Source organism: Culex quinquefasciatus, chromosome 2 (assembly GCF_015732765.1).
Source record: "Culex quinquefasciatus strain JHB chromosome 2, VPISU_Cqui_1.0_pri_paternal, whole genome shotgun sequence".
Lineage (NCBI taxonomy): Eukaryota > Metazoa > Arthropoda > Insecta > Diptera > Culicidae > Culex > Culex quinquefasciatus.
In genome coordinates this window covers 123,642,113-123,930,470 of record NC_051862.1, presented here as the reverse complement: position 1 = coordinate 123,930,470, position 288,358 = coordinate 123,642,113, and the positions used below count along the sequence as shown (strand labels likewise).

Genomic DNA, 288,358 nt, shown 5'->3' with positions numbered 1-288,358 from the left:
GGAGCCAAGACCAACCCAAGAACCAGCAGTTGAGGAAAATGGTAATGATCTTTACACCTCAACCGAACTCCTCAATATTTTCAAACAGATGTCCGCTGCACTGCGTGGATGCAAAACCAAGACCCAGCAGATTGAAGTGCTGACCTCGTTCGTCATCCAGTATGGATCGTAGGTCCCTCAAGCTGCTGAATTGGAACGCTTGCTCCATTAGGAGGAAGAACTTAGAGCTGGTGGATTTTCTTCGCGAGAAGGAGATCGACGTAGCTGCCATCACGGAAACTCATCTGAAGCCCGGTGAAAAAGTTTATCTGCAAAACTACAAGATCGCGACGCAGCTCGACAGGACCACCTCTGGAGGAGGAGGTGTGCTTGTCGCTGTTCATCGTGATCTCAAGCCACGCCGGCTGCCACACTTTAAGCTGGACATCATCGAGGCCGTTGGAGTGGAAATTCCCACTTCGGTTGGCCCAGTACTCTTCATTGCTGCATACTGCCCACGTCAGGTGAATGCCAGAGATGGTTCAGCAGCAAAACTGAAGAGCGATATCCAGAAGCTGACACGGCGGAGCGCAAAGTACATCATCGCTGGTGACCTCAACGCGAAGCATGAAGTTTGGGGCAACAGCAGGAGGAATCGGAACGGAGTGATTCTGCACAACGATCTGCAAAACGGATACTACAACGTTGTGAGTCCGGATCGTCCAACGAGGGTGGCTCGGTCTGGGAATCACTCAATCATCGACTTCTTCATTACCAATATGGCTGAGAACGTGGCTCATCCTGAGGTGTTTGAAGAGTTGAGTTCTGATCACTATCCGGTGGTTGTGGAGGTTGGAGCTTCCGTTACTCCGCAGCGGCAACCAACCCGGAAAGATTACCACAACGTTGACTGGCAGCAGTTTCAGCAAGTGGTAGACAGCAACATCGACTATGATCAACACCCGGAAACTTCTGCTGATATTGATCGTTCGCTGGAGGTGATCCAGCAGGCTATCAACCAAGCAGAGGCTGCCAACGTTCGGGAGGTTCCTGTTAATTTTAAGGTAACTGATATTGACGTAGATACTAAACACTTGATTAGACTTAGGAATGTTTATAGGAGACAATATCAACGGACTGGGGACTATGACAAAAGATTTCAGTTAACAATTTGAACAAAATCATACAAGACCGACTTGACAATATCAGAAATCAAGAATTTTCAAAACATGTAAGCCAGCTTGGGAATTATTCAAAACCATTTTGGAAACTTTCAAAAGTTCTTAAAAACAAACCAAAGCCTATTCCTCCTCTTATTGTTGAGGATTCTCCTTTGATTACATCCGAGGAAAAGGCAAATGCACTTGGGCTTCATTTTGTTAGTTCACATAATCTTGGCGCTTCCATGACCAGCCGTAAAGAAACATCAGTTGCCAATAGTATTTCAACAATCAATGACTCTACCTTTGAATTTCCTGCAGATTCCCATGTTTCTGGTGAGGAAGTCAAAGTTGCAGTTAAACAAATGAAAAATATGAAAGCTCCTGGCTTTGATAACATTTTAATCTAGTGTTGAAAAAACAGAGTGATCAGTTCTTTCAACATCTAGCCAATATTTTCAATAAATGTTTGCAACTTGGTTACTTCCCCACCAATTGGAAGCTGGGCAAAGTCATACCAATTTTGAAGCCTCAAAAGATCCAACATCGCCAACAAGTTATCGTCCCATTAGTCTTTTGAGTAGTCTGTCCAAACTCTTTGAGAAGGTCATCTATTCAAGGCTTTTGGATTTTACCAACGATAATAATATAATTTTGAATGAGCAGTTTGGCTTCCGAAAGGGACATAATACTGCTCATCAGCTTACGAGAGTAACTAAAATCATCAAGCAGAACAAGCTTGAGTCTAAATCAACTGCTATGGCTTTGTTGGATGTTGAGAAGGCTTTTGACAATGTTTGGCATGATGGTTTGATACATAAACTGTATTTATACGGTTTTCCAATGTATCTTATCAAAATTATCCAGCACTATCTTTCGGAGAGATCGTTCAAGGTTTTTCTGAATGGGATTGCTTCTGGATTATTCAACATTGATGCTGGGGTTCCCCAAGGAAGTATTCTTGGCCCACTTCTGTACAATATTTTTACATCTGATTTGCCTACTCTTCCTGGTAATGGTGTGTTGTCACTTTTTGCTGATGACACTGCCGTTATTTATAAGGGTAAAATAACCAGATATTTAGTTGGCCGTCTTCAGAAGGGTCTTGACGTTCTTTCCGAATACTTTGGCGACTGGAAAATTCGCATAAATGCAGCCAAAACTCAAACCATCATTTTTCCACTTTCCAAATCGGCCAGATTTGCCCCAAAGGATGATGTTTTGATTAAAATGAATGATGTTTCAATACCCTGGTCAAAGGAAGTTGTATATTTAGGTCTCATACTTGACTCGAAACTATTGTTTCGACAGCATGTAGATAAAATATTGAACAAGTGCAGCATTCTCATCAGGTGTTTGTATCCTTTAATTAACAGAAAATCAAAGTTATCTTTGAAAAATAAGCTAGCAGTTTACAAACAAATAATTTACCCCGTTATTGAGTATGCAGTACCTGTTTGGGAGTGTTGCGCTAGAACTCATAAATTGAAGCTCCAGCGTGTCCAAAACAAGGTACTCAAAATGGTTTTGAATGTTCCTGGCTGGACAAGATCAAGTGAGGTTCATGAATTAGCAGAAGTAAAAATGTTGGATCAGAAGATTCAAGAAAAATGTTTGAAATTCAGGGAAAAATGTGCTATATCTGAATACCCCTTGATTCAAGGATTGGTTTAGTTTATGGTAAGATTAAGTTAGTTTTAGGTTAGGTTATGTTTTCTTAATTTTTTTCCTTCATTGTACCTAGTGTTACAAAAATGATAAATCATATACTTTTAAAGTTATGAATATGAACAGTGTTTAAATCACGAAAAGCAAACTAAAGCTGAAGAGCCACAGCTGACCACTTATTATGTAAACCAAATGTAATTATTATAAGAAAGATTCAATAAAGTATATTTAATTCAAAAAATTCAATTTTCCTGTTTTTAAACCTTTGCATTGCAATATCTCAGCAACTAAAGATCGTATCAACAAAGTCCAAATAAGCAAAATATAGAGAATTTTCTCAGCTTTTCAAAAATATTTTTTCCAAAAGTGTGCAAACATGTGCACTAATTTTAAAAAATGAAAAACTGCGACTATTTTCAAAAAAGTCACCTAAATATGGATTTAACTTGAAAACGGTGCACTTTATCAAAATTTTACTAAAGTACTTTTCGATTGCAAATTTGATTTTAAATCGAAAAATGATGTTGAAAAATTTCTGCGACCAATATTTCGATTTTTTGAAAAAATCAGTATTGATAAAAAAATTCATAACTCGCTCAAAGATTTTTTGCACAACCTGGAAATTTCTGAAAAGTTGGCATTTTATGTCCTCTAAAACATATCAAAAAATAAAAAAAATTAAAAATAGTGTTTTTTTGCAAATTAAGTTTTAGTGATAAAAAGTTAAATAAAAAAATCACCAATTTTTTTTTACCGTGTATCATTTTTTTCCAGTGTAGTCTGTATCCATACCTACAACTTTGCCGAAGACACCAAATCGATCGAAAAATTCCTTCAAAAGATACAGATTTTTGAATTTTCAAACATCATTTTTGTATGGACAGCTGCCAAATTTGTATGGAAAATTATGCAGCATGAGCATGAGCATGGTTGACTGCCAATGAGCTGCTACTCCGTTATTGACAGATCAGCTGAAGTTAAACAATGAATCAAAAATGATCAGTGGGAGCCAACCATCCGTTCACTGTTTAACCTCTGAAGATCCCTACTTTATTAGTCAATACCGGCGCCCTCCCAAGAAGCCTGCAGTTCAACGAAAGGGAGGAATGTTAGTCCGATAGTTGAAGTTGCAGACTCATCAAGCACACAGTTTTTCGCTATATACTTGTTGATACCGCTTGAGACCGTTGAATCCACAGCATCTCCTTCAAGCATCACGTGATTATTATTTTTTGGGTTAGTAGGATAAGGTATTGGCTTTTCGATGCCTCCCGAGCTACGATGCTATGGGGAGGACTTTCATAACAGACCCGTCAGCGAGCCTTCCGAGCAACGATGCTATGGGAAGGTCTTTTGGTTAACACACAAAGTCACTCACACACAATTATTTCACTCCACTATTAATTAATCCAAAATGTCAGTGCGTCTTTCGATCATTATATAGAAATGGCTTTTTCACCATTAGAAATAAAACCTTATTCAAAACATTATACACAATTTACCCGACGCCGTGCCTTCCGATCAACGATGATATAGGAAGGGCTTTGAAAATCACAAAACAATTAATTAAGATCTCAAAAAAAAAAATTACAAAAAAAAATCACAAAAAACACCAATTACTCAACGAAAATTACGCTCAAGATACAAATAATTCAGTAGGTCATGCTATTATTCGATCACCACAATCACTCACCCCTAACGAACAGCGACACAAAAACACACAAAAAAAAATAACCTGCATCATCACAATTTCGCGTCCCCACTTCCAGCGCACCAATGATGCTATTATTCGATTAGCACAATCACTCATCCGATACGAACAGCGACAAAAAAGCACACAAAAAAATTAACCTGTATAATCACGACTTCGCGTCCCCACTTCCAGCGCACCAATGATGCTATTATTCGATTAGCACAATCACTCATCCGATACGAACAGTGACAAAATAGCACACAAAAAAATTAACCTGAATAATCACGACTCCGCGTCCCCACTTCCAGCGCACCAATGATGCTATTATTCGATTAGCACAATCACTCATCCGATACGAACAGCGACAAAAAGCACACAAAAAATTAACCTGTATAATCACGACTTCGCGTCCCCACTTCCAGCGCACCAATGATGCTATTATTCGATTAGCACAATCACTCATCCGATACGAACAGCGACAAAAAGCACACAAAAAATTAACCTGTATAATCACGACTTCGCGTCCCCACTTCCAGCGCACCAATGATGCTATTATTCGATTAGCACAATCACTCATCCGATACGAACAGTGACAAAAAAGCACACAAAAAAATTAACCTGAATAATCACGACTCCGCGTCCCCACTTCCAGCGCACCAATGATGCTATTATTCGATTAGCACAATCACTCATCCGATACGAACAGCGACAAAAAAGCACACAAAAAAATTAACCTGTATAATCACGACTTCGCGTCCCCACTTCCAGCGCACCAATGATGCTATTATTCGATTAGCACAATCACTCATCCGATACGAACAGCGACAAAAAGCACACAAAAAATTAACCTGTATAATCACGACTTCGCGTCCCCACTTCCAGCGCACCAATGATGCTATTATTCGATTAGCACAATCACTCATCCGATACGAACAGCGACAAAAAAGCACACAAAAAAATTAACCTGTATAATCACGACTTCGCGTCCCCACTTCCAGCGCACCAATGATGCTATTATTCGATTAGCACAATCACTCATCCGATACGAACAGCGACAAAAAAGCACACAAAAAATTAACCTGTATAATCACGACTTCGCGTCCCCACTTCCAGCGCACCAATGATGCTATTATTCGATTAGCACAATCACTCATCCGATACGAACAGCGACAAAAAGCACACAAAAAATTAACCTGTATAATCACGACTTCGCGTCCCCACTTCCAGCGCACCAATGATGCTATTATTCGATTAGCACAATCACTCATCCGATACGAACAGCGACAAAAAAGCACACAAAAAATTAACCTGTATAATCACGACTTCGCGTCCCCACTTCCAGCGCACCAATGATGCTATTATTCGATTAGCACAATCACTCATCCGATACGAACAGCGACAAAAAAGCACACAAAAAAATTAACCTGTATAATCACGACTTCGCGTCCCCACTTCCAGCGCACCAATGATGCTATTATTCGATTAGCACAATCACTCATCCGATACGAACAGTGACAAAAAAGCACACAAAAAAATTAACCTGAATAATCACGACTCCGCGTCCCCACTTCCAGCGCACCAATGATGCTATTATTCGATTAGCACAATCACTCATCCGATACGAACAGCGACAAAAAAGCACACAAAAAAATTAACCTGTATAATCACGACTTCGCGTCCCCCCCAAATTTGTATGGAAAATTATATGGACAAACTAATGATGCAAAATGGCTTCTTTGGGCATACCGAAGTCACCAAAAAAGTTTCAGTCGAATTAAAAAATACAAAAATTAAAATTGAAGAAAAAAGACCGATTTTGTAGAGAATTGCTCAATATTGAATGTATACCACTGCACAGTGGTCCGAAACCGAAATCTAGCGTGACAAAATTGATAGCGGCCACACGTTAAGATTTATAGCTTTGGTGTCTTCGGGACAAATGATCAGGGTCAATAGGGGCATCTTTTGGTATGGTGGGCATTAGGGTGGTCCAAATTTTAGGGTGGTTCAGAATTTTTATTTTGGCGGGATGACGAGATAGCGCTTTGGTGTCTTCAGAAAAGTTGTAGAGAACATCATTCTGAGCAACTTTGCTGAAGAGCACAAAGCTCTATCTTTAAACGGGAAGTTTCTAGAGCCATTTTTGTAATTTAGGTTGAAGTGTTTATGAAAAAATGAGTTTTTTGAATTTATCAACTCAGGCTTGTGTCGTAGCGAGTTGGTGTCTTCTAGACATTTGTAGAGCTTATCAAAACACACATTTATCTTCCAAGAGAGTAAAAATCGGACCTTTAAAAGGAAAGTTATAGCCAAAATACGACGAAAAAGACGCCATTTTGAAATGTGAATAACTCAAAAAGATGGTGGAGTTTGACCTCGCTCTTAGAAGCATCTGAAAGTACACATTTTAGAGTACATTTGCTGAAAATATCTCGCGGGTCTTTTTTGTTTAACTTATTTAATCTCAATTTGAAAATGAGCATTTTTTAATCGTTTTTTGCCCATAACTTTTGATAGAATTGACCAAAATTCATTTTTCAAGAATAAAAATGTTCATTTTGACAAGCTCTACAATTGTCTAGAAGGGCTCAAAAATGTACAAAATGATCTAGTGGTTGTAAAAGAAGAAACAAGTTTTGGCTGAAATATTTCAGGAATAAATTTAATTACGACTACGACACAAGCCTGAGTTGATAAATTCAAAAAACTAATTTTTTCATAAATACTTCAACCTAAAATACAAAAATGGCTCTAGAAACTTCCCGTTTGAAGATAGAGCTTTGTGCTCTTCAGCAAAGTTGCTCAAAATGGTGTTCTCTACAACTTTTCTGAAGACACCAAAGCGCTATCTCGTCATCCCGCCAAAATAAAAATTCTGAACCACCCTAAAATTTGGACCACCCTAATGCCCACCATACCAAAAGATGCCCCTATTGACCCTGATCATTTGTCCCGAAGACACCAAAGCTCTAAATCTTAACGTGTGGCCGCTATCAATTTTGTCACGCTAGATTTCGGTTTCGGACCACTGTGCACTGTAGGAAACTGCTGTATAATCTCTTAAATTAAAAAATAGTATACAGTGAATTTGTGTGCTAGCCCAATGGATAGGAGGAGGATTTCTGGAAAGTATAAAACTGAAAAATGTAAGTAAATCACAAAGATTAATCTGATTTATTATCTGATTAAGATCAAATTCAGTTGTGTTGATTTCGACACCGTCCGAACAATAATCTTTTTTTTTTTTTTTGTTTGTCAATCATTTAGAAATCTTGAAAGACGATAAAGCTGCTGTCCACATGTAGCAGAATTGAAAAAAATCATCAATTATTCAGATGAAACTGGCTCACAATATAAAAATCGGTTTAATATGATCAACCTTTCAACCCGTAAGGCAGATTTTGGGGTTTTTGCTGAATGGCAATATTTCGCTACCGCACATGGCAATAGCTCTAGACCCCATGAGAGTTATTTCATCTATCACAGCCAGCTCTACATTTGTTCTCACTTCAAATAAAAGAAATAATTTGATAAAGTGGGAAGAAATGAGGAATAAGGAAAAAAATAAAAATAATACATTTTTTTTTTAAATTGTATTGTAAAAACTCTGTAGCATTTGCAAATAAATATTCAAAGGTTTAATGACACTGAGATCATGAAGATCAGTGCATTGAAAATTACCCAATAAATATTCCTTAAACAAAAAAATAGATTGTTCAAGGTATTGATTATCTCAAAATCGTATAAAATTATAAAAATAATTCATCTTACAGAACACCAGGTAGTAATTATTGATCAGCACGACTTAGTGCTTCTAGCAGATGCGGCGAGTGTAGCTAATTTAGGTAATCTCAAATACTCAAAACTTTAAAATTCGATATCTCTGGAACGAAATATATTCCTTTCTGTCGATAAGTGATTCTTATGTAAAATCGGACGGGGAATACGATGGTGAGGTCAAATTTAAAAAATAAATAGGGCTGTTTTGAGATACGGCCATTTAAAGTTTTCAATAGCGCAATACAAGTAGAAAACATATTTTAATCTAAATTTTGATCACAGAAATGGATTCTACGTCCAATTTCCTTCAAAATTGAGTCTAAGACCGACCCTCTAAGATTTGTGGTTCCTGAGTAATCGCCGTTTGAAGACAGGGGTTTCGCTCAAAAATCGCCAAAAAGTCGATTTTTTGGGAGGGTACAAAAATGGAAGGGGTGGTCCGATTTGGATGAAATTCGGGATTTTTGCATGTTTTGATAGTCTCAACAGCTCTGCCAAATTTGGGCAGAATCGGAGATGGTAATTTTTAAGTGCTGTTCCGCTTCAGATGAAATGACCCATATATACACTCAAACCCCGATGGTTTGATACCAACTGTTGTCAAACGAACGGAGTCATTTTTAGTTTTTAGAGTTCACACACACTATCAAACGTTTGTTTTGATAGTGTGCGTGAGCGCCGTGGAAAAGTGACAGTTCGTCACTTTTTTGTTTGACTTTGACCAACCAACGGGGTACAAACTAAAAAAGTGTCAAACTAAAAAGTGACCAACTACCGGGGGTTGAGTGTAGTATACTCATACTTCTAAATGTCAATGAATATTTAAGTGCAAGTAACTGAAATCAATTGAAAATGCATTGTCTTCAAATTACCTTGCGTTTAGGATCATTTTTAGCATGTTTGGGTTTATTCAAAAATATTTTGAATTTTTGAAAATTTTCGTTGATTTTTTTTCGACAAAAACTTTGAAGAATATTTGCATCAGCCTTATCGAGGTGATATTTATTGCAAGGCCTTCGGATAATCGAGTCTGGACTGTATCTAAGTATTGACGAAAAAAAAGGTCCAGAAATAAATGAATTAACAACAACATTCAACAGATTGTCATCCGAGCAGCTTTTATTTGAAATTTAAATAAATAATTGTTTTACATAACTACTGCTCATAACTAATTCAAGTGCTATAATTCATGCAGCTGTGATACACCACACACAAGTTCTGAAAACTCAGACTCCCTGCTGTGTACCGCTTTATCAAACCAGAATAAAACTAACGGCTCCAGAGTTCTCAGTCAGCGTCAGGCAAATGCTGATAATCCAGTTTGAAACTTGTTGTCCAACAGTGCAAAAGCACTTGCAAGAGTTCAGTGTCAAGCAAGTCGGCGGTTTGGTAAGCTCCAGTTACTTCCAGGAAAGTTTGACTCGATTTAATTTAATTTTTTGCATTTTTTTTTTGTTAAGAACTTTCACCCTAAAAGCTAAACGAAGCCAAAAATAATCCGAGATGGACGGCATATTCGGTATGGCCAAATATACTCTCTCCAGTTAGTGTGTGCTTAGTAATGAACTTCTCATTCGTCGTTTTACTACTCGCGGCGGAACCTTATTAATATTGCATGAAAAACGGACGAAAAAAAACAGGAAGCATAACTCTACTCTGCATGGTTCGTCTGCGCCAAATTCTGGTCGCTTTGTTTGTGGGCGAGCTTGTGAAGGACACTGAAGTTACACGTGTATGTGTGTCTGTGTCTTTTTTTGTCCTAACACGTGTTTTAGTGGGTTGAGTTGGGGGTGGCATCATTAGTGATAGACGATGGCTGCCGCCGAACAATGATTATAATGAGCCGGAAAGAAACTCCACGTTTGGTTTTTCAGATTTGGCGAAGGAAAAGCTCTTCCGGCTGTTTGTTAACGAGGTTTTTGGATAAGTGGTTGTCATGACGCGTGATATCTTTAAATGCAGTTTTAGTAGGTAGTGGAAAGGGATTTCCTGGTTGTGCTTGGTTATATAGAGTAGAATCAATTTTATCAGACATAAAAGTTTTCCAATATGTTTTTTTTTATATAAAAATGTATGAAAATTTTAGTGCGCACCTTTGGCCCGCAATTTTTTTTATGAAAAATGATCATAAAAAATAAAGAAGAGGAATTTCAAAAGGTCATCAAGGGTTAGCAAGGTAATTGGCTAGGCTAAACACTAGTTAAATGGTTTCAAAGATTTCGTGAATCTGAAGTTTTGTAACCCTTATTTTGTAAACTTCAAATTTAAGATCAAAATGGCCCAAAAGTGACTTTTCCTAATAACTTTCAGAAACATAATTTTTTGCACTTTATTTTTGTAAATATATAAAATTGATCCTGAAACAAGTCGAAAACCCAAAGATAATCTTTTTAGGTCGAAATTTAGTATTTAAAAGGCTGGTGCGCACCTCTGCCCCGTGCGCTCATTTGCCCCGTACTACTCTAAATGTTATTGAAAAGTTACTTTTATGGGACCATCCATAAACCACGTAGACACTTAAAAGGGGGGAGGGGGTATGTTGATTGTCCACGCTCCATACAAAAAAGTTTTTTTTGTATGGACAATTGTCCACGAGGGGGGGGGGTGGTTTCCAAAAAAGTGTCCACGTGGTTTGTGGATAGTCCCTATGATTTTTTCGTTTTTCGCCTGCAATATGTATATTTAAGAAGGAAAAAAAGTAAAAAACGTGGACAGAAGAAATTTCCACATTTTTTCGAATGTAAAAAAAAACAAAGTAAATGTTTCAGTTTATTTTTCGATTGATAAAATTCGGAAATTCTACCAACAGCGCCGATTAAAAAGCGACTCCTACGCCAGAATTGAATTGGCTCGAAATTGGCACAGATAGCTAGGTACCCAGACAGATACTTAGCTTTGTCTAAAAAAAAAACAAAAATGTAACATATTCAAAATGGAGAATATATATTTTTTTATATACATATAGGTTTTCCGTACATTCATCTAACTTAAAGAACCATGTGTCTCCAGCGAAATGTACTGGGAACTTATTTCTATGGAGAAGCATAGTACTTAAGAGGACGACGACTCTCGAGATTTTCAATTTCCCGGGAATCGAGTTTAATTTTGGTGTTTCTCGGGATTTCCCGGGACCCGGGAATTATAGTTTATATGCAAAATTATTGATATGTATCCAACAATTATATGTAAGCGATTCCCCACAAAAACAGCATGAATCGGAAAAAAAATTCTCCGAACGGACTCAAAATTGAACTGTTCCTAGAACGTCCAATTTCCCGTCCCGGGAAAAAAATTCTCGGGAATTCCCGGAATTTTTTTTTCCCGTTTACAAATTTCCCGGGAATTCCTGAAATTCAAGCGGAAGTATACATTTTCTGAAATTTTTGGAACTATATTTTGAAAATGCTCTGAAAAAATAATAAATGAACAAACTCAACATGATTTTGTTCAATTCAATATATTGTTTGGTTTATATATGATTAATCAGATTATCTAAAATTATGATATCAGAATTATTTCTGATGATATTAAGTTTTGAAGCAACTGGGAATAGACCTTGCTTATGAGTATTAAATTATTACAATTGAGTAAGCTTTTAACAGATTGTTGTTATTTCATCAAAATAATGTTAACGCCTTGCCTCAAAATCAAAACTGAGATTTTTTTAGTTTTTGTTTACTATGATCAAATGGGATGAAATTCGAATGTGTGCATAAAGAATTAATTCAATTGGTTGAATAAGGCTTTCTAGGCCCAGTGAAAAAAAATATAATTTAACTCAAAAATGATGAACTTCTCGTCACAGTGTCCTGATGCAAACAATGATCGAGCTCGAGCTGTCACAGCCCTGCGAAGTATGTTGGCAGACATATCGGGCGGTCAGTCAAAAAAAAACAGCTAGAAGTCGCCTGACAAAAAACTTTTGCTAGAAAGAGATAGGAAACCTGATGTAAACAATCGTCCAGCTGTAATGTAAACATACTTTGAATGTATTGGTAAATTTCAAACTAGAAAGCCTTATACCTTGTACTGAAGAAATTAAAATTTAAAGTAAAAGAATTATGGAGCACTAGTACATCTACAGGTGTTAGTGGGTTAAATGTGAAAAAATAGAAGACTTTTTGTGGAATGATGTTAATATATCGTATAATTTAAATCATATTGCATTATAATACAGAAAAAAACATTGAAATAATAGTTTATGCAACAAGTTGCAAAAAGAGGATTTTTTCAGCACGAGTCGTACATTTATCCAACGAGGTTCACCGAGTTGGATAAATACGAAGAGTGCTGAAAAAATCAAGTTTTGCAACGAGTTCCATACAACATTTTTTGCAAAAAACACACAATGAGTGAAATTTTATGTCAAATTTTCATGTATTTTGTCAATAAATCGTTTAAATCAAAAAAATGTTGAAAAGTGTTACTTTGCGAAACAAGTGCTGAAAAGTTCAACTTTTCAGCACCCATTTGAGTGCTGAAAAGTAGAATTTTTCAGCGTTTATTTTGAAAAGTGTTGCTATTCGATTCTGTTATTTTTGGTACAGAAAAGTAGGCTATTTCGTCGTTCAAGAATGACAGGAAAAGTAAGTAGTTTCACGACAGAATTGCAAAAAATATATTCTATTGTTTATTCTCAAAAAATGCAAAAAAATATTCAAAGCTTGCTTCAAATCTTTGAAAACATTAGGTTGTTTGGAGTAAAACCAACACTAAAAAGCTTTACCATTTGTTCAAGAGCCTAAACCAGTATTTGACACGAAAAGCATAATTTCTGCATGTTTTGTTTTGTTTTTTTTTTTTTTTTTTTTTCAATAAACGGATCACAGAGGCAAGTTTAAAATTTCTCATAAAAAAAAACCAACATAGATTTTTTTTTTATTTTTTACATGCAGTCAAGATGTTAATTGATCTTCACACTTATTTAAACCATTGATGTTGATGTTCTATACTATCTTTTTGAATAGTATTAATTAAAACCAAGATCATAACAATTTTCAATAAATTTAAAATTTCCCCTGAATTCTCGGGATTTCCCGGGAAATTGGCAGAAAATTTTCCGTTTCCCGGGAAATTTGTAACCCCGGGAAATTGGACGCTCTAACTGTTCCTAGGCCGAAATTATAAGACCCGTATTTTTTTTTGTTTGGCCATTAGGGTGTACTACGCCAAGTTAGGGTGGTTCAAACAATGTAAATTTTCGTCGATTTTCCCAAAAACCACATTTTTTAAAAACTCATAAGCTCGCGACAGTTTAATCGACTTTAGCTGTGAAAAGTTGTTAGATCGGCTTTTAAAGAAAAAAAAGTTTAAATTTTCTAAAATCTAGTCTGACATTTAAAAAGGTAGTATGAAAACTTAAAGTGCTGTTTTAAAGGTCTCGGGACCAAAGAACATATGCCTGAAATTATTTTTATCGGATTCCTCGGGAAATTTTACAAAACATATCAAAAAATGGTGAAGCTATAATTACATTACTTCGAGATACGAGTTACGTCTTTCAATAACGAAAATTTCAGCGCGCGGTGCGTCGAAAAATCAAATTTTTATTCTAAAAAATCGTATCTCGAAGTACGGTAATTATAACTTGACCATTTTTTGATATGTCATGTAAAATTTCCCGAGAAATACGATAAAAATATTTTTAGACATAGGCTTAGGTTTTCAGGTATAGGCTCTTTGTTCCCAAGACACTGGTGCTGTGTCCCCACGCTTCTTCCTCCCCAGTCGATTCAAAATTGTTTTGTTGTTCGAACACTCCGAGCTCAAAATCAACCCACTTGAAAAACGGATCATGTCTCTGCGATACAATTTTACGCAGTAGGCCTGGCCGCTTTAACGCTTGTGGTATAATGTATTCCGATGCAATGGCGCACTACAAATGTTAATGAATGAAAAGAAGAGAGCTAGGCGTAATATAACCTAACAAACTCTCCAGGATCTCTTCGAAAGATTGGCTGCGCTAGGGTATGATTAGATCAGGTAAGATTAGATCACACGACCTTTTTAGATGTCCAGCTAGATTTTTAAAACTGTTTTTCCTTAAAACCCTATCATTGTATTATTTCATTTGCGTCAAAGAGAGCTAAAATCTGTTGCAATGTCACGAAGTTATGATTTTTTTTAAATGTGTGTGTGTGTTTTTTTTAATACACAGCAAAAAACCCGATGGTAAAATCGCATGCAAAAGCATGCACATCACCTTCGTCAAAATCAACACTTAATATTACAAACGGCATGTATATTTTTTGCAAACAAAAAGAAAAAGTTGGAACCGACGGGATTCAAACTGAGCACCAACAGTTAGGACTGGCGCCTAAGCCCACTCGGCCATCAGACCGATGAAACGCTGTAAGGATAAACGCATATATGAGCTTGTCATTTCGGTCAAGTAGGTTTCCCATACTGATGGGCTACATATTTCGGGGTGTAAAATCACATAAAATTGTAAAATAATGCAATATTTATTTTACACCCAGGCCATTTACAGGCAGCTGGATTACTATTTACTTACTACTATTTTTTTAGCTGTGTAGACAAAACTGGATCACCCTAACATGGTGTAGGTCACCCGGGTTAAAAAAATACGGGTCTAATTATTTCGGCCAATAAACAGTGCAAAAAATAAAAGTTAAAAAATGCAAGCCATTTGAATGTCAAAAGTGTTTAAAAATGCTTTATACGTCTGTCCAATTATTGTGCAATCATAAGTTTCCAAAATATCTAAGTATAATGACCGATTCAAACATTTTTCAAAGTTTATGTATCCCCTCCCCTTTTCTTGCAACTTTTTTCCATAAAACTACAAAATTTAAAGGAATTAGAACAAAAAACAACATTTGCGAATAATAAAAAAAAATCATGAAAATTCAATTTTTTTTTAATAGTCCAAACATGCTAAATACGATTACCAATGCAGAAAAATGCATTTCAGTTGATTAGACTTCTATTTCCATTGAATTTCTTAGAAAAAATATTTTTTCCCCCCTGATTTTTCGGACCAATATTGAAGGAGGGGCAACATAAACTTGGGAAAAAAATCCTTCAGTATTTGCAAGAAAATTTATTTTATTTTACAGGTATAAAAAATCAGCATGCGAAACGAAATTACCTTTCGCACATTGGTTCTTGTAACTGCAATGCAGATAAGGTAAGAGTAAACTAATAATTGCAAACTACCAAAAAATTATGCATTGTGGTCCAGATCGCAAAATTGAGTGGAAGTGATAATTTTACATGGAAACCCAAAATATGACCAAAAATCAACTTTTCGTTACTTTGGCTTAATTCTGAGGGCAGATTCAGATTCAGTGGGCAAAATTACATGGAAAAACATATATTTGGGCAATTTTCGAATTTTGTCAGGGTAGTCCCATATGGTATTCCCTTGAAAATTAGACATTTTCAAATAAAGATATCTCGAGTTTAAAGAAAAACATCGCTGAGATTTTTACAGCGTTTGTAGTGCTAGATCTCCTCTTTCAAATGCAACCTGGTGCTTAAAATTTGGCTTGCGCCTTTTCGAGATATTTAAGTTTTAAATTTGCATCTTTTTTACCTTAAAATGGATGTAACTTTTGACCCTTAAGTTCAAATTGACATGTCAAAAAATGTATCTAAAAAATATTCCTGTATATAGTTAGATTTTCAAAATCACCCTCATCGTGAACCACCCCAATTTTCAACCAATTCATAAGTTGCCCCATTTCATTTGCAACAACTCTTCTGTAGACACTAAAGCTCAAAAACGTCACTATTTTTCGGAAAATCAATTTTCCACTTAATTTTGCGATCTAGACCTTTGTGCATTGGTAACATCCATAACAACCAAATCTGAAGTTTTTTTTTGAAAAGGTCCAATAAACCAAATTTAAAGTTTGTGCTTTTTGGGTGTTTTTGAAACCGCCTTGAGTCAGGGGTATTGAAAACACCCAAAAAGCAAAACTGAAAATTTGGTTTATTGGTCCTTTTAAAAAAAAAACTCCAGAAATGCATTTTCTCAATATTTGGTTTGGAAAAATGGTCGCTTGTGTGATATCTTGTAGCACGTGCCATATTTTTTTTCAATAGACGTGTCACAAGATAGCACACAAGCAGCGATTTGCTTTGTGAACACACAACTTATGGTGATTAAATTTTCAGTGCAGGTTCATGCAATAAAGTTGGTTTGTGAGACACAAACTCTCGAGAGATTGTAAAAACTTATACGTGTTTGAGTCAGTCACTAAAGGTTACTAGACAACAGAAGCTTGGAGTCCTTAGTTTCATCGTAATGAATAAAATTTCACACGGCTTTTCCTGACGCAGCTCACCAAGACGGAAATCAATCTGCTGCAATCTTATCGGTTAAGTTGATTAGTACACAAAGAGTGTAGCATTTAAATATTTATTTCATGAACTAACCGCATAGTAAACAGTCCATCACTACCACAACCAACAGCAAACATTCACCTTAGATAAGCGCACAACGTACGAATACTAAACAAATTACTGCAACGTTTTTTTTTTTTTTTTTTTGAATTAAATATACTTTATTGAATCTTTCTTATAATAATTACATTTGGTTTACATAATAAGTGGTCAGCTGTGGCTCTTCAGCTTTAGTTTGCTTTTCGTGATTTAAACACTGTTCATTTTCTTAACTTTAAAAGTATATGATTTATCATTTTTGTAACACTAGGTACAACGAGGAAAAAAATTAAGAAAACATAACCTAACCTAAAACTAACTTAATCTTACCATAAACTAAACCAATCCTTGAATCAAGGGGTATTCAGATATAGCACATTTTTCCCTGAATTTCAAACATTTTTCTTGAATCTTCTGATCCAACATTTTTACTTCTGCTAATTCATGAACCTCACTTGATCTTGTCCAGCCAGGAACATTCAAAACCATTTTGAGTACCTTGTTTTGGACACGCTGGAGCTTCAATTTATGAGTTCTAGCGCAACACTCCCAAACAGGTACTGCATACTCAATAACGGGGTAAATTATTTGTTTGTAAACTGCTAACTTATTTTTCAAAGAAAGCTTTGATTTTCTGTTAATTAAAGGATACAAACACCTGATGAGAATGCTGCACTTGTTCAATATTTTATCTACATGCTGCCGAAACAATAGTTTCGAGTCAAGTATGAGACCTAAATAGACAACTTCCTTTGACCAGGGTATCGAAACATCATTCATTTTAATCAAAACATCATCCTTTGGGGCAAATCTGGCCGATTTGGAAAGTGGAAAAATGATGGTTTGAGTTTTGGCTGCATTTATGCGAATTTTCCAGTCGCCAAAGTATTCGGAAAGAACGTCAAGACCCTTCTGAAGACGGCCAACTAAATATCTGGTTATTTTACCCTTATAAATAACGGCAGTGTCATCAGCAAAAAGTGACAACACACCATTACCAGGAAGAGTAGGCAAATCAGATGTAAAAATATTGTACAGAAGTGGGCCAAGAATACTTCCTTGGGGAACCCCAGCATCAATGTTGAATAATCCAGAAGCAATCCCATTCAGAAAAACCCTGAACGATCTCTCCGAAAGATAGTGCTGGATAATTTTGATAAGATACATTGGAAAACCGTATAAATACAGTTTATGTATCAAACCATCATGCCAAACATTGTCAAAAGCCTTCTCAACATCCAACAAAGCCATAGCAGTTGATTTAGACTCAAGCTTGTTCTGCTTGATGATTTTAGTTACTCTCGTAAGCTGATGAGCAGTATTATGTCCCTTTCGGAAGCCAAACTGCTCATTCAAAATTATATTATTATCGTTGGTAAAATCCAAAAGCCTTGAATAGATGACCTTCTCAAAGAGTTTGGACAGACTACTCAAAAGACTAATGGGACGATAACTTGTTGGCGATGTTGGATCTTTTGAGGCTTCAAAATTGGTATGACTTTGCCCAGCTTCCAATTGGTGGGGAAGTAACCAAGTTGCAAACATTTATTGAAAATATTGGCTAGATGTTGAAAGAACTGATCACTCTGTTTTTTCAACACTAGATTAAAATGTTATCAAAGCCTGGAGCTTTCATATTTTTCATTTGTTTAACTGCAACTTTGACTTCCTCACCAGAAACATGGGAATCTGCAGGAAATTCAAAGGTAGAGTCATTGATTGTTGAAATACTATTGGCAACTGATGTTTCTTTACGGCTGGTCATGGAAGCGCCAAGATTATGTGAACTAACAAAATGAAGCCCAAGTGCATTTGCCTTTTCCTCGGATGTAATCAAAGGAGAATCCTCAACAATAAGAGGAGGAATAGGCTTTGGTTTGTTTTTAAGAACTTTTGAAAGTTTCCAAAATGGTTTTGAATAATTCCCAAGCTGGCTTACATGTTTTGAAAATTCTTGATTTCTGATATTGTCAAGTCGGTCTTGTATGATTTTGTTCAAATTGTTCACTGAAATCTTTTGTCATAGTCCCCAGTCCGTTGATATTGTCTCCTATAAACATTCCTAAGTCTAATCAAGTGTTTAGTATCTACGTCAATATCAGTTACCTTAAAATTAACAGGAACCTCCCGAACGTTGGCAGCCTCTGCTTGGTTGATAGCCTGCTGGATCACCTCCAGCGAACGATCAATATCGGCAGAAGTTTCCGGGTGTTGATCATAGTCGATGTTGCTGTCGACCACTTGCTGAAACTGCTGCCAGTCAACGTTGTGGTAATCTTTCCGGGTTGGTTGCCGCTGCGGAGTAACGGAAGCTCCAACCTCCACAACCACCGGATAGTGATCAGAACTCAACTCTTCAAACACCTCAGGATGAGCCACGTTCTCAGCCATATTGGTAATGAAGAAGTCGATGATTGAGTGATTCCCAGACCGAGCCACCCTCGTTGGACGATCCGGACTCACAACGTTGTAGTATCCGTTTTGCAGATCGTTGTGCAGAATCACTCCGTTCCGATTCCTCCTGCTGTTGCCCCAAACTTCATGCTTCGCGTTGAGGTCACCAGCGATGATGTACTTTGCGCTCCGCCGTGTCAGCTTCTGGATATCGCTCTTCAGTTTTGCTGCTGAACCATCTCTGGAATTCACCTGACGTGGGCAGTATGCAGCAATGAAGAGTACTGGGCCAACCGAAGTGGGAATTTCCACCCCAACGGCCTCGATGATGTCCAGCTTAAAGTGTGGCAGCCGGCGTGGCTTGAGATCACGATGAACAGCGACAAGCACACCTCCTCCTCCAGAGGTGGTCCTGTCGAGCTGCGTCGCGATCTTGTAGTTTTGCAGATAAACTTTTTCACCGGGCTTCAGATGAGTTTCCGTGATGGCAGCTACGTCGATCTCCTTCTCGCGAAGAAAATCCACCAGCTCTAAGTTCTTCCTCCTAATGGAGCAAGCGTTCCAATTCAGCAGCTTGAGGGACCTACGATCCATACTGGATGACGAACGAGGTCAGCACTTCAATCTGCTGGGTCTTGGTTTTGCATCCACGCAGTGCAGCGGACATCTGTTTGAAAATATTGAGGAGTTCGGTTGAGGTGTAAAGATCATTACCATTTTCCTCAACTGCTGGTTCTTGGGTTGGTCTTGGCTCCTGGCTGAAGCCCGGTGGTGGCGGTCTCGGCTCCTGGCTGGAACCCGGCCGTGGATGATTCATCTCAGCTCTCTTCCTGGGATCCAACGGCAACGGTGCCAAGTTCGGGACCTGGCGTCGCGGTTGAAGAGGTGGGAAATTTTGCTCCACCAGGGCTGGAGGAGTTCTACGACGCTGAGGCTGATTCTTCGTCGATGCTTGCTGCCGAATTTTCACGAACTCAGCTCTCTTGGGGCACTTTCGGTCGGTTGACGAGTGCTCACCGTTGCAGTTGAGGCACTTCACCAGCGAATCTTGGATGCACTGGGATGTGATGTGCGCATCGGTACCACATTTGGCGCAACGACGCTTCAGGTGGCAGTTCTTACCTCCGTGCCCGAAGCCCAGGCAGTTGAAGCATTGTGTGACGTCACGATGCACTGGTCGGTATCGCTCCCACGACACGATAATGTTGAAAACCGCTCGAATTGCCTTCAGCTCAGGAAGCGTCGTCGATCCCTTAGCCAAATGCAGCAGGTAGAGCTGGTCACGGTACTTGATGTCTTTGTTGCGTCGGCTCATTTTGTGCACGGCCAACACATCCAGTTTCAAAACTTTTAGCTCGGCAGCTAATTCCTCCACTGGCATGTCGTACAGACCTCTGACGACGATTTTGTACGGCTTATCCATGACGACATCATGGGTAAAGTACTCCGCCTCGTTTTCGGTCAAGTAATCCTTGACCAGTTGATAGTGCTGCCTGGATTGCACCAGCACCTTAAATCCGTCCTGACACAGACGAATGTTGCCTAGGACTTTCCCAGACTTGATGAGTTCAACCAGCCCCGCTCGAAAGTCGATCGTTGCTGCTGATTGCCGCACATAAAAAGGAGGCAGTTTCTCCTTTCGCTGTTTCACTTCATTCTCCTTTGCTTCCGCTACCTGGTCCTCGTCAGGCAGTCCAGCGAACTTGTTGTTCTTCAAAAGCTGCTCCTCGTGCGATGAAGAGTTCTCCTCCTCCTCATCCATCGGTACAGTACCGTCGCTCTTTTTCGTCTTTTTGCTGTTCGATGTCACTTCCAAAAGCACCTTCCTTTTGGAAATCCCCGGTTTTTGGCCATCAGTTGAGGCCTCAACCTTCCTTTTGGAAATTCCCACTTTTTTGCCTGCTTGAGCCGCAGGTAGGGCAATATTGCCGGCGTTTTGCGCCGGGACGTGACGAGTCATGTTGATTCAGACAACCTTCACCAACGAATGCTCGGATAACAATTACTGCAACGTTAACGCATGCATCAGAGAGATAGTATTCACTCCAGTCGTCGACTCCCGACTCTTCGTATCAGCTGCTGTTTGCGAGCAGAATAAAAAAAAAACAACCAAAACACTTGAAGTTCACAAATTCCTCTGTCCTTGGTTTACTTTGCAGTTGTGCTACGATGACCTCGAAGGAAGTTTGGCGCCCCAAGGTCCTGGTGACCAACAAGGAAACCCCGGAAAAGGGCGTCAACATCCTGCGTCAGAAGTAAGTCCAACAAGCACTAATGAGAGATGTTCTTAACTCAATTACGGCTCTTATTTTTTCAGATGTGACGTGATCTTCCCGGAGAACGTTCCGGCGACGCGGGACGAAATCATGAAGTTGGTTCCGGGCGTTGACGGAATCATGTGGGTTGGTCATTACGCGTTGAACGGAGAGGTGCTGGACGCGGGGGCGCCCACCCTGAAGGCCATCTCGACCATGTCGGCGGGGATGGACTACGTGGACGTGGCCGAGTTTAAGCGGCGCAACTTCCCCCTCGGGTACACTCCGACGGTGCTGAACGAGGCCGTTGCGGATGAGGCGGTTGGGCTGATGATTGCCGCTGGTAGAAGGTTCCACGAGGGCCTGTTGAAGATCGAGAACGGCAAATGGCAGGGTGGACCGCAGTGGATGCTGGGACGGGACATTAAGGGAAGCACCGTCGGGTTTATCGGATTCGGAGGGATTGGACAGGCGATCGCCAGGAGACTGAAAGGATTCGACGTGGGACAGTTCATCTACAGCGGACGCAACCCCAAGCCGGAAGCGGCGGACCTCGGTGCCAAGTTTGTGCCCCAATCGGCCCTCCTCAAGGAAAGTGACTACGTATTCATTGCGGTTCCGCTGACGAACGCCACCCGCCATCTGATCAACGCGGCCACGCTAAGGCAGATGAAACCGACGGCGGTGCTGGTGAATGTTGCGCGAGGGGAGATCATCGACCAGGACGCGCTGGTGGCGGCGTTGAAGGACGGAACCATCTTTGCGGCCGGGTTGGACGTGATGACGCCGGAACCGTTGCCGGTGGACAGCGAGCTGCTTAAGCTGCCAAATGCGGGTAAGGTTGAAGACTCTTTCAATTTAAATTGTTACTAAAATGAAGTCTTTTTTTTTAGTTATCGTTCCTCATCTGGGCTCGGCCACGATCAGAACCCGTGACGACATGTCGGTGGTTGCGGCGCACAACGTGCTGGCCGGAATTGAGGGATCTCCCATGCTGTCGCCGTATCCTTGAAACCTCACAATAGTTTGATAGTTGGTCTTGAGTTGGCGAAGTGCTTCTTTACTAGTGATTTCATTTTTTTACGCAATGTTAACACGATGGACGTAAAATTTCAGGAATTTGGACTAATAAATTTACATTTACAAAGCACTTCTTTCTTTGGCCGGCTTTGGTCATAGAATGTCCATATGCCTTCAGAATGCCACATCTTGCGATTCCATGAAGCTGGATATGTCGCACTATGTGGTCTCTAGAACATTTCGGTTATGTCCCCCATCGGAACACCGGAAACCGATGTCGGTGGCCATATCGGGTCATGAGATGCCCGTGTGGCTTTTTTTTATTCTTAACTTATTTTTATTAGGTCCGTTTAGGTGCTGTGACCAGGTTAGGACCGAGGGACGGTTTACAATTAATTAGAATACATAAAAAAATCATTTTTCTCCGTATTTGCCGAGCATTCGATGACTGCTGCCGCATCCGGATGAAATCCGCACGCTTGGGGCAGCTTCGGTCCATGGCTTCGTGCGTTTCATTGCAGTTGGCACACCTCTTCGGCTCGGCTTCTTGCACTTGGCAGTCGTCCGTTGTGTGGGGACACCCACAGCTGTTGCACCTGGCCTTGAGGGGACAGTTCCTGGTTCCATGGCCCAAATGCAAGCAGTTCCTGCACTGGGTCACGTTCGGCCGCTTGTTCCGGAAGGCTTCCCACCGGATGATAGTGCTTGCCACAACCTTCATTGCAGAGAGCTTCTTCAGATTGGTGTATCCCTTGGGGAAGACCACAATGTACGGAGTTTCGTCCACGGTGGACTTTTCCTTCCGCTTGATGACATGCACCTCCAGCGCGTCCAGCTTGAGATCCCTCTTCAGCAGGTACTTGACCTCATCCGGTTTCAGTTCATCAGGTAAACCACGAAGAACAACCCGATGATTTCGTTCGCTCCGTCGTTCGTGGGTGTAGAATTCCGCTTTGTGCTTCTTGAAGAGCACTTGCAACTTGTCGAAATCTTCGACAAAGAAGCTGGTTACCTTGGTGCCAAACCGGGTAATCTTGAAAATTGGCTCGAAATCGTATTGACACAGCGACGTTATCTTCACAAGCCTGTAAAAGGCCGTGGAGCTCTTTACCACCAAAGGTGGTTGCATTTGTTTACCTGCCGACTGGCCGGGTGGCGGAACCGCCGGGGCGTCTCCTCCTCCTCCTGCTGGGCTGGGATTGTTGTTGTTTTTGTTTTCCGCTAGCGGGCTGAACTTGTTGTTGTTGAGCACATTCTGTTCCACATTTCCTTCTTCGACGACAGCTCCGGTGATCTCAGGGGACTTCTTCCGCTTCCGATTTCCGGGGATGAGTTGGAAATCATCCGTCTCGGAGGTCTCTTCCACCTCCATTCGTCAAACAACTCGAGGCACGCAACGGTGCCTTTAGCGCGCACGACACAACAAACACGTCTACTCTCTCAGAACTGCCGAAGACGAATGCCCGTGTGGCTTTAATGGTCTTTGTTTAGCGCGGTTTAGTTACCCTCCAACTTCCCACCCTCCAGATATTTTAAACGGATCTTTACCCTCTACCCTCCAAGTTTCCAAGCAACTTTTTCAAAAAGGCGCATGTTTTATAAGATTTAATAAACATACAACTTTTTGAAAAGATACTCCTGACCAAAATTTAGTTTTGAGAGAATTCACTCGAACAAATATAGAGAAATCTCTTGCACCAACACCACCACCAACCGCCCTGTTCCGCTATCGATGGCTAAGTTATGTTTCAAGCAGCACCACTACCCACACCAGTAATGTTACATCAGCGATGGATAAATTAAAGTGTTTAATCAATGGGCTTTTGGGAGCGATTTAGATTAATAATTTGCATAATTTACCGTTTTTACTTTCAAACAAACAATTAATTAACAGATTAATCACATTTCGCTTTTCAACTAATGAATCATTCCTTTCTAAGATTTTTATTCATTTCAATCATTTTGAGCATTTCAATAGTTTGAAGTATGTTAAGTTGATTTTAAATATTACGAGTAATTTTTATATTTAAGGAATTTCAGGTATACGAGTGTATCAAGTTTTTTAAAGTTTTCAAGGATTTAAAGTGTTTCAAGTATTTCAAATATTGTATGTATATCATGTATTCCAAGTTATTCAAATATTGTTTATCCAATTAGTTTTAGTTTCTTAAATAATTCAAATACTCTATTTTTTAAATTGTTTCAATTATTTCAAATTGATTTTAATTATTTCAAGGATTTAAAGTGTAATAATAACACCATGTGTTTCAAGAGCTTCAAGTATGTAAAGTATTTTGTGGATTTTAAGTATTGCAAGTATTTCAAGTTTTCAAAGTATTTCATGTATTTATTGATTGATCTTAAATATTTCAAGAATTTGTAGTTTTTTTAATGTATTTTGAGTGTTTCAAACAAGATTCATGTTTGGAGTTTTTTTAAGTCCAATGAACAAAATTTAGTTTTTTTTTGTGTTTCTGAAACCACATTGCGTTAAAAACACTCTAAAGCCAAAAAATCAAAATTGGACCTTTATAAAAACAATAGAAGTAAATAAAAATATCAAATGTTTCTATTAATTCATGTTTATTCAATATTTCGTATACTAGTATCTTAGTATTTCATGCAATTCAAGTTATTTAATTACTTATAATATAGTTTTTCAATTATTTTAAATTCCTTCAAATATTTCAAATTGATTTTAAATATTTTAAGAATTTAGATTTTTATAAGTACATCAAACATTTCAAGAATTTCAAGTATTTCAAGTTTTCATTATAAGTAATTGAAGTATTTCATTTTTTCCAAGTTTTCGAAGTAGGTATTCAAATATATCAAGTGTTTGTATAATTTTAAGGATTTAAAGTATTGCGAGAACTGAATGTATTTCAAGAATGTATAGTATTTCAGATAGATCTTAGATATTTCAAGAATTTGTAGTAATTTAATATTTCGTAGTATTTGAAGTGTTTAAGCTAGTTTCAAGTATCTGAAGTGTTTTAAGTACTTAAAGGGGTCTGGGGTTTTTTTTTCAAGTTCAGTAAGCAAAATTTAGTTTTTTGTTGTTATTGTTTTTTTGTGTTTCTGAAACCGCAATGAGTTAGCGGTATTCAAAAACACAGGCAAAATATTGGTATGGACCTTCAAAAAAACTAAATACTTCTTGTATATACTTGTATATACTTCATGTTTTCAGATATTTCAAGGATTTCATGTATTTAATAAATTTCGAGTTTTGAAGTATTTCAAGTATTTCATGTATTTTAATTTCTATGATTTGAAGTATTCTAAATTGATCTTAAATATTTCAAGAATTCGGTCTTTTATGTATTTTGAGTGTTTCAAGCAATTTTCATGTATTTGAAGAATTTCAAGGATTTCATGAACTTGAAGGATTTCAAGTACTTCATGTTTGGAGTTTTTACAGTCAAATGAACAAAATTTTGTCTTTTTGGTGTATCTGAAACCGCATTGAGTCAGAGGTAGCAAAATTGGACCTTTAAAGAAACAATAGAAGTAAATAAATATGTTTTAAGTATTTCAAATACTTCATGTTTTCAAATTCTTCAAACATTTCAAATCGATTTTAAATATTTCAAGAGTGTTATAAGTACCGTCATCAGGGGTGACATTGGGTCTGGGGGTGAGATTGCATTATACAAATTTCGAAATTTTTGTCTGACCCAATGTAACCCCTGATGACGGTACATCAAGCATTTCAAGTTTTGGAGTATTGGGTTTTAAGTCTCATAAGTACTTTAAGTTTTTTAATTTTTCCAAGTTTTCGAAGTAGGATTTCAAGGATTTAAAGTATTGCGAGAACCGAAAGTGTTTCTAGAATCAATAGTATTTCAGATTGATCTTAGATATTTCAAAAACTTGTAGTATTTTAAGTATTTCGAGTATTTCGAGTGTTTCAAGTAAATGAAGAATTTCAAGTACTTCAAGTCTGGGGTTTTTTCAAGTCCAGTAAATACATTTTTGTTTTTTTTTGTTTTTTTGGTGTTTCTGGAACCGCATTTAGTTAGTAGTATTCAAAAACACAGCAAAATTTTGGTAATTGGACCTTTAAAAACTATAGAAGTAAAACAAGTATCAAACATTTCTAGTAATTCAAATACTTCAAATTTCTTGCAATTGAAAAACTTCGTGTTTTCGTGTATTTCAGGAATTTCAAGTTTTTCCAATATTAAATGTATTTCAAGTTATTCAATTAATTCGAGTATTTTGTTTTTTGAATTAATTCGAGTATTTTGTTTTTTGAATTAATTCGAGTATTTTGTTTTTTCAAGACCTTGAAGTATTTCTATTACTTTAAGTAATTCATGTGATTCATGTAATTAATTCAAGTTGTTTAAGTCATTCAAGCATTTCATTATTTTCAAGGACTTTAAGTATTTCGAAATAATATAAAATTTTTCGATTACTTTTATTTTTCATTTATTTCAATTATTTCAAAGATTCCAAGTATATTAAATTTTCAAGTTTCTATTATTTAAAGTCTTTCTGCTTTGTTTTTTTTTGTTTTGTTATTATATTGAGCATTTTAGGTTTGTCGAGTATTTTGATCATATGAAGCATGATTTTTTTACGTGTTTCAGTGTTTTAAAAATATGTTAGTGATTTCGAATGTTTTAAATGTTGTTAAAGTATTTTAAGAATTGTTGACACGTCAAATACTTCGTGTTTAAATATTTTATCATGTATTCCAAGCTACAAAAATATTTCAACTGTTCAAGTAATCTTTGAAAATATTGTAAATATTGAAAGTACAATTAATAGTTTATGTATTTCAAGTACCATTTTATTCGGGTTTTAGAATGATTTTCACTTAATAAGAACATTTTTTAAATTTTAAACTATTAACTGTTTTATGTTATTAAAGTGTTTGAAGAATCGAAAACATCGACAAATTTCTTTTGTTCCAAGATTTCTTTTGTATATTCAGATGAGTTTCAATCATTATTATCACTTTCCGGTTTACATAAACTCCTTAAAATATGATGCTTTTATAATAATAATAACATTCGGTTTTTTTTTTTAATTTTATTCAAAAAAGGAAATTAATTTAAATCAGATATTTTATTTATTTAGAAACACTTAAAAAACTGGTATTTTTGTCAAATTTTTGCTCAAATAATTAAAGTATTTCATGTACTTGGTACTTGAAATACCTTAAAAATCTTAAATTATTGAAATTCTTAAAAAAAAATAAATATAAAAAACATGAACATAATTGAAGTGCCTGAAAATTAAAATAGTGTTAAGATGATTAAAATATTTGATAGACTCCAAATATTTTTAAAACTGGAATCACTTGAAAATGAATAACTTTAAAAACTTAATATAATAGAATCATGTGAAATACTTGAAATACTAGAAATATTTTAAATTTGGATGTGTACATCGAGGGTTACATACATGTATAAAACCAAAAAAAAAATCATATTACTGAAAATTTATTAAATCCTCTACAAAAATGATTTTCAATCACTCCTGAAACGTTTATAAAGATATTTCATGATTAAACTTAGTAAGAGACGATTAAATCTAAAAAAAATGAATTGAAATTATAGAAAAATTAAAATATTAACATTAACTGAATTACTTGAAATACATGACTTATTTGTATTACTTGAAATGCTTGAAAAACACAAAATACTTGAAGTACAGGAAATATTTTAAATTCTTTATGAAATTAAAATAAATGAAAAAGATACTTGAAATATTTACTTCAACTACTTGAAACACTTGAAATACTACAAATATTAAAAATCAATTTGAAATACTTGAAATCCATGAAATAGTTACAAATGTTGAAATGATTGTGTACAAGAAATACTTGAAAACTTGATTTACTTGAAATGCTTAGAAAAAAATTAATACTTGAAATTCTTTAAACCCTTGAAATACTTGATGCACCGTGAGGGGGTGAGATTGGGTCATAAAAATTTCTGCATTTTTGTATGAACCAATCTCACCCCTGATTGCGGTACTTATAATACTTGAAATGCTGGAAATACTTATTATACTTAAAATCCATGAAAACTGCAAAAAACTTGAATTACGCGAAATCTTTAAAAACCTTCAAAAAACTATTGAAATGCTCAAAATGATTGAAATGAATAAAAATCTTAGAAAGGAATGATTCATTAGTTGAAAAGCGAAATGTGATTAATCTGTTAATTAATTGTTTGTTTGAAAGTAAAAACGGTAAATTATGCAAATTATTAATCTAAATCGCTCCCAGAAGCCCATTGATTAAAAACTTTAATTTATCCATCGCTGATGTAACATTACTAGTGTGGGTAGTGGTGCTGCTTGAAACATAACTTAGCCATCGATAGCGGAACAGGGAGGTTGGTGGTGGTGTTGGTGCAAGAGATTTCTCTACATTTGTTCGAGTGAATTCTCTCAAAACTAAATTTTGGTCAGTAGTATCTTTTCAAAAAGTTGTATGTTTATTAAATCTTATAAAACATGCGCCGTTTTGAAAAAGTTGCTTGGAAACTTGGAGGGTAGAGGGTAAAGATCCGTTTAAAATATCTGGAGGGTGGGAAGTTGGAGGGTAACTAAACCGCGCTTCTTTGTTTTGATATAAAAGAAAGATATCTGATCAAGGTACAGAGCGGTTCGCTAATTGGAATGACTGACAGCTGTCATAAGCGTAAAACCACGTGTTCGGAAATCATCGAACAAAAAAACGTCAAAATTAATTTGACAACTGGTTTTGACGGATGAGTGCTTTTCAAATCGAATACGTTCGAATTAGCGAGCATTCGAATTAGCGGACATTCGAAGTAGTGAAATTCGAATTAACGAATCCGCTCTGTAGAAGATCTGGGACTCGACCGGGGCGGAAAACAAGTATGTTCCGGTCCAGGTGTGCCAAGAATGGTTTTGATCAACATATTCAAAGAGGACATCAAGAACATGCATCAGGGATGTTTAATCGTTCGAATTCGTGACAAGAGTGAAGACATGGTCCGGAACTACACTAAAACCCCGATGGTTGGACACCAACTGCTGTCAAACGAACGGGGTCACGTTTTAGTTTGACAACCCTTTTACACGGAGTTCACACACACTACCAAACGTTTGTTTGAATAATGTGGGTGAGCGCCGTGTAAAAAGTAACAGTTCGTCACGTTTTAGTTTGACTTTGACCAACCAACGGGGTACAAACTAAAATAGTGTCAAACGAAAAAGTGACCAACCACCGGGGGTTGAGTGTACCTTGCTGTGAAATCATGGCAACGTCTAGCAAACAAATGCAACACATAAGGGTGTGATATGGTTGTATGGAAAAAAATAAAGTTGTCCAAATTTAGTGAGCACAGCACTTTTTCAGCTCCTTTTGGGGTCCTAAACAACTCCCCAATGTTTGGGAATCGCGCAAAGCGATTCAATTTTCCATATAAACTTGTATGGAGAAAACCATTTTTTTGGATTTTGATATTTATCAAATCAACGTTTCATGCTATATCAAAACCGGACTCATATTCGGATGCCCTGGAATGTCCTCTACATTTTCCCGAAGAGAGTATGGTGCTAGCTTGCCCCTAAAAAAGATACAGCGTGTTCAAAACTCGTCTAAAACGTTTTTTTTTTTGTTCGAAAATCACGTTTTAGACGAGCAGTGGTGTCACGGTTCGCTTATGAGCGTATCATAACTAGAGACCCTAAATAGGTGATCATGATTCATGATGATGGTTTGTATGGGACTTCAGATAATCGAATCATGACAAAAAAAATCGTTTTGTATTTTTTTTTCATTTTCTTAGGCCATTGCAAATAATGTTCAAAGCTTATGTCGCCTACCCTAGAGACCCTAAATAGGGAGACTGGTCTAAGCTGGCTAAATCGATCTGGCAACGTATGTTTTGAGCTTGGCAACACTGATAAGTTTTGCTGGGCGTAAAGGCAAATGCTCGTTTGGATACGTCAAACTCGTGTCTGTTTGGGTACGTCAAATTCACTTCGACCAGTCTCCCTATTTAGGATCTCTAATCATAACCACTCAATCGACGAACCTATCGGGTGAGCGCTTATCGAACGCTCAGAGCGGCGAGTTTAAACGGTTCGCGAACCAAAATTTCGATCATCATTTCTCTGCTCGCTTGCCGCTCCGCTCTGAACGGAGTAAAGAGAGCGTTCAGCGAACGGTTCACCAACGGAGAATGTAGGCACTGATAGAAAAACTTATTTGTTTTTATTCTTCACTCCCACAAAATTGTTCAAATTTGTTAACGATAAAGTTATCAAGGGACCATCCATAAACTACGTGGACACCTTAGAGTGAGGGGGGGCTATGGCGGGGCCACGTTCCATAGAAAAAAGATGTAATTTGAATGGAAATTGTCCATGACAAGGAGGGGGGAGAGGGGTATAGATTTCCAAAAAAGTGTCCACCTATGTGGATGGTCCCCAAGGAACCAGGGAGTCCTCTGTTGACATAACAACATAATATAAAAAAGTCTACCATACTCACTGGAGCTATGCGGGTATGATCTGCAGTCATAAACCGCAGACCTCTTGCTTGTTACGGCGGTGGACCCACCGATAATAAATCCAGGGAGTCACTGGAAGACCCAGGACATCCCAATGAGTTGTTGCAGCCATGCTCTGTAGCCCTCCATAGTCATAAGCCGTCTGCCGTAGCCTTCTGTTGTCAAAATCATGAAATGTTTTTCTCTGAGTGCTGTTTTTTAGCTCTTCTTGCGAACCGCTCATTGATAGTCCTTCTCACTCTCATTCGCGATGAGAGAGCAAGGGTTCATGCGAACCACGGCAGGCGTTCGGATCGTGGTTCGCTCGTGCTTGGTTCGCAATCATGAGCGAACCACACTTGAGCGTCATGACATATCGTTTGAACCACGATTCGAGTGAGCGAACCGTGACACCACTGTAGACGAGTTTTGAAGACGCTATATCTTCTTTCAAGAGCAAGTTAGCACCATACTCCCTTCAGCAAAGTAGTAGAGCACATTCCAGAGCATCCAAATATAAGTCTGGTTTTTACATAGCATGAAACGTGGATTTTTGAAATATCAAAATCCAAAAAAATGGTTTTCCCCATACAAATTTATATGGAAAATTGAATCGCTTTGCGCAAAATGAGGACTAAACCAATCCCAAACTTTGGGGAGTTGCTGTGCTTAGCTGCTGGTTTTAGCGAACAATTTCGCTAGTTTTTTGGCAAATATCAGCAAACTCAAACCAGGAAAACCTCTCTGCTGATTTGGCGATGGATTCCTTTTCCATGTCAAAGTTTCCCGATCACGGACGAGGATTCTACGTTCTTTTAGTTATTAAATACTTTAGAGCTTACGACGATCCGTATTCACTTTTCTAAGGATCAACCCATTCCAGCTGTACAAGAAACGTATTTCATGGAACCGATAAAATAAAATAAAATGAATAACGTTGCGGGCGTTACTTTCTGTGGCTCTACTACTTGGAGCCGACATTCTTGCTGCTCTGGGCATTTGGTCAATTTCTGATGAAATCTGTGAACAATGAACACCTCTTTCTGCTACGTCGTTCACTACCTGCAGACAGGACACCCGTTTTTATGCTGAGATGTAGTGGTTGTTTTCTGGCCATAACTGTGGGGGCTGATCAATAAAAATGGCTCTGCCTAGTCGCTTGACAATATAAGGCGGAAATACACACCGGGTCGTGTTAGAAGACCAGAAGAAACCTGATGAAGTTTGATGTGGCCGAAAGCCTTTCGAACATCCGATCTTTCCACAAAGACATCAACCTATCATCATTGTCGAACTTCCTGCATTAAATTTGTATGTTCCTTTTCTCGCATTTGGTTTTCTTCTCCCATTGTCACGTCCTTGATACCGCAAGTTGTGTCTGAGTTCAGAGTTCAGCGTATTCAACTTTGAGGATTCTCCATTGATTGTCATCTGAACCTGGTTACAAACGGAGCTTAGATCCACGGCTTCACGAGCTACAATGCGTTCAGAAATGGAAGAAAAAAAGAATCGAAGTATTCAAAATAGTTGACTGTATGACAATTTGAGGTCATTCGGATAACTGGCGACCTAACTGGGCTATTCTGGAACGGTTCGCCGTGATCCGTTAGAAACACTTTACAAGTATGTAAGGAAGCTGGATGTATACAACTACTACAAATACACGGCTCAATGAGTGTTACTCCGTACAATACTAACACAAATTGTTAGTCTACGTTCTAAATTCAAGAATCATCTACTTTTAATCCACTTCCCACCCAAAGACAAGAATCACGAAAATAGAATCCTCACTCAAATCACAACAGTTTCCCAACAAGCCGGTATGCGCTTCACGCTGCTCCGAATGGCCAAACAGATGCTGTCCCTAGAATCGGCGGTCCGCGAGACGCGCTTTCCCGCCAACTACCGACCCCGGCTGCTGGTGACCTGCTCAGACATTCCGACCAGCTACATCGATACGCTACGCAGCAAGTTAGGATCCGGAGATGACCTTCCGTGGTGTGACCTGTTGATCAACTCTTTCGTTGCAGATGTGACGTGACCGTGTGCGAGGGCGTCAATCGGGACGAGATATTGCAGGGAGTGCCGGGAGCGGAGGGGATTCTGTGGCTGACCGCGGACCGGTTGGACGAGGAAGTGTTGGATCGGGCAGGACCGCAGCTGCGGGTGGTTTCGACGATGACGTCCGGGATGGATTATGTGGACGCGAAGGTTTTTGGTGAGCGGGGGATTGCGTTGGGACACACGCCGCAGGTTGTGAACAATCCGGTGGCGGATATTGCCGTTGGGTTGATGTTGGCCGCAGCGAGACGGTTTCACGAGGGGAGGGTGGCGATTTTGGAGGACCGTTGGGAGCAGCGACCGCAGTGGATGTTGGGGCAGGACGTGGTTGGGGCGACGGTGGGGATCGTTGGGTTTGGCGGGATTGGACAAACGATTGCCAAGAGGTTGCGGGGGTTTGATGTTGGCAGGTTGATCTACACGGGACATGGAGAGAAGGTAGAGGCGAAGGAGTTTGGAGCAAGTTTTGTTGGGTTTGACGAACTGTTGAGAGATAGCGATTTTGTTTTTGTAGTTTGTCCTCTGACGAGTGAAACCAAGAATCTGTTCAACGCTGAAGCATTTAAGAAAATGAAACCGACAAGCGTGCTGGTCAACGTAGCACGTGGTGGCATCGTAGATCAACCTGCCCTGGTCGAGGCACTCAAGAAAGGGACAATTTTCGCCGCCGGGTTGGACGTAATGACGCCGGAACCGTTACCTCCAAGCGATCCGTTGATGACCCTACCAAACTGCATCGTTGTGCCACATTTGGGAACCGCCACCAGGCAGAGCCTGGAGGACATGTTCTGCATAACGGCCCGAAACGTTCTCTCAGTTCTGGCTGGAGGATGTCTTGTGGCACCATTCAAAAAGTGACCCTTTCGGCATAAATCAAATAAACCATCATTCATAGCTACTAAATAGTATTATTTCAACCCCTTCAACTCAATTTCCCCACGCTTAGCTCCACCGATAGTGAGCGTAAGCCCGATTCGCCTCACACTGCCGGTGCAGCTCCTGCTTCCGCTTAATCACCTTACCTTGGTTCGCCGCCGCATCCAGCACCTCCCAGGCCATCTTCTCCGGGAAGTGTACCGTCCGCTCCTTCTCCCGGCACGCCTCCAGCAGCCACTTCATCGCCAAAAAGTACGACCGCTTCTCCGTAATCGGCACCGGAACCTGATACCTCACCCCACCCCGCTTAATTGGCGTCAGCTGCATCAACGGGCGTGAGTTCTCCACCGCCCGCCGCAACAGCTCCCGCGGGTTCAACTCAATCCCCGCCCGCTCCTCCTCACTCTCCGCCAGATGGTACCGCTCCAGCTGCATCCGCTTGATGTTCTCAAAGCCCCGCTCCACAATCTCCCGTGCCAGCCCCTTCTTGCCCTGGATCATTACATAATTCGTAAACTGCGAGACCAGATCGTCGTGAAACACCGAGCACGAGTCGTTGTTGCGGGCGGCCTTCACCGGGACGTGCGCGATCTTTACGATCTCGCCGGACTCCTCCAGCGCAGCGATGGTTTCCCGCTTGTACACCGGATCGACAAACTGAGGCCCATACTGGGACATGCCGGCCGCGACCGGACGCAGCGACAGCGAAGGGCTGAAATAGCGTAATCGTTGTTTGAACTTGGAAAAAACTTCCAGCAATTTAACTTACCGCAAAAGGCCCTTCATTATTGCTCGGCTGAGCATTTTAACAAGTATTTATTCTGTTGATAAGCGGCGAGAAATTAAAATTTAATGCTGAAAATTTCGTCCCAGCTGCGACTGCATGTTTTTCAAAACACGATGTGATGACAGTTCGAAGTTTTTTTATAACAGGACTGCCAATTTGCAAGAAAATTCTGTATAAATCATTTGACAAAGTCTGTACTCGGAAAAAGACTAAAAAGAGAGGGATTCAAAATGACGAAGGGCTACGTTTGTGTGACAAAAAATGAAATAAAAGTTTTGGGAAAACTCATTAGATATTTTTGTTTCTGAGAATTAAAAAATATCAGAGCTAAATCGGTAAAAAAATTGGACATAGAGCTTGGATCATGGCTTGGATAGAAGACAGACATAGAGAGAAACAGTTTTTATGGGAAATAAATAGTCAAAAAAAGAAGAAGATTACACCTTTTTCAATAAAAAACGATTAAAAAGTCAAAATTTGTATGCAACATTATAATATGATTCTAAGTTTAGTAAGCTTAATATGGATTTCGGAAAGAACTCGGCCAAGAAAAGTTGACGGTCTTGTTGACGGTTCGGTTTGAGCGTGATGTTGCGCACGCTTAAAATTCTTGGGTAAATTTAAAAAGATTGTGGTACAGTCCAGCCTCTAGACAAAGTGAAATTTTGCCAAGGCTTTCGGATAATAGAATAACGAAAAAAAAATTTTTTTCGTTGTATTATTTTTGATTGTTGATTGTTGAAATATCGACAAAACGTATATATTAAATTAAGGCAATCCAATCAAAAAATCAAATTATTCGCTCTACAGCAATGCTTTGCAATTGGGTACTAAAGCCCTATGTAAATTTTTATGTACAACGGTAAAAAACACGATTAAAAACCATTTCTGATCACTTTTTTTCATTTTAATGCGATTTTTTTTTTTTTGACAAGACAACATTTTTTCGATGGATCAACTATGGTCCCCTTGGAACGAGCTGTCAAGTAGGAGCTTTTCTGTCAAGAAGGACCGCGAGGTTAATTTTTCAAAATTGATTTAAAAAACCATTTTAAACTCTATGTGGTCGTACAAAGGGTCATTGTACTCACAAAAATAAGCTTTATCGCTGTAAACAATAATATCAGAAATCCAAGCTTCATTTTAGGACCCAATTGCATTGATTGTTGATGCAATTGCAAACCTCTTTTTACACCTCAGCTTCCATCCACCCCGGGATTCGAACTGACAACCTTAGGATTGTAAAGTCCAACTGCATCTAACCTCTTGGTTAGACCGGGTCTTACATTTACTTCCACATTCGACGGAAGGCGTGGTCAGACAAATATCGTCTCGAAAAATGCCACCGGGACCCTCAGGGATCGAACCCAGGGCAACTGGGTTCAAGGCAACCACGAGTCCCGGCCAGGCAATCAACCATTCAAAATGGACTAAAATTGAGTTTGCAAAATTCAAACTTGATGTTAAAAGTAAAGCCGTTGAAAATATTTTTGAAGTACCCCCATTTTTGTTTTTTTAATCCGACTGAAACTTTTTTGGTGCCTTCGGTATACCCAAAGAAGCCATTTTGCATCATAAGTTTGTTCCTCGGTTTATCCATATAATTTTCCAAACAAATTTGGCAGCTGGCCATGCAAAAATGATGCATGAAAATTCAAAAATCTGCATCTTTTGAAGGAATTTTTTGATCGATTTGGTGTCTTGCGCAAAGTTGTATGTATGGATATGGACTACACTGAAAAAAAAATGATACACGGTAAAAAAATGGTGATTTTTTATTTAACTTTTTGTCACTAAAACTTGATTTGCAAAAAACACTATTTTTATTTTTTTTTTTTGTTTTTGAACCAAGACTAACAATTTAAAAAGGCGTAATATTGAATGTTTGGCTCTTTTGAAATGTTAGTCTTGGTTTACAAATTTTGAAAATATTTTTTTCGAAAAGATCGGAAAATTTCACGAATGTTTCATATTTTAACTTTGAAAATCGGAACATTAGTTGCTGAGATATCGCCATTAGAAAATGGTGTGTTGTTTGGGTGGGACTTAAAAAACATCAATTTTCCTGTTTTTAAACCTTTGCATGGCAATATCTCAGCAACTAATGTCTATTTTTTGATTTTCCGAACCTATTTTGAAGGGGAAGGGCAAGGGGGGTAGGCTAGAGATCCTTAATAGGGAGACTGGTCGAAGTGAATTTGACGTACCCAAACAAACACGAGTTTGACGTATCCAAACGAGCATTTGCCTTTACGCCCAGCAAAACTTATCAGTGTTGCCAAGCTCAAAACATACGTTGCCAGATCGATTTAGCCAGCTTAGACCAGTCTCCCTATTTAGGGTCTCTAGGGTAGGCGACATAAGCTTTGAACATTATTTGCAATGGCCTAAGAAAATGAAAAAAAAAATACAAAACGATTTTTTTTGTCATGATTCGATTATCTGAAGTCCCATACAAACCATCATCATGAATCATGATCACGCCGTGTTGTCCCGAATTGTTTTCTTCTGGAGTTTTTTTTTAAAAAAAAGGTCCAATAAACCAAAATTTCAGTTTTTGCTTTTTGGGTGTATTTGAAACCGCCTTGAGTCAGGGGTTTTAAAAAATACCCAAAAAGCAAAAACTGAAAATTTGGTTTATTGGACCTTTTAAAAAAAACTCCAGTCTTGAGCTTTATTGTTGGATTTTCATTCTTTAATTTTCTTTTTATTTAAAAAAGTCTAATAAACAAAATTTTATTTATTATCTTTTCAAATAAATACCCTTGACTCAACGATCAACAAGCAAACAAAAACTATAGATTTCAAATATTTTTTTAATTGAATTTGTGTTTAGCAAATAAATAAATTTGCCATTTATTTTTTCAGTGCATAATTTTTTTCACTTTCCAACTCCCTCTCCCACATTTTGTTTTGCTTTTCCATTCTTTGTTTTGCTACGCCCATTCGCACCCACTTGGAGGTGATGTAAAGCGAAAAAAAAAAGTTAGTATCTTTCCGCCAGCGGAGCGCGCAGAAAATCGCTCCAACTAAAATCGTGCTTCTCAAGGAGACACACAGAGAAAAGAGAGAGTTGCAACAAGCTTAAAATTAGAACGCAATACACGCATCTGGTTTTTCTTGCTTTTCCGACATCGGCGGCGGCGGCGGCGGCCGAGCTAAAATTAGCCCCAGTCTGTCGTCATTTTCAGCACGCAACGGGATCGTTCTGGCTGCTGGCCTGCTGAGGTTGTGGAATTTTTCACTCCATTCCTAGTTGGATCACTTATCACAAAGGAGGTTGATGACTAATCGATTCTGATTTGGGGGGAAAAAAAAGATGGCACAACTCGAGGATCCTCCGTTTATCGGCGATTGGCACCGGGAGAAACGGCTCGGAAGTGGAGGTTTTGGCGTGGTCACCCAATGGAGGAACCAGAAGACCCAGCAGACGGTTGGTAAGTTGGAGGAAGGGGGAGAAATCCGGATAACTGGATTCTTTTAAGGTCGATAGAAGTTTTCGTTTGAGTCCGGAAGTCAAAAGCAAGGTTTTGGACAGGTGGAGACAGTACTTCAACGAGCACCTCAATGGCGATGATAATTTTGTGATTCTGATCTAAGGAAGGTCAAGAAGGAGATCAGGAAGCTGAAGAACAACAGAACAGCTGGCAAAGATCGGTTACATGGTGAATCCTTCAATTATGGAGAAGAAAAGTTTGAACATTTAATGTTCAAGCTTCTTGTCCCGTCCAATGTTCATACCATTTTTTTATAAAATTCACGTCAACTTTTGCACACAACGTCCCATTTGCCAAAGGGTGATAAGCTGGACTGCTGCAACTAACGTGATATAGGGGAACTATACCCTTTCTCAGCCTATTTCTATTATCGGCCTATCAGCACTTTGATCATGAATTACAGCTTATATAAAGTGTTTTTGATTGTTCCAAAGTAATAAATAGCTCAAATAAAAGTGAGCAAGCAACTCTCCATTGTTGAAACATCTGAAAATGTTGATTTAATAGCAGAAACGGCAAAAGTGATGAGAATTGGTCGAACGGCTTAGTGTGATTAAAATGGGTATATTTCCCCTAATACTTTTCAATGCTACGTTTAATATCTTATCTCTTAAGACAACCTACTCTACGTCCCACATCTTATTTGATGTCGGAGGGATTTACGATCATGGACATTCGGATAAACAGCATCAATATCAAGAAAGTTGTACGATATCGACAAACTCGTGGGAAGTCGAAGACAAGCTAAAAAAAAACATAAATAACTAAGAACATTGTGTTTACTCTATCGACCTTTCATGGATCCGTATTTGGAACCGAAACACTTTTTTAAAACCCAATATATCAATCCCGATTACATTCTTCTTCCAGCGATCAAAAAGTTCCACGTCCTGCAGCAGGACCGCAGCGAGGTGACGGACAAGCACTGCGAGCGCTGGGGCAACGAAGTCACGCTGATGACCAACACGGTGCGCAACGATAACATCGTGAAGACGGTGCAGGTTCAGCCGGAAAGCTTTCTGAAGGAGTTGGCGAAGCACTCCGGGAGTAAACTGCCGATTTTGTGTATGGAATTTTGCGAGGGTGGTGATCTGAGACGTGTGCTGAATCGTGTTTCGAGCTGTGGCGGGTTGGGTGAGCTGGAAGTGCGGGATATCTTGCAATCGCTGAGGAACGCAATTTCGTATTTACACTCGCTGAAGATCACGCACCGGGATATTAAGCCGGAGAACATTGTGCTGAAAGTTGACGGGGATGGGCGGACGGTGTACAAGCTGACAGATTTGGGATATGCTAAGGCGCTGGACAAGCAGAGTTTGAATGCCAGTTTGGTTGGAACGGTGGAGTACATCGCGCCGGACTTGATCTACTGCGATCGGTACAACTGCTCGGTGGATTACTGGTCAATGGGAATCATTGGGTTCGAGATCATTTGCGGCATCCGTCCGTTTATTCCGCATCAGTCGATCGCACAATGGATGAGGCATGTCCAGCAGAAGAAATCTACGCACATCGCAATCACCGAAGACAACCGGGACAATTACACCTATCACAATGAACTCTTTCCGGAGAATCACATTTCACCCACTCTCGGCAAAAACCTCGAGAAGTGGCTCATGCTGGCTCTGGAATGGAACCCCAAACAGCGTGGACACGTGTTCCAGATCGGTGACAAGGAGGTCACCGAGCAGCAGATCAAAACGGTCAAATTTGCCGAGGACAAACCGGTTCAGGTGCTGAAGATTTTCTCCCTACTCGACATCATACTCCAAAAGAAAATTCTGACGATCTTCTGTCTGTACAACGCACGCTTCGTGAGCGTCGAAATCGACGACTCAACTACGCTAGATCAGCTCCGTGCTGCAGTCGAAACCCAATCCGGAATCCCCAAAGACGCGATCGAGTTCGTCCTCCAACTGGAACAGAAGCTCGATCGCATCGCCGAAAGCACAAAACCGATCGACCTGTATCTCCCCAACTTCTACGACAAACCCATGCTGTTCGTCGTCAAACAAGGTGCCATCGTCCAACCCGATCTAAAGCCGGAAATCCCGCGCAGCGTCTCGGACGTCTTCCAGAACATCAAACTCAAACTAAAGCCGCACATGCTGCGTCAGTTCATCTCTAACGCTCACTTCTTCGTGACCCGCGAGCAACGCCTATACGTAACGATTCTAGACGGAATCAAAAACTACGGTCTTGTGCTGAACGAACAAATCGTCAACTCCAAATCCGAAATAAGCCGGCTTAACAAGATCACCTACGGCATCAGTGGCGGCCTCGAGTACCACAAACTAGCCCTGAGTCACACCAAAACGAAGATCGCCCCCAAATTGGCCCCGCAGACCTTCACCCTGTGGGAGGAGCGAGCGTCCCGGATGGAGGCCACAATCCGAAAGCTAACCGAGGTGGCGGACAAGGTGACCAAGCGCTACGAGTCCGTCCTGAAGCGAAGTCGCGAAGCGGTCGGCCACGCGCTGCTCAAGTCCGGCTACGATCAGCAGGATTACTACGGGCAGAAAAGTCTGGAGGGGCGGTACGAGATCGCGCGCGCTCAGCTGTTGGAGAAGAACATCCACGAGAAGAGTCACATCGAGATGCTGCAGGCGGTTTACGAGTGTCTCAAGAAGCGGGACATTTTGCTGAGAGATTACGGACTGCGGGAGCTGCAACAGTGAGTATTTTGAAGCGCTTTGGCAAGGAACTTTGTCCTATGGGCTCTACTTCTGATGCGGTGTCAAACCAGTAAGGTTACTGTTACGTGAAAGTTGCAACCGTTGCAACCCAGTGAGCTCGATCTCGAGCCAAATCGACTTGTGGCCAAAATTCTCACTGGTTCTCATATGAGCAATCGAGTTATTTTTTAACCTGCTTTTTTCGGATAAACATCATCGTAATCGTAGATTTGACACTTTGAACCAGTTTTTGCCTTCCTCACCTCGATGAGGAAAGGCTACAAAATCACACGAAAAATGAACTTCTTAATTCTCGTAGACCCACCTTCACGTATACATCGACTCAGAATCAAATTATGAACAAATGTCTGTGCGTGTGTATGTCTGTAAGTCCGTGCACCGAATAATATGCACACGATTATCTCCTAACTGGCCGAACCGATTTGGACCGTTTTGGTCTCATTCAATCCGTCTTGGGCTTACACAAGACCCTAGTTAATATTATGAAGTGGGGGTTTTTGTAAAAAAAACCAATCATGCTATATATTGTTAGAAAGGTATCGAGGTTTTTAAGCGAAGATGGCGTTCGAATGCTGAACGCCCGAATTGTCAAAATCACGCAGTGGTACCAACATTACGGAAAAAGTGTGCCATGGCATGACAGCCACATTTTTTTTCTATTGTTGGTGCTACTGCCCGATTTTGACATTTCGGGCGTTCACCATTCGAAAGCAATCTTTGCTTAAAAACCTGGAAAGACCTTTCCAACGCGTTCAAAAGATTGAAGATCTGACAACCCCATCAAAAGTTATAAGCACTTAAATGTTATTTATACACTTTTTTGAGGCTGTGTAGTGTATTCAATTTATGATTGCGAGGAAGGCTAGAAACCACCAAAAGGTGGATTAAGTAACGTTTTTACAACGGAAAATCTAGCTTAAAAGTTAGTTAATTTTGCTAATTTTCAAGCAAAAAAATGCTTCCAAGTTTGGAAACCGATTATTATCACCCAGCCGTTTCTTTTGGCGTGATTCTTTGCTAACATTTAGATTCAGGCTGTCAGTTTTACAGACTGTCCAGGGGAGACAGAAAAGCAAACTTGACATTCCGTAAACTTTTAAACGTTTAACAAAAAGATGAAAGAACATAAAGAGTCAGTTTAGCAAATCACGGTTTGTTTTGTGAATATCAGGGTTGTTAAAATATCAAAATATCAGCTCTCAGCAACTACAATTATCTCGCCTGAATATTCATGCCTCAAATACAACTGCTCTTCTCTCTTCATTGAAACTCTCAGCGCCGAACATAGCCGAACACGTTTTCGTGTTTACCCACTCGCGATTGACATTTTCCTTTTCTCTCCCATTCTCGCTTCCACGAACATCCTACCGCAACAGCGTTTAACCACAAAAGCCGCCACAAAACCAATTTTGCAAACGCAGTTTGAAGGGGCGTCATGCGTGGTCGGCTCCTAATCGCCCTCTCGCGTTCTCTCATTGCAGTTTTCGGAGAGATTGAGAGACTCAGCGGTGAGAGCGCATAGTCGAGGAAAAGGGAAGGCGTGATAGAGAGAGAATGGCATCGCTGGGAATCACGAGACATAAGAAGAGATCTCACAAGCTATAGTGACGGCCGCTATACTCTCGGATATTTTTGGTGTGAGATAATCTATTGATAGCTTTTCTATCACTCTTTTGCAACACTGGTGAATATTTTTAAACGTGCATGTCATAAGCACTCTGATAGCAAAGTGAAATTTGTAAGCTGCAAAAACGAAACAGTTTTATATTTTAAATTCTCAAATTCCAATTTTATCTTAACAACTCCTAAGGGAAGGTGGGGCAAGACGACCATATGGGGCAAGAGGAACGATCGCTCGTACGGTCGTAATTTTTACAATTTTGATTATTTCCAGTATGAGGAATTATTGCTAGCAATGCAATTAGCTGACTCATAAGATAGAATGAAGTTTTTTTTTCAAAACCTTAGTTTTCTTATAATATTTGGAAAGTACAAAATAAGGCTTAGGGTTCGTTTTAAGGCTCATTGTATCAAAATTCTATTTTTCCTAGATCAGTAGTGTCCCTACCAATGGCATGCACCTATTACAAAGTATGATTTAACTTTTGGTTATTTTTGTTGAGAGCTCTTGTTCAGGTGGGGCAAGTGTACCATCTGGATTTTAGTACGGAAAAAATTATGAATTGCTGCAACAACATATTTTATTGGGAAATAAATACATGAAATTACTTAAAAACTGATAAACAAATGTTAAAAAAAATGTCCATATAAAATAAAGTGATATTATAAAAATTTACTGTTTATCATCTAAGAAATATTTTTTTTCGTAAAAACGATAAATTTTTTAGAAAAAAAAAATATTATTTAATCTAAAAATGGAAGAAACCTTTCAAATAATTCTAATCTTATGTATCTAAGTGATAACAGTTCAGTTGTTAGCAAATTAACATTTTATTTCATGCATTGTTCCTTGCCCCACTAGTTGAGTAAAACGTACGGGAAATCAAAAAAATTAAAATCATTTTTTCAAATTAAAAAATAAGATTTTTTGAAACTTGTTCTATCAAAGTCTCAGTCAAGACCTGGAATAAGATGATTATAAAAAAATCCGACACATTTAATGGGTTCCTTAGCTTGTTACACTTGCCCCACTTTCCCCTATGGAGCTTTATGACGTTTCGCGTACACACACTAGCGCACCATTTGATTTTGCTGACCGGACAAAATTTAACCTCAATCTTTTTCGTGTACGTACACGCAATACATGCGCACGTAGATAACTCTATACGTGAAGGTGAGTCTAGGAGGTCAACTGAAGAAGTTAATTTTTTGAGTGAATTTATAGGAAAGTGAGGACATTAACATCATTGCAATCTCATACTCCAGGACAAAAAAAAGGTTTGGTTTATTGGACCTTTTTTTTAAAAAAAAAACTCCAAACTCCAGCTCCTGTCGTTCGACTGATGTTCTGTGCACAACGTGGATTGAGGCTTGCCTCTCTTCTTAAGAAGAGGTATCCTGAACTCCATCATCGCCATGAGTTGTACTTCTCACAATGTGTGAGTGAAAGTCAATTCTGCATATCCTTATTTTGTTGTTAATTGTGCGATCGTCCAACAACAAAGGAGCCAGATACTGCACTAGCTCCTCCCTCTCTCCATCATCCATGACCGACTCGAGTACCCTGTCATGCCACTATTACACTGCTGTACACCGGAACTTTGAGTTACATCAGCTTCCCTACTGTTTTGAGGCAGTTGAGATGGGGCTTCCTCCAATGTAACAAAAAAAAACCGTGATTCCAAGAGTAGACAGGTTTCCGGACCATCAGCACACAAATGAGTCCGTGTTTTTATCACGTCGTTCTCCAACCTTCTGAGTGCATGTCTATTCTGTTTTAGAATAGTTCTGAATTCTGTTGGTTTATCTCTAAATTGGGCGAGCAACGGTTGCGAGCTGTCCCAAATTCTCCACCAGATTCTGATGATCCGGTTGATGAGATGGACCGATACTCCCATATCTTCCAGAACGAACCCAACCTTCCCAACCTGTATCCACCTTATCAAACGCTTGTTTTATGTCCACTGAAACAAGAATAGTGACCAGCTTCTACCGCTACCGCACATCCAGAATCCTACGAAGGACAAAAATGTGATCCATAGCACTACGCTTCTGCTGTTTCCTCAATAATCGCCATGATCTCCTCCATTATCGGTGAGTTTCGCAGAATTCCTTCTTCGTCATGGGGCTGCTTCATTTTTGGATACTGATGTACCGTTTCTTACCCTTCCTCATATCATTGTTGCGTGAGTGTGACTTCAAAAATCGAAGCTTTAGACATTCTTTCTACCGGACCAAGGCCCAATCGGTAGAATTAAAATTTAGTTTAATTCTTAATCTAATCGAACACAAGCGCAGCCAGGAGTCATCCTGAAAGAACTTGTGGTTAGATTACACCCAATCAGTACACTCGAGTAACCCCTAAAATGTGCAGCACAAATTAAAGCGGCCAGGCCTACTGCGTTGAATTAACCGCAGAGACAAATTCTGTGAACGGATCACATTTCACAGAATCAACGTGGGAGGAAGGATGCGTGGACATACCGTACCAAACGCTCCGGATCAGTTGTGATAAGGTGTGTCAATGTAAATTAGGCAGTAAAGAGTAAAGACAGCATCCTTCGTCGATCCACGATCAGGTCCGCGCTTGTCGCGGCTTCATCCAGCTCGGTCAAGCCCTTCCGCTTGCTTGACGTGTTTCTGATCCTAAGCAGTGTAATTTATTGGAATGCATTCTCAACCTGAAAAAGAAAAGCTTAACATGATATCGATACATTTAACGTCAATGAGTCATCCTCTCGCCAATTTCTACCATTCCAACAGACAACTGGTGGACATTCGGCGCGAAATGCAGGAAATTTCCAAAGCCACCGAGAAGGCTCTCGAGCACGCGGAAAAGTTCAAAAAGGAACTCGCCAAACTAACCCTGGAGCACAACGACAACATCTGGAACTTGATGCAAAATCTGACCACGACAACCAGTCCGACCGCTGTCCGGAAGGAAGATTCCCTGAGTAACGGAATCGTAAACGGAGGTGGTGGATTGCTTCCGGACATTGACAGCATCATGGGGAAGAGTACGCCTCCCGTTACGGTGAATGGGGACTTGTCGCTGAACGGTGGACCACAGTTTCACGTCGGGGGTTCCGTGCGGACGCTGCAAAACTCGCTGGGCGAAGGTTCCATCGTGACCAACAGTATGCTCTGCTTTGGGGAGGGGCCGGACGTGGACTCGCTGATCAACGCCAATCAGTCGTTGATTATGACGTGAGTATTCGGAGGTTTGAATGTTGAAAAACTTACTGAAATTTTAATTTTCTTGCAGAACTGAGGACCTCATCAGCGATGGGTTCGAGATGCTGCTAAAGTAAGAACAAGTATTTAGTCATCAATATCATACGTGCCACAATCACAAACAAAAACATCACACAATAACAAAGTTCGGAATGGTGCCTGCGGAAGCAATACGGAAAACAATCTAATCACCCCCTTGAATGTGATACCTCTCGTTGGAAGGCAAAAAGGCATTTCACAGCACAAAGTTTGCAACTATGTAGTTGTTTCTTCATTTTCGTTTATCAGTGTTGTGTAATTTTAGTGTTTACGACCTACTATCTTTATATTTACAGAAGAAAAAAAAGCGAAATAAAACAATGCAGTTACTCTTAATCGTTAGTCAAATTTTGATTATTTGTCCTCCTTGCCCCAAGTCGTCAGGTACTGCATCAGATCCGTGAGGCCCGCGAACTCGGTTCGACTCCGGGGTGGATCGCTCTTTGGTAACCTCGGCAGGACGTTACCGATCGATTCGCGGAACTCTTTCATCTGGAGAAAAAAAAACATAAATTTGAATAAATGAATATAAAAAAACCATTATAGTTAACCTATAACGCATTTTAATATATGTATGTATTGAAATTGTCAAAAATCAAATACCTAGATCACTTGGGTTAATGCACTTCCCGAACACGGATGTAAATATCGAGCCCCTAGAAACCAGATTTGTTCATACCATCAATAAAAAAATCTATTTTCACAACCGACTGCCTTCCCATCATCCCGAATGCTGGGCTTGAATTGCGAAAAATGGATTTAGTGATGTTTCCGTGCTCGAAACGAGTCTGTGTATTTGGTAGGACTGTCGCTCCAACAGAAAGAAGAAAACTTGCTTTATAATTCAGGCAGTGATTTGATCTGTACATGTTTGTAAAAATTGCACAAATGTCATTGCATTGATTCCTGATATAGCAAAATCAACTGTTATAGTTTTAATTATGGTTTGTTTTCATTTTAATTCGGTCGATTATTTTAGGATGCATTCATTGGTCTTAACCTTCGACGCACTCAGTAGAGCGGTCAGACGCGGAAAACGGAAAACGGGGACCGGGCAAACGGAGCAGGACGTATCGCACTCAGAGCAAGTCAGAACCAAAAGAGGCTGATTTATTGGTCTCATCAGCTACACTAGAGAGGAGATCGTAATCTCGCCATCTTCCTATAGGATCTATCTCTGATAAGGTCACACCGATAACGTTAAAGAACATAGATCGATCAGAGAGAAAACATGAAAAAAATTGCAGGTTACGAAAATTTTGCCATTTAGGTACTTGAATTTCACATCCCAAGTAGGGAATGGGTCTGAAACGCAATAATGCGTGGTTGTTGCAACATGCTGTGCAACACTCTAGAAGCTAAAAAAGCACAATCATGGTGTCATCGAAGACAGCCAGACGGGATGAGCTGTATAGGTTCCAAAATTCTTGATTTTTGGAAACCGGTATGATCGGCAGCTATTAAGGATGTTCTACACTCAGAACTGGGCATCGGCATACGAGAGGATAAAGAGCACGGTTCGGTAGAAAAATTGCACTGTGTGCGGACGGAGAGCATAAATCCCAAAATTACCGAGAGTACTTTGCTCACGGGTTCATTTTCCAAAAAAGTTCATTTAAAAAAAAGTAACGGCACCGAGACTCGAACCTAAGACCTTCGGCTTATTGAACCGTGCCTTTGCCGTATGGGCCACCATAGTTCGATGACTAAGTGGTGGTCATTTGACCATATAAGCCACTCAATAGGATGAACTGTTTCAATGAACGAATGAACACGCGAGAGGTCTTTCCTCACGTTTCTATCGGGGAGGACTATCCCCTCGGTCTTTAACTTTGGGTGTATGGTCTTTATTTGGGTTCATTTTAACGTTTAGGTTAGGTGCCTTTAAAAATGACGTAGCATTTTAGGGAGGAGGGAGGTGCTTGAGGGTGTGTTACGATCCATGTAAAATGATTTTTCTTGAGCATTACGCAGTTGAAAAGCAACAGAATTTTTAAATTCTGAGACTCTAAAATCCATTATTAAATATATAAATTTAACAAATTAAATTCTTGAATTTTTCAATTTAATGTTCTTCAATTTTTAAATTCTTATTTTCTTAAATTCTTAAATACTTAAATTCTTAATTTCTTAAATTCTTAAATTCTTAAATTCTTAAATTCCTAAATTCCTAAATTCTTAAATTATTAAATTCTTAAATTCTTAAATTCTTAAATTCTTAAATTCTTAAATTCTTAAATTCTTAAATTCTTAAATTCTTAAATTCTTAAATTCTTAAATTCTTAAATTCTTAAATTCTTAAATTCTTAAATTCTTAAATTCTTAAATTCTTAAATTCTTAAATTCTTAAATTCTTAAATTCTTAAATTCTTAAATTCTTAAATTCTTAAATTCTTAAATTCTTAAATTCTTAAATTCTTAAATTCTTAAATTCTTAAATTCTTAAATTCTTAAAATCTCAAATTCTTAAATTCTTAAATTCTTAAATTCTTAAATTCTTAAATTCTTAAATTCTTAAATTCTTAAATACTTAAATTCTTAATTTCTTAAATTCTTAAATTCTTAAATTCTTAAATTCTTAAATTCTTAAATTCTTAAATTCTTAAATTCTTAAATTCTTAAATTCTTAAATTCTTAAATTCTTAAATTCTTAAATTCTTAAATTCTTAAATTCTTAAATTCTTAAATTCTTAAAATCTCAAATTCTTAAATTCTTAAATTCTTAAATTCTTAAATTCTTAAATTATTAAATTCTTAAATTCTTAAATCTTAAATTCTTAAATTCTTAAATTCTTAAGTTCTTAAATTCTTAAATTCTTAAATTCTTAAATTCTTAAATTCTTAAATTCTTAAATTCTTAAATTCTTAAATTCTTAAATTCTTAAATTCTTAAATTCTTAAATTCTTAAATTCTTAAATTCTTAAATTCTTAAATTCTTAAATTCTTAAATTATTAAATTCTTAAATTCTTAAATTCTTAAATTCTTAAATTCTTAAATTCTTAAATTCTTAAATTCTTAAATTCTTAAATTCTTAAATTCTTAAATTCTTAAATTCTTAAATTCTTAAATTCTTAAATTCTTAAGTTCTTAAATTCTTAAATTCTTAAATTCTTAAATTCTTAAATTCTTAAATTCTTAAATTCTTAAATTCTTAAATTCTTAAATTCTTAAATTCTTAAATTCTTAAATTCTTAAATTCTTAAATTCTTAAATTCTTAAATTCTTAAATTCTTAAATTCTTAAATTCTTAAATTCTTAAATTCTTAAATTCTTAAATTCTTAAATTCTTAAATTCTTAAATTCTTAAATTCTTAAAATCTCAAATTCTTAAATTCTTAAATTCTTAAATTCTTAAATTCTTAAATTATTAAATTCTTAAATTCTTAAATTCTTAAATCTTAAATTCTTAAATTCTTAAATTCTTAAATTCTTAAATTCTTAAATTCTTAAATTCTTAAATTCTTAAATTCTTAAATTCTTAAATTCTTAAATTCTTAAATTCTTAAATTCTTAAATTCTTAAATTCTTAAATTCTTAAATTCTTAAATTCTTAAATTCTTAAATTCTTAAATTCTTAAATTCTTAAATTCTTAAATTCTTAAATTCTTAAATTCTTAAATTCTTAAATTCTTAAATTATTAAATTATTAAATTCTTAAATTCTTAAATTCTTAAATTATTAAATTATTAAATTCTTAAATTCTTAAATTCTTAAATTCTTAAATTCTTAAATTCTTAAATTCTTAAATTCTTAAATTCTTAAATTCTTAAATTCTTAAATTCTTAAATTATTAAATTCTTAAATTCTTAAATTCTTAAATCTTAAATTCTTAAATTCTTAAGTTCTTAAATTCTTAAATTCTTAAATTCTTAAATTCTTAAATTCTTAAATTCTTAAATTCTTAAATTCTTAAATTCTTAAATTCTTAAATTCTTAAATTCTTAAATTCTTAAATTATTAAATTCTTAAATTCTTAAATCTTAAATTCTTAAATTCTTAAATTCTTAAGTTCTTAAATTCTTAAATTCTTAAATTCTTAAATTCTTAAATTCTTAAATTCTTAAATTCTTAAATTCTTAAATTCTTAAATTCTTAAATTCTTAAATTCTTAAATTCTTAAATTCTTAAATTCTTAAATTCTTAAATTCTTAAATTCTTAAATTATTAAATTCTTAAATTCTTAAATTCTTAAATTCTTAAATTCTTAAATTCTTAAATTCTTAAATTCTTAAATTCTTAAATTCTTAAATTCTTAAATTCTTAAATTCTTAAATTCTTAAATTCTTAAATTCTTAAATTCTTAATTCTTAAATTCTTAAATTCTTAAATTCTTAAATTCTTAAATTCTTAAATTCTTAAATTCTTAAATTCTTAAATTCTTAAATTCTTAAATTCTTAAATTCTTAAATTCTTAAATTCTTAAATTCTTAAATTCTTAAATTCTTAAATTCTTAAATTCTTAAATTCTTAAATTCTTAAATTCTTAAATTCTTAAATTCTTAAATTCTTAAATTCTTAAATTCTTAAATTCTTAAATTCTTAAATTCTTAAATTCTTAAAATCTCAAATTCTTAAATTCTTAAATTCTTAAATTCTTAAATTCTTAAATTCTTAAATTATTAAATTCTTAAATTCTTAAATTCTTAAATCTTAAATTCTTAAATTCTTAAATTCTTAAATTCTTAAATTCTTAAATTCTTAAATTCTTAAATTCTTAAATTCTTAAATTCTTAAATTCTTAAATTCTTAAATTCTTAAATTCTTAAATTCTTAAATTCTTAAATTCTTAAATTCTTAAATTCTTAAATTCTTAAATTATTAAATTCTTAAATTCTTAAATTCTTAAATTCTTAAATTCTTAAATTCTTAAATTCTTAAATTCTTAAATTCTTAAATTCTTAAATTCTTAAATTCTTAAATTATTAAATTATTAAATTCTTAAATTCTTAAATTCTTAAATTCTTAAATTCTTAAATTCTTAAATTCTTAAATTCTTAAATTCTTAAATTCTTAAATTCTTAAATTCTTAAATTCTTAAATTCTTAAATTCTTAAATTCTTAAATTCTTAAATTCTTAAATTCTTAAATTCTTAAATTCTTAAATTCTTAAATTCTTAAATTCTTAAATTCTTAAATTCTTAAATTCTTAAATTCTTAAATTCTTAAATTCTTAAATTCTTAAATTCTTAAATTCTTAAATTCTTAAATTCTTAAATTCTTAAATTCTTAAATTCTTAAATTATTAAATTCTTAAATTCTTAAATTCTTAAATCTTAAATTCTTAAATTCTTAAGTTCTTAAATTCTTAAATTCTTGAATTCTTAAATTCTTAAATTCTTAAATTCTTAAATTCTTAAATTCTTAAATTCTTAAATTCTTAAATTCTTAAATTCTTAAATTCTTAAATTCTTAAATTCTTAAATTCTTAAATTCTTAAATTCTTAAATTCTTAAATTCTTAAATTCTTAAATTCTTAAATTCTTAAATTCTTAAATTCTTAAATTCTTAAATTCTTAAATTCTTAAATTCTGAAATTCCGAAATTCTTTAATTCCAAAATTCTTAAAATTTCTTAAATACTGAAATCCCAACATTTTGAAATTTTAATTTAAAAATTCAAATATTCTAAAAATTCAAAAACTCTGATATACAAAAGATTAAGAATTCTAATATTCAAAAAATCTGTAAAATTTTCCATCCTAGTTTTTTGAAATTAAAATTCTAATTCTTTTAAAATTTTGGGATTCTGAAATTGTATTTTTTTTGTTCTAAAATTCTAATTTCTTATTGGACCATCCAGAAACCAGGTGGACAACTTTTTGGGAAATCTTAAAAACGGTATGAAGTTCTGCATTCTTTATTTCAAAAATTGTCTACTTGTAATATCCTATAGCTCTATAATTCTTAAAATTCTAGAATCCTGATATTCCAAAATATAAAGACTCAAAAATTTAAAAATTCATTTTTAATCTTAAAATTCATTCGCTGACGTCAGTGATTATTCTTGACCCTCTCTTTTGTTCTGCTGTTCGTAAAATTATGTCCCGACAAGTTGTTATTTGAAGCCCATTTGTTGGCTAAACTTCGAGCTAAATTTGAGACCATTTGAGAATTTGAGAAAAAAAACAACAAATACCTATTTCAAATAGTAAAAATAGTGATCTAAACAACTTACACAATTCAACGGTTATACTCACATTCGTCGCCCCCGTCATCTTCCAGATGGCAAAGCAAATCGTCCCGGTGCCAAGAAACGCGTACAACGTTCCCCACCCGAGCGCCCTCATCGCCAGGTTGGCCCCCGTTTCCTGCATCGCCAAACTGCCCTGGACGCCCTTCTCGAAGTACTGCGGATCGGTCTTTTTCGCCGTCATGATGGTTTTGCTGAAGCCGGCAATCGCCGATATTCCGGCCACACCCGCCAGAAAGGCACCCGCTGAAAGTCGAAGTAGAAGGGATTGACTGTTGATTTTGTGCCAATCGAAAATTTAATGAGCAAGGGTTTATCGTACCTCGGTAGCGATATTTTCGCTCCTCTTCGGAGAGTTCGCGGCTCGCGAGGACCGGCTTCGATTCTACCGGGTTTTCCATTGAGGGACAGCGGAATCCGTGCCAGGAATTTGAGTTTTTTATCTGCACTTTGCGATATTTTTATGTAACAATCAAAACAACAACAAATTGCTGTCAAACGCACATGTAGGCAGTGTTGCGAGTTTAACTTTTTAAAGATCTGTATTCGCCACCGGAATGCTGTAAAGCTTTGTTTTTCAGGGTGACGACTTCAAGTCCGTTACGTAAATTTCTCATTTTGTAAAGAAGTCATGATTGTTTTGCATAATTTTATTGATAAGTGGTCATATCCCGATACGCTAAAGAGCTGGATTAAAACATACAACAGGGTGGTTCATTAGAGTGATGCGTGGCTTACAAACAAACAAAATCCGGCATTGCACTATCCTCATTCACTAACAAGAATTTTTTCATCACGCAAACACAAAAGTACGAATAGGCTTAAAAATACCTCAAATACCTCTTCACCACTCACTCTCTTCGTTGTCCCATCCGTCCTCGTCCGCTTCCAGCTCGTCGACCTTGACGTCGAACCGACTTCGATCAACCTGAATCAGCGGCGATTCCTGCTCTCCGGTGGTAACCTTCGTCTTGTCGGGACTCTTCACCGCAGTCAGTGGAATCGTTTCTTCGCCGGAATCATCCCGCTGCTCCGCCGGTTCCTCCTCGTCCTCGTTGATCAGCAGCACGTTCGCCCGCTGAATGACCGGTTCCATGTCCTTGAAGAAGTCAATCTCCTCGTCGCCGCCGGAAGATTCCGCCTTCCGCACCGGTTGCGTCTTAATGTCCAGGTTCTCTATACTCTCAGCCGGTGGGACGGAACGTTGCCGGTCGGGTTTGCTCGGCGCGATGGCCGCCGCGGCAACGGTTGTGGCAGTGCTGTCTTCCTCGCTTCGTTCCGGATCTTCCTGCGGTTGGTTGATGGCGTGACTTGCCGTGTGCTCGTTGACGTCGTTCTCCCAGTCGCTCCACTCGTCCACCTCCAGTTCGACATCGCTGTTGGTGTGGCCACCCTCCGGCGAGAGTCGTTGCGGCATAAAGTCGAATCCGGTGGCGCCACCGCCGACGATCGACGCAAACGAGGCGGCGCTGTTTTCAACCGCTTCACCGGTGCTTGGTGGGAGGGGACTGCCGGAGAGGAACTCGCCGGAACCGATGACCGGCGTGATGGAGCGGACGCCGCTCCAAGGCAGCGACTGGTCTGGGACGCCTTGGGGACGTCCATCGGCGAAGATTTTGCTCCGGTTGCCACCGATTACGACGGCCGAGCCGAGGATCGGGACGAGGTCCGCCAGGCAGAGTAGCGTCTTGGCCACCAGAACGTCGTTGGTGTCTTTGACGCCGAGGAGGAGCTGCAAGAGGAGACGGATTAGTTGACGAACCTACCAAAAAAATACGATTTCCCCGACTTACCTGCGGAAGAATGTGCTCCTTCAAGTCTTCCTTGCTGAAGAAATCAACGTACGCGGGGAAAAACTCCAACAACGTGAGCCGAATCTGCGCGTCCTGGACGCAAAACACCTGCTTCAGCTTTGGAATAATGTACGCCGAGAAGATCTTGGCCGCAAACAGCCCCGACGAAAGGTCGTCACTTTTCGGCCTCAGAATGTACGGCGTGACGCACAGCTGGGCCGTCGTGTCCAACAAAACGATCCGCGACAGCAACAGCGAACCCATCTGCTCGGCCACCGTCTCCGGGTCAAACGTCCGCAACCGGTCCGCCAAACCGGTGAAGAATTCCTGCTTCGCCTGGGGACTCTTCAGCGGCAGCTCCGTCAAAAAGGAATGTATCAGAATGAAATCATGGTTGAACAGAGGATGCAGCAGAATCGCCGACAACTTCGGTCGCATCGTCACGTTGGCATGCTTCAGGTGGGTGGCACAGTACGACTTGAAGTCCTCCACCGCCGGGATGTTGCTGTCGCTTTTGTTGTGCAGAATTTCCTCGCACATGACCGCAAACGCAAACTGCTCAACTCCCTGCCCTTTATTCTTCAGCTCGTCCGGATCGATGGCCTTCGAGTACCGATACGGTTGGGACTTTTCCAGCAGCGTTCCGTCCGCACTCGGCCACAAATGCTCGAACCCGGCCAACCTCCACGCCCCATCCTCCGTAACGTAAACCGAAGAAATGCTTATACTCAAGTGCCGAACATTTGCCTGCTCAATCAAAAATATCAACGCGCACAGAATGTTCCTCAGCCCAAGACAGATCTGCACGTCGCTCGTGATGTTCAAGCAAGTCGCCAACGGGCGGCACCGTTCCGTCGCCAGCATTTTCAGCGATCCCTTGCTCCATGACGAAATGTACTTCAAAATGCTTGGATGCCGATAAATTTTCAAATTCTTTATCACCCGCTCCAGCGGATTCTGATTCGTCCAGAACGGGCCCGTCACCAGCGTCTCGCCCTGAAATATCGAGATGTACGAAACCGACGAATCCGTAGGGAACTCTCCGTTGTACTGCGACCAATAATCCGTAACCTGCAGGGCCTTCTTGCTGATTTCCAGCCCCTTCAGCGCGGACTGGTCGTTGCCCATCGTGTGCTCTTCTGCGGTAAAGGTCCAGTACGATCACGACAACATTTTCCAATCTGTAGCACTAATTTTCTTCACCGATAATGAAATAAATCGTAGAAAACACCTTGAAAATCTGGAAAAACTCCGCACCTCTTGAGATCAGTGTTACCACATGCTCGTCTGTATCAGAGGGTCCAAAAATCTGTCTTATCTGCACCAAGCATGGCGAATATCTGTACCATTATCTGTACGGTATATTTTTTGTAAAAAACTTTTTTTTAACATGCATTTTGAACAATCTTATGACAACACTAAACGCTGATATGCAGCTTGGAAGGAACGCAAAACTCCATATAAAAAACACCCAAGAAACGGCCAAGGAAAGCCGTTTCTTCGCGTGACGTTCCTTCGCGCGATGTTTGTTTGCAAAAGTTCTAGTGAAAAAACTTAAATATTAAGATTTTTTTTATTTTATTGCAACTGAAAGTCATAAATGTATCAATAATTTTGTAATCGATATTATAATATTGAAAATTCCGAATTGCCTCTTGATGCCGAATCTCAAAAAGCAGAATCTTGAAATTAAAAGGAAGATTTTGTGTTTTGCTTGAAAAGAAGTAAACCAAAGAGAAAATCAATAAACACACAGATTCAAAAATACAAATATTAAAACTAAAAAAATCTAAGGTTAAGAAAATAAAAAGAAATATATATATTACTGCGGGCGTTAATAATTAGAGTTCACGCGCGGTGATACGACCGCAAGATAATGGTCGCATGACAGCCGCATGACAACCGCAGAACAAATTTTTGGCTATTGTCAAAGGTTGCCTTGAGTTTTCAGCTGACTTTTTGAAAAATATTCAAACAAACCAAGTTGACAGCCAAATCGACGCAGAATTTCTGTTCAACTTGCTGATTTTTACACTGCGGTAGATAGGCGGCAATAATCTCCTGTCACTCACAGCGATAGTGAAACGTGATTTTATCTCGCAATAAGCAATACAAAACAAAATTTAAAAATAACCAATTCAAAGCTTTAAAATTCTAATAATTAAAAATTAATAAAATTTAAGTAATATAATTTAATAATTCATACATTCAAAATCCTTCAAATTCAAAATTATAATCCAAAAAATTTGAAATTCTAAATAAAAATCTAGAATTTCAAATCATACCCAGATTAAAAATTTTCAAAATATCAAAGAATTCAAGAATTAAAGCATTTATGAATTTAAGAATTTAATAATTTAAGAATTTAAGAGAATTTAAGAATTTAAGAATTTAAAAATTTAAGAATTTAAGTATATAATTATTTAAGAATTTAAGAATATAAGAATTTAAGAATTTAAGAATTTAAGAATTTAAGAATTTAAGAATTTAAGAATTTAAGAATTTAAGAATTTAAGAATTTAAGAATTTAAGAATTTAAGAATTTAAGAATTTAAGAATTTAAGAATTTAAGAATTTAAGAATTTAAGAATTTAAGAATTTAAGAATTTAAGAATTTAAGAATTTAAGAATTTAAGAATTTAAGAATTTAAGAATTTAAGAATTTAAGAATTTAAGAATTTAAGAATTTAAGAATTTAAGAATTTAAGAATTTAAGAATTTAAGAATTTAAGAATTTAAAAATTTAAGAATTTAAGAATTTAAGAATTTAAAAATTTAAGAATTTAAGAATTTAAGAATTTAAGAATTTAAGAATTTAAGAAATTCAGAATTTCAGAATTTCAGAATTTAAGTATTCAGGAATTTAAGAATATAAGAATTCAGGAATTTAAGAATTCAGGAATTTAAGAATCAAATAATTTAAGTTAGACTGTAATCCATATTCATACAGACTGCAGTCCCGATTGATCCAGTTGGCGGTACAAAACATGATTTATCGAAAACTTTCAATAAAATTTACTTTGACCATATTCCATTTACTTAATAGTTTAATGTGACAAAATGGTGTTACCTTTCAAGAAACAAATAATAATGTTTTAAAAAACGAGGATTAAATTTTGTAATATTCAGGCAACTTCAAGGCGTTTGTAAATATGTTTCAAATTTAGTGCATGTAAAGTATGGAATGCTAAAAAGATAATTTTTATTATCAATCTTTATTTTTGCAAAAAATGCTTCAAATGCAATAAGCAAGATTATGAATATGAAAAAATCATGTTGTTTTCATATAATTTAAAAATATACTCAAATTAATAAAAAAAAATACAATAAACTTTATGAAAATTTAGTGCATGTAAAGTATGGAATGCTAAAAAGATAATTTTTATTATCAAACTTTATTTTTGCAAAAAATGCTTCAAATGCAATAAGCAAGATTATGAATATGAAAAAATCATGTTGTTTTCATATAATTTAAAAATATACTCAAATTAATAAAAAAAAATACAATAAACTTTATGACACATTCTGTATGATTCAGTACAACTTTTATTAAATTTTTGAAGTATTTTTGATTTTATTTTACCTGTGTTCTCCTTCATTTCAAAATCATTTTTGAAAAGAATGGGAAATGCTGTAAATTATGTTATAACTTTATTAGAACGAAATGCTATAAATTATTTTTATTAGGTCCTTGTCGGTACTGAAACCTGGTTAGCAATGAGTCTGCTTTTGTAAATGCAGTTTTCTTAAACCTAAGAAAATCCTAAAACTACAGAGGATCTTGTGTGTAAATGTTAGTGGGAGGGAGCCAATTACCCGCGGCGTACTGGGGGTTAGTGTTTTAAGAGAGACTCCTAGTTCAAAATATTCTAGTATAAATGGATCTAAGATCGTTAAAAAATATAAGCATGATCCATTTCTAAATGTTTCAAAAGTTAAACTAGATTTAATCAATGAAAAGTTCTTAAATGTTGAGATAATTGCAATAACTTTTCAATACTACTATTCAATAATATCATTTTGAGTAAGAATCTGATTTATCTGAAAATCTGTAAAAATCAGTACGGTGACCCAAATATCTGTCATCTGTACGTACAGATTCTGTACTCAGATCTTTGCTGAAAATCTGTACCATGACAGATAAATCTGTACATGTGGCAACGCTGCTTGAGATTTTGTTGTCGTAATTATTGACAACTTGACAGAAAATGTCAAAACAGCTGCTGCAAGCAGGGTTGCCAAGAAGATGATCTTCAAAGTTCTGTACACACGACATCAACCAAAGAAATGTATCGAGTCACCCCTCGACGGCTTGTCATGACAAAAAACGTGATCCACAAACCCCTCTTGCTGTCAAACGCTCGCGGAGAAAGGAAATTCAAAACAAAAAGCGTCTAATTTCGTTTGTTTTGCTGCGTTTGTGCGCAATTTTGGTTGGTTTGAATTTTCAGTTTGGTCTGCGATTTAAGTTGCACATTCCGCAATGGAGGGTGATCCCAGTCTACAGCAGAACATCGTGATCCGGCGGAGATCGTCCCTGTTCCGGTCCAATTCCAGTGAGTTTTCGTTGGAAATCTGTTGAGAATCCCTTACCAAAACAATGGTGCTTCATTCAACAGGTCCCGCCATCCACTCGCCCAGCAACTACAAACCCAGCTACGAGAAGCAGTTGATGCGGGAGATCGAGGACTGGAACAAGCTGATGCGGCGCAAGATTCATGAAATCAACCAGCACGCGCAGGCCTCCATCGAGCTGGACACGTCGCTGCTCACGGAGGAACAGCACGCCTATCTGGCCGCCGGACCGAAGGTGGACGAGTATGTGGCCGCATCCAATGACTTTACCCAGCTGCTGGAACGGTACGTCGAGCGGAAGTCCTTCCTGACGCAACGCTACCAGTCGATTCTGAACGAGGCCCGCTCCCAGATGAGCACCCAAGCGTTGGATTTGGTCGAGAAGAATTTGCTTTCGCAGAAGATTGAATGAACCTCCGGCTTGATTACATTTCAACTTTTATTATTGTATGTTTTTTCCTGTTTCGGTGTTTTTCCACAATGCATTTTTTTATTATATTAAACTTAAGCGCTATTTTTAACGTGGTAAATCCTATATCGATTTTCTTTTTTGTAAAAATTTAGCATCCGAAATTCCGAGAGATTTTTTTGTGTGACTTAACTTTTTGTTCCAGGTTGCTGCAGTCCTCCTTCTTAAAGAACTAATATTACAGTCGATTCCCGTTTTATTTTTAATTCAAACATGATTAACAATATGAGCTTAAGGATTAATTAGCGTGCAATTCAACGTGTTCGTTTTGTTTTCTTAAGGTTTAGTTTGTTGTTCTTACAATTAGAAGCCTTCAGCAAGATGATTTGAATTCGATTGCACTGTGTTAGTAAATGTTTAATGTTAGTTTATTCTACTAGATCAGTAAATTTAGTTCAGTTTGTTAATTTATGTTCCAAAAGAGTCACAGTTTTTGTTTTGTAATAGTCAAACATATTTTATGATTAATTTGTCATAAAATTTAAGTAGAAAAAAAAAATCATCTAGAAAATAAATAAATCAAAAAACAGTCAAAAAAGGTACGAAACTAACACAAAACTAGTTCAAATCCAGCTCCGCCTTCAAATGTTCCCCCATGCGTTGAACGAAAAACGGTCTGCTGGCCGCGTGGTGCTTCCTGGCGCCATTTCCGTTGCCGTTCCGACTATTGCTGCTGCTTACGTTGCGCACACCGCCATGTTCGACGAATTCGTCCGCGGTCCGTTTGGCTGGTTGCGGTTTTGACGGGGTCGCCGGCGCCGATGGTCGAAGCAAATCGCCCGGAATGGTTTTCTCGCGGATTTGGATCATCGACGTGTTCATCACCTCGCAGTCAATCTGCATCAGCGTGACCTTGTCCGAGGGGTGGGTCCCTGGCGAAAGAGAAAAGTGGTGCAAGTGGTTATGATACAGACATGACCAGAATGACAAAGATCAAAGGTATTGGGGTCCCTTTCGACCCCTTTCTTTAAAAAAAAGCCAAAAACCTAGTTACTATTGATTTAATCTCGTTCCCTTGATCCCAAATGAAAGCTTAGGATGTCGCCTTTTTACAACATCCTAATCAAAATGTAAAAAAATGTTTCAACTTTGAACGTCGGGAAAGGGTACCATCCTTAAGTTCTTTTGGAGTCCATAGTAGGCACGACTACCGGCGATGATGCGCCTCCGAATTTCTCTACTGCAGTTGTTGTCCGACGTAACCAACGATCCGAGGTACACAAACTCCTCCATAACCTCGAACTCGAACTAAGGGGTCCATGTCATCGGCATAGCAGATGAACTGGCTGGACCGGTTGATAATCGTGTTGAAGCCCGCTCGTCTCATGACACCTTCAAGCCCAGTGTTGAAACAGAGGCCGGAGATACCGTCGCCTTGTCGCAGTCCCTTGCGCGATTCGATCGGGTCGGACATCGCTCCCGAAATCTTCACGCTGCACCGTGCACCGCCCATCGTTGATTTCACTAGTCTGATCAATTTTCCGGGGAAGCCGGCTCTGAAATCGATGAACAGGTGGTGCGTCGGAATCTGATGCTCGCGACACTTTTAAAGGATTTGGCGAAGCAAAAAGATTTGGTCCGTCGTCGATTTCCCCTCCACCGGCTTGGTACGTCCCAACGAAACGATACAAGACTCGCTCCGACAGACGATACAATACTCTTCCTGTTGCTGTTCTGTGTCCCAGACCATGACTATCAGCTGGTGCAGCTTCGAGTTCACGCGCGTACTGGGTAGCGATACCGCTGCGGGCGACGGCACCGGATCTTGTTGACTTCGGACAGGCGTTGGCACCACCAGGTAGTGGTCCGAGTCGATGTCCGCACCACGGTAGGTTCTGACGTCGACCATCGATGAGGACATGGTCGGTTTGCGACTCCGTGTGAGAATAAAGGGCAAACGACAAGCCCGATTACGACAAAGAAGCTTTCTACGAGCGTTTCGACAAGACCTATGGAGAGTGTCCAAGAAATTACGTGAAAATAGTCATCGGCGACGCAAACGCGCAGGTCGGAAGGGAAGCCTTCTTCTATCCTGTCATCGACAAAGAGAGCCTTGATCCTCGCCGAGCTAGTCTACACTCAAAATCAGAAGTACCCTTCAAAAAGGGTTCTATCTACCCTTTATCTGTCATCCCAAAGAAAAAAAACCCTTTTTGAGGGTTACTTCCATCCTTTTTTCAAGTTTACCGGTAGTAACCCTTTACAAAAGGGTGACGACGGGTAAACTTAAAAAAGGGTGGAAGTAACTCTCAAAAAGGTTTTTTTTCTATGGGATGACAGATAAAGGGTAGATAGAACCCTTTTTGCGGGGTACTTCTGATTTTGAGTGTAGTGGTACGGGTTTCGCTTTGTAAGCGGAAGGTTACAAAGCTTGAAATCCGAGGCGAAAGGGGTAGGTGGCGGCCGAGAGGGGATTTCGCCAGGAAGCGTATGCTGGTTAAGGGTACGCACCGAAACTGTGAGCGATACAATGAGTTGCGAAGAGCAGAGAAACGAACCCACCGCCGAAAAGAACGGGAGTACGACGAGAGAGTACTTGCCGAAGCGGAAGCACAGTACAACGCGCACGGTAAGCGGAGGTTTTATGTAACTGTCAACGGTGTGAGAAAGAAAGCGACGCCTTCCCCTGTGATGTGCAATGACACGGAAGGCAACCTGTTGACAGACAAGACTGTGGTAGCGGCTAGGTGGGGCAGCTGTTGGGGAATCGTCGAGGACAGGATACACTTTAAGGAAGATGGAAAAGCTGTGGACACGCCTACGTTGGAAAAAAAAAGCCGTAAAGGAGCTCAAGAACGGGAAATCCGCGGGAAAGGACGGACTTCCAGCCGAACTTTTCAAGCACGGGAGTACACGGATGACCGAGATTCTGCACCAAATCATCCTACGCATTTAGTGCGAAGAACAACTTCCGACCAACTGGTTAGACGGGCTCACCCCAATCTAAAAAGGGCAAAGACTCGATTGTGACAACTTTCGAGACATCACAATCCTCAACGCAGCGTACAAAGTACTCTCCCGCATCCTGTGGAGCAAGCTGAGACCGATGACCGATGACCTTTGTCGGCGAATACCAGTGCGGTTTTCGAGCGGGTCGGTCAACAACGGATCAGATGTTCGCTCTGCGACAAATCCTCGACCTGTTCCGGGAGTACAACCTGCAAACACACCATTTGTTCATCGACTTCAAGGTGGCGTACGATTCGGTCAAAAGAAACGAACTTTGGAAGATTATGGCTAACGAGACATCAGAAGCTTTCGTTACGTTGGATGGATTGAAGCAGGGCGATGCTCTCTCAAACTTACTGTTCATCATAGCGTTGGAGGGTGCTGCTCGAAGGGCAGGCGTGCATAGAAACGGAACACTCATCACTAAATCGCACATGCTGCTTGGATACGCTGACGACATCGACATCATTGGTATCGATCGTTGCTCAGTGGAGGAGGCGTTCGTCCCTTTCAAGCGGGAAGCTGCGAGGATCGGACTGACCATCAACACTGCCAAGACCAAGTATCTGGTTGAGTGCAGGTGAAAGTGTTTCGGAGGTGGAAATAGATGGAGAAAGATATGAGGTGGTGGAAGAATTTGTATATCTTGGTACACCCGTGACGTGCGACAACGATGTGAGCTGCAAAGTGAAACGGCGGATTAGTGCTGCAAACAGGGCCTTCTAATAACGCTGTACAGGACCTTGATACTCCCTGTAGCTCTTTACGGTCACGAGTCGTGGACGCTAAAGGAGGCCGAACTGAGAGCACTTGGGGTCTTCGAGCGGAGAATCCTGCGTTCTATCTTCGGCGGCAAGCAAGTAGGAGACCGGTGGCGCAGGCGCATGAACTTCGAGCTGTACCAAGACTACAAACATGCTGATATCGTAAAAGTCATCAAGCACGACAGGCTAAAGGGGGCTGGACATGTAGCCAGAATGTCGGACGAGCGGGCGGCTAAAACGATATTCAGCAGCGAACCTGGACGGGGTCGTCGACTTCGTGGAAGGCCTCGTACGCGTTGGCTGTGTGCAGTCGACGAAGATGCAAGAGCGGCCAACATTGTGGGCGACTGGAGACGAGCGGCCCAAGATCGAGCATCCTGGAAATCTTCGATTAGTTCAGCGTTGGGTCGATAGACCTGTTGCTGATAAAGAAAAGTATGTAAGTAAAAGTTAAAGCGGCCAGGCCTACTGCGTTAAATTTACCGCAGTGATGATTCTCTGAAGTTGGTTAAGTTTAAGCACGGGGTGTTCAAATAACAAAATTCTGAATCTTCAGGGAAGGAAGAGGCATGGGTACACACCACCATACGCTCCGAGTTTTAGTTTTAGGAAATATTTATTCGTTGGGAGCACTAAGAATGTGAAGCTAAGAAGTGTTTGTTATATCGCCACAACTCGCTTATTGTAGGTTATCGATGTTGACAAATTTACCCAAATTCGATTTTTTATCCATTTTCTGATATTTAGTAAAAGAAAAGTGCCAACCTTTTACGCACACGTTTATGGAGATTACAAAAAAAAACTTGAATTTGCAATCAAAAAGTAGTTTTGTGATTTTTTTTTTATAAAGATTTGGTTTAGATAAAATCGGTGGTTTTTGAGTTTCTGGCCGTTTTTCAGATAGGGGAAATTGGGGCTAGAGGAACAAACTATTATAAAGTATGATTTATCATTTGATTATATTTGTTGTTAGCTTGAAACAAATCTTGTTCAGGTGGGCCAAGTGTACTATATGGATTTTAAGTATGGAAAAAGTTACGAATTGCTGCAACAACATATTTTATTAGGAAATAAGTTAATAAAAGTACTTGAAAACTGATAAACAATTGATAAACATAATTTCCTTGCAAAATATATTCTGTTAATTTACTATTTACCATCTAAATAATTTATTTTTTTTTTCGTTAAAACGATCAAATTTTTATTGAAATATTATTATTTCATCTAAAAATGAAAGTAACATTCGTTTTCGTTTTCGTTTTCGTTTTACGGAGCAAGGTGGGGGACGCGGCCTCAAGTCAGTCCAAGTCCGGTTTCTTGTGGAAAAAAGGGTAGTGGCCGAACTAGTATTGCATACCAAATGAACACCACCGGAAGATATAGGGGATCGGGAGGGGAGGTGAAAGAAAATTAGTGTTGATGTGAGTAGTAAGAACTTGGATGATTTGAGCAGTTACGGTAATCTAAGTTTAACACTGAATAAAGAAAATCTGAAATTGTGATTCAAAGTAAGAAGGCCCGGAATAAATTAAATTATTAGTTAATTAAATAAGAAAATGTAACTAATCGGAGATCTATACAAAAGAAACCTATGATGTATTCCAAATTTAAAGGAAATAAAAATACTAGAGAAAAAAGATGAAAACTAACTGCCGACCTGTCACGTCCGTCAATAGTCTTGTCGTACATTACAACTAGAAACAGATCTGCCAATGAAATGTTACACTTCGTTCAAATCAACTAATCATTTCAGTCCAATTATTCATCGACGGAAAACTATCTAACTTTAATCAACAACCTAAACTAAACTGTCTGAAAGTAAATTTAATCTCAAATCCCCGAATGTTTTATTATAACGCCAAATAAGGTAAAGGATCTTGTTTTTAAACCAGTCTTGCCGCTTCCAAAACCAATAAACATAAATGAACAGTTCATAAGTTGAACACTAGTAATTAAGACGACTATTTCATGCCATTCATTTCATTAGGGCATAGAGCTTTGCAAACAAGAGTGCATCTCTATTATACCTTATGTAAACTGTCATTTGAGTGAAGGAGACACACTCCTGTTCACAAAACCCATGCGCCCTTTTGAAATGTTAGGCTCCATTTGATCGTCAAGGCTCCAGTAGACCCTCGATTCGCAACAATGGTCGATACAACCATAATCCGAAAACCGTTAGTTCAACAGATTAACGAATTTTGTCCGATATCATCGCACTATTGATTGACCGAGACTCTATGGAAATTTTGACATATCAAAATGCTACGTAATAATTTTTTTTTTTAAATAAATTTCAAAATCTATTCTATCCTACAATGCCTAGAAGAGGCCTCTGTTTCTGTTGTGAGTAAGCGCTGGTTTCAGAGTTCATTTTTCAATTTAAAAGGGGTGGGAGACGACTAATTTGCTTCATGAATTAAACCTAGACACAGCGTCGAGGCCCGCTTCGCATGGCAAAAATGTTGGCTGGGGGGAAGTGATATTATCACGAAATTTTATTTTAAAGCCAACATTGCTAACGGCGTCGAGGTCCTTACTCATGCCCAAGGATCTAAAAATGAAAGTAACATTTTAAAAATATTATAATCTGGTGTGTCAAAGTGATAACAGTTCAATTTTTAACAAAATAACATCTTGTTTCATGCATTGCTCCTCTTGTCCCAACGGGTTGTTCGTCTTGCCTCACTACGGTAGTTTTTCGGTAACTGGGCTGCTTTTTAACTGGGCGCTCGATAACTGGGCCGTAGCCCAGTTAAAAAGCAGACAAACGTCAAAAAACGTCAAATGACCGAGGGGTTAATGGAAGCAAAAATCATATTCAATAAATAAAAAACTTTTTCAAACTTTTGTTTAATTTCAAGTTACAATTAAAGAAATATGAAAAGTAAGCATTGTAAATACATTTGAGTAACTTTTATTTTTATATTTCATCTGGAAAATATTATGCATCGGTGGTCCCCTCGTTATTTTTTGTTCAGCCCAGTTACCGAACAACTACTGTAATTGAGTAGAACGTGCGAAAAAAAAATTATAGCACAAAACAGGATTTTTTGGAAACTTATTCCTTAAAAGCCTTAGTCAAGACGTGGTATAAGATGATTATCAAAAAATCCGACTAATTTATTTACGTTCTTAATGGGTTTTAACGAGCATTTCCTTAGCTTGTTACACTTGTCCCACTTTCCCCTACGTCATAAGTTTTTTTAACTCATAAGCTGAGATAGTCGAAGAAAACTTTCAAACTTACCATTATCCATGACGGCCGGCAACATGAGCGACATCTTCGGCCGGTTCGTCTTATTATGCGCCAGCGCCGGCAGCAGCAAATGCTCCCCACTGAACGACACCAGATAGAACGTGTCGTCACGCCGTCCAATTTCCTCGAAAAACTTGGCGTACTTTTTCCCAAACCCGCCGTAATAAAACGCCAAATCGGCTTCCTTTTTGCCACGCTGATAAAGCTCCAACTCGCGCGCTTTCTTGCTAGCCGCCGTTCGTTTCTTGCTGGCCACGGCCCGCCGGTTGCGCTTCTTGAACGTTTCCATCTGCGAGCTAATGTCCCGCATCTGGCGGTACATCGAATCGATGGTGTCCTTGAGGGCAAACATTTCCGAGAACGAGCTGATGCTCATGTCGTCTCCGTCGCGATCCGTTACGTTTTTGTACCCGTTTTCACCGATCCAGCGGCGCAACTCGCGGGCCAGCCGGATGTTTTCCGTTTGATTGACGTAGAACGGACACACGGAGAAGGAATCTTCGATGGGGGTGGGTGCGAGTTCGTCAAAGTTGGTCACGTTGGCGGGGGCGTCCACGTTGAACTTGCTGGCTTCGTCGAGCCACAGAAGACTGCGCTGGTGGTGCGGTTCGATGGGGGAAGATTCCATCAGGGTGCGGTCACCGTTGCTGGACAGGAGGTTGCTAGAAAAAAGAGCGAGTTTAGTGAGATATGAATTAAGGGATTTGCAGAACAACTCACCCAATCGGACCGAGGTTCAACGAAACCATAAACAGCATGGCCAGCACAATCGCAGTGTTCTTCCGCATGTTCGGCGTGATTTGCTTGGCAATGTTGGTGGTCGCGTTGATCGTGGTGGCACCACAAGAGCACCTTAGCTTAAGCTTCTCCAGCAGTTGAATGTTTTCCTAAATAAAAAAAAAATTAAGTTACGTCAAATCTACAGTTCCTCAAGAAGAGCCTTACATTCTTCAGGTATTGATTCTCCTGCTGCAAACCGTCAATCTGCTGCTCCAGTGTCGTAACGTACTCCTTCTTGCGCACGCGGGAAAGGAACGCCGACTCGCGGTTCTTGATCATCCGCTGGTGCCGCTTAAGGGCTCGATCGTCAACGGTGGAACCATTTGAGACTAACCTGGGTGGTGGCGGAACAACGGGCTGCGGCGGTGGCGGTGCTGCGACCATAACCGGCACAGGTTCCGTTTGCTGCGGAACAACGGCAGGTTTCGGCAGAACCGGTTTGTCTTTAGCTGCCGCGGCAAACGCAGATGCTGGCGTTGCCTTGATCAGGACTGTTCCGTTGTTGTTCTGGTTCTTCATGTTCTGCACGAACGCCTGGTAATCTTTTGCCGTCAGCACGATCGTCTTCTTCGTTATCGAGCCCTTCGGCGGCAGCTTAATCTTCTTCAAATCCGCCAGATTCGTCCCGCAAGCAGGTTTCTGCACAATCGGCAGCTGTGCCGTCCCAACCCGGACTACATTCGCCGCCGGAACGGTCACAATGTGGGGCGGCGTATTGCCAGGATTCTCGGGCGAAACCGGTGGACTGTCCAGCAGAATGTTGCTCACCGGATTGTTGCTCTGGCAGGATCCATATCCGCTCGACGGGTACGACTCGTAGCTCTGGTGGCTGTCCGACGGCGAGGGCGTGTTCCTCCGTGAAGAACTCGAACAATCCGATTCGCTTTCCCGCTTCACAACACCGTTCAGAAACATATCCGGATCGATAAACTCCCCATAGGAAGGAATCACCAGCTGGCCATCCTGACAGAACCCGAGCTGGTCCTGCCGTTCCTGCAGCATCGGCGACAGCAAATCCTCGTCAAATTCGTCCATCGGAAACTCGTCCAACATCGGCGCAATGTCCAGCATCGTTTCGTCTGTGAAAACAAGGCCAAACAAACAGTTTTATGAGTCATTCTGCCGCGTCGCCGGTTTATTTTGGTTCGCGTGACCTCGGCACGGTTTTGAACGTGCATTGCGTTGCAAGAATTTTTCTTACCGTAAATTTGCTGCTCTGTCATGGTCGGGGAGTCGGGGTGCAGCTTCGGTGAAGGGCGTGACAATCGACAAATCCGTGACAATTCCGGGAGGGTTCGAACTTTACTTAAAGACCGGAAATAACATTGCAAGACGTGGATAAAGCGGTAATACGGCACTTCACAAGATTATTCCACAATTCAACCGGAATAATTTGAGCTTTAATAAAAAATATTCAGCGATAAACCTGTCGAGATAAAAAAAACATAATCACTTCAAAACATTTTTGACAGTTTGACGAAGAATAAATCAGTTGCGGAACAAAAAGGAGGGGCAAAATAAAGGAAAACATTGTGGGTCTCGGTTGTGGATCGTGTTTCTTGGCAAAGAAAAAAAAAACTTTTGCAGATATTGTACAAACCAATACAGATTGTGTGTGAGGAAGAAATTCTTTATTTTACATTTTTATGGAGAAGCACATTTAAGTATTGTATTTGTCAGATCACACCTTCCGTCAGACGGGGAAGTCAATTTTGGCCCCGGTCTAACTTAGAGCTTAGGTCGTTAGCTCAGTCCAGGTGTAGGAGTCGTCTCCTTGGGTTCTGTACCAATTCTGTACTGTCCGATAAAAAGTGGTTAGCCAACTGTAAAAATAACTTCTGTTGAATAATGGATTTCAACTAAAGATATCTCCCAAAATACATAACCATGTATCGTTGAAAAGGTAATCGAGAGGGCTTTCTTCAACTTATTGTAAAACATCTTAAAAATTATTTTTTTCAGGGATGATTTTTAGGGTTTTTGGGACCTTAGGGTTATTTGATCAGGCTAAGGAAATTTCTCTACCATGGGCTGTATAGACATTTTAACGGAACGTGGATGGCACCAGAGGATTATTATTAGAAATCAAATTTGATGAAAAATGTCTTTCATTTTTTATCGCAAAAATTAAAAGGTGTGGGGTAATTTGGAAATGCCTTGTGGAGTAATATGGACATACCTTGTGGGGTTATATCAACCGGACCCTAAGATTCACCGATACATGGCAAGTGGGCCTCGTCGGAATTCCGCCCATCAAATACGCAACTCAAAATTTGCATAGGAAACTTTTTTCAACTGTTCTAGACTAATATTTGAACGAGGCGTATCTTTGAACAAGTTTTTAAGGTGAAATTCCAGTACCTCAAAAAAATGGCGGAAAAGGCTGCCGTCGCTTGACCTTAATTTTCATCACTTATAATCATTTTTACCTTAGCTTATCCCGTTGAAAATATACGTTGTCGGAAAATCAGCTCTAGAATAAACACTTTATCACATACCTTGGCCATAAGTAAACTGGTGCTAAATAGGCTTATATTTTACCTAAACAAATTAATTTCTTTATGTTTAATCACTTATAACTCTCAAAAACTCCATAAAATACCGAAGCACACAAAATTTTGCTGAAAGTTCTTCTTCTTCCACAATTCTGGCATTGTTCTTCAAATCTTCTTCATTGATCTGGGCACGACTCAATTTCCACTCATAATCTGAAGCAACATTGATGAATACCCTTCATAACACTACAAACCCCCTTTTTTGGTCAAAACTTTCTGAAAAACTATCTTTGAACACTTTGAAAACACTACTTTTTCCACAAACTGCCTTTTATTTGCAACCCGGACACTGGCAAAAAAAATGGTATTCTTCTTTGTTTATTCACACACAGCCTGTTTCATCATTCTATACGAACATTCAAAATAGGCTGACTAAATGCGCCCCGTTTAAATCAGTTTATTCTGATTTCAGACCATTCCAAAAGTTTATCATTGCCTGCAAAACTGTTGCCAGCAGCAGAAATCATGTAGGTTCAAATAAAAATAATAAATGCTCTTTGTTTTCATTCAAACTATGCAAATAACAAAACAAAATATATTTATGATTGAAACCAAAATTTATACCGTAAAAAATGATCAAAAAGTGGTGAAAATTAGTTATTTTATACCCAATTCAATTTGGTTTTATTTATTCACCCCTCAAACAGGCAACACTGCCGCCGCAGCTGCTGTCATCTGCGTCAACTGTCATGTTGTCGCACCACCTCAAAGCAAACGATAAAATCAAACCAAAACAGCTGCAGCCACTAAACCAGCACGATTCAATTTTTTTAGTTTTTCAAGTTAAATTTTTAGAAAATAACTGGTAAAAATAGGTAAGTTCGATTTGTTATTTCAACAATATGTTTTTCTAACAAAATTCAATAGTTCTAGGGCAAGTGTGGCTTGGGTTAGAATCTTCCGGAACAAGTATAAACCCCACTGCCGGCCGGCCAAATTGCTCCGATTTTGTGCCGTTTGGCGGCTTGCGCGGTTATACGGTACCAAGGAAGAGTTCTTTTCTTCATAATTCCGCGGACGGAAGAGAATCTCGTCGATCATCGAGCAGTAGTGCAGTACGGAAGAGGACTAGTTCTATCGCCGGGCACCCGGTTCTAAGTTCTAAGAGATAGAACATCCGCAGAGTTTCGGCCCTGCTGACCAACACAGTTGCATCATGTGCAAATTTGACATCTCGACAAAAAGAGTGTTTGTCGGCGGCGCCGTGTACACAGGGTGGCGCAGTTGACGTCCGCCAAGGAAAGTAGAAAGTGCACGGGAGTTTTGGCCATGATCAGGTATCAGGTAGACGGAACACACGTCCTGGAGGTTCTACCTCAGGAAACCATTCTGTGTTAAAATCAAGGTAGCCGCTCTGGAGTGCATCGAAGAATCGTTCCAGCTGGTGCCATCCTACGAGTGCGCGCTGCTCGCCCGCAACTAGCTTGGTAGGTCACGGAACAGACCCCGAAGGTTGAGAAGAAGACTGGCCGTGTCAAGCTCCGCTGCTTTGCTGGTTGAGTGTGGGTACGTGGAATTTGTGGCTTGAAGAGTAAACTTATGATAAGAAGAACTGAAGAAAGAAAATCAGATAAATTCTGAAGGATTTTGTAATTTTTCTAAAATAAGTACAATAAAGAACTAAGGTTATTATTATTATATAGATGGTCATTTTATATCTGAAATACGAAGTATTTTTCCCTAAAAAGCGTTTGATTGAATGAAAAAATATGAGAAATTCAGACTCCAAAAATGGGGAACATTTTATTTGAAGAATTCTCTACGAAAACCGGAAGCGGATTTCATTTGTTTTGTGTTCTTTGTTTTTTGCTAAACTTTTGTGAAAAAAAAAATTCTTAAGCAATGATGACGGAATACAAAAATCTCACGAAATTTAACTTTTTTGTGGAATGAATTTGAAAAATATTACTAAGTTTTGCCGTTGTATGTCTAATGCGACACTGCTAGTTGATTTCATCTTTTTGGAAAATATTTTGGTTTGACAGCAAACAAAACAAGTGGTTTTGTGTTTGAAGTGTGTTTATAAACAAAGCAAATGATGGATGATTTCAATGATTAATTTCGGGAAGAAGAAAATTAAGAAGAAGCCCAAGCCGATTCAGACCGATTTCACCTTAAAGAAAATGATTCCAGAATGCTTATTTTGTCGTTTCAAACCAAAACTAGACAAAAACTGTATTTATTTAAACTATTCGTAATTTTCAAAAGTTTGGCTAAATAATATCGAAGGCCGCCATCTTGGGTCCACTGGGCCCACAAAACGGGGTACACTCAGTTTGCATGGGAGCTGTCAACATGCTCCCGGGCTGGGTTATATGGAAACATTTTTTTGTGGGCCGGTGTAGAAACTGTAATTGAACTTCAAAGTTCTGTTATGCCGACATAAAATGCTTGACGGAATTACATACTGTTGTTCCCTAATAACATTTTTAAACTTACAGGTTTTATCATGGTTCTGGAAACCCTCATACGGCCTAAATAGGCTTTTATGGTCAATCTAAAACCTAAAATGTAACGAGGGTTCTACCTATAAATTAAGGAATGTTTACTAATCGATGCCTCGGTGCTCTCTTATACTAACTAGTTATGAAAACCATTGCAATAGATGGCATTGCAATGTGTACCAAAAATAACTTTTTTGTGGGCCCAAAACCTAAATAATATCCCAAAGATGTTTCATTTTATAAATTTCATGAAAAAAACGTTTATTGACACAAACTCACTTCTTGGTAACAAATTTCACGTAGCGATTTCCATATTCCAACATGCAGCTGCGCAAACCTTGCTGACACAGATGGTAGTCCCGATACGGGGGCACCAACACCTCATCCAAAGTGTTCATCTCTTCTACGTACTTGTACAGTGCGGCCTCAATTTCTCCGGCGCTGTGCATCTTGGTAGCCAGCTTGAACATAGTCTCGGTATCCTGCAACAGCTTCAATCCCTTCATAATGTTGGTATGTTCGCCGCAATCCGTGCATTTGATCATGAATTCGTTGATTTCACTCGGAATCAACAGCACGTTGGAGCAAATCTTCCCGCCATCGCACTTGAAACGCAACACAGTGTCGTCCATTTCCGAGAAGAGCGGCCAATTCTCGGAACAAGCGCGACAGTTGCAGCTGAAACGGTATTGGTTCAGGAGGGTTGCGCGACGTTCCTCACGTGGCGTCTGCGTAAACATTGGACCGTAGTTCTCACCGATCATTGAACCGGCTGCGATGCTCCGGACAGATCGAACGCAGACCGAGTTTCCTTTGTAGTACCGGGTAACTCCGGGTTCGCACGAATGATTAAATAAGGCCAACGTTGGGTAGAGACCTCCGCCGATGAACACTGACTTGCCAACGTCACGGTCGTCTTCGCGTTGCAGTTCGGAGATTTCGTGAGCGTTGAATTGCAAAAGTTGCAGGTTGTGCAGCAAGAGTCCGCCGATGAAGCTTTCGGCTTCTTTGGTTTTGTAGAATCCACCAAGCGTAAGGCAAGCGTTCAGCAAGGTAGCCATCAGCGTACGCTGGAAAAAGTCCTCGGCAGATCGAGTCTCCTCGTGAGTTACCAGCTTGTAAATCTTCCTGTAGTCGTCATGTTTCAACCTGGGAAGAACACAAAACTATCATTAAATTAAGTTCAACCAAACTCTACCTTCCCTTACTTATCCGTCTGCTCACTGGTCAACCCATCCAGTTCCGGTCTAAGTTGCAAAAAGTACTCCTCCGACTGCTGCGTGATGATCCGTAGCGCCATGTGACAGGTGATCGAGGCTCCGGACTTCCAGAAGATCGGCAGAAATCCACACTCGTACTTGTGGTAGCCACTATTCGCGGAACTCTCGCAGTCCTCCGAACAAAACACGACGTCCGAGCACTTTGGACAGCAAACCGGAACCGAAACTCGCTTGAAGCACGTGCTGCAGTGAGTTTTGCTGTATTCCTCAAGCAGTACGGATACGTGAGGCTTCTCCACCAGTACGATCGTGTTCGGCTTCAAGTCTACGTTCGTCTTCGCAAAGCGTCCCTCTTCGCTACTGTAGTCAAAGTAGAGTCCCTTTTCGGCGTAGAACTCCGGAACGGCTGGCTTTTTGGGTTCCGCTGGGACTGGCTTGCGGCCCTTGGCCAGTTTCTTCTCGGCTTCGATGTTCTTCGGCAGCAAGTTGATCATGATTTGGGCATCGCGTTCGAGCTTCTGACGACGCTCCAGCGGAAGCTTGCAGTTGTCGAGAGCCGGTAAGGTTTCCCTAGAATCAAATGTTATCGTGACAAATCTACTTTTGAATCCAAATCAGCAACTTACTTGAAGCATTCCAGCGCCTTCACGTGATCCTTCTTTCCCAGATAGCAACGGGCCTTGCGTTCCGTGAGCTTGTACATCAGTTCTTTGGGGTATTGGAGGCGGATTGCACGCTGGATGTCCTTCAGGGCAAGATCGTACTTTTCCATGTGGTACAAGGCTGCCGATCTGTTAGCCAAAATGATGGCCTTTTCCGATTCTGTAATTTTTTGCGTGTATTTATTATTACCGTAAACTGGGGTCAATTGGGACACTGGGGCGAATTGGGACAGCAGTTTTAACCATGCTGGAGTACAATATTTTGATTTTTCTGGTTGGTTTCGATTAGAACAGACTCAGGCCAACAAAATGTGTGCATTCATTTCCAAATTTAAAAGCTTTAAGTGCTCTAAAAACTGCTGTCCCTATTCAGACTGTAGTCCCGATTCACCCCAGATTACGGTATTTTTTTAATTGTATTTTAATTCGTGTTTAAATGTTTTTGCTGTCGATTTGTACACCACACAAAAACAAACTGTGAACAAGCGTTCATGAAATTTGAACACTCTTTTCCAGGTTCAGATTTCATGAACACTTGTTCACAAAAAGATAAAAAATTTCAACTAGAAAAATGTTGAAATTTGTCCACGATTTTTTAAAGCTAAAAGCAGGAAAATGATAACAAATTTAAAAATTTTATGATTACTATTTTCCTGGATATTGCCAAATGACACGCCAAATAAGCACCACATTATACTCAACTTTTAAAAAGTCAGTTTGATAAGTTTGGTTTTGCAACAGCTAAGGACATTAGAAAATGTTGTGTCAAAATTGCTCCTTTATTACTTGGAAGATATCAATTTTCTGATCAATTTTAAACAATTCATTTCATAAATTCAATCGAGTATTCTAATCCAAAATCTGAACCGGTCGAAGTTACATTATTGTATTTATTTGATTAAACTTCCAAATTATGAAATCTACGCTTATCTTCCAATAAACGGTCTGCAAAGTTAGCGCTATTTGGGTAGATTAGTAAAGTAGGTAGATCAAGTTTCCCGGCTCTCCCCTATAATAGCAAAGATTTGGATTTAAAAAAAAAGTAGTAAAGATGCACATATTATCAAAATAGAGGTTATGTTTCAGATAATATCAGGTAAGCTAAACCATCACTTACCATTACTCTCCGGAGTGGCCATATAGCACAGGTTGTAATAAGCCAAAGCTTCATTCCAGCTTTCCTTCTGGAACGACTTATTTCCGAGGTTTTTCAAGTCCAGCGATCGCTCCAAACTCTTCCCATTGAACTCACGTGCCAGCTTCAGCTCAGTCACGATCGATTTGAGCCCATTTATGAAGTTGAACCGCTTTTCGCCGCTATCCAGCTGGGCAAAATCATTAAACTCGTTCTGGGTGATACTTTTCCGCAGCGATTCGCAGTATTTTTGGAAAAATCCATCCTTTTTCGCGGTTTCCATGCTGCAAATTTAGAGCGATCGACGACGGTGACGAAACAAGAAAATGGCCGACGGTGAAAATTTTCTCACAGCTCCGTATGCGGTGAAAATACAGTGACGAATGATGAAAATTTTCACAACCAGCCGAGAGGGGGCCGAAGTTAAGCCGGGTTCACCGCACGAACCGTGCCGAGCGGTCACGTGGCTTTTCGTGAACGAGCAAATGAACCCCGGTTCGGGTGGTGTTTTGAAAAGTTGTTTACAATGATTCGGGAAGAAGGCACATGCGTTAAGAGGTGAAAACAACTTGTTTAAATCGTATTGCGCATGACTAAATTATTGTTTGAAATTTATAAGCTTGTTTTTGGGCATGAATGTTGTTCATTACCAAGTCAGAGGTACCAGAATTGTAAGTAAAACGGGAATTACAAAGCAAACTTTGAATTATGTTTTCACGGCGATGAAAAAAGTCTTTTGCCAGTAAACAAAATATATTGATGAAGCTGGAGTTCTAGAGTTTTTTTTACGGTTCTATAAACATATGAAACACCTTTGAAACGAAGTTGACTTTATAGATGTCGGCCACTATTGCTAGTACCAACCACTACACTCAAACCCCGATGGTTTGACACCTACTGTTGTCAAACGAACGGGGTCACTTTTTAGTTTGACACCAAGGGGTTGGAAACTCTTAGAGCTATATTTATTATGTTCACCAGTATATCAAAATATATGTTAGTATACTTATTATTTCCTTTATATATCGCCAGTATACTTACCAATATACTGAGAGTATCTTTAATATACTAACAGTTTATTGCTTTTCGGTTAGTATACTAACAAGTATACTGGAATATCGTTAGTATACTCAGTATTCCTAAGTAATATTAGAGTTTCCAGCCCCTTGTTTGACACCCCTTTTACACGGAGTTCACACGCACTACCAAACGATTGTTGTGATAGTGTGCGTGAGCGCTGTGTAAAAAGTGACAGTTCGTCACTTTTTAGTTTGACTTTGACCAACCAACGGGGTACAAACTAAAAAAGTGTCAAACGAAAAAGTGACCAACCACCGGGGGTTGAGTGTAGTGTCTTCCTTTTTAACTACAAGGACTTCGCCGCCCTGGGCTCCTAAGTGTTTGAGTACGGCACGGAGCGACGGCGCCAGATACCCATATTCACACTTAGAATTTTTAGAGCGCCCGCCGCGGGATTCGAACCAGCAACCTCTGAATTGTGAGTCCAGAGCGCGGTCCGATTGATCCCCACTGGCGGGACATCTTCAGACCTTCTAAAAAACTCTAATGTGAAGAGCCCCAAGGAATCGTTCCCTCTCCCTTGTTCTGCTGTTCGTAAAGACATTCCTTGACCCCTTCTCTAGGGAGGCGCGTATTGACCCGAATAATTAAATGTAACCTAAACAGAAATTAAAAGTGCAACACGGAGTTAAACTTTCTGTCAAGTTGCTGTGAAGTTTTCGATGACAGCTGCGAAAGTTTCACTCCATGTTACCGGCTCACATCAAAATCAAATTATTCGCTCTACAGCATTGCATTGGCGTCCTCGATTGCGAGATTCCTACTCGAAACTAGGTGTTCGACGGCTTGATTGTTGAGACAATCGCAAACCTCTTTTTACACCTAAAGCTTCCATCCACCCCTGGATTCGAACTGACGACCTTTGGATTGTGAGTCCAACTGCCTACCAGCGACTCCACCGAGGCAGGACCCAGGGAGACGATTCTCACCTGAAGTTTTACTTACTTTTAGGTATACATTTTTGATTTCTTTTTGTTTTTTTTTGCATTTTAAAATTACTTTTTGAAAGAAAAGCAACTTGAAAAATATAATTTTGAACTATTCATTATCAATATCCAAAACCCACAAAAAATATGGAAAATCTTGTGTAAAACAAAGTCGAATATTTAGGAAAAAAAAAATATTTCTTTACGTTTTTTCGCATTTTAGAAATACTTTTTGGCAACCGTATTGTATTATTGTACTAATTTATTGAACATACATGTTTGGGCACCAAAACTTGCGTCAATCAATTACAAAAGTTTTGGTACCCAAACATGTTTAGGTCATCGCTAAAATTTCAAAGTTATCGCAGTTTTAATGAAAAAAGTTGATTTTTTGCCGATTTCGTCATTTTCCCGTTTTTGCGCGTGGTACGTCGAATAATCCAGTTTTTATTTTCAAAAAATTAAGTGAAATTTTCAGAGGAATCCGACAAAAATATTTTCAGACATAGGCTCTTTGGTCCAGATGAACAATACTCGATTACTTTTTCAAAAGTTCCTATGTACATGGCGCATTGGTTGTTTTGAAAAAGTAATCTAGAATATGAAAATATCGTTGCTTGTGTGCCATTTTATGACACGTAGAGGGTGACGATTCTCGAGATTTTCAATTTCCCGGGAATCGAGAGTTGGAATTGAAAATTTCCCGGGAATTCCCGGGACCCGGGCCGGGAGTGTTTTTAAATATGCCAATAGTGCCAAAAATGTATAAAGAAAAGTAATAAATATGTTTATTTTCAATGAATTCAGTTACGATTTTATCATACTAATTCAATGAAACGATAATAAGTAGCTTCATTAGCACTCATTGGGAACTATGATTTACCTTTTGATTTATTTTCTGAATCTGCAAATACAACTTGTTGTACGAACTTGCTATTAGATTTTTGTGAAGTAAAAAACTAGCTAATATATAATTTCACAGTATCGGGATATTTGCAATATGATAAATAGCGACTCAAAACAACAAGTTGTTTTTTTCTTTATTAACCCTATAACGCCCAGAGCTGTTTGCTTATCGTAAAAATAGTGAATGGCTTAATTTTGATACAATAATGCAGGAAATACTTTACTTTGACCCACAAACATCGAATTGGGGCAAAAAAGTATAATTTGAAGTGGTGCACCAGAGCACCATCAGGAAGATGAGCAACTTTTTTTTAAACCACAAAATCTCGTTTTCTTCAAATCTATTGGTTCATTTGTTTGAAAACGCTTTGAAATGTGTTAAAAACTACTAATTCTTTGCTGTAAGACTATATTTCTGAAGTATTAACTACAAATTCTAAAATCTCTGCATTTTCAGGTTTCATTGATTGGCTCATTCAAAACCCACAAACAACCATTTTCATGAAAAATGAGGAAAACAATAAAACTATCGGTCTAATAACAATGTTTTGTCTTGTTTATGAATAGTCAAAACGTTTATAAACTTTTATTTTGATAAAAATAAGCTTTTTCTGTAATTTAGAAAAAAGTGCTCCTGAATATTTAGTTGCTCATATGCCTAGATGGTACTCTGGTGCACCACATGAAAAAGGTTGAAAAACACTTTAAACCGGTCCATACTCACAATGTTATTCACAGGGGTTCTTGTCCAAGGTTCAAATGATAGCAAAACATTTTTTGTTTCATAAAATTTTGTGTTTGGTAATTTTTACGGGCTTTCGAAAACAAGTCTTATTTATTTCCCTGAAATTTGCCCATTTTTGTTTACATTTCACACTGTAATTTTGCTTGTGCTTAACCAAATTTGATGAAATTTGGGGAGATGTTAGTATACATTCTACATGAACACCTGCAACTTAAAGCACCATGAAAAGTTGTGTCAGTTCCGAGATATTTGAGTTCAAAGTTTTGGTGCTCTGGAGTAACCATGGGCGGGAGAGGGTTAAGGTCAACTGTAAATATTCATTGAAAAAATAGTTATCACGAAACCCCGAATGTTCACATTTGGCGGACCTTAACTTTACAAAGATTGCCATAGTTTTTTTTTCCAAAATATAACTTAAAAACGTTACTTAATCCACCGGAAGGTGGTTGCTGCCTTCCTCCTAAAAGCCTTGCAACCACACACTACGAAAGCTTTGGCTAACGCTTACTTAGTAAAGACACTATACATCTGAGTGCTGCCATCTAGGTATGATAAATTTAATGAACTATTTGAAAGCACTGCAGTGTTTGTGTGCGTGCACTGAGCGTAAAGTTCCGACAGCTATCCGCCGGAGCTTTCAAATTATGTAAATAATGACCCTTTTTAGTATCAACCAAAACAGTTTTTCGAACATATCTTTTAAAGTACTGCACCAAGCCGGATGAAATTTAAAAAAGACTTAAAGAACCTGAAGACAAATCCAAAAACATAGATCCGGACAAAATCGGTCGAGCCAGTTCCGAGAAAAGTGAGTGAGAAAAAAAAATTCTACGTCCATCCACACGCACAGACATTTGCTCAGAATTTGATTCTGAGTCGATATGTATACGTAAAGGTATATCTGGGAGGCTTATTTAAAAAGTTCAATTTTTGAGTGATTTTATAGCCTTGCCTCAGTGAGGTGAGGAAGGCAAAATGAGGTTGTAGTGAATCAAAAAATTACTTATTGACATTAAAAAAGAAAATTACTTTGATACAGAGCAGTTCTCTAGGGAATCGGTCTTTTTTCTTTAATTTTAATTTTTGTATTTTTTAATCCGGCTGAAACTTTTTTGGTGCCTTCGGTATGCCCAAAGAAGCCATTTTGCATCATTAGTTTGTCCATATAATTTTCCATACAAATTTGGCAGCTGTCCATACAAAAATGATATGTGAAAATTCAAAAATCTGTAGCTTTTGAAGGAAAAAAATAGGTGATTTTTAATTTAACTTTTTATCACTAAAACTTTATTTGCAAAAAAAAACACTATTTTTTTTATGTGTTTTAGAGGAATATCAGAAAATTTCTCGAATGTTTCATGTTTTAACACTGTAAATCGGACCAATAGTTGCTGAGATATCGACATTCGAAAATCAAAATATCAAAAAATAAAAATAAAATAAAAATAGTGTTTTTTTGCAAATCAAGTTTTAGTGACAAAAAGTTATATTAAAAATCACAAATTTTTTTTACCGTGTATCATTTTTTTCCAGTGTAGTCCGTATCCATATCTACAACTTTGCCGAAGACACCAAATCGATCAAAAATTCCTTCAAATGATACAGATTTTAGAATTTTCATACATCATTTTTGTATGGCCAGCTGCCAAATTTGTATGGAAAATTATATGGACAAACTAATGATGCAAAAAGGCTTCTTTGGGCATACCGAAGGCACCAAAAAAGTTTCAGCCGGATTAAAAATACAAAAAAAAATCGAATGACCGAAAGCTTGCTCTACAGCGAAATTAAATTAAGAAGAATAAAATAAACTAGATTATAAGGATTGCTTTGCTTGAAAGAAATTAAACTTATCATGAAAAGGCTTTTCCCTCTTTTAAAAAAATAAATAGAAAAAAATATTTAGAAAACATTAGACTTCCTCCCTGGGGTCTAACTGCTAATTATGCTTTAAGGCAAATTTTGGGGTCCACATTATTTTTTTTTCTTCACAACTTATTTTTATCAGGTCCTTTTAGGTGCTGCGACCAGGTTAGGACCGAGGATTGGGTCCACATTATTATAAGTTCTCTCAATTAAAGTTATTGGAATTTTTGATGAATTGAAATTTACACTTTCTGAATAAGAAGAAAAGAGAAGCATTGGTTCATTCGAACTTGAACATCTTACATAGAACATCCAATGTTCTAAACAGTTTCAAATTTTCAAATGTTTTTCTGATTAGGTTATATAATTTTGTATAGATATTTATAAAATTTAAATTTCCCGCGAGTCTTGACCAAATTTACGGGGAATCGAGAGGTCCAAAAATGGTCGATTTCCCGGGAATTCCCGCTCGTCAAACTTTTTAGTCTGTTTTTCATAACCAAACAAATATTTGGAGAAATCAACTAAGTTAACGCTTTATGAAAGCTGCCAATCAGTGCCAGTGTGCTGCGAGGCTGAAAAAAAGGAATGTTACTAGGCATATTGTCTCTTATTGCCTCATTGAGTTTCACAAATCTTCTTAGATCATCCAATGAATTTAAAAAAAAATGTGTTGAAATGCATATATGATTACAGTCACAGTAATTTTTGGTAAATTTCCAAATTGTAAACATCCCGTTAGTCTTTTAAATCACCACGAGTCTCCATCAAAACAATCAAAACCAACACAAGAAAATGATGACGCATGGCTTGACCGGCCAGAACTTTACCCTCCCCGTTTGAAAGCAAAGGTTAACGGACAGTCCGCCTGACCTGTCGAATATTTTCTGTGACGAATGCATGGCAGCTGCGCATTTCCATAAAAAAAAGCCAAAAATTCTCGTAAACATGCACACGCACTCAAAACTGGGTGGCGAAAAAGAAACATCACCGCAAGAACGAGCAATGTAAACACGAAATGAGCGATAAATAGCCGTCCACTTCTTCACGAGTGTTTTTTTGTTGTTGTTCGTGAAAATCGTGTTCATTTCGTGCTGGTTGCCAGATGTGGGAATCGAATCGCTCCACTAACTCGGGGTTGATGGTTCATCCGAAGGGAATGTGGCGTGAATGGCACGTGGCACGAGATTCGCAAACTTGTGGAAATATTTGAAAAGGGCTTAAGATGTTTTAGGGGATGTTGAAAAGGTTTTTGAAAGACTGAATCAGAATTGCACATTTAAAGAACTGGTTCAAAAAAGTATGCCACTTTGAAAAGTCTGCGAAATTGCGCGAAAAGTTGCGCGCGCACTTTGTTTTATATATTTGCACGCTGCTGCCGTTTGCTGTTCGAGTGCCCACATAAGATAACATTTAAAAATTGTGTTATAAATAGAAGGACAAAGAGTTGGAAGATGAAAAGATATCAAAATCGCGAATCCAATTTAATCTGTAGCGTGTTTTCAAAGTAGCCGGAAGTGAAAAGAGTGCGGGCGATGGAGTTCTGCGAGGAGCAAGGATTCTTCCACCAGGATTATGAGAACTTTCGTAGTGCCATCAGCGATGATGAGTTCCGTGGATTTTATCGGTGTAAAACCGATCATGAGCGAGTGCTGTTCGTGAACAAAGTGATTGCGGAACAATTTGGTGATTTGTGGCAATTTAAGCGCCAGTTTGACCTTGGCAAGAGCCTTCCGGAAGCGCTCGAGCACAAGGAGCAGGGCAATAAGGCTTTCCAGTACGAAAAGTGGTCCGCAGCGGTCAAATGTTACAACAAGGCGTGCCACCTGTTGCCGCAGGAAAACGGTAAGAAAACGGTTGTTATGAATGAACGAGCATAACCTTGAACAGATCTCGTCTCGGTGATACTTTTGGCACAAGTGTGAAGAAAAACTACAAGTCACACTCACACACAACATGTGACGGGGGAAATGGGAAAACATGTGGCTAGTGTTCGGTGAGCTGAGCCGATACTGACTCATGTGCTCGTGGTAGACTAGTTGGCGCGATCGGATCACCTGTTTGTATACAAACCTGTACGATTAGGTATATAGTTTACAGCGGAGCTTGTGATTTTGAGCGGCACATGTCGATGCACACATTTGAGACTGTTTCATTGGGAAATTGGAAAATGTCACCTTTCAAAATTGAGTTTCCTTTTATTGCTTTTATTTTGCTACAAAAAATAAATAAAAATAAAAGTGACAGTGTTTGCGTGCAACATGGAGTTAAACAAAAAAGTAAATTAATTTCTATTTGAAAATATTGCTTCAAACATTTTGATTACGATTTTGAAAGCAAAAAACAAGGCAGATATTTTTTTTTAAATAGATGAAGGGTAATAATTATTTATGTAAGTGTTCCAAAAGTTTTTTCCACACAACAACAATAATCAAAACATAAAATAAATTGCAGCCAATAATCGATTATCCGAATTCTCGATTATCCAATTGTTTGATTATCGGAAGATTTGTATGGGACTTAGAATACACTCAAACCCCGATGGTTTGACACCAACTGTTGTCAAACGAACGGGGTCACGTTTTAGTTTGACACCCCTTTTACACGGAGTTCACACACACTACTAAATGTTTGTTTTGATAGTGTGCGTGAGCGCCGTGTAAAAAGTGACAGTTCGTCACTTTTTAGTTTGACTTTGACCAACCCCAACTAAAAAAGTGTCAAACGGAAAAGTGACCAACCACCGCGGGTTGGGTTGAGTGTTATCGAATCATAAAGCCAAACTTTCATTCGTATTTATTCATTTTCTTCCTTATAACATCAAATTTGAGTTCTGAAAACCACTTTTAGTCAAATATGATTGGTTTATTACCTTTCGAATTACCAAATTATTTTTTCTCAATTTTTCATCACCGCCATCTTGGATTAAAAAAGTCTAATTCATTTTAGTGTGGTGGAGCTGAGGCTCGACAATCAAAAATAAGACGACAACAAAAAAAGTTTTTGTGATTCGATTATCCGAAGAATCGATTAGCAGAAGTAATTATTTTCCAAGGTCTTCAGATAAAGTATGCCATTAGGCTTATCCATAAAATTAATAATGTATACATTAGGGTGGCCCGACATGATCGATTTTTCAGAACAGGCATTTTCCGGTCCCATTTGGGCCCCCAAACAAGCCCCCAAAATTTGGGAGCGATTGGGTTTGACCCGGCTTTCCGCAAAGCGATTCAAATTTGTATAGTAATTTGTATGGGAAAACCCTCGTTTTTACATTTTAATTTTTATCATTTTCATTTTTTACTCAATTTAAAAACTAACACCGTAGAAGTATAGCCCAGAATGTCCTCTAAAAGTTTGCCGAAGAAAGTATGGTTCTATCTTGATTCTGAAAAAAGATACAGTGTTTTTAAAAGAGGCATTTCAAAATAAGTGCTGAAAATTATATTTCTTGCCAACACTGCCAGTACTTCGGTAGATATTTCGAAATCGTATTTTTTAACGTAATAAGGAAGCATGCTAGCAAAATGGTGTCTTACGAAAAGTTGTTGTAAGTGGCTTTTATTTAAAATTATTGACATGCAGGGCGACACACCTACAGGGTGTCAACCCAGCTCTAACTTCTACTGGTGACCTTTTAAAGCGTTGGTGTCTTAGGAAAAGTTGTAAAGCAACTCATACAAAAACAAAATTATATGGTTGGAAGACAGGGTGTCACATCTACAGGGTGTCAACCTATTTCTCGCTTCTATTTAAGACCTTTTTGATCACTGTAAAGTGGGCGAAAAGAAGCACAAATCGCCAAAAAACAAGGCCGGTCTTGCAAATTTGAAAATGAGGTCAATAATTTTTAAGTACAAGTTTTTTTTTTATAAAAATCACTATATAAAAAAATTTAACTCGTAGGAAAAATGTCGGTTCAAACTTCTGAATGGCTTAAAAAATGTTTGGTTTTGTCACCTAAAACATATAAAAAAAATCAAAGATTTAAAAAATACGGATTTTAGCAAAAAGTTTTTTTTGTGAAAAATGTTAGTTAAAAAATAACCAATTTTTCCGTTTTTTTCTGAATAGTCTTCATCAATTCCTACAACATTGCCCAAGACACCAAATCAATAAAAAAATCTTGAAAAGTTACAGATTTTCGTACCATTTATGTATGAACAGCTGCCAAAATTGTATAGATATTTGTACAAGAGAACCAATAACACAAAATGGCTTCTTTGGTGACAGGTAAGGCCTCCACAAAATTTGAGCCAAATCGGCCGATTTTGTAGCGATTTCTCCAATGTCCTGAACATTTTTACAGAAGAAATTCCATTATTCAGCTTCCTTTCATTTTATAGAGCAATTTACAGAAAAATACAACTTATCAGAAAGTTGGCAAACTAGCATCTTAACATTTTTACCGCAATCGATTCTCCAAATATTTTTTTTTTTGCAATAATGACTTTTAACGAATTTTTGTTCAGCCTCCTTTTGCGTGACAGGTCTAATTTGCGATTTGTACCCTTTTTCGCCCACTTTACAGTGATCAAAAAGGAATTAAATAGAAACGAGAAATGGGTTGACAACCTGTAGATGTGACACCCTGTCTTCCAATCATATCATTTTGTTTTTGTATGAGTTGCTTTACAACTTTTCCTAAGACACCAATGCTTTAAAAGGTCACCAGTAGAAGTTAGAGCTGGGTTGACACCCTGTAGGTGTAATTTATAACTTTTTTAGTGGTTTTTTCGATGAAAAATACGTTTTTTTCTTCAAGAATACCTAAAGAATATGATTCTGAGAATGAAAATTCCCAAGCTTTTACATGACTCGACTTGAAACGCAAATCAGTGTTGTAAAAAAAGTATTTTTCCCATGGCCCATGAAGTGTATCGTGGCTATTTCTTAACATAATGTTAATATTCCAAAGGTCACAACCTTCCCTTTACTAAACAATCGAATTCAGAAGGGAAAAGATCATCAGTTGTGTTGGTCCGAGCCGGGATTTGAACCCCGATCTATCGCTTACGAAGCGGAAGCGTTACCACTAGACTTTGTGGTTCTGACAAAGTGATCGTGGGCTGCCAGTTACTATTCGTGCAACTCAAAATAAATAATTTTTTTTTCATTTTCTTCAGTACACAGTTCCACATTTTGAAAGTCGATAACAATAACTGCTGAATGGAATCATTCTGAGAAACCAAGCGTCTCCATGGTTTTATACTAAGACAATGACATATAATGGAGGCGCATGGTGTCTTAGAACAATTCCATTTAAAACGACGTTCGAAAAAATAATAGCTAACATTATTTTTTCGAACGTGGTTATGTCGGTTTACAAGATTTATTTAAAAAGGAGAGCATAAACAATTCCCGTCTCCCAAATTCCCTATCCGGTGGAGATGGGAGCGGCCAGCAATGTATATGGCTGGCATGGTGTTGAGAAATCTGGTTCAGATTCAATTCCCGATTTTCAATTTCTAGGCAACTTGCAACTTGATTGTCTATGGATAATCATCGCATTATCAAGACGAAATTCAGTATTTAATCCACTAGAATCACCCTCTCCAAGCGAAGCAAATGTATTTAAGAAGTCTACTATGAACAATGTTGTGTACAGCATGGAAACAATGAAATAAACAATAACAATTTTTAATAATCGAAAATAGTTTTCTGATCACAACCTGGTATTTTAAATAAAATGTCTACACCTCTTTCAGATTTGGAGATGTCCCTCATAGTTGCGAACCGTTCAGCAGCACTGTTCCACTTGAACAAATACGAGCATGCTCTGCAAGACATCGAACTTGCTCTTGAGCTAAAATATCCCCAAGATATGCACTACAAGCTAATGGAACGGAAGGCTCGTTGTTATTTCGGCATGAAAGATTTGCCGAATGCGTTTGAATATTACACGTAAGTGCCATTTGCTTGAAACTGATAAGATTTGAATTAACTATTTCAAATCATTACAGGAAAACCTACGATTCGCTTCAGTATTCCAATCTGAGTCCGGAAAAGCGAGAAAAATGGATAAAGGACACCCAAAAGATGATCATCGACCTGGAGTTACGCATCGCCAACGTGAGAAAATACCTGGAACCGGTGAAAAATAGTTTGATGAAAAAATTTGAACCGTACGTGGACAAGTCGCTGTACTTTGACTGCACCGAAACGGAGGGCAGATTCGCCCGAACTAGGATCGATCTTAGACCGAACCACGTCCTGCTGAGGCAATTGCCACACGCAGCCGTCGTCACCGGGGAGTTTTGCGAAAGCCACTGCGATCACTGCTGTCGACGGGTTGAGATCCTGTTTAGCTGTCCGAGGTGTATGGATGTGATTTACTGCTCAAGTGAGTGCCAGAAGACTGCCCAGGAAAGCTATCATCGGTTCGAGTGCGGATTTTTGCCGTATCTGAAGAACTCTGGAGCGAATGTGGTGGCCATGCTGGCATTGAGGATCGTTACGCAAAAGTCGCTTGATTACTTTGTTGAAATTAAGGACGAGCTGGGCAGCTTGGGCAGTGAGGAGGTTGACAGGTCTGAAGGACTTTGGGATGCATGACTGGTTTTTTTTTTTTAAACTGTTTGAACCATTACAGATTACCAGTTGACGACTACCGAAGGATTTACAACTTTGTGACGCACAGTGAGGGTAGGGACACGGAAGAATCGCTAAAGTGGGCCTTCATGGCGGCGCTTCTGAATACCGTACTAAGTCTAGGTTATTTCTATAGATCAAGATATCTCGACAGGTATGGTATGACCAAATGATTCCACTTGTTCTTAACGATTTACCATACCCTTCCAGTTACATCGGAACTCTTTTGCTGCACAACCTGCAAGTCGTGACCTTTAACTCGCATGAAATATCCGAACTGCAGCGCAAATCGCCACGTGATACCGGAATTTCCGTGTGTATCGGGGCAGGTCTCTACCCAACTCTGGTCCTCTTCAACCACTCGTGCGATCCCGGCATAACTCGGTACTTTGTCGGCAGTGCCGTCTTCGTCCGTACGGTTCGGAACATTCCCGCAGGCTCGGTAGTAGCGGAAAACTATGGTCAGCTGTTTGTGCGGGCTCCACGCCACGAACGGCGAAAGTCGCTCAAGAAGTTGTACAAGTTTGATTGCTACTGCCAAGCTTGCTACGAGGATTGGCCAACCTTTTTCGACATGAACCCGTCGGTTGTGCGGTTCCGGTGCGCCGCAACGGAGGGATGCGAAAACGGACTAATTTACACCGAAAGATTGGACCAGAACGTGATGAAGTGTGAAAAGTGCAACGGGATTACCGATGTCAACAACAGCTTCCGCTCGTTGAAGGACACTTGCTTGCTGCAACGCTACCAGGAAGCGACTCAGCTGTATGAGCAGCGAGAGTACGAGCGGGCTTTGTCCAAGTACGCGGCCTTGATGACCTCGATGGATGAAGTACTGGTGAAGCCCTACCGGGAGTATCATCTATGCCAGCAGGGGATTCGGAGATGTTCGCTGGAGTTGGGCAATAAGCATACGGAGCGGGTTTGAGTTGAAAAAATTGAATGATAAGATGTCTTCTGGATGAATTTTAATAATTTTTATAGCAAACTGGAGCAAATAAAAGAAAAACTGAAAGTACTGAATACTCAATGCTTCTTCGCTTTATTGTTTTTCAGGATTGCATATAATTGAATAAAAAACCCAACTTACACTTCGTTTGGAAAACTTATATTTATATGTTCTACCTGTTTGGAAAAAATATCCTCAATTTTCGACAAAACAGCATTTGTTTGAAGTGATTATTTCAAAGCAAAGCAAACAGAATATTTCTTTTCCATTTAATTTAATTTAAATTCCAGCGGTAAAAAGAAACGTGCTTAAAGTTTTCACATTAATTTTTATTATTCAACGAAACAATTGGTTGAGTCGAAACTCAACAAACCTATCCCAACAGCATTGGGGCAACAACTGGAACAACCTTCAAAGCGACTCTTCCAATCGACTTGAGCACATCCAGAAATCCGTGAGCTTCTTCCGGGTTAACACCAGCCTCGATCAGGGCCTCCTGAAGCTTTGCCAAGTCCAGCGTTGATCCCTGCGGGGCAGCAGCTTGCTCGGCATAGGCCATGGCCAGCAGGGCAGCGAGGATGAGGACGAATTTCATCTTGAATGTTGTTGTGGAAAGGATTGCGATTGCGATCTGAACTCAAGTTCCGACTGATGATACGATATTTACCGCGGGGTTTTTATAAGAGAAAAATTGGAGATGTTTGTTTCGAAAAAGCGCAAATGGGATGAGAATTGCCAACATACCATGTTTGCTAAGCTGTGTTTATTTTCAAATCTGATTTAGGTATTTCCAAAATCTGACGTAGGACGTAGGAGACAGACAGACTACTCCTGTGTGCCAAACAGATGCGAATGCGGTAAACAGAGTGAAAAAAAAACATATTTTCAAACATTTATGAAACTAGCATTGCTAATGACTATCCAAGACTCGATCCAAGATCAAGTTCTGCCCCTTACTGCCCTTGGTGTTATTGTAGATTATTATATTTTCCATTAGACCTTTGGAAATGTTTGTACACGTTTTGTCCCAAGAAATAAGCAAAAGAATGAAATGTAATTAAAAAAAACTGTGCAAACTTTATCATCGAGTGTATATGGGTTAGTATTTTTTTTCTTGAATCAGGCCAAGTGGCTCAAAATACTGTAGGAACCAGTATGGCTTATCAAGCTAGGTTTAAATTCCAAGAGATGAAGCATTAAAAGCAGGAAATTCTAATACATCTACCAGTAAAAAATGATAAATCGCTACAATAATTTTAATTATTATTATTATACGATGTTGAAATTAACATCTTTTCTTCAATATTCAGGCCTCAAATTAGCAAGATTGCGACACATTGTATATTTTTTTCCCAAAATAAACAGCTATTTAAAATAAACACACCTATGCAAATAGAAAAAAAACGATTGATTTACGTATTATCTAGTTGCTTCTATTTCGATTCAGAAAAAAAAATCTCCAATTTTTCTCTTATAAAAACCCCGCGGTAAATATCGTATCATCAGTCGGAACTTGAGTTCAGATCGCAATCGCAATCCTTCCCATAACAACATTCAAGATGAAATTCGTCCTCATCCTCGCTGCCCTGCTGGCCATGGCCTATGCCGAACAAGCTGCTGCCCCGCAGGGATCGACGCTGGACTTGGCAAAGCTTCAGGAGGCCCTGATCGAGGCTGGTGTTAACCCGGAAGAAGCTCACGGATTTCTGGATGTGCTCAAGTCGATTGGAAGAGTCGCTTTGAAGGTGGTTCCAGTTGTTGCCCCAATGCTGTTGGGATAGGATTGTTGAGTTTCGACTCAAGCAATTGTTTCGTTGAATAATAAAGGTTAATGTGAAATTTGCTTTAAAAAAAACGTCAATTTAATCCAGGATTTAGTTAGTTGCATTTGTTACGAATTACACCGTGGAACACTGGTAGGGGAGAGTGGGGAGACTTGATCCCCGGGGAGACTTGATCCCAAGCCTGTATCTCGTCAGCATGTGCGTAAAACAATTAGCTTTGTTCTAGAAAGTTGTGCGAAATTGACTAAAACTCATTGTAGAAAACAAAGAAAAAAAATAAAAAATGTTTAGATTGAGTTACACACATTTTTCTAAAAAGTGCTGCAAAAAACTTCCAAAAGATCTTTTTTCTTTGTTTTGATAAGTATAGAAAACACTCAAAAATTATTCAAAAAAATATTTTTTATACATGAATTGTTTGATAAACATATCAACTCCAAAACCCTTACGCATTTGACTTTAAATTTATCGTCATATTATTTTTACAATCAATTGTTTAAAAAAGTGCGTTTAGGGAGACTTGATCCCTGCATTTTTACAGTAACTGGAATCAGCCTCAAGATTAAATAATTGGGCTGGGTTTTCGTACATAGTTTTCTTTAGTATAGTTGTACATAACTTACTGCAGTTTGAACCATTTTTCAAAAGTTTTGTAAACAAAAATTACCAGCTTTTGTAAACATGCTCAATTTTGGTCTAAAAAAGAAAATTTTATGTTTTTAAATATTTTGCATGCTAAACTTGTTATATTTTGAACACAAACGTACAGGTTTAATGTGAAATAGCTGTAACTTATAGAAAATTAAAAGTTTGGATAAATAAGAAACATTTTGCTTAAGATTTCTTCAAAATGTTGAAAGGGGGATCAAGTTACCCCCAACATTTTGAAAATGCCGGTTTAAAATATTTGTTTAAAACGCTTGGCATGATTCGAAGCGTTTATCTGATGAAATACCCTTATCAGCCAAACATAGTTGAATGTTTAAGCTTTCAATTCATGCAAAAAGATCATAGTTTTGTGAGAAATTGACAGAGTTATGTGCGATACAAAAAAAGGGGATCAAGTCTCCCCACTCTCCCCTATGCGCATTCAAGACGAGTCATGCAAAAGCATGGGGTGTTGAGTTAACAAAACCACATCTTTTTTGAACAAAAACTTGACTTTAACCACCTCAGTGATTGGTGACTTCCTCCTTAAGCCAATTGAAAAAGCTTTTACAGATTCTACATGGAGATTTTCAGAAAAGTGAAATTTTGACCATTTTCCGGACAAATTTCACCGGATTTTTTTCTGTAGGGTTGTTAAGCATTCCAAACTGAACCAAAAAACGCATTTGGTTGAATTTATTTTTCTGAAAAAATATGTTTGTTCTAAAAGCGTATTTCGGTTCAGTTTGGCTCTAAGCATGCCTACAGAAGAGAACCCTACAGAAAAAAATCCGGTGAAATTTGACCGAAAAATTGTCAAATTTTCACTTTTCTGAAAGTCTTCAAATAAAATCCGGGTTTCGTGCTAGGTAACTATTTTGACAGCTGGAAAACCCGCCTTATCTTACTAATCTACATACCTTGGTTTTAGCACAAGTCCAAATAATTTTTGGTAGCGTTGTCATATCTTCAATCTTTTGACGCTTTTGTCAGTACGTGGCAGCGTATAGAGTAATCTACGTGCGCATGTATTGCGTGTACGTACACGAAAAGAAAGTGGGGATACATTTTGTCCGGCCAGCAAAATCAAATGGTGCGCTAGTGTGCGTGCGCGAAACGTCATAAAGCTCTATTGTTTACGTGTGGTTTTTTTTTTAAAGGTCGTATGAAATACATACATAAATATTTTTCCAAATTATTTTTTTGTGAGTTTTCACTATCTTTTGCATAAATACTTGAGATGATTACAAGTATTAAGTAAATTTCTCCACATTTAACAATTATAATATCAAAATATTACAAGGTTAGCAATATATCAAAATACACTAAACTTAAAATGAAATAGATTCAATTTCCTTGAAACAACATAAATTTCGTTGGATTCTTCCTGACCGTTGGTTTAAACTAAATTGCGCTTTTAAAATACTAACTGAATTTCCGTCAAAAACATTTCAAACTATTTTTAATTGAACATCTAAAAGGTGATATGCCAACATTAAGAGCTCGATGGAATTAAATGCTAAATGACCTTTGCGCCTTTGGTTCGATTTTGACTTCACTCGCCTTGTATGTGGATGACATTCTAACTTAGCCGTGGATTTAAGAACACTTTGACAGCTACCATTTAGTTTAGCAAGATAAACAAAACAACTTTTGCAGCATTTATTGTGGGCATGTGGGTGTAACTATTTTTCAGCGAAGAAAAAGATCACACACGTCATAAATGGATTGTGATAGTTGTATGGAAAGCCATCAAAACATTCACCTAGATTTTTGTTTAAATATTCATATTTATTCAACATGTTTCTTTACAATAAAAGTGGTGTAAATTCCAATGTATATAATACATACAAGAATATACGGATGGGCATTTATATCAACCAATTTTTGCATAGTTTGCACCGCAGTTTATGACGAAAGATTAGAAACCGGATTAGCAGCAATTCCCGGTAAAGTTTGATCTTCATTTGGATTTGCAAATAAATACACCAGAGCAACAGTAACAGTGCACTATTAACTAATGTACATTATTATCGTGTGTGTGATTAATAGTGCCAGCTTCGAGGATGGAATTTGTAATTTGCATTTATTTTTTGCTCTTCGTTAAATCGAGATGCTGCTTGGGAGGGTGCTCTAAATTCATCTTGGATAACAATGCAAAAATATTTTTCTTTTTTTTGCGCCTGGGAGTGGGATGATTTAAATAGTGGAACAAACACATGATAATTAACAGATAACAGCATTGTTTGTTTGTTTCTTCTAATACTAACAGCGGTGCCATCGCCTGCTCTTTAGATCGAATCGTGGTGGTGTTTTGAGGAAATGGTGAAAATTACGTTTTTCTTTTGTTTCACAGATTTGGCTTAGGAATTTTGGAGGTTTAGTTCGACTCATAGGGTTAGTAAAAGTGAATGCGCATGCACAATATTGTGAAGAGATTAAGTCGATTAAATAAAATGCGATCAATTTCATGTTCAAACCCAGCACCTTGTTCAATAGAATACGAACTAACTAACATATACAGATAGAAAGGTTTGTGAGTTAGGTAGCGCATTATGTACAATTTCTTAAACATTTAAAAGCGGAAATTTTATTTCAAATGACAAAAAACAAAAGATCTGATGGTACTATTAGTATTCCCGCAAATTTGGATAAGACAATTTTAAGTAATAGATAAATATTTAGTTTTTAAGGCACCGAATAAATATTGAAGTATTTGTGAATAATTAGGAAAATATTGTTTTTCCCAATTTTTCACAATCACTTCTTTGTACAATATTCTTGGAGAAACTAAGCCAAAAGTATAGTGCGAAATTTTGTTTAAATATATGTAGTACCATTTGTGTTAAAATATTCATCTCTTTTTTGCTCGAATTTGGCTTTTTTGTTAAGGTGGAATTGAATCAAGCAACAGAACGGCTTGATGAACCGTTCAGTATCCTTTACTATTGTTCTTACTGTTGTTATTATCCCCCACAAAAATTTCAACGGACACGCAGATACAGATTTGTTAATTAGCACACACATTTCCAATAATGGCAGGATCGCTCGTCATTGCGTTCAATAACTTTGCGCGTGGCTGATGCTGTTGTTTGTTGGTTATTGTTTTGTTATTACATTAGATAACTTATGGTATTATCAGATACTAAGTATGTGGGGGTGGGGCTAGCCTGCGACTATATGTACTGAACGTCGTTAGTCACTTGGCCTACTTTGTTAGTGTTCATCTAAAAGTAAGAACAAGAGGGGAAAACATGGAAGGTTGTGTGTTAGTAGATGTGGTTTAACTTGACACGCTGCTGTGGGGAAGAAGAATGTTGAATGAATGAGCTTATGGTACAACGATACTATGAGATTGAATTTTGAAAGATTGTTTTGGGTTTGTTTTTTAAAAATCGTAAGAACCAGATTCCTCGTCACCTTTTCTTACTTTGAAGAACAGACGATAGATAGCACCGGCAATAATGCCACCGACAATTGGGCCAACCCAGTACACCTGAAAAGAAAACGAAACTTGTAATTATTACAATCAAATATTACTTTTAGATAATATACTGGTAACAGGGGTGATTTCGAAGTGTTTTTTTTAAACATAATTAGGAAAACTCTTAAAATTTATTGGTAGGTCAAATTTCACAGTAAATGTCAAAACATTTGAATTAAGATGGCAAGAAACATTCATATTTCCTTGAATAAAAACTTACTTTCTAACACTAAGGAGTTTTTTTTATCAATAAAAGTGAATAGAAATTGTGTGGCCTACCACAGTACAACTTAGAAAAAATGGCATAACTTACACGTTTGAATAAAAACGAACTGAAATCCTATCAATGTTATCCCAGTTTAAGGCATTCAAATAGGGTACCAAAATTTTCATTTTTAAATTTCGTGTTTTTGCCTTCCTCACTGAGGTAAGGCTATAATCCTGCTCTAAAATTGAACTTTTTATTTAAAGCTCGAAAACCCACCTTGATGTATACATATCGACTCAGAATCGAAAACTGAACAAATGTCTGTGTGTATGTGTGTGTGTATGTGTGTGTGTATGTGACCAATAATGTCACGCAGTATTCTCAGCCCTGGCTGAACCGATTTTGACCAAACCAGTCGCATTCGACTTGGTTTAGGGTCCCATACGGTGCTATTGAATTGTTTGAAGTTTCGATAAGTAGTTCAAAAGTTATGTATAAAAATGTGTTTTCGCATATTTTCGGAAGTTGAATAAATTGCAGTAAACTGAACCAAACATCATCATGTTATACATCGTTAGTTAGGTAATTGAAAGACCTTTCCAACGAGTCTAAAACATTGAAAATCTGGCAACCCTGTCTTGAGTTATAACCACTTAAGTGATATTTATGTACTCTTTTGTAGCCGGATCTCACTTAAATGCATGTAAACAATGTCCGGATCCATCATCCGACCCATCGTTAGTTAGGTAATCAAAAGACCTTTCCAACGAGTCTAAAACATTGAAGATCTGGCAACCCTGTCTCGAGTTATAACCACTTAAGTGATATTGATGTACTTTTTTTGTAGCCGGAACTCACTTAAATGCATGTAAACAATGTCTGGATCCATCATCTGACCCATCGTTGGTTAGGTAATCGAAAGACCTTTCCAACGAGTCCAAAACATTGATAATCTGGCAACCCTGTCTTGAGTTATACCCACTTAAGTGATATTTATGTACTTTTTTGTAGCCGGATCTCACTTAAATGCATGTAAACAATGTCCGGATCCATCATCCGACCCATTGTTGGTTAGGTAATCAAAAGACCTTTCCAACGAATCTAAATCATTGAAGATTTGGCAACCCTGACTCGAGTTATAACCACTTAAGTGATATTTATGTACTTTTTTGTAGCCGGAACTCACTTAAATACATATAAACAATGTCCGGATCCACCATCTGACCCATCGTTAGTTAGGTAATCGAAAGACCTTTCCAACGAGTCTAAAACATTGCAGATCTGGCAACCCTGTCTCGAGTTCTGACCACTTAAGTGATATTTATGTACTTTTTTTGTAGCTGGATCTCACTTAAATGTATGTAAAAAATGTCCGGATCCATCATTCGACCAATCGTTGGTTAGGTAATCGAAAGACCCTTCCAACGAGTCTAAAACATTGCAGATCTGGCAACCTTGTCTCGAGTTCTGATCATTTAAGTGATATTTATGTACTTTTTTTGTAGCCGGATCTCATATAAATGTATGTAAACAATGTCCGGATCCATCATCCGACCCATCGTTTGTAAGGTTATCGAAAGACCTTTCTAATGAATCTAAAACTTTGACGATCTGGCTACCCTGTCTTGAGCTATGACCACTTAAGTGACATTTATTTACTTTTTTGTAGCCGGATCTCACTTAAATGTATGTAAACAATGTCCGGATCCACCATCCAACCCATCGTTGGTTAAGTAATCGAAAGACCCTTCCAACGAGTCTAAAACATTGAAGATCTGGCAACCCTGTCTCATGCTATGACCACTTAAGATGCGACTTATGAGCCCTTGAGTGACATGTGTGTTTTTTGTATTCCGGAACTTAACGAAATCAGACGAAAATTGTGTCCAAACCCATCATATCACATATCACCCATTGTTGGAAAAGGGTGAGGAAGGCACCAACCACATAGGTGGATTAAGTTAGTTTTTTTTGTAAATTTGATGAGTTATTTTTTAGAACGTAACAATTTTCTACAAAGTTGTAGAGCAGGCAAAAAAAAAACAAACGTATAAAAGGCCATTATCATGCTGAACTTTCCGAAAAAATACATTCTAAAGTATATGATTGAATTTAATTGAAGCTTCTTTTAACCAATCTTTCGTGCGCGAAAGAGGATAGCCATCCTTCGGTTTTTTTCTCTTTATGAGCATCCAAAGATTTTTTTGATGAAGAATCTTCCATCGCTCAATAGAAAAGGACTCAGTTGTTGTGACGGACGAAATATTCTGATATTTTGGTGCAAAAATCATTTAATGATATGTAGTTGCTTCTAACACTCATTTACAACACTGCTTTCAATCAATATCAATTACTGCCTTAGTGTTTTTTCCGTTAAGGGTACACAGTAGGATGTAACAAAATCACATTTTTTTGCGGGCATTTCAGGAGATGATCCCCTAGGTGTACTGAGTCAGAATCCCAAATATGAGCCCGATTAGTTGCGACAGGAGCGGCGCTCCGGCTTCAAAGTTTCAATGAGATTTTACCCGTAAAATCGCAAAAAAGTTTTTTTTTATTTTCAAATCATTGTACAAGCAGTACTAAATATCAAATCTCTTCGCAGTCTTGGGCAAAGTTGTACCCTGGAGCACAAACTATAAGCTCTTGAAATTTTTGAAAAATTTAAAAATCGTTGGAGGACTCAAAAATGGCAAAAACCAAAATGCACGGATTTTACGGGTTAAATCCCATTTAAACTTTGATGCCGGAGCGCCAGGTCCTGTCGCAACCAATCGGGCTCATATTTGGGATTCTGACTCAGTACACCTAGGGGATCATCTCTTGAAATGCCCGCAAAAAAGTGTGATTTTGTTAAATCCTAGTACACAGCAACCAAGGAAGTTGTTTCCTTCTTATTCTAAAATTGTTAAAGTTACGGACCCAATCCTAAAATAATTTAATCATAAATGTTAAAATTTTTGTTTTAAAACTCTATGAAAATAGTAGCTTAGGGGATGAAGCAAAAATTAGTTCCTTAATTCCCGTATTTTGAAGATAGTAAAGTGTCTGCATAAAAAATCTGGGTGCAAAGGTCTGGTTGATGTGCACCGTTTAATTGTTTAATTGTTACGAACATTTTCTGCTATAAAATAAAGCAGAAACTTGGGAGAATTGGAACTACAGTTTGAATTGGGAGAGCAGTTTTTTGAATCGATTAAAAGCATCAAATTTTGGATTACCTTTCATTATTTTATAGCTCTGAATCTGCTATAATTAAAAAATCAAAACATTAAAAATATGACAAAAACATGACTAAAACAGCTGTACCAATTTGTCCTATTCACTCCATACGGACGGACCATTAGGTTATGGTACCATTAGGTTAAAAAAAGGGTTGACGCATTAGGGTATAATATGGTTGTATGGATAAAAATAAAGTTATCCAAATTTAGTGAGCACAGCACTTTTTCAGTTCCTTTTGGGGTTCTAAACAACTCCACAAAAATTGGGACCGATTGGTTTAGTCCTCACTTAGCGCAAAGCGATTCAATTTCCATATAAATTTTTATGAAGAAAACAATTTTTTTGGATTTTGATATTTATCAAAGCCTGGAATGCAATGCAACCTTCCAGAAGAGAGTATGGTGCTTGCTCCTTAAAAAAGATACAGCGTGTTCAAAACTCGTTTAAAACGTGTTTTTTTGCTCGAAAATCACGTTTTAGACTAGATTTGAGCTGGGTGATGAATAGAGAGAATCCGTAACGTGATTTTCGAATGTTCCCACTTTGTTTACATCTACAAAGTAGGGGGCTGTTCAAGCACAAGCATGACTGGTAAATGAGCTCTTTTATTATTAGTGGTACATATGTGTTTTATTTTGTCTAGTCTTCTAATTTTTTTTTGCTGGAAAATTGTGTGTGTTTTCAAGTTTTGTTTGGTTTGAAAAGGTTTTTTTACGGGTGACGAAGAACTGCGGCGAGAGTGTCATTCTGCGATGTCGCAGATAAATTCCCTGGCTAATTTTGGAATCTTACAGCTCTTCCTGTTCCAGCAACAAAACATCACTAATTTTAGCGAAGATTTTTACAAACCCAGTTGGTTTTCAAACAGAATCAAATAATTAAGAAGCTTCTGCATGGATACAACCGCATCGTCTCCATAAACAACTTCCATTCATAATTTAAAAAAAATGACGATCTCGCCTTCAACTTTCTTAAAATTTGTTGACTTCAACTTCAGGTCCTCAAAAGCCACTGCACGTTTTTCATTCTTGCAAAAAAACAATGTTCAATGATCGATAACAATACTCCCTAGTTTTGGGGTTCCGCTTTGACAGTTCAAAATTGAGGCCGTTTTGCAATCCACTATTCAGCACCCAGGATTTGAGGACGCTGTATCTTCTTTCAGGAGCAAGCTAGCACCATACTCTCTTCGGCAAAGTTGTAGAGCATATTCCAGTGCATCCGAGTATGAGTCCGGTTTTGATATAGCATGAGACGTGGATTTGATAAATGTCAAAATAAAAAAAAAATCCCCATACAAATTTATATGGAAAATTTAATCGCTTTGCACAAAGTGAGGATTAAACAAATCGGTCCCAAACTTTGGGGAGTTGTTTAGAACCCCAAAAGGAATTGAAAAAGTGCTGTGCTGGAAAATCGATTTTGATATTACACCCTATTGACGCATGACGAAATTTAATGAATAGTTTTTTTTCAATAACCCTATTTTTTTCTTTTGCGAAATAGTCATGAAGTCCCGAGCATGGGTAAATAACAAGGGAAATGCGTAATAATACCTTTCTCTGGTATCAATACCAAATTTTGGTATTCTTGGACCCTTTAAAATTTGTCTTAAGGATTATGCAAGAGTAAAATGTGGTATCATACCCATTTAAGGTATTGTTTTGATATTGCAAAATTGCAGAATTTGTCAATGATCGAACACCACATTCTGGTATTCTTTTGGTATTACAGTATTTTATCAAATTCCTCTGCAACTATGGGAAAATTTTGACCAATTTTGACAAAATAATTGATTTTGCGCTATAATGATGTCTCAAAGCGAATGCTTTCATTCAAAACCGGAAATTTCAAACTTGATTTTAAACATTTTTGATATACCCCCTATAGAAATGACTTGAAATTGTGGAAAATATTCTAAGTCAGGATGGCACATTTTGGTATTATTTTGGTATTAAAGTGTTTTATCAAATTCCTCTGAAACTATGGGAAAATTTTGACCAATTTTGACAAATAATTAATTTTGCGCTAAAATGATGTCTCAAAGCGAATGCTTTCATTCAAAACCGGAAATTTCAAACTTGATTTTAAACATTTTTGATATACCCCCTACAGAAATGACTTGAAATTGTGGAAAATTTTCTAAGTCAGGATGGCACATTTTGGTATTATTTGAATATTGAAAGGTTTCATTAATTTTCTCTGAAACTATCGGAAATTTGTTAAAAAAAATTTACGAGTTAATTAATTTTGCGCTTAAATGACTTGAAACCCAAAAATGTTAAAGATGATTTTAAAAATTAGTGTGATATACCCACTAATATTTATTTCAAAAACGTTGAAATATCTCTAAGTCGGGATAACCAAATACTTTTAAAAACGAGTCAATCGACAGATTAATGAATTTTGGTGAATTTCAATTCAGTTTCATTTTAATAATACTTATTTTTCAATCTTGTTATTTTTCAGAAGCTTCAAGAACTTCAAGCACAGGCCGTTCATCAATGACAAATGCATTCGGTGTGGTGAAGAATATCACTAATAACAACATGGAATCATCAGGTGAGTAGATTTGGCTGTTGCATATGAATAATTTCCGTTTTTCACTAACTGCAACTGCTGCACTAAAAATGGTATGAAAATACCAAATTTTGGTATTACTTGTTCAAATACCAGCGACCATAATGTGCTCTTAGTTGCCCAGTAATAGATGGTAAAATACCAGGAAATCATACCAAAATCATGTATGTGAAAGACCACAGAAATACCAAAATATGATTTTCCAAGGGCGCGGGAATACCTAAAAATAAAACCATGGCAATACCAAGTTTTGGTATTCAAGCAATGTTCAAAAATCCAGAAGACCTCAACTTGGCATTGAAATGGTTTTATTTTGAGGTATTATTTTACCCTTGGAATAACATGGTTTGGTATTGTTGTGCCCTTCCACATACAAGACTTTGGTATGATTTTATGGTATTTTACCATCTATTACTGGGCAACCAAGGGCACATTTTGGTCGCTGTTATTTGCCCAAGTAATACCAAAATTTGGTATTCCCGTGTTATTTACCCCTGCTCGGGGTTTCAATATTATTTATTCCAATTATCCAATCGTATTGAAGCATTTAGAAACATCCAGTTACGTAAAATACAGTCAATCATTCATAAACTGTGCCAACTTACCCACTGGTCGGTCCAGTTACCCATCACAACGGCCGGTCCGAAGGAACGAGCCGGGTTCATGCTGGCACCGGTGTATCGAATCTGTAACGGGACATTCCGTATTAAATCTTTTCAAAAATCATCTAAATTACACCCCAACTATCATCATACCGCACTCAGATGTCCGGCAGTGATGGACAGTCCGATGGCCAGCGGGGCCGAACCCTTGATGTCGGAACGACGATTGTCACAGACGCCATGAACCACGAACACAAGGATGAAGGTGATGAGGGCCTCGATCAGGACGCCCTGGCCGGTGCTCATGCGAGGGTCAATGCCGGTGACGCCCAGCCCACCGATGACGTCTGCCGGGGTGGCTGCCTGGAGAAATAGAAAGAAAAAAAATGAAAAAAGATAACAGAACAGGTGAGTAGGTGATAGTGATTACTGCAGGCAGTTGCCGCTGCCGGGCTGCACGTATGGGACACGCAAAAAGAGATTACAACCGGCAATAATGTCGGGGACTGCGGAAAACTGATTTCAGCTGCACGACAACTCGCCGCTCGAGAAGGTCATAAATGCGGTAATTTATAAACTTGAGTTTGTTTTTTTTTTGTTGTTGACAGAAGGACTAAGATAGAATCAAATTGCGAATACAATGAAAACTGTTTTATGATAGAGACATTTAGTTGTGAACTGATTCATACGGGTTAAAATCAAGGGAAATTCTATGAATCTCAAAAACGATTTTCAAGAATTTAAGGGTAGTTGGTTTTTTATGTAAAAAGATCTGTTTGGGATTAAATCTTTAAATATTGCACTCATATTATTCAAATGGTTCGACAATCTACGTCTTACTACAATATTTGCAACCAACTCACGCGCATCTGTCGCTAATTTTATAATTTAATATCACTCCTCATAAAATAGAATGAAAAACATTCAACGAACGTGCCAATTATCTCCGACATTACCATGGCTAGGATCCAAGGGACACGTACGGGCAGTTTAGTCGTCCGGGTATAGATATTAATCACCGACGTCCGTTAGCTTAACCAGAACCAGAACCACGGACGCGGCTCAGAACTTATCATCATGTGTCATGTCAGAGAAATGAGCAATTAAAAATTCATAGAATCGCGATCATCCCGCCGTGAGTGCATGTCAAAGAGTAAAACTTGTTTTGAGTAGCGTTCTTAGCTAGATGCACAATTATATCAGCAAGTCAGTTCTTGTACTACATGTGTACCACACTCTGCATTCTCTACGCTGACATTTGGTACGTCTCTTTCGACAGGTTGTTGTTGTTGATTTTGCTGAACGCAATTGTCCCGTTGCAACACACTGACTGCGACTACCTCATGGGGCTGACATGAATTTCAAAGTGCACACAAAAGGGTGACTGACGAGCGTACCAAACCTAAAAGTCGCACATTTTTGTTCATGTTCATAATAGAATGTGTATGTGACAGACACCAATTGTCGAGCATATCGGTGTCACCAAGTGACAATTTTTTTTCTAAAGGGTGAATTTGAGATAAAAGAAACTTTTTTTTGCGCGACCCAGTCAAGGATGATTGTCACAATCAGTTGTCATGGTGTATTGAAAAGGGGAATTCTGTTTGTTTTGTTGCTGCTGGTGAATGGTAGGGGAACAGTATCTAATTCCAGCGTGCCTCTATTGTTGTCATATCAGCACTTTGACATTCAATTACAGCTCTTAAAAGCGTTTTCAACTGAATTCGAGTGATAAATAGCTTAATAAAATGTGAGCAAGCAAGTTTCTATCAACAGTTTTGCAAAATTAGTTGTTTAAATAGTGAAAATCAGCCAATTGGATGGAGTTCGGAGCGAGTGCTTAACCTGCCAAACATACGAGAATTTCCCCTAGTGTGTATTTGTCACATTTGAACTGTGTCAGCATAGTTTAGGCTTTTGATCAACTTTAAGCTTGAATGATTGAATTATTTCATCTGTAGATTTGGAAAAAGTACAATAATAATTGAAATATTTTTTTATTATACTTTCTATTTAATGAAACAATTTTCTTTCGAGCTTGTTCTCTTGATTCCTGATTCCTGATTTTTGACTCGTTGAGATTCGTTGAGATTCGTTGAAATTCGTTGAGATTAGTTGAGATTCGTTAAGATTCGTTGAGATTCGTTTTCAGTTTTCGTTTTCGTTTTCGTTTTCGTTTTCAAAGTAGGTTTCCTGGAATACGAACTACAAACTTGTAAGGTTTTGAAAAATGCAAAAAATGTTAAGAGGCTCAAAACTGGCTAATACCAAAACGCCCGGTTTTACGGGTTAATTCCCATTACAACTTCAAAGTAAAAGCGCCAAGTCCTCTCGCAACCAATCAAGCTCAACACATACTCCTCCATATCTGTATTAGGTTTATTTGCAAAACAAATTGTGAATTGATTTATTACATAATAAAACTGAATTTAATTGAATTTATTTTAAACAGTCACACTTAGTTCAATAAATTTTGTTAAAATATATGGAGTTTAGTAAATAAATAATTACAAATTTGAAAAAAGTCATAAAAAGGGCTTTTATAATGAAAAATATAAAATTATATATGCTTGTTGCATACATAAAAAATAATAATTCACTGTTAGGGGAGAGTGGGGAGACTTGATCCCATTTTTTTTGAATCGCACATAACTCTGTCAATTTTTCACAAAACTATGATCTTTTTGCATGAATTGAAAGCTTAAACATTCAACTATGTTTGGCTGATAAGGGTATTTAATCAGAAAAACTCTTCAAATAATGCCAAGCGTTTTAAAATAATATTTTAACCCGGCATTTTCAAAATTTTGGGGTAATTTGATCCCTCTTTCAACATTTTGAAGAAATCTTAAGCAAAATGTTTCTTTTTCATTCAAACTTTTAATTTTCTATAAGTTACAGCAATTTCACATAAAACCTGTACGTTTGTGTTCAAAATATAACAAGTTTAGCATGCAAAATATTTAAAAACTTAAAATTATCTTTTTTAGACCAAAATTGAGCATGTTTACAAAAGCTGGTAATTTTTGTTCACAAAACTTTTGAAAAATGGTTCAAACTGAAGTAAGTTATGTACAACTATTCTGAAGGAAACTATGTACAAAAACCCAGCCCAATTATTTAATCATGAGGCTGATTCCAGTGACTGTAAAAATGCAGGGATCAAGTCTCCCTAAACGCACTTTTTTAAACAATTAATTGTAAAAATAGTATGACAATAAATTTAACGTCAAATGCGTAAGGGTTTTGGAGTTGATATGTTTATCAAACAATTCATGTATATAAAATAGTTTTTTTAAATAATTTTTGAGTGTTTTCTATACTTATCAAAACAAATAAAAAAGATCTCCTGGAAGTTTTTTGCAGCACTTCTTAGAAAAATTTGTGTAACTCAATCTAAACATTTTTTTATTTTTTTTCTTTGTTTTCTACAATGAGTTTTAGTCAATTTCGCACAACTTTCTAGAACAAAGCTAATTGTTTTACCCACATGCTGACGAGATACAGGCTTGGGATCAAGTGTCCCCGGGGATCAAGTCTCCCCACTCTCCCCTATACATGCTCCAAAAATCCATACTTATAACAAAAAAACTAATTTAAACTGTTCGTAGCGTAAAATTGTCCAAAGAATTTGATGACGCAGTACGTTTTCCGATTTGAACTCAATTTTATTGAGAAAGACATGACACTTTGAGGGTATCAAAATCTTCCTATTTATCAATGTATTCCTTATAAAAGTTTAAACAAATTGTTGAAAACTGCTTCATGAATTATGAGTTGCATACCATTCCGTGCGTATTTAAATGTTACTCTTCATTTTTAGAAAAATCTCAAACCTATGAATGTCAATCTGGTTTACAGTACGTTAGGATTCGTTGAGATTACTTGCAATTCTCTGAAATTTGTTGAAACTCTTCGAGATTTTAATAGTTTCCATGACATTATCCAGGATAATCCTGAAGTATCATTACAAATTTCATGAGTATTTTATAGATTTGTTGATGTACAGTATGTAAAAAAAGTATTTACACCCCTTGGGCGCTATGCACATTTTGTGATGTGAAAATTTAAAGTTTTACAGAAACCTACTACGTTCTGTTAAGAAACTCATGCCGAACATTTTGCTACAAAAAGCTCATGAAAAGATGATTTCTATAAAAAATTATATAACAAATACTATTACAGAAATAAAAAAAAGGTACAAAAAAAAGTGTACACCTTTCGAAAAATTAACATAAATAAAGTTATTTGTTGACAAATCACCATAAATCCAGTCTCCCAACTCCAAATAGGCATCCTTGACTGATTAAAAAAATAATTTGGATTGAATATAACGTTTACTAAATACTTAGTATACAAGTTTATATAACTCTGGAAATTCTTTATAAAACTTTTCTAAACTTAATTTTGCAAACTTTCAATTTATCTAAAAGTCAATATATGACCATAGAATTGCTAAATAAACATTCTGGAGTGGGTATAACACCGTTTTGGGGGTCTTTGTATCGATAGAATAGATTTTTCGTTGGAATTTCGTACCAACCCGGAATTACGTCGGAAAATCCGCCAGCATCCGAAAAGGTCTACGATTCACAAGTCAACCTATGCGGCATCGAAAAGGTCATAAAATTTCCGATCTTTTGATACCCATATATCTATGTTTTCTATAAAACCCACGTTTTTGAATACCTGGGCAAAAAGTATGTTTGTTTGTACATTGTGATTTATTTAGATTCATGTTCATCGAGATTCCCAAAAAATTATTAAAAATCTATGAATTGTTGATATGCTTGATTTTACTTATTCATCGTTTGTTTATATTGCTAGAATTCTCAATTCAGGACAGCTTCTTCAGAAAACTCCAATCACAAAACTTTAGAGCCATATGAAGCATCACAAGTTATGAGTCCATACCGCAAATAGATCAACAAAACAATAGAATGCCAGTCACATAGAACAACACCAGTAATTGCACCGTTCAATCATTCCGGAGTGGCACGTACATCACAAATTCCTCAAAGTGCCCGTCGCTTCAGATCAACACATCCTTCCTTATCACCCGTCACAAAGGTATTGTTTGTTTGTCCGCTGCTCCAAGTCACCATCCATCACGTACGATCCGTTGACGTCCATTTGCGGAAAGTATTTATGGTTTTGTATAGATGACATGCCGGTGGAATGCCAGCCAAGCTCAATGGAAGATCGATGGTGTCCAAAAATCGGAAACGGTTCGATATTGATATTCTATTGGTAGCATTTTATCAACTCGATCGGAAGTTTCTAAAACAGGATTTCTTGAATACCTCAACACCACTCTTTGATGACATAAAACTACAGCTGCCACATTATCACGCTCAGTCAATCGAGTGAGGAATGGCATGGATTCCAGCAGAAGAGAGCTGCAACCGTACCTTGGCCTTTCGGAAGGAATGTACCCACTTTGAAAGATCGAACGCTCGAAGACCATGCGTATTAACATATTCTTCCACCACAGCCTGGCTGCCTGACTTGCGTGCACATGTTGAGCCACCATTGGGAAGGGTAATACAACATATGAATGATGAATGAATATGATTAAGTCTGGGTGGGAATGACAGACTAGGTCGAGTAGCTGCGAGAATCAGATCATGCCGACTATGTAATGAGCGATGAGGTCTGACGAGGTTGCAACCGAGAAAATCAAGTCTTCCTCTTGGAGTGAAAAGATTACCTTCAACTTGTCTGCTCCAACTATGGAAGTACCTCTAAAGCAGCTATTTTTAGCCTCACCATGGATAAGGACCGTTCGCGGACCACATCCGCTACCTCCACCAGAGAGCATAATATCTCAAAATTATAGACCACTTAACCTCCCTCGAGACTCTAATGCACGCATCGATTAGAATCTGATGGCAACGTACGTGTGTGTGTACATATTAAGGCGAAAGGCAAAGCCGCGGGGCCGGCTAGTTGGCGCGAAAAATCTCATAGGTTACTGCGATGCGCGCGCGCCACGTGCTCTCGTTTTGAATGCTGGCGTGGCTCAGTTACTGTTCGCACGAACTGCGTGCAGTGGAAAGTATTGTAATCAGCATGAAAATAAAGAAATAAATATTTTTTCAAAACAAATATTTTTAAATAATTTCAAGCAGTGTGGTTGGTGTTAGTAAAGCGTAAACGGGTTTTTCGAAATATGAAAAAATAATCATTTTGAATTGATAGTTTTTGTGAACTATATCGACCTGCCAGTATTTTATTTATTTTTATTTGTTGTACAAATATTGTTTTGGCAAATATTTTAGTAAGGTTTGATTTACAAAAACATTGATAAGCATGATTCGAATGTAAGTAAAATGACTGCATATCGTTATTTCGATTTACAGTAACTCAAAACAAACACACACTCAGCCTCACGAAACATGTCAATACTTCGAATGCTAATTGCTAATCAACTGACGTAGTGTAAAATACATTTTAAAACACTTTTTTCATTTCAAATGTAGTAATTTGAAATTGTGTATGTGTTGAGCGACATAAACATCAAAATATATTTTGAACAGTGCCTTACCGAGTGATGGAGACGAGTCAAATAATTAAAAAAATTGAGAAATGTTATACAAAAACATCAATCCCTGACATAAACATGTTTCTATTATCTCTAATAAAATACATTGTACGCTTTCAATATCATCAAAATGATGAATTAAATGAATTTCAAAGTCAATTTTGTTGTTTGGAATAAGCAAACATAATTTTCTATATATTTTTTTATTAGACGCAATATCAACTTCAAAGTCAAGAAAAATGTTATGATAAAAACAGGAAACCCATATATTTTCAAATGGCAAATGAAATGAATAATATCAATTTATTCAATTTGTATTACAAAATCAATGTAATTTCATCTCATTGCTAGAAACTTATTATAAAAAGAAGCTTAACCGTGGGAGCGACAAAGGATCGACAGAGTCTACTTAATTAAAAAATAAAATAATTTTATTTTTCCTTTAACAAAAATATGGGTTACAAAAATAATTGCATTCATCTAAACGAACGCAACGTAAACGGTAGGGTGCTTTATATCGAAAATGGCATTTTGAGTCTGTTCCTGATCAAACTTGTAATCAGAATTTATTGTTTCATATCCCTGAAGTATAAATTCGAAATATCAAGTAAAATTTGAAATTGATAAAAAAAACTCTCTGCGATGGCAGTTTGGGTTAGCTCCTGATAAAACTAGTGATCAGAATTGAGTGTTTTATATCTCTGAAATATAAATTCAAATTTTGCCAAATTACAAAGTGAAATTTAAAAATGTTAAAAAATCTTGGAACGTCAGTTCTTCTTATAAATTATTAAATAATTTTGAAAACTTTCGGTGATGGCAGTTTGGGTAAGTTCCTGGTGATCAGAATGTATTGTTTTATATCTCTAAAGTATAAATTCAAATTTTGCTAAATTACCTAGTGAAATATAAAATTGATTTAAAAATCTTAGAAGGTTAGTCATTTCTAGTAAATTATTAAATAATATCAAAAACGCTCTGCGCTGGCAGTATGAGTCAGCTCCTGGTCAAACTAGTATTCCAATTTTTTTTATATCTCTGAAATATTATTTAAAATTGTGCCAAATTACTAAGCAAAATCACTAGTTTGACCAGGAACAAACTCAGACTTACATCGCAGAGAGTTTTGAAATTATTTAATAATTTACTCGAAATGACTAACCTTCTAAGATCAATTTATCAATTTTAAAATTTCACTATGTAATTTAGCAAAATATGAATTTATATTTTATAGATATAAAACAATAAATTCTGATCACTAGTTATACCAGGAACTGACTCAGACTGCAATCGCAGAGAGTTTTAAAATTATTTAATAATTTACTAGAAGTGACTAAACTTCTAAGATCTTTTTTATTAATTTTAAGTTTCATTTCTCAATTTGGCAAATTTTAATTTATGCTTCAGGGATATCAAACAATAATTTCTGATCACTAGTTTGACCAGGAACAAACTCAGACTTCCATCGCAGAGAGTTTTTGAAATCATTTAATAATTTACTAGAAATGACTAACATTCCTAGACTTTTTTTTTATCAATTTAAAATTTTGCTTGGTAATTTGGCAAAATTTCAATTAATATTTCAGAGATATAAAACAATAAATTCTGATCACTAGTTATACCAGGAACTGACTCAGACTGCCATCGCAGAGAGTTTTTGAAATTATTTAATAATTTACTAGAAATGACTAACATTCCTAGACTTTTTTTTATCAATTTAAAATTTTGCTTGGTAATTTGGCAAAATTTTAATTAATATTTCAGAGATATAAAACAATACATTCTGATCGCTACTTTTTTTTAAATTATTTAATAATTTACTAGAAATGACTAACCTTCTAAATTTTTTTAATCAATTTAAAATTTCACTATGTAATTTAGCAAAATTTTAATTTATAATTAACAAATATAGAACAATAAATTCTGATCACTAGTTTTACCAGGACCTGACTCAGACTGCCATCGCAGAGAGTTTTTAAAATTATTTAATAATTTTATAGAAATGACTAACCTTCTAATATATTTTTTAATCAATTTTAAATTTCACTAGGTAATTTGACAAAATTATAATTTATGCTGCAGAAATATAAAACAATAAATTTTGAATACTATTTTGACCAGGAACTGACTCGCCTTCGCAGAGAGTTTTTTTTTTATAAATTATTAAATAATTTACTAGAAGTGACTCACCTTCTAAGATTTTTTTTATTAATTTTAAGTTTCATTTCTCAATTTGGCAAATTTTAATTTATGCTACATGGATATAAAACAATAATTTCTGATCACTAGTTTGACCAGGAACTGACTAAGACTGCCATCGCAGAGAGTTTTTGAAATTATTTAATAATTTACTAGAAATGACTTACATTCTAAGACTTTTTTTATCAATTTTAAATTTTGCTTGGTAATTTGGCAAAATTTAAATAATATTTCAGAGATATAAAAAAAAATTGAATACTAGTTTGACCAAGAGCTGACTCATACTGCCATCGCAGAGAGTTTTTGAAATTATTTAATAATTTACTCGAAATGACTAACCTTCTAAGATCAATTTATCAATTTTAAAATTTCACTATGTAATTTTGCAAAATTTGAATATATACTTTATAGATATAAAATAATAAATTCTGATCACTAGTTATACCAGGAACTGACTCAGACTGCCATCGCAGAGAGTTTTGAAATTATTTAATAATTTACTCGAAATGACTAACCTTTTTTTTATTCACTTTAAGTTTCATTTCTCAATTTGGCAAATTTTAATTTATGCTTCACGGATATAAAACAATAATTTCTGATCACTAGTTTGACCTGGAACAAACTCAGACTTCCATCGCAGAGAGTTTTTGAAATTATTTAATAATTTACTCGAAATGACTAACCTTCTAAGATCAATTTATCAATTTTAAAATTTCACTATGTAATTTTGCAAAATTTGAATATATACTTTATAGATATAAAATAATAAATTCTGATCACTAGTTATACCAGGAACTGACTCAGACTTCCATCGCAGAGAGTTTTTGAAATTATTTAATAATTTACTCGAAATGACTAACCTTCTAAGATTTTTTTTATTAACTTTAAGTTTCATTTCATAATTTGGCAAATTTTATAAAACAATAATTTCTGATCACTAGTTTGACCAGGAACAAACTCAGACTTCCATCGCAGAGAGTTTTTAAAATTATTTAATAATTTACTAGAAATTACAAACATTGTAAGACTTTTTTTTATCAATTTTAAATTTTGCTTGGTAGTTTGGCAAAATTTTAATTAATATTTCAGAGATATAAAACAATAAATTCTGATCACTAGATATACCAGGAACTGACTCAGACTGCCATCCAGAGAGTTTTTAAAATTATTTAATAATTTACTAGAAGTGACTAACCTTCTAAGATTTTTTTATTTATTTTAAGTTTCATTTCTCAATTTAGCAAATTTTAATTTATGCTTCAGGGATATAAAACAATAATTTCTGAACACTAGTTTGACCAGGAACAAACTCAGACTTCCATCGCAGAAAGTTTTTGAAACTATTTAATAATTTACTCGAAATGACTAACCTTCTAAGATTTTTTTTATTAACTTTAAGTTTCATTTCATAATTTGGCAAATTTTATAAAACAATAATTTCTGATCACTATTTTGACCAGGAACAAACTCAGACTTCCATCGCAGAGAGTTTTTAAAATTATTTAATAATTTACTAGAAATTACTAACATTGTAAGACTTTTTTTTATCAATTTTAAATTTTGCTTGTTAGTTTGGCAAAATTTTAATTAATATTTCAGAGATATAAAACAATAAATTCTGATCACTAGATATACCAGGAACTGACTCAGACTGCAATCGCAGAGAGTTTTTAAAATTATTTATTAATTTACTAGAAGTGACTTACCTTCTAAGATTTTTTTTATTAACTCAATTTGGCAAATTTTAATTTATGCTTCAGGGATATAAAACAATAATTTCTGATCACTAGTTTGACCAGGAACTGACTAAGACTGCCATCGCAGAGAGTTTTGAAATTATTTAATAATTTACTAGAAATGACTAACATTCGAAGACTTTTTTTATCAATTTTAAATTTTGCCTGGTAATTTGGCAAAATTTTAAATAATATTTCAGAGACATAAAAAAAAATTTGAATACTAGTTTGACCAGGAGCTGACTCATACTGCCAGCGCAGAGAGTTTTTGAAATTATTTAATAATTTACTAGAAATGATTAACCTTCTAAGATTTTTTTAATCAATTTTAAATTTCACTATGTAATTTATTTAGCATAATTTGAATTTATGCTTAACAAATATAGAACAATGAATTCTGATCACTAGTTTTGCTAGAAACTGACTCAGGCTGCCTTAGCAAAAGGTTTTTATAATTTAATATACTAGAAATGACTAACCTTCTAAAATTTATTTATCAATTTTAAATTTCACTATGTAATTTAGCAAAATATGAATTTATATTTTATAGATCTAAAACAATAAATTCTGATCACTAGTTATACCAGGAACTGACTCAGACTGCCATCGCAGAGAGTTTTAAAATTATTTAATAATTTACTAGAAATGACTAACCTTCTAATATATTTTTAAATAATTTCAAAAACTCTCTGCGATGGAAGTCTGAGTTTGTTCCTGGTCAAACTAGTGATCAGAAATTATTGTTTTATATCCCTGAAGCATAAATTAAAATTTGCCAAATTGAGAAATGAAACTTAAAATTAATAAAAAAGATCTTAGAAGGTTAGTCACTTCTAGTAAATTATTGAATAATTTTAAAAACTCTCTGCGATGGCAGTCTGAGTCAGTTCCTGGTATAACTAGTGATCAGAATTTATTATTTTATATCTATAAAGTATATATTCAAATTTTGCAAAATTACATAGTGAAATTTTAAAATTGATAAATTGATCTTAGAAGGTTAGTCATTTCGAGTAAATTATTAAATAATTTCAAAAACTCTCTGCGATGGCAGTATGAGTCAGCTCTTGGTCAAACTAGTATTCAATTTTTTTTTATATCTCTGAAATATTATTTAAATTTTGCCAAATTACCAAGCAAAATTTAAAATTGATAAAAAAAGTCTTAGAATGTAAGTCATTTCTAGTAAATTATTAAATAATTTCAAAAACTCTCTGCGATGGCAGTCTTAGTCAGTTCCTGGTCAAACTAGTGATCAAATTATTATTTTATATCCCTGAAGCATAAATTAAAATTTGCCAAATTGAGAAATGAAACTTAAATTTAAAAAAAAAAATCTTAGAAGATTAGTCTCTCTGCGAAGGCGAGTCAGTTCCTGGTCAAACTAGTATTCAAAATTTATTGTTTTATAACTCTGCAGCATAAATTAGAATTTTGCCAAATTGCCAAGTGAAATTTAAAATTGATTAAAAAATATCTTAGAAGGTCAGTCATTTCTAGTAAATTATTAAATAATTTAAAAAACTCTCTGCGATGGAAGTCTGAATTTGTTCCTGGTCATACTAGTGATCAGAATCTATTGTTTTAGATCCCTGAAGTAAAATAATATAACGGATGTGAAATTTAAAATTAATAAAATAGCTTGGAACGTCAGACATTTGTAAAAAAAAATGGGGAGGGAGTATGATAGTCAGTTCTTGGAAATATAATTTGATCTTTTATATTCTTGCAGTGTCAAATTACAAAAGTAGCAAAAAGCTTGGAAACTCAGTTGTTTGAATTTAGTTTTTTTAAATAAAAATAAACTTTCTGAGATTGGAATCCAAATCAGTTTCAAGTCAGGTTAGTGATATAAACTGGTTGTTCCTGGAGTATAAAATCACAACTTAGCATAAGGCCATGTTGAATTTCAAAAATCTATAAATCTGATAAAACTAGTAAATTTAAATTAATTATAAATCTTATTTTAATATCCTTCTGGGATGGGAGTCTAATTCAGTTCCTGAAAATGTAAGCGATCAGATTTTTTTTAAACCTTGTAGTATACATTCACAAATTGGTATATTACCATGCCAAATCAATTTTTTTTTTGAAAATAATTATTTATTTAATTATTTTTTTTATATCTTTTTTATTTTTATGCATTTGCATTGTTTATTGTTTTATCTGGATATAATACAATAATTTCTGATCACTAGTTTGACCGGGAACTTACCCAAACTGCCATCACTGAAAGTTTTTTTTTAAATTATTTAATTATTTAAATAACTGACGTTCCAAGAATATTAAACAATTTTAAATTTCACTTGGCAATTTGGCAAGTAAAAACTAAATACTTCAGGGATATAAAACAATTATTTCTGATCACTAGTTTGACCAGGAACTAACTCAAACTGCCATCACAGAAAGTTTGTTTAAAATTGTAAAACGTGGGTTTCATAGAAAACCTATATGTTTGGGTATCAAAAGATCTGAAATTTTATGCCATTTGGCGTCATCCATAAAGTATGTCACGCTCTGGGGGAGGGGGGGTCTGAGCAAGTGTGAAATTGCATGTTATAAGTATAGGAAAAGCGTGACAAAGGGGGGAGGAGGGTAAATTTTGGCTGATTTTTGAGTGACGTACTTTATGGATGAAGCCTTTCCAATGACACATAGGTTGACCTGTGAATGGTGGACCGGTTCAGATGCCGGCGGATTTTGTGTGGTCTTCCACATACATGATTTTAGTTAGTTTTGACCATGTTGTTTGTATTTTATCATCTATTACTTGGCAACTAGCGGAACATTTCGGTCGCTGTTATTTGCACAAGAATAACAACATTTGGTGTTTTTGTGAACAGTGATATTCTTCACAACTTCAATACTTTGATGAACGGCATATGTTTGAAGTTTTTTCTGTGCCAAGGATATGAAATAACAAAGATTGAAAAAAATGATATTAATACGAAACTGCATAAAAGTTGCACCAAAAGATTCATCAAAACTATCAAATGATTCGTCAATCTAAATACGTACCATTAGAAAAAAGTTATTTTGTATTTTTTGTTTATAAATTTAATAAAAAATAAAATTAAAAGCTACAAAAATTATTAACTTTTGGTATCCCGAAAAAAAAAAAACATTTTCAACGCTTTCTCCAATATCCTAAGAGCAGGCTTGCCCAACCTTTTTGGCTCAATTTTCACAAGACATGTTATTTGCATCTGGATCACTTTTTTACTTAAAACTTACACAAAAATGACTTTAAATTTTTTTTCCGATCTTTTGCCAAAGTTATGTTAACTGGTCATCTAAAAACTGATTCCACCAAATAAACCATGAAAAAATGTAGAACTGTTATTCTAATGATCATTTATGTGAGAATTGAGCCGAACAGATCGGGTGGTCTGTCTTGAAAAAAAAAAACAAATTCAAAATTTTCCAACTCCTATAAAACATTAAATTTAAATTGCCATTTTGATGAAAAATTTATGACCGTGTCAAAATTTGTCAAAAGTTTCCTAAAGTTTTAGAAAAAATGGTAAAAAACTAAAAAAAACACACAAAAAATTGGCCTCCCGACTAAGAAAACCATTTTACCAAATTCCACTTCGAAAGTTTCAATTCCAATTCAAGCATAATATTTTTGGATTATGCAACACCGACGAACACCCTATTTCTCCATACAAACTTTAGAGAAAATCTAATCAGTTCTTTCAGAATATTTTCGAAAAATCAATTCAAAGTTTATGCTTCCTTCTTGATGAGACTGTGCATGATTATTTTTTTCAATTTTAGAGCTGGAGTCGGAGTCGGAGTCGGAGCCGAAGATTTTGATAACCCGGAGTCGGAGTCGGAGCCGGAGTTATCATAAATTCAACAAAAAATATGATGTTTTTATTGTTCTGTTTTTCCTATATAACAGCTTAATTTACAAAACCACTTATATTTTTAATTGATTTATCAGATGCCATTGTGTTTTTGAAGCTTTTTATTGTGAGTGAAAAGCTTTAATTTTATTATTACACTATAATCACTAAATGATAACCTCTTACCCAAGTATGTAGTATCATAATTCAAAAAATAATTAAAAAATATTTGTTATGTATTCAGACTATATTTACGTGCCCTTTCAATTCAAATTTGACCAAATTTCATCCAGCTATTTCTGAAAAAAGTACACACAAAGTCATCTTTTACCCCGAAAGCGAATGTCTTAGAGGTTTTCAGTTAAATCATTTTTTAGGAAAAAAATACGAGGTACATAAAAAGATTATAAATAGTAATCACGTTTTTGCAGATTGAAAAAGAGTCACTGACAGTTTAATTTTTGTAACAAATAATCAACGATAATAACAATCTCTTACTTGGAACTCAACATGCGCATTTTGTTTATAACTGAGTACAAGAAAATCAAAGTGTTGCATTTTAAATAATTTAAACTAACAAAAAATGTCAAAAGAAGTTGCAACAAATTTAAAATAATCATTCATTGTTGATGTTGATTTTAGGTAAACTATTTTGATATCGTTGCAAATTATCGTTGAAAAAATCTCATGAATTCAGTACAAAAATGAACTAATAAAAAGATTTATAGAACAAAATATAGGATTTTAATTTATTTTTCAAATATTATAGATAAAAACAGAATCCAAATATTATCAACTCGTACGAATTTTCTCATACTGTATGTCCCACGCCAATATGACGGAAGGTGATAATCATTGCAAATCAATGTACCTTAAAAAAATGAAATATTTGTGACCTAGAAAATATTTTACTTGTGGATATTTGCTTTTTATTATATTTTAAGTTTTTTCATATATTTTGATAGACGTGCAAGATCATCCATAAAGCTTCGTTTTAGGTGAAGATTCACGAAGTATCGTGCGCCTCTTTTTTAAAGTATATAAAATTTTAAAATTAAAATAAATTAAAATTAAATCCAGGTTTAAATATTTTCCATGTCACAGATATTTGAAAAGGACATTTTGAAAAAAAAATCAAATTTGAGGTTAAGCAAATAAATCCAAAATTACTTACAAAACTGTTCTTCTCAAAATGCCTCTAAAACTGAAGATATTTTTAGATTTCTGTTTCCATAACGTATACAACTTGTAACCTAGAAACTTTTTTTCCGTTTATTTACTCTACTTTACTTTTACTTAACTTATTTTTCTTGAGAAAAACATGACGCTTAAAGAGTATTTAAATAATCCTATTTATCAATGTCATAAAAAATAATAAACTAATAATAGTTAACTAACTTTTGAAACATTTAAAAATATGTGGAGTCGTAGTCGGAGTCGGAGCCAACCATTTGTTGAAAGCTGGAGCCGGAGTCGGAGTCGGAGTCTGCTAGAGTTGGTAGGCCGGAGTCGGAGTCGGAGTCGGAGCCAACCATTTGTTCAAAGCCGGAGCTGGAGTCAGAGTCGGAGTCAGCTAATCTGAGAAAGCCGGAGTTGGAGCCGGAGTCGGAGTCGTTTGAAATATGACCCGACTCCGCAGCCCTGGTTTATAGGACCTAATCAAAAAAAAACCTAGAAATTCTGATCACCTACATGACAAAAACTGAATCAGAATCTCATGCCAGACGTTTCTTTAAATCAATCAATAATAAATTATAAATAAAAGAGTTTCTAAGATTAAAGATATTAATAAATTTGACATGGCCGTATGCCGATTTGTTAATTATTACTTCTGGGCTGTAGAAATACAAATATCGATTACTAACATAACAAGTAACTGTATCAATCTCCCATCCCGGTCTTACCAGTTTATAAATTTATACTTCTGAGACAATATGATAATAACAAATTGTCGGATGTGTGCTACCTTGGGACATAGACCATTTTGGTCAAAAATTAGTTATTGATAACGTTTTGTTATAATTAACAAACTCTACAAGATGCTATAACCCGATTTAGGATATTCGCTTCCGTCTTGCTATCTTGAAACACGTCATAAAAATTGTTGGAAAATGTAGAAATTATTTCTTGTTTTTCACAAATTTACATTAAACACATTTTTAAATGCAATGCAATCGTTTGTTATTGAAAATATACTGATAAAGTCGGTTAAACTCTTCATTTAAGCTTATTTTAGTTTGTTTGGGAAATCTGTGCACACATGTGACACGTAGTTCCTTTTTACTTTCAAGGCCCACTTGGTCGTTGTCACAAGATAGCACACAATAGACGAATTTTGATTAGTAACATCAACCAGGAGCTGAATCAGTCTTCCATCTCAGAAGGATTTTTTTAAATTTAATTTTAATTTTAAACCAGGGGTGACCAAAGTATGGCCCGCGAGGTGATATTTTGTGGCCCGCGGACCCATTTTGAATGATCATGTAAAATGGCCCGTTGGCCACTCGTAAATTGATTTAATACTTTTTCAAAATTAAGGTTTATTTTAAACTTTTGTAAGCTAATCTTTTTAATTTTTGTTAATAAAAAACTTATGATTTATCAATATTTTGATCCCCACTTTAGGATACAAATAATTTTTTCAAAATATTTTATAATTAAAACAATTTTACACGTTCCAATGTGAGGGAAACTAGTAAATATCGTTAAAATTTTCAGCAATTTTTTTTAAGAAATATTAAAAAAAACGTTCAAGTTTTACTTAGGCAGAATTCTGTAATAGTTGCAAAAATGTAAGTTTTCTTTATTAATTATATATTCTTTATTAATTCCAAAGTCTTAATGACACTTTTATGAACTGACCCTGAAACATACATTGCACTTCCTTCGTGATTCGAACTCATTACAGTTAGATAACGAATCTGATTGACTACCAATTGATTTAGGCAGACAAAATGTGAAAATCGGAGAATCAAGTTTTTTGCAAATATTTTACAAAGTTTTCGTCGATCAACCCACCCCTCTACCATTATTAAAAAAATGGCTCAAAAACCAGGAGCAAAAATATATTTTCAAAAAACTTCAAAACTTAAAAAAAAAAAATGTAAGTGCAAGTAGCTGAAATTTATTAAATATGCATTCCTTTGCATTTAGAATCATTTGAGCATGTTTGGGTTTATTGAAAAAAATGAATTTTAGTTAATTTTCGATGAAATTAATAAATGTTTTTTTTTGCTTAAATTTTTCTTTTGTTCAATTTTTTTTTTGAGAAAAATGATTGCAGTTTAACTATACGGAAGCTTAAAACATTCTCTAAAAAAAATTCATTGAATTGTTGAAATTCTGGATCTCAACGATTTTTCATTAGCCACACTTAATTTATACATAAAATTACGCCTTCAGATGAATTGTTCAATATGTAATGTCACCATTTTTGAAATATAAAAACAAAACTTTGTTTTTTTTTTAACACAAGTACATTCAGCTAAAAATTTTTTTCAAATACCTCAAACAATAAAATCAACGATCCCAGAAGGTCCCACGACTCGCCTTTCGTCGGACGGGGAAGTAATTGAAAATGTTTCTAGAATATTTCTTGCTTACTTTTTCAAAAGGTCCTATGCACATTTGAAACCCACAACGCATTGGTTGTTTTGAAAAAGTAATCATGGGTTTCATGTGCAGGAACTGACTTAGATTCGTACCTCAGAAGGATTTATGATTTTTTTTATAAATTATTTCATATATTTAATTTTACTCTATTTTTTTATTTCACGTTGCCTTACGCCATATTGTGAATTTATATTCTAGGGACCGTAAACCGGGGTGACTTTGATAGGATTTTGATTTGTTTTTAGAATATTTTCCGACAGGTAAGGTTTTTCTCAAGATTATTATTTTTAAAACATGTTCTGGGGTAGACCACACAAAGTCCATGCTTTATTTCGGAAAGAAAGTTTTTTTTCAATAATGTTTAGAAAAAAAAGTTAAAAATTCTTAGTTTTAATTCCGGGGTGACTTTGATAGTCATAGTTTTTCTTGTTAAAATCATATTTAAGATTTTCAAACTTTATTTGTACGCTAAATGTACCATCACTAAAGTAGCTGATTTAGTTTTTAAGAAAAAAAAATCAATGTTTATATTTAGTTAATAAAGTGTATAACCTTTTTAGCAAAATACATATACATTTCAGGTAAAATTGTTAAAAAGTCGGAATTTTGCCTGAAATTTGTTAAAACTAGTTTTGTTTGTAAAATTATCGATTTATATTGCATTTTATACTGAATTCGAAGCACGAATCACAAGTTTTCACATTTTACATGAAATTTGTTTAACTGAAATTGCCTTCTAATTTGGAGATTTTTTTAATTGTGTTTCAAAACACATATTATTTATTATTTACAAACTTTTTTAACCTTCTACTAGTGGAAAATTGTCCAAAGAATCCGAAAATGCATTCCGTTTTCAGATTAAAAATCATGTTCATTGAGAAAATCAAGACACTTTGAGAAGTTTAAAATTATGACTTTCATCAACATTTTCTTAATTATAGTTAACTAACTGTTTAAACTTGTCCAAATTTTATGAAAAGTTCTTCTTGAGGTACCGTCAGTGGGGATGACATTGGGTCTGGGGGGTGAGATTGGGTCAAAGTGGTTTTTTACGGATTTTACCATTTCTCAGGTTCTTCTCAATGAAAATGAATTCTGTTGAAAGGGTTGTGTAGGGGACATCTTAAGATGACTTCGCTGAAAAAAATCTCGTTTCTAGAACAAATCCTGTTATTTTGGCAGCTGTCTAAAGTTGGGTACGTTTTTGGCCAAAAATGACCTTTCGAAAAATCATTTTTCTAATATTTTTATTAGAATTGCTCGAAAACTACCTAAATGTTTGAAAATCTCCACTTCAAACATTGTAGTGTGTCAATACGATTCCTCGAACAAGAAACACTGTTGGATGACTTGTTTTTACCATATCATTGTATTTGAGCATCATATTAGTTTCATTTGACCCAATGACACCCCTCTAAGGGGTGAGATTGGGTCAATTTTCAAACAATTGGCATTGGCAACATAGTGTTCATCAAAATCCACCATATTTTGGGAAAATGTTAGTAAACTATCTAAGAACAAATCTACGTTGAAAGATTTTCAATGTTATTTAAATTGTTTTTGCTATTAAAAAAATACGAGAGTTGTATCGTTTTTTGACCCATAGTCACCCCACTGACGGTACTTTGAACACTTCTCTACCACAGTCAGTGTGTTTCTAGACCATTCCTTACGTATTTTAATTGTACTCTTCATTTTGCGAAAAAATCGCATACCTATCAAAGTCACCCCGTTTTACGGGATATAGAACTACAAATCTTATCGCTTTCATGTGCAGGAACTGAATCTGGCTTGTATCCAGGTAGGATTTCTGAATTATTATTTAATTTATTATAAATAATTAATAATAATTTAGATAATTGTATATAAATTTTTATAATTAATTTCTTTTGAATTTCTTCCTTATGTCAAGTTGTAAAGGTATATTTCAGGGCTATAGAACTAAAAATTCTGATAAGCAGGAACTGAATTAGTCTTCCATCCCAGAAGAGTTTTTAAATTATTTCATTATTTATTTCAACAGAACGAAATTTCCTTGATTTCGCCCCTTTAAAAAGTTTTTATTTTATTTTATTTATTTAAGAAAAAACTAATTTTCTAGAAATTTTGATAATAAAATATTTGACATGGCCTAATGCCGATTTATAAATTTATACTTCTTGTATATAGAATAAAAAAATCATATTACTAACTTGAACTGGATTTGAATCAGACTCCCATCCCAGATGGATTTTTTTTATCAATAATTTATTTTTTGGACAGTTTTTAACTGGATTTTTTGTTGGTTAACCCGTATAGGCCTGGGTGAAACTGAAATCATTGAAATGACAATAACTCATCCAATTTGCATACTTCTTTTTTAATTGGACTCGTTAGAATGTCTATTTTTCGAAAATAAGCCGGAAACCCCAAATATTTTCTGGTGGGTCAACTGGGTAAAAAATGGCGATTTAGGGGTCCCGCAAAAATTTTAAACAGCAATCTTTGAAAAAAAAAATACAATTTTTCAAGTTATGATCGTTCCACCAGACAGTGCTGGCCATGCATTCTGGACCACCGAAGATCTTCCGGATTGGGCGGGTAGGTCTCCAACCCCGGGGAAACCGGTCATCCATGAACCCCAGAACCACTTTTGGACCGATCTGGCCACTTTGGGACCGGTTCCCGGTATTCCTGTGAAATATGACAAATTATGGGCATATTATGGACCCAGTCATTTGGGTGTCAAAGTTCATCATTTTCAAATGGTAGGTCATCCATGAACCCCACTTTACGATCTGGCTACTTTGGGACCGGTTCCTGGTTCTCCGGTGAAACCCGGGATATGGCAAATAACGGGATTATTTCAGAACAATTCTGGACCCAGCAATTTGGGTGTCAAAGTTCATAATTTTCAAAATCTAGCTCATCCAGGAACCCCAAAATCATTTTTGACCGATCTGGCCATTTTGGGTTCTTGAAACTTTTATGCAATTCGAAATATAACTAATGACGCGTTAATTTTATATTAATTTTCGACAAGGCAATATAGGTGCCTAAGTTGATTATTTTTAAAATCAAGCTCATTGATGATCCCCGCACACATTTTTTTTACCAATCTGGTCCCTTTTTCAACGCAAATTTTGATCAGGCAATTTGGGTGTAAAATTCATCATATATAATTTCACATCTACATTGGCTAGTTACTTTTTCTGAAAGAGCCCCGGAACCGATTCAATAGTTTCCAGATCTGCACCGGAGTTACCAAGTGACCAGATCGATCCAAAAGTAATTTTGGAGTTTTTGGATGCCCGACATTTTGAAAATGATGAACTTTGACACCCAAATGGCTGAGTCCATAATATGCCCATAATTTGTAATATTCCGGGTTCCACCGGAGTACCGAGAACCGGTCCTAAAGTAGCCAGATAGGTCCAAAAGTGGTTTTGGGGTTCATAGATGACCTACATTTTGACAATAATGAACTTTGACACCCAAATTGCTGGGTGCAAAAATTTTCTGAAATAATTCCGTAATTTGTCCCTGGAATATGGTTTGGATTAACGGAATCGGTCCTAAAGTGGCCAGATCGGTACAAAGTGGTTTTAGGGTTCATGGATGAGCTAGATTTTGCAAATGATGAACTTTGACACCCAAATTGCTGGATCCAAAATTGTTCTGAAATAACCCCGTAATTTGCCATATTCCGGGTTTCACCGGAGTACCGGGAACCGGTTCCAAAGTGGTCAGATCGGTCCAAAAGAGGTTTTGGGGTTCATGGATGTCCTATATTTTGAAAATGATAAACTTTGACTCCCAAATGGCTGGGTCCATAATAATCACATGATTTGCCATATTCCGGGTTTTGCCGAAGTACAGGGAACCGGTTCCAAAGTGGCCAGCCGGTCCAAAAACGGTTTTGGGGTTCATGGATGTCCTATATTTTGAAAATGATGAACTTTGACCTCCAAATGACTGGGTCCATAATAATCACATAATTTGCCATATTTCGGGTTTCACCGGTGTACCGGGAACCGGTTCCAAAGTGGTCAGATCGGTCCAAAAGAGGTCTTGGGGTTCATGGATGTCCTATATTTTGAAAATGATAAACTTTGACTCCCAAATTGCTGGGTGCAAAATAATCACACGATTTGCCATATTCCGGGTTTTACCGAAGTACCGGGAACCGGTTCCAAAGTGGCCAGATCGGTCCAAAAAAGGTTTTGAGGTTCATGGATGACCAACCTTTTGAAAATGATTACAAGCTTCTTATCCCATGCTTTTCATCCAAAGCGCTTAGAAAAATCATAACTATTTATTTGGCTGGCCGCACCAAATTCGCAAAACATTTAAAAAAATATACTATACAATATACTACATCATAATCTATCAAAAGAAGCAAAAACGAAAAAATTTTTTTTATTAATTTATCATCAAACTTCTCCCACCGCGCAACATCAGTAAAGTCACGCATGGCTTGAACAACAACACTCCTGCTGACCAGCGAGGTGCGCTGCCGGCGGGCGGCTGTGAACGCGCGTTGGAGGCAGGCCATGAGATGCGCGCACACACAAACAAACAAACACCAAAAATGATGCAAATTTTCAAAAGTTTGCGTTTGTCTAGGAGAGTTTCTCAAAACCTATTCATCGTAGAGATTTGGTCCCAAAGAACAAAATGTAGAGGATGAGTTGCTCGAATTTCGTATGTCGTAAAAAAGGTACCTTTTCTAACAACTATTAGGAGATATTTTGAGTCAAAGTTGTCAAAGAGAGTTTCCCGGCATTACAAAAAAATTTCAAAAACTTTTTTAGTGCAAAATGTTCAGCAAAGAGTACTTGAATTTTGCATGTAATGAGATTTGAGAAAAAACCTTACCATGTTCGAAAATCCCCCACATTTACTTGCACCTTAAACGTTTAAATTCAATTTCCTCCGCTCGATGTAGCGCAGCAAAAGCAGTACGTTTGAGGTGCCAAATCAGAAAACTGGCCGCCGAACCATTGAAACGCTCCATTCTAAAGTCTATAATTAGTGCGTCGACGACGTTCGTCAGTACACAGGTGATCAGTATTAGGTGGAACTAAGTCGATCTAAAAACGGACATCGACAACTGTTTTCGATTTGCGGTGAAATATAGTTAATTTTTCAACGGCTACAGTACATTGACGATTGCCATTTCTAGCCGGTCTAGCACGACATGATTTACTGAACTATTAATTTGGATTGATTGAGCTCGAATAGTGACACATGTTAATATTCTAGAATCAATTAGTAAATTTTCACGTTAACTAACTTTTACAAAATAATACACGCTTCAAAGATGCCAACAAACAGGTATTTGATCAATGCTAAAATTAACCCCACTTAGCATCCGCCCCATTTATTTGCATCGCGATAGTTAAGTGGCTCGTCTCTATCTGCTATTTATCACTCTGCCCCGTGCGATTCACAAGGGATAGTAGCAGCAGTAGCATTTGCCAGCAAAGTGCTAATCACGACAAAGCGCCTCATTAGGTTAACTGTTTTACAAGATTCTCCGAGGAGTAGCGCTAGGCTGTTGCTAGTGTAAATTATAAAGCGATTTTCTGATCTGCTGACGATGGAAAAATAAGCATGACAAGATGTACAACTATATTTTGATAGTATAAGCTTATCAATACCGTTACAGAGCATGAGTTTAATGTTTGAGTCATGATTGAACTTTATTGCATGACTTTCAGAACTTTTTAAAAAAACAAGTAAATCTTTGATTGATTTGATTCGTCCTGCCAAAACCGGTGTCCTTTAGATGATCGCTTGAATGATACTGCGTAATTTTCAATCTGAACGTTCAACTTGCTTTGGGTTGCTTTCCAAAAGACGTCAACACAAATTTCTGGAAATAATCCGAGAACATGTTCTGGCAACTTGTTCGGAGCCAATCAATCTTTTTGAGATTCGCATCGTGTCTGGAAGGTTTTGAATTGTATTAACAAGATGGATCTCTAACAATATGCCTTCTTTATCATTATCATAACTGTCTGAAGATCTTCAAAAAAAAAAAAATGAAAAATCTAAGTGTTTTCAATGCATTTCTAATAAGGCCCGATTTGATGGCATACTCATAATTCCGAAAAAAACGTCTTTTTCATCGAAAAAAAAACACTAAAAAAGTTTTTAAAATTTTGCCATTTTCCGTTACTCAACTGTAAAAAATTACGATTTTACGAAAAAAAAGTTTTGAAAAGGCTACTTTTTGCGTTTCTCTTTGTTTTGTCGTCCGTTTCTGTCGCGGGTGACCAATGGACGGGCATGATCGACGACGACCAACTTTTTCAAAACTTTTTTTTTCGTAAAATCGCGATAACTCGAAATGTTCATAAGCAAACCCCTTATGTTTATATATCAATCTTTTTGTAATTTTCTGCTCTACAACTGTAAAACATTGCTACACTCTAAAAAATAATCCCGCAAAGTTATAAAAAACACGAAATTTTAAAATGAAATTTATTGTTCTAAGTGAAAAAATTACCCTTCAAAAAGAACATTACATTTCCCTTTAAATGACATGTTCTTAGAATTTTTACAGTCGAGTAACGGAAAATGGCAGAGTTTTTAAAACTTTTTTAGTATTTATTTCGATGAAAAATACGTTTTTCGGAATTCTGAGTACGCCATCAAATCGGGCGTCTAATTTTACAAAAAAGTCCCTTTGACACCAAATTTCTATCTCATCACCGTTTCAGGCTGCAAATTAGAGGTGAGCAAAACCGCTCTTTTATGGAGCCGCTCATTTTCGTTCGCTCATTAAAAAGAGCCGCTCTTTTGAACGGCTCTTTCGCTCTTTTTCAAAATTTTGATGAAAAGGTTTTTCTAAAATCGTATGATTTTATAAGTTATTTCACATTGGACTTTTACAAATAATTTGATAAAAAAAAATAAAACTGAAAACGAGAAGATGCCCTTTAAACCATAGGTCTTGGCGGTCTCTAGGTCAAGATTTCTACTCGAACCTATACATTCAAGTAATTGAATGACATCCAAACTTAAATCTAGGATGTTGGGAAAATTGCTTTTAATTCTTAAAATTGCGTTTATTTCTGCAAGAATTGAACTAATGCTGATATTTTATTTGGAGAAAAAATTCTGCGAACTCTTTTCTACATTCTGATTTAATCAATAAAGTCTGCAATTGCTAAAATGATTTTTTTTCCAAAATCTCTAAATCATTCAGAAATTTTTTGGTAATATTTTACAAATTATGCTATTTGAAATGCTCAAATTTGTATTCCGGTAGTACTTTTATATACAATAGTTTTTTTTTCATGTTGTTTAATAAATCAATTAATTTTCATAAGCATTGAAAAATTTTAAATTTTATTTTCAATTTTCAAAAACAAATTCAATACGTTCAATAAATTATATTTATAACAAAAATCATGCCATTTCTAGCCGGATTTTTCAAAAGAAAGAAGTTTAAAAAAGAACCGCGGTTCTTTTTTGAGAGCCACGGATCTTTCGCTCTTTTCGCGTGGGCTCTTTGAGCGGCTCGCTCTTTTTTTGCCCACCTCTACTGCAAATGATTGAAAACACCCCTTTTGTCGCATGTTCAAAATTGGAAGGGGTCGTACCGCCTCTCCGTCACGAGATATCAAAAAAGAGACCCCGGATTCGTGGTCAGGGACAAAAGTTACCCATTTGGACAAAGTTTCACGCAAATCGAAGAGGGGTCGGGGCAACTGCTGTGTGAGTTGGCGGAGAATTACCCAGATGCTTAAAAATATTTCAGAAGTCTAATTATTTCTCAAATGACTATTAAATGAGTTGCTTATGCTTAAAAGGTCAAAATAATTTAAGCAAAACCTATACTTTTGGGTACTAAAATTTTCGTAATTCAAAGACGAAACTTTTGGTACCGGCACCGAAAAATCCAGTTTTTACTTTAAGAAAATCATAACTCGGAATCCTGTTGATGACCTCCTACCATTTTTGAGTGTGTTTCGTAAAATTTCCCAGGGAACCGGATAAAAAAAAGTTTTAGTCATGAGCTCTTTGCCCTAGTAACATTTTTAAATTTACAGGTTTTATCATGGTTCTGGAAACCCTCATACGGCCTAAATAGGCTTTTATGGCCTACTTAAAACCTAAAATTTTACTAGGGATGGTCATCGTCAAATCAGAATTTTAAAGTTTCATACGACCTTTTCAAATGTTAGACTAGACTTTTCGGTCCTATAACTGTTTTCTTGGAAATACCAACAAATTTTATTTGCGTCCAAGACTTCTAAAATCGGACAAAATTGCGCGGATTTTTTTTGCTAGATTTTTTTGAAAAATGTTATGTTTGCGAAAATTTACAAAAAGATATCATCCATAAACCGCGCAAACTTTTTTTTTAAATCACAACCACCCCCACTCCTCGAGGACAATTGTCCATAAACAAAATATTTTGTTTATGGAGCATGCACAATCGCCAACAATCGCCACGTGGTTTATGGATGGCCCCAATTGATATTTTCAAAATGAATGCACTTTTCGCAAGCCGAAATCATAGATAGTATATAGATTGAAAATATGAAGATGTGTAAAACTGTTGGAACTCAGTTAGAAAGAAATGGTCAATGAAACCGCAACAATTTTTTTTTATTAAATTGATCAAGCTTAACAGTTATTTGATATCGCTTAAAAGAGTTTTTTCCCATGATTTTTTTTTAATATAATCCATTTCACGCCACCATGTTGATTAACCTTGACGATAGAACGAAATATCAATGATACACTAAAAACGTTACTTAATCCACCCTTAGGTGGTTGGTGCTTTCCTCACATTTAAAGGGTGCTATCCAAAATGCAAAAAGTGCGTAAATATCACTTAAGTGCTTATAACTTTTGATAGGGTTGTCAGAACTTCAATGTTTTAGACGCATTGGAAAGCTCTTTTGAATACCTATCCAACGATATGTCGCATGAGAGATCTGGACAACGTTTTCATCAACATATCTGAGATCCGGCCTCCAAAAAGCGTATAAATAACACTTAAGTGCTATAACTTTTGATAGATTTGTCAGATCTTCAATGTCTTGGACGCGTTGGAAAGGTCTTTTAAATACCTTTCTAAAAATGTATAGCATGGCGGGTTTTCTTACAAAAACCACCCTTTTTACAATCTTCCGGACTTTTGTTAAAATCGTTTTTTTAGCATAACTTTTGAAGTACTTAACTAAACTGCATAATTTTTAATAGCGACTTATGGGACCTCAAGACGGATCGAATGACGCTAAAACGGACAAAATCGGTTCAGCCAATGTCGAGATAACCGAGTGACAATTTTTTGATCAACATCCCACCACACACACAGACATTTGCTCAGAAGGGTCTTGGAGGTCTAATTGAGAAGTTCATTTTTCGAGTGATTTTATAGCCTTTCCTCAGTAACGTGAGGAAGGCAAAACGTGTTTATGCTTTAGTCTTCTGCTATGACTATCCATCATGTGCCATATTAGTGGTCATAGGCACATATCAAAGTCAAAGTTGAGATGACGAGCAGCACTCAGCGCAATGATCTATCATTCTAGACTAGCGGTGATTGATGAACATGCAACTGTACAGCATTAGTTGACTGCGAGATACTTTGTAATTTGGCCAACATGATCATCCTCTTAATTGTTAGCTCCACGTACTTACCTTAATCAGAGCAGCTCCGGCGATCGCTCCCACGCACTGGGACACGATGTAGAAGGCACCCTTCAGTATGCTGATGTCGGCCGTTACCATCAGTCCGATGGTGACCGCGGGGTTGATGTGGCAGCCGCTCACGTGGCCAAATGCCTGTGGTGTGGACAAGACAAATAAACGGAACGAAAACGTTAAAGCTATATGCTGGGGCTATTAAAGGGCTTTGATGGCTTTCGGGGGGGGTTTAATTTTGGCTGCCGGTGGTGGTGATGCGATTAACAAATTGTTTACGCGTGCTTCGAATTTATGACCGGCGGTGGGAACCGTGGCGAAGTGATCGCCATTTGGTTGATTTTCTCGTGTTGATAATTGTGATGACCGTAATTATTGGGATGATTGATACGAACGGAACGGAATTTTCGGCTTTGAACCCTAATCAAGGGCAACGTTAGAGGTAGAAAGATTCCATAAGAAACTCGAACGTTGCATAAAAGCTATACGTCATTGTTGTTGGCAAATTTTCGGGAATTTCTGCTCCCGACTAGAAAGTGACCCAAGGTCTTTGTAGCCCCTAACTCATGCTGAGTTGCGTGATTTGCAAAATTTTATTGCTCAGGATGACAGTAACGAAAATGGCGAGAGAGGTGAAATTGAAACGTGAGACGTCAATCAAAGGCGGGTTCCGGTTAACGCCCGGTCATTAGGCGTCAAAGCCAGGAACCGCGACGAAAAGAATAAATACCATCATCTAAAACACGACATGTAAACAACCTGTTTCTTTTGAGACCCGCTGGCTTTTGATGGGGGAAATCCCGGTCAGGTTAAAGTTGTTTACGATCGTCAAAAGGGGAAAATGACGCAGCGATTTTTGCTGCACTTTTTTTGGGACTGTTATTGAGAAGATGAATAGAAATTGATAGTGCTGGCCATGAACAAATAAAAAAAAAACCCTCAGACAAAACAATTACTACACTGTTCTACTTAAAGCTAATAACCTTTTCCGGTTTCCGGTTGGGATTCCATCCAAACGCGCAAAGTTTCAAAAGGTTCAACAATTTAATATTTTTAATTTGCGAGCTCTTGATTCGCGGAAGCATTCCACAAACTAAATACTTATTGAAATTCCAGTGCGGCCACCGGCACGATGTGTGTGAACTTGACCTGAAGGTGCTGAAATTCCACTCACAGGTTGAGACTGAGACTGAAACGCACGTGTGAGCCTTAACTTTACTTAATAGACAAATCAGCGCAAATTTTCCAATATCCTCTCATTCATCATTCAATAAGTGTGAACATTATAGTAATGGGAATCAGCAAAAATGCACGATTTTGGCGCTGCTGTTGGTGCCCTACGGATGGTTTGCTGAGGGAAGTCGTGATCTGGAACAATTAAGGCTCAATGCACTCAATGAAGATGTTTGTGGAGTTAAATTTGAACTACACTAAACAACAAATCTCTAGCTTGCGTTTCCCGAATGGAAAAATCCAGAGAGATGATTCTTTAAATATGTTTATGATTATTATTGAACTTTATAGATTTATAGAGGGATAAAGCAAGTTTCGTTACCAGTTTAAGATTTTTTTGTACATAAAATAATTATTTTGCGAAATATTTGATTGATTTTTTTACTTCTGAGCTTATTTTTAGAAAAAGGCGAGGCAAATGTTAAAGTAAACAAAAGGCACGAGAAAAAAATTACTAAAATTGAAACATTTTGTATGAGCTATGTACATCAACCACAAAACGGCCAAACAATACCGATAATAAGTCGATAGATCAAGAGAAGATCAATGCCGCTACTTAAGGCGATTGAAGGATCACTTCATGTCAAATGAGCAGAGGTAAACGATCGACGCCGCCACCATCATTCGCCGGAGAGGTCACTAATAAGTTAATTGACTGATTGTTCCAAGGATGGTGGGTGGCCCACTGCCACGGTCTAGGTGGTCACCTACTGCCTCCTAGTTCTCGACATTCTTCACAGCGGCTAGCTGACTGGCATAGCCGCAGAAGAGGCCAATGAGTTAAAACACTGACTTCAAGTGAGTCGTGCCAACCGACAACAACCAGTACCGCACGACCAGCCAAATCTTGAACACAATACGGCTGATTGATTGGGCCGAAGGTGACTTTGTACTTGGCGCGACGCCGCGGGTTCCCCCCAATCCGAGGGGGAGAGAACCATATGGTTTTTGAAATTCTGGGGCACATCGCGAAATGTGCGTCATGAATCGGTAACATTTACACGCGTTTTATCTGTTAATTAAAAATCTGCGAGCATCACTGCTGGTTGCTAAATCTGAGACTTACGCATCATAATAAAGTGATTGTCTCACCCCCTGTCGTGGTTTGGTTAGCCTATTTTTTTGCTGTTGTTACAAAGTGCGCCAACGTGCTCAACAAGTTCAACAAGGTTGTGCCTTAGAACTGGCAGCCGTAAACTGTTTGCGAATAGATATTTCTGCAAAAAACCGTACCAATTAATTCAAATGCTGGTCGAGAGCATACCGAAAGGAGCAAAAAAAAACCTCTGCCATGTGTCTGCCCCCTAACTCAAGCTTGTGAAATATTAAAACAAATAAACAAATGATTAATTTTCATTAATTTGCATCTTTGCCCGCCAAAAGAACCAGAACGCGTGTAAATTAAGACGCCAAACCAGTTATTTCCAATTCATTTATGCTCGGTAATTGGCATGTTTCGCGTGCTCTTCATCATCCTATTTAAAGAGAAGTCCGCAAACCGATCCTCTCCGAACCCCCTTCAGACCACTAAGTAACTTGTAAGTAGGTGCACACACACACACACTCTCATTGCATTCATGCATCCAATCATTAGCCACCCAACAACAACAACACCAACAATGACGTTTCTTTACAATTGCATTGAAGAGAGTCGAGAAAAAAAAAAAGGTGACGCACTCAAACCAAGACGCACTCGAGGGTTGAATGAAAAGTACCTACTTCATTATTAACTGCGAGATGCAAAAAAAAAACAAAATCGGCGCTCGCCGATGGAACAAATTGGGCATCGCGAGCAGTTCCATCGTGGTCGTGGTTGATGGCAATGCGTTAATGAGTAAATGAGTTAATTTCTTCGTGGTATTTAGTTGGCAATTTGTGTGACTGAGAAAAGCTGAAGTATCCAAGTTTTGAAAGATTTAACCGAACATGTTAGGAAAAAAACAACTTTTTCTCTTTGAGCTCTTTGGATGAAAGCCAATCTATTTACCAAACATTTTTTGTAGATTACACAAGCCAATGAAATGGAAAAAAATAACTGCACAATACGGTAACAAAAAAATTATTTCGGGGACACCCAATTTTGAACCAAATCGGTTCATGTTAAGGGTCACTGTAGTACGTTAAAGTTGGTCAAAAATATATGTTCACACAAAATGTCATTTTTTATATCGCAAATAACTTTTCAGGATAAACATGGATCGATTTGCTTTCTTTGACATAATTGTAAAATGATAAATTTCACATGACAATTTCACTCTCGATAAAAAATTACAGACAAAAAACACCACCTTCTGGGAATAAATCGAAAATGTTGCCTTTCTCATTACAGTTTTTCAAAAATTTCCATAATAACTTAAACTAATAACAGCGACCCCTGAACCATAACCTACCAATTAACACAGATTTTTTGCCTAAGAAATCGAGCCAAGGAGTGTAACCAATATTTTTCAAAATTTCCTATATTTTCTATTTTTATATTTCAACACTTTGTAACATAAACATTTCAAGTCTTTTTATAGTTTTATGCATGATTAAAATACACTCAATGTTTGATCACTGTCAAGTGTCAAACGAAAAACTTTTTTAGTTTGTACCCGGTTGTTTGGTCAAAGTCAAACTAAAAAGTGACGAACTGTCACAATTTACACGGGACTCACACATACTAGGAAACCAAACGTTTGGTAGTCATTGTGAAAAGGGTGTCAAACTAAAAAGTGACCCCGTTCGTTTGACAACAATTGGTGTCAAACCAACGGGGTTTCAGTGTAATGCTACTATCAAATAAAAGCAATAAATCCATGAATTCATTATATATTTTTTCATCCTAAGAAAGGGGTGACTTAAGTATGGCCCGCAGTCTTATTATGAAAAATCCTGTAAAATGACTCTTTGACCCATTTGCAAAGTGACTTTATAATTCTTTAAAATTAAGTTAAAGCTTTTTTGAGATCCTTTTTCTTATTTTTGGTAGATAAAAATATGATGAATAATCAATGCTATGATTCCGATTAAACGACACAAATATTTTGTAAAAAAAATCTGTTTTATTGAAAGTTTAAATGTGATTAAAAATTTTGATTTCGTCAAAATTTCCATTTAACGTTTTAGGAAATGAGTTATAAAACATTCAAATTTGACCATAGTAGAAAGCTGTTAAAATAGCAAAAATATAGGTATTCCACGCTTTTTTCTCAAACTTATTTTGCACTAAGACACCTTCCACTTCGGGATCCAATATCATAATATTTGGATTATAAATCTAATTGACTAACATCTAAATCAGGCAGACCAAAATTTATTTAAAAAAAATTGAAGTGATGAAAAATCATTTGCAACAATTTACCATTTAGATTGCACCTTAATTAAAAACAAAATTAACACGTGTTTCAAAGTTTGTGTCACTCTATTTAAATATTTTAACACTGGAACGCCCAACGCATGTCCAACTTACACGGACGCCCAAGCCTCCCAAAAAAGGTGGAACGGTAACTTCAACTCGCTGGTTTTCGGGCATTACTCAACCAATTGGAACGATTCTTGTTACTTATGATTTGTAAGAATGTCAACCTTTTTTAAAACAACTGCCTCCGCGGAATTTTTGGCGGTTTTTTTTTAACACGCGAAAAAAAAAAGTTGGAACGATGTTTTTGATCGCAAAAATTACAGATTTGATCAAATTATGTTCTCCAAAGTTCTAAAATCACCTAGACATCCTAACAAATCACTGGAAAGAAGAATCATCTTGATTGGTTGAGTTATGCCCGAGAACCATTGAGTTGAAGTTACCGTTCCAACTTTTTTGGAGCCTTAGGCGTTAGAATGTTAATAATAATTTAAAATTGTTATAAAAATACAAGTGCATTGAATTAAATACCTTTTCTACTATAAAACCATAGTATTTGTGATATGACGATTGTCTTCAGCCTTGGAATTGTCAACCCGAGGAGACGGAAATAACTTGGGAAAAAACATTGTTTGATATTCGAAAATACTAGGTTAATAACATTTTATGTAATTTATAACAAGATATGTTATTCGTCGTTATGATTTTTTTGTTATTGGATTGTTATTGTAATAACAGACTGACAACATTTTTAGTGATTCTTCGAACAAATCTTTGTTATTTTAACAACTAATAACAAAGTTGTTTTGACTTTCAACCAATATCAGACCAATAACAAATTTTGTTATGATAACATAAACTGTTATTAAACTCTTATGCAAAAATGGATTTTTCAAGAAGATTCCAAAAAAAATTCTGTTATTTTAACAGTATTTGTTATTGAAATGGCATGAATTTTGTTATTACCGTCTGCCCGGGAACCACCCCACGACCTTGACCAGTCCTTGGTATATTAATGTAATATGAAAATATTTGCAGCGGCCTTATCTGATTTCATTTTTCCTGAGACAATGAAAAGCTTGTAGAAAATATTTTTTTGCATTTTTTTGGTTTTATTGATTTGAATAAATGTGGACCAATTGATTAGAAGCTTTCTTGAACAAAACTTTTGCATGCATTTTTTAGTTTTGTAGGTTGTTACAACGTAACTTATTTTTGTTCAAATAAACATTTTTTTCACATTTGGCCCGGAAGCTAATGTGAGCTTCAAATTTGGCCCTGCATTCAAACAGGAATTTTTGCAGTTGAATTGTTTCAAACTTTATAAAGGGCTTAAAGGGAGGGGATCCCGTGGTCAGAATTAGCTCAAATTTGGAATTTGGTTCAGTGATGGGTCAATCATTGATTTCAGAGGGTAGCACCGTAGGGTACCCGAATTTGGACCAACTCTAGGGTGTAGTAATGTGTCTAGCAGGGAAGTATTTTCGGTGATTGATTCCAATCAAAATGAAAACTAGATATTAACCCATTTACATTGTATACTTGAAATTAAAAATCGTCCATAATAGTCAACCCCAACAAAAGTACTCTCTACTAGACCAAGAACCGAGCCTTCCCTCTTCACACGGAGGTCGGTTAACCAGCGGCAACTGCAAAAGCGTTTCCCCAGCAGCCGCCGCGATCGCGATCTCTACCCAGCCAGAGTTTAACTCGGCCTGCGTGCTTGGCGATCTTGGCCGCCCGAAGGTAATTGGTTCACGGAGGCACTTACGGTATTGGCGGGGCAGTCTTGTGTAGTATAGGGTACCGTTTTGTTTGTCATTTTTTCCCCCCACGTTCTCTCAAACATTTCTTCGCCGCGCGCGCCTTCCGCCCCCCGGAGCTCTTGCGGGGTCTTAACAACTTGTTTCGCGCGCGCCCTCCTAGTTGCCACCCTCTTGGACTTCCAGCAGGCCACTGAAATTGCATAATCCCTTTTTGGTGGTCAGCCACGACCGGACCCAGTACACATTGTAACCTTGACATCTCGCGGACTTGTGGTTCACGAACTGTGTGCGGCCTGTGTCTTGACGGGGCCACGGAACGCACACACACGCACACGGGTTGTTGTTGTGTTATACATGTGACCGCGGAGCAGGGGGAGAGGGACCTCTGGGACAGTTGGCAATTATTTATCCGATTCGCCATTCTTGAGCGAGCGGCGATTCCGAAAGTCTTTAAAATTAACATGACTGATTCGAGCCTGCACCCTGGAGCCAAAGTGAGCGGAGACAGTTTGGAACCGACGACGAGGACCGTGTGGGACAACAAAGCCGCATTGGTCGCATTAATTGATCAATTTTAATTTGGCAACAATCAGGGCCACCGAAGGTTTCTCACTCTCGTTGGCTTTGTCCCCATTGTATCTGCTGCTAAGCCGGCAGAACTTATATCTAGCGATGGATTATATTTTTTCGCGCGACTCGCGACTCTAATGATGATGATGATGGCTTCAAGGATGGCCAAAAAATGGCAGATTTAAATTTAACATAATATGTCAAAGCAGTTTGTGGTACAATTATTGTGATTTCCTGTTTGCTCATAATTCTATTCGTCCATCGTGGGAAAACAACGATAATTTTACCAGCTGTTGGTTCGCCACCATAATGGGAATGATGTTACACGCGACTGTAAGTGCCAAAGTGACTCATCATGCTGGGCTCTACAATTGCCTTTCAAAAAAAGAAATCTAAGCCACAGTGGATTAAATTAGGATAAAACGGTAGTAACGATGTTTTAGGGAGCTAAATTTTGCAAAATTTTGTGGAAAATCTTACTAAGGTATCCTACCATTCTACGTTTAATTGTCACCGGGTTTTTTTCATTGACTTCTGACTATTTTTAAAATTTTCAGAAAAGTTTACTGATAAAATCATAAAGTAGGTCTTGAAATTTAAAAAAATGCAATGCCTGGGTGTAAAATAAATGTTGCATTACCGTCAGTGGGGGTGACATTGGGTCTGGGGGTGAGATTGGGTCAAAGTGATTTTTTACGGATTTTACCATTTCTCAGGTTATTTTCAATAAAACTGAATTCTGTTAAGCGGGTTGTGTAGGGGACATGATGACTTCGCTGAAAAAATCTCGTTCCCAGAACAAATCCTGTTATTTTGGCAAATGTCTAAATTTGGCGTACGTTTTTGGCCAAAAATGACCTCTCGAAAAATCATTTTTCTAATAGGGGAGATGGGGTAAGACGGCCACCCTAAGGGAGAAGTCTAATAAAATTTACACAACAGATTATTTTGATCTCAAATTATGTACATATTGTTCTACTACTAGTCCATTATAGAAATGACATAAATTAGTTGGTCTAAAAACCAATTTTCAATACTTTTCAGCAATTTTAAAAAAAATAATTGAAATCGTATATATATGAAATACGCGGGGTAAGACGGCCACCCATGTGGGGTAAGACGGCCAGTGCTATAAATTAACTTAATAACTTTGCTAAATCCACCCAAACACCTACATGGTTGGTTCAACAGACTTCTCTGAACATCATAACTATTTTGGTTGGAAAAAATCAGGTTTCAAATGTGAAGAAAAAAGCTGTTTAAAAAATTTCATATTTTGGCTCAGTGAATTTCATATTATTGCGACCACATTTTATGAAAAACTATGAATTTTTACTACAAAACAAATAAATTATTTTTTTAAACATTTTTTGTAAACAGTTCATCGCATTTTTTGAACTTTTTCGAGGGACATAATCTAGGGAAAACTTCAATTTAACATGAAAAAACTAACTTAATCCACCTATGTGGTTGGAGCCTTCCTCACAACAATGGCTGTACACAAGTTTCATCTATTTTTTAGATCCGGCTTCAAAAAAGTACATCAATATCACTTAAGTGGGCATATCTCGAGACAGGGTTGCCAGATCTTCAATGTTTTACACTCGTTGGAAAGGTATTTTGATAACCTAACCAACAATGGGTCGGATGGTGGATCCGTAACGTCATGATTCGAAATCCGGACACTTAGTAGCATATAATTTTCGTTTTAGCTGACAAAAAATCATGTAATAAGTTGGAAATGAAGAAATATCATCAGGATGTAGTATTAACAGTCAGTTTTAAGAGAATGCATGCATATTATGTCTTTTCTAACAATTTTTCATCAGAATTTGAAAATTCAAATGACTTGTTGTGCTTCGAATCCCGGACACTGATAAAAGTTGATTCGAAATCCGGACACTTTTGCTTCGAATTCCGGACACTCATTTTTGCTAATGAATCGCACAAATTTGGACTGAAAAGTTAGTGAATGGCATTCTTTAGGTCTCAAATAAGCTGTTAACATCAAAAGAATCGATATTTTATATAAAAATTTGCTAGAATTTAAGGAAATCAAAACCATAAATTTCTGCTTTGCCTTCCCGGTGCTTCGGACGCCTATGAAATATTTCCGTTGAAATGTTTCGCATTTTTGGAAAACTTATAATTTTATTTTATTTAATTGTTTTGGCATTAACTACAGCGTTCGAACAAACTTTAAATGAAAGTTGATGTTAGAATTCATCAAATAACACAGTTTTGACATTCATAATGCAAACTTATATCCAAATAATAGATAAAACAAGTTGAAGTGTCCGGGTTTCGAAGCGTCCGGGAATTCGAATCATGACGTTACATAGTTTACATACATTTAAGTGAGATCCGGCTTCAAAAAAGTACATCAATATCACTTAAATGGCCATATCTCGAGACAGGGTTGCCAGATCATCAATGTTTTGGACTCGTTGGAAAAGTCTTTTGATAACCTAACCAACGATGGGTCGGATGATGGACCTGGACATAGTTTACATACAGTTAAGTGAGATCCAAATATATGTAAAAACACATTTTTATACATAACTTTTGAACTACTTATCGAAACTTCAATCTGTATAAAACTCGATCTATGGGACCCTAAACCAAGTCGAATGCAACAAGTTCGGGTCAAATCGGTTCAGCCAGTGCCGAGAAACATGAGCTAGTTTGTTGGTCACATACATACATACACACACACATACACACACACATACACACACACATACACACAGACATTTGTTCAGTTTTCGATTCTGAGTCGATATGTATACATGAAGGTGGGTCTACGACGTTTTTATATGAAGTTCATTTTTAGAGCAGGATTATAGCCTTACCTCAGTGAGGAAGGCAAAATATTTGAAGACAGGAAAACATATTGTTATTTAACAAAAATGCCTAAGTTGTAATTCATGAAAATTACATCCAGTTTCAAGTTCAAAAATTATTTCTTCATTTTGAGCTATTTTTATACTATTTCAAACAATATTTTTGGCAAAGGTGACTCCATATGCATTATTTAGCATGAGGAACAGTATTGCTAAACATTTTAGTAATATTCATTAGTATACTTATTAAAACAGTAGGGTGGCCGTCTTACCCCGCCTGGCCGTCTTACCCCCAGCTCCCCTATTTTTGTTAGAATTGCTCGAAAACTACGCAAATGTTTGAAAATCTCCAGTTCAAACATTGTAGCGTGTCAATACGATTCCCTCGAACAAGAAACACTGTTGGATGACTTGTTTTTACCATATCGTTGTATTTGAGCATCATTTTAGTCTCATTTGACCCAATGTCACCCCCTCTAAGGGGAGAGATTGGTTCAATTTTCAATCTATTGGCATTTAAGGTAGTGTTCATCAAAATCCACCATATTTTGGGAAAATGTTAGTAAACTATCTAAGAACATATCTACGTTGAAAGATTTTCGATGTTATTTAAATTATTTTTGTTATTAAGAAATTACGAGAGGTGTATCGTTTTTTTACCCATAGTCACCCCCACTGACGGTATTTTATGAAGTTTTATGTTATATTACAACCTCAAATATGTAGCCTATCAGTATGGGAAACCCACATGATCGAAAAGTCAAGCTCATTTTTAACCTTCTGATGGCCGAGCGGGCTAAGGAACTAGATTTTATTGTTGATGTGGGGTATGAATCCTGTCGATTGCAACTTTTGTTTTGTTTAAAAGAAATTGTACATGCTGTGTGTAATATTAGGTGTCCTTTGAGCAATCTCTTGCATAGGATTTTATCGTCGGATTTTTTACTGTGTATTTTTTTTTCAAAATGCTCAGAATTTTTATGCAAAACCGACGCAAACTTCAAGTGCCTCAAATGCATTAAATTTTCACAGCAATCTTTATCTAGAGATATTCACATTTTTAGCCATATTCTTAACTAATATGGAGCTTCTATAATGTATCGCCATTTGGTTATTTCTAGACTTAGGGATTTTTCACTCTCGAAAATAGCAAATTTCACTGGGATCTCAATTTCAAAACACCGAATTTCACGCAAATTTCGCGGAACGTGAAAAATGTTAAAATAACTCTGAAAATCGTATGTTTAAATCACAGAAACTACTTTTTATGCTTCATTATATATTATTCTTCAATAAACTGACGTGAACGTGACAAAAAAAAAAATCTCCTAATTATCAAAAAAAAACCGTCTGATTTACGGATGGGTCAATTTATATTTTGGAACAAAATGTAAGGCATGCGTATTCTGATTTATTGAATTGCTTTTTTAATATTCAGCTAAAAAAGGTTAAAAAGTTTTCGCTGATTTTCTTCTGTTTTATCAGTTTGAATTTTATTGAATGTCATATCAAAGCAAGATTCAACAATCTTGTCCATCCAAAATATGTAAAATAGTTTAAATTTTGTTCAACATTTTCAACAACCATTCAAAATAATTTTTAGGTTTTCATCTCTCTTTTTAAAAAACTGAATTTAAATTCCATAGGCAAAAATAGTATAAATTGTTACGAAATCGATTTTTTTTTTCAAAATAAGAACAGAAAACAAAAAAATGTATTTTTTAACTTTCAATGGAATTATTCACACAAATAATCAAATATTTAAAAAACAGGACTCAGAAAAAAATCTGAAATGTTTTAAAAAGGTGATTTCAAAGATTAAAAATACTCTTCATTTTATTTTAAATAAAACAAAGCTTGATTCTTTTAATTTCTTTTGAAATCTTACATTTTAAATAATATAACAGTAAAATTTTTTCTACAGCGAATTAAAATATTACTAAATTTAGTTAGTTTCTATAGAAACTGAAAATTTTAATAATAATTGCCGAGCTTCCGTGGCCGTGAGGTTACGGGTTTCGCCTTGTAAGCGGAAGGTGATGGGTTCGATTCCTGTCTGGCGCGGCAAAGTCAGATCCCTTCAAAGAGTAAATCTGCTCACTGGGAATACTGACCGGTAGGGGATGGGTTTCGCATAACGGCGTGCTGGATTTCCAATCCAGAGGTCGTGAGTTCGATTCTCGTACCGGGATGATGAAGTTTAAAAAAAAAATGGTTCATATCAAGCTTATCTAACGAAGACTAGTAAAATTTACTGAAATAGTATTTATGGTTGAAATATTTATTATGAAGTAATTTGAAAAAAAGTGATTTAAGAAAATTGATAAATTTCAAGAATTTTTCACCCTTCCGCGGAGTCGTCAAAATTCACTAACCCTATATAAGGAATTGAACATACAATTTCACGGGATTTTGCGGAAAAAGCCTAATTTCGCGAATTTCACTCTGTCCGCGAAATCGTGAAATTTCACTAACCCTACTTATGGGAGAACTGTCATTTCCATCACTCGAATCCGTTGCTCTATTAAACCAGGATATTCACTCGCTTGATTCTACAGTAGTTCATAAGATTATTTTTATTCCTTTTGAGTTTGATTAATTATTTTGAGAAAAATCGTTACATTTTCACATTTCGTGAGATTTCGCGGAAAAAGCCAAATTTCACGGATTTCACTAACCCTAGTTATTTTCATAGGTTTTAAGTTCGAATGAAGTTGCACCGTATGATTCTGACATTTTTTTTTTTATTTTTAACCACCCACAAATCCCACAATGCTGCAATTCGCCTATCTGAAGCTCACGTGACGAAGCACTTGAAAAATCAATAAAAGACAATAATCACAGTTACGATTGCGGTTAACCGCGTGGCACTTGCATGGGTATAAACACCACCACCGCCGTTGAATCGCAATTTGCCCGCGCGAGAGTGTTGAACGATTTAATAAATAATTAATTTTACTAGACATGTACGAGTGCGAGTCACACAATTACCGCGCGCGCGGGTCTAGACTATGACTGCCCTGGCCCAAGTCTCGCCATATGGCGGCGGTGCTGGTATAGGACACATGTGTCTGATCGGTGGCTCGCTAATAACAGTACCTGTTGTTGGTTCAAGCTGCGGCGGCGGCGATCATCAGCCCCAGCACTTGCCGGTTGTCGCCGGTTCAACCAAAGAAAGGTTCATTCAACTCACTCTGCACCAGCAAGAGGTGCAGCGGCTATTCAGCTATTCAACTCCCATTGACCGTTGAGTGGACGGACAGGTGCTCCACTAACGTGTTATAAATGATGCTGTTGATCGTGTGCTGAAACGCATTCTTCGAACCCCCCGACTCCCTTCCCCCTAGTGTATACGAACGCTGTTTAGTCCCTTTTCTAGGTTGCGCTCCAAGTTCTTAGAGTTCTGAACAACGCCGCCGCACCACTCTTGGCGGTGCGTGTGCCTGATCCCCGCAGGGTACAGTAATTAGCACTGCTCTACGCATTAATGCATTTTTTTCTAATCGAAACCTGTTGCCCACCATCGACCATCGGATGCAAGTACACTCTGGTGTTTGAAAATACCCCAATGGAAACAAATTTTCTTTTGTCAAAAAGTATTAACTTATCAAATCTATTTTTTCCTTACTCCCATAACTGTGGAGTTGGAACCTTCGCGGGAACTACATTTTGGAAGCTCGAATTCGGCTTAATTTTTATAACATTTTTTGGTAATTGTTGTGTGAAGTAATTTAATAGTTTTAGGAGTAAATAAAAACTAGAACCTAAATTTTTGGAATGTACAAATCCCTTTCAAATAACGTTTAACGTTGCACATGCACACGTTTTATCTAACTTCTGGGCAGTTCTCTAGAATTTCTTTAAAAAATCTGTTTTGAATTTTTGTATATTCAACTTTTATGAATAATTGGTTTCTTCATACTTATTTTAGGGCTGTCCATAGCAAAGTGCCATAAAAATTTTCAAAAATCTTTATTTTGTTAAGGGATTTTATAATCGATTTGATGTCTTTGCCAACATTGTTATGCTGAGGACTATTCAGAAAAAAGGTTCACGCAAAAAATAGCCTTTTTGCCTTTTATCAACATTCGATTAAGACTAAATTTACACCCTTGGTTTTTTCTGCATTTTTTATGTGTTAGTTGACAAAAAGAGCCAATTTTTTAGCTTTGGAGAATGGCTGACGTTTTGTTTCTCACCAAGTAAGGCCGTTGTAAATATTGTTTGAAATTTATGTCCCTTTACTCTGATCAAAGTCGAGTCATAACGGTTTACGAATTTTTAGTGGTGGTTTTGATAGATTCGAAAATGTCCTCACATTAAATTCCTAAAATCCTGTTTTATTATGTGCATTTTTGATAAAATACACTGTTTCATAGTTAACAGTCCGAACCTGGTGTCTGCAATTCCCGTTACAGTATATATATGAAATTCCAATAAGATTGTAACGGAAAACTCAGGCATCGGGACCATCGTGATAAAGTCCGTATTAGGTTAAAATTTTAAGAAACCCTGTATTTTTAATTAGAATGTCTTAAAAAAATGAATTGGACTGGATTTTGGACATTGTTGATCTGACTTTTGGTTAATGATATGTGAGCCTTGCAAATATTTAATATTACGAAAAATTATGTTCTCAAAAGCTAGGTTGTTGCAAATACTTTTCAAAGTTTTTGGCAGTTTTTTTCAAAAAAAATATTTCCAGAATCTCGTTAGAAATTTTCGGAATTTTAATTCAAAAGATCCGAATAATTTGACTTAAGCCCTTTAAACAAATTTTTGAAGATTAAAAAATTGAACATAATTTCAACAAAATGACATCCTGGACACTGCCATTACTGGCCAGTTGAGAGTTAAACTCAATTTTTCATAAATTGCAAAATGTGTACCAAACAAGGCAAAATGGACACAAAATACTGTACTTGCTTGCAAATTATTTTCCAACTCTCACATGAATGCTATAATGAACTTTTCAGCACTGTAGCCCATTTAACCAGTATAGAATGACAGGATAGCTAGGTGTTTTTAAACGGAATTGCTGTTGTTGTTTATGGCACATGTTGCAAAAAGAAGTTTCTTCCAGCACAAGACATATTTAATACATTTTTTCCAACGAATTATACTGAGTTGGCTGAATACGTAGACGACAAGAGCTGTAAAAATCAAGTTTTGCAACTATTGAACCATTTTTTTTGCAATATCAGAAAACACCCTTTGGATTTTTCCTGAGTAACGTTTGTTTTCTGCCTTGAATATTGTTTCCCGCCAAGATAAGTGTCATAATACACAACTATATCGAAAAGTGGTACTTTTTGATGCGCTCAATAGTTGAACTTTTCCGTACTGATATTTTTTAGCGATGACAGGAAAACAGGTAGTTTCTCAGGAAAATGGCAAAAACCAGTTATTTTTGAAAGCCAACGCAAGAAATAAAAACAAGTCCAACAAGTATAGTCAACTGTTAAACAAATTTGGCATCGTTCAAATTAAGTTTTTAAAGATGAAATTCGATTCATTTTATAGTTCAACGCAGTGTACACTACTCAGACTTGGTCTGAAAATGAATGAATGAACGAGTTGACATTCATAAATAAGCGCATTTCAAACGCGATTGAAGCGTACTAGACGACATCAGGCGAAAGGAACTTTTGCGAATAACATTTAGAAGATGAAACAAAAAAACAATCATGACTGAATCAAAGTGTGACTGGCTGATGCTGCTGCGCCCGTTGTGACCCGCAAGCAATGTTGTTGCGGTGGATTCCTGCGGCTAGATGACCATCACCAGTAGTATATCTACTACTGCCAGATTTGGATTCCGTTCACTGAGCACACTGCAGCAGTTGGTAGCCGGGCTTATCTTCGTTTCGCTCTCGGCAGAGTGTTAATTAAGATTTACACTGTACTCTACACTATGGTCATCAGGTCTCGGGGCTGTCAACGGAGCAAATCCTTGTTTTTATAAGACGGAATTATCTCGAAACGCTTAGACTTGATGGCGTGGAGTGTCGGCGCGCGGATGTCACGTCGGGGGTCGACTTTGCGAAAAAATAAAACTGTTTAACACTAATCTGGTGAACTGTTTTAGATGCAAGCCAAGAACGGACGTGACGTTTTTCGGGACGGGTTGAAGGTTCGGAAGAGCGTAATGATTTTTACACCTTGGAAGCATAAAATTTGCTGTCGTCATACACATTAGATTTTTGTGTGAGCAATTAAAAATTATTGCTAGTTGCTGACTTTTCGACTAGAACTGCTCAGAAGCTCAAGGCAAATTCTAGCAAATTCCGTAACTAACGATCAATCGGAAAATAACTTGGTGCAAATTTAGATTTTTAAACAGTTTTTCTTTAAATTCAATCCATCTGATTCTTTGCAACACAAATTTGACTAAAACAAATAGATTCACAATGGACCACCCACCAACATTAAACGCCTAGCTTCGTGGTCACAATCGAATCAATCTCTTTCGTTCATATTTCGCACACCAAGCAAAAAAAAAACAAACACCTGAATTCAAAGTCAACATGAGGTCAGGTCAGTTCAAAGGTTCGCATGCACCACCAGATCACCAACTCTGATCATCCAACTACAAAACATCACCCCCGAAACTGGTTCCATTCGTGAGCAAGAAGTGTGTGGTTTCAGAAGCTGCTGTTGCCAAAAAGAACTCCTCAAACATTTGCGATAGGCCATCGTTTTTTTGGCTCTGGTAAATAAATTTGTTTTGCAAACACACACACCGTCAGATCGGGCGAGATCTCTGTGCTTGAGAGATGTTGTTGTTCAAAGTATATCACGGTGAGATCGGCTCAAGTCACGACGCACTCTCGAACATTGAATGACAACGATCTGGGTAAAAGGATGAGTAATGATTTTGGTTGAAGTGTGGCCCTGGGATCTGGGAGAACAATTCAGAGTTGCTCCATATTTTGGTGAATGGCGATTTTTTATCTTCAACTCCATGATTGGTAAGAATAAGGCAGTGGTTCTTTAAACAGTTTTTACGGGCATTTTTTTATTGCCAAGAATTTTAATGTAATTTTTTTTCTGTACTTTTTTATCTGACTGATTCATTATATAAATATTATGTATCACTGAAAATAATAAGAAAAATGTGTTCCCCTGGAAGAAATGATCATTATGGTGTCTTCAGCAAAGTTGTAGGATATGATGAGAACCTTTGAAAAGAGAAAGTAACCCTCTTAATGAAAACTATTTTTTTGTTACAAATAGTGAAATACACAAAAACAGATTAATTCTTTTTGATACGAGGTATGATTTAAAAAAAGAAATTTTCACAGAAAAATGCAAAAAATCATATATAAAATTTGCTATTGAAATAGTAGTTTATGCAACAAGTTGCAAAAAGAAGCTTTTTTAAGCACGAGTCGTACATTTATCTAACGAGGTTTATCGATTTCTTGAACGATGAAACGGCCTACCAAAAGTAACATATTTGAAAAGTAATACTTAAATGGGTGCTGAAAAGTAATACTTTTCAAATTTGTTTTGATTTGAACGGTAAATTGATTAAGCATAAGGACATTTGGCAGGTCAAGGGTGCCACATGCACAGATTTTTCTGTGTTTCACAGATATTTGAGCTTGTGCCAGGCATTTTTTTGAAGTGCACAGTCTTTTAAAAATCTTCATTAAATTAATATTTTGTAAAAATATCAACCGAAACTTATTCGTTATTCTTCAAATGCTTGAAAACACAATTTGTGATGGATTTCTATAACTGTAAATTGATATATTTTAATTTTCGACAAACGCACAGACATACAAAGACTTTTTTACAGACATTTAAAAAAAAACCATGTGGCATCCCTGATTCAGGTAGCTGCAACATTCTATTTATTTCGCCTTTGTTTTACTTAAAAAATCGAACATTTTGCTGCTGAGATATAACATCATGTTTTGAATATAGGCCAATTTCCAGCCGGCCTCTATTTTTCAACGAAGGATAGCTCGCCAACTGATGGTTGGATTTTCAATGATTTGAACATAATTCTTGGTAAAATTTTCTAATCTTACTAAAGAACATATTTTCAAACAATCTAAATTAAGCAAAGAATTTCTAAAGGTTTAAATCTCAAATGTTGGGCATTCTTTTGCATTTTAAAACCCATATTTATTCGCATGTTTGAAGGCAATTGCCCCAAGGTTTGAAATCGGAAACATCAAATAAAAATTAATGTAAATTTTCCGAGCTACTTAAAATGTCTCTCAGCTATTTTACTCAGACCTACGAGGACACTTAAAAAAAGAGGCACTGAAAAATTGCTATGTTCAAGAAACTATGTAGTTTTACACCCAAATTTAACACGTGAAAATTAAAAAAAAAAATAGAAACCACTGGACCAGCCTGTTACAATACCTCCCAGCTAATACCAATTTATGAATACACTCTACTATCTGCTTGACATATCTGAACCAAATCTATACACGATCGTACAAAGATTCTTTCTCACATTCATTCGGGGGGCGACGACAAGGGTGCGAAGAGAGCAACACAAAAAAAAAATCTCCATCACCATGTTATACTAAATTGAAAATGATTTATTTTCACGCTTTCGCGGGGGGTTTTTGGTCGGGATGAATGAAACGCTTTTCGAATGAATGGACGGAGGCAAAGTGGGTCGTCGTCGTCGGGCAGGGCAGGGCGGTTTCGCCGCGGCACTTTGAGAACAAATAATCATAAAGCGGTGCACGCGTGTTGAAGAGGGCAAAACAGCAAATATAAAAATTAAGTTATCGAGCTATAAAAATCTGCACTACTGGTTTGAAGTTCTGACTTGCGCACTCCTCTCAACGTAACCAGTACAGTTCAGTTCAGTTGAACTGACTGAGTTGTAGTCAATGACTGAACGGAACGAACGCATTAATCGGCTTGTAAAAGCGCACTTTGAATCGATTCACCAAACAGGTTGGTACTTTGGCCAGTTCTTTTTTTTTTTTGCAGGTTCAACGGTGATAGCAATGATAGACGGGGAAGGGAAGGGGTGCGGGGAACTTGGAAATCGTCCAGGGTCAGTGGTTGTGAAAAGTTGCTCCGGACTGAACGAGACTCTGAATGGCCGACCAGCTTGATATGACGTTCTGAGCGGTCACGTCACAGTGTGGTGGTATGGTGCTGTGACCGCACATGATGCCTTAATGATACAGTATTTGGGCCAAAATGAAGTCACTCAAATGTTTGATGGTTGAAAAATACTATTACGATACACGGAGACAATATTGATATTTTGTTCTACGATAAACTCTAGAGATTTTTTAAAGGTCCTATACACATAGTATGGAACACAATAGCTTATTGGAACTTTACAAAAAAAACTATAGAGCATTACCTCTTTTGTTTTATGTTTGTCCAGTTTCATTTTTAGTTTAGGGCCAAACATTGAATGTTACGCCCATTTAAAATGCTAGTGAGAAGTTTTCTCAGATTTCGGTCATTCGATTTTTTTGTATTTTTTAATCCGGCTGAAACTTTTTTGGTGCCTTCGGTATGCCCAAAGAAGCCATTTTGCAACATTAGTTTGTCCATATAATTTTCCATACAAACTTGGCAGCTGTCCATACAAAAATGATGAAAGAAAATTCAAAAATCTGTATCTTTTGAAGGAATTTTTTGATCGATTTGGTGTCTTCGGCAACGTTGTAGGTATGGTTACGGACTACACTGGAAAAAAATGACACACGGTAATTTTTTGTGATTTTTTAATAAACTTTTTATCACTAAAACATTTTTTGATATGTTTTAGAGCCAACTTTTCAGAAATTTTCAGGCTGTGCAAAAAATCTTTGAGTGAGTTATGAATTTTTGAATCAATACTGATTTTTTCAAAAATCGAAATATTGGTCGCAATAATTTTTCAACTTCATTTTTCGATGTAAAATCAAATTTGCAATCAAAAAGTACTTCAGTAAATTTTTGATAAACTGCACCGTTTTCAAGTTAAATCCATGTTAAGGTGACTTTTTTGAAAATAGTCACAGTTTTCCATTGTTTTAAATTAGTGCACATGTTTGCCCACCTTTAAAACAATATTTTTAAAAAGCTGAGAAATGGTGGGTTGTTTGGGTAAAACTTAGAAAACATCAATTTTCCTGTTTTTAAACCTTTGCTTTGCAACTAAGGGTCGTATCAACAAAGTTCAAAAAAGCAAAATATAGAGAATTTTCTCAGCTTTTCAAAAATATTTTTTTCAAGAGTGAGCAAACATGTGCACTTATTTAAAAAAATGAAAAACTGTGACTATTTTTTGAGACCGATATTTCGAATTTTTTTTAAATCAGTACTGATTCAAAAATTCATAACTCGTTCAAAGATTTTTTGCACAACCTGGAAATTTCTGAAAAGTTGGCATTTTATGTCCTCTAAAACATATCAAAAAATGAAAAAAATTAAAAATTGTGTTTTTTTGCAAATCAAGTTTTAGTGATAAAAAGTTAATTAAAAAATCACAAATTTTTTTTACCGTGTATCATTTTTTTCCAGTGTAGTCCGTATCCATATCTACAACTTTGCCGAAGACACCAAATCGATGAAAAAATTCCTTCAAAAGATACAGATTTTTGAATTTTCACATATCATTTTTGTATGAACAGCTGCCAAATTTGTATCGAAAATTATATGGACAAAGAAATGATGCAAAATGGCTTCTTTGGGCATACCGAAGGCACCAAAAAAGTTTCAGCCGGATCAAAAAAAAAATAAAAATTGAAGAAAAAAGACCGATTTTGTAGAAAATTGCTCAGTCTTGATTTAAACAAATTCGAAATATTTTTTTGAAAAGATCGGAAAATTTCACGAATGTTTCATGTTTTAACATTGAAAATCGGACCATTAGTTGCTGAGATATCGTCATTAAAAAAAGGAGGGTTGTTTTGGTAAGATTTAGAAAACTTCAATTTTCGTGTTTCTTTTTCATAAAGCGGTTCTATCTCAGCAACCCAAGGTCCAATTTTCAATGGCTCTTAGACAATTTTATAGATTTTTTTTTTGAACTTTTCAAAAAAAATAGAAGTGGTCACTCATGGTCACTATTTTTAAAAATTGAAAAACTGCAAATATTTCGCTAAAATCAAACATTCGGTGGCTATATCTTGAAAAGGGAGCCCTTTATCAAAAAATCTGTAAAGTTCTTTTCGATTGCAAATTCAATTTTGCATAAAAAAATAATGTCAAACTTGTTTTTGCATGAAACTTCGATTTTTTTCCAAAAATCACTATTTTTTCAAAAATTCATAACTCGGCGGCAGATTTTTTGACCATGTTTCTCTATGGCTCAAAAGTTGTGGATTTTTGTCCCCTAAAACATATCAAAAAATCTCGAAAATAAAAAAAAAATTTGGGGTTTAGTGAAAAAAAAGTTGATTAAAAAATCTGCAATTTTTTTCCGTGTACCGTTTCCGGTCATAGGGAAGGCCCCCACAAAGTTTGAGCCAAATAAAAAAATACAAATAAAATCCATTTCCGGTTTTGGTAGAGAATTGTTCAACGGTGAACTCACTTAAAACATGGATGTTTGACATAAAATTCCATTCAAAAAGGGTTTTCAGGAATTGCTATAAATGTTGTAGGCATGTCGTTGCAAAACCTGATTTTTTCAGTACTCGTTGTTTTTATCATATTTAAATGTACAGTATGTAAAAAAAGTATTAACACCTCTTGGGCACTATGTACATTTTGTGATGAAACATGTCTGGAGTTTTTTTTTTGAAAAGGTCCAATAAACCAAATTTTCAGTTTTTGCTTTTCGGGTGTTTTTAATACCCCTGACTCAAGGCGGTTTCAAAACACTCAAAAAGCAAAAAACTGGAAAATTGGTTTATTGGACCTTTTTAAAAAAAAACTCCAGAATGTAAACAATTTAAAGTTTGACAGAAACCTAGTACTACGTTTTGTTCAGAAACTCATGGCGAACGTTTTGGCACAAAAAGCTCATGAAAAGATGATTTCCATAAAAAGTTATATAATAAATCGTCAGCTGTGTGCTACCTTGTGACATAGACCATTTTTGTCGAAAATGAGTTAATGATGACGTTTTGCTATACTTAACAAACACTACAAGATGCTTTAACCCGATTTTGGAAACTCGCTTCCGTTTCCTGGATATCGCAATACACACTTGTGACATAGACCAATTTACCATCAAAATGATTGTGCACACTTGTGACACGTCATACATGTTGTTGGAAAATGTGGAATTTTTTTCTTGTTTTTCACAAATTTATGTACACACATACTTTCTAAAGGCAATGCAACCTTTTGTTTATAAAAAATATACTGATTAAGTCGATTAAACCATTGATTTGAGCTTATTTTAGTTTTTATGGGAATTCTGTGCACACTTGTGACACGTAGTACAATTTTACTTTCGAAACACACTTGTGACACGTGCTTTTCAGATTTTTGTTTACATTATTTACTGTATGTTTTAACTGGTGTAACCAAATTAGTTGAAACTTGGAGCGTTTTTTAAGCGATAGTATACGAACCGATTGCTTTAAACAGTTTGACTCCATCATTAATAGTTTTGAAATTATTTACCATCAAACTTTAAAAATCGATTTTCTTGAAAAGTACTAAATGGTCGTTGTCACAAGATAGCACACAACTGACGTCATTCTAAATTTTATGATTTTCAATTAAATTTGCTCATTTTTATCAGAAAGTTGTTCAAAATGGGCATTAAGTGAAAAATTTGGCAAAATCTGTCAATATCTGGCACAGAGAAGGTTGAATCTTTATTCTGGCTGACATTTGAAAAATCTGGCATTCCCAGATTTATCTGGCAACCTGGCAACCCTGCTCCCAACTCCAAATAGACATCCTTGACTGATTAAAAAAATAATTTGGATTGAATGTAAATTTTACTAACTACTTAGTATAAAAGTTTAAAGTTTTGGAAGTTCTATGTAAAACTTATCTTAACTAAATTTTTCAAACTTTTAATTTAACTAAATGTCAATATATTACCAAAGAATAGTTAAACAAGCATTTTGGAGTGGGTACATCACCGTTTTGGGGGTCTTCGTATCGATAGAATAGATTTTTCGTAGGAATTTCGTACCAACGTCGACGTCGACGGAAAATCCACCGGCACCCGAACCAGTACACGATTTACAATTCAACCTATGTGGCATCTTTTGATACCCAAACATCTAGGTTTTCTATAAAACCCACCCCAATTAGGAAGTTAATTTTTCGAGTGATTTTATAGCCTTTCTGTAGAGGGTTTATCCACCTATGTGGTTGGAACCTTCCACACTCCTAACTGAACTGAATCTCTTTTGATACCAAGTGCTCAGAAAACACACTTTTTGGTATGGACTCAATTTAGTCTATACACTAAATTAAACTAAGTCAATTTCAGAAAGTATATAAATATCAAATTGGTGGTCATTCGTTTTATTCAAAAGGTAGTGAAACTTGTTTGTTTGAATTTCCTATTTGCAAAATAGTTTAAATCAAGCGTGTCAAAATGACTGAAAAGGTAGGTTTATATGTTGCCTACTACAGATCTCCCATTGCTTAGGAAATTAGGAAAAACCTTCGGTGAAAGTATTTCTTTACTTGACGTTCCATTATAGTTACAAGCGAAACGAGGCGCATCAGAAAATTAGCCCTAATTATTGAACATTGAGCATAACATAAACCCAATATTTACTCTGTCTAACGTTCAAAGCTGATTTGTGATGATCTCAACCGATATTCTCATATTTGATCAAGATTAGTAGTCGAGCAGAAAATCAAGTTAAAATTTAATTTAATTACGTTAACGCCTTTTAAGCACGTCGTGCAACGCAAAGTAGAGTTCCTCTATAACTGTCCAGTAATTGTGCGGTCGGTGGCCGAGAAAATCTCAGAAGATGGTATCTCACCTCACGGCCTGGTGCGATGCTCGTTTAAACGGTCGACCCAGTCGGATAGCGATCTATACACTGCCACCGGGTAGGGTAGGTTGTCCCGGGCCAAAGTGCAACTTTGTGTGAGCTTTGGAGCTAATTATTTCTCCGGGGACCAATTAATTTGGTGGCACGAAATTCCCTCAAGAGAGACTAGTCGCGTTCGTTGCGTTCTTGACGCTGAGCTTGACACGCGGGCATGGCATAGAACATCTGAGTACATTTGTACTTTAGTTTGAACACCGCAAATCGTGCATCTGACAAAAAAGCTAATTCGATTATCGAAACAGGTGCTGCTTTATGGTGGTTAAATCTGCGCTTAGTAAAACATCAGTCGGAACTCGTGTTGGTACTCTTCAATCACAAACAGTTAACCTCGATTGACTGAAGCAAAACAAAAAAAGTAGATTTGAAACTCAAGATAAAGTCGGTAATGATTTTGTAAACATGAGTTATCGATTGAATTTGCGCAACTCGTAGATAATTTGATGGCGTGCCAATGCACTATTGTCGCGAGCGATGACGTGAGTTAAATTCTGCCTCATGTCTTGTGATGGAGTGTTATGAACACAGAAAAAAATAATGTAAATTTGGAAGCTGTTATTTTGGAACGTTGAATATTACTTCTTTTATGATGTAATTTTACCTCAATTTAGACTGAAAAAGTGACATTAAACCAGAAAAGTGGTAAAATTACACATTTACAGAGGTAAAATTACACCTTTTTTCTGACATAAAAGATGTACCCCTTCCCAGATGTAATATTACCATGATTTTTTTTTCTGTGAAGGCAGCAGCAACTTGGTGAAAAACAATGAATGCAAGATGGTTGTTCACGATGGCCTATATCATTGTAGTAGGTTGTAGATGCCATGTAGTATAGATACTTTGTTTGAAATGAAGTTCATTTGGCCCTAGCATAAGTTCTTTATACCAAATGCATATCTAAATTTCTTCATTGCAAAGGTCTTATGTAGTGTGATAAAATGGCAGAAAGGATTTAAGTTACTTTTAACTTTCTTAACCCAATAAAACCACACAACCAACAGCCACTTCGGATGCCGCCAAATATTGACCAACGTGCTCGGGCAATTGAAACACCGGTAATCCGTATGTTTAACCAGAAGGCCATTTGCCGCGGCACTTGGGGTGTTTATCAAACAACTAGCAAGAGCTTTAGTTCTGTTATCTTTATGACGCCAGCCACCATGCAACTACTTGAGGATGGCGCTGCCCCTCCCGGCCATGATCTAGTTGGAACTAGATGAAATTGGACGGCAATTAAGTGTGATAAGGTTACTTTCATTGAGTAGTTTTTTTTTTGGTCGGCCAGATTGTTGGTATGTTCAAGTTCAATTTCAATTAGCCGTTACAAATTCAAGGAAAGGCCTGTCGAACATAATTCAACAAGTTTTGATTGAACCCATTTGGACGTATTACGCACGCACACCGTTTGTTGTCGGCCGAAACACGTTTTCCAAATACATCGAGATTTATAACTCAATCATAAAACGGTCCTTTGCTTCAGTACCAACAGAAGAACGGCATGGTGTGCGAAATGTTTGTGACACGTGTGACGTACAAAAACAAAGTCGCCAGTCATTCAAACTTTGATGAAAATGATCGTGATTTTAGCATATTTTCAAGTTTAAAGCCACATGAATTTCAAATTTATACCCGAATTCAAATTCAAAGACCGTAAAACCGTTCAAGGAGGGGTCTCTCTTTCCGGCCTCGGCCACCCCAATCACCCCAAACAATCACCCGCGCGCGTGTCGATCTCGATTCCTATGACAAATTGACCCACACGCCGCCGTTCGCTCTATTCTGGCGCGCGGACCCCAGTGAATTAAATATAAAGATCAAACGCCTAACCTGTTGACCTTAGAAAGCAGCACAACTTGGCTGTTTATCTTTTTTCGGTGTGTGAGCTGGTCCTGCTTGTAGAGCTGCCGTTCTAGTGTAGAGATTTGACGGTTCAACCTCCAACTAAGTCAAAACGTGGAACGGGTGAGAAATTCTTTGGAAAATGGTTTGATCAATTTTTCACAGCAATAAATATCATTGATGAAAAATGCAATTTAAATTCATTTTTTTTTTTCATTTGAAAAAGTAACAAATTACCATCAATTATTACATTCAATTGAGATATCTTCAAAGTTGTTTATTTTCCAGAAAAGTGTTTATTTTCCAGAAAAGTGAACGTTTTAATATTTGATATAAATGTTGAACAAAAAAATCCGAACTTCTTAAAAAAATGTTTCTAATTTCAATTGGATTTGAAAGCAATTCTTTTTCAATGGTTTTGAAAAATCATGAAGTTTGACATGCATACACTCAAACCCCGATGGTTTGACACCTACTGTTGTCAAACGAACGGGGTCACTTTTTAGTTTGACACCCCTTTTACACGGAATTCACACACACTACCAAACGTTTGTTTTGATAGTGTGTGTGAGCGCCGTGTAAAAAGTGACAGTTCGTCACTTTTTAGTTTGACTTTGACCAACCAACGGGGTACAAACTAAAAAAGTTTCAAACGAAAAAGTGACCAACCACCGGGGGTTGAGTGTATTGCCCTTTTTACTGGACCAAATCGGCCAATTCTTCTCCCGGGGTATCTACACGGAGAAAAAAGAGTTCCCATTTTCATGAACGCTTGTTCACGATTATGGGAACTGTGGACAGATCACAACAGATCAGAATTCGTTGTTTTACTAGTTGGAAACTAGAAGAAGTCTACTTTGATGAAACAAACAACATGCCAAAATTACTGGACCGTTCTGGTCAATCTTCTACCGGGGTTCTGGAACATGGCTCCTGTGGCCAATTATGTACTGAGCAGTTCTCTGAGATTTTGGTCATTTGATTTTTTTTTGTATTTTTTAATCCGGCTGAAACTTTTTTGGTGCCTTCGGTATGCCCAAAAAAGCCATTTTGCATCATTAGTTTGTCCATATTATTTTCCATACAAATTTGGCCCATATAAAAATGATATATGAAAATTCAAAAATCAGTATCTTTTGAAGGATTTTTGATCGATTTGGTGTCTTGGGCAAAGTTGTAGGTATGAATTTCACTTTTTGTCACCAACACTTGATTTGCAAAAAAAAACACTATTTTTATTTTTTTTTTCTGATATATTTTAGAGGACATCGATTGCCAACTTTTCAGAAATTTCCAGAACGGGCAAAAAATTTTTGACCGAGGTATGATTTTATGAATCAACACTGATTTTTTTCAAAAAATCGAAATATTGTTCGTTAAAAAAATTTAACTTAATTTTTCGATGTAAATTCGAATTTGCAATCAAAAATTAGTGTAGTGAAATTTTGATAAAGTTCACCGTTTTCAAGTTACAGCCATTTTTAGGTTACTTTTAAGAAAATAGTCGCAGTTATTGTTTTTTTTTTTTTAAATTAGTGCCCATGATGCACACTTTTGAAAGATTTTTTTTTTTTGAAAAGCTGAGAAAGGAGGTCTATACAGTAGTTGTTCGGTAACGTTGTTTAACTGGGCTGCTTTTTAACTGGACGCTCGATAACTCGGTCGTAGCTTAGTTAAAAAGCAGACAAACGTCAAAAAACCAAAACAAACCGAAATGACCTAGGGGTTCATGGATGCCAAAAGCTTTTTCAATACAGAAAAAAAACTTTTTTCAAACTTTTATATAATTTCAAGTCACAATCAAAGAAATATAATAAGCAAGCATTGTAAATAAAATTTAGTAACTTTTATTTTAATATTTTATCAGGAAAATATTAAGCATTGGTGGTCCCCTCGTTATTTTTCATTCAGCCCAGTTATCGAGCAGCATTCGGAGACAGGGCTACGTTCTCAGCCCAGTTACCGAACAAGTACTTTATTTTGCTTTTATGAACTTTGTTGATACGTCCCTTAGTTGCTGAGATATTACCATCCAAAGATTAAAAACAGACAAATTGATGTTTTCTTAGTCTCACCCCCAACCCTTTTAATGTCGAGATCTCATCAACTAATTGTCCGATTTTCAATGTTAAAATATGAAAAATGCGTGAAATTTTCCGATCGTTTCGAAAACAATATTTTCATTTTTTTTAGTCAAGACTATCATTTCAAAAGGGCGTAATATTGAACGTTTTGTTTTGAAAAATTAAACATTCAAATTTCAAGAGAATTACTGCTCCTGCTGCTGCGTAGACACGCTGTCGACTTTGAGAGTTGCACGGAAACTAACCAATAACTGCATGCACAACAATCTGACTGTTAAAAAATCACCCCGAGGGTTCTGTCGATTCATTCATGAAAACGTTCGTAATTCCACTTTTTTGTTGTCGCTGCTGCTGCTGTCATTGTGGTCCTACAAACGTCGTTAGATTTGAGCAGCCCGATTAATCAACGCTCGTTGGGAGTGATCGAGTTGATTATTTTGACTGTCGATTCCAATAAATTGGCATTGAAACTTTAACAAATTGTCCAACGATAAATTAATTTTAAACGTACATCCTCTTTCGGAAGATCATCGATAGAGTGATTCATCGCCAGGGAGGTTACAACTCCACAATGCTAATCGCTTGATTACAGACTCTGACTTGTGAATGGCCACGTTAACACCTCTGTCAAGACCACCCCAAAACCATAATCATCATCACACACACAGGAGGTGAGAGGCGGTTCATTCATTCAAAAGTTGCTCCGGGGCAAGTCATAAATTAGTCTAGCACCACAAAACCAGCCGGCACACCAAGTCGTCAAGTCACGTGTTTGTGCGTCACCACCACCATAGCCCAGATCAACCAACTCACCTGAGCGAGAGTGGCCACCACCAGGCCGAAGGTGAAGGCAATCTGTGTCATCGTCGGCTTGGACGCGTCGTCCCCAGCCCAGCCCATCGTGCTACCGATGCCGATCGACACCAGCAGGAAGGTGCCGAGGAACTCCGCAATCAGCATGCGCCATATGTTGCGGTTCTCGGTGATGTCCGACACGCCCACGATCTGCTTCACACCTGGGAAAGGGAAAGAAGAAAATTGTAGTTAGTTCAGAATAATGATTATTTGGTCTTAATGTATATAATAAAATGTGTTGAACTAATTCAATCCGAACCGTTTAAACCAATAGTTCACTTAATAAGCAGCGGGAACAGGTGATAGAAACTATGCAACATATTTGCAACTTCCATCGACAAAAAAAAACACGATGCTAAAACCAAATTCCAGATGTTTAAAATTCTTGACAGTAACATAACTTCGATTGTAAAGTGAATTTTGTGACAATTTCGCTTCAATATTTTAAGAAAAGTAAAATATTTAACTATTCTATATAATAAATATTTTCAGAAAGCTAAACTAGTTGTAATTGCTACGATTTTTTTCAATGAGTATTTAGGAATAAAAAAAGACATAAACAAAACAAATAACACAAAAGATCTAACACGTTAAAAAAACCAAGTTAAAAATCAATTATTGCCAAATTGTAAAATTATAACATAACCAATTCAAAAATATTGACAGAGTGAACCCATTCTAAAGGTAGTATAAAACTAGTTCAAACTATTATTGTTATTATTTACAAAAAAATATTGTTATAGTTTTAATAAAACCTACTTTTTAAAGCTCTGAAAAATTGAACATTTAACACTAAATGAAGTCATTGCCTTCTTATTCTAAAGTAGAATAACTTCGGCTCCAATCCCAATAACATTATTTTGCTTGTGAAAAGCAAACATTTTTTTTTGTAAATTCAGATGATAATCTAGTTATAAAAATAATAAATGTGTATGTTGAAAAAAAGCAAAATAAAAACAAACCTTGATCCACTCTCTAACTTTCTACTGTATTTAGAACAAACAAACAAACTGAAAACAACTCTATCGACAAGCAACACAAGCAGCAACAACAAAAATAGCAAATACCTGCTCCGTTCATAATACGGACACGAAAGCCCCTCAGCACCACCACCACCACCACCACCTACACCTACACCTTCACCACCAACGACCATTTAGGAGTCATCCACACATAAACACACTACCTTCTTTGAACTCGAACTTGCTAAACATTGGGATCATTGCCAAATGTCCACGTTTTTCTACTAACAATTTTGCAGGTTATCACCACGCCTAGGCGGCCGCCGCTCAACTGATCTCAACTCCACACGATCTAGTACGGTCCAAGATCCACAACCACCGAGGTTCTGTAATCAATTAGCAGCACCCTAGCAGAGCACACGAGCCCTACAGAAACGACACGACGATGGTCACGGTCAGCCCCGGAGCCCGAGAGAGCGCACTCGCGAACGGTAGATTTTACACTGTGAAGTTCAGACTGGAAAACGTCCTCCAGATATTGATCAAACACGTGACGTTCGGTGTGCTCATGGGACGACGAGGAGCATGAGGATACACAGGATGGGCTTTCCGATGCTCGTGCCCGAGGCTGATAATGAAAATTGAAAGCGAAACGTTGGCCGCAGCACGGGCCTTCGTCCCAGGATCAAACCCACTTAACAGCTGGACTACCAAGCAGAAAATTAATCACTTATTCAACATATTGCACTGCAATTATACCCTCGAGTTCATGTCCAAATAAAGTTCATCCGTCAATACAATTTCCAAACAATGGCAATGCCACATGAAGCAAATCAAAAGAACAACCAATTAAATTAAAATAAATTAAAATAAAATCTTGCTGGTGCAAAAACAACAACAATTAAAATAATTCCATAACAACTAAATGGTCAAAACGAAATCCTTAAACATACTCAACGCCTAATTTTTTTTAAGTTTCTAAAAAACTAATCCATGCATTTGTCAATATATTTTACATTAAAACAAACACCTCAAAAGATGTGTATGATACACTATACACACATGCGGAATATGTTATGTTCATTAGCAGGCCAAGTGATTTTACACGCTGAAAATTTTGAAATAATCACGGTATCCATTATTCTGATGAGGACACTTTTTTGTAGCCTCAGGACCAGAGCTGAAAATGACGCGAAAATCAGCGACGCATACACGATTTTTTTCAGATCCATTCACTGAACCGCAAAACCGTGACATAGACAAACCCGACTCAGTCGTAAGTGCCCTAGCTCACTGAGCAGCTGCAATGCGAGGCAGTAGTCGACCAACGCTCATTCGACGTTGCACGCACACACATAAAGAAACAAGTTTTTTTATGCGTGGAAATGTAATTTTGAATATAAGTTATGGTTGTTTTAAGTGTTTTGCACAGTCTAGAACAATTCAATTGTTTAAAAATAGTCAAAATAGTGTTTAGAGAGGATTTTACGGGTCAGTCATACGACACGAATTGAGTGGGTGTAGCTAATTTTTTCACGTCTCTCATTCTCCTGCAGCCGACCGGCACGAGTCAGGCGGCAGTGGTTGAACGGACACAGTAGGCTTACAGTCACATGATAGCAATAAACTGACATTTTGGTTTGCTTCATGTGTACGCTGGGTCGGAAACATTTTGCCGGCCTGCTCAGGACCCAACCCCTTCCCCCTCGTGGATGATTTCCATACAAAACATTTTTTTGTATGGAGCGTGGACAACCGCTGAACCCCCTCTCCCCTAAGGTGTCCACGTGGATGGATGATCCCTATATCGCAATACCAAATCACTTGGAAATTTCATGGAACTCAGAAATTTTCAAAATATACGGAAATATAAAAAAATATATATACTAGGGTGGGTACGTTTTTCAAAAAGTTCTCGGATCAAGTTTTAGTATGGTTCCCCTTGTAGAGCACGCCCATAGGGACTTTCATGCTAAATATCAGCTCATTTGGTTGTAAACTGGCTGCGCGCATCAGGGTTAAAGTTTACATGGGAATTACTATGGGAAATTGGAACTTTTTGTTCAAACGCTCCTACAGGTCTGGGAAAATAACGCGCCAACTTCTGGTATGGTCAGGCCTATGGGGAATGGTCTGAAGAACACTTTTCCCGAAGAGAGCATATGGATTCATTGTCCCTAGACCGGGCGCATCGGCAAACAATTCGATATCTCCGGAATCAACGGTTTTCCCTGAAAAAGCATCAAATTTTCCTTAGCATGCTATGAAAGCTTGATGAACACCGCGACGCCATACGTCAGGCAGCTACCACGTGGTTGAAATATTTGCAAAAAAATACAAATTTGCTATGCAAAGATTCTGAATTCGACTAAATAATATCAGGATTGATCGAAATGATCATTATCTCGACGTCGTCGTGCTATCTTGTCGCACCCGCCATTTTGACGTTCCGAGAAAAACGCGTTTTAATGTTTGACCTTGAATATTCAAAAACGAGAGCACGCAATGTAAACAATAACAAACACGTTTTGTTTGGCTCACCATTCTGTGCATTGTCCCAAAGTTTGGTTGAAGTTGGTTGCTGGAGTCCCGAGTTATAATTACAAATGTTTACGGTAGTCTAACTTGTACGTGCGACAAACGCATCCTGACTTTCCTGGCCTGAAATCCCTTTGGCCTTTTGTCGCACTTACATCAATTTTCATGGAGTGACAAGATAGCACGACAAGATTGAAACTACTTTCATATGTAAAGTGACAAAAATGCACGGAGTTTTTTCGGTTTTTGTTGAATATCTCAGGATTGAAATCGAATTTCGGGGATCTGTGAAGGTCAAAAGGTGAGGCAATGTGAGCTGCACAAAATGGCGTTCTTAATTCAATTTGCCCCAAAATGCACGTACGACAAGTTAGCACGATGGCGACGATCTAGTTAAAAGAAGGTTTGCAATTGAAAATTCCAGCCGTTTCTCACCCACGTGGTAGCTATCTGACATATGGCGTCGCGGTGTTCATCAAGCTTTCATAGCATGCTAAGCAAAATTTGATGCTTTTTGAGGGAAAACCGTTGATTCCGGAGACATCGGATTGTTTGCCGATGCGCCAGGTCTAGGGACAACGAATCCATATGCTCTCTTCGGGAAAAGTGTTCTCCAGACCATTCCCCTTAGGCCTGACAATACCAGAAGTTGGCGCGTGATTTTCCCAGACCTGTAGGAGCGTTTGAACAAAAAGTTCCAATTTCCCATAGTAATTCCCATGTAAACTTTAACCCTCATGCGCGCAGCCAGTTTACAACCAATTGAGCTGATATTTAGCATGAAAGTCCCTATGGGCGTGCTCTACAAGGGGAACCATACTAAAACTTGATCCGAGAACTTTTTAAAAACGTACCCACCCTAATATATACAAACAGCTGTTTTGCTTAAACATTGTAGTTAATGTATTTCAAATAACTTTCGAATAATTCAGTTTTCTTGGTTAATAAATAAAAACTAATTTCAACCATCTTATTTATTAGGAGCAAAAGGCATCACAATATACAGATTTGCAGTTACGCTTTTGACTATAACAGCTAAATATTTAATAAATTATGAAGGAAACTGTGGTCTCAACACATGAAAAATAAGAAAAATATTAGCATCAGTGTCTCATTTGATTGAAAAAGTATACAATATGTATCCCATTTTTACATGATAATTTTGATTTTTTGTCTTATATTTTTGCCTTACAATTTTTTGGAAAAGTGGTTTGAACGGACACAGTAGGCTTACAGTCACATGATAGCAATAAACTGACATTTTGGTTTGCTTCATGTGTACGCTGGGTCGGAAACATTTTGCCGGCCTGCTCAGGACCCAACCCCTTCCCCCCCCCCCTCGTGGATGATTTCCATACAAAACATTTTTTTTGTATGGAGCGTGGACAACCGCTGAACCCCCTCTCCCCTAAGGTGTCCACGTGGATGGATGATCCCTATATCGCAATACCAAATCACTTGGAAATTTCATGGAACTCAGAAATTATCAAAATATACGGAAATATAAAAAAATATATATACTAGGGTGGGTACGTTTTTCAAAAAGTTCTCGGATCAAGTTTTAGTATGGTTCCCCTTGTAGAGCACGCCCATAGGGACTTTCATGCTAAATATCAGCTCATTTGGTTGTAAACTGGCTGCGCGCATCAGGGTTAAAGTTTACATGGGAATTACTATGGGAAATTGGAACTTTTTGTTCAAACGCTCCTACAGGTCTGGGAAAATAACGCGCCAACTTCTGGTATGGTCAGGCCTATGGGGAATGGTCTGAAGAACACTTTTCCCGAAGAGAGCATATGGATTCATTGTCCCTAGACCGGGCGCATCGGCAAACAATTCGATATCTCCGGAATCAACGGTTTTCCCTGAAAAAGCATCAAATTTTCCTTAGCATGCTATGAAAGCTTGATGAACACCGCGACGCCATACGTCAGGCAGGTACCACGTGGTTGAAATATTTGCAAAAAAATACAAATTTGCTATGCAAAGATTCTGAATTCGACTAAATAATATCAGGATTGATCGAAATGATCATTATCTCGACGTCGTCGTGCTATCTTGTCGCACCCGCCATTTTGACGTTCCGAGAAAAACGCGTTTTAATGTGTATTAACCAAAACTTCAAATGAAATTAGTTCTAAATATATTTCATACAAATATTTATTACTAAATTTGCGACATATCTTGTTTGATTTTAATTGATTAAGTTTATAAACCAAAATTTATTTTTATTTATTTTTTCCTGTGTGTCACTCCCCAGACCCAATGTCACCCCCTGGTGGTGCTCCAAAGTTAAAACAAGGATAAAAGTGCTCTTCAGTAAGCAGCTCATACACTCAGGTTTACACTTTTTATACTGTGCACTCTGACAGAATAAGTCACGCATTTTCGTTTAAAAAATACCCTGGTTAGGGTAAATTTCGTCTTATTTCAAATTATTCTACATATATTTTTTTCCTGCTTGGTATTCGAAGTGTCAAAGTGGATTTAATGGGCTTCCTTTCCGCACAAAAAAGGCAACAAACCTCCAGGCACGAAACTGTTGCTTGTTTTTCCTTGGGTAAACTTTTACTAACAAACTTACTGACGGCGATGATTTATAAAATTAACCCCCACCAAAGAGAGCAGTCAATAGTTTCCGCGCGCGCGAATTTTCCCGAACCAACAACGTCTCTGACTCTGAACGGCTCAAATGAAAGAGTCAAACTGACTCACGCACGGCTCCCTGAGTCACGCGAGATCAATCAACGACGAACCCAACGAATCCGCCAACAACGGTTGCAGCAGCGCCAAAGAGGGGAAAGTAACTGCGACCCAGAGAGAACAACCCCGAAAGTCAAAGAAGGTGGGGACAAAACTGGCTTTGCTGCAGCGGTCTTCGGAACTGGCACTGATCAAGCACTGAACCGTCGCGGTGGAAGGAAACTTATCTACTGAAAGCGAAAATCGAGAGTGATTTTGATAAAAAAAAGTCCACGAGCGTACGAAACCAAACAAACCACCAACGTATACAACAATCTATAGCTACTCTGGAGAGACTTCAACGGGTAAGCACATGGAGCCCTACCGAATCGACACCCGACTGCGGCTCAGAGTGCAAGCAAGGTGGTAAGTGGTCGAAGGAGAGTGAGAGCAGCCCAACCTAGCCCAGCCGCCTATCAGACTTTCAAATAGACACGTTGGAGGTTGGAGGTTGAAACATTGTGCACCCCCCTTGCTTTAGAATGGTACACCAGTGTGGATTGGTTCAATGTTGCTATAGTTATAATCAAATTCATGTATTTTAGCGAGCGAGCCAGCAGAGCTTAATTTATTGGTGTTTTATTGATAAACGACCCTTCGTTGTCCTCATCTCATGCTATAAATAAAGTTATCATAATCAAAATATGTACCCCTAATCAATATCGACTACAATATTCTGCATCAGGTTTTTTTTTAAATTATTCTTTCAGTTTTTTGAATAATATATTATGTTTGTAGAGTGATATTTATTTCATCTCAATTTTCAAAAAGCAAATGCACATGGCTGTTCATATTCTTAGACAAAAACAAATCTCGCTATATCAAATCGAATTATTCGCTCTACAGCATTGCCTTGGCGTTCTCGATTGCGAGATTCCTACTCGAAACTATAGGTGTCCGAAGGCTTGATTCTTGAGGCAATTGCAAACCTTTTTTTGCACTTTAGCTTCACAGAAAAAAAAAGTTGAATTTTGGAATGTTGAAAATTTGGTAGGTTGAATATTACCTCTTTATTTGTGTAATATTACATAAAAAATGTGTAAAAATGTGAACCTGATGAATATTCATCAAAAACTGATGAAAATTCATCATTTTCTGGGGTAAAATTTATCATTTATTTTGCCACAACATCTGTCTGTGGGTCTCGTGGCGCAGGGGTAGCGGCTTCGGCTGCCGATCCCGATGATGCTATGAGACGCGGGTTCGATTCCCGCCTTATCCACTGAGCTTCTATCGGATGGTGAAGTAAAACGTCGGTCCCGGTTTCTCCTGTCTCGTCAGAGGCGCTGGAGCAGAAATCCCACGTTAGAGGAAGGCCATGCCCCGGGGGGCGTAGTGCCAATAGTTTCGTTTTTTTATCTGTCACCATTTCCGTTCTAAATCTACGACAAATATTACCACTAGGCTTAGTGATTTTTCACGCTAGAAAATTGCAAATTTCACGGGAACCACAATTTCAAAACACAAAATTTCACGCAAATGTCACGGATCTTGAAAAATGTTTAAAAAAACTCTGAAAATCCTATGTTTAAATCAAATTAACTACTTTTTATGCTTCATCATATATTATTCTTCAATAAACTAAAAAAAAATCTTCACTAAATTTGAATGCGATACGAATCCCCCAATTTAAAAATAAAACTAATGGTTTATGGATGGGCTCTATACATATTTTGAAACGAAATTTAGGGCACGCGTATTCTAATTTACTGAACTGTTCTTTTAATATTCGACTAATAAAGCTTATTTTTTTCGCTAATTTGCTTCTGGTATATCATTTTACATTTTATTGAATTTCATATCAAAGCAAGAATTAACAATTTTGTCCAGCCAAAATGAGTAAAAGAAATTGAATTTTCTGCGACATTTAGCCCATTAAACATATTTTTTAAGGGTTTTAGCTCACTTTTCAAAAACTAAATTTAAAATCAATTTGCAAAAATATTATAATTTTCAACAAAGTCTAAATTTTTATTCTAAATGAGAAAAGAAAACAAAAAAGTAATATTTTTTAACTTTCAAGGGAATCATCCACCCAAATAAACAAATATCGCTCGGATTAAAAAGGCCCAAAAAAAATGATATGTTTTTAAAGTAAGATTCCAGCGAATGAATTTATTACTAAATTTAGTTAGTTTCTAAAAAACTAAAAAATCCGAATATTTCTTCAAATGGTTCATATCAACTTGACATACCTACATACATATTGAAGCTTTTAAATTGAAAACTATTAAAATTTATATGAATAGTCTTTTGCATGAAATATTTATTAAGTTGTTATTTTAAAAAAAATATTTGAGGAAAATGATAAATTTAACAAATTTCACGCCGTTCACGAAATCGTCAAAAATCACTAACCCAATATTAGTAATTAAACCAGAGTATTCACTCACTTATATCTACCGTAGTTCATAAAATAATTGTTATTCCTTTTTGAGTTTGATGAATCATTTTGAAAAAAAAAAATCAATACATTTGCACACAAACATAAAATTTCACGGAATTTCGCGGAAAAAGCCTAATTTCGTGGATTTCACGCAGTCCGCGAAATCGTGAAATTTCACTAACCCCAATTACCACCATCATTGACGACCTTTGGATTGTGAGTCCAGCAGCCTACCAGCGACTCCACCGGGGCAGAACCCAGGGAGACGAATCCTACTCCTGGATTGAGCTTACGACCTAGCCGTCTACACAGAAAAAAAAGTTGAATTTTGGAATGTTGAAAATTTGGTAGGTTGAATATTACCTCTTTATTGGTGTAATATTACATAAAAAATGTGTAAAAATGTGAACCTGATGAATATTCATCAAAAACTGATGAAAATTCATCATTTTCTGGGGTAAAATTTATCATTTGTTTTGCCACAAAATCTGTCACCATTTCCTGATGAATATTACCATCATTTTTTTCTGTGTAGGTTAGACCAGGGCCAACATTTATTTCCCCATCCGACGGAAGGCATGGTCAAAATTCTCTTCTCGAAAAAATCAATCACGCTTACCCCTACTCCACGGGTCTCGGTAAATCTTACTATATGTTACACACTAAAAATGATACTTTTTTATGATGTAACTTTCCCTAAATTACGACTGAAAGTGAATAAGCTTTTTTTGCAATTTTACCAAAATCACCAAATCGATATAAAAAATCATACTCGAAGACTACTGTTATTGCTTTTTGTCATATTTTACCTGGCTGTTTTTTGTGAAACAATTCATATTCATAGTAAAAATCCTAAGGTAACGTTAGTTATAACGGAATTTTTGTAGCTGTTGGCAATACTACAATCGCTCACATTCATCTAAGCGTAAACATCAATAAAAATGTCCCGTAAATCTCGAGTTTTGCCATTGCTATCTCCAATTCATCACGAAGTCAACGCGAGTGTTTGAATCAACAGAAAGTGGCATAAATTCCCACCAGCTACTTGTGGCTATTTGTAGGCTAAGCTGGCTCATACCATGCACACACACTCGCACACACACCTCACACGGCTGTAAAACTAACCTTCGAACATCGCACAGTGGGCGAAATGGAACCCAAAATCGGACTTAATTGAACGCGGCTGGTTCCCTGGTATGAATAATAGTGTTTCTTATGTAAAAAAATCCGAGGAATCGATTGGTGATGGTTTCATCCACCGCACGAAACGGCAAAGGGTCCATTTTGCCCCAATTCCCCATTTTTTTACATTTTTTCTTGAAAATCGGTCTGTATTTAGAGCGGAGGCTATATGCGGCCTTCCAAAATGCAATTAACTTATTTGAAAATGTCCCAGGAATCCAGTAAAAATAACCACATGCACCGAAAAAATCATCTAGGGTCCATTTAACCCCAATTCCGCTATAAAAGCATTTTTGGCCGTTTTCAAATGTTAGGTCAGATTTTAAAAATCTGAAAATATTTTTATCGTAAAGATCAGACAATTTTACATAAGAATAACGATTTGCACTTGATAGTTTGACACATTTATGTTGATAAAAATAAAATGTATGTGAAAGGCAGTTTATTCTGCGTTAGGGAAAATTGGCCCAAAAGTGATTCTTCAATCTTTTTATTTAGTTTAATTTCTATATCAACATAAATGTGTCAAACTTTCAAGTGCAAATCGTCATTCTTATGTAAAATTTTCTGATCTTTACGATAAAAATATTTTCAGATTTTTGAAATCTGACCTAACATTTGAAAACGGCCAAAAATGCTTTTATAGCGGAATTGGGGTTAAATGGACCCTAGATGATTTTTGCGGTGCAAGTGGTTATTTTTACTGGATTCCTGGGACATTTTCAAATAAGTTAAGTGCATTTTGAAAGGCCGCAAAAAGCCTCCGCTCTAAATACAGACCGATTTTCAAGAAAAAAATGTTAAAAAATGAGTAATTGGGGCAAAATGGACCCTTTGCCGTTTCGTGCGGTGGATGAATCCATCACCAATCGATTCCCCGGATTTTTTTACATAAGAAACACTATGTTTTATACCAGGGAACCAGCCGCGTTCAATTAAGTCCGATTTTGGGTTCCATTTCGCCCACTGTGCATCGGTTCAAGATTCGCTCAAGATTCAATCCAACTCCACACTGCCTAATCAAGGGATAACCCACCTAACTGCACCGAGTATGCGGAAATCTCTTGCGGCCCGGCCAAAGTCAGGGTAAAAAGTGTTGTTTATGCAAGAAATTGACTGGGCTGGCGAAACGAAACGCCGGCGTCACGAGAGACGCCGCTTGGAACAGGTTCGCCGCTGGAGACGTCTCGAGCCTAGAGGTGGCTTGTACGGGTACAACAAAACGCGATTCAGCGGTACGGGTTCGGTGCGGTTAAGGAGGATGAAGCACGTGTTGATGCAGATGTTGTTTGTTGACATTCAGAGTGATTCACGCGGCGTGGCGTACAAGTGTGTACAAGAAAAGGGAAGTATTGCACCTGAGCGAGGAATGTTATGTTTTCTGGCAAGATTGGTAGTACTTTTGATTCCAAAATATAAATCTGCAATCATTCGATGTAAGAGTACGTTAGAGGTACTCAAAACTTATTTCAAAATCAAATCAAAAATCAAATTATTCGCTCTACAGCATTGTCTTGGCGTTCTCGATTACGAGATTCCTACTCAAAACTAGGTGTCCAAAGGCTTGATTGTTGAGGCAATTGCAAACCTCTTTTTACATCTTAGCTTCCATCCACCCTGGGATTCTTACTGACACGTTTTAGACGAGTCTTGAGGACGCTGTATCTTATTTAGGGGTAAGCTAGCACCATACTCTCTTCGGAGAAGTTACAGAGCACCTTCTAGAGCAACCGAATATGAGTCCGGTCTTGGTTTAACGTGAAACATGGATTTTATAAATATCAAAATCCAAAAAATGCTTTCTCCTATACAAATTCCAATAGAAAATTAAATCGCTTTGCGCAAAGGGAGGATTAAACCAATCGGGAACTAAAAAATTGCTGTGCTGGAAAATCGGTTCTGATATTACACCCTAATGACTCATGCTGAAAAGTGTTTGATAAATCGGTGTTTTTGGAATATTTTTTGAGTTGTCATATAGAATACAGATTCGATTACACTGACTTACAAAAATTGAAATAAATGACAGCGCAGCGCATAACTCGAGGGGAAGCATAAACATTGGGGTTTTCTGAAACACGTGTACTTTGATTTTTTCTACTCTGCAGTGATTTGATTTTTCAAATCCATGATCTGCCCATGTCCGCATAAATGTCCCATATGCAAAAACAGCAAGCTGAGAAAAACGCATTTGGAGTTTGTCCCACTCATAAGGCTACGTGTTAAGTTTTCGTGAAAAAAAACAGGATTTCCTCCTGATTTCTAGAAAAAAGTACTGAATGTTATAAGCTTTTCTGGAAGAGCAAACGATTTTGAACCAAACTACATCATTAACTCTAAAACGATGAAAATGTATATGGGACATTTATGCGATCATGGGCAGTGATGGCGTCCAAAATGGTGGTGATGAAATATTGAGAAAATGTATTTGGTAATTCAAAAGACAACCAAACAAATTTGACTCGAAAGGGATCGCAGAACTCGAATTCGAAGTCCTTTGGGTAATCGAGTTTGGACTGTAACACTAAACACAATGTAAAGCTGAATTGACAGATGTTTAACTGTTTTTTAAGTGAGTATCCCTGTTTTAGAAAATGACAAAACTTGTGATCTTTCGAGCCAGAACCATTCCATATCAGTCAGGTATGCAAGCCGAATGAAGTTGTTTAAATTCCCAAGTCTGTTGGTCGTGACATCGCAAACCTTTTATCTACCTAATGATAAATAATTGGCAGCAAGTAGTAGTGTGCAATTGTACGTTTGCAAGATATATTGGAGACAGGAAATGCACCCGCCCCGAGAGGCTCTTACGCTATCAGCTATCAGTACGTACGTGAATTTGATTAGCAAATTCCTGAGAAATGTTTTTGCCCCGATCACGAGAACGTATCGGCGTATCGGAGCTTCCATTTCTGCACATAACAGCGTGCAAATTACTTCTAAACAGGTAATTACCGCCATGATCGATACGGTACCCATTTAGCAGCTCTCTCTCGCGCGCGCTCAGCGTACAACAACAACGTTCTGGTATGCTGAACACCGGCAATAACTGCGCTTGTTGTTTTCATTCTCAAACATCCGATTCTATAGCTATGTCGAAAGCAATTTGCAAGAATTGGGCGAGAAATCAATCAAGCGGAGAAAACCACCTCCAACGCCAAGAACGGCCTCTCTTCTTTTTTTTCCCCCTATCGTAGATACAAGAAAACGAAAGTGAAAACCGCTTGTGTCTTACATAACCTCACCACAGTCTGGGGGTCGCGCGTTGAAGTTTCCCTGAATGCGGTAGGAAAAGTTCACTCACACGGCGTCGTAACATCGTGCTGCGTTGAAAACGTCCAGGAAAATTGCATATTTTTTTCCACCGCCTTCAATTTCCCATAACGGTGTTGGCACAAGGTGAGAAAAAATGTATGAAAAACAATTCAAATTTTCCTGCTCGCGGCAGCAGATTTGAATCGTTTTCCGAGACAGGGGCGGGTTTCTCTTTCAATAGGCCCACCTTCTCGTCACACTCCAGTTAGCTTAGATTCTATGATGATTTACTGCTGGCAGACAACCCAATATTGAAAACGAGCGAGCGCGCGCGTTGAAATCACTTTACGCGCTCCGCCGGAAGAGGCCGGAAGACACGTGTGTGAAAAGCCCGCTGGCAGTCAAACAGGGTACACGTGGAGTAGGGAAGTACCTCACTTGAGACAATAATTGACAAACGTGTGTAAAACAATAGCTCACACACACATACTAAAACACTCAATTTGCGGGACTGATTGATGAGTACGTGTACCCGTGTTACGCCCGCGGCGGTGAATCGTCGTCGATAAAATCGTTGATTGGAGCGGTGTGATTAGTGAACATGACGAAACTAATCGTGAAACTTCATCGGGTATGCACAAGTGCATTATTTACGCTTATCTTATTTTAGTTTTGCAATAGATTTACACATGCAGGAAACTATATGTACTAGAGTAAAACAAAAATGACTTTTTGTGGGCATTCAAGGGTTTGTTCTGGTGGACATACCTAGCTAAAATCCAAAATATGAGCTTGATTGGACATAACAGGAGCTACCGCTTTGCATTTGAATTTTAAATTGGATTTAACCCGTAAAAAAAGATTTTTTTTTCAAAAATGTAATCTTTTGAGGCATTTTGGCCACTGAAGCGATTTTCAACATCATTGGTATAAATAACAATGAAATTTGGAGCACCGCATATCTGGAGTTTTTTTTAAAAAGGTCCAATAAACCAAATTTTCAGTTTTTGCTTTTTGGGTGTTTTTTAATAACCCTGACTCAAGGCGGTTCTAAAAACACCCAAAAAGCAAAAACTGGAAATTTGGTTTATTGGACCTTTTCAAAAAAAACTCCAGATATCTTTTTTGCCGGGGACGATCTTTTGAAAAGAAACTTTTACGATTATCACCGATTTCTCTACTCACTGATATAGATTTTTGGCAGAACTAGGCGAAATATACCTATTCTAATCAAACACCTATATTCAGCATTGGATAGTTTGTTGCTCGATTGAAGCTCCAAAATAACTGTTTAGACCCTAAACTTTCCAGCAACAGCTCTGCCTCTCACACAAATTTATGCCATTTACAATATCAATTTAATGCTCTTTTGATCAATATTTTTATTTTAAGGCACCATTTCTCATCACATTGATTGCACACTAGCCCCTGGCTCAATTCTTTAGGCAAGAAAAGGTAACTGTGCCAATTTTGAGCCAAATCGGCTTAGCTTTAAGGGTCACTTTTTATCGTTAAAGTTTATTTGGGAAAAATCTCGAAAATGTATGGGGAAAACGTCACCTCAGAATTTTGGCAGCAGGTCTACTAACCCTAAATTGCCCAAGTGTGAGATTTTTCTAGGAAATTTCATTTTCTACAACTTTGTCGAAGGGTGCAAGAAGATCCGAGTTGATCCTGATGAGTTATTAGTAGTGTTAGTGAAATTTCACGATTTCGCGGACAGCGTGAAATCCGCGAAATTTGGCTTTTTCCGCGAAATTCCGTGAAATTTTGTGTTGAACGACGAAATAGCCTACTTTTCTGTACCAAAATAACAGAATCGAATAGCAACATTTTTCAAAATAAATGCAGAAAAGTTCTACTTTTCAGCACTCAAATGGGTGCTGAAAAGTTGAACTTTTCAGCACTTGTTTCGAAAAGTAACACTTTTCAACATTTTTTTGATTTGAACGATTTATTGACAAAATACATGAAAATTTGACTTAAAATTTCACTCGATGTGTGTTTTTTGGAATTGCAAAAAATGTTGTATGGAACTCGTTGCAAAACTTGATTTTTTCAGCACTCTTCGTATTTATCCAACTCGGTGAACCTCGTTGGATAAATGTACAACTCGTGCTGAAAAAATCCTCTTTTTTGCAACTTGTTGCATAAACTACTATTATCAAACTCAAATAGGAATAAAAACAATCCTAAACACTACTGTAGAATTAAGCGAAAAAATACCCTGGTTTAATCACTAATATAGGAATAGTGATTTTTGACGATTTCGTGGACGGCGTGAAATTCGTGAAGTTTGTCATTTTTTCAAATCATTTTTTCAATAGCAACACAAAAAATATTTCATGCCTAAAGACGATTTAAGTAAATTTTATTAGTTTTCAATTGAAAAGTTTGATATGAACCAGTTGAAGAATTGTTAAGATTTTTCAGATGTTATTAGAAACAATTTTTACTGCTATTTTATATGAAAGGTAAAATGAAGAGTATTTTTTGTCTTTGAATCCACCTTCTAAAAACATTTCAGATTTTTTTCTGAGTCCTGTTTAATTTTAACGATATTTGATTATTTGGGTGAATGATTCTCGTGAAAATAAAAAAAAATAAAATCCATTTTTTTTTTGTTTTCTGTTCTCGTTATGAATAAAAATATAGATTTCGATACAAATCATAGTACTTTTGTCTATTGATTTTACAATTAGTTTATGAAAAGTGTGATGAAAACCGTTAAAATGGGCTAAAGTCACTGAGAGTTCAATTTCCCTCAGTTGGGGACATACACAAAATTTATAATTAAAAAAAGAGATTTATAGGACCTCATGGTTGATCGAATAACACTCACACAGATAGGTTTTTTTCTGATTTTTTTACCCAGTCGATATGTAGGTAGCTAGAAGGCTCGCTTTAAAAGCTCTATTCATAATGTATGATAGGGTTGTCAAATCATAAATCTTTTGTACTCGTTGGAAAGGTTGATCTGGACATAATCCGAAAATTGTCCAAAAACACAATACTGCCCCTAATCACTTTCTACTTCTGAAAAGAACACTAAACGATATCAAAAATGTGCTTCCAGTTGCTTAGACGCCACCCTGCTACGCAACTGATAACATTTCCTCCGCTCATTTGTCACTCTGGTCAAGGTAACGCCGCGGTGATTGAAAGGTTTATTCCCCCTGTGCGCGAATATTTTCGCACAAGCAATCTCCACCGAATTCCTAATTTACACAAATGGGTTAAGGTTAGGCGATAAAGGTGGTCAGCAATTGTTCTGCTACGTCATCCAAGAGCGATGATGGCCCCTTTCTGCACTGGGTTTCGCACCTAGGCCTAATCACACACAGGATACTGGCCTGATGCAAAAAATAAAACCGGTGTGCGGTGTGTGGGACAGTGTGATTAGTGTGACAGGTGCTTATTACGCAAAATCGCACGCGGGTAATAATACCATCATGGAAGGTAACAATTGCAAAAGGATGGTACTTGAGCTCGTGGTGAATGGTTAAAATGTGCTGATGAATGGTTTTAGGAAAAGTTTCTCTAAATAATGAATATAAATTTTGTTTAGGTTTTTAAAAAGGAAAGTAATTCAGCTGCTAGCGGCTGTACTCCAACTATCTATTTCTAATACAAAATTCAAGTTTAACAATTTGCGTGTTCATCTTTCATAGATGACAATCGTTACTGGTTTTACAAGCTGAATATGTGGTCCTCTTCAATGGCTCTTCGACGCTCATCATCCTATCTGTGAGCCATTCGTGTTACGGATGCGAAACAGATATTTCTGCACGCCAACGAACGCCTAATGATGCTGAGCTGCCAACGATTAATGATGATGGCTGAGGTGGTCGTCTTTCTCTTCTCTAATTGCACACGTGTAAAAACAATAAAATTACTGTTAAAAGCCGTTCGCCATTGGCGGCCGACAAACGGGTCCGATTACTCGGAATGGCGCGAAATTAGCCCTCATTGTTTGCGGCTAATACCACACAAAATGACTTGTGTACTGGTGACGACTATTTTTGTGCAGAAAAAGCAGCACAATTCAGTCACCATCAACCAGCAGCAGTCATTGGCGTAAAAGGTCACCAAAACGCGACGTACATTCTGCGAATCTGACATCCCCACACTGGCTGGGACACGTTCTATACCATGCCTCCATTGATGAAACGCACCTTTTTTCCGAGCCCCAATCTGACATGGTAAATTATACGCGACACAACCCCAAAAACACCTTAGAACAGGCAGTGTGACTCGCGTGCTATTGAGTTGAGCTAATGCCAATCGCTAAAGTGCTTTAATTCGCTACATCGTATCGAATGTCAGAGAACCAGGTGGCGAATATCAGTGCGGGCTCAAGTGAGTGAATTCGCGTGAATGAATTTCAACGGAAAACCGTTTTCGTGTATTCGAAGGTAAACATAAAGTTTTGCACAAGCGGGAGGTTGCTGGAGGAAATGAGCCGTGCCGTTTTTTAGAGTAATAGAAATGAGAAGGTAATTGAGCAGCAGCAGGGTTTGGTTTCCCGCCACAATGAAGATCAAGATCAACAGGTTGTCGCACCGCTGCGGATTCGTCATCGATGACATGCGAAATGATGGTGTGCAATTTTCAAAGTTGTTTTTAGTTGAGGGTTGACAATGAATTTGAATTCAGCTAGTCTTAAAACTTAATTCTACCAAATTATAATCAAAATGCTGATTGTTGAAAAAATCCTCTTCGGCTACGATGTAGACCTGTTTGAATTACATCCGAAGCCTCCATTATCCGAAATTTTGATTATCCGAAATTTCGATTAACCAAAATTCGGTTGTTCGAAGTTTTTAAGAATGATGAACAATTTTGCTGTAATTTTTATTTTCTCAATTGTTACAATAAATTCGAGCTCTGCAACCACATTTAAATCAAATCATATGGGTTCATCACCGGCAGTGTTGAAAATCTGACGGCTATGATTAATTTTGCGATTAATCGCGGCCGAATAAGACTGCTGAGAATAATCTTTATTCTCAAATTGTCACGACTAGCTGTCATTCGTCGAGTGTACCACCGCAGATTATAACAACCCATGACTGCTGGTGTTGAATGGGGAAAATTATAATCACCGCCATTTCGGCCGCCAACTTGGATTAAAAATTTTCAAATCACCTTAGAGCATTTTTGGGACCATATTTCGGCGCCGTCGTGCTATCATGTCGTACGTTGCTTTTTGACGTTCCGAGAAAAACACGTTTTAATGTTTGACCTTGAATAAACAAAAATGAGAACTCGTAATGTAAACAATAACAAACACGTTTTGTTTGTTTGACCATTCTGTGCGTTGCCCCGAAGTTTGGTTGAATTTGGTTGCCGGAGTCCCGAGTTATAATTGAAAATGTTCCTGTGTCAAACGTGTTCTGACCTGAAATCCCTTTGGCCAATTGTCGCACTTACATCAATTTTCAGGCTGTGTCAAGAATGCACGACAAGATTGAGACTTCCTTTATATGAAAAGTGGCAAAAATGCACGGAGCTTTTTTTGGTTTTTGTTAAATATCTCAGGATTGAAACCGAATTTTGGGAATCTGTGAAGGTCAAAAGGTGAGGCATTGTGAGCTGCACAAATTGGCGTTCTTAACTCGATTTGGCCCAAAATTACGTACGAAAAGTTAGCACGACGGCGACGAATTGAGTCTGGACTATAATTCCGATCCGTGCTACCTTGTCGCAAGTCACTTTTTGATGTTCCGAGAAAAACGTTTTTTTTTTAATGTTTGACCTTGAATAAACAAAAAATGAAGCACGCAATGTAAACAATAACAAACTCGATTGGTTGCCCATTTTGTGCATTGTTTCGAAGTTTGGTTGAATTTTAATTGCTGGAGTCTCGAGTTATAATTACAAATGTTTACGATAGTCGGGCATGTACGTGTGTCAAACGCGTTTTAGCATAGCATAGCATAGCATAGCATTGGTGTCTACCCGTAGTGTACGTGTGTCAAACGCGTTTTGACCAGAAATTCCTTTGGCCATTTGGCAATCTGCAGGATGTGTGAAGATAACACGACAAGATTGAAACTTCTTTCATATGAAGAGCGACAACAATGAACGCATTTTTTTCAGTTTTCATTGAATATCTCAAAATTCAAATCAAATTTTAAGCTAATGATACGAAAAAACGAAGTTGGCTTCATTCCCTTGTGGACCACCAATCAGTGAGGTACTCCTGGATCTTAGCTCCTGAAAAGTGCTTAAAAAGTGCAAAAATGCCTCACGGCAAGAAAAAGAGGCGGTCCTCACCAGCAGGATCGGCAGATTTGAAGAAGCTAAAGAATGTAGCGACCTGCAAAGCCAGGCAGTTTGAGCAAGGACGCTCAAAATTCGTCTGAAAACCAGTTCGCTACCCTCCCTGTGGACGTGAGCGAGAAGGAAGAATTTGAACGACGGGAAAAGTTGCCACCCATTTTTGTGAAAACATCGTCATCGGACTCGGTGCGAAAGTGGCTGACCGGATTTATCAAATCTGGTGCTTTACGAGCTTCCATTCGCTTGTGTGCTGATGGACTCAAAATTCTGCTACCTACCAGAAAGGATTACAACTACGTTCGGGATTTCCTGAACAACACAAAGATTGAATACTACAGCTCTAAGCTGAAAGCAGTTCGGGCAATTTTCAACATCATCGTGTCTTGGGAACGTTATCGTCCAGTGCACCGTGACGTGACACAGTGTTCGAACTGTTTGCAGTTTGGACATGGTGGAAGGAACTGTTTCATCAAGAGTCGTTGTGCAACCTGCGGAGGTGAGCACAAAACTCAAACTTGCGAAACAATCAACGAGAACATCGAAGCGAAATGCTTCAATTGCGGCGGCGACCATTCTACCAAGAATCGAAGCTGCCCAAAACGTGCTGAGTTTGTAAAAATTCGGCAGCAAGCGACGACGAGGCACCAACCAAATCGTCGCAAAACACCACCAGCATTCACGGACGTGGATTTTCCTGCTTTGGCGTCACCAGGAGCAGGATCTACTCGAGTGGTTCCAAATCTGCAGCCATTGCCGTTGAATCAGCGGCAAAGAGTTGCAGAGCATACAACACCTCCAGGCTTCAGTCAGCAACCGAGGGAAAAGCAACCAACATCAACGGGTGAAGGCAGTAGTGACCTGTTTTCACCACAAGAACTTCTGAACATTTTCATCGAGATGACAACAACTCTGCGTGGGTGCAAAACTCGCCAGGAACAAGTCAGAACTCTTGGAGCATTCATCTTAAAATACAGTTCGTAGTTTACTTGTTCTAGCGATTTTGAAAAAAATCAAAGAATATTCATTTTAGTTTTATGTTAGGATTAGTTGTTAAAGTGATTTTTTTTACCCAAATGTATTCGATTAAATGCAAAAGTGTAAAACAATTTGAAGCAAATAAATAAATGTGATCAGTTAATAATAAAACGAAAAATACAACAAAGATGAAGAGCATTAGGCCATACCACTTATCATGTAAAAGAAATGTAATTATTATAAGAATGTTCAATAAAGACATATTTAATTTAAAAAAAAAAACGAAGTTGGCTTTATAGCTGTCGGCCACCATTGCTAGTACCAACCACTATTGAGTAGAACCTGTTCTTCTTAAACCAGATTCTCAATATCACTTCACCGCATACCAAGGCACACGGATAGGGAATTTGAAAGAAGGACATTGTTAGTGTTCCACTGTTTTTAAGAGGATAAGGGAAAATCTCCGCTATGCCCTCAAGTATGTTTCGCTTGAAGTTGGATGGATTTTGGGAAAGGTGAATGGCCTAAGGATTTCTTTTTTAACAAACACAATCGCTGTTTGTTTTGGGATCGTATTCGCTCATGACCGATTCCTGGCCGATGACTTAGATGATTTGTTCAGCATTAACAATAAACCAAAAATCAGAATCCTTTCCTTTAGCAATGAAAACAATCAGCATCAGAAGAGTTTCAGTTCGACTTCGTTTGTAATAAAATATCAATTCCTTTTTTGTCTATTTGCATCAGGCAATCGAATCTGTTTCAAACGTGGTGACACTAGTTCACACCTTCGTGGGAGTCGCGTGTTCAAATCCCACAGCTGTCACCTCCGAGCGTGTCTTCTTCCTCAGTCTCATCCACAAGCAACGCGCGAGCTTGTTCATGCACTTAGCGGGCAGCTCCTATTTTGGGAGGCTGGTCGCGGAACCGGTTTCAGAAATCTCTCTCTTCTCCAATTTGGCACCGCTGGCGTCGTCGTCATCGCTGGAGGGGGGCATCGCCAGATTTGCAGTCGACGAGAGACGAACAGGGGCCTCCAATGTCACGGTTGGCCCGTGTAAATACTTGACTCGAGCTCGAGGCGAGGGGGGGGGGGGTTGGGTGTGAGCAACAGAGGAGGATGAGTCAAACCTCAAACTGATCTGACCTCAACCTTGCGCAGCTCCTTGCCATAAATTTAATCCGTCACTTCCAGGACAGATTGAACGCGGTGCAGGGTGCGTGCGATGTTTTGTTTCCTTATTTTGATGGTCTTTTAATGTTCGAGTTGAAATATTGCAGTTGGACTTATGTTATTTTTGGACTTGACTTCAAATTTATGGAATCGAAAATGTTGTAACATTACTATTTTGTAGGCATACTCTGAGACGAAAATTTCAAAAAAAAATATTATGAATAAATGATTTTTCAGATAAAAACTCAGAGTAGTTTTTACGCAACTGCGTGTGTGGATTTCATTTATCTAAGCATTGATATCTAAGCGTGGGATTAGCACCAATTAATCCAAGTTTACGCACGAAGTTACGTGTTTTGGTAATGAACTTCATCGGTTAGTCAATGGCTTCGTAGAAAAAAGTTATCGCACGGTGATTTTCTTATCAAATTAATGTTTCAAAATGTAATCCCCAATTCCCTCTACAAAAAAAACGATAAGGAATTAGACTAAACACAATTTCTGGCCCAATATGGGTTAAGGTCTTAGCTGATAATATCTGGTGATTTCTGGATTATTGTTCACCTTACATTGCACGTCAATGGGCAATATGTAATCTCTTAAACCTCAAACAATCAATGTACAATTTAGGATTTGTTATATAATGGTTTAGAGATAATACGTTCCTAATATTGCTGTTTTATAAAAAATTTCTATGTAAACTCTACGAAGCATCAAGTCCTTGACTGTTGGTACCGCACGCCACTCAGTTTCGTCTGGGCAATATTTCTCGTTATTATCTACCGATCATTGATGGAATTTCGCGAATTCCACATGCCAAAGCCATAAACAACTTTGCGAATAAAGCGAACTGTCACTGGTGGCGCTACTTAAGAGGTGTGGAAATAGCCATATTAAATTATCCTAGCACCAACACACAACACCCCACCCCCACTTCCCAAAACAACACCCTGCGGACGAAAGCGCACACAGTAAAAATGCGACTAAATTGGTAATGTGATGTAATCGCCAATTAACAGTCGCCACAAATTAACATAAGAACCGGCGGCGGTGGCGTCCGAAAAAATCCGCCGGGACCTCGCGATGACCATAAGTGTTCATGATCATAAGGTTGCCCCGAAGAGAGAAGGGAGGGGGTTCTCACTTGCTTTACCACCCCCATAAATGAACATGTGAATACATAGTCGGGTAACGCAAATTGAAGAAAGCACTTTCATCAGCTCTGGAATGTGTCTCGGCTATCCCGACCTGGTCTAATAGTACAAAAGAGAAAAAGAGAGAGCTTCATAATCAAATAAACTTTACGAGCAAAGCTCGTGACTTCCACGAGCGACTTAATCACAATCAAAAGAAACACTGAAATATTGTTTAATTTCTCTAAGAAAAAATGTGAAATATATACAAATACTGATAATTCTAAAATTTGTGGGCAACCTAATTTGATAAGTTTAAAAAAATATTTTCCGTGTAAATTCCTCATCGTAAAAGCCCCAAGTTGCATAAATAAAGCCGCCACAACTTTTACTCCAATTCGTCGCTCAACATCGTTTTTCTCCTTCTTCCTTGGTTTTTTTTTATGCAACCATACGATAAACGACGAAACGAAAAGATATATTGGTAGGGACGTCCGCTTTTGCTTTAGTCTCGTTTTCTTCTGCACCCAATCTTTTTTTTTTGTGAACTCTACTCTGCTTCCACTTCCAGCCCCAACACACACACCAACTTCCCGAGCCCCATTCATATTATAAGTGTGTAGGTCAAGGTCCCGTGGGGTGTTTTTATTGTGTTCGCGCTTGTTCCTTTCGTATATTTTTTGTTTCTTTATTTTTTTTTAGTTGTTTTTATTGACATCAGCAGCGGTAGTATTTGGCCGTTGTTGTCGGTGGTCTCCTCGTGGTAGGTACCTGTGTTAAAGTCTCGTGAAACAAGGCTCGTTTTCATCTCGTTCACCTCCTTTTTTTGAGAGGGGGGAACTCTCGCACAATCAATGAGAGCAGTTGACGGCATGCACTGTTGCCGCAATTGGCATACATTATGTTGAGTAAATTATATGACTATCACAATGTAGTCAACTTTGCAAATCAAACATGGTTACGATTATATTATATTCCATGCTTATAAGGTCTACTTCATATCATCGCAGCTAAAGTGGCACGTCGGCGATGTTATAGAGATTTGTTGAAATGAGACTCGGTATGTTGGATAGAAATAGAACTAACTCAAAATAATGTTTAGATAAAGAGAATCAAACAATGGCGAATCAGTGTCTCGTTTCACCTCAATCAAATACCATGTACCATTTGTGAAATTCTTGAATGTTGTTCAGATTATAATCGTCTTTTGATCACGTAAGTTTCTTCTCAAAATAATAATGTTTTATAAAGCACATCAATCAATACAATGTTTTTATCATTTAGCCTGGCACAAATCTTTTTTATTGTTATTGTTTTGCCTTCCTCACCTTACTGAGGAAAGGCTATAAAATCACTCGAAAAATGAACTTCTTAATTCAACCTCGTAGACCTATCTTCACGTATACCTATCGACTCAGAATCAAATTCTGAGCAAATGTCTGTGCGTGTGTATGTCTGTAAGTCCGTGCACCAAAAAAAAATGCACTCGATTATCTCCGGACTGGCTGAACCGATTTTGGCCGTTCTGGTCTCATTCGATTCGTCTTAGGGTCCCACAAGACCTATATTAACTATTATGAAGTTTTGTTAATTATTTCAAAAGTTATGCTAAAAAACGATTCTGGCTAAAGTTTGAAAAATTGTAAAAAGGGTGGTTTGTGTAAGAAAACCCGTCTGATCATACATTTTTAGAAAGATATTTGAAAGACCTTTCTAATGAGCCCAAAACATTGATGATCTGATAACCCTATCAAAAGTTATGAGCACTTTAGTGTCATTTGTACACATTTTAGAGGCCGGATCTCAAATATGTTGATGAAAAAGTTGTCCGGATCTATCATGCGACCCATCGTTGGATAGGTAATCAAAAGACCTTTCCAACAAGCCCAAAAGATTAAAGATCTGATAACCCTATCAAAAGTTATGAGCACTTTAGTGTCATTTGTACACATTTTAGAGGCCGGATCTCAAATATGTTGATGAAAAAGTTGTCCGGATCTATCCGGAGATCTGGCTCCTAGGATTTTGTTGATTTGAAACTCCCGGGAAAAATGAACAGATATATTTTTTATAACTATTGAAAGTGAACAATTTTCATGAAACAGCCCCGTAGGTGTTGTTCTAATATTACGTCCAATGATTTTTGGGATTCTAGACCCCATACTCCATGTAGATATGTTGTAAGAAGTAAAATTTAGATGAAATTTGTAGGTTTGACATTCTTACTACAGAAACAAATATGTACATAATTGTGAGGAAGGCACCAACCACCATCGGTGGATTAAGTAACGTTTTTTTGATGAGTATCGATGCCATGGATTCGAAACAATGTACCATTAGTTTTCAAAAAATCTAAAAACAAGTTAAAGTTGGTTTCATATTCTTTGCTTTAATATTAGTTTAGGCTAACATGTTTTTTACTTGTTACCTAATTAAAGTCCAGACCCGATTATTCAAAGCCGCGAACATCCTAAGCCGTGATCACCTGAAGTTACGATTATTCGTAGTTTGATTGTCCCTGTTTGTATGGTACTTCTATGAGATAATCAAATCTCGAACAAAAGAATGGTGTTGGATTTTTTAGTTTAACATCTTCAAATTTGAGTTCTGCGACCCCATTTTAGCCAAATTTAAGTAATATCCATAAAGTTATAAAATGTATTTTAAAAAAATGCCATCATCGAAATTTTGGTCGCCATTAAAAAGTGTTTATTTCTATTGTCATGAAGGAGCTTTTTTTATTTTTCATGAAAGTTATTATGTTTTCTAAACAAATATACTGCCGTTCTACGCATAATTGTCCCATGTAATTTTTTGACGATTTTGACTTTTTAGCATATATTAGTTTAGTTTGACGTATTAGAAAAACACATCAATTCTAGTACTTTGTTCGGAAAATCATTGAAAACAACACCGAGTCTGTATGTCCCATCGTTACACTTCTAGGCATAATTGTCCCACCAATTATTCTCATTCACGGAATCATTTCTTTTACGAAGCATTGTGTCTTGTTTATCTATTGTATAGCAAGAGGATTACCAATAGGAGTGTTAAACTGCTAACTGAGCCGGTTAGGGACACTTAGGGTGAATAGGGACAATTATGTGTAGAAACACAGAAATCGGTCGAAAAATTTCAAGCGTGTTTTTTTTTCTCAGTTGCACTTTTTTAACATGGGACAACTATGCGTAGAACGGCAGTATAGTCAGGAGAAAGTATCTGTTCAATGAAAAAAAAACGGGTTTTTGTGGATGATACCTTTTATATCATGGGATATGGATCATATTTTCAATGTTACAAAACAACTGTGTAGCTATTTTTTCTAAACTTTAAAATCAAGAATTTGCTTCAAAAATAGCAAACAATGCACTCTTTTGAAATATATTCATGGCCTGTTTATGAGTAACGAAAGAATTGATCAAAAAAGTTTAAAAAAGAAGATAAAAATCTCTCAACAATTGCGTTTCTTTAAAAAAAAACAATGTTTCAAAAATACATTGCAATCGTCCGCCAAACACTATTGTTAATAGTTTGACCTTTGATTCGAATAAAACATGAAAAAAATGATGGGAGAAAAGTTTGTAAAAATCAAACAATCTATACAAAGAAAATTTCCACCGGAGTTACAAAACATTGAAACATTGAAAAATATTTCAAAGCTTGGAACTTTTTTACGTTCCAACTCATAATAACTAAAAAATTCATGTAATACTGGAATACAAAGGGGGTACAAACAGCCAAAGTAAAACGAAAAGAAGTGCCTTGCCAAGAAAAACTTAAAACCGTAAAATGTAACTAATAAAAAACAGTATTGATCGGCCAATTTGATACAATCTTTGAAAAACCAAGAATCTCCACAATGCCGTTTGTGTAGAAAGAGAATACCATCTACAACTTGCAAGAGCCTGTTTGGCAACCTTCTTAGTGGGCACTTGTTTCAGCTGTTTTGTTCCTCACTGAGTCAATGAGTAATTCTCAATCGTGTTTATTGTAAGATTTTGATAAAAACCCATTTCCGATCAAAACAAAATGATGACCTGTTTTTTGATGCGGCTCATCCACTCTCGACAACAAAAATATTTACGCGAAACTTTTTTGTGGCTCACTTCCCGTGTACTTCCGCGTCTACGGATCTAAACAGCCCGATAAAAAACAACGACCCGCGGCTGGCATTCAAGCCAATCATCTGAAAAGTTCATTGGTGGGCACACACTGGGCAACGGAAGTGTCTAATTTAAATATCTAACCGAAACCGCCGTGACACCCCTACGGTGGGGCAGTGGTTCTTGGTGATGACTTGGGCTATCGAGGATATTTCGAGGTTGAGGACCACTGACCCACTAAGAATCAGCAGAGATCAACGGCTGCGATTCATAGATTTAGGAAGCAGCCATTAAACTGGTGCATTATCAACGCGAACCTCTCCCCTCCCTTCGCCGTTGATGACTTCAATTCCTCGCCACTTTGCGACGAGGCTCATTAAGGATTGTCGACCGCCGTGGGCGAATGAAAATGAGGTCCTTGAAGTCCGTCGCGTTGACTGATCAGTCAAGAACTTTCCCACGAGCTGAGTCAGAGATTGAGACGCATGCGATATTGCGGTCAACCGGCACCGACTACGACGTCGTTCAAGGTTCACATTTCGTTGAACCTGAATGTGGCTTAATTTTGGTGGTTCATAATATAAGTCCAAGTCATTAGCAAAAGGCTCGTTCCGCCGTGCTGATAGAGTTGGCAGTGGTGTTGATTGTTCGGGTCAGGTGAACGGATGCTGAACAACAAGATTGCTGGCCGAACGAAACGCAGAGGTGGTCACCGCCAAGTGGTCCTAACCGACGACCGCACAAAGTGTTGAGTCCCCTGGCATTGGCGGCTGATTGAATTCTACTAAATTCAATTTTGGCAGCTTGAACCCTACAAGCGAGTCCAAGAGAGACTCGTACACACTGCAAAGCCCCTGCACTTGTCAGCCGCTGCCGGAGGGTCGGGGCAATTTGACTTGATGAGGCAGCTCTGATTTTTTTTTTCGGAACCGTCGTCGATGTTCTATCATTGGCCCATCAGTCAATGTGAATCAAGAGATCTCAGTCGGTTGGTCAGTCGGTCAGTTTTGGCTTGGTTGGTAGATCAAACGGATGGTTGGAGGAAGTAGGTTTTTGGAGGATGCTTTCAGTGTCAAGATCAACCTGTACAATACGGTACAATTTGAGTTTGGGCAACAAAAAATAAAATAATATAAATAAACTCGCGTGCTGAGAGCGCAGCGGAGCGATTACCGATTTCGCACATTTTAAGAATCAAATAGATGTCTTGATCTTTGCCTTTGGAAGTTTGCTACAGGCAAAAAAGAACGTTTACTGGTCAAATGGGTAACATTTGGTTTTGATTATAATTGCTAATGGTGGATCAAACTTGCCACTTGTTCATAATTTTTTTACTTTTTAGACGCTTAACTCATTTAAAAATTATATTTTACGGAGCATTTTAAGGTGTTATCAGGCTTGCCATTTTGGCAATGCCAGATTTTAGAAGTGACAATTTGATAAAAAAATATATTCTATACTCCTTCCAGACTCAGTTTAATAAATTCAAACTATTTATTGTGTGAAGCTATAGAAGTGAAAATAAACCATTTGTTAAACACAATTTTACTTTCAGAAAAGTGACCTGTCTGATTTTTCTAGATTTTTTTTGCTAGATTATTTTCTGACCAAACCTGGTAACATGTTTTCAGTTTGGTGCACGTACCGGATCTTAAGAAAAGATTGTTTCATCTTAGGAAAAGTTGTGGGTTATAGAGACTTTTCAGAAAAAAGAGTACTTGGAAAAAATCTTTTTTTTTATTTAATGCCAATGCAAATATTTTTCAAGCTCCTCTTGAAAAAAAACTTCAAAATTTTAATGGAAATAGTAGAAGTCTAATCAACCGAAAATAACTTGAAATATATTTTCCTGCGTTGAGAATCATGTTCACCGTGTTTGGGCTCGTCTAAAAATATTTTGAATTTTTGTGGAACTGGGTTGTCCAAATATATTTAACGAAACTATCCACAACTAAGAAGAGTGAAAAAAAATGTTTCTTTGTCTACCTATACCTAATTCTTCTAGAACAGTGTTTCTTAACCGGTTGATAAAAAGACACACAAGAATTTTCTATGTGTACTAGGGGAAATTCTCGTATCTTTGGCAGGTTAAGCTCTCGCTCCTAACTCCATCCAATTTGCTGATTTTCACTATTTAAACAACTAATTTTGCAAAACTTTTGGTAGAAACTTGCTTGCTCACTTCTTATTGAGCTATTTATCACTCGATTTCAGTTGAAAACGCATTTATTTAGCTTTAATTGCATGTCAAAGTTCTGATCTGCCAACATTAGAGGCACGCTGGAATTAGATGCTGTTCCCCTATGATTAGGTTCTGCACACGACAAAATTGTGAGCAGTGTACGTGCTTATGTTAAGCACGCAGTGCTTATAATTTCCCGTGCCTATCTGGATTAAATACATTTTAACTTATTCCACTATATTTTATAATAAACGAACTTCATTGGCTTTGGTCCTAGTTTAATCTAATGTGATAATTTGTTAAAAAAAAATCGGTAAAATGGCTCTGAACAAAATAAAAACAAAACTTTTTTCAAGGATTGGTTTAGTTCATAGACTAAATGAAATTAAATTGGTAATCGACCTTCCAATTGTCGGAACCCGAAAATTACGTGAGCGCTATGTCCCGAATTAGATGGCCTGGAGTGATAGGACCATAACCCATCGTCTAGCGCATCCCCGCGCAATCATCGTCAGCCCGCTGGTCTTACCTTCAAAGAAGGGTTACCTATTAAGATCACCAGGTGCTGGAACTGCCTAACAGCCAAGGAGGGGAGCGTAGACGCCTGCCCGTTGGAACCAGTAACGCCCGTAGGTAGACCCATAACAAGCAGCCGAGAGAACAAATCCGTATACGGAGGTCGACAAAGGACGCTGCTTCCGGCAACCGTATACTGGATTACAACAACCAGCAACAAGCAAGTTTTACCACCAAACCAATTCTACCGGGTGTTTTCTCCATTTTTTTAAATTGATATTTTGAAAAAGGTTCTTCAATTTTCTGTCTGTTGCTCCATCCTAAAAGAAAAAAGAACTTTTCTGAGTTTCACCAAGAAAGATAATAAATATTTTACAAACCTTTGAATATCACTTGGAAAAAGTCCCTTTGAAAATAAGCACACGTGCAGTAATGTGCTTATAATGTGATGTGCTATCCCGAAATGTAAGCACGTGAAAATAAACAAGTGACGTGCATCACCATAGACACTGAAAAATATGCGTGTTTGGTGACAACTAGATGCCCACCTCCTTTGATTTAAGCTCGACACCGTGCATATCAATCAACCCTGCGTGAGGAATTCCTTCATTTTACCATTTTTTTGGAAGATTGGCGCTTTTCATTATTTTTTAAAAAATATTTACAGTTTCTATTTTTTTAGAACAGTTGCATTTTCATGAGTTTAAAACAGTGGTCGTCAGCCATTTAAACCTCGCAGACCATTTTGGTAATTTGCACCATAATTGCGGGCCGCATGTGAAATTACTGAAAATTGCAGAATTTTAATAAATTGAATGTTTAATTTCAACAATCAACAAATTCTTTCGATTTGGAAATACAATTAAATGTTTTCCTATTTACAAAATTGTGACATAATATACTTCCATAGCCAACTAACAACTTTGATCATTCCAAATAAATTCCATCCAATACATCCCTAGCCAAAAATATTTTTATTCAATTCGACACTTTTAAATTTCAACTTTTCAAATGATTTGCAAACATATATTGGATTGGTATATTTTTAATCTTGAAATTTGGCTGGTTACTTTTCCCATTGATTTTTAAATGTATTTTTGGAACTCTTTTTTTTTAAATTAGATCTCAAACTACAATAATTTTTTGATTTTTTTTATTAAAAATCATATTCACAGAAAATTTTATTTAGCTAAGGAAACAAAATAATGTTGCACTACAATTTTGAAAAATAAATGGGTAATTCTCCGCCAACCAGGGTTGCGAATGAGCGAGCGCTCACGGAAAGCGTGCTCGCTCCAGCTGGAGCGTGAGTTTTTATCAGGTAGCTCGTGCTCGCTCACGCTCACCGGAGCGTTTTGCGCTCACGTGAGCTGGTGAGCCAAAGTAGGTAGTTGTTTTTCCCTGTTGAAGCATCTGCCTGTTTGAAACGAAGTTTCTAGAACTATCTCAGCACAGGCAGCAAAAACAAACAAGAAAGTGGTCAAACAAACAAAAGTAAGCAATAAAATGGATGTAGTCGGCGAACCCAAATATACGTTCTATTTAAATTCAGAATTAGCCAAGGGGCAGAATGATTTACTCTTGAGTGTGCTAACAAAGAGCTAACTCATTCTTAATGTGAAAAATCATTGACGTGAAGAGATGCACTGATATGTATAAAAAATTGAATTAATTGACAAATGTTTATTTTAAGTTGTTAGAATCCGGAGTTTTGACTCAAGGTGGTTTTAAAAACACCAAAAAAATAAAATTTGTTTTATTGAACCTATATAAAAAACATCAGTGAGCTTTATAAAAGTTATAATCATCCCTCATATTCGGATCATTTTAGAGAATGTCCACATTCAAAAAATCACTAATTGAATCTGTAATTGAATATTTTCAGAGGCTTGGTAGCGGAAGTGTTAGATATAATTTACTTAACGGAAGAGGAACCACCCTTTATGTGCTAAAACGTAACAATGACAATTTATATTATTTCATTCAAATGGATTATTTCAAACACTAGCAATTTGGAGGCTTTTTGTAAAAAGATAAATGTTCCAACAATTTTACCCTATTTTCTAGAATGAGAAAGATTAACTTAATAAAAATGATCATCCGTTTCCAAGCACTGAACGATTTACTAAATGGAATGACTTTTGTTTAATGGTTGCTCATTCTGATCCGCACGCTGGAATAGACAACAAACTGTTTAGGTACATAAAACAGTTTAATTTTATATTTTAATCAACCAAGCATATAACATAGAATCGAACTTACCCCAGCATAAATCTTCTTGAATTATTTCATTGTTTTTTAAGTTTTTCTAAGGATTACAGTCCTTTTTGTTCACGCGCTCATACCCTTCCTTTGTTTCCACTGACATGCTGCGCCTTAAGTACAAAATCTAACTAAGATTGAAAAACAAAAAACTGTCTCAAAAGTAAAACGATTCGCGATACTTCCAAAGTGAGCGCTCCGTGAGCGAAAAATGAGCGCGAGCGCGAGCGTGGGGCAAACGCGAGCTGAAAAAATCGGAGCAAACGTGAGCGCGGGCAAACGTGAGTTAGCTCGCGCAGCGCTCCTCCTCACGAATGAGCTAAAAGTGAGCGCTCACGAGCGCGTGAGGAACGCAACACTGCCGCCAACTCACACAGCAGTTGCCCCGTCCCTGATCACGAATCCGAGGTCCGTTTTTTGACATCTCGTGACGGAGGGGCGGTACGACCCCTTTCATTTTTGAACATGCGAAAAAATAGGTGTTTTCAATAATTTGCAGCCTGAAACGGTGATGAGATAGAAATTTGGTGTCAAAGAGACTTTTATGTAAAATTAGACGCTCGATTTGATGGCGTGCTCAGAATTCCGAAAAAACGTATTTTTTATCGAAAAAAACACTAAAAAAGTTTTAAAAATTCTCCCATTTTCCGTTACTTGACTGTAAAAAATTTTGGAACATGTCATTTTATGGGAAATTAAATGTACTTCTCGAATTTACATTGACCCAGAAGGGTCATTTTTCCATTTAGAACAAAATTTTTCATTTTAAAATTTCGTGTTTTTTATAACTTTGCAGGGTTATTTTTTAGAGTGTAACAGTGTTCTACAAAGTTGTAGAGCGGACAATTACAAAAATTTTGATATATAGACATAAGGGGTTTGCTTGTAAACATCACGAGTCATCGCGATATTACGAAAAAAAGTTTTGAAAAAGTTGGTCGTCATCGATCATGGCCGTTCATGGTCACCCGCGACAGACATAGACGACGAAACAAAGAGAAACGCAAAAAGTAACTCGTTCAAAACTTTTTTTCGTAAAATCACGATAACTTGTGATGTTTATTAACAAACCCCTTATGTCTATATATCAAAATTTTTGTAATTGTCTGCTCTACAACTTTGTAGAACATTGTTACACTCTTAAACGTAACCCAGCAAAGTTAGAAAAAACACGAAATTTTAAAATGAAAAATTTTGTTCTAAATGAAAAAATGACCCTTCTGAGTCAATGTAGATTGGAAAAGTACATTAAATTTCCCATAAAATGACATGTTCCAAAATTTTTTACAGTCGAGTAACGGAAAATGGGAGAATTTTTAAAACTATTTTAGTGTTTTTTCCGATGAAAACACGTTTTTCGGAATGCTGAGTACGCCATCAAATCGAGCGTCTAATTTTACATAAAAGTCCCTTTGACACCAAATTTCTATCTCATCACCGTTTCAGGCTGTAAATTATTGAAAAACACCTCTTTTTTCGCATGTTCAAAAATGGAAGAGGTCGTACCGCCCCTCCGTCACGAGATATCAAAAAACGGACCTCAGATTCGTGATCAGGGACAAAAGTTACCCTTTGGGACAAAGTTTCACGCAAATCGATGAGGGGTCGGGGCAACTTTTCCCGATTTCGTGTGAGTTGGTAGAGAATTACCCAAATATGTAAAATAATGTAATTTTGTAAAATAAGATAAAAATACTTTTCTCATTTTGTTTTTATTTTTAGATTAATTTTTATTGAACAAAGCGATGAGAGACTAAAATTAAGATTGTATTTGAAAGATTATTAGAAAAATTTAATGTGCGTTAAATTTTCGAGCAAAAACAAATTTTGATATTCATCTGACAACTAAACGAATCCCAAATCAATCCGTTTTAGAAGTTTTCAAAGCAAGTTATATATTTAATTATTTTTAATCAATGATTTGAACACCACAACAAGTCTTAGTTTAAATGAAATAAAATGTTACAATTAAATACAATTTTCATTTTATTTAGTTCTTTGAAAATAATGTTTTTTTTTCAATTGGCTTGTAAAAGAATTCCTATTTTTTGTTTTCTTATTTAAATTTGATTGAATCTATTTCGAAGGGTATTTTGTAACTTTTTTCCTTGATTTTTTAAGCACCCGCAAAACTCTGTTCCCAACTTTGAACAAATCAACTGTTGATAGGTAGTCCACATCTCAGCTTTGGTTAGTAACTTTACACAAATAATGGTTTAATAACAAAATAAATGAAATGAAATGATGTTTTTTATTGAATTATAATTATTTTTTTAATTGTAAATTAAATAACACTTGTAATAAACATGTATAGATTTTTATTTAGTCCATTTATGAGACAAAATTTATAAGTTCGTTACGATTTTGTTAAATATATATAAAATTTTTATTTCTTGCCTAAAGATAGTATTGATCTCAGATAAAGTTCTTTTCCGCAATATCAATAGAAAAAGTTTAAAAAAGTTTTGTCACACTTTCGCTTGATCTATGGAGCTGAAATTTGGCTTACATTTGATGTATTAATTTAAATGTGAATTTGAGATTTTTCAGGAAGATCGTAGGTTGTCCACAGAATCTAATTTGATGTTTAGAAGTGTTGTGTTTTTTATAACATCGTAATTTTCAAAATTATTAAAAGTTATTTTTAGAAACACAACTATATTCAAAATCTTGGTTATTAAAAAAAGAAATGAAAGTGTTTATTATTTTCCAATTGTTAATTAATTTATTTCTCAGTTTGGATCCAACCATTTTTTTTTAAATATTAAAATTTTAATTGATATTTTTTTTTTATTTAGTTTAAATTTGGTTTAATTATATTCAACATTTGCAAAGAAATTTAAATAACAATAATTATTGATATGTGGAATGGATGCAAAAATTAGAAATGTCAAATATTTAATCAGCTCCCTTTTTTTCCGCATAGCGGCCAACAAAAATGTGAACGTTTTAAAAATCCTTTGGGAAAATTGTACAACGCTGGGGTATCATTTTCCATGCCCTTAAAAATTAAATTGTGGTATCACATTTCTTCATAATACTAAATCATTGTTGTTGTTGTTGTTGATTTTATTGGGGGAACTTTAACCCTATGGGTCATTCGCTCCCGTACTAAATCATTATTATTATTATTTTGAATTTGTCTTTATCAAAGAAAACTTGTTCGTCACGTTTTTTTATAAATATATTTTTTTAAGGACTTGACATGATGGTTCCTAAGTGGGCTGAATCACATAGCAAATTCAAAACCAGCCCGCGGGCCGAACAGGAAACCTTGATGACCACTGGTTTAAAACATGCTTTCATACATGAGTAGTTCTTGAAAATATAAGAAAAATGATTTATATTTTTTTCCGATTGTCCATGTTTTTTTTTTATTATTTGAAAAAGATTATTTTAATAAATTTCTGTGATTTCTCTGTTTATACATCCGTAATTTTTAATATTTTTTTGTTTTTTTTTGAATTTTCTTTCTCATTTGAACATTGAGAACATTGAGGTTTTGCTGAATAGCAACCGTACTTAAATATCATAAAAGATCATTTTATTTTTTTAAATAAATCAACTCTAATTTTTTCGAATTATGTCAAACTTCATTCACTTCATTCAACATATAATAACACGTTTGTAAAAAAATATGTGCATTAAATTCTCTATGACTTAAGAAGTTAAAATACGTAAGGTAAGCTAAATCGACTTTACAAGATGTGGCGGAACGAAACACATTTATCTCCACAAACACCTCTTAAATTTGTTAGAGGTGGGTTACGTGCTGATTCGTTACCTTGAAACACATCAGTTTTCAATTACAATGTTGAAAAATCTGTAGAGTTTTTCACTTCTTTTCTTGAAACTACCCTTCTGCAAGGGTAAACAAACAGAAAAGAATAAGCGTGTTTCACATTTCAGTTGTGTTAACTACAATAAAAACCATTGCAATAGTCATCAGCATACTGCCCACCCGTTATCACATTGCTGACCTAAATTGTTTAACTTTTATTTTCCTTCAGGCTTAACTAATCAGAGCGTGTTCTTCGTTCCACTAACCTGCACTCTCGGTCATCTTGACGCCGTACGATGCTCTCCAACAACAGCAACTTCCTCTTCTTCTTCTTCGGCCAACTAAGCTTTAGTCACACCGACACACACACACAAGTCACACTTGACACGGGCTGTGCCTTAATTTCGCTGCACCCAATCAACTGTGAAAAGCCAATTTTCCGCCTTCCGCCCACTATCGCTCACATGCACTAGCTCACACAAAAAAAAACGACTTTTTGTTTTTCTTCCTCACTTGGACTAGCGCTGCACCAACAACTAAATTTTCTCGATTTTTCGTCGTCGTCGTCGTCGTTCGGTTCGTTCCACGGAAGCACTCCACGGAAGATGGCAGATTTTCACCTGGAAGAAAAGATGGAATGGAAAAACCTGTTTGAGATGATCGTTTCGCTTTTGTAGTGAGGGGTAATTTTGCAAACAAAACAGGTAGCTTTGCTGAACAATCTCATCTGGCAGACCTACTGTGCTCGGGAGCAGCTCGAGGAGGAGCACAATCGCGCGAAGAGCCTCTTCTTGCCGAAGGCGGGACCGTATCTGCATTTGATTATGAGTATTTGAACAGCTTTTCTTGCCTACCTGGCTCACCGAGTTCACGTGAGTGTGAGTGGAACGAGATAAATTTTCAATTAATACCCTCTCGCAAATACCTGGACGCAATTCAACGTGTATCGCGGGGCTTTCTTCCAGATCGCGATGGTTGTTACGCCAGTTCGCTCCAGCTGGATCGAATCGGCGCGCAAAACGGCTTAGAAACGGTTCTCGGGTTGCGCCAGAAGCAGACCAATAGCAGACTGCAGCAACACCAGACGCAATAAGCAATAAATGTGGGCACTAATAATAGTCTGCGAAAGTGTCGTATTGAGTTACGACCGGCTTTCTGCAGAAATAATGGCAATCAACCGTACGTGAAGGGTCCCTTGATTGGAGATTATTTTTATGGTTTTGCGGATTGGATCGCCCTAAGCCTGCGAACAGTGGTTTCGATAAGATTAGCTTCCGATTGGGTGATTACTTCATCAAGAATTGCATGCGTCTGCGATTGCGTCACGGGTGCAATCGTTTTTGAGTGCATGACATCGTTCTTGCACGTGGGTGGTACTTGATGGTTTGCTGTTTTTGTGAAGCATAGAAAATGAGAATTTAACGACACTCATTCGTTGGAAAGCTTTCTTGTCACAATCCCTTTCATGTTAATTGACGAAGAAAAAAAATGTTTTGGTATTTTACTGATAGGTAATTTTGTATGAAAACTTAAAAAATTAGAATACCCTTCAAAGTTGTTGCTTGAAAAAATAGGTTCAGTAAGTATAAAAAATGGAAATGTTTATTTCTTTGAATTGAGTCCCCAAAAAATCTAAAGTTGGCATTCGAGTTAATTTTAATCAATAAAAATACAGTTTAAATATTACATGCTTTGTTGTGACAATTTCAAAAAATAGGATAATAAAGTCTTTGAATAAATAGCGCACAGGACTTTGGCCAAAGTCGAGAGACATAAACTTCAAAAAATATTTGCGATGGCCTTTTTTTTTGAGTTTTTCATATATTTTTATCAAAGCCGAAAAACATCAAAAATTTAATTTTTTTTTCAATTCGGTGTTATTAGTGAATAATCAAGATACAATAAGTTCTTTTGAGGTACATAACAGAGTTTTGGAGTTCCTTACAGCTGTGTGTTACATCATAATCCATTTTGGAACAGTTATCGCCTAAAAAAAAAAAACATCAAAAAGAAATCAGACTTTTTATGAAAATTACAAAATTGTTGCAAATCTGGTGATTTATGGGAGTTTGGACGAGCTTTCCGGATAAAAATATTTACGAGACTGAAAAATGATTGAAAAAGTCTTTCATATAGAAAAAACAATACCACAAAAAATGCCTATTTTTAAACTAGTGTATCTTTAAAAGGGTTCAAATTAGGAAAGTTGCAGTACAGAGATATAAAATTGTCTGGAAAATTGATTTTAAAGACCGTTTAGACCACTAAAAACAGATTTGATAAATGTTTTTAATTTTTTTAGAGGAGACATGCCATCCTGTCTTTTTTGTTCGGCTCTTTGCAACATTTTAGACTTTTTCCACACAAATTTTGAACAAACAAATCGTTGACTCACCTTTGGATTTTACCTATACACTTAAAAATCAAAATAATCTCATAAAAGTGGCGTATTTTTGACAGTTTTCTTCACATATTTCTTATGAGTTGTGTTAGACCACATGGATTGAAATCCTGTAAGTCAATCGGTAACTTTATGTACACTCAACCCCCGGTGGTTGGTCACTTTTTCGTTTGACACTTTTTTAGATTGTACCCCGTTGTTTGGTCAAAGTCAAACTAAAAAGTGACGAACTGTCACTTTTTACACGGCGCTCACACACACTACAAACGTTTGGTAGTGTGTGTGAACTCCGTGTAAAAGGGGTGTCAAACAAAAACGTGACCCCGTTCGCTTGACAACAGTTGGTGTCAAACCATCAAACATTGAAATGTTTTTAAATCGACGGTTTTGAACAACAATGTTTTGGAAACATTTACAGCGGAATCGTAAATATATGTTAACGAATAAAAAAACATTTCAATTCAACTTTTCGAATATGGTGCAACGGCTTCAAGATACAGCATTATTTGAAATACGAAGTACAACAATATTTGAATAACTTACGCTCTTCTCAAATGTTATTCTCGAACATATCTACAAAGTTTAATTGAAACCATATCGGTGAGGGTCGATTGCAAAAGAACCTGAAAAAATCCTGTTTAGGCTAATATTTCGACGGAACAACGGTAAAGCTTACTTTTCTGAGTACAATGATCTTTAGCACGATCGCAAAAGATTAACAATTATTTTTTAAATCAATTAAAAAATGTCTTTGCGGCCTTCCTTGACAGAAAAGGTCCTACTTGACTTCTCGTTCCAGGGGGCCATAGTTGATCCATCGAAAAAATGCAGTCTTGTCAATTTTTTTTTTGCATTATAATGAAAACAAGTGATTAGAAAAGGTTTTTAATCGTATACTATACCGTTGTACATAGAAATTGACACTGTAGATAAAAATATGCATTCAAAGCCAAACATGCAACGATTAAAAAAAAATTAGTCAGCACGGCTATGCTTTTATAACATAACTCGACTTTTTAAGGTGATATCTGTAAACGCTTCAGTTAAGAGCGAGTCCAAAAACAGGACATACCCCTTTGTATGGGACGTCGTTTGGACCTCACCAATCTGCCTGAAATTTTCAGGGGTTGTTTGCACATATAAAATTAGCATCTGGCCAAAATATGAGCACTCTAGGTCAACGGGAAGTGGGGCAAATCGGGACACAAAGTTTAAAGGTTCAAAAACGTCAAAAATCTTAAAAAGGCTATAACTCAGGCAAAATTTAATTTAATTTCAAAATTCAGAATGCATCTGATAGGGCTTAAAAACTGCAACAAAATTCACAGAGAAACATCCCAATTGGTTTAATTTAAAGGGAGTTATTGGCATTTTAGTGAAAAAATAGCATAATTTTCAAACTCAAATAAAAAAATGTTCCATCCAGTTATCAACTCGGTTCGACCTGCAGCTTGTAGGGGACATCTGGGACTACCATCTGAGACTGAGAACGCTTTGGGTAAGGCAGTTTAACATATAAAATATTCACACAAAGTTTGAAGGTTAAAATTGATGAAAATAAACATTTTTATTCATGTTTCTATTGTGAAATTGTCTCAGGAACACGAATATGATGAAATTATCACCGGAAAAATTGATCTAAGGGGTCCCCCGAGCAAAAATGTACAACCAAAAAATTCACTAAAAGTAAAAGTGTATACTTAATATGTTAAACTGCCTTACCCAAAGCGTTCTCAGTCTACACTCATAGTTTAACGAGGTTGCGCATGGTTGCTTAAAATGACTCCATGCCATTTATACCCGAAATTTGAAGTTTTATTTATTTGCGGAAAATTCATTAAAATTAAATTCTGTCAGTTGGTGCATGTTCAGGAAGCCCAAATCTATCATACCTTGAAGAAACTGAAGCGTTTACAGACATCAAATTGAACAATGTCGAGTTATGTTATCAAAGCATAGCCGTGCTGACAATTTTTGAAAAAATGTTGCTTTGAATTCATATTTTTTTAAATTGAGCCATTTTTTCCAGGTACTTTTCACTCTACCCTCTCCGATTTTGATTTCAATTGAACTTTGTAGGCATGTTATCCTTCACTTACACAAACCAAATTTGTGTTATAGTCTTACAAAATGCATGCCTCATGCCTGACAAATTTTGAATAAATTTCAAATAAAAAGTTTAAAATTGAGCAAAAGTGCATCTGAATGCACCATACAAGTCACATTCAATAAAACAATAGAGCAGTTCTCTCAGATTTCGGTCATTCAATTATTTTGTATTTTTTAATCCGACTGAATCTTTTTTAGTGATTTCGGTATGCCCAAATGAAGCCACTTTGCATCATAAATTTGTCCATATAATATTTCATACAATTTGGCAGCTATCGATATCTCAGTAACTAATAGTGGTGGATTTTCAATGTTAAAATATGAAACATTTGTGAAATTTTCCGATCTCTTCGAAACAAATATTTTTGAAATATTTAAAAAATAATCAAGACTAACATTTCAAAAGAGCGCAATATTGAATGTTTGGCCCTTTTGTGATGAAAAGTTGGCATTTGATGTCCCCTAATACATATCAATAAATAAAAAAAATAAAAATATTATTTTTTTACAAATCAAGTTTTAGTAACAAAAAGTTCACAAAAGAATGTTTACCGTGTATCATTTTTTTCAGTGTAGTCCTTATCCATACCTACAACTTTGCCGAAGACACCAAATCGATCAAAAAATTTTTAGTCGGATTAAAAAATACAAAAATTTAAACTAAAAAAAAGACCGCTTTCGTAGAGAATTGCTCAATACAAAAACTTGATAAATAACTTTAAAAAAGTAGTTTATTGCTATTATGTTCAGGTTGGTTTGATGTTTTGGTCAGATCCACTTCAGCTCTATAAATGTATCACCGTAACATAAAAAAGTCGAATTAACACCACTTAAGCATGTAAAAATGATGAGAAATTTTTGAACTGAAATGCTCAGCATGAATAACAAAATAAAAAAAGAACAATATCCTTAAAAGCAAAACAAACAAGTACTTTTTGCACAAGACAAAATTCACAACATGGAACAAGTTCAGTAAAGGATTTAAGTGCAAATTGAATTTTTTTCCACAAAGTTCCTAGCATATTTCTTTTTCCACATAAAATTAAATAGTGCTGTGAATTAGTTGTTTGCCATTGATGTTTTTACAGCCAGTTTTTATAATCAATTATACATTTTTCTAATAAAATGTTTTCTCTCATAAATTTGTTAAATCCACCACAAAATCATTAAAACAAACGATTTCCCTAAATCACCTAAAAATTAGCATGATTTCCTTCTTTTTTATGAACTTCACCATGACCTTTGATGAGTCAGCAACCCCCTATCGAGACCCCATCTTCTCCGCATCGCCACAACGGTCGCAACCCATGCCATCGCATCGCATTCATCTTGCACCGATCAGTGTCGTCGATCATTGACACGTGACAGCCAGCCGTCAGTCCTCGGATGAATGGGTGATCTTGAAAATTGCCGTATATACCACTCCGTGCCAACTCTCCCTCCACGCTGTCGGCATGGTGAAAACTGGATTAGATCTTTTCTCGCGTGCTGCCCTTTCTAGTTGGCCTGGCCTGCGTCGTTATACCGGTTCTGCCCGGCCGAACCTCGAACCACCGGCAAGCAGTTGCAGTTTGGCACGGCAGTGACATTGGACTCTGCGACGGTGCGGACGGACCCAACTGAGACACTTTGGTGAAACTTGATCCAACGTTGAGTCGCGCGCGCTGTGCAACGACATGTGTGCCACATGAGTGAGGTTCTCGAGAAATGTGCATTTTTTCAGATTTTATTTTTTCTTTAGATTTAAATTTTTCTGATTTTTCAGTCGCTCTATTCCTAAATATTGTTCTCGCATAACATAAACGCAAAGTCGGATTGTTTACATAAAGTGAATATCCGTAGGCCGGCTATGAAACTATGAGAAAATAAAATCTGCATGATAAAGACATCATTCTCACCAAATGGACTTTAAGCTGTATAACTAGATTCCACATTGTCGTAAATAATCAGATTTCATACATTTACAAATCATACAACTAAAGTTTATCAAACATACCTAAATGTTATGAAGAATGAGATTTGTATTAACGAACAATTCTAGAGTTTAAAAATAGTTGCAAAAAGAGGATTTTTTCAGCACGAGTCGTACATTTATCCAACGAGGTTCACCGAGTTGGATAACTACGAAGAGTGCTAAAAAAATCAAGTTTTGCAACGAGTTCCATACAAAATTTTTTGCAATTCCAAAAAAACACACTGAGTGAAATTTTATGTCAAATTTTCATGTATTTTGTCAATAAATCAAAAAAATGTTGAAAAGTGTTACTTTTCAAAACAAGTGCTAGCACCCATTTGAGTGCTGAAAAGTAGAACTTTTCAGCATTTATTTTGAAAAGTGTTGCTATTCGATTATGTTATTTTTGGTATAGCAAAAGTAGGCTATTTCGTCGTTCAAGAATGACAGGAAAAGTAAGTAGTTTCACGATGGAATTGCAAAAAAAGCTTTAAGGACCTTTTAAAAAACTCTAGAAGTATTAAAAAAAGCTTCATTATTTTGAAAACTTTTTTTTTGTGTTTCAAGAGAATTGCCCACTCTGTGACACGTGACTGCTGGACCTGCCAGCTGCAGCTGGTCAGATTTGGAGGATTGGCACTCCAACAAAACCCTCGCGATTGACACGCTCGAACGGACATCAACTCCACTCAGTGCAGTGCAGCTCAAAAGCGCGATCTTGCACACATGACTAGATTAATTGCAGCGACTAACCACACACTCACACCCGACCGAAAGGAAAAGAGAAGAAGAAAGTAGGTTGATTTATGGCCGATCTTAATACGTGCTCGTTATGTACAATTGCGGCGCTTTTTTGTACCTCGTGCCTAGTGCAAACCGTTTGAAATAGGGGAAAAAAAGCCCGGACCGGACTGAAATTATGAGCCAAAACCAAAACCGGACAGCCGACGAACGGACGGAACGGTGGTCAGTGTTTTACGCGCCCCGCGAAGGCTATTTTTATCTCCCGCGCCCAGCTGCCGGTCTTTGTCGAGAAGGAGGAGCACGACCAAGTCCAAGAAAGCGCCAAGGTGCCACGGCATTTATCGAGGCATTCCATCCGAAGACTTGTGAGCCACGCCGTTGAAGAAGAGAAAACAGAACTTTGCATACAAGGTACGGAGTCGGCCCGCTCGTTCCGGTGACCTCTTCACGGTGGTGCAATTTATGGTTTGCTGCATTCAGTCTAGAACACCGATGGTGCAGCAGCTGCTAAAGTTAGAACCTCTTGAACACCTATTATCCTCGTGACCCACTATTATTTGCTGACTTGTGTGTGCCGACCCGACAGTATTTGCTTTCGCTTTCGTATGCGACCAATCGTACATTCAAAATCTACTATCATAACTTTAAAATGCAAAGTGGAATAACACCGCAAAACTGCAGGTGGAACTGCAAAACTGTTCGACCCTCGGGAAAACACCACCCCAGAAAGGACGAAATATTAAAATCACTAATAACAACGTTGCGTTAAAGAACAGCCAACGGTCTAAAAACGGGTTGAGGTCAAGCTCTCATGACTCATAACAATTGTGTTATTCAATGATTGTACAAATTAAATTATAAAAAAGTGTTGTTTCACTGTCTTAGGGGGAGACCTAATTTCAAATATCATACATCAATTTAACATTATAACAATTATTCTACTGTTATCAATTTTCTAAATATCAATTAATTTATGAAAATATTATTTTCCTAAAGTATAAAGTGTGTCCGATGTAATCTCAAAATCTAAAATTTCTTTTTTCATTGAACATTTAAACTTTCAGCTATTTAGCTGAAATAAAATTTGCATTGGCCTAAACTAAATAACACTATTTGTTTAACAAAAGTATCTTAATCTGTTGCCGTTTGATTTTAAGATTGGTTCCTAACATTAAGCTCAATGGCTGATTATACTGTACAAAATACACAACAATAAAGCTTGCTTTAAAGTGCAATAAAAATTGTCCAACTACAAAAAGTGTGAAATTAATTTTAAAATATATTAGAGGTTTGCAACCTTTCTTGACAGAAAGCCTCTTCTTTGACAGCTTATTTTAAGAGGACATAGTTAGCCCATAGCAAAATGTTAACTTGTCAATTTTGAATTTTACTGGGTCAAAACAAAAAAAAAAGTTAGAAATAGTTTTCGGCATGCCATTAATCGTTTCACGTAAAAATTGAGCTTAAGAACCTAATTTGGACTAATCTGAACATTCAAAAGTCAAAATTATAGATTTGAAAAACAGTTAAAAATAAAAACTTTTTTTTTTTTTGTAAAGAGTGTTTAAGAAGCCGTGAACAAAATTTTATAATTTTGGGAAATCCTATAATTTTGGTTTCAATTTTTTTTTTCCTATAATTTTGGGAAACCTGGGACAAGCATTGATACAAAATGAAGAATGTTATCCATATTTAGCCTGTTAATGAAGCTCTGTGAATTTTTCTGAAAAAGGGCAATATATAAGTTTTCGGATCAGTAAGTTAAGAGACCTTCTTTAAGTTAACTGACCAATTCTCAATAATTTTGCAGTTTTTCACTTTTAAACGTGTTAAGACAGTTGAAAAAACATGTTGAAAGATATAATTTGAAACCAACGTGCTATTAAATGCATAATTTCAGTACAATAATTTTTTTATCAATAAAGAATTTTTGAAAGAAATTCAATTTTAATTCATGAATACAACTAAAAAAATTCCATCGCTTCCTTTTAATAAGATTGAATATTTCGTGTCTTGGAATGAGAGTTTAAAGATATCAAAACTATAAAAAAACCCCATCAAAAACAAGGGGGGGGGGTCTGTCAAAATGTGACGTATTTTTTGAGGGGGGGTTCAACCTTGTGTGACAAAGTGTGACATAGGGGGGAGGGGGGTTAATTTTGGCCGATTTTTGCGTGACATACTTTATGGATGACGCCCTATGGGATTTCCTATGTTTATAGAACCTTTTCAAATAAATCCCTTTCATTTTAATTAAAAACAAATCAAATAATAAATCAAAATGACCGATTTTCTCTGAGACAAAAAATTAAAAACGTATAATAAAATCATACAGCTGAGCAGTTCTCTACGAAATCTGTCTTTTTTTATTTATTTATTTTTTAATCCGGCTGAAACTTTTTTGGTGCCTTCGGTATGCCCAAAGAAGCCATTTTGCATCATTAGTTTGTCCATATAATTTTCCATACACATTTTGCAGCTGTCCATACAAAAATGATGTATGAAAATTCAAAAATCTGTATCTCTTGAAGGCTTTTTTGATTGATTTGGTGTCTTCGGCAAAGTTGCAGGTATGGATAAGGAATACACTGAAAAAAATGGTACACGGTAAAAACATTTTTAATTTCACTTTTGCCACTGAATCTTTTTTTTATTTTATTATCTGATATGTTTTAGGGGACATCAAATGCCAACTTTTTTGAAATGTCCAGAACGGGAAAGAAATCTTTGACCGATTAAGATTTTTTAAATCTATACTATTTTATGCAATAAATCGAATTATTGGTCACAATAGTTTTTCAACTTAATTTTTCGATGTAAAATAGAATTTGCAATAAAAAATTAGTTTAGTGAAATTTTAATAAGGTGCACCGTTTTCAAGTTCCAGCTATTTTGAGGTAACTTTTTGAAAATAGTCCTAGTTATTCATTTTTTGAAATTAGTGCACATGTTTGCCGCTTTTGAAAAAAAAAGTTTTTGAAAAGTTAGGAAAATTCTCTACATTTAGTTTTTTTTAACTTTATTTATGCGACCCTTAGCTGATATATTGCCATGCCAAGATGTTTTCTAAGTCTCTGTTCTCTTAAAAAATGAAACATTCGTAAAATATTCCGATCATTTCAAAAACAATATTTTCAAAATATGTAAATCAAGACTAACATGTTAAAAGGGCCAAACATTCAATATTAAGCCCTTGCAAAGTTGAATAACTTCAACCATTTTTAAAAAAAATTCTTAAAAATTGCTATAACTTGAAAACGGTGCACTTTATAAAAATTTCACTAAAGTACTTTTTGATTGCAAATTCGATTTTACATACCAATACTTCGATTTTTTGAAAAAAAAACAATATTGATTCAGAAAATCATAACTCGGTCAATGTTTTTTTGCCCGTTCTGGACATTTCTGAAAATTTGGCATTTGATGTCCCCTAAAACATATCAGAAATCGAAAAAAAAATTAAAATAGTGTTTTTTTTCGCAAATTAAGTTTAAGTGGCAAAAAGTGAACCATTTTTTTTACCTTGTATCGTTTTTTTCAGTGTAGTCCTTAGCTTTGCCCAAGACCTCGAAATCGATCACAAAATTCCTTCAAAGATACAGATTTTTTATTTTCATAAATCATTTTTTTTTAACTAAAAACAAATATAAAAGTTAAACAATCTCAAATAATTTCAATGAAGCTGTCACGAAAGCACAACATTAACGAAGGGTGACCATAACACCGGAAAAACTTACATGCGACAAACCAACGAATGACACGTGGCCTTCTCAATGTGAGGACTCCGTTTAAACGATTTACCATTAATCAAGAGCAAATTCAATTTCACGACTTCTAGGAAAAGGTACACAACAGCACCGGAAGCAGAACCCCCGCACACACACGTGGAGCCCACTGGTCACTTCAAAAAGGCAGAATTTATATTGTGTTGAAAGGTGGAACTGCCGGTGGCGGTTCCGCTTCCCGTATGCAAACGAGTTGTGAAAATTGAATAATTTTGCAATCCAGCCGAAGGAAATTATGGCAGGTATTTTTTTCTGTTCCTTTCAGCAAAAATATGCAAGCATCAATCATTGTCGTCTAATCAGAGCACGAGTTGACAATATAACCGATGGTTTTGATTACTGCCAACTCACCTGATGGTTCCCCTGTAAAAACCCAGGAAATTTGGTGAGACGAAACCATTTTAAACCATTATCGCAATTACGTGGTGAAGGTGTCACCATTATCGTTATGTGATATATGGCTTCACGGACAGGCTATCACCACCCACCCAAAATTTAAAAAAAAAAAACTCCTCAAGTACAGTGCAGGTGTCTCTAGACTGGAAAACCATCAGATAAATGGTTTGATTGTCTCTAGATTGCGGTAATAGAGTCCTGATGTTCGTGAATTTTAAAGACTTGGAATCGAAACATGCGCAGCTGATCTATGTGTGCAAATAACAAAAGTAGCTTTGTATGCCTTCAAATGAAGTAACGATAATTCTTTTGATGGTTGGTAAATATTAGTTTCAACCTTGGAATGCTTTTAAACTGAATGTGTCAATTTGCCTAGTAAGACATGAACGATAAACAGTGAAATAGTTAAAAAAAAAGAGTTTGAAAGTAGCATTTTAGTTTAACGTTTGTAGCAAGTCTAACAAAGTCTTCAACCTTCTCTCCCCTGAAATGTATTACATTTCGCCATCTATTTTTTTGAGCACGAGGGTCTCGTGGCGCGGTGGTTAGCGGCTTCGGCTGCCGATCCCCAAGTTGCTATGGGGCGCGGGTTCGATTCCTGCTTTATTCTCCTGGCCTTCTATCGGATGGGGAAGTAAAACGTCGATCCATTGGCGTAAAAGAGGTTTTGTGTGACTCACCCTTACATAAACTCCGGACGCCTAGAAATGAGCAGAAACTTGCAACAGAGCCCACAAAAGACCCGGGGGTCGTTAAAGTGGATTGCTTTGCTATTTTTTTTATAATATACAAGCCTTACCCGACAGACTTCGTTGTGCCTTTTTTCGTTTGTTGACTTTTTTTTACATTTTTGCTTATTCAGCCTCCTGTGAACAAAATTTGATTATACGCAGCTTTTTCCATAAAATTTGCCGATGAACCGGAATCGGTTCCAGAGTGGCCAAAGTGTCAACTTATTAGCGTAAAAACCTTCCTTGGGCTTATACGAACCCAACGCAACAAAGAGCGCTCCAATCCGACTTTCAGTTATCAACTGATTCGCGTTCGAACAAAACCGTCGAAATTTTTTATATACAATCAAACCCCGTTAGTTTGACACCCCTTTTACCCGGAATTCACACACACTACCAAACGTATGTTTTGATAGTGCGCGCGTGTGCCGTGTAAAAAGTGACAGTTCGTCACTTTTTAGTTTGACTTTGACCAACCAACGGGGTACAAACTAAAAAGTGTCAAACGAAAAAGTGACCAACCACCGGGGATTGAGTGTATATAGATATTTGTAATCATTATATTTATTATATTTACTGAGATCTCATCAAACGAAGCTCCCGCCCACGATCTGTTTCTCGATTTACTTTACTGTGATCAAGATAAATCACATGATTACACCGAAGGTCGCATCATTTTGATCTTTTGACTCATTTTTTTTCTCGCAAAAACCAAAAAATAGTTTTGAAAAATGGGCATATCTTCAATTGTCATCTAATATTGGCTTCTCAGTCCTTCAACGCTTGATTACAGATATCGAGTTAGCCCCGACTAATGAAATAATCAGAATTATCGATATTCTAGAAAAAATCACAACGTGTGAAAACAGTATCCTGAAAGAGTTCCGTTAATTCAGTGGCCAAAATTACAAAAAGAAACTGTATCCTGATCGTTAAGATATTTGCTTGCAATCTTGTGTAATTAGAATAAAACTGCTGTCCCTGTTCAGACTGTATTCCCGATTCGCCCCAGCTGACGGTACTCAATTTTCAATCAAAGTAAGCTTATTTAGGAGTCAAAACATAGCCCTGGTAAAAATTTCAGTGGAATCTTTTCAGATTTGGCGACTTGTAAAACCCTTTTGTGATTTTCGGAGAAAATTACAAATCTGCGATTTCTCTGAAACCATAAACCATTTTTGTAACCTATTAAAAGCGACATTTAGATCTGTACAAGATCTACGATTTTCTTTGAAAAATGATAGTCTGCATAACCAGAGTTTTTTTTTAATTAATTTATTTATTTATTTTTTGAAAGGGTCCTATAAGCTATTGTGTTTTATATGTTTATAGGACTTAATAAAAAAAAACTCCGGAAAGAAATCATTAAGGATTTATCAAATTAACGAACAATTTTCGCATCTTAATTTGTAAATAAACTTTATTTTGGAAATAATAGGTGTTTATTGCCCTTATTTATAAAAGGATAAGAGGGAATAAATTTTTAAAAACAAATAAATTAGATATTTGATACAAATGAAAAAAAAAACCATGACAAAACTATCACAATATCCCTTTAACTTTAACTTAACTTAGTCATCAATAATATCGACGAAATCATTAAATAAATATCCTAACCTATGACAATATATCCACAATAATTAAATATTTTGCTAAACTAATATTTTTTGGTAAAAAGTTCTGCCTCAAACTATTTTATGTTTAACATAGTAACAAACGCCAGCTCATTTATCAGACCAAGATTTTAAAAAAATATTAGAAATATTAAAATATTCATTGAAAAAATAGCACATTTAATGTCTTCAGCTGAATTACATTTTTAGGATATGTCTGTATGGTTAGACGATGTTAATTATCACATTGATAATGTTTTCTATTACACAGCAATGACGCAAAAACCATTTTAAAAGTCAAAAGCACTCGTCTAGATAACACTTAATCACGAATGCATGTCTCTTCCATGAATTCACGAAACGCAAAACAAACAAACTCCACCAAAAGCAACACCCAAAAATGTTTTCCTCCGACATAATTGATCACCTCTCTTTAACCGTACGGGAATCACCCATCAACCACGTACATCACACTCAACCAGCTCACGACAGGTGAACAAGACGAAACGTTCTCGAAAGAATCTCGGATTCTTGTACGGGAACTTGTTTCGAATTGCAGATAACGAGTCTTCCAAAAGTCGTCGACGGTGGCGCCCGTCACTTTTCCTCAAACACACACTTTGAACAACCGGTCTTAATTCGCTTTCTAATTGTGCGATAACAGCGCCCTCCTTATCACTCTGACTTGGAAGACGACGACGACGACGACGACGGTATCACGTCGACGTGCGGCGACCCCCACATGATTTATCCATCTCCAAGATCTTACAAACTAAACGAAACTAGAATCATGTTACGAAATCACCTTTTAAATCACGCTGTATCTTCCTTGCACACCACGTGTCCTGATTTCACCGACAGTTCGTTTCCCGCGCCCAACTTGACACCACGTTGGATTGCACAATTTCCGAGTACACACGATGCAATTAGTGTCGCTAGATGGGGCACTTGAGATTTGTCTAATTTTAAAATATTTCACCGAAAAAACACACAAAATCCAGAAAACGATCCCAGAGACCGAGAGGAATCGCCGGCCCGAGAGGTATGTATAGAGTCTGCAACAACCAACGGTTAAATGACAAATATCTGTAACGTACAAAATCAAATATACCTCGCGAACCAAAAGGGTGAGCTCGCGCAACTATCGACTGGATACCAACTAACTTCCCGCTCGCGAGAGCGCGAGAACCCGCCAATCTCAGAATCCCCACAGTCACTCAACCGTCGGCGGTTGTTGGCGTCGCGACGCGTCGTCCGTCCACGTTGATGAGGACGGGATGCTTTTTAGTTTTGGCGCGCGCGAACTCTGCCTTTCGTACGCGCTCAGCAGGCCGCTGCGGTTCACTCACCGAAAATTGCTCTACTCCTCGCGGTCGTTGGTCTAGTAGTCTGGTTGATCTCTCTTCTACGACTCTCTACCAGCAGCAGCCAGAACACCTCCTCAACACCTGACGTTCGCAATGCGAATGCTCTCACCGTTGTTGCGTTGCTTTGCTGCTGCGCCCGGCGATGAAGCTGTTCGATGGTTGGCAGTTCAGTTTAGTTTCAGGTGCTGGCACTGCCAGAGGCGATGCTGAATGTTGGGTGGTTGGGTCGTTATCCACGTGCGATGCTTTTTGCGAATCGTACACAGTGGACTGGACGTAGGGTACGTTATCCATTAGTGGACCCCTTTCCTATAGTGGACCCTCTGAAGGGTTTTTAATGGAAAATTCAATAAAATCACAATTTCAAGAGTGTTGTTGCCTACAAATCTTTTATTTGGCATGTTCAGCATCATTTAGAACAATGTTGACTGACATTGAATTGTCCTTTTCACCAAAATAAGTGTTTTGAGTTCGACATCTGAAATCAGCCATGGCCACTAGCATTTTCACAACAAAACTGCATTTATATTTTTTGATTGAATTAACCATCCAATCATTTTTTGACTGATCATTTAACTTCAGCAAGTCGAAGTAATGTAAGTTTAAGGATATTTACTCAAATAAAGCGAAGAAATGCAATTTTCTAGCAAAAATTATGGGGGTCCAATATAGGACAACGAAAATCCAAACTTTTCCAAAAGTGGACCCCTGTTAATTAAACCTTCAAAAATGATGAAACTGTGTCTTCAAGCAAAAGTTTCTCTAAAACATACAATAAATGCTTGTTGTTATCAACCTAAACACATATTTTTTCAATTATGAGTATACATATAGCTGTTTTCATGTTAAAAGTACCAATAATGTTTAAGCCGTAAGAATTTATAATTAATCAAAACTATAGTTAATTGTACTTAACTGAAGCACCATAATTGCAGTTTGAAATAATATTTTATAATAATAAATCAATAACAAAACATTTTTTTCCAATAAACATGCGTGGATTTATCAGCAACTGTAAACAATTCTATTGTTTAGTTTCGGTCAACCATTTATGTAATTAATATTGAAAAGTTTACATCAAGATTACTTTTTTTAAATTATTTTTATATTTACAGTGGTTTTTGAGACGTTTTCTCTGATCTTTTTCGGAAACAAATGTGTTTAAATGTCTGTTTGGTTTTTTGTTGTTTAAAGCCAAATATGTTAACAAAAAATATTTGTTTATGATGAAAAGTGAGCAAAATCCATCTTTTATTCATTATATCTATCATTAGACCTACACCATGCATCAAAACATCAAATATCGGTTAAATTTGGTATAAAAATAACAGTTTGCCTATAGTGGACCCGGAACCACAATCGGATTATAGGAAAAGGGGGTCCATAACAAGGCAAAAAAACTTTTTTTTCAAATGGCTATTTTTCTGCTCAAAAACCAATAACTGATGAAACAAATAGTCAAAATTGTTCAAAAGACCTCAGATTTCATTGTTTTGTACAAAGGGTTATGAAAAAGTGCTTAAAATATTGAAAATTTGTGAAAAATGTGCTTCGGCTCTACTAGGGGGTCCACTAATGGTTAAAATACCCTAAATAGTTGAGAGAATTGTGTTGAAAAAAATGCTGAACTGCGTTTACTATGGTTTTGAATTGATTCAATTATTTCTAAAAACAACAATGAAATCGAGCTCATAAAGTCCAGAGAACTGAAAAACTAGAATATAATGTCATTAAACCATTTCAACTTCAACTCGACTTCTTTGAAGTTGATGTCAGTAAACGCTTCAGTTTCGTCAATGTATGATTGTTTTGGGCTTGAACACGCTCCAATCGACAGAATTGAATGTTAGTGAATTTCCAGCAAAAAAATATCATTTATACCCTAAATTTACAATTTTATTTGCTGGCAGGAAATTTCCTAAAACTTAATTCTGTCGCTTGTACTGTGTTCAAGGAATCACAATCTATCATACCTTGACGAAACTGAAACGTATAATGTAATAATCTAGGAAAATGTCGCGATGTATAATCACATCCCCGAAGGGCGACTTTCCGTAATGATAATTTTCTCTACTGGCCATTTCCCCGAACGGGCAAACATCTTACACAAAACAAAATAACCCATTCCCTGAAACGAATCAAATCAAAGCGAATGCCTTATTCAAGAGTCTGGAGAAAATTTTCCAAATTGTTATGTTGTATTTATTTTAAAGAGGAACTCTTTTTTGCTAACTAGTATAAAGAATTAGAGGGGAAATAATTCGAAATAATGGAAACCCAGAAAATTAATTTTTGGTAAGAATTCGTGAAAAAAGTGGGGCAAAAAACCTTTCGTGGATTGGTTATTCGGGAATGTTTCACAATTTGGGTAAACTGGCTGATCAGAGTATCTTTTTTTTGCTTTTAAAAATCGAAGTTTAGAATATTTTATTCACTTTTTGCGAATTCCTGAACTACCACTTTAATAAAAAACAATAGCTGTTTAACTCAACAATCAATCTGAGCGCTTTGATTTTTTACAGACTTTCGACTGATTACAATTCTTAAAAACCCAATATCAGAAAATGGGTTAATTTTCCTGTGTTGAAGATTGCAGTTACAATTTCAATTAAATAACTAAGTTTTTGCGAAATATTTCAAATTTATCTTTAAAAATCTAGCAGCATGTACACGGAAAAAAATTAGTTCCGAAAAATGTGAAATGTGAAGCCTTCATGAAAACGGGAACTACAAAAAAGTGTTCAAATTCCATGATACGTGTTTGAAAAACTTACCATGTAATTTGAGCACTGTGTTCGTTCGTGGTTTCCAATTTCAGGAACGCTTGTTTCACGATTTTGAAAGCTCATTTTAGCTCAAAATAATTTAACTAATCAAAATTATGCCCATTGGTCAAAACGGTATTTAAATTGTTGACTTCCATCATTGCCATGATTTTTCGTTCAATGATATAAATTTTGCGTCGCTATCAATATTTTGACAAAATTCCTTCTACAAGTTGTTTAGAATAGTGCTCTACACATGCTGATACTTTTTAGTAACGATTTGCCTTCCTCACTGAGGTAAGGCTATAATCCTGCTCGAAAAAGTAACTTTTGAAAAACAGCTCGTAGACCTATATTCATGTATACCTATCGACTCAGAATCGAAAACTGAACAAATGTCTGTGTGTGTGTGTGTGTGTATGTGTGTGCGTATTCTCCTTGGTGCTCAAAATTCTTGCCACGTTTTCTCGGCACTGGCTGATCCGATTTGAGTCAAACAAGTTGCATTCGGTCCGGTTTGGTGCCCCATACTGCACTATTGAATTGTTTGAAGATCCGATAAGTTGTTCAAAAGTTACGTATAAAAAAGTGTCAAAGTTGCGAATCGGGTGCTGGAATTTTGATGCCGGATCTCACTTAAATGCATTTAAACTATGTCCAGATCCATCATCCAACCCATCGTTGGTTAGGTAATCAAAAGACCTTTCCAATGAGTTCAAAACATTGAAGATCTGGCAACCCTGTCTCGAGTTATGACCACTTAAGTGATATTTATGTACTTTTTTGAAGCCGGATCTCACTTAAATGCATGTAAACTATATCCGGATCCATCATCCGACCCATTGTTGGTTAGGTAATCGAAAAACCTTTCCAACGAGTCCACAACATTGAAGATCTGGCAACCCTATCTCGAGTTATGACCACTTAAGTGATATTTATGTACTTTTTGAAGACGGATCTCACCTAAATGCATGTAAACGATGTCCGGAACCATCATCCAACCCATCGTTGGTTTGTTAATCGAGAGACTTTTCTAATGAGTCCACATCATTGAGGATCTGGCAACCCTGTCTGGAGTTATGACCACTTAAGTGATATTTATGTACTTTTTTGAAGCCGGATCTCACTTAAATGCATGTAAACGATGTCCGGATCCATCATTCGACCCATCGTTGGTTAGATTATCGAGAGACCTTTCTAACGAGTCCACATCATTGAAGATCTGGCAACCCTGTCTCGAGTTATGACCACTTAAGTGATATTTATGTACTTTTTTGAAGCCGGATCTCACCTAAATGCATGTAAACGATGTCCGGATCCATCATCCGACCAATCATTGGTTAGGTAATCGAGAGACCTTTCCAACGAGTCCACATCATTGAAGATCTGGCAACCCTGTCTTGAGTTATGACCACTTAAGTGATATTTATGTACTTTTTTGAAGCCGGATCTCATTTATATGCATGTAAACGATGTCCGGATCCATCATCCAACCCATCGTTGGTTAGGTAATCGAAAGACCTTTCCAACGAGTCCACAACATTGAAGATCTGGCAACCCTATCTCGAGTTATGACCACTTAAGTGATATTTATGTACTTTTTTGAAGCCGGATCTCACCTAAATGCATGTAAACGATGTCCGGATCCATCATCCGACCCATCGTTGGTTAGGTAATCGAGAGACCTTTCTAATGAGTCCACATCATTGAAGATCTGGCAACCCTGTCTCGAGTTATGACCACTTAAGTGATATTTATGTACTTTTTTGAAGCCGGGTCTCACTTAAATGCATGTAAACGATGTCCGGATCAATCATCCGACCCATCGTTGGTTAGGTAATCGAGAGACCTTTCCAACGAGTCCACAACATTGAAGATCTGGGAACCCTGTCTCGAGTTATGACCACTTAAGTGATATTTATGTACTTTTTTGAAGCCGGGTCTCACTTAAATGCATGTAAACGATGTCCGGATCCATCATCCAACCCATTGTTGGTTAGGTAATCGAAAAGCCTTTCTAACGAGTCCACAAAATTCATGATCTGACAACTCTGTCTCGTGTTCTGACCACTTAAGTTATAACTGTGTACTTATTTTTCGGGACCTAAAAAAATAGCTGAAATATGTGTCTAAACCACTCATATTACCCATTGTTGGTAAAAAGTGAGGAAGGCATCAACCACATAGGTGGATTAAGTTAGTTTTTTCCATTCCTTGCGAAGTTATGGAAATCATCATTAATCAATGATCGACACATGCTGATTCATTGTGGTGCAGAAATTCATTTAATTGAATTTTGTACAGAATATTTTAGAGTGATGATCAATTCTCTCCGCAAATGTTCAACGGCTTCACCATACGTTGTTTTTAATCTCAAACTATTTTCAATAACCTTTTTTTGCATCCCTTAGAGCTAACCGCTTCTTATAATTTTTCGAAAGTAATTTTTGAGAAATAAAATGATGTAAATTGCTAATTTGAATCACCCTGCTGAGATTGCCATTTTCGTAAAAACAAAACCGGTCTTATTTGATTGATCCCCGTTAACCAAAAGGATCTAAAAAAATGTTTTAATATTTACCGAAAAAATGAATTTTCAGTGAAACAATAGGAAGTTGATATTTTTACCAACACTTTGTACAATTATCGTAAAAGTACATTTCTTTTCTTTAATGCCTTTCTCCTAAAATAAGCTTGTTTTTTGAAGGTTCAAACTATAAATTAAATTTTTCAGATAACTATACTACGGTTTTTTCCGATAGAATATTTTGAATCGAATATATTCTTAATCAGTAAGAGAAACATAGATTTCTACGTATAAATTTCCCATGAGTATTTTCCAGGAGGGTGCTGTTTCCTATCTCTCGCCTAGACCAGACCAAAATCTATGATAAAGCTGTCAGACCAATGACAGTCTTGGTCTGACAGCTTTATCAAAGAGTAAAAAGTAAACAACACAAATCAAGAAAAGAAAATTTGAAAAGAATTTTATTTTTTAAATTCAATAACTGGATTTGGGCTGCAAAATTAAATAAATGCCAATAAATGATAGAATAGTGTGGCGTCCTTTACACCGACAATTTAATAAACAGTCCACTTTAATTTTTGATCGGGTTTTCGGTAAACACCTGAACAATCTTTAAATTTTTCATGCGGATTTGTGATTTTTTACGTTCAATCGTTCCCTTGGTGTTTTCGATTTACACTCAAACCCCGATGGTTTGACACCAACTGTTGTCAAACGAACGGGGTCACGTTTTAGTTTAACACCCCTTTTACACGGAGTTCACACTCACTACCAAACGTTTGTTTTGATAGTGTGCGTGAGCGCCGTGTAAAAAGTGACAGTTCGTAACTTTTTAGTTTGACTTTGACCAACCAACGGGGTACAAACTAAAAAAGTGTCAAACGAAAAAGTGACCAACCACCGGGGGTTGAGTGTATAATATTTTGTTTCCTCCATACCGTGTAAATCAATAACAAATTAAAAGTAGTAACATGCAAAATTAATGTATGCTACGATAATCTGCAACATTTTCCATCAAAACGCGAGAGGTATGTAAGTCACTCTCGTGATCGGAGAACAACATAGTTTTAATGGTCATGGTCACTCACAAACCATAAACAGCATTCTCGTGCCTGCTGGTGATGTTCGTGAGTGACCACGCTAGTACGAACCCAGAGACAACAGCTGACGTGCGGACACCGGACACCGGGTACTTGTCACGCACCGGGAATGCACCACTATCAACTCCGATAAACACCGTTGGGCCGGACCACCCAACCCACCATGTTCATGTTTTGCTGCAAGTTTCGCAAATTGCGTGACTCTGACGAATCGTATCGAATTAAAACGCCTCGCGTGGAGAGTCGTGCGGTGACGCGTCAGGAAGGGCTAAATAACTGTTTCGTGAGTTCGTCTTGCTGGCAGACTTTGACGCTCCCGGTTGTGGTTGGGAAGCAAATTGTGGGACAATTTTCTAGCAACAGTCATCAACTATTTATCATGGACCGGCAGCGCGGTCAAATGGATAAATAATGTCCGGGAGTTCTGCGAGTCAGTGAAACTAATTAATTGAATATTGTTTTAAATATTCAGTGATAATTTTCATGTAACGTCATGCAACGGAAATTAAGGATGAGCCTTTGGATGATGCAATTCCGACAAAGTTGCTGTCAATCATAATAACAAGTAATAAGAATAAACTTTGACTTCAAAAATATAAAATGATAGAAAACGGGAACAATATTGACCCAAAAATTCATTGAAATAGTATTTGTTTTCTTGTTAATGTCCAGTCTGTTGAAGTATAGAACAAAATCGAGAAATATGCTAAATATGTAAATAAAAATAAAAATGAAATAGTAGTTTATGCAACAAGTTGCAAAAAGAAGATTTTTTCAGCACGAGTTGTACATTTATCCAACGAGGTTTACCGAGTTGGATAAATACGACGAGTGCTGAAAAAATCAAGTTTTGCAACGAGTTGCTTACAACATTTTTTGCAATTCCTAAAAACGCTTATTTAATGGAATTTTATGTCAAACATTCATGTGTTTAGTAAATTCATCGTTCAAAACAAAACAATATTGAAAAATGTTACTTTTCGATACTAGTGCTGAAAAGTTCAACTTTTCAGCACCCATTTCAGTGCTGAAAAGTAGAACTTATCAGCACTGTTATTGAAAGGTATTAATTTTCCATTCTGTTATTTTTGGTAGGGAAAAGTAGGCCGTTTCGTTTCTCCAGAAGAGCAGGAAAAGTTGACAGTTTCACAGTGGAATTGCAAAAGATAATTTTAAAACATTAACTTTGTCTCAACATCATAGAAAATTAGTTACAATAGTTGATTTAGATTTTATATTATTCGTATTGAATGTTATTCAAATGTGCTTCATGACTTTTATTACGGAAAACCAGCGCAGACTAAATCTCCACTATCGATTATTTCTCATCAGCAAGTTTAATGTCACCACCATCGGTAGGTACTCTCCGCTCGTACCATCTTTGCTGACCGCGGTCAAAGGAAACAATCGCCAAGTTCAAGTTCATGCGTAGTTATTTTTTACGAGCACAATTCTTATGCCACTTTCACGTATTGCCAGCCACGTGGCTGACGATGTTTAGCATACTTTTCTCACCCTCATTTATTCCTACTACCTGCTAGTGTGAACAAATCGAAAAAGAAGTTAATTCTTACGTGGCCCGCTGCAATAACCCTTGTTCGGGTTTGTTTACTTTTGTCGGTGACCTGTCCGAGTTCTAACACACTAGCCAAGGCTTTGACTAGTCAGCTTAAGCTAGAACGCATTACGGAAATCCTTCACGGTGGTCGCGACAACCGTGAATTTCTAATTAATCCTTTGATGGTGACAAAAGTTGCGTGAGGGTTATCTGTACAAACAGAGGAGATGTTCGCAAACTCATTAACGTGACAAATTTACTTACACCGGCATCGACAGGACATTCAGGTATGAAGAGTGAATAATTGTCACTGAACACGACTTGACCTAGGATCTCGGCAGCGCAGATCACACGGATTCGATAAAATTTTGTCTATTGCGCTACCTGGACGAGAATTGATCGCTCGTTTATCGGGGGATTGTGGTGAAGGGGGCGCGGAACACAGAGGCGTCGTCTCTAACTACTGCAGGGAGGAAACATCGATGATGAGCCGCTAATTTGCATTCCTAATAGTGAGTATACTAGCTATAGGCACGGCAAGCTGTTCTCTGGAATTTAACTAATTGACTATTTCTAATTATTACAAACAAGTCATCAGAGCAAGTTAAAACTCAAAAGTGCTTTTTTTATCACCCCCTTTAAGTTTTCAAAATTTTCAAAGATTTTATATAATGTTTGTTGAAAATCAGACAAAAAACAAAAAAAGCAACAAAGTTGCAACCGACAAGAATCCTGTCCCATCAACCCATCACAGAGTTAACAGGTGCCTTAGACCGCTCGGCTATCAGACCGATGAAAAGTTTGGTGTAATTATATGGATTTTACAAAATTAAAATGATTTTTAGTATAACTTTTGCAAATTATAGTTCCAAGTTGGCAAAATTGCTTTAAAATATTCAAGGCAAGTCACCTGCAATTAAACATTACAAAACATGATGTTTAACTAAAAAAGTATTGATTTTCGTAGAGTGTCTCACTGTTCCCCAGCTGTCTCATTGTTCCTGCCAAGTGCGTCTACAATGAGACATTTCAATAAATCTGGATGTAGAGGTCATATCAATCTCCTATTTAGGTCAATGTTAGAACATATTAATGGAAAGAAACTGCAAAATGGATCGTTCTTTTACTACGTAACGCATTTTTTATTTATTTTTGACCCCTCCTTCCTTCTCCCTTCGTATTTAAATTTCAATACAAATTTTAAAAATTTGGTATGGTTCGTAACACAGCCTTCGATCCCCCAACTGCGTTTGCTTGGAGACGGTGCACAGTGGGCGAAATGGAATCCAAAATCGGACTTAATTGAACGTAGCTGGTTCCCTGGTATGAAAAATAGTGTTTCTTATGTAAAAAAAATCTGGAAAATCGATTGGTGATGATTTCATCCACCGCACGAAACGGCAAAGTTGAACCAATTTACACCTGAACCAGATTCTGGCAGCCTTCCACTGCCGGCCACTCCCATCTCCACCACACTCCAGGGAACAAGAATTGGGGATTTGGAAGACCGGAATTGTTGATGATCCACTTCTTTAAGAGGATAAGGGAAATTCTCCACGGTATCCTCAAACAAATTTCGCTTGTAGTGGGACGGTTTTTGGAGATGTGAATGGTCTAAGGAATCACCCTAAGCGAGTAGTACAACTATTTGCAGTGTTGTTATAATGTTCAATATGAATGCATTCAATCATTCTCATCTCATATTGGATTAAGTCTATAAGTCACCCAGTCTATTGTAGTATTTTTTATTACTAAACTTGCTCAACGGTCGTGTAGATTGCATTTCTGCTTGCCAATCTAAAGGACGAGGGGTCGAGCTCCACCGCTAGCTCATTTATATCAGTCATTTCAGATTCCAATGATTCAAGAACTTTCTCGTTGGGAGCAGATGAGAATCGAACCCAGGACCATAAGCTTACGAGGCAAACAATCGTAACCATTCAGCTACAACTGCTTCCCAAATCAAAATAGATACATATTCGTAATACTAACAAATTTTAGAAATTAGAAACAAACGAAAAGTAATCGAAAGTTTTTGTTTTCCAAATTCTGATGATCAACTTTGAAGAGTTTTTCCTCACAGCTTGCAGACTTACGATTATTGTGGTTTCACGATTGTCTCATCATATTTTTTTTTCTACTCATTAAAGAGACTTAAAATAAAATAAAAATATTACAAAAATATTATGTTTCTCTAGAGAATTTCTCTATACTGTTGTCGATGCATATCGACGGAGAAACAGCGGAACAAGCCAACCAGGTGATAATTATTCCAAACATCGATTATAAACTGGCAAATAATTTATTTATTTTTATTTATTATTTATTATTAATTAGCGTATGAACTGTGTGATGTCTGTGTGTGTTTGTCACATCACCATCGTCAAACTGATGGCGGTGCGGCGTTGAAGTTCACGTGCAAGGTCGTGTTTTGCTGGACAGGTTGGAACCACGACAGCAGTGATGATAGTTCCGCAGGGCTGCTAAATTTTACTTTTCACGTCACGTCACACCTCCTCCTCCTCCTCCTTCTCCTCCTGTGGTAATGGGAAGGAAGGAACTTCATGATTGACTTTTATAAAGACACGAACCTCTATATGATACATTCAATAACCGCACAAGTCACACGCGATGGACTTCCTGAGATGACTGTTGAATGCCTGATGATGATCGTGAGGGGGTGAGTGATTGAGAACCGTAATGAAAACTATGCGTCACGCGGAGTCACTCTATGAGAAAATTTTCAGCGTGGCTGAGCTGAGCACTGCACATTCAATTGTGTGATTATGGAAAAGGGAAAACACACCGAATAGGAACTCGTGCACCGATCAAATCCCTATCTAGATCATTTTGTTCCCGGGATAAAATATTCCACAACGCAACCGGTTAGTCAGTAGGCTAAAGTCCTATTGTTTGCTCGTCAATATATATCATTACTCCACGTTGATGATGGGAGCGACCATCACCATTAATTAAAATCATGATCTTAGCATTAAAAGGTGCAGTAAAACACAACCAATTTGAGCTCACACACACGCTACCTTATTAATAATTTCACCGGCGATCGACCTTCAGCTTGTTGCCAAATAAATTATTACCGCTATAAATAAACCAACCAGAGCGGCGTTAAAGTGAGAAACGACGCCAAGAATTGATCCGGTATGCAAGGGAAGGATGCAATAATCATCAGGAAGCATAGTACATATATCAAGTGGAACATCAATAAAAAATATGCACAAGACATCACACCAACAGTTGGGCTGTGCCATGAATGGTTGATCAGAGTGGCGCTTGGTGTTTGGTTTTGGTTTTTGATCATGCGTTGGACGCCAAATTTATGTTAAATTTGTTATTAAGGTGCCATATCTGATCAATGTAGCTTGAATAAGGGTGAACAACCTAGAGTTGTTAACCGTTTGAGGAGCTATACGTGAGGATAACGTTGGAGCTTTATTTTGGCGCAGTTACTTTTAGTATTCCAAAGACATTGTCGATTCGATGCTTGTATGCTAATGGTAATTTTACGTTTTCGATTACAAATTGTATGAGATCGAAACAATCAAAAGCCGAAATGTGTAGTTTATACAATGAGACTTTTAAAACTACTGAAACACACGACATTCTACCACTTTTTGGTCTAATAAAAAACAATAAGGTTATGACCTAGAAATCACCAGAGCCCTATTTCTCAACCTTTAGCCTTATATACCAAAATAAAGTTGGCTCAACTCTTCTTTAAAATTGAAAAAAAAAATTGTAGCTTGGGTCCCCAATGCCAGGCCGTGAAGCTGGTCCATGGTTTTGAAATTATAACAACTCTCATCAAAAAAAAAAATAACGTCATGATTCGAATTCCCGGACGCTTCGAAACCCGGACACTTTATCTTGTTTTATCAATTATTTGGATATAAGTTCGCATTATGAATGTCAAAACTGTGTTATTTAATGAATTCCAACATCAACTTTCAATTAAAGTTTGCTAGAACGCTGTAGTTAATGCCAAAACAATTAAATACAATAAAATTATAAGTTTACCAAAAATGCGAAACATTTCACTTGAAATATTTCATAGGCGTTCGAAGCACCGGGAAGGCAAAGCAGAAATTTATGTTTTCGATTTCCTTACATTCTAGCAAATTTTCATATAAACTATCGATTGTTTTAATGTTAACAGCTTATTTGAGACCTAAAGAATGCCATTCACTAACATTTCAGTCCAAATTTGTGCGATTCATAAGTAAAATCGAGTGTCCGGAATTCGAAGCAAAGGTGTCCGGATTTCGAATCAGCTTTTATCAGTGTCCGGGATTCGAAGCACAACAAGTCATTTTAATTTTAAAATTCAGATGAAAAATTGTTAGAAAAGACCTATTTTGCATGCATTTTCTTGAAATTGACTGTTTATACTACGTCCTGATGATATTTCTACATTTCCAACTTATTACATGATTTTTTGAAAGCTATAACAAAAATGATATGCTACTAAGTGTCCGGATTTCGAATCATGACGTTACACAAATTAACAGATTATGATTTTTGATCGAGGCTCGCGTAAAGTTACGGGGCTATTACACTACGGCAAATAATAAAAACAAACAAACTCGCACTTTTTGACAGTTTGCCAGTTTGCCTGCTTTGTTTGTGCAAACGTCAGCCTGCATACATTTTGCCTTTTGGCGAGTTTGCCGCAAACAAGTTTGCGAGTTTGGCAAACTGTCAAAAACGAAAAAGTGCGAGCTCCTTTATGATATTGCCAACTATGCAATTTCTTCCTGAAAATTGGCAGTATTTTTCAGATCTTTGGCCAATTAATAATTTTGTTTGTAGCCTAGAAAGTGTCCCATTTGATTAAAAATGGAAAATTAACATTCTGGAACAATTGTGCATATTAAATAAAACTATATTTTTGCTACCAACATTGCATTAAAAATATTTCAATGATAAAGTTTGCAGGAATCATATTTTGGGTGATGACAAAAAGAAAACGTCATACAATTTTGTCAACTTTCCAATACAAAAATGCTATAAAAATTAAAATAGATACCGTAAAACGGGGTGACTATGATAGGTGTGAGAATTTCTCGCAAAACTAAGAGTACCGTAAACTGGGGTCAATCGGGACACTTGGGACGAATTGGGACAGCAGTTTTATCCATATTGGAGCACAATATTTTGAATCTTCTGGTTGGTTTCGGTTAGAACAGACTCAGACCAACAAAATGTGTACATCCATTTCCAAATTTAAAAGCTTTAAGTGCCCTAAAAACTGCTGTCCCTATTCAGACTGTAGTCCCGATTCGCCCCAGATTACGGTACAAATTAAATACGTATGGAATGCTATAGAATCATACTGGCCATGATAATTAATTATTCAAAGTACTTCAAAAAATTGCTTTCAAAAAAAATGATAAGAGTTTTAATGGTAAACTATAAGTAAAAAAAGGTTGATGAATAGATTTTTTTTTAAATATTCTCAAAGTGTCATGATTTCCTAAAAAAAAACATGATTTCAAATCGAAAATGCATTTTCGTTTTTTTGGACAATTTTCCATGAGGAGAAGGTAAAATAGGGTTTTAATTAATACATATTATGTGTTTTTGAAAAATAATTTTAAAAAATCTTCATATTTATTCCACTCGAGTTCAGTTTAAAATAAAATATGATTCGATAATTTTATAAACAAAACTAGATTAAACAAATTTCAGTAATAATGAAAATGACGATGGCTAGAATTATTTCAATATTCTCAAAGTGTCATGAAATAAAACGAATAAAAAACGGATGGCATTTTCGGATTTACCAGTTTGAAATATCCCAAAAATAAAATGAAATCGTTTCAATGGTACCTAAGGCGGCACAAATCGGGGCTTCTCCTTGAAATCAAAGATTGACCTATCCAAATTTGAGCTTATGCTGACCACGGGAACCCCTTCCTCTAATCGCTTGAAGTTTGTATGAGAAAAACTAATTTAATCCACCTATGTGGTTTATGCCTTCTTCACTTGAGACAGGGTTGCCAGATCATCGAACTTTTAGACACGTTAGCCGCCCTTATTTTCCTTAGAAACTTTGGATAAAACCCATTCGGCCCTGAGCAGTTCTCTACGGAATCGGTCTTTTTTCTTTAATTTTAATTTTTGTATTTTTTAATCCGGCTGAAACTTTTTTGGTGCCTTCGGTATGCCCAAAGAAGCCATTTTGCATCATTAGTTTGTCCATATAATTTTCCATACGAATTTGGCAGCTGTCCATACAAAAATTATATGTGAAAATTCAAAATTCTGTATCTTTTGATGGAATTTTTTGATCGATTTGGTGTCTTGGGCAAAGTTGTAGGTATGGATATGGACTACACTGAAAAAAATGATACACGGTAAAAAAAATTTTGGTGATTTTTAATTTCACTTTTTGTCACTAAAACTTGATTTGCAAAAAAACACCATTTTAAATTTTTTTTTGATATGTTTTAAAGGACATAAAATGCCATCTTTTCAGAAATTTCCAGAATGGGCAAAAAATCTTTGACCGAGTTATGATTTTTTGAATCAATACAGATTTTTTCAAAAAATCGAAATATTGGTCGCAAAAATTTTTCAACTTCATTTTTCGATGTAAAATCAAATTTGCAATCAAAAAGTACTGTAGTGAATTTTTGGTAAAGTGCACCGTTTTCAAGTTATTGCCATTTTAAGGTAACTTTTTTGAAAATAGTCGCACTTTATCATTTTTAAAATTGGCGCCCATGTTTGCCCACCTTTGAAAAAAATATTTTTGAAGAGCTGAGAAAATTCTCTATATTTTGCTGTTTCAGACTTTGTTGATACGACCCATAGTTGCTGAGATATTGCCATGCAAAGGTTAAAAAACAGGAAAATTTATGTTTTCTAAGTCTCACCCAAACAACCCACCATTTTCTAATGTCGATATCTCAGCAACTATAGGTCCGATTTACATTGTAAAAATATGAAACAATCGTGAAATTTTCCGATCTTTTCGAAAAAAAAACTTTCAAAAATTTAAAATCAAGACTAACATTTCCAATGGGCGTAATATTGAATGTTTGGCCAGATATGGAGTTTTCAAAGGTGGGCAAACATGGGCACCAACTTTAAAAAATGAAAAACTGCGACTATTTTCAAAAAAGTTACCTAAAAATGGCTATAACTTGAAAACGGTGCACTTTATCAAAAATTCACTACAGTACTTTTTGATTGCAAATTTGATTTTACATCGAAAAATGAAGTTGAAAAATTTTTGCGACCAATATTTCGATTTTTTGAAAAAATCTGTATTGATTCAAAAAATCATAACTCGGTCAAAGATTTTTTGCCCATTCTGGAAATTTCTGAAAAGTTGGCATTTTATGTCCTCTAAAACATATCAAAAAATTAAAAAAATTAAAAATAGTGTTTTTTTTTTTGCAAATCAAGTTTTAGAGACAAAAAGTGAAATTAAAAATCACCAAAAAAAATTTTACCGTGTATCATTTTTTTCAGTGTAGTCCGTATCCATACCTACAACTTTGCCAAGACACCAAATCGATCAGAAAATTCCATCAAAAGCTACAGAATTTTGAATTTTCACATATTATTTTTGTATGGACAGCTGCCAAATTTGTATGGAAAATTCTATGGACAAACTAATGATGCAAAATGGCTTCTTTGGGCATACCGATGGCACCAAAAAAGTTTCAGCCGGATTAAAAAATACAAAAAAAAAATCGAATGACCGAAATCTCAGAGAATTGCTCCCCTGTCTAAATATTTTTGAAAAATTCAAAGGCCACGTATTTGTGCGGACCCCTAACTTCTTGTTTCTTCTCGAGTTAGGCTTGCGCAGTCATTTTAGTGATTTTGTAGATCAGAAAGTAGGTAAGAAAAATAGTTTTTTTAATCAAAATTGATGAATTTGATTCTCATAGCAGATTACTGCTGCAAAAACAGCAAAACAAAATATTCACCGTTACAGACACCAAACCCAGTCCTGTATTTTACCCAATGGGCCAGCAAGGCTATTCTGTTTCAATTTGCTAAATTGAATTCACCCTGGTGTGAAATATCACCATACTGATTGTGATCAAACACGGCACCGCATACATCTTAACCTTCAAGGTGTATCTTTTTCCAAGAAAAAGCCCCCCAACTAGCGGCGCCGACAATAATAAGAAAGTGGAAGCAGCGCTAGTTTGCCGTATCTTTACGATATGTGTGTCTGCTGCTTAATGGCCACTACTGCGCCCATGATAATATCGCCAAAATGTCAGTGTGGAATTTTATGGTTTCGTGGTGGCAAAGAAAAAAAAATCAAGAATGATAACACGGGACCAAAGGGTACCTATTCTATGACGTCTTTCTTAATCTAATTCAAACAAAAAAGTCTGTGTGAATATTGTGTAGACGTTAGACAAATAACAGGTGCTCTAAGTAGTACAAGACCAAGCAGTGTGTCTTAAACGGTCGGACAAGTAATTTGCTAAAATTTGTTCTGGCTTCCTCGGCACGACAGCGAAATGTAAGCTAAGCGACGAGATTGCATTTGGCATTTCGCCAAGAAAATGATTCATTTTCTACTCTAGTAAATCCCACTTGGGTTAGTAGCTTGAAAATATGATCTGCCACAAGTAGACAAGCCGACATCTGGGGAAAACACATTTGACAAATTTCAAAGACGGTTTATAGTTTGATCTGCATGTGTTTGTTTAGTGAAAATGGAATTTCTTCGATCATAAAGCACACTTTTGTTTTGCATGTGTTTTTAGTTTCTTTTATTACTTGATGATCATCACGTTCCATTCAAAACTATTCACGATCACGTTTAGTGGTAATGACTTGAATTGACAAAAAAGTGTAATTCTTTCCAGGAGAATATTGAAGAGCGCACCCCAAACATGTTATTATATTCCTTCTATTGCCCTAAGTGCCAGGATGTATCACTTGACATCATTCGCAAATTATCTCATTATTACGTGATTCTAGGCAAAGAAGAAAAAACTTTTATCTCGAATTGCAACCACGTAAAACAAACAGCGACATTAATCTTACCTGGGCGGCAAAGATTCTACAGTCCACCCAGGAGTGACTACGTGGCTGCGATTGCGCAAAAGAAGCTGCTGGAACGGCGCAAACATCGACGTCCTCGCGTGCGCTTAATTTTATTCAAAGAACAAAAAAAATGCTCGAATGTAGGCTTCCTTATCACAAGCTCTCGGGAGACTTTACTCTGTATGGACGACAACACACGGCTTGAGAGGTATTAATTACAAGCTTAGACAAATGTTTGCCATCTTATTTATTGCCAGCGGTATTCTTAAGATTGTACTCAGGGTTATTAAAAATTCATTATTTCATTGTTATTATATCGGGAGAATCAAAGGAATGACGACTATGTGCATGTGCTGCTAATTACAATTAAGCAAATCTCTAATTTAGTTTAGGGATATGTCATCATTTGTTGATTCAGTCGTGTTATCATGATATCATTGTTTCTTTTCCTTCATTTTTTAAATGCAATATTTGAAATTAAAACCAACTGTAACCAAGTTAAGCTGTAAGTATTTGAAAAGATCGAAAGGTCCTAATTTTTTGCAAACGAGAGCGCCAAGGCAATGTTGTAGGGCAAACATATTTATTTTGTTTTCAAAGTATTGAATTATCTTTCCATCGTTGAATCCTCAACATCTCATATTCCATAATAATGTTTTTATATGAAATTGCATGTGATATTTGAACATCAATTATTGAAAAGAAACATCTTGGATTGAAATAAACATTGAATGCTCAACAAATTCATATTGTTCAAAGCTGATTTTTATATTTTTAGGAGAAAAAACACAATTTTCTGATCTCTTCGAAAAAAATATTTTGAATTCCAACATTTAAAAAAGGGACCAATATTCAATCAAACGCCCTTTTAAATTTTAGTATTGATTCAAAAAGAAATCATTTCAAAGATCATAAATTTTACAAATGTTTTCTTTTTTAGCATTGAAAATTGGACTATTATTTGTTGAGGTTGGTATTAGAAAATGGAATGCTTTGGATGAGACTTTGAAAACTACTATTTTCCTGTTTGTTTTTCTTTTATTCTATGTATCTCAGCAACTAGAGATCCAATCTTCAATATTAACATTGCTGGAAATTATCTGAACCAATCGAAAAAAAAATATTTTCAAAAATTGTCACTCATATCGACGTCGTCGTGCTATCTTGTCGCACCCGCCATTTTGACGTTCCGAGAAAAACGCGTTTTAATGTTTGACCTTGAATATTTAAAAACGAGAGCACGCAATGTAAACAATAACAAACACGTTTTGTTTGGCTCACCATTCTGTGCATTGTCCCAAAGTTTGGTTGAAGTTGGTTGCTGGAGTCCCGAGTTATAATTACAAATGTTTACGGTAGTCTAGCTTGTACGTGCGACAAACGCATCCTGACTTTCCTGGCCTGAAATCCCTTTGGCCTTTTGTCGCACTTACATCAATTTTCATGGAGTGACAAGATAGCACGACAAGATTGAAACTACTTTCATATGTAAAGTGACAAAATGCACGGAGTTTTTTCGGTTTTTGTTGAATATCTCAGGATTGAAATCGAATTTTGGGGATCTGTGACGGTCAAAAGGTGAGGCATTGTGAGCTGCACAAAATGGCGTTCTTAACTCAATTTGGCCCAAAATGCACGTACGACAAGTTAGCACGATGGCGACGATATGCTGCTCCTGTTCGCATAAATTTCCCATATTCGTCTGATATTAATCTGAGTAATTGCTGCAGTTTAGTTCAAAACTGCATGCTCTTCCAGAAAATCCAAAAATATCCAATTCTGTGTTCTAGGGCTTAGGGCAACTTTTTTGATTTTTTTTTCTAAAGTCGCTGAAAACTGATGGAATTATGTGCTCTCTGACTCTAACTTGCATATTTCACCAATATTTGACCCCCAACAGATAGTTTTCGATCCAAATTTACCAGATTTTGAGCTTTTTCATACATTTTCCCCCAAACAAATCTATAAGAACCAAGAAGTCCAAATATAAACCATTTCTTTGTGCAATTTATCATAAAAATACAGCAAAATATAGCCCCGATTCAAATTTGAGCTTTTAACAATGCTGATCTTAGTGTATTTCATCAAAAAAGCTATTTGAGCAGTTCTCTACGGAATCGGTCTTTTTTCTTTAATTTTAATTTTTGTATTTTTTAATCCGGCTGAAACTTTTTTGGTGCCTTCGGTATGCCCAAAGAAGCCATTTTGCATCATTAGTTTGTCCATATAATTTTCCATACAAATTTGACAGCTGTTCATACAAAAATGATATGTGAAAATTCAAAAATCTGTATCTTTTGAAGGAATTTTTTGATCGAGTTGGTGTCTTCGGCAAAGTTGTAGGTATGGATATGGACTACACTGAAAAAAAATGCTACACGGTAAAAAAAATTTTGCTGATTTTTTATTTAACTTTTTGTCACTAAAACTTGATTTGCAAAAAAACACTATTTTTAATTTTTTTATTTTTTGGTATGTTTTAGAGGACATAAAATGCCAACTTTTCAGAAATTTCCAGAATGGGCAAAAAATCTTTGACCGAGTTATGATTTTTTGAATCAATACTGATTTTTTCAAAAAATCGAAATATCGGTCGCAAAAATTTGTCAACTTCATTTTTCGATGTAAAATCGAATTTGCAATCAAAAAGTACTTTAGTGAATTTTTGATAAAGAGCACCGTTTTCAAGTTATAGCCCTTTTTAGGTAACTTTTTTGAAAATTGTCGCAGTTTTTCATTTTTTATAATTAGTGCCCATGTTTACCCACCTTTGAAAAAAATATTTTTGAAAAGCTGAGAAAATTCTCTATATTTTGCTTTATTGAACTTTGTTGATGCGACCCATAGTTGCTGAGATATTGCTATGCAAAGGCTAAAAAACAGGAAAATTGATGTTTTCTAAGTCTCACCCAAACAATACCCAAGTAGCAATTCAAATGCTGTATATTCTTATATGGTTTTAAAAGAGTTTTATTGAATGCAATAATGTTTTATACAACCTTTTATCAAAACCAACAGGTTTTCATCTAGCATAACCTTCAACATATTTTCAAGGTTTCTTGAAGACTTGATTAGGAATTCTACTTAGAAGTTTTTATTCAGTTTTTAGTTACACTTCGAGATTTCCTGAAGAATACATGGCGAAGCTTGAATATCTTGACAAAATCTGCAATAAACCTTCTTCGTCTTCATAAGGAATTTGGCCAACCTTGTTGGATTTGAACTGTCACTTCAACTTATTCAGTTGTAGATCGAGAAACACAGTGCAAGGAGACGAATTGTTTTGAGCCAGCTTTTAAGTGCAGTTACAAGTGATCTCTTAATGAAAAGTTTACAAAAGTGTGCTGAGAATAATAAAAAGAATAAATTGGTGGTTTTGGTTGTGTTTTTTTTGCGAAAAGATTATCGATTTATTTCCAGAATTTATTACTGGGAACAATTAGCTTATTTCAGAAATGGCGCCTGTGCAGGAATTAATAGTAATACTTATTTAATTGGCAACGATACCTTGTTAGTTGATAATTGTTTTTTTGTTCGCAATTTATAATATCGTAACATGGCGTTACACACATTTTGTTTGTGGATTGTTTCTCGCAGAATTTTTGATGAAAACCTTTAAGGCTTGATCAGTACAGTTTATAGTGCTAATGGTTTTCAAAAAGAAATTGATAAAACTTTGTATTCTGCAAGTTTTCTTGTACAAAACCATCCGGATTTTGTAACGTGTATTGCTACGCGCTGTCATTAGCAATTTGCTGGTGCTGTTTGAGCGAGTTAAGCTGAGTTTTTTTAATTTCACTTACGATTTTTGTTTTGCAGATAATTTAAACGTCTGAAAAGTAAAATAATTTGTGCAGTGTATGTTGTACAGTTGGGGTCAAAGGTATAATCAACTACAAGATGGAAAGGTGAAAATATGCATTTCTTCAGGACAGTGCAGCGCTTATCAACCTGTGATGGTAATAGTGTTTACAATGAATTGAGTATAAAGTGGATTGGTTAGTGTATATTATGTAATAAAATTACCATTACAACGAACAAACGCTGTTGTTTTTTTTATTGAATTGTGGTGAAATTTTGGCGATTTCTCTAGTCGGATCTTCTTGCAGTAATCAATGACAGGCATGCGCTACGGTCTCGGCTTAGGCGATTTAAACTTCAATAAAACCATCAAAAAGCTACATTATCCTGACTGAAACCGTAATAAATCTCTCTTAAAACAAGTTATTCCTAGTCAGTTTTGAGCAAGACCATTTAAAGAAGAGATGAATTTAAAACAGTCTCAAGTAAGAATAATTATATTTAATAAATTTCGCCATATTGCCTAGAGAGAAATGTTACTGAAAAGCGTAGCCATGTTGAATTCTTGAACAATGACCGTGCTCAAATTATTTTTGTAGGTAAAATTACAAACTTTTTCTAATAATTTGAGAAGGCGCGTACCATTTTTTCGAACTATCTCAAAAAAATGTTCGATGGTTTTTTGTGGCATTACCTTTACAGTGCATTACATGAGAGATTTAATCACTGATATTTATGTCTTTAATATTATTGACGTGAATTGTTGTCGACAAAAAGTATTTTCTGATTCCATCTAGAAGAAGAATCATTGCCTTCAATAAAACAATTATGCATGCTATTCAGTCTGCGATACAGGCTTTAGGTTTCCTATCAGAGTAAATGAAAATGCAATTTGTTCTGTTATAAGAATTTAAGAACTCTTTCAGGTTACAACAAAACTTATTTCCCAGCTAGACAGCATCATTCGTATCTTGTAGAGCTCTTTAAAGCATCAATAAAGCATACAATAAAATTATTTTGTCTTATGAAACTCTTCAATTTTGCTCTGGTTAACCTCCTAAAATAGTCCATATTGGCTTTATTGCTTATTTAACTCGTATTTAACTCTGCATGTGGGACTAAAAAGCATCTCTCATACATTTTCGGAAGTATTCTGTACAACCTCTTCAAAACTACAACAAAACTAAAATTGTTACTTGGGAACCCAACATTTTCTAATGTCGATATCTCAGCAACTATAGGTCCGATTTACAATGTTAAACATGAAACATTCGTGAAATTTTTCGATCTTTTCGAATTTGCCTAATTTTTTTAGATTGTCTGTTGGTGAAAGCTTTGTGAAATTTATTTTTGTTGAAGCTTGTTCCATCGCTGATGAATAAAGAGGAAATTATTTTCTATTTAAACAGAGCTCGAAATTTTACCTATTCAGGTATACCCTGGGTGCTGAAAAGACAGAATGCGTAACGTGATTTTCGAAAGCTCCCCACTGCTCCCCACTAATACAACAGCACTACAGCTGTAAACATAAACAAAGTAGAAGGCTATGTTCAAGCTCAAGCGTGACATATTTTTTGCTGCTGAAGTGAATTGTTTTGAAACATTTTGAATCTGTTGATGTTGATGTTTTCGATGAAAAATTAAGTGCATCCCATTTTTTTCTTCGTATACTAAACAATGGGTGGCCAAAAGAGGCCTTTTTTGTTTTCCTCGTGATGACAATTTTTCATCACGAAGTGGGTGGAATTTCGTGAACCAGAAGAGCAACCGAATAAAAATTCCGAGATTATGTATCTTTGATGTGCAGTGATAATATCGGAGTAAGATTATCCAATATTATTTGGCAGGTATCATTCATAGTCATTGATAATTCGTCGCTAACATTTCAAAAATCGTCATAAACATAAGTTTTGCGTGAGACATAGCGATTTTGAAATGTTAGCAACGAATCATGCCAATCTCGGTTTCAACCCTCTTCTTAAGATGTTTTGACTTCGAATATCTTAATAGCTCGACGCAATCGACTTTTTTTTATTCCTGACAAAATAAATTATAGATCGATCACAATACTTGCCACTTCTTGGTATTATTTTGCGAACAGTAAATTGGTTCCGCTTTGACAGTTCTAAATTGAGGCCGCTTTGCGGACAACTATTCTGCACCCAGGGTATACCTATCGTCTCAGAATCGAAAATTTAACAATTCCTCTTGGTGCTCAAAATTCTTGCCAAATATTCTCTGCACTGGCAGATGCGATTTAAGTCAAGTTGCATTCGATCCGGTTTTATGTCCCATGCTGCGCTTTTAAATTGTTTGAAGATCCGATAAGAAGTTAAAAAGTTACGTATGAAAAAGTGTCAAAGTTGAGAATCGGATGCTGGAATTTTGATGCCGGATCTCACTTATCTATATGAAAACTATGTCCAGATCTATCATCCAACTCAACGCTGGTTAGGTGATCAAAAGACCATTCAAATGAGTCTAAAACAACCTTGTCGCAAGTTATGACCCCTTAAGGCTCTGGAAGGCATCATCCCCAGTCAGCCATTTGACGGCCATGTTTGTTTTAGAAAAACATTCAAATCTTGATTCAGAAGTTTTCAATCAAAAAATGGTTTTCTTTGTGTTGTTTGTAGAAACATTTTACATAGAGTGATTATTTCTAAAATTCTTTGTGTAAATATGGGTATTCGGCGCCGTCGCTCCGTGCCATACTTTCTTACACTTAGAAGCCCAGGGCGACGAAGTCCTTGTAGATAAAAAGGAAGACACTAGTGGTTGGTACTAGCAATGGTGGCCGACAGCTATAAAGTCAACTTCGTTTCGTTCGATTATTTTTTCATTTCAATTTACTAATTCTGGATCCTGAATTAAGAGCTATCATTGACAGTCATTGCCCCAAAAGTGAAGGACACCATCTACACCCAGAACTGAACATCGTCATACGAGAGGATAAAGAGCACGATTCGGTAGTAAAATGGTACTGTGTGCGGACTGAGAGGATAAACCCCGAAATTACCGAGAGTACTTTACTCATAGGTTCATCTTCAAAAAAGTTCATTTATCAAAAAAATGTACCGGTACCGAGACTCGAACCCAAGACCTTTGGCATATTAAACCGTGCGTTTGCCGTGTGGCCCACCATGGTTCTGTGACTAAGTGGCGGTCGTTTGTCCATATAAGCCACTCAATAGGATGAACTGTTCCAATGAACGAATGAACACGCGAGAGGACTATACTCTCGCAAAATAGCACTTTCCTCACGTTTCTTTTTGTGAGGACTATTCCCTCGTTCTTTAACTTTTGGTGTACCACCTTAAGTGTTTATGAACTTTTTTAAAGCTGGATTACACTTATCTGTATTTGACCTATGTCCGGATCTATAATCTGACTTACAGTTGAATAGGTGATCTTTCAAATGAGTCTAAAATTTTGAAGATCTGGCAACCCTGTCTCAAGTTATGACTACTTAAGCGATATATATGAACTTTTTTAAAGCAGAATTCTCTTATGTATATGAAAACTATGTCCGGATCTATCATCGAACTCATCACTGGATAGGTGATAAAAAAGAACTTTCAAATGAGTCTAAAATTGTTATGTTAAGAGCGAGTCCACGAGCCAAGCATACCCATCTCGCATCGACCTCACCAATCTGCCTGAAATTTTCAGGGGTTGTTTGTACATATAAAACTAGCATCTGGCCAAAATATGAACACTCTAGGTCAACGGGAAGTGGGGCAAATCGGGACACAAAGTTTGAAGGTTCAAAAACTTAAAAATTCTTCAAAAGGCTATAACTTAGGCAAAATTCAATTTATTTTCAAAATTTAAAATGCATCTTGAAGGGCTTCAAAAATGCAACAAAATGCAGGGTAGAGCATCCCAATTGGTTAATTCTAAATGGAGTTATTGGCATTTTAGTGAAAAAATAGCATAGTTTTCAAACTGAAATAAAAAAGTGTTCCTTCCAGATATCAACTCGGTTCGAACTGCAGCTTGTAGGGGACATCTGGGACTACCATCTGAGACTGAGACCGCTTTGGGTAAGGCAGTTTAACATATCAAATAGACACTTTTACTTTTAGTGAACTTTTTGGTAGTAAATTTTTGCTCGGAGGACCCCTTAGATCCCATTTTCTGGTGACAATTTTATCATAATCGTGTTCCTGAGATAATTTCACATTAAAAACATGCATAAAAATGTTTGTTTTCATCCATTTTAACCCTTTAAAAAATGAAAGTTAAAAAAAAACTTCGATTCACATTTATTAAAAATCAAGTTCGTTTCCAAGGATACTAGATGACACCAGAAAAAAGCAGCTTCTTAATTTTTTTATCTTTCATTTTTTAAAGGGTTAAAATGGATGAAAACAAACATTTTTATGCATGTTTCTAATGTGAAATTATCTCAGGAACACGATTATGATAAAATTGTCACTATAAAATGGGATCTAAGGGGTCCTCCGAGCAAAAATTTACTACCAAAAAATTCACTAAAAGTAAAAGTGTCTATTCAATATGTTAAATTGCCTTACCCAAAGCGTTCTCAGTCTCAGATGGTAGTCCCAGATGTCCCCTACAGCTTTTTTCACTAACATGCCAATAACTCCCTTTAGATTTAACCAATTGGGATGCTCCACCCTGCATTTTGTTGCATTTTTGAAGACCTTCAAGATGCATTTTGAATTTTGAAAATAAATTGAATTTTGTCTAAGTTATAGCCTTTTTAAGATTGTTTACGTTTTTGAACCTTCAAACTTTGTGTCCCGATTTGCCCCACTTCCCGTTGACCTAGAGTGCTCATATTTTGGCCAGATGCTAGTTTTATATGTACAAACAACCCCTGAAAATTTCAGGCAGATTGGTGAAGTCCAAACGACGTCCCATACAAAGGGGTATGCCCTGTTCGTGGACTCGCTCTTAACGTAAACTAATCAAACTCATCATTTAACACATTGTTGGTAAAGAGTGAGGAAGGCACCAACCACACAGGTGGATTAATTTATTTTTATAATTCAATCATATTTTTGTCATTGTTTTCAACAACAGAACAAGACTTCTACTCAATTTAATGTGTAATCTTCCCATTCCCAATACTATCCTTTTAACAGGTTAATGATAACCATATCAAGTGGTTATTACAACTAGCCTTCCCATGTGAACTTTTGCCCCCAATAGGTCTGCACCCAAAACTCGATCATGCGAAATGTTCGACATACTTTTTCCCAAGCTTGCACTCAATTGGCCGCTCAGCTCCTTCCCAAAACAAAACACTCCCACATAGCACTCATTAACCGTCCAAGGACGAATAAACCGCCAAAATGATTCGGCAAGTTATTTATCACTGACTGCTTCTAGAATGACACAGCACAAGCCATAACCTACTCTTTTACAACTTTCTCAGAGAGTAACTGACTGTGTGCTGCACAAAAAAAACTGCAAGGTTGTCCAAACCAAACATGGAAGATCCACGATCGTCCACTTGAACCCCGCGTGCGTACTTTGCCGGTGTGCCGATCTGAATATTCATCAGGGTGACCTATTGGGGGAGGTAGTCGGAAACACAACGAGGATCGTTAATCAAACTGGTCGTTAAATTTGGAAAGCAATTTTTCAATATTATTGGAGGAAATGGCTTCCAAAAAGTGAAATGATTTATTTTTCCACCGAAAAGATGGTCACCCTAAGAGTATTAACATTGCGTAGTAACTTGAATTGACCAAAGAGGCGATTTTTTAAATCAGATGTCCCAAAAACTGTGTTCAACATCCTGACGGATCAGTGTCACATGTGACGTCAAAAATTGCGAAATTTATTGTGGACATCTTGCCAAAGCCTCCACACCACGATCATGTGTGGGCCGTTGACCTCAAACTTTTGAGTAAATAAAACTCGGAAACAACGCGCTAAAATTGATGCGCGTCCGTTTGAATTATCTTCTTATCCTGGTGCCTGGTTCGAAAACTTAATTTGACGTCAATCGAAGAATCACGTGCTTGTAAAGCTGGAAACAACTTCCCAAAAATAGCAACTCACATTTCACTGATCAGCATCATAGTTTTTGGAGGAATGGAATAACATAGTGAAATTGTTGCAGTTTCAATAACTACAAAATGATTAATAAATACATGATAACTATTCTGTTCTTTTTACTGAAAGAATAGATTTTTTTATATTTTTATGAAACTTGAAATTTATATAAAAAACGACCTTCAACTATTAAATAAATCAAGCAAGAACGTCAAATCTCGCCGTAGAAATCTACATGCATTCCTACATGCAGTCACAATGACCCATTCATGATTGATTAGAAAGCGCAGGCAGGTGCCATCGAAATAGATAAGATAGCTTTTTTGCTGCTACCAAATAAAATACGTAAAGCGCCAAGAAGTCGCGTGGGATCACACCTCATTGATTGGGTCCAATAATCCAAAGGCAAACAACACGTTGGTCAAACAGCGTGCCGCGCTATTTGCTGAGTTGTGAGTGTTGGGCCAGTGGTTCAGAAAGTGATCGGTGGCGTCGCGTGGCGGAAATGGTTGGAACTAAAAAATGGTGTGAATCTTTGATAAAGTGGCGGCCGAAAGTTGGGTGACATTATTTTTTTCTTAGATTTTTATTTAATTTTAAGATTTCTTTTTTGCATTTTTCATTACGTGTTATCGTAACTTCAAAATGTGGATGAAAAATTGAATACTTTTTTAATCTAATTTAATCTCATACGTTAAACTGGCCAGGCCTACTGCGTAAAGTTTACCGCAGAGATGATTCGTTGAATTGGATTGATTTTGAGCACGGGGTGTTCAAACAATAATACAATTCTGAATCTACAGGGGAGGAAGAAGCATGGGGACACACCATCATTATAAAACTTCTCCTAACTTTACCAAATCAAATTAAACTATTACACTACTCGACAAAACAAAACTTGTGTCAAGGGATTGACGATATCTCATCGGTTCCTCAGAGAAAAGGCATCCCCGAATCCGATGCAATCGACAGAATTTGATTTTATGTCCACGCGGACTGACGAGAAGCTGGTAAATTTTTAACATAAAAAATCGAACAATTTAAAAAAACTTGCGTCTCCTCCCAACTATATGAGCCATCTACAAAAATATGGAGGCGCCTGGTGCATAGCCATTTCCTTTAAGCACAACGGAAACAACCAATACAAATGTATAAAAAGTTGTCAAGTTCGGGGGTCCACAGCTAGCATTTTTGTACGATTATAAAAATAAATATTAAAAGTTTAAAATTAAAATATTTGAAAACATTTTTTTAAATATATTTGTTTACTAAAATTTTATGTTTCTCAAAGGTCTATGGGTACTTCGGGATGTCCATGGTAATCCAAGGACTCCTAGAGTTAAGATCTATGAGTCTACCGCCGTAACAAGCAAGAGGTCGTCGGATTTTGACCCCGGATTATGTGCGTATAGCATCAGTGGATATGGTAGACTACTATATGAATGTAATGGGATGTACATGGTCATCCAAGGACTCCCTGGAGTTAAGATCTACGAGTCTACCGCCGTAACAAGCAAGAGGTCGTCGGATTTTGACCCCGGATCATGTGAGTATAGCATCAGTGGATATGGTAGACTACTATATGAATGTAATGGGATGTACATGGTCATCCAAGGACTCCCTGGAGTTAAGATCTACGAGTCTACCGCCGTAACAAGCAAGAGGTCGTCGGATTTTGACCCCGGATCATGTGAGTATAGCATCAGTGGATATGGTAGACTACTATATGAATGTAATGGGATGTCCATGGTCATCCAAGGACTCCCTGGAGTTAAGATCTACGAGTCTACCGCCGTAACAAGCAAGAGGTCGTCGGATTTTGACCCCAGATCATGTGAGTATAGCATCAGTGGATATGGTAGACTACTATATGAATGTAATGGGATGTACATGGTCATCCAAGGACTCCCTGGAGTTAAGATCTACAATCGATGTAAAGTTATCGAAATATTTAAGTTTGAACGATGAACAAAAGTCCTTGCTTACCACTTTAGCCAAACGGCGACCTCTTTTTTGTTACGGCGGTAGATTCGTAGATCTTAACTCCAGGGAGCCCAACACATTTATATAGTAGTCTACCATATCCACTGATGCTATACGCACATGATCCGGGGTCAAAAGCCGATGACCTCTTGTTTGTTACGGCGGTAGACTCGTAGATCTTAACTCCAGGGAGTCCTTGGATGACCATGGACATCCCATTACATTCATATAGTAGTCTACCATATCCACTGATGCTATACGCACATGATCCGGGGTCAAAAGCCGATGACCTCTTGTTTGTTACGGCGGTAGACTCGTAGATCTTAACTCCAGGGAGTCCTTGGATGACCATGGACATCCCATTACATTCATATAGTAGTCTACCATATCCACTGATGCTATACGCACATGATCCGGGGTCAAAATCCGACGACCTCTTGCTTGTTACGGCGCTAGACTCGTAGATCTTAACTCCAGGGAGTCCTTGGATGACCATGTACATCCCATTACATTCATATAGTAGTCTACCATATCCACTGATGCTATACGCACATGATCCGGGGTCAAAAGCCGATGACCTCTTGTTTGTTACGGCGGTAGACTCGTAGATCTTAACTCCAGGGAGTCCTTGGATGACCATGGACATCCCATTACATTCATATAGTAGTCTACCATATCCACTGATGCTATACGCACATGATCCGGGGTCAAAAGCCGATGACCTCTTGTTTGTTACGGCGGTAGACTCGTAGATCTTAACTCCAGGGAGTCCTTGGATGACCATGGACATCCCATTACATTCATATAGTAGTCTACCATATCCACTGGTGCTATACGCACATGATCCGGGGTCAAAATCCGACGACCTCTTGCTTGTTACGGCGCTAGACTCGTAGATCTTAACTCCAGGGAGTCCTTGGATGACCATGGACATCCCATTACATTCATATAGTAGTCTACCATATCCACTGGTGCTATACGCACATGATCCGGGGTCAAAATCCGACGACCTCTTGCTTGTTACGGCGGTAGACTCGTAGATCTTAACTCCAGGGAGTCCTTGGATGACCATGTACATCCCATTACATTCATATAGTAGTCTACCATATCCACTGATGCTATACGCACATGATCCGGGGTCAAAATCCGACGACCTCTTGCTTGTTACGGCGGTAGACTCGTAGATCTTAACTCCAGGGAGTCCTTGGATGACCATGTACATCCCATTACATTCATATAGTAGTCTACCATATCCACTGATGCTATACGCACATGATCCGGGGTCAAAATCCGACGACCTCTTGCTTGTTACGGCGGTAGACTCGTAGATCTTAACTCCAGGGAGTCCTTGGATGACCATGGACATCCCATTACATTCATATAGTAGTCTACCATATCCACTGGTGCTATACGCACATGATCCGGGGTCAAAATCCGACGACCTCTTGCTTGTTACGGCGGTAGACTCGTAGATCTTAACTCCAGGGAGTCCTTGGATGACCATGGACATCCCATTACATTCATATAGTAGTCTACCATATCCACTGATGCTATACGCACATGATCCGGGGTCAAAAGCCGATGACCTCTTGTTTGTTACGGCGGTAGACTCGTAGATCTTAACTCCAGGGAGTCCTTGGATGACCATGGACATCCCATTACATTCATATAGTAGTCTACCATATCCACTGATGCTATACGCACATGATCCGGGGTCAAAAGCCGATGACCTCTTGTTTGTTACGGCGCTAGACTCGTAGATCTTAACTCCAGGGAGTCCTTGGATGACCATGGACATCCCATTACATTCATATAGTAGTCTACCATATCCACTGGTGCTATACGCACATGATCCGGGGTCAAAATCCGACGACCTCTTGCTTGTTACGGCGGTAGACTCGTAGATCTTAACTCCAGGGTGTCCTTGGATGACCATGTACATCCCATTACATTCATATAGTAGTCTACCATATCCACTGATGCTATACGCACATGATCCAGGGTCAAAATCCGACGACCTCTTGCTTGTTACGGCGGTAGACTCGTAGATCTTAACTCCAGGGAGTCCTTGGATGACCATGGACATCCCATTACATTCATATAGTAGTCTACCATATCCACTGATGCTATACGCACATGATCCGGGGTCAAAATCCGACGACCTCTTGCTTGTTACGGCGGTAGACTCGTAGATCTTAACTCCAGGGAGTCCTTGGATGACCATGGACATCCCATTACATTCATATAGTAGTCTACCATATCCACTGATGCTATACGCACATGATCCGGGGTCAAAAGCCGATGACCTCTTGTTTGTTACGGCGGTAGACTCGTAGATCTTAACTCCAGGGAGTCCTTGGATGACCATGGACATCCCATTACATTCATATAGTAGTCTACCATATCCACTGATGCTATACGCACATGATCCGGGGTCAAAAGCCGATGACCTCTTGTTTGTTACGGCGGTAGACTCGTAGATCTTAACTCCAGGGAGTCCTTGGATGACCATGGACATCCCATTACATTCATATAGTAGTCTACCATATCCACTGATGCTATACGCACATGATCCGGGGTCAAAAGCCGATGACCTCTTGTTTGTTACGGCGGTAGACTCGTAGATCTTAACTCCAGGGAGTCCTTGGATGACCATGGACATCCCATTACATTCATATAGTAGTCTACCATATCCACTGATGCTATACGCACATAATCCGGGGTCAAAATCCGACGACCTCTTGCTTGTTACGGCGGTAGACTCATAGATCTTAACTCTAGAGAGTCCTTGGATTACCATGGACATCCCGAAGTACCCATAGACCTTTGAGAAACATAAAATTTTAGTAAACAAATATATTTAAAAAAAATGTTTTTCAAATATTTTAATTTTAAACTTTTAATATTTATTTTTATAATCGTACAAAAATGCTAGCTGTGGACCCCGAACTTGACAACTTTTTATACATTTGTATTGGTTGTTTCCGTTGTGCTTAAAGGAAATGGCTATGCACCAGGCGCCTCCATATTTTTGTAGATGGCTCATATAGTTGGGAGGAGACGCAAGTTTTTTTTAAATTGTTCGATTTTTTTATGTTAAAAAATTTACCAGCTTCTCGTCAGTCCGCGTGGACATAAAATCAAATTCTGTCGATTGCATCGGATTCGGGGATGCCTTTTCTCTGAGGAACCGATGAGATATCGTCAATCCCTTGACACAAGTTTTGTTTTGTCGAGTAGTGTTATTTCTTTTTATTTTATACTAATGTTTCCTTTTGCTCAGTTAATAAAAATAATACACACAGGAATAAGAAATTCCATATTTGTGGTTTCAAAAAGATTTTTCAGTGTCCATTGCTGGACTTAACATGAATCGCAAAAAGGGTTAATACACAGAGTAACACAAAAGTAACATCTGCAATTTTTGTTTGGTTCCACTTCGCGTACATTAACGATACGATGACGATTCTTGTAAATCATTTTTATTGGATTTATATCAGAAACAAATGAAAAGCGAAACAAAACGCATTCATCCAAATAAGTTAGTTAGTCCATGTACATATTTCGATTCCTCTGTGCTCTCCTATGCTAACTAGAAAACCAGCAAGCTTAGTACAAGAGAGCGCAGAAGCATCGATTTATATAATTTTATAGAATAAATAACATTACTCTCCAATTTCAAACCTTTCGTATAACAATCCTTCTGTGCTCTATTTTAGTAAGCTTGCTGGCTTTCCTATCTAGTTAGTATAAGAGAGCACAGATGCATCGATAAGCTGAAATAGCAACACTTGCTGCTGATACAAAAAATGAATAGCTTAGGCATCTTTGCTTTCTTGGGCAAAGTTGTTCCCTGCAACACGAAGTAAAAACTCATAAAGTTTTTCAAAAATCTAAAAGCGTTTAAAAATCTAAAATATCAAAAACTAAAATTCATCAATTTTGTAGGTCAAATTCTAAATGCAAAGGAAAATTAAGCCACTTCGAACCATTGAAATGTGCAATCACTAGTTTATTTTAACATACTTAATTAAATGTTACAACTCTGCCCATAATTGAAAATCCGGCTATTATGCCAAATCAAGTATTCCGAGAAAAACGCGTTTTAGTGTTTGTCACTAAATCTCCGTCAAGGCAATTTCCCATAAGAGTGGCATATTAGCCGTTTGGTTTTTCGCATCGGCAGCCAAGTCTATACACTATTTCAGTGAAATTCAAGGGTCAGAAGATGCGTTGGAACATCCTCTATCACCTGGTGCTAATATCTCGTTTTTGCCAAAAGTGGATATTAGCCGTTTTTTCGATGGTGGGCAGAACTATGGTCAGGACTCCAAATCTATCAGAAAAAGTGTTCACTATATGCAGTTTGTGAAATATTGTTATTTTTGTTGTATAGACAGCTGCAAACAATGAGACTAGTTTGGACGAACAAATGTTGCCAAATGCTTCTTTGTTAAGTGAAAAAGCCATATAAATCAATCAGTATTCTTGTTAGCAAAAGAGTCATTTATGGGGGAATTCATATCCAAAAAAAAGGAAAAAGAAAACTTGATAAATTTTCTTTTTGAATAATCGAAAAACTCAATCCATCAAACTACTTCCCAGTTTCACACGCTTCTGGCGCCTCCCCATCATTCAATAAAAGGCATTAATCAAAATCGTATGAAAATGACAATCACGTCCGTCAGTATATTTATGTTTCGCGTTAAAAAATTGATAGCACCGAAAACAATGGACACGAAGCGCGACCAAGATCGCTGCCCACCGATAAAGGCACCTTTTCGATCAGATAAAACTGGGTTAATGAGAATTATGGCCACGATTGTCAAAAAAAACATAGTGCAAAATAACAATTGCATTTATCGTTTTTTTTCTGGAATTAGCTTCGGTTTTGTTTATTATTACGAATTCGTGATCAGTACAATTAAAGTCAGAAGCCATTTTTTTGGCTCAATTTCACAAATGCAACGCAAATACACAAAGTTACTTCGGGAAATTTTTGTTTAATTTTGTTAAATGAAAAAACAAACAGTAGTTAATTTTAATCAAGCTATAGCCAAAGCTATTTGCATGGAACCACAGGGAATCTATGCAAGTCAAAAAGGTTGAAAATTGATCAACAAAAAAACTCACCAAACTCAATAATGTCTAAGAAAATTCTCGGTAAGTAATGAGGAAGCCTTCGATCCGTTTCTCACAAAGATTTCGGGGTTTCAACCGATATGAGATAAGCGTTTTAATATCTACACAAAAAGTAGAAACAAAATATGCGTAGAACAGCAACCATAAAGCATGAAAACGGAAATTTGACATCACTTCGTAGGAATCCCAAAAATGCAACTTTGATAACAAAATTCAAATAACGCAGCAAATAAGAATCAGCATAATGTGCTATTTTGGGAAAAATATAAACAACAAGGTTTCAACGACCAAGTCAACTGAATTGTAGAACAAAATGATTCAATCTTTGGTACTGTTAACCAAAATGGCAATTGGGTCCTAAAATGAAGCTTAGATTGCTGATATTATTGTTTACAGCGAAAAAGCTTATTTTTCTGAGCACAATGACCCTTTGTATGACCCCAAAGAGTTTAAAATGGATTTTTAAATCAATTTTGAAAAATTAACCTCGTGGTCCTTCTTGACAGAAAAGCTCCTACTTGACAGCTCGTTCCAAAGGGACCATAGTTGATCAATCGAAAAAAATGTTGTCTTGTCAAAAAAAAAATTTGCATTAAAATGAAAAAAGGGATTAGAAATGGTTTTTAATCGTGTTTTTTACCGTTGTACATGAAAATTGACATAGGGCTTTAGTACCCAAATGATACGATTTAAAAAAAATGTTAATTAATCCACCTTCTGGTGGTTGATGCCTTCCTCACATTCATGTTGTATTTGAGGTTGTATTTACAAAATAATTTAAGAGTTTTTTTTTTTTATTGAATACTTTTTGATTTTTTTTTATAATTATTGTTATTATTGCAACATAATTAATACAGACTTTTTCCAAAAGAGACGCAGACACTGTTTAAGCAATGTGGCAACCGGACGATATGCATACTGCGCGACTCTCGCGCTTAAGCAAAAAGAACCGGCCTTTGAGGTTATGCAAAAATCACCCTTTTTGTAGCTACTAAAAAACTTTTTCATGGCATAACTCTCAAAGTACTTCACTAAACAGAATAAAATTTAATAGGATCTTAGGGGATCCCAAAACGAACAGAATAAGGCGAATCCGGCCAAAATCGGTTCAGCCAGCCCTGAGATAATCGTGAGAAATAAAAATCATGTCTACACACATCCCCACATACATTTGTTCAGAATTTGATTCTGAGTCGATAGGTATACGTGAAGGTATATCTAGGAGGTGTATTTAAGAAGTTCATTTTTCGAGTGAGCCTTGCCTCAGTGAGGTGAGGAAGGCAAAAATCAACTTCAACTTTATCTAGGAAGTCTTGTTTCATGTTTTTTTTTTACAAAATTTATTTGCGTAGGCCAACCAATGATCAAGTAATTTTTTTCGAAAAGATTTCTCCAACAGTTTTTTTATAGCGAATCGTACATTCATCCAGCGAGCTAACTTTATCAATGACCCTACATTAAGGTGAAAATACAGTCGACTCTCTGGCTGTCGATCTTCTCGATATCAATAATTCTCCACCTATCGATGAATTCTTCAGTCCCTTCAATCTGCATACTTCAATTATCTTCATTCCTCGATATTTTCCCTTGCTTGAAGGATCTCTTCCTCGACGGTCCCTTGGATTCTGTTTGCTTTAAAAATCTCTTCCGGTTGTCAATAATTTCACTTTCTCATGGCTTGCATAGACATTTTTCGTGGCGAAACGAAGCTTTGAAGGTTGCTTGACATTTGTTTGTTTTTGTTTGATGGACTTTGCCATGATTCTCTCCCATAGCTGGGTTTCAAGAAAAAAATATTTTTAATCGAGTCTTCATTTTGCATCGTTCTGTAAACTGATGATTCTCTTCCTCGACGGTCCCTTGGATATTGACAACCAGAGAGTCGACTGTAACAAAAAATCGACATTAGGGATACCCCTGACTCGATTGCTTTCCATAGCAATTTGTATGGGAAATTTCGCAAAAAGTTATGAAGAAAAACAACGCTTCAGAGTGCTCTTTTGCTTCTGCACTTCTTAACTATTTACTCCTTCATTCTTTTACTCCTTCACTCCTTTGCTTCTTCCCTTTACTCCTTGACTTCTTCACCCTTTGTTCATTACTCTTTTACTCTTTCCCATTAATTCTTCCATCTTTTACTGCTTTGCTTTTTTACTCGTTCACTCTATGTACTCTTACTCCTTTACTCCTTTATGCTTTAACTTCTTGACTCTATGCTCTCTTTCCCCTTTACTCCTTTATTGATTAGTCTATGATCTTTACTCATTTGTTTCTATAGGTAGTATAGATACTATTTAACTATCTACCTTTTTCTATTTAGTCTTTTACTCTTCTTGATCTATTATTATTAACGCTTAACTTCTCTTTTATCAAATCATATCAAAAGTAGAGCTGAGACTTCGGATATCCGGATAATTTACATTTTTTTCTATATAAAATCATATTTCATCTGTTTATTCAAACCAAATCAAAAGAGATATACGAAAATCGTATCAGAACTTAAAATTATCAGGATAAAAATATTTGATGAACCCAAAATAGATTTAAGAATAAAAATGTAACGGATCGGATAGTTTTTCGGATAATAGTATTCGGCCATAAATCATGTGATACAAAATTTAATATCTTTTGAAAACCTGTAAAATTATTTTGTTTCATCTTTATGTCACCACACAGTCGTGAGACAAATCTGGCTTGTTTAAGTAAGGGAGCAAATAGTAAAAGAAAACGGGAAAGGCGTAATGAATGAACAATAAAGGAGGTATTAGACTATGACAAACAAACAAACAAACTCGCACTTTTTCGTGTTTGAAAGTTTTCCAAACTCACAAACTTGTTTGGGGCAAACTCGTAAACAAAGCAAAATTCATGCTGGCCGACGTTTCTGCAAACAAATGCAGGAAAAGTGTTATAAAGTTTGTTTGTTCGCGAGTTCGTTTTTTATGTCGTAGTCTAATACGTCCTTTAAGGAGTCAGCAGAAAATGCGTAAAGGATTAAGGCTCTGGAAGGCATCATTCCAGATCGGCCATTTGGCGGCCATATTTGTTTTAGAAAACATTCAAATCTTGATTCAGTATGTATCAATCAAAAAATGGTTTTCTTTGGGATGTTCGTAGAAGAATTTTACGTATCGTGATTATTTTTTCATTTAAATTTACTATTTCTGGACCCTGAATTCAGAACCATCTTTGAGAGTCATCGCCCCAAAAGTGAGGGACACCTTCTACGACCTTGAAGGTGTAGAGAAAGAAGTAAAACATCAATCGAATCATCAAAAGTAACTTGAGAAACAATCATTGAATTACTAACACCATTGCTCCTTTTCTAGATACTCATAAACTATTTATACTTGTTTGTAAGAGGTAAGAATTCAGGAGTAAATAGAAAAAAAATAGTATGTAACGAAAAATTACGGTTGTTAAGAGTTAAAAAAAAAGATTGTAAAAGATAAAAAAAGAAGTTAACGGTACACATCAACCAAAGCTTTTGCACCCAGAATTCTGTTTTAGTATCTTCAAAACTACGGGAACTATCGATATGATTTTTTGTTCATCCCTTAAATTACTGTCTTCAAAGTTATTTACAACAAAGTTTTACTGTTTTTACAATAAGGTTTTTGCAAGATTGGGTCCGTAAGTTTGACAAATTTGGAATAAGAAGACAACAACTTCCTTGGCTGCTGTGCACCCTTAAGGAGGAATAGAAATAAAGGAATAAATTGGCAAAATATAGGAGAAAAGCATATAATTTTATCGGGACCCAAATAATCACTGAATTTTCATTTCTATATGGCTTTACAATTGACAAAGCACCTCTTTTACTCTTGATTCATTTACGGAAAATTTTCTCACTCTCCATTCAACTGAAATCTCAATCACCATTTCCAGGTGAAATTCTTCTTATGGGCAGCATCATCGCACGATGCCGGTTGGTTTTCCCTTCCCAAAGCCCTGAGCATAACAAACCGGGAGACTCGCGCGCGCAAACCCAACTCAACTGCGATGGTGACTCGGTTCAGCAGCGTCGCGACGCCTTCGCCGCCGCCGTGACACTCTCGGCGGTTCGCGCTCTTTGCTCGTCATATAAAAGCGTTAATTGAACGTTCTAGCGCGGATAGTGCGAGTTTGGGTTCCGTACGATACTGACGTCGTTGCTGCCGAGTCGTTCCGACAACAAACGGTCACATCCGGTGTGTAACGGCCGGTACAAGAAATTGGGTAATTACGAAAAAATAGTATCGAGGGGAAGCCGGCAACGATTGAGTGTTGGTTATCTAAAAAAAAGTTTTGAAAAAAGACATCGGAAATAACCGGTAAAACGCGTGGACTGTCTCTGCCGTGCTATCAGTGATAAAGTGGGTTGTTCAAGGCTCCAAATAGTGGTTCTGATAACAAATTGTAAGTGGGACCTGCAGTGTTACGAAATATATTTCGCGCGGAGATAATTGTTTTCGGAACGTGCAACTAGAGTGTGAAAACGTGTTGTTTGAGAAGAGGCCTGTTGCACACGGAGGCATTTGTAGAACCATATAATTGAGGTAAGTGTCACTAATTATTAGAGATAGTGGTTTTGTTGTGACATACCGATAGACCATGAAGTGGGCTTCAGCATCCATTTTGAAACTTGTGATGATGATAAGTTATTTTGAAAAGTTGAATTCCAACAGAGAACTGTCCAATTTACATTGCAAAGTTATAGTACACTTTGCAATGTAATTATTGTTTAATAAATTTGACATTTTTTTTAATCACAAATACTGACCAACTAAACCATAGACAAAGAATCGAGAATATAGGATTGTTAATTTTGATTCTATTCTTCTATAATGTCACAACTTAAAACAAGCTTGGTCAAACGTGTGTCAAATAAATGCAAATAAATATTTTTATAAATACAAATTACTGAAAAACTTACTGACTTCACGAACACAAGTAAATGTGTGGAAATGTACACTTACTTGAATCATATAAACTACTCATAATATTACAAAAAAAACAAGATTGTATAAGTGATTTGTTTTTGTTTCATTCACTCTCTCTCTCTCTCTCTCTCTCACACACACACACACACACACGTTTTCAAACTACACTAAAACCCCGTGGTTTGACACTGTCTGTTGTCCAAACATCGGGGTCCCTTTGAAACTCCTTTTACACGGCACTCACGCATACTAACATGCGTTTGTTTTGACAGTCCGCGTGACTGCCTTGTTATAAGTGACAGTTTGTTACTTTTTAGTTTGACTTTGTCGAGCCAACAAAGTTCAAACAAAAAAGTTTCAAACTAGAACGTTTCCAAAGATTGGAAAATATTGTCATTTATTAATAATTTTGTTCTACTTTTTTATTGACAGTATAATTTTTTTTTAAATCTAAGAGAAATACTCGTATTCTTATCACATGTCTATGTCAAACCTTTCGGCATATTAACAAATAGTTCAATAATAAAATCAAAAAAGTTTTTCCTACAATATCAATTTTTAAACATCCTTTAATAAAAGTTAGCAAAATGTTTTTAAAATGTATCGATAAACTTGTTTTGATAATGATTACAAAACAAACCAATTTATATTTATTGCTATGATGTTTTTTGTGTTTAGTGAATCTTTTACAAATCAGTGGTAGGGTAAAACGTGTGTTGATGTTTGTCAATTTTGATTCAATAAATTTATGTGACGTGTGACATGTTTATCAAACGCAGTTTATCAAACGCTTAATTGTTCCTAAAAATAAAGTCACATTGTTTTGTCAGTCCAATATTTTTGAGCGCAGCATCTGTTTGCTGATATTTTTGTTTTATTTTGATTTTTCCTCTCTCTACATTTATCCGACAAAGCGTCGCTATTTTTATCCGATCGCGACTGTTTACATTTTTGGGATTTAAACCGTCATATATCAGCTGTCTCTTCAAGATATTTTCGAATTATATAATTCTTAATCAACGGTGACATAACACGTCAACGCTGTCGTGCTATCTTGTCGCACCCGCCATTTTGACGTGCCGAGAAAAACGCGTTTTAATGTTTGACCTTGAATAAACAAAAACAAGAGTACGCGATGTAAACAATAACAAATAAGTTTTGTTTGGTTCCCTAAGTCCCAAGTTGTAATTACAAATGTTTTCAGTAGTCGAGCTCGTACTTGTGCCAAACGCGTCCTGACCTAAAAACCCTTTGGCCAGTTGTCACACTTACATCAATTTTCAGGGTGTGTCTTTCATATAAAAAGTGACAATAATGCACAATGTTTTTTTGTTTTTTTTTTTTTAATATCTCAGAATTGAAATCGATTTTTTTTTTTTGGTCTGTCACATTGTGAAGGTCAAAAGATGAGGCATTGTGAGGTGTACAAAACGGCGTTCTTAACACAATTTGCCCCAAATTTCTCGTGCGATAAGATAGCACGACAGCGACGACGTATTTTTTGTTTTCTATCTCCATAACTTAGGTCAGTAACAATTTGCTAAACTTGACAGAAAAAAGAACAAGACCATCGAAATTTCGATACCATGTTTCTATTTCCCGAGCAGACGGAAATAACTTTGGAATAACATTTTTTGATATTAGAAAATACTAGGCCAATAACATTTTATGTTATTTATAACAAGATTTGTTATTCGTCGTTATGAATTTTTTGTTATTGGATTGTTATTGTAATAACAGACTGATAACATTTTAAGTTATTCTTCGAACAAATCTTTGTTATTATTTTTTGTTATTTTAACAACTAATCCGATCATCCCAATAACAGTTGGAGGTATTCTTCCATAACAAAATATGTTATTCCCAAGTTGTTTTGGCTATCAACCAAAATCAGACCAATAACAAATTTTGTTATGATAACATAAACTGTTATTAAACTCTTATGCAAAAATGTATTTTTCAAAAAGATCCCGGGCAGAAAGTCGCATCATGGGACGAACAAAAAAATAACTTGAGTTGTTTTTGATATCATGGCATGTTTGATATTTGTTCCAAAAACTCTTAAAATGCGCGCCGAAATCTATGTTCCTTTCTATGTTTGTAGACTTTTTATCATCAGTTGATAAATTTTCATTTTCTCATGATATTACCGGACTTAGAAAAAAATCGAAGGCCGAATTATTTTGGGACTTAGAAAAAAAATGTACCTCTTTATCATGAGATGATATAATTTTGTTTTATTATGTTTTCACTGGACTTAGCAAAATTTCGAAAGCAAAATTATTTTGGGACTTAGAAAAAATTTCGAAATCTTTATCATGAGATGATATTATTTTGTTTTATCTTGTTTTTGCTGGACTTAGCAGAATTTCGAAAGTCAAATTATTTTGGGACTTAGAAAAAATTTCGACCTCTTTATCATGAGATGATTTTTTCTAGTTTTATCTTGTTTTATTTGGACTTAGCAAAATTTTCACTCCTCGACAAAATTTCACTTTTCCTACACTTAGAATATTTTTGAAAACCCGGGATTATGAGATGATTTACAAGGTTAAATTTTTTTCAAGCGGGACTTAGCTAAAATGGCAGTTTTGTTAATGGACATTTTTATTGACTTTTTTTCCACTTTAATTTACTTTAAATACACTAGTTAAACTAATCACATTAAAAAGTATTTTACCGCATATAAAATTTCATCGCAAAGCGCAAAAATGAGCCCACGCGCTCGCTCACTCTCTCTTTTCTCTCTTCTTTCGTTCACTGCTCGCACGCAACGCGCGAGACATGCCGTGACAGGAATCGGCAATCGGCAGACAGACAGCTTTTGCGTTCGTGGCGGGCTGGTTTGTTTACGTTTTCGCGCAGTAGTTTTCCACGGATAAATTGTAGTCCGCGAATCGCCGCGGGTTGTGAGTACGTTCTGTGGCCGAGGGAGTGTGTGTTCGTCCGTTCCGTGGCGTTCGGGAGCCGTGATATGTTGTGTTTAAGTGATTGTTTGTGTTTTTGTGGCTGGGGGGTGAAGAAAAGTTTCGCTCCGTGTTGACGGGTGCAAGGAAAGTTTCGGCCAAGCCGCTGCACCAGAAAAGTAATTCTCTTGCCCAAGATGCTGCTGTGGATTAACGAGGAAAGGATTTTGGCGGATTCGCCAGGACAAGGGACAAGGGTTTGTTTACGTTTTTGGTGCAGTAGTTTTCCACTGATTAACAACAGCCCGCGAATCGCCGCGGGTTGTAAGTGCGTATTTTGGTCGTGGGAATGTGCGTTCGTTGGTGTCGTTTTATGTGAGAGTTGCGAAATGTTGTTATTTATGTGAAAGTTGATGTTTTTGTGGCTCGTTGGAGAAGAAAAAGTTACGTTAGCGGGTGCATTACAAAGCCGCAGTTCGCAGAATCGAAATCCTCCTGCCTGCATGTCGCTGGTCATCATTCCTCCTCCTCCTCCAGCAGGTGCTATCAAGACGCGGATCAACGTCGGAATGATTTTGGCGAATTAGACAGTTCTCGGTGGAGGAAAACAGTAGTTTCGATTTGTTTTGGTTTTTTGTCGTCGCGTCATCAGAATCGCGATTTGTGGAGGAACCGTATTTGGTCCGTGTGTTTTCGCGAGTGCGCGTGTGATTGTTTACGTTTCTGAACCTTCCTCTTGTGATTCCCGAGGAGATGATTAAATTGTGTGGCTCGCAAGCAGTTTCACGGAGGAAGATGAGTCCACCTGAAGTGGCTACAGATGTTGGTTCTACTAGACAACCGACAAATATTTTTCGACGATTTTTAAAACTCAGATAAGTATTGCTTGTTTTCTTTTTCTTTGTTTACTATTGAATTTTTAATTGTTCCATAAATTTTGTTTGAGAATTGATGCTTTGTGTTTTATTTTCTCTTACAGATCTACCAACGGGCATTTTCTGGACATTCGGCTTCTAGAATTTTGTTTACTTTGACCAATCAGCTGCAAAAATGGATTGTGCTGCAATCATATGCTCTCTGGATGCATTTGAAGAGGATTAACAAGGTAAGTACGAGAATTATTATTTCAAAGTGAACCTATCACTTCAGTTTAGAAATTCTTTCAAACATTTCAATGTTTGTTTAGCAAAGTTCAGTTTTTCATACTGTTATTTATGCTGATTTTGAATACACATTATTGACTTTTGACAGATTGATATAAAATTCTGAAAATAAATTATTTATTGATAAGGATTGCATATATTTTTAGATTCTTTCCTTTCAAGACCATATTTTTGTTTATTTTTTTGTTTGGGAATTTTATAAATTTAAATGTTTGTATAAGACCGAGCCACGTTGCCCAGTTGTAACGCTTCCACCTTGACAATATTTACAAATTTCTACACTTCTAATAGGTTTGCTAGAATTTCAGGAAAATTTTCAGCGGCCAATGCAAATAAATTAGTGCATTATTGATTTGTTTAGTTCAATTGTACAGATTTTCGAAGCTTTTTCTTTGACTTGGCTTTACAAAAAGTTTGATTTGTTTCAATTTTGTTAGTTGTATGCAATTTTGGATGTAATTTTTTGTTGCCCCCTGATTTTTCGGGCAAACTTCGAAGGGAGGAGTGACAAAAACTTTAAATAAATTTTTTACCAGCCTTACTTATTCACACTAAACTTTGAATTAATTCGAATTATACGGCAAATGATACAGTCATCCCACATATTCGGAACACCCACAAATTCGGAACACTTTTGTGATAATTTGTCAAAAGCATGCCAAATGCATCTTTTCTGTGTACCCTACTATTTTTAGGACCTTTATTTGGACATTCCTTTGCTATTTCATTTATATAAGTAGAACTTTTAAACAAAAACTGCATTTCGAGACCATTTTATTCAGAGCAGCAAAACGCTGCTTCCAAATTGCCTGTTCCATAATTGTGGGATGTTATTGTGCCTCCCACAATTGTGGAACACCTGAATTTAACTGATATTTTCACAAAAAAAGTTAGCAGACCATTAATAAAACATTACTAAGCATGAGTTTTATTGGTTTCAGAATGTGAAGTCACTTTTTTTTAAATATGTACCCCAGGAGCGATAAAAAAGATTGTTTACATCGTAAGAAAAAAGTGTTCCGAATTTGTGGATTTCAAGGGTCAAAGTTTTTCTTCAAAAACTTGATATAAAATGTTAAAATTTGCAGTTGTTCAATACAGCATTCGAAAGATCGCAAAAACAGCTTTCAAATGAAGGTAAAAGCGAATCATTATGTTCAATTATCGATTTTCTATGATTTTTTGAACATTGGCCGATCTGTAAACTGTTCCGAATATGAGGGATGACTCTATACAAATATTTAAAAAAAAATTAGATTGTCATTATGTTTAGTCTTCCAGCAGTTTGTTTGCCAGAGTTTTTAATTTTAGGCTTATTCAATAAAAATAATTTTTACTAGAAAATCACATTATATCATCAAATTAATTTGTTTTATTGAAATACAATTGAAAAACAGTCTATATGAAACTTATATTTTCTTACTGTGTATTACGCTTTCTAAAGCAACCAAATTATTACAGAAAAAAAAATATCTGGAAACATCACAACTTGTTATGAAACTTTTATGTTTTTGTATGATATTTTTCGTCCCATATTTTTCCAGGAAAAAAAATGAACTGGTCGGGATAATTTTATGTTTATGGATGATATTTTTCCGCACCATAGCATGATAATTTGAAGTTTCCAACACGAACTTAAGTTGATAATTTTTTGATATGCGTAGAGTAAATTATGTTCGCGTTTATGTTTGATTAACTCTTAACTGGAAGTTAACAGGTACTTGACATGTTTGTGTTTTTGCGAACATGACAAGTTTTCAGGAAGATGTAACTTTCTGCCCGGGATTCCATAATTTTTTTTGTTATTTTAACAGTATTTGTTATTGGAATGGCATGAATTTTGTTATTACCGTCTGCCCGGGTTGATATTAATTTTCAATGGTGCTTTTTTGGTTAGTTTGAGTTAAAGCTTTGTTTTCTAACTACTTCACTTCCCGAGCAGACGGAAATAACTTGGGAATAACATTTTTTGATATTTGAAAATACTAGGCCAAGAACATTTTATGTTATTTATAACAAGATTTGTTATTCGTCGTTATGATTTTTTTGTTATTTGATTGTTATTGTAATAACAGACTAATAACATTTTCGAACAAATCTTTGTTATTATTTTTTGTTATTTTAACAACTAATCCGATCATCCCAATAACAGTTGGCGTTATTCTTCCATAACAAAAAATGTTATTCCCAAGTTGTTTTGGCTTTCAACCAATATCAGACCAATGACTAATTTTGTTATGATAACATAAACTGTTATTAAACTCTTATGCAAAAATTGATTATTCAAGAAGATTCCATAACAATTTCTGTTATTTTAACAGTATTAGTTATTGAAATGGTAAGGATTTCGTTATTACGGTCTGCCCGGGTTGTTATCCTTTGAAGATTGACAAAACTCGATTTTTTCCGTGATTCCGGAAATCATACTTCAGGATAATGCACAAAATGGTCAGGTTTTTGTTCACATAATTTTATTCAATGACAAGCATCAAATAATTTTCGATAGAAATTGTAAACATGTATTTTTCTTTGAATTAATCAGAGTTTTTTTTGTTTTCAAAACATTATAATAATTGGATTTTCCCTAAAAACAAATCTCTTCCCTCCGGGCTTTAACATCTTCCAACCGCACATAAACACAAATTGGCTTTAATTATTTTGGGAGAAATAAAAACTAAAACGCCAGAACAGCGACGAACGCGCGTAATGACAAAGCTCTGTAATTCAAGTACATAATCTGATGAATGTGTGTGGCGTCGCCGTGTCAAATTTCAACCGGTTTCGAAAAAACAACAACTTTTTCCTCGTCCCAGACATTTTAAATTTAATTATTGCCGTGCTGCCAGTGCAATCACGTACTGCGACGAACTAAACAGCTTTATCAACTGTTTAAATCCCAATAGCGTTCCCGGAATAGATTTAATCCTGCTTCATACAAACTCAAAATCTCGAAATCGGATTACTCTCCAATCGAGTGGTATTTTGGTAGCCTCAAAATGTTTGCAAATATCTTCGCAGCAAAAGAGGTCGGACTGTTCCAGAATCAAACCAATCAATCAAACTGCTTCCCAATATAACAGGTGAGGTAAAACATGCTGTCAGGGGGGTGTCACTTGGGAAAGACCCAACCGGGAGTGACTGGTCAAATCTAACGACACCGCGAACGAAAAAAAAGAGCGAAGCAAAGCATCTCGTTCTCAGTCATCATCACATCACATCACATCGGCGGCCTGCAACATATAAGGGAACGAATGACGAAAAGTGTGTCAGCAGGTTGTTTTTCGATTTGGCGAGCCAAAAGTTAAGGTATTAAGCGACGCGCTTGGACGTGGCTTTGCTACCTAGGTTATAGGAGCAAATGGGTAATTCGAGGGCAAATGACGTGCGTGTTGTGCGATAGAAGCATGAGGGGAAGGTTAGGAACTGCTCTGCTGCTTTGGGATGCGCGTGAGAAGATCAACTTTCCCTTAAAAGCAGGGCGAAACGCTTTTGGAAATTGGAGAAGGGTTTGCTAGCTATTCCAAGCTATTGAGTGTTCACACTTTGCTGACCAGGTCTTTTGAATAAAGATTTTCAGTCTACCAAATCTAGAAAATAATTTAAGGCATTTTGTCAATATTTACATTTACTATAAAAACAATAAAGTCAAAACAAACATGCAGTATTTTTGGGTAGTTTCCAGATTTTTTTAAACGCAATCTGTTTGAATTTAAACATTTTCTGATCTGATAGGTCATTAGGATGTAATATGGTTGTATGGAAAACATAAAGTTGTCCAAATATAGTGAACACAGCAACTTTTCAGTTCTTTTTGGGGTCTCAAACAACTCCCTTAAATTTGGGAACGCTTGGTAAGGTCCCAACTTTGCGCAAAACGATTCAAATTTGTATGGGAATTAGTATGGAGAAAACCTTTTTTTTATTCTTTTTTTGATATTCCAAAAATCTACAATTCACTCTATATTAAAACCGGATTCATATTCGAATGCTCTAAAATGTGCTCTACAACTTTCCCGAAGAGAGTATGGTGCTTACTTGCTTCTATAAAAAATTACAGCTTGTTCAAAACTCGTCTAAAACGTGTTTTTGCTCGAAAATTACGTTTTAGACGAGTTTTGAGGATGCTGTATCTTCTTTCAGGAACACGTTAGCACCATACTCTCTTCGGGAAAGCTGTAGAGCACCTTGCCAGAGCATCCGAACATGGAGAAAAAAGAGTTCCCAAAATAGTGAACAAGCGTTCCCGCTTTCATGAACGCTTGTTCACACTTTTTTGACCAATCGTTCTCAAACTTTGGGGCTGAAAAAATGACCTTAAAAATTGCAGTACTGGAAAATCAATTTTGTTATTACTCTCTAATGGGTCATATTGACCAAAAAATCAATATTTTTCGAAAGCCTTGGCAAAATTTCACTTAGGATAATCGAATCAAGACAAAAAAAATTTGCTGTCTTATTTTTGATTGTTAGGCTTTATAACCTCTAAACTACTTTAAAGTGATTGAGAATTTTTAAATCCATGATGGCGGCCAAAAAAGCGGTGAAGAAATATTCGAATTTGATGTTAAAAGTAAGAAAATAAAAAAAATACAGAAAAAATACGATTTTTGAAGCACTTAACTAAACTTTGTCATTTTCAATAGCGTCTTATGGGACCCCAAGACGGATCAAATGAGACCAAAACGGTCCAAATCGGGTCATCCAGTGCCGAGATAACTCAGTGCAAATTTTTTTGATCAACATCCTACCACACACACAGACATTTACTCAAAATTTGATTCTGAGTCGATATGTATACATGAAGGTGGGTCTAGGAGGTCAAATTAAGAATTTCGTTTTTCGAGTGATTTTATAACCTTTCCTCAGTAAGGCGAGGAAGGCAAAAACGAAAAAATAAGCAAGTTTAGTTGAAAAAGGATGAGAATGAGGAATACCTACATTGTAGCAAAACCAAAAACTGGATGTGCTCCATTACCAAGTTGCATGAGATTTATATGTTCTTTTCTTATTCCTTCTTAGAATTTCTTTTTCATTCATTTCATTCTTTTTCTAGAGTTTTATTTTTTTAAATAATGTATCGTCAACTGAGACGAGTTGGGACTACTGTCTGGATAAGGGCAACAGTTTGTTCTAGCACTTAAAGCTTGATATTTCGAAAGCGATGCACTATTTTAGATGTGTCTGTTCTATCGGAAAATAATCAAAAATATCCCAAAACAGCTGTCCCCATTTGCCCCATGCGTCCCGTTTCAACCCAGTTTCTGTAATATTAATGATGGTTTTCCAACCTCACAAACATCATGAGTTCCTGCGGAAGAGTATGAAATCGAACATAATTGATGTTTTTTTAAATTTATTTGAGAAAGTTTCAGGTTTTTGGAGATCTACGAATCTCAAACAAACAATATTCGAAATGACGAAAAATCTAAATTCTTATATTCGTGCAATACCACCTGTGTACTGAACCTTGTTGCAAATATTCGTTAATTAATTATATGGCCACAATACTGATGTAAACTATCAGTCACGCCGATCTAACGCTATTGTCAACGCGAAAGCGGAATTGTTTGATCACGATTAATTTTACTATGTTTCTGGCAAAAGTCATATTCAAGCAGTAATTTCAAACGTGTCCAATAAATCCACTGCTCAATCAAATTTTAAAGTGAATTACATGTAAATCATACTTCAAAGAGTGACAAATCATACTTTAGGTCGTAGGGGAGTTTGGGGTAATATGGACAGGGGGGGGGTAATTTGGACACCCCTTTAAAAATCACGTTTTCTTCGGATATAAAGTGATAATGACAATTTAAGTGATAAGGCTAGTACTAGTAATGGCCTAGGAGTATGGACAAACCAAGAAAGTTAGAATAGGTTAAGTAGTTTTGGTTTAATATGTAAAAGTTTCATAAGGCCGGTTGGCACTGCCTTAAATTCTAATATTTGAAGGTTAGGAAATAAGGTTTTGCAGGAGTTATATGGCAAAAAAGTGGACATTTTATGTTTAAGGGGGTTGCTTGGACGATTCCTGAGATATGTACGTATAAAATTGTGCATTTTATCCATTTTATCATCAAAAATTGCAATTTATGATAGAATATGCTATGGGGGTAATTTGGACATGGCTTGTGGGGTAATTTGGACATACCTGAAAGTCTACCTGTCAGGCAACAAAAAAGTAACTTTCATGGTTGAATGAGTTTTTTAAGCGATTTAGATAAATTTAGAGGGATTTAATATGTCAAAACAATCAAAAAGAAATGTGAGCAATGAGAACTTTCACAAAACTCCTATTTTTTAACTTAGATAAATTTATTCCAATATTCGAATTGATGAAAATCAGATAACTGTACATTTGGCGTTGAACAAGACTCTAATGTTGATTGCTTTTAATTAATTTCTTTGACATTTCTAATTTCTATGCTGGTTTACAATAATATTTAAATTTAAAGGGCTACAGAATGTAAAATTAAAAAAAAATGATATTTTCAGGCTAATAAATTCTATATAAAGATTGATTTATATAAACATAAACGATACCTTAAACACTAAAAACTATACTTGTGCCTAATCCAGAATCAATGTTTAAATCAGTTCAGTATTAATGATTAAATTATATATACTACACTGAACTATTTGTTATCTTCCTATTGAATTATAGTTCTATCAGAAAATCATTATTTAAACCTTTGATGAAATATTGTGAGCAAAACAACTCTTCAAAATATAAAGCAATTACAAAACCAGGCTGAAGGATAAAAAACATGCTCAAAAAATCAAATGTTAAACTTATTCTTCAACATGTGTCCAAATTACCCCTCAAAAGGTGTTCATATTACCCCACAAGGTATGTCCATATTACCCCACAAGGCATGTCCAAATTACCCCACAAGGCATGTCCAAATTACCCCATAGGGGTGTTCATATTACCCCCACACAAAAATGTGGGGGTAATTTGGACACCTTTTAATTTTTGCGATAAAAATGGGGTTTTCATCAAAATTTATCGAAATAGATGACATGTCTCCATCAAATATGGTCTCTATTATCCTCTGGTGTCATCCACATTCCTTTAAAATATCCATACAGCCCGTGACAGAGCAATTTCCTTAGGGTGTCCAAATTACCCCACACTCCCCTAACACCTCGCAGATACAAGTCATCGACAATCAGACCCACTCTTGCTCAGCCACTTTCAAGGCACGACCTGCAGTTAATCGTATGCATCCGGCCGGAAAATCACGATAAACTGTCCAGATCTGAGTCTCGATTGCGGTTAAGTTGAATTGAATCCCCCGCGTCGAGCTACTTGCCGCGACTAAGTGACTGGTTAAGCGTTAGATCTCTAGCCTCTCTTTTTCTAGACAATGTTCTATGAGTGGACGCAGCGCTGGAATCTGGCGGAAATTGTTGGACCAATGAATATGGATGGTGATGTTGATGGACTTATGAGTCAGGCTGCTCACGAAAGGGTTCCCGATCTCACCTCAAATGGGGGGCATTATCCGGGCGATTACTTCCGAAGAAAAATGTGCAAAACAATTAGACGTGGGAACGACGGGAGGGGTAGGTTGGAGAACTGATAATGACTGGACGATTGCTATCCGATATTGGAATGCTTTGCAAATAATAGCTTACAGAAAGAATTTAAACTGTTGCAAAAATACAGTGGTATAGATTTAGTAAACAACCTGCGAGGGTAACGGCCGAGATGGTCGAGTCAGAATTCTCTCAATCTGAATTGAGATCATTTTACTCTCGCCTGTCTACTGTGAGTGTAGAACAATTGCGTAGAGAAAAGTGGGACAAGACGACCGTTTTAGCCCAATGTCCCCTACCTCACGTCAATAGTGTATGTGGTATGGCAAACATCGAAACAAATTGTACGGCGTAGGGGCATTCCAATAAGTAAGTCAATTGCTTAATTGGATTAATCCGCATGGAAACAGCTTAATTTATCCGCTCCAAGCACTGTCACGCACATCTTCGATATTTCCCCTGTTATCAGTAACAACCAGTTTACCCACCATTACGACACACATTTTTCTCATTGAGAGCAAACGATATTCATGTTTCAGAGTAATGTGCATTTTCCGACCAACAAGTGGATTGTGCATTGCGCGGGAGTTCAATTTTCCAATTAAGTACCACTAACCCAACTCAACTATTGTAGAACACGTGCCGGCAGCAGCAGTGTGACCAGAATTTAGAAATTCAAATTATATGTGACTGCGAGAGTCGGTACTCACTGTAGTCATCTCCCCGTCCATAAAACAACCTCCTCCGACGATGAAGCTTCCCGCCAAGATGACATCCCGATAAAGAAGATAAAAGAGCTCCAACACGTTTCCGACTCAAGCCCCTTCGCAAACCTTCACCTGTTTGCCTCAATTATCATCGAAAGGCAGATAATATAACTCAATAGTGTCGTGCAAACATAATTATCGCAACTCCCTGCCTTGTGCTCTTGGACAAATAGTTTCCAGTGCAACAAACAAAAAACGTTCAGAAACGCATGCAGAATTCCAATTGAAAACCATCGAAACAAGTTGTAAATACAGCCTCAATGTCACCGGCAGTTATTTTTCGCGATAAGCACGTTCCGTATCAAAGGAATCTGCCACGGGCTGTCGTCACAAATTCCACTGGACACTGGACCGTGAGTCAATCGCTGCGCTTATCAGGGTTGTCAGGGACTTAGGCTTAAGTTTGGCGATTTGGGCAGATACGTCTGAACAAGCGAGCCAAAATAAAACGTATTATTTTATTGAACCAATTGACGGAACGGCATTCATTCATAAGTAAGGGGTTGCACAGTGGGGCCAAACCCGCTGCTAATCCCATGAAATTGATTACGAGAAAGGCCGCAGGTTTTTAGATCCCAAAAAAAGTGTTCTTTATGTAAAAAAACCTGATAAATGGAATGGTGATGACCCCATCCACCGGAGACCACGGGAACAGGTCCATTTTGCCCCTTTTCCCCTAAAAATCAATTTTCTTATACTATTTGATTTGTACAGAAAAAGGCCGCAGGTTTTTTGACCTCAAAAATAGTGTTCTATACGTAAAAAAGCCTGATGAATCGAATGGTGATGACCCCATCCATCGGAGACCACGGGAACAGGTCCATTTTGCCCCTTTTCCCCTAAAAATCAATTTTCTAATACTATTTTATTTGTACAGAAACCGGTTGTTTTGAACTGAACGCCTGATGCAGACGCATGGTTGACGGTGGAAATTTCAAAAATTAGATAAAGTGTTACACTTTTCCAATTCAATACAATCAAAGTAAATACTTTAAGCGTAAACAATTAATTACATTTCGCGCTTAACAATTTGCATTTTAATTGACGCACTTTTATTATCTCGAGCAAATAAGATTCACCTCTACGTCGTTGCCGTGTTTCCTCTCTCTCTCTCCCTGTGTGGGAAACCACGTGGCCGGCCGGCATTCCGAGAGATATATCACACAAGGTGGCTGCGGTTGGTCGGTCACGAAATTGTTGCGTATTCGCGGGTTATTACGCCGACACTGAGTGCTCTCGTGATCCTACAACTGATAAAAACCTAGAAAAAAACACTGTGATTGCGGTTGACTTTGAAAAAAAAAAACAGGACGAAAAACACTCTTGAAAGTATGTCACTAAAGTAGGAAGACATTGTATGAGCTGAGACAATGTCTGCGTCTAGAAGTTAATGGTCAATTACATCACTGCTGAGACATCAAAAAGAATCGTTATTCGTCGTTTCGATTTCGTCGCTTAGCGAAGCGGTTTAATGACTGGTTTTAAAGTTTAGAACATTTGTTGGAACCGTCGAGATTTGGCCATCAACCAAAACAATGTCTTGGGAATAATAAAAATACTTTCAACAGAAACAGATTTGGTTTCAAATTTGAATCGAAATGGATTGTAGTTTACTTTTTGTGTGTCAACAAAAGTAGGGGAACTATACCCTTTCTCAGCCTATTTCTATTATCGGCCTATCAGCACTTTGATCATGAATTACAGCTTATATAAAGTTTTCTTGACTGTTCTAAAGTAATAAATAGCTCAAATAAAAGTGAGCAAGCAACTCTCCATTGTTGAAACATCTGAAAATGATGATTTAATAGCAGAAACGGCAAAAGTGATGAGAATTGGTCGAACGGCTTAGTGTGATTAAAATGGGTATATTTCCCCTAACGTCATGATTCAAATTCCCGGACGCTTCGAAACCCGTTTTATCAATTATTTGGGTTTTATCAATTATTTGGATACAAGTTCGCATTATGAATGTCAAAACTGTGTTATTTGATGAATTCTAACATCAACTTTAATTTAAAGTTTGTTTGAACGCTGTAGTTAATGCCAAAACAATTAAATAAAATAAAATTATAGGATTACCAAAAATGAGAAACATTTCACGTGAAATATTTCATAGGCGTCCGAAGCACAGGGAAGGCGAAGCTGAAATTTTTGGTTTTGATTTCCTTAAATTCCAGCAATTTTTTATATAAAATATCGTTTGTTTTGATGTCAACAGCTAATTTGAGACCTACAGAATGCCGTTCACTAACATTTCAGTCCAAATTTTTGTGATTCATTAGCAAAAACGAGTGTCCGGAATTCGAAGCAAAAGTGTCCGGATTTCGAATCAGCTTTTATCAGTGTCTGGGATTCGAAGCACAACAAGACTTCTCAGACAAGTCATCAGTCAAGACATCTCAGACAAGTCATCTTAATTTTCAAATTCTGATGAAAAATTGTTTGAAAAGACATATTTTGCATGCATTCTCTTAAAACTGACTGTTTATACTACATCTTGATGATATTTCTTCATCTCCAACTTATTATATGATTTTTTGTCAGCTATAGAGCAGTTCTCTAGGATTTCGGTCATTCGATTTTTTTTGTATTTTTTAATCCGACTGAAACTTTTTTGGTGCCTTCGGTATGCCCAAAGAAGCCATTTTGCATCATTAGTTTGTCCATATAATTTTCCATACAAATTTGGCAGCTGTCCATACAAAAATGATGTATGAAAATTCAAAAATCTGTATCTTTTGAATTTTTTGATCGATTTGGTGTCTTTGGCAAAGTTGTAGGTATGGATACGGACTACACTGGAAAAAAATGACACACGGTAAAAAAAATTGGTGATTTTTTGTTTTAACTTTTTATCACTAAAATTTGATTTGCAAAAAAACACTATTTTTATTTTTTTTTATTTCTTGATATGTTTTAGAGGACATAAAATGCCAACATTTCAGAAATTTCCAGGGTGTGCAAAAAATCATTGTCCGAGTTATGAATTTTTTAATCAATACTGATTTTTTCAAAAAATCGAAATATTGGTCGCAAAATTTTTTCAACTTCATTTTTCGATGTAAAATCAAATTTGCAATCAAAAGGTACTCAAGTAAAATTTTGATGAAGTGCACCGTTTTCAAGTTAAATCCATATTTAGGTGACTTTTTTGAAAATTGTGGCAGTTTTTCATTTTTTTAAATTAGTGCACATGTTTGCACACTTTTGGAAAAAATATTTTTGAAAATCTGAGAAAATTCTCTATATTTTGCTTATTCGGACTTTGTTGATACGACCTTTAGTTGCTGAGATATTGCAATGCAAAGGTTTAAAAACAGGAAAATTGATGTTTTCTAAGTCTCACCCAAACAGCCCACCATTTTTTAATGTCGATATCTCAGCAACTAATGGTCCGATTTTCAATGTTAATATATGAAACATTTGTGAAATTTTCCGATCTTTTCGAAAACATTATTTTCAAAATTTTCAAATCAAGACTAACATTTGAAAAGGGCCAAACATTCAATATTACGCCCTTTTAAAATGTTAGTCTTAAATAAAATCACCAAATTTTTTTTTACCGTGTATCATTTTTTTCCAGTGTAGTCCGTATCCATACCTACAACTTTGCCAAAGACACCAAATCGATCAAAAAAATCCTTCAAAAGATACAGATTTTTGAATTTTCATACATCATTTTTGTATGGACAGCTGCCAAATTTGTATGGAAAATTATATGGACAAACTAATGATGCAAAATGGCTTCTTTGGACATACCGAAGGCACCAAAACAGTTTCAGTCGGATTAAAAAATACAAAAATTAAAATTGAAGAAAAAAGACCGATTTCGTAGAGAATTGCTCTATAACGAAAATGATTTGCTACTGAGTGTCCGGATTTCGAATCATGACGTTATAATCAGTTCATACGAAAGTGAAAATCATCCAAAAAAACATTTATTTAAAGCAACAATATGTTGACTACTCTAAATGCATGGCAAAGCATCTCTCGATTGCATCTTATCTGCCAATCGAGGTATCGCTGCTGCTCAGACATGCCAAGCAAGTAATTACACCTCTATTTTCCAATAAAAAGATGTTTAGCAAATTGTTTGCCATCGCCCAGATGCTAATTGGTAGCGGTAAGCAAAACTTCACCTTGTATACTGTAAACGCTAAGTTGGGTACAGATGCGTGTATGTATTTAGGAAAAAGTGCTAGTTTTTGAGGGATTTCAATCATTTTCAGAACTTACTTACAAACTTCTAAACACCGAGTCCAAGAAAATTCAGCAAATTTTATTACGATTTATAAGTTTAATTTGAAATAATGTCTCCATTTTAGAAAAAATAGACTTTTCGTTGTATTGTTGTGATACATTGAGACAAACCTTCCATATTATATTAAATGAAGCACCTTTCACCATTAGTTAATAAATTGGGTAAATATGTAGAAAAATTATGTAGAATTATGTTGAATACTATGTTTCAAAGATAGGGTTTATCAGCATTACATTTTTAGGTTCAAAAGTTCATATATAATATTTTTGTTAAGTTTTTGAGCTTTTTCTTTCGAGAGTTGCTTTTTTAAAGACGCGTTTTTCAAATGCGTTAGGCCGTTGCAAATATTTTTCAACGTTTATGTCGCATCATTGATTGGTTTGCCCATACAAGTTTTATAAAATTTTGGCAGACATACAAAAATGGTATGTAAATATTTGAGTTGTTAAGTTGTTGCCAACTATTTGGAAAAATCTAGACTTAAAAAAATGATGTTAAGTAAATTCATTCCTTAAATATTTGTTGTGTGTATGTAATAGTAGGGGAAATATGCCCATTTTAATCCTAATAAGCGGTCGTCAATGCTGCTAGATAATCTGGACTGTTCGTTGAAATTCACTAAAACCAAGTACACCAACGAGTAGAGCAACTTTTTGTGAACATTTCTGTTTATTTTCACTTTTATTAAAAGTAATGCTATTTCTTTTACAAGCATTTAAAACAAATATTTCAAAAATGCATTCTAATCAGTCGAGTGCATTGGGCCACGCCCATTTTTCTATTTTCAGCTTAGTCCTTTTTTTCTTCCAGCGCTCTTTTGGGTCTGCTTAGTGCTGCCAAAATTGATGAAATTTTAAGCGAACACTCACGAAAAGTATCATTTATAGCGAAAGTTTCCTGGCAGCACTTGCTGACTCCAACAGGCGCTGCACCAGCATGTTGGTGGTGTTGGTGGCCATCCTTTGTTCTTTATTTGTCTTCGCTCCTCGCTCGGTTTTCTTCAGTCTTCGATTGGAATGAATATTCAAAATTGAAACGTCAAACGACTTGGCGCGTTTGTTTTTTTGATGGTGCTTGCTAATTATTTACATGTTTCAGGATTATTTTTCAAGTGAGTGACTAACTAATGGGCAAAAGAACATGTTGCCGATAGTTGGAAGCAATTTTATATCTTAAGCGCTTTGAAATCGTTAGTGCAAGTGAAAAGATATTGATGGCGGCATTCGTTGAGCAGTTAACCTCTCATCTTGCGTGTGGATGTGTGTGCCACCAAAATGATGAGAAATGGTCTCGCAAAATAGAAATTATGATCAAAAGTGCATTAAATTTGATCTTTTTGGCCAGTAAGTGGCATAAATTTGCGTGCTTACTTGAGGCGGTGTTGTTGATGGTATGTTTATAGCCTAAATAGTATTTTTGGAGCTTTAATCGACCATCAAAACCTGCATATGACGAAGATAGGTGTTTGATTAGAAAGGGTATATTTCCCCTACCTCCGTCTTGGCAGGACTTGGCCATGACCATAGTATGTTTCAACTTAGACGGTTTGGTTAGTAAAATACTTTCCTTAAATATTTTTTGAATGTAAAATCTAATTTTTAAACAAAATATTTTGAAAAATAGAGCCCATGAGTTCCCTTTTCTGAACCACGCTCATTTTTTTCCAATGTTAAGCTTGCAATTTCTATGATTTTTTCCAGGAAAATTCTTCTAAATACCGAGAAAAGCAGGGGTGCATTTTTCCCCGGGGGTGCATATTAACCCCTCTCCCCCTATAAAGAAACAATACAATATGTCAGGCAAACAAAACTTGCTTCTCAATGTCAGAATGCAAAAATAAGATTATTTCAGCAAAGATCTACGAAGTTCACCGAGTTGTATAATACAAAGAATCCTCTATTAACGCGGTGGCGTTACGCATTTTTTATTTTATTTTATCTGAACAAAACCTACAAATTGTTTTTTTTAAATTGCGTAAAAAGAGGTACGCACGGCGTGTTTTCTGGGCAACCTTAAGGAGAAAAAATAGTCATCACTACTTTCAAATGTGTCTTATAGGAAATTTTCTCAGCTTTCCAATGCTTCTGAGAGCGAAATGTTTCATCGGGAAATTTCTGAGATATCTCTATTTTAAGTTTTTTCTTTTAAAATCCTTGATTATTAATTGGACACTTTTAAATAACAGTCCAGAAAACTTGTCAGCATATGTGTTTCATGTGTCTTTCACTCATCAAAATGTGCAGAATAAGACAAGAAACAACTTTGTAGAAGGTTGCAAACCGCTAAACATTTTGAAAATTAAGTTTTAACCGAATTTTTGGATATGTGGGATTTATTCAAATATTAAACTAATAAAATCGTATTGAAATATTATTTTTAAAAGAACAAATAGATTATTACATAATTGATGTGTACAAATAACACCGGTCTGCTCTGATCCAGCTTGGAATTAGCTGATACAACCGAAATTTCTACAGGTTTGAGATTGATAGGGTATTACAAGATTTTGATGAATAAATATAATATTTCCTTAATCAAACACTAAACAGTTGCATGGATACAAAACATGTTTAATACTAGAAATTAAACTGCAAATTACTGTTGCGAGCTTTAGGAGAAATACTTTTCATTAGTATGAAATGATTTTTTTAGTTTTTTTTTTTTTTTGTATTAAATGATTAAATGATTAGCAATATTTTAGAAGTTTGTAAGACTCTCATCTTCAATCTATAAAAAATATATATATTTCTTGATTTTTTTTTCAAATAGTTGGATAAGAAAGTTTCTGTTTGTTTTTTTTTTTTGCTAAAATATTATTTAATTTTTGTTCAAACAAAAAAAATGTTTGTGACGGTGTTTTCAGCATTCTGAATTGGAAGACTCGAGTTTAAGTGCTACTTTTAAGTGCATTTTCAACAGAAAACATTTTATAAAATTTAATTTTTATTTTATACTGATGAAAATATGACTTTTGAAGCTTGCTACAGTAATATGAAGTATATTTTCGATTTCAAATCATATTTGTATTTATGTTCCAGGTTAATGTTTGCTTAAGAAAATATCAAATTTATTCATTAAAATTCAATAATACCATTAACAATCACAAACCTGCCATAGTTTCGGTTGAACAAGCTAAATCAGAGTAGACACGTGTTATTTGTACACAAAAATTTTGTTATTATCAAATAATTCTTGTACAAAATATATTTTTACTCTGTTTTATGATTTTAATTTCTGAATAAATCCCATATATTCAAAAACTTAGACAAAACATGATTTGCAAAATGATTAGCGGTTTGCAACCTTCTACAAAGTTTTTTTTTTGTCTTATTCTGCACATTTTGATGAGTAAAAGACACATGAAACACATCATTTGACAAGTTTCCTGAACTGTTTGTATAAAGTTTCCAATAAATAATAAAGGAATTTAAAACCAAAAACAATAAAATAGAGATATCTCAGGAATTTCCCGATGAAACATTTCGCTCTTAGAAGCATTGAAAAGCTGAGAAAATTTCCTATAAGACACATTTGAAAGTAGCGATGACTATTTTTTCCTGATAAGGTTGTTCTAGAAAACACGCCGTGTACGAAGAGTGCACTTCTCTCTTCTTCTTCTAAACAACACTTAAGCAATTCCAAAAACATCATTTGAATAGGAACGTCTTGTCAATTCTCCGTTCAAATCAAAATGATGTTAACAAGAATTACTTTTCAATAGAAGTGTCGAAAAGCCCAACTCTGTAGTACCCATTTGCGGTCCTTGTATCGAAATGTATTACTTTTTGATGCTGTTATTTTTTATGAAGAAAAGTAGGCAGTTTCGTCATTCGAGAGTGGCAGGAAAAGTGGAAAGTTTCACAATGAGTTGCAAAACTGAACTATATGTAAAATTTCCTGAACTTATCGAAAAATGTACTTTTTTATTACCACCTACATGCTACTATAGGACCTTTTGCAAAAAAAACACTTAAATTAACAGTGACCTAAATCAACCATAAAATGCAATAGATTCAAAACAATAAATTACTAAAAACAATATTCTCCTTCAATCACCTGCTGACATATCCTTCACCGACCCGCAAACATAAATTTTCTCCAAACCGGTAGCAGCAAACTCCGTAAACGATTCGTGTGAAGGTGAGAAGAGCCAAAGTGCATCGATATCGACGACTACGCTTGACGACATTGCACGCCGGGACTCTTATTTATAAGCCAACTCGACTTTACCTTTCGCCGATGCAAATTAGATCCAACTTCAGGCAGGCGCACGCACGCACGTTGGCATCCTCCACCATGCCGGAGGCGATAAATAATCTAGCCTAACTTCAACGCCGCGAATCGAAAGATATTAATTTTGCTCAAGTCGCGACGGTCAGTCTGCGCCATTGAGCCTGGACAATGTGCGCAAAAATACGCACGAATCATTATAATTAAGTTGGTGGAGGTGGTTGATGCAAAGAAAAAAAAACTAAATCCTTCTCAAATTGAGCTTGACATAGTTGGGTTCATTCGATATGAATAAAAGTTGTTGTAAAGTAAATAAGTTGTGTCATGAAAAAGTAAACATTTGCTTTTAATTGAAAAATACGTGTTAAGTAATCTCGAGATACGCCTCGGCAAAGAGGCTTTGCTAATGTCGCTAATGAATTTATGAGCGACACTCTGCGAGAATGATTGATAGTACTTAAGTATCATCAACCGCGATGATTGTCTGTTGTGAGAACATATCTTTGATTGAGATGAGATCATAAATGGCTCGGCATTTTATCATAATTATTTAATTTAGCACATTTCTAGCTTATTAGCAAACCAAATATTCTTATATCAAATTTCTCACCACAGCAAAATAAATTAATCACGACAATTCATCATGTTACTCTAATCGCATATTTGTCTGATTCGTCAAAAAACAGCAACACACATTCGACTCAACCTTGATCGATAAAGCAAATAAGACAAAAATATCCGATTCTGGATAGTTTCTGACGTATCCTATTACGTCAATTTGTGGTGAAAATCCTGTTTTCAAACCACGTGACCGGTTGAGGAATCATCATCTTCCAACAACAGAATGGCACTTTTGACTATAAATATAATGATTTAAACCTAAGCTCATCTTCTCCCGCGTGCTTCAGCGGGATGTTATTTTTGCTGTCAGACAAATTAAACCACCATTAAATCCTGTAACGCGATTTTAATGATTAACTTCGTCATATCTTCTACTTTTCCAGACTAAACCAACCGTCCACAATGGGTACGTCGTACAAGCTGGGCATGGACGAGCTTTCGGGCAAGTCCACCAACATCTGGAAGGCGGTATTGGCGGAATTTGTTGGCAAGTATTGATTGAGTGTCTGCCTTTTTGTAGGCAAGCCAAAATGCTAATATATTAATTCAATCCATCATTAGGAATCTTCATCCTGAACTTCTTCGGATGTGCGGCCTGCACCCACGCGGCCGGTGACAAAACACTCATCTCGCTGGCGTTCGGACTCAGCGTGTTTATGGTCGTGATGGTAAGACAAACAGCGCGGTTTAGAACTGCTAGGTATAAGAACAGTTGTTGTACGGGAGTAAATAGAGCACAGAATAAATACGCGGCTTTGCTAGCAAATTGGCCATTTCCAGTAATAATGCAAACATTACACCCAATTACATTCATTTAAGTTCAGAATGTTGTTATTAACTATTTGAGAATTATTTGAGAAAGGTTTAGTATGGATTAACATTGTTAAACAATCAAACTACCAAGCGTTTGCAAGGGCTTTCAATCTATTACGTAAAAAACATTTATGCAAAATATGTATTTTCTAAAAAAAATCATCAGAATTCTCAAAATAAAATAACTTGTTGTTTTTCGATTCCCGGCCACTGATGAAAGCTGATTCAAAATCCGGACAATTTCGCTTTGAATTCCAAGCACTCGTTTCCGCTTATAAACCGCACACATTTTTACTAAAGCTTTAGTGAATGGCATTCTTTGGGTCTCAAACAAGCTATTAACATCAAAACAATTGATATTTTGTTTAACAATTTGCTAGAATTTCTGCTTTGCTTTCCCGTTGTCAAGAACGCCTATGAAATGTTTAGATTTTTGCTAAACTTATATTTTAATTTTATTTAATTATTTTGGCATTGATTACACTCTCACTGACCGCATAAATGTCCCATATGCATTTTCATCGTTTTTGAGTTACTGATGCAGTTTGGTTCATAATCGTGTGCACTTTCAAAAGAGCCTACAACATCCAGTACTTTGTTCAAGAAATCAGAAGAAAATCCAACACGTAGCCGTGTGGGACAAACTTGCCATGCGTTTTTCTCAGCCTGCTTTTTTTTTTGCATATGGGACATTTATGCGAACATGGGCAGTACAGCCCTCAAATAAATTTGAAATGAAAGTTGATGTGAAAATTCATCAAATAACATAGTTTTGACAATTAGGTCCTAAAATTAACCTTAAATTTGTGATATTATTGTTCACAACGATAAAGCTTATTTTACTGAGAACAATGACTCTTCGTACGACCGCAATGGTTTTAAAATTGATTTAGAAATCAGTTTTTTTTAATTACCTCGTGGCCCTTCTTGACAGAAAAGGCCCTACTTGACAGCTTGTTCCAGGGGGACCAGAGTTAATCCATCGAAAAAATGTTGTCTTGTCAATTTATTTGTTTGCATTAACACTGGAACGCCCAACACATGTCCAACTTAGAGACCCTAATTTCGGGTCTCTAGTCCAACTTACACGGACGCCCAAGCCTCCCAAAAAAGGTTCGAACGGTAACGTCAACGCGTTGGTTCTCGGGCATAACTCAACCAATCGGGACGATTCTTGTTTTCAGTGATTTATCAGAATGTTTAGATGATCCTAAAATTTTGCAGAACTTGATTTGAACAAATCTGAATTTTCTGCGACCGAAAACATCGTTCAAACTTTTTTAAAAATAGCCTTGGGCGTTGGAGTGTTAAAATGAAAAAAGTGATAAGAAATGGTTTTTAATCGTGTTTTTTACCGTTGTACATGCAAATTTACATAGGGCTTAGGACCCTATTATTTCGATAAAATAAGATGGGGTGACCGGGTTTCGAAGCTCCGAGAATTCGAGGCATGACGTTAGTTATAAGAAACTGGAATTAAGTTGATTTTACAAGCAATTCACTGAGAACATTAATTGTACTTATCCAAGGAGCTTAAAATTATGTCAATAGATTAGATCATCAGCATTGACTATGATGCTAAATAAATAGGCAACTTAAACGTAGGTGAGCCATTCTCTCAACAATGAGCATTTGTTATTTAAGGGGTTACATACATGTAAAAAATCTCAAAAATTCATGTTTTCGATTATTTATTAAATCCTTTCATAAGATGATTACCAATCACTCCTGAAAGATTCAAACTTTGTATGCGTTTTTCTCGAAACATCGAGTTGATTTACGGGTGCCACGATATCTCGAAATGGGATGGACTAAATTGGCTGAAATTTGAAGTGAGGACTTTCAAGACGTATCCCGTTTGCATGACGAAGCCCAAATTTGAAATTTATGTTTTTAAAAAATTACAAAAACCTAAAACTGTTATTTTTTTATATGGAAAACAAAAAAATATTTTTATCATTTTTTTTAATAAACTTTTTGAGAATCGTCTTTCGTCATGCACACGGGACCCATTTAGTAAGTCTTCACCAAAATTTTGAGCCGATTTGGTCAAGGCAGTGATGAGATATCGTGGCACCCGTTTTTTGAAACTGCTAACTTTAAATAGCTATAGCTCGGCAATGGTACATCCAAATGTCTTCGTATTTATTTTATTAATAGATAAAAATGTATATTTTAACGCCCTGAAAACAGATTTATAAAAATATTTAGTGTGAGCTCATACCAACCCTTGACATTTTAGCCAATTTACATGTATGTAACCCATTAATTTATGTCAAATAAATGTTATTTATTTTAGGTTAGGTTTTCGGCTTTTTGGTCTTGGCGGGATAATTCGAAACAACGCTTATTTTCTCGTATCCAAAGTTTCAACCCTCCATGGGGTCTTCTTCAGGGAATTAAAAAGGATGGTATCTCGCCGAAAACCTAACCTAAACTGTGTGATCCGGTCGATAGGAATGAATGCTTATTTATTGGAATAAAACTTTGCGTGTTCTTTTTCTATGCCCAAAATGTCATTCCAAGTCTCATAATTTTGCGTAAAACGTTGAAAAAAGTTTTTTTTTAAATATCAGAATTTTGATATCGTGCACTGCTATTAAGTTATAACCACCTAAATAAGATTTTTTGTTGATAACATTACTTTTTTACCAGTGCAAGTCATAACCAACCAACGCGGTGGTAAAATCGAATGCAAAAACAACCGGAAAAGTCACTTATGTAATATTACACACTGTTCAGTTTTTCTAAACTCACAAAAAGTTGCGTCTGACGGGATTTAAGTCTAGCACTCACAGAGAGGACTGCGCCTTAGCTCACACGGCTACCAGATTGTTGAAGAGTGGAAAGGATTAAAGCAGGGGTGCCAAATTTGGTTTATCGGAAACGGTGGCGGCCGGATCATTTTTGATGATAATTTTTCGAGACGAAAATGAAAATAGAATATATCTGGAGTTTTTTTGAAAAGGACCAATAAACCAAATTTTCAATTTTTGCTTTTTGGGTGTTTTTTAATACCCCTGACTCAAGGCGGTTCTAAAAACACCCAAAAAGCAAAAACTGGAAAATTGGTTTATTGAACCTTTTCAAAAAAAACTCCAGATATGAAAACTGCTAAAATCCTGAAAGGCATAATCTGTGATTTTTTAAACTTTCTCATTAAAATGAAAATAGAATATATGAAAACTGCTAAAATCCTGAAAGGCATAATCTGTGATTTTTTAAACTTTCTCATTAAAATGAAAATAGAATATATGAAAACTGCTAAAATCCTGAAAGGCATAATCTGTGATTTTTTAAACTTTCTCATTAAAATGAAAATAGAATATATGAAAACTGCTAAAATCCTGAAAGGCATAATCTGTGATTTTTTAAACTTTCTCATTATTTTTCTCGACATAAAAGAGGCAAAGAACACTTAAGGATGAGGATGCTCAAAATCTTAAAAAATCAATTCTTATTTTTTCGTAAAGATTTCCTAAAAAAATTAAATTAAATTAAACTTTGGCCGTGATAAATATCAGTTCTATGTTTTTTTTCTAAATATGCAAATATTTTGTGTGCAGTTATGATTTGCACAGGGGGAGAATTTGGTGCAAAGTGTACAATAAGAACAATATTATATCTTCGTTTTACTGAGCAAGGTGGGGACGCGGCCTCAAGTCAATCCAAGTCCGGTTTCTTGTGGAAGAAAGGGTAGTGGCCGAATTAGCATTGCATACAAAATGAACACCACCGGAAGTTATAAAGGATCGGGAAGGAGAAGGTTAAAAGAAATTAGTGTATAAGTGTGAGTGGTAAGAACATTGATGACTCGAGCGGTTACATTTATCTAAATTTCAAACTAGTAAAAACTTAAAATTTTATTAAACTTCCTACTTTTATACAGCTTTCGACCCGCGAGAATGATCTGTTGAAGACTCTGTAATTAAATTGGCTAAATATGCAACTCAAAAACATTTTGAAAATATTTAATTTAAAAATCTAAATCAGAGGTCAAATTATTGCCAAAAAAAATATAATAATAATAATGGTTTTTGGTAAAATACGTGAATTTAAAACTTTGGTTTGATGGAACGCGATCAAACGAAAGTTCTTCATTTAAAAAAAAAAATACACTCAGATCATGTATCTGGAAATGTCACTATGAGTATTTCACACATTGTACTCAGAAATGGTTGATAATCATCTCCGAACAAAACCGCAATAACTGACCACATGTTGTACAAACACACTTTCTAAAATAACTCAAATGATCTCAACATCGCGATGTTTTACGTTTTCACTAGATTTTCGTGCATAACTGAAGGCGTTTTCTGTCCAGCGAACCACGTGACGAAAACAGATCCGCATATGTATACAGCAAGCAATCTACAGATGATTCATTGCTGGAGATAAAAAACAGCGAAGAACCACTTCAATTTACAACCTGATAACGACCCAAACAGTTGAACGATTTGGAAGGAAAAACAAAACACGATGATTGATTTTGCTTTTTTTTTGCGTTGCAATAATATTTCTGTATTTCTGCACCATAACGCAATGCCTTTTTAACATTCTCATCAGTACAGCAAATTTCTCTAGTATTCGTACACTAATGACATCGAACAAATTTGTTGGTTAATTGTTAGTTGTTGCGCAGGAGAAAAACAAAACAGCGCACAAAGCTGCGCAAGCCTACAACCTAGAGAGTAAATAAATTCCACCAATGAATTATTGTTCTTCGTTTAAAGCCTTACTAGTGGGGGGTATTAATTGATTTCTGGGGGGAGTGGGGTTTAATAAGCCGATTCCAACACCACATCAAACACCTTAATGTCGCCCTGAATGTACACGGTCTCGACCAACGCCGGGTTGTCCCGAAAGATGAACTCCGCGATGAGCTTATCGTTCAAATAGACCTGGTAGCTGATGTCGGTGCAGGCGATTTTAAGATGGAACGTCTTGCCGGGCATAAAGTCGGTAATGTTCTCCGACCGTTCCTCGCGGTCCCACTTGCCGTTGGTCCACGAGTTCCGGCAGATGACGTGCTTGCCGCCGACGTTGCCAAAGCGTGGATTCAGATGGAACGGGATGTTGGGGTGAGGCCACACCAGGTGATTCGTTTGGAGATTCACGAAGAACGAGTGGGGCAGAAGTTTGATGCGGCCTCGAATGTGGAGATTCTTCCCGTTGGTGAACGGCTGCTCCAGCCGACCCGTGTAAGGCATCAGTTTGAAGTGATTTGTGACGTCCGACAGGGGAGCAAGCACGAACTGCTCGCGGGAGATTTGTTTGATTGCGTCCAGTTGGATGTCCGGATACCTTTCCGTGTACAGCTGCTCGACGTTGACATCCTTGACGTCGCCTTTCACCTCCAGCGCGCAGATCTTCTTGTAAGGCAGTCGATGCTTGAAGGAGTTGAAGTGCCGATCGTTGACACACATGAGAAACTCCTTGTCCGTAACCAGGATGTGAACCTTAAACTTCTTGCCACGGTGTAGATTGAACGACAGCGGCGAGGCCACCTCCTCCTTCCCCCAAACGCCCTTGACGCGGCAATTTCGGACGATGTAGTTCTGCGGCAGTCGTGGGTTGAAATGCAACGCCAAGTCGGAGTTTTTGAGCATCAAATTGATCGAAAATCGTTCGCACGTCAGCAGAATATTGCCACTTATCAGGAAGCTCAACCCTGGCGAAACTTCTGTGATGTTCTCCAGCAAATAAGCCACCTCCGTCGTTGAGTTGCTCTTGTCCAAGCTCACCGATCCGGGCGAATTCGGCCCCTCAAAGTCCTCCTGATACGCGTAGTCGCAGCTGTCTATCGATTCGGTAGACATCGTTGATGCAGTCTTTTCTACGGCCTCGTACTGAGCGATATAGTACTGGAATAGCTGCTCTCGTCTCCGGTCCCACAGGTGAGCTTTACATTCCGAGAAGGAACCACCCGAGCGCAGCAATACTTGGGCCACTTCAACCAGCTCTTCACCAACACTGAGCAGCAGATAAGCGAGTACTGCCATCTAGTTCAAGCAGCAGCGACAGTGGGGAGGGCATTTCCCACACACGCGAAACCTTACACACCACCACTACGGTTGTGGAGCTCCATTCATTTGATAATGCAATTTGCAAAACTAACCAAACCAACACACACAGTGCAGGCACACAGCTCGAATCGGTAGTAATGTGTGATCTGACTTTTAATACTTTGGTTTGTGGGGTTACTTTTGCTTCTGTTTTTATTGGGTGGTTTGTTTGCGTATCATGCTGTACACTCTCTGTTTACAACTTTTGCTTTCCCTGTTCTCTTCGAATCTAACTTTACATTTTCCATCCAACAAAACACAAACGATGAGGGATAAACTGTAGAGGTGAAGAGGGTTAGTCGAAATATATTCGAATACAAATGAACCGTTGCAAAGAGGACGGTTATATTATTTTACTCAATCTTTCCTAATAAAGAGAAACATTAATGAATAAGTAGCATTTGCAAATATGTATTAACAATGAAACTCTCAAACCATACATGAATTTTCTGTAAATTCTCAATTGTTTACTGATACAAAAAAAAACTTCATGTAAAACGCCAGTGTAAAACAATTTAGATTTAACACCTAAACTCCCATGCTCCAGAAAAAGGGGGAATTTCCATACAAATTCCCCCTTTTTCTCGAGCTTGGGGGTTTAGATATTAATGAAATTTTATGTCATGTTACACGAAGAAATATGTAGCCTTTACTACATTTCAATGGCCTGATAGCCATAGGAGCTAGTGCGCTGACCCCTCCGTGATTATCCTGGATCAACTAAGGTCTCCCTAGGAAGCGTTCTTTTATTACAGTGTTTCTCAACCGGTGAGGAATTAACCCCCTGGTGGGAATTTGGTCATTCAAGGGGGGGAATGAGGATTCAATTGAAATTAAATGGCTTTAAACAAACTTGAAAAAAAAATCATTATTTGACAATTCTATGCATCTTTCAGTTTCTTTGATTAGTAAGAACGACATTAGTTGTTCCCGAGGTTTTTCCCTAAAATTTCATTTTTAAAAGTTTAAGTTTATGTGAAGTTTGAAATTTACTGAAACAAAACAAAATGATTTTTTTAATATTTCTCAGGCACTTGTATTTTTTGTATTTTTATGAGTTTTGGTCTTATTAGAAACCAGACTTTCCTTTTGACGGGTGCGACAACGGTTTGCTATGATACCGGTTTTTCTATGCGCACCATTTCTCGTCACGAAAAAAACCCGACACAGCTCGGTAGCTTGATCGGTGCATCGAAACCAAAGTTTGGTGTGACGGCGGTGTGGAACGGGTACACAAAACTGACTTGGTTTCTGCGCCTACCACACGGGAGAAGTTTAGAACTCTTAATGCCTAGCAAGCCAGCTGAAATCAACACTTCTTAATGGTGTGGTTGTCAAAGGCATTGCATCAGTATTTTAATAGTTCTTGGTTCGAATCTCGACAGTTATTATTTTATTTTTTTGAATGTTTTTATTTCTTCAGAATAATTCTTTAGGAATAGAATTTCGTAGTGTCATGAAATATAAACTCTAACTTCTAGTGCATCTAATCCTGAAATAGGCATACAGGTATACAGAACGTTTTATCTATTCCACTACAAAAATCCATTCAATGTTTTAACCCTTTGACTAGAGCGTCGCAGGTTCGAAGAAGTTTTTTTTAATGTATGTAATCACTAATTTTGATAATAAAAATTGAAAAAAAAAACCTCAAAAATATTTATGTCAGGATTGAACCAGGAACCTCGTGATTAAAAGATGGAGATCACAACCGCCAGGCCACCCCGAAGATGTGAATGATGGCTAACAAACTTTAATCAAAACAATGTCCCCTCCGGTTTACTTGGATCAACCATTCTGTTGAGTTGCATCTTGGTATACAGTTGGGTGCACCGGTGGTGTACCAAGGTTCTTTCGGTACAGTTGCTATAGTGTGACAATAAGCAGCTCGGTTTGGGTTCTAGTGACACGAAAACCGCACCACGGCGCACCCGATCTTGGTGTTCAGTGAAGCCTGTTAGAAACATTCCAAGCATTTTTTTTTTTCACTGAACACTGAATTGCATATTAAACAAAAATAGTTTAGTGGAAATAAACAGAAGCAAATTTAATAAAACTGTCATAAGATATTTGCTAGGGTGGGTACGTTTTTCAAAAAGTTCCCCGATCAAGTTTTAGTATGGTTCCCCTTGTAGAGTATGCCCATAGGGACTTTCATGCCAAAAATCAGCGCATTTGGTTGTAAACTGGCTGCGCGCATCAGGGTTAAAGTTTACATGGGAATTACTATGGGAAATTGGAACTTTTTGTTCAAACACTTCTACAGGTCTGGGAAAATCACGCGCCAATTTCTGGTATGGTCAGGCCTAAGGAGAATGGTCTGGAGAACACTTTTCCCGAAGAGAGCACACGGATTCGTTGTACCTAGAGCTGGCGCATCGGCAAACAATCCGATGTCTCCGGAATCTACGGGTTTCCCAGAAAAAGCATCAAATTTTCCTTAGCATGCTATGAAAGCTTGATGCACACCGCGACGCCACATGTCAGGTAGCTACCAGATTTATTTGATTGAATATGAGCAGTTAAAGGAAAAAATATTAAAAATAAAAATTTCTGTGATTTTTAATTCATTCATTTTTTTTTCAAAATGTAAGTGTTAAAAATTAACCGATCTTTAGAAATCTTCAAATGATATTTGCGTTAAAATAAAAATGGACAGCAAATGTGAATCATATCTCTTTTAAAATCATACCTACGTTGTCTTTACTTCAGTTTATTTCGTAGTTTACACTTTAAGCGGTATACGCACTTCGGAAGAAACCGGTCAAGAAAAAATTCAAATGGGCAGCACCGGCAGCGAAAGTAAGCCAGAGAGGTTGAAGAAAAGCCCCAAGAAATCGCTCCCTCTCCTTTGTTCTGCTGTTCGTAAAGCTGTTTCTTGACCCCATTCCTTCCGATCTGCATACTAGCCTTTAATTTGTTATGACAATTACAATCTTTATGTAAAAATTTAAAATTGTGATTATATGTGTGCATTGAAACCAATAACTTTAAAATAAAGGTAGGGGAGAGGATTAGTTCTTTAAAATATGCCAAGGGGGGAATGGAACGTAAAAGGTTGAAAAAAACTGTTTTATTGCGTAGCGCAGTTGGGAAGAGGGGTGGAAGGGGGGGTGTTACGCTCCATAAAAAATTTATAAAATTGGAATAGAAAATTTGTTACGAGGGGGGGAGGGGGTCCAGAAATCCTATTTTTTGCGTCTTGGAAAAGAATGCCCCCTTAGGAACGAGCTGTCAAGTAAGATACTCTCTGTCAAAAAAAGCCGCGAAGCTAATAATAAACAAAATTTCAAGCCTGATTTCAAAATTTCAGAGACAAAAATTACCACAATATGCTTTATACATCATAATTACAGTTAACTTTTACGTCTTTTAACGAACTGTAATCCTAAAATTCAAAATTTGTAAAAGTTATACAAAAAAAGGTGTACATTTGTTAAAAATAAATAAAAAAAAACCGTTTTATAATGTATTCTAAATAGTTAACAATACACTAAAAAAAAATCCAATTTGAGTGTTGTTTTTCTGGCCCCTGATTGTTTGGGTAAACTTTGGAAAAGGGGACAAAATCTTTTAAATTTAACAAGATTTGCCTTAATTTTTTTCAAAAAGAAACGACTAGCAATAACCAACCAAAACCACTTATTTGATTGGTGCCTTCCTCACTCTTTACAAAAATGTGTCACACATCGAACACTAAGTCTTGGGGTCTTGGTCACTTGGTTTTGGTTCGGAACAAACTAAAAACAAAAAGATCCGGCTTCAAAAAGTACATAAATGTCACTTAGGTGATCAAAACTTGAGGCAGGGTTGCCAGATTTTCAAGCTTTTAGAATTGTAGGGAAGGACTTCCAACGATAGTTCGGGTGGCGGATCCGGTCATAATTGCCATGCCACTAGCAACTTGCCAGATCTCTATGCTTTTAAACTTTTTGAAAAGGTAACTTAATAACCTATCTAACGACGTATAAAATGCTGGTATTTAGGTCTAACTTTTGGAAACTTTTGAATCAAGATGAATGGAAGCTCCCCCTAAACCGAGTCGAAAACGTCCAGTTTGATTTTTTGTTGTATGGGCAATTGGTGGGAGGGGGTGTAACATTTTTAAAAAGTTTATTTTTTTTAAGCGACTAATTGCCCTAAATTTTCATAAAAACTTTGAACGAAAAAGAAACAGGTGGTTATGTTACAGACATGACTAGTGTAACAAAAAACATTGTTAATTGATTAAAATCCAAAAACAAAGTCCGCTTAATAAAAATCAAAAATGTAGCCATGGTCAAAATGTCTATTTTCGTTTCTGGAATCGAAAACCAAATTTCATAACTTATAAAACAAAGCATAATCACAAAAACCGCTTTTTTCCTCACTTCCAGTCCATTGGCCACATCAGCGGCGGTCACATCAACCCAGCGGTCACCGCCGGTCTGCTCGCTGCCGGCAAGGTGAGCCTCGTACGCGCCGGACTGTACGTGGTCGCGCAGTGTGCCGGAGCCGTTGCCGGGACGGCCGCCCTCAAGGCTCTGCTGCCGGAAGCGTACCAAAATGGCCTGGGACACACCGGCCTCAAGGAGCACGTCCAGGACATGCAGGGACTGGGCATCGAGTTCTTCCTCGGTTTCATCCTGGTGCTGTGCGTGTTTGGCGTGTGCGATGAGAACAAACCGGACTCGCGGTTCGTGGCCCCGCTGGCCATCGGTCTCACCGTGACGCTGGGCCACCTGGGTGTGGTGGAGTACACCGGTGCCAGTATGAACCCGGCCCGCTCGTTCGGAACTGCCCTCATCAACGAGAACTGGAATCAGCATTGGGTAATTTTATTGACTTTGTTTTAATCATAATAAAATTTAACCATCTTTCAATAATTTTAGGTGTACTGGGCCGGTCCGATTCTAGGAGGCGTTTGTGCCGCTCTGCTGTACAGCCAAGTGTTCAAGGCTGCTCCTTCGGAAGCCATCTCCGCCTCGGAGCGTTACCGAGCCGTTGCCGACGAGAAGGAGGTTAGTTAAACATCATTTAAAACGTTTCATTTGTTTAAAAGCTTGTTATTTAGGGTTATAAAATCAACATCAAGTTGAGATATATCGATGATGATGCATGATTGAGTAGGTATTTCAGTGTGTTTCGTGTCCAACCGTCATTAAGATTCATTGTAGATTTGTGTCGTATTGTTTACAAACCAACATTCCTCATCCTTTGTAACTAATAAATTGCTAAACAATGTTCCTACATCTTCTCTTTTCAGCTAAAACGCCTGGATGGTAAACATGATATGGCCTAGTCGCATCGAACTCATCATTTGATTTTACTTGTTAGACGAATATTCATTAATCGAATATTTTCAGTTAGTATTTTGATTACACCTTAGTCGCAGTAACTAAGCTGAGAATCTAAACTTTATTTATGTTAAAATAATGTCAACTTGTCTTCATGCGAAAACAATCCAAGCATATATCACACATTATTTTTAAACTTGTTAGGCTAAGATGCACGAATAAATAACTTTTAAATAAAAATAGTGATGATTGTTCTGTTCAAATATCACCAACTTATATGCCAATTGAGTCGACGGAGAGAAAAAAATACGAATTATTTAATTAATTAAATAAAAATTTAAATTATTCAAAGGAAAATTAATATAAGATCGATAAGAAGTCGCATTCTGCTAGAAGTTCCCATCCAAACAATACATTCTATGTTGAAGACACGAAAATGATTCCACCTCTAAAACTGCTTTAAATCAACTCAAATTACTTTATGGTTAAGCATGTAATGCAGATATTTTTTTATGTTATTTCTAATCCAGGGTGACCACTCAAATTCAATTTTCAAATTCCCGACTAAATAATGATTTCAAACAAAAAGCTTTCTATAAAAAAGTAAATATTAACCACCGAAAAAAAATTCTCAGTGAATTAAAAAAAATCCAAATATAGGCATTTTTGTAATTACAGAAATTAAACAACAAATAAAAAAACTTCAAAAATTGAATTTCATTATTATGATTTAGAATAGAAGCACAAACAATTAGTCTTTGAAAAAAAACAACACTTAAAACTTCCATGTTATTTTTTAAATTGACAAACGTATAGTTTGATACTTCGTTTCAACTGGAAATGACAAAAAGTTAAAGATAACTGAACTTAAAATCTCGTTCCTATTTTTTTTAAAACTTCATCATCATTTTAAATCAAAGAATGATTCAAACATAACTGCTGTTATTATTCATTTAAAGGATTTAGAAAAATGTCAAGGTATTCATAACAAAATGTTTTTGCCAAGTTCCCTTTTTAATTTTGTAATTTTTGATATTTAATTTTTTAATCAATGCTAATTTATCTGGTGGTCAGTATTTAACTGTTTGTTTTTTCAATTAAAATTTAGTGTGATATGATTGTATGTTTTCTCACTTTTTTAAGCAAAATGTTTGATGAGACTAATTTTTTAAACAATTTTATTGCAAAAAACTCAAAATTTCCTGGATTTTTTTTGCATTTTCAAAATTTTCTTTATGTTTTAAAAACGTAATTTTTTTTCAATTTTGGATTTTATGCGATAATTAAGTTTTCCGAAAATTGAAAATAAAGCTTTATTTATGGTAGGTAATTTACCCATACTCACAAAAAAAGTTCAAGGGTAACATTTGGAGAAAAAAAACATATTTTAAACTACTTAATGAATTTAGTTAAACAATTAATAATATTTACAAAAAAACATTGCCACATTCAATTTGAAATCTGCTTTCAAATATTCAATTTATGTGACAAAATTAAATAAAATCTATTAAGATTTATTTTTATATTAGTTTTTCATTGACATTGCCTCTTGTTTAATGAACAAAAAATAATCACTCAAATATATTGAAATAGTCAAAAGAACTTTAAATTTAAAGAAAGTAACGAAAGCAGAAATGAGTGACTTCAATTTTAAAATTGTTCAAAAGTTGAAAAATAATTTTCAAACAAGTATGCTCAGAATTCCCGACTTTTTGACAAAAAATAACAAATTCCCGATTTTTTGCGGATTTTGGCGAATTCCCGACTTTTTCCCGACTTTTCCGATATCCCGACTTGAGTGGTCACCCTGCAATCACTTGTACTATTTTAAATATTTTAAAAGATTCAGACGTGTTTTAAGCATTGAAAAATGTAAAAAAATCATTCGTTACTTTTTCAAGACAAAATATAGCATTTTGTTGAAGAATCATGGTATTTGTCCCTATTGTGGGCCTAGTACCTATTTTCGGTCTACCAAGCTTATTTTAACGAAATTGTGCAATTTTGCCACTTGAGAATGATACGTGCTGTCATTATCTTGATTTTGGTGGGCAGAAATAATTCACTTTTTACTCTTAAATTAGAAGTAAAGCAATAAATAAATTACTCTCCACTTTTTTCTTGGCAAGTTCCTAGTAGCCCATTCCATTTTCATTTTCAATTTTCACCACTTTTGCTTACCGCTTTTTGACACCCCTCAGCATCACGGCTTTCATCGCCAAGCACACGAATGAGAGCCGTCCCCCGAATCTCCAACCAATATGTCTTATAGGGTATATGGCCCTATTATGGACCTACTATGCAAAGCGTCAACATATTTCGCATAGTTCTCAGAACGGTCTAACTAATTTGGCTCGTTTCAGGATTGTTTTGTGCCTTAATTTATGCTTAACAAAGTGTACTATTGAAAATTTAAAATAATTTAACCATTTCATTGTTATAAGCATTTCAAGTAAAACATTTTTTGGATGCTTTTTGGACTTATTGAATGTATTTTGGAGACATCGCTGAACCTATTTTGGACCCACACTCTGATTGGTTGAAATTTGGACAACTCGAATAGCGGCGTGCGGCGGCAACACGCACACTTACAAAAACTCGGTTTGATAAACCAAAGGGCCTATCCACGATTATAATTTGGAAAATATTTATTTCAGAAATTAAACAATTATGATGAAACAAAGGATTTGAATTTGAAAAAGTGTTTTAATCATATTGAATGGAAACTCACGCATCTTCAGCAGGTCTCTGTCCTATTTACAATTTGCATATTCTTACGACCTATTTGTTCAAGCATTAGAACATAAAAGACAACCCGTTATTACTCGCAATAAAAACACCTTATCTTAAAATTAAATGAATGACACAGATACATAACAAGTTACAATGAAAAAAGGTTCTAAATTTTACGCAGAGCTTATGTTCAAATATTATTAAACAATCAAGAAATTTTAAAGGGAGATTATAGCTTGTAACTTGGTGTGAAACTTTCTCATCTGCCATGTTAAACTTTACAGTTGCTTGACAAAAAGTTTAACTACATGTTGCACTTTTTGAAAACAATGTTATATTTGAAAAAAATCTTTGTTTGAATACCAGGGTGCCTTTGATAGTCATAGTTTGTCTTGTTAAAAGCAGATTTGAGGTTTTCAAACATTAGTTTTACTTTGAACTTACCATCACTTTGGTTGCTGATATAATTTTTAAGAAAATCATTTATGTTAATACTTAGTTCATTATGTTTATAAGATTTTTAATATAATACATATAAATTTTAAGTAATATTGTTAAAAATTCAGAACTTTGCCTGAAATTCGTTGAAACTAGTTTTGTTTATAAAATTATGGATTTATATTACATGTATAACTGAATTTAAAGAATGAATCAAAAGTTTTCACATTTTATATGAAATTTGTTTTACTGGAAATGCCTTTAAATTATGAGATTTTTTAAATTATGCTTCAAAAACAAATAATATTTAATAATATTTATATTACTTGTTTTACCTTTTCCTAGTAGAAGATTGTCCGAAGAATCCGAAAATGCATTCCGTTTTACGATTCAAAATCATGTTCATTGAAAAAATCATGACACGTTGAGAAGATGAAAATAATGCTATTTATCAACATTTTCTTAGTTATAGTTAACTAACTTTTTAAACTTTTCAAAATTTCATGAAAAGTTCTTCATGAGGTACTTTGAGCACTTCTCTACCACGGTCAGTATGATTCCATACCATTCCGTACGTATTCAATTTTTACTCTTCATTTTGCGGAAAAATATCAAACCTATCAAAGTCACCCCGGCTATATGTCTCAAATCATAAAATTCATAATTTTAACATCGCATTAACCTCTTATGCTTATTTTTTTTCGAAGATTTTTATTTTTCTAGCTGGTTAAATTTAAAAGTGTAATGTATTATAAACCAACGCTGCCAATTGTGAAAAAAGCGTTATACCTGTATTTTTAAAAATTATATATAGATAAATATGCAAAAATCAGATAAAATTTACAAAAAATAGATTTTCCAAATGTATATTTCTCTGTTTAGTTTGCAATACGTCTTAAAAGCCTTCACGATCTCCGACCGTATTTGATTTTTTTTCTGAACCAAACCAAATTTTGTTTGTTTTCCAGTAAAGAGCATTTCTGGAGTTTTTTTTTTTTTTTTTTTTGAAAAGGTCCAATAAACCAAATTTCCAGTTTTTGCTTTTTGGGTGTTTTTGAAACCGCCTTGAGTCAGGGGTATTAAAAAACACCTAAAAAGCAAAAATTGGGTTCTAAAGCCCTAAGTCAATTTTTATGTACAACGGTAAAAAACACGATTAAAAACCATTTCTGATCACTTTTTTTCATTTTAAAGCAATTTTTTTTTTTGACAAGACAACATTTTTTGATGGATCAACTATGGTCCCCTTGGAACGAACTGTCAAGTAGGAGCTTTCCTGTCAAGAAGGATCGCGAGGTTAATTTTTCAATATTGATTTAAAAATCCATTTTAAACTCTTTGTGGTCGTACAAAGGGTCGTTGTACTCAGAAAAATAAGCTATATTGCTGGAAACAATAATATCAGCAATCTAAGCTTCATTTTAGGACCCAATTGAAAATTTGGTTTATTGGACCATTTAAAAAAAAACTCCAGATTTAAAAGACGTGCAGATGATAATTCAAAGCATTTTTTATTTATAATTCGTAAATTGATCGAGAACTAATCGAAAAATTGATTTGTTTACAGCTAGCGCTTAGGATCTTTTTAAAACTAACTCAAGATTTTTTTTTAAATTTAATTCATACGACTTTTTCAAAAAGCACTCGTAAGCGATGTTGACAGCTCCTGTCACGGTGACAGATGCCGATTTAATGAACTAGACCCTTTAGGTTTTTCAATCGTTTCCCCTTCAATTCCAACAGGGTAGCCAGTTTGCATTTTTTGAAGCAAAAATTAAAAATATATGCGGCTAAATTGGTGATAATGATGTTAAGACAAAAATAAATCAACATCAGTTTAAATTTTGGGATACTTGGCAATCGGTCCTAACAATCATCTAAATCTCTATCATCAATTTGCATTTTTATCGTTTAAAAAACATATTTTCGTTGTTTCTGTTAATCATTTGCTTTTTAAAACTTAGATTTCTTTCAAATAATTACAGTAAAGAAATTCAATTCAAAATATTAAATTAAAAAATTTCAATCAATTTCAATGAAATATCGAAATAAATTGATAAACAAAACTGGCAACACCTTGTTATGCATGTGTTGGTGATAGCATTGAACCGACGGCAAAGTAGCTCCAAAAACTGATCCAACGCGGCTGACTTGAAAAAATATTTTGAAATGAGTTTTTTTCGATAATAGAATAGTTATTTCAATGGTTTAGTGACGGAAAACAAGAAAGAATTAAATAAACAACTGTTACATTGCTCGGAAACCGGACGAAATTGCTTGGTGTTAGTGCAAAACAGAAAAAATCATCAAGGTGTCGCGAGCCAAATCTGATAAGCAACGAGGCCGGAATTTTTGGACCTAATCGATGTGCTAGGAAAATGAAAGGAACTTCGAATGGCGTTGGAAAAAGTGGCTGAAAAAGCGGAATCAATCAAAAATGTTAACATTTTTGGAAGAGGTAAGATACAAAACGATCCTGCCTACACTTTCTGTTGGTTGGATTCAGTGAATTCGTACTTTAAAAGCCTGAACTACCTCGATTAATAAAAATAGGTCCAAAATAGGTACTAGGTCCAAAATAGGGTCATATACCCTATGTGGGTTGCACAACCCCGTTGCAAAAAGAATCTCTAAACTGCGACCAAACCAATCAGAAGGTAGGTCGAAAATAGGCACATTGAAGGTCTTAGGAGCAATGGACCCATAAAAGGTTAAAAAAATGTTGTAGTTTTTTCGGGCTTATCCAGATTTTTAAGCGAAGATGGCGTTACGGTACCAAATAGGGTATTTTAACCATTAGTGGACCCCCTAGTAGAGCCGAAGCACATTTTTCACAAATTTTCAATATTTTAAGCACTTTTTCATAACCCTTTGTCCAAAACAATGAAAACTGAAGACTTTTGAACAATTTTGACTATTTGTTTCATCAGTTTATTTGTTTTTGAGCAGAAAAATAGCCATTGGAAAACAAAAGTTTTTTTCCTTTTATAGACCCCCTTTTCCTATAGTGGGCCCGGGTCCATAATCCGATTGTGGACCCGGGTCCACTATAGGCAAACTGTTATTTTTAAACCAAATTTATCCGATATTTGATGTTTTGATGCATGGTGTAGGTCTGATGATAGATATAATGAATAAAAGATGGATTCTGCTCACTTTTTATCATAAACAAATATGTTTTGTTAACAAATTTGGCTCCAAACAACAACAAAACCAAACAGACATTTAAACACATTTATTTCCGAAAAAGATCAGAGAAAACGTTTCAAAAACCACTGTTAACATAAAATAATTTTAAAAAAAGTAGTTTTGATTGCACATTTTTTCATATTAATTACATAAATGGTTGACCAAAACTAAACAATAGATTTGTTTACAGTTGCTGATAAAACCACGCATGTTTATTTAAAAAAAAAGTTTTGTTCTTGATTTATTATTATAAAATATCATTTCAAACTGCAATTATGATGCTTCAGTTAAGTATAATTGACTATAGTTTTGATTAATTATATTTTTTTTACGGCTTCAGCATTTTTGGTACTTTTAACATGAAACAGCTATATTTATACTCATAATTGAAAAATATATGCGTTTAGGTTGATAACAACAAACATTTATTGTATGTTTAAGAGAAACTGTTGCTTAAATACACAGTTTTCTTTATTTTTGAAGGTTTAATTAACAGGGGTCCACTTTCGGAAAAGTTTGATTCAGGGTTGTTAAAATATCAAAATATCAGCTCTCAGCAACTACAATTATCCCGCCTGAATATTCATGCCTCAAATACAACTGCTCTTCTCTCTTCATTAAAACTCTCAGCGCCGAACATAGCCGAACACGTTTTCGTGCTTGCCCACTCGCGATTGACATTTTCCTTTTCTCTCTCATTCCCGCTTCCACGATCATCCTACCGCAAAAGCGTTTAACCACAAAAGCCGCCACAAAACCAATTTCGCAAACGCAGTTTGACGGGACGTCATGCGTGGTCGGATCCTAATCGCCATCTCGCGTTCTCTCATTGCAGTTTTTGGAGAGATTGAGAGACTCAGCGGTGAGAGCGCATAGTCGGGGTAAAGGGGAAGAGTGATAGAGAGAGAATGACATCGCTGGGAATCACGAGACACAAGAAGAGATCTCACAAGCTATAGTGACGGCCACTATACTCTCGGATATTTTTGGTGCAGAGATAATCTATTGATAGCTTTTTTATCACTCATTTGCAACACTGGTTTGATTTTTGTTGTCCTATATTGGACCCCCCTAATTTTTGCTCGAAAATGAGCAGTTCTTCGCTTTATTTTAGTAAAGTTCCTTAAACTTACATTATTTCGACTTGCTGAAGTTAAATAATCAGTCAAAAAATGATTGGATAGTTAGTTCAATCATAAAATATAAATGCAGTTTTGTTGTGAAAATGCTAGTGGCCATGGCTGATTTCAGATGTCGAACTCAAAACACTTATTTTGGTGAAAAGGACAGTTAAATATCAGTCAACATTGGTTTAAATGATGCTGAACATGCCAAATAAAAGATTTGTAGACAATAACACGCTTGAAATTGTGATTTTATTGAATTTTTCATCAAAAACCCTTCAGAGGGTCCACTATAGGAAAGGGGTCCACTAATGGATAACGTATCCTAGTGTGCCATGGCATGACAGCATATGTATATGTGGATTTTCTCACTATTTTATCACCGTTATTTTGACCGACATCTTGAATTTAAAAAAATCTAATACACTTTAGAACATTTTTAATTTCATATTAGAGCTAAACGACCCAAAACAAGACAATGTAAAAAAATGTGAATCGATTAAACGAAGTGAACCTTCTCAAAGACTTCGATTAATCGAATCTGGGGTGTATTAACTGAATAGTGCTTCACCATACTCCTTCTAAAGCAACCGAATATGAGTTTGATTTTAATACACTCAAACCCCGATGGTTTGACACCAACTGACGTCAAACGACTACCAACCGTTTGTTTTGATAGGGTGCGCGAGCGCCGTGTAAAAAGCAACCGGACCCTAAGATGACAGTTTTCGTGAGTTGCGCGTATTCACCGACAGAAGGCAAGTGGGCCTCGTCGGAGTCCGCCCATCAAATACGAAACTCAAAATTAGCATAGGAAACTTTTTTTCGTGACGGCTTTTGCGGCACGCTCGCTTCAACTGTTCTAGACTTATATTTGAACGTGGCGTAACTCTAAACAGATTTTTAAAGAAAATTATTCCCGAATGCTAAATTTGTCGTTTTAAACTAAAACAAGGCAAAAACTATACACTCAACCCCCGGTGGTTGGTCACTTTTTCGTTTGACACTTTTTTAGTTTGTACCCCGTTGGTTGGTCAAAGTCAAACTAAAAAGTGACGATCTGTCACTTTTTACACGGCGCTTACGCACACTATCAAAACAAACGTTTGATAGTGTGTGTGAACTCCGGGTAAAAGGGGTGTCAAACTAAAAAGTGACCCCGTTCGTTTGACAACAGTTGGTGTCAAACCATCGAGGTTTGAGTGTAGTTATTTAACGTGAAGACTTCCATCATTGTCCTGATTTTTCGTTGAAATTTATAAATTTTGCGTCGCTTTCAATATTTTGACAAAATTCCTTCAACAAGTGGTTTAGAATAGTGCCCTACATATGCTGAGTCCTTTTGGTAACGATTATCCCATTACTTGCAAAGTTATGAAAATCGTCATTAATCAATGATTGCCAACTAGGACGTAAATGACTGTGCCACAAAATTATATAAATTTTGAAGCACAATCGATTTAGATCAAAAATTCTTTCAGTGGCTTCAAGAAGGCTCTAATGGGCACATGCTGATTCCTTTTGATGCTGAAATTCGGTAAATTGAATTTAATACAGAATATTTTATAGTAATGATCAATTTTCTTCAAAAATGATTAACGGCTTCACCTTAAACTATTCGCCATTTTCAAAAGTTTGGCTAGATAATAT

The 288,358-nt window shown here is 36.5% G+C and overlaps 13 protein-coding genes across 21 annotated transcripts; 6 read left to right on the top strand and 7 right to left on the bottom strand.

Moving 5' to 3' along the window:
• The first annotated feature begins 9,622 nt into the window (after positions 1-9,622).
• On the top strand, positions 9,623-22,488 carry LOC6048793 (glyoxylate reductase/hydroxypyruvate reductase). Of its 3 annotated transcripts, none has more exons than XM_038257014.1 (4): positions 9,623-9,669; positions 21,243-21,338; positions 21,401-22,173; positions 22,232-22,488. In XM_038257014.1, exons 2-4 carry the CDS (start codon positions 21,253-21,255, stop codon positions 22,348-22,350), a joined length of 978 nt encoding a protein of 325 aa, XP_038112942.1. In that variant the 5' UTR covers positions 9,623-9,669; positions 21,243-21,252; the 3' UTR covers positions 22,351-22,488. The 3 variants fall into 3 exon arrangements, with proteins under 3 accessions (XP_038112942.1, XP_038112940.1, XP_038112941.1); XM_038257012.1 differs by lacking the exon at positions 9,623-9,669 and adding an exon at positions 15,382-15,430; XM_038257013.1 differs by lacking the exon at positions 9,623-9,669 and adding an exon at positions 16,550-16,625.
• A 10,086-nt stretch (positions 22,489-32,574) lies between these two features.
• On the top strand, positions 32,575-33,803 carry LOC119767602 (glyoxylate reductase/hydroxypyruvate reductase-like). Its single transcript, XM_038256528.1, has 2 exons — positions 32,575-32,815; positions 32,875-33,803. Exons 1-2 carry the CDS (start codon positions 32,667-32,669, stop codon positions 33,761-33,763), a joined length of 1,038 nt encoding a protein of 345 aa, XP_038112456.1. The 5' UTR covers positions 32,575-32,666; the 3' UTR covers positions 33,764-33,803.
• On the bottom strand, positions 33,794-34,690 carry LOC119767603 (28S ribosomal protein S7, mitochondrial). The gene is made up of 2 exons (XM_038256529.1): positions 34,551-34,690; positions 33,794-34,493 (listed from the first exon to the last, which is right to left on the bottom strand). The coding sequence occupies exons 1-2, from the start codon at positions 34,583-34,585 to the stop codon at positions 33,848-33,850; spliced, it is 681 nt and encodes a 226-aa protein (XP_038112457.1). The 5' UTR covers positions 34,586-34,690; the 3' UTR covers positions 33,794-33,847.
• A 2,846-nt stretch (positions 34,691-37,536) lies between these two features.
• LOC6048794 (inhibitor of nuclear factor kappa-B kinase subunit beta) lies at positions 37,537-45,996 on the top strand. Its single transcript, XM_001865626.2, has 4 exons — positions 37,537-38,005; positions 38,936-40,739; positions 45,145-45,588; positions 45,647-45,996. Exons 1-4 carry the CDS (start codon positions 37,888-37,890, stop codon positions 45,690-45,692), a joined length of 2,412 nt encoding a protein of 803 aa, XP_001865661.2. The 5' UTR covers positions 37,537-37,887; the 3' UTR covers positions 45,693-45,996.
• LOC6048795 (transmembrane protein 242) lies at positions 45,882-52,352 on the bottom strand. The gene is made up of 3 exons (XM_001865627.2): positions 52,168-52,352; positions 51,853-52,091; positions 45,882-46,146 (listed from the first exon to the last, which is right to left on the bottom strand). The coding sequence occupies exons 1-3, from the start codon at positions 52,244-52,246 to the stop codon at positions 46,009-46,011; spliced, it is 456 nt and encodes a 151-aa protein (XP_001865662.1). The 5' UTR covers positions 52,247-52,352; the 3' UTR covers positions 45,882-46,008.
• A 128-nt stretch (positions 52,353-52,480) lies between these two features.
• LOC6048796 (protein-associating with the carboxyl-terminal domain of ezrin) lies at positions 52,481-54,905 on the bottom strand. The gene is made up of 2 exons (XM_001865628.2): positions 53,639-54,905; positions 52,481-53,577 (listed from the first exon to the last, which is right to left on the bottom strand). Exons 1-2 carry the CDS (start codon positions 54,764-54,766, stop codon positions 52,690-52,692), a joined length of 2,016 nt encoding a protein of 671 aa, XP_001865663.2. The 5' UTR covers positions 54,767-54,905; the 3' UTR covers positions 52,481-52,689.
• A 3,072-nt stretch (positions 54,906-57,977) lies between these two features.
• Positions 57,978-58,748, top strand: LOC6048797. Its single transcript, XM_001865629.2, has 2 exons — positions 57,978-58,194; positions 58,258-58,748. The coding sequence occupies exons 1-2, from the start codon at positions 58,122-58,124 to the stop codon at positions 58,623-58,625; spliced, it is 441 nt and encodes a 146-aa protein (XP_001865664.1). The 5' UTR covers positions 57,978-58,121; the 3' UTR covers positions 58,626-58,748.
• Positions 58,642-67,904, bottom strand: LOC6048891 (cyclic AMP-dependent transcription factor ATF-6 alpha). Its single transcript, XM_038254410.1, has 5 exons — positions 67,636-67,904; positions 66,600-67,513; positions 66,375-66,541; positions 65,646-66,316; positions 58,642-59,554 (listed from the first exon to the last, which is right to left on the bottom strand). The coding sequence occupies exons 1-5, from the start codon at positions 67,655-67,657 to the stop codon at positions 59,241-59,243; spliced, it is 2,088 nt and encodes a 695-aa protein (XP_038110338.1). The 5' UTR covers positions 67,658-67,904; the 3' UTR covers positions 58,642-59,240.
• A 3,764-nt stretch (positions 67,905-71,668) lies between these two features.
• Positions 71,669-74,826, bottom strand: LOC6048890 (SET and MYND domain-containing protein 4). Its single transcript, XM_001865700.2, has 4 exons — positions 74,433-74,826; positions 73,280-73,475; positions 72,642-73,223; positions 71,669-72,582 (listed from the first exon to the last, which is right to left on the bottom strand). Exons 1-4 carry the CDS (start codon positions 74,731-74,733, stop codon positions 71,709-71,711), a joined length of 1,953 nt encoding a protein of 650 aa, XP_001865735.2. The 5' UTR covers positions 74,734-74,826; the 3' UTR covers positions 71,669-71,708.
• A 6,575-nt stretch (positions 74,827-81,401) lies between these two features.
• Positions 81,402-87,667, top strand: LOC6048889 (SET and MYND domain-containing protein 4). The gene is made up of 5 exons (XM_001865699.2): positions 81,402-81,818; positions 85,682-85,877; positions 85,937-86,503; positions 86,566-86,718; positions 86,775-87,667. Exons 1-5 carry the CDS (start codon positions 81,509-81,511, stop codon positions 87,490-87,492), a joined length of 1,944 nt encoding a protein of 647 aa, XP_001865734.2. The 5' UTR covers positions 81,402-81,508; the 3' UTR covers positions 87,493-87,667.
• Positions 87,668-91,711: 4,044 nt separating this feature from the next.
• Positions 91,712-206,814, bottom strand: LOC6048886 (aquaporin AQPAe.a). 7 transcript variants are annotated; one of them, XM_038253153.1, is made up of 8 exons: positions 206,690-206,814; positions 191,874-192,227; positions 156,090-156,292; positions 127,632-127,775; positions 100,198-100,407; positions 100,048-100,128; positions 93,376-93,441; positions 91,712-93,172 (listed from the first exon to the last, which is right to left on the bottom strand). In XM_038253153.1, the coding sequence occupies exons 2-8, from the start codon at positions 191,887-191,889 to the stop codon at positions 93,122-93,124; spliced, it is 771 nt and encodes a 256-aa protein (XP_038109081.1). In that variant the 5' UTR covers positions 191,890-192,227; positions 206,690-206,814; the 3' UTR covers positions 91,712-93,121. The 7 variants fall into 7 exon arrangements, with proteins under 7 accessions (XP_038109081.1, XP_038109080.1, XP_038109084.1 ...); XM_038253152.1 differs by lacking the exon at positions 206,690-206,814 and adding an exon at positions 206,146-206,452; XM_038253156.1 differs by lacking the exon at positions 206,690-206,814 and adding an exon at positions 192,533-192,651.
• A 37,946-nt stretch (positions 206,815-244,760) lies between these two features.
• Positions 244,761-279,464, top strand: LOC6048892 (aquaporin AQPAe.a). The gene is made up of 6 exons (XM_038254022.1): positions 244,761-245,196; positions 267,454-267,557; positions 267,632-267,738; positions 278,325-278,759; positions 278,820-278,948; positions 279,194-279,464. Exons 2-6 carry the CDS (start codon positions 267,473-267,475, stop codon positions 279,227-279,229), a joined length of 792 nt encoding a protein of 263 aa, XP_038109950.1. The 5' UTR covers positions 244,761-245,196; positions 267,454-267,472; the 3' UTR covers positions 279,230-279,464.
• Positions 272,367-274,168, bottom strand: LOC6048883 (galectin-6). The gene has a single exon (XM_001865692.2). It carries the CDS (start codon positions 273,883-273,885, stop codon positions 272,662-272,664), a length of 1,224 nt encoding a protein of 407 aa, XP_001865727.2. The 5' UTR covers positions 273,886-274,168; the 3' UTR covers positions 272,367-272,661.
• Positions 279,465-288,358: the final 8,894 nt, after the last annotated feature.

What these genes read in the sequence shown, in the direction of transcription:
- LOC6048793 (XM_038257012.1), top strand. An exon ending in GTCAACATCCTGCGTCAGAA is followed by an intron (nt 21,339 to 21,400) that starts GTAAGTCCAACA and finishes TTATTTTTTCAG; the next exon opens with ATGTGACGTGATCTTCCCGG. An exon ending in GCTTAAGCTGCCAAATGCGG is followed by an intron (nt 22,174 to 22,231) that starts GTAAGGTTGAAG and finishes CTTTTTTTTTAG; the next exon opens with TTATCGTTCCTCATCTGGGC.
- LOC119767602 (XM_038256528.1), top strand. Translation starts at nt 32,667, where the DNA reads ATGCGCTTCACGCTGCTCCGAATGGCCAAACAGATGCTGTCCCTAGAA. An exon ending in ATCGATACGCTACGCAGCAA is followed by an intron (nt 32,816 to 32,874) that starts GTTAGGATCCGG and finishes CTTTCGTTGCAG; the next exon opens with ATGTGACGTGACCGTGTGCG.
- LOC119767603 (XM_038256529.1), bottom strand. Translation starts at nt 34,585, where the DNA reads ATGCTCAGCCGAGCAATAATGAAGGGCCTTTTGCG. An exon ending in ATAATGAAGGGCCTTTTGCG is followed by an intron (nt 34,494 to 34,550) that starts GTAAGTTAAATT and finishes ACGCTATTTCAG; the next exon opens with CCCTTCGCTGTCGCTGCGTC.
- LOC6048794 (XM_001865626.2), top strand. Translation starts at nt 37,888, where the DNA reads ATGGCACAACTCGAGGATCCTCCGTTTATCGGCGATTGGCACCGGGAG. An exon ending in GAAGACCCAGCAGACGGTTG is followed by an intron (nt 38,006 to 38,935) that starts GTAAGTTGGAGG and finishes TTCTTCTTCCAG; the next exon opens with CGATCAAAAAGTTCCACGTC. An exon ending in AATCAGTCGTTGATTATGAC is followed by an intron (nt 45,589 to 45,646) that starts GTGAGTATTCGG and finishes ATTTTCTTGCAG; the next exon opens with AACTGAGGACCTCATCAGCG.
- LOC6048795 (XM_001865627.2), bottom strand. Translation starts at nt 52,246, where the DNA reads ATGGAAAACCCGGTAGAATCGAAGCCGGTCCTCGCGAGCCGCGAACTC. An exon ending in GCGAAAATATCGCTACCGAG is followed by an intron (nt 52,092 to 52,167) that starts GTACGATAAACC and finishes TTCGACTTTCAG; the next exon opens with CGGGTGCCTTTCTGGCGGGT. An exon ending in AGATGACGGGGGCGACGAAT is followed by an intron (nt 46,147 to 51,852) that starts GTGAGTATAACC and finishes TTTTTTCTCCAG; the next exon opens with ATGAAAGAGTTCCGCGAATC.
- LOC6048796 (XM_001865628.2), bottom strand. Translation starts at nt 54,766, where the DNA reads ATGGGCAACGACCAGTCCGCGCTGAAGGGGCTGGAAATCAGCAAGAAG. An exon ending in AGGAGCACATTCTTCCGCAG is followed by an intron (nt 53,578 to 53,638) that starts GTAAGTCGGGGA and finishes CTCCTCTTGCAG; the next exon opens with CTCCTCCTCGGCGTCAAAGA.
- LOC6048797 (XM_001865629.2), top strand. Translation starts at nt 58,122, where the DNA reads ATGGAGGGTGATCCCAGTCTACAGCAGAACATCGTGATCCGGCGGAGA. An exon ending in CCTGTTCCGGTCCAATTCCA is followed by an intron (nt 58,195 to 58,257) that starts GTGAGTTTTCGT and finishes TTCATTCAACAG; the next exon opens with GTCCCGCCATCCACTCGCCC.
- LOC6048891 (XM_038254410.1), bottom strand. Translation starts at nt 67,657, where the DNA reads ATGACAGAGCAGCAAATTTACG. An exon ending in AGAATCAATACCTGAAGAAT is followed by an intron (nt 66,542 to 66,599) that starts GTAAGGCTCTTC and finishes TTTTTTATTTAG; the next exon opens with GAAAACATTCAACTGCTGGA. An exon ending in TTGAACCTCGGTCCGATTGG is followed by an intron (nt 66,317 to 66,374) that starts GTGAGTTGTTCT and finishes TCTTTTTTCTAG; the next exon opens with CAACCTCCTGTCCAGCAACG.
- LOC6048890 (XM_001865700.2), bottom strand. Translation starts at nt 74,733, where the DNA reads ATGGAAACCGCGAAAAAGGATGGATTTTTCCAAAAATACTGCGAATCG. An exon ending in AAGGCGCTGGAATGCTTCAA is followed by an intron (nt 73,224 to 73,279) that starts GTAAGTTGCTGA and finishes ATTTGATTCTAG; the next exon opens with GGAAACCTTACCGGCTCTCG. An exon ending in ACCAGTGAGCAGACGGATAA is followed by an intron (nt 72,583 to 72,641) that starts GTAAGGGAAGGT and finishes TGTTCTTCCCAG; the next exon opens with GTTGAAACATGACGACTACA.
- LOC6048889 (XM_001865699.2), top strand. Translation starts at nt 81,509, where the DNA reads ATGGAGTTCTGCGAGGAGCAAGGATTCTTCCACCAGGATTATGAGAAC. An exon ending in CCTGTTGCCGCAGGAAAACG is followed by an intron (nt 81,819 to 85,681) that starts GTAAGAAAACGG and finishes CACCTCTTTCAG; the next exon opens with ATTTGGAGATGTCCCTCATA. An exon ending in AATGCGTTTGAATATTACAC is followed by an intron (nt 85,878 to 85,936) that starts GTAAGTGCCATT and finishes AAATCATTACAG; the next exon opens with GAAAACCTACGATTCGCTTC.
- LOC6048886 (XM_038253150.1), bottom strand. Translation starts at nt 157,354, where the DNA reads ATGATCCCAATGTTTAGCAAGTTCGAGTTCAAAGAAG. An exon ending in TGGTGGCCACTCTCGCTCAG is followed by an intron (nt 127,776 to 156,089) that starts GTGAGTTGGTTG and finishes TCCACACCACAG; the next exon opens with GCATTTGGCCACGTGAGCGG. An exon ending in CCGGAGCTGCTCTGATTAAG is followed by an intron (nt 100,408 to 127,631) that starts GTAAGTACGTGG and finishes CTATTTCTCCAG; the next exon opens with GCAGCCACCCCGGCAGACGT.
- LOC6048892 (XM_038254022.1), top strand. Translation starts at nt 267,473, where the DNA reads ATGGGTACGTCGTACAAGCTGGGCATGGACGAGCTTTCGGGCAAGTCC. An exon ending in GCGTGTTTATGGTCGTGATG is followed by an intron (nt 267,739 to 278,324) that starts GTAAGACAAACA and finishes CCTCACTTCCAG; the next exon opens with TCCATTGGCCACATCAGCGG. An exon ending in CCGTTGCCGACGAGAAGGAG is followed by an intron (nt 278,949 to 279,193) that starts GTTAGTTAAACA and finishes TTCTCTTTTCAG; the next exon opens with CTAAAACGCCTGGATGGTAA.
- LOC6048883 (XM_001865692.2), bottom strand. Translation starts at nt 273,885, where the DNA reads ATGGCAGTACTCGCTTATCTGCTGCTCAGTGTTGGTGAAGAGCTGGTT.